General features: G+C 41.7%; 4 protein-coding genes and 2 long non-coding RNA genes across 13 annotated transcripts; 4 read left to right on the forward strand and 2 right to left on the reverse strand.

The window, feature by feature from the left end:
* Positions 1 to 36,349: 36,349 nt before the first annotated feature.
* TRIM71 (tripartite motif containing 71) lies at positions 36,350 to 101,465 on the forward strand. Its single transcript, XM_064506125.1, has 5 exons — positions 36,350 to 36,517; positions 37,298 to 38,987; positions 79,836 to 80,003; positions 90,494 to 90,628; positions 93,625 to 101,465. The coding sequence occupies exons 2-5, from the start codon at positions 38,130 to 38,132 to the stop codon at positions 95,074 to 95,076; spliced, it is 2,613 nt and encodes an 870-aa protein (XP_064362195.1). The 5' UTR covers positions 36,350 to 36,517; positions 37,298 to 38,129; the 3' UTR covers positions 95,077 to 101,465.
* A 4,178-nt stretch (positions 101,466 to 105,643) lies between these two features.
* CNOT10 (CCR4-NOT transcription complex subunit 10) lies at positions 105,644 to 144,517 on the reverse strand. Of its 4 annotated transcripts, none has more exons than XM_026098698.2 (19): positions 144,271 to 144,517; positions 138,785 to 138,879; positions 135,803 to 135,964; positions 135,181 to 135,331; positions 134,016 to 134,161; positions 133,049 to 133,132; positions 132,290 to 132,373; positions 131,157 to 131,274; positions 129,289 to 129,438; positions 128,185 to 128,387; positions 124,038 to 124,159; positions 123,232 to 123,408; positions 120,774 to 120,854; positions 113,777 to 113,890; positions 111,786 to 111,916; positions 110,970 to 111,005; positions 110,760 to 110,887; positions 107,665 to 107,740; positions 105,644 to 105,939 (listed from the first exon to the last, which is right to left on the reverse strand). In XM_026098698.2, the coding sequence occupies exons 1-19, from the start codon at positions 144,290 to 144,292 to the stop codon at positions 105,785 to 105,787; spliced, it is 2,235 nt and encodes a 744-aa protein (XP_025954483.2). In that variant the 5' UTR covers positions 144,293 to 144,517; the 3' UTR covers positions 105,644 to 105,784. The 4 variants fall into 4 exon arrangements, with proteins under 4 accessions (XP_025954483.2, XP_064362197.1, XP_064362196.1 ...); XM_064506127.1 differs by lacking the exon at positions 144,271 to 144,517 and adding an exon at positions 142,647 to 142,895 and having other exon boundaries at positions 135,803 to 135,870; XM_064506126.1 differs by lacking the exon at positions 113,777 to 113,890.
* Positions 144,518 to 144,538: 21 nt separating this feature from the next.
* Positions 144,539 to 153,107, forward strand: LOC112982293 (uncharacterized). 2 transcript variants are annotated; one of them, XR_010387603.1, is made up of 3 exons: positions 144,539 to 144,901; positions 147,309 to 147,574; positions 149,500 to 153,107. It is a non-coding gene; the product is annotated as an uncharacterized LOC112982293 (long non-coding RNA). The 2 variants fall into 2 exon arrangements; XR_003258952.2 differs by having other exon boundaries at positions 144,541 to 144,669.
* A 179-nt stretch (positions 153,108 to 153,286) lies between these two features.
* LOC112982294 (uncharacterized) lies at positions 153,287 to 171,337 on the reverse strand. Its single transcript, XR_003258954.2, has 2 exons — positions 170,834 to 171,337; positions 153,287 to 153,909 (listed from the first exon to the last, which is right to left on the reverse strand). It is a non-coding gene; the product is annotated as an uncharacterized LOC112982294 (long non-coding RNA).
* Positions 171,289 to 198,711, forward strand: DYNC1LI1 (dynein cytoplasmic 1 light intermediate chain 1). 4 transcript variants are annotated; one of them, XM_064506128.1, is made up of 14 exons: positions 171,289 to 171,560; positions 171,849 to 171,922; positions 183,615 to 183,731; positions 185,470 to 185,700; positions 188,727 to 188,896; positions 190,025 to 190,118; positions 191,752 to 191,887; positions 192,277 to 192,388; positions 193,805 to 193,864; positions 193,982 to 194,026; positions 195,027 to 195,147; positions 195,306 to 195,464; positions 197,744 to 197,842; positions 197,977 to 198,711. In XM_064506128.1, the coding sequence occupies exons 1-14, from the start codon at positions 171,394 to 171,396 to the stop codon at positions 197,991 to 197,993; spliced, it is 1,602 nt and encodes a 533-aa protein (XP_064362198.1). In that variant the 5' UTR covers positions 171,289 to 171,393; the 3' UTR covers positions 197,994 to 198,711. The 4 variants fall into 4 exon arrangements, with proteins under 4 accessions (XP_064362198.1, XP_025954329.1, XP_064362199.1 ...); XM_026098544.2 differs by having other exon boundaries at positions 197,744 to 198,711; XM_064506129.1 differs by lacking the exons at positions 171,289 to 171,560; positions 171,849 to 171,922 and adding an exon at positions 175,666 to 175,763.
* Positions 198,712 to 204,244: 5,533 nt separating this feature from the next.
* On the forward strand, positions 204,245 to 218,803 carry CMTM6 (CKLF like MARVEL transmembrane domain containing 6). The gene is made up of 4 exons (XM_026098554.2): positions 204,245 to 204,569; positions 210,221 to 210,397; positions 212,838 to 212,936; positions 214,192 to 218,803. The coding sequence occupies exons 1-4, from the start codon at positions 204,441 to 204,443 to the stop codon at positions 214,333 to 214,335; spliced, it is 549 nt and encodes a 182-aa protein (XP_025954339.1). The 5' UTR covers positions 204,245 to 204,440; the 3' UTR covers positions 214,336 to 218,803.
* Positions 218,804 to 226,995: the final 8,192 nt, after the last annotated feature.

Here is a 226,995-nt window from a genome sequence, read left to right on the forward strand (position 1 = left end):
CAACATAAGCATGCAATAAAATTCGAAAACTCATTTGAAGTCAGCTCCAACAAAGGGTAAATTGTCACTGCTGGAAACTCCTCAAGGCTTCAGCTTAGATTCTAACTTCCAGTGCTTTTTGGCTAAGATTGCCCAGGAAAAATGAATTAGAAAGCAATAGGCTCATCACAGGCAGTTGCTTCTTATGGCCAAATTACTGAGCAATCCTGCAACTTTCAATCAACCGACTGCTCAGCTGAGCCCTTCGCAGCAGAAGAATGGGCGTGATGTTACATCTGCTGCTCCTGAGGGTGGCGGGCCAGCCGGGTCAGGGGAGCGTGGGGTCTGCAATGAGCGGGTCTCTCTCAGTGGGGTGAGCAGCTACCTGGCGCATAACCCGTCACCTAGAGCCGGGGCCGGGAGAGGGCTCTGTCACACTCAGCACACCTGGGAAATGCTCGTCCTCATTGGGGAGCCCAGCCAGCAGAGCTGGAGGCTGCCTGGAAGTGGGGTGAGGGCCTTTGTAGGCAGAAGGCATAGCACTGCCATAGCTCACTGCCCACAGAAGGAGATGAGCAGAGCCCAGTGAGACATGGCCCTTCCCTCCCCTGCATGCCACATCCCCTGGGGCATGTCAGCTGAGCTCAGGGTGAAGGCAGGCACCATGTGCTTGGGGATTTTAGACCTTCTGCAGCAAGGGACAAGCCAGCAAACACCACAAGCCAAGCCTAGCAGTTCCTTTCTCCTTGGGCTTGCAGAGCCAGAGCCTTGCTTTGGGGATGTGCTTGGGGAGCTCCCCCTTCCTCTCGTGGCTTTAGGAATAAGAAATGGCCCCAGGCTGAGGCAGGGCCCCACAGATGGCATGCCTAGGCTGAATGGGGATGCCAGCCCAGCTGTGAAGGGCTTGCCCTCCACAAACAAGGTCTGCAGGCAGCCCTGCCATGGGGCAGCTGGCTTGCACTGCACTCTGTGTGAACAGGAGAGCTGCAGCCCCAATGAAGCTGAGGGCTGTGGAGCAGTGCTAGGCTCACCTGGAGCGCACAGGGGTGGCCAGGCTGCTCCTGCTTGCTGCTTGTAAAAAACACACATCTGTCTCCTGGAAATGCTTCTTTTATCTGAAATATTTGGGTTTGATACAGGGATAACCAAGAGAAGTGCAGTCATCCCAATACAGAGGGCATTGTAGCTGAGAAGATCATATAATCTCTGCCAGCCTGAAACTACTTGAAGCTCTGGTGAAAGGGCTGCTCGCTTGGGTAGAGGGAGCAGTATTTCATGGATGGACATCAAGAGGGCCACAATCTGTTCTCAGCTCTGCTATTAACTAATCCCAGCCCAAGGCATATTACAAACAACTTACCCAGCAAGTCTGTCCCATGTGCAGGGGGCAGCATGTAGGCGTTGGAGGTGAGGTGAGACAAACTCATCAAGGCCATGCAGAGGGTCAGCCTCAGAGACAGGAGCAACGCGCGTCTTTTTCCCAGTGCTGTCGTTACTGCCCTGCACCAGCTCTCCTAACCAAAGCCCACACGGGCCGCTCACCCCAGCTGGCCTGACCGAAACCACAATGCAGTTTCTCCTCACACTCTGCTCCTTGAGTCACGTTGTCTGGTACGTGCAGCTGCTGGTCTCTCCCCCTCGGGCACAGGCCAGGAGTGCCAGCAAGGGGAAGCCCTGGCCATGACCATCCCCTGTGTTCGCTCACATTGTCTCTATAGGTTTGCAGTTTCTCCAGGTCTTACAATTCACTTTCTGCTACCAAGTAACAGCAGTGATATGCATGAAACAGCATCCCTAAAATGCATTATTATTGGTGGAGGACAAAAGGATTTCGAAGAAAATGTGTCGTAGCAAGCAGTAAAGCTGATTGCACAGACCCGGCTTTTCCTTAATGCTTATCGCCCTCTGAGAAAGCCCAATTTAGTGTATTGTCGCCACTGTCACTTTCTGGCATCCCTTCTGCAGACAGCGTTGGACAAGTTAGCTCTTTTTTCCCTTTTGTAGGTTTTTGACTTCTTTATATGTTTTTATCTTTCAGCTCACACCTTCTAGGGGCCTGCCAGGACTGGCTGGCATAGCAAGGTGCAAGTCTCATTTTGCCAGAACCAGCATTTTCCTCCCTTGTCCTTCAGGCACTTTTCACACCTTTCAGTGGTCCTACAGGGAGTGCAGGGGAGACAGGGCTGTTTGGCACCGAGGCGCCCACGTGTCGCCAGTGAAGACACATCCTCTGAAAGGGCTGTGCTGGAAGGGCAGCCTCCGCTCCGCAGGCACGTGGTGCGGGATAGCCCAAATATCCCACGTTACCATCATCCCGATGTGTTGCTTTCCTCAAATTTGAGCAGGGCAGATGTGGCAGGACTGTTCCCATGGTCCAAACACGTGGTTATTCCCCTTCAGTAACTCCCGCAGAGCAAGGCGTTTGTACGCACCTTCACTGGGGCTTTCCCCTTAGGACCACGCGGGGTCAGGCTGGTGGGCTTCAGTGTGCTAAGCTGCAGCTCAGGACTTAGTGTTCAGGGACCACTGTGGCTCCATTAGCCAGTAAAATAAATTATACTGTGTCATTTTTTTTGTGGTGCATTCAAAGAGAGAAATATCTGGGTTATCTGCATATGCTGATGATTGAGGCTTGCATTTAGTCTGTCCTGATGAATTCCTAGGGCTTTTTTAAAATACATAATAGAAACTGTCTATTTTTTAACTTGTTTTTTATTTATTTTAAAGACAAATCTATTTAGAGGTGTGGTCTAATCCAGAATGAATCTCTAAAACCTTTTAACAAAGGAAAACACAGTTGAGAGCTGAAGCTCTGTCCTCCTGGAGAAGCAGCCCAGCAAGTGTGATGAAAGATATTCCACTGGGGGATTTCTGACACACGCTGGCCATAGATTTCTGGTATTTATTATAGAGGGAAGGGAAGACATAAGCTCAAGGGAAAACAAAAATCTAGGTCTGCCTCTGGTTATTATAAACTGAGAATTGATAGGCATTCTCAATTGCCTGTTGCTAAGCAGCCAAAAGAATTGGTTGACCATATTCTGGTCCTTCTTTTTTTTTTTTAAGCAAAGCAGAAAGCTCTCTGTGAGCATGTTTCAGGAGTAAAAGAAATAATGTGTATATCGTATTAGGGTACAGAGCCCCTATTTTTTTTTTGATGAATGTGTTTGTAAGGTGTTACTGTGTGAGTGGTAAGAATCAAGTCAGGTCTTAGATGGACAGAATAAGCTCTGCTTTAAAATAGAAAGAGAGAGAGAGAAAAGAGAGAGAGATTCTGTCATGTCAGCAAAGTCAAACAACTCTTTCTTGGTTTTCAGGGGTCCCTTTAGGCCTTGATCCTGTATTCCCCATCCAGGCCCTGAAAACTCGTGTGCTGATGGTCACAGGGGATTGATTTCCTGAGGGGATTAATTCGTTCCTCCCAGTCAGAGATACCGAGGTGGTTTCGAACATTTTGTTGAAACGCTGATCTGCAGAGCAGCCCAAGAGACCGGAGACCCCACATGCCGAACGCCCGCCAACGCGAGTCCCAGCTCGCTTCTCCCCAGAGCTGTGGGAAAGGCAGGACCCAAAACGCCCTGGGTAAAGCAGAACATGCCCAAGCCTTGCCAGCCCCAGCTGCTGCCGTCCTGGAGGAGAAGGCGCTGCCCCGCGAGGGGCTGGGGCCGAGCGGGGAGCCGGGCAGGGAGCTGGGCAGGAGCGAGGGCAGCGGGGAGCTCGTCCCAAGCCCGCCGCTGCTGCAGCCTTCCCCGGCGAGGCATCCAGCGCCTGCAAAACCCCAAAGAGCAGCAGCGGCGCAACGGCCGCTGGCCCAGGAGCGGGTCTCATCCCGGGCCGGGCGGCCGCTCAGGGACGGCCACGATGCAGCCCAGGTTTACGTGCACGCGGGCGGTATGTACAGGGGGACGGGAAACAGGCGTCGCACTGTTGTGCGAGGTCAGGCCGCCCCGGCCCCACTCCTTCCCCAAGCCCGGGCCTAAAAATAGACATAATCAGGTTTCAAAGAGGAAAAGAAATGGAAAGGTCAAGTGTCACGACCTTGGGCACATGCTGAGGCTGCTTTTCTCCCCAGCTTGGCTTTCCTTTGCTGGGCCCCCGGCAGCCGTTTCCGGCCCAGGAGTGGCCCTCGGTCTTGGCCGTGAGCAGCCAGCCTCTCGCCAGGGTTTTGTTTCTCCTCACTTCCTCCCTCCCCGTCTGCCCTCCTGCGACCGGCTCCTTCCGCGCTCGGGGAAAGCCCCCAGCGGCACGGGCGTGCTGGGCCGCCGAGGCCGCGCAGCCTCTCTGCCCCCAGCTCTTGGCGATGACCGTCTGTCCGTCCGTCCGTCCAGCCGTCCACCCCTGCCACGGTGGCCGGGCGCCTCTCAGAGCCGACCCCGCTCGCCTTGGCTCGCCCCAGAGCTGGCTTGGTTTTGGGGCGCTGGAGCTCCGCTCTGTGCCGGACGGGGAGGCGCAAAGCGAATTTCTGCCGCGAGCCCGCGTGGGCTGGGTTTCAGCGGGCAGCCTGTGACCCCTCGGAGCCGGAGAGCTGAGCGGGCCCCTGCGTCCGCGCTGCTTCGTCCTGCTTTGTGCAAATCACGAGGTGATGAAGTGGCGTGTTTCGTGCGGGAACTCAGGACCCGGAGCTGGGAGCGTAGAGGACGCTGTGTCTTTGGAACTACGATTTCATTTTTCCCGGCTGGTGAAAAATGCTTCCATCCGCCTCCTTTTTTTCCCTCCTCAGATAACTTCTAAAATTTTGGATTTTTTTTTCTTTTTTACCTTATTTTTGCTCTGCACAGGTGTGAATTATAATTCATGCTTTGTCTTGGGTTTCTTTTTGAAGTGGCGCCGTGAGGAGCATAAAATCAGCGAGCTGGGACCAACCAAAAAGCCGCTTGGACCCGTTCTCTGCCTCCACCTGCGGCCAGTCCCTGATGGCCAGATGGGGATAGGAGCAGGGCGAGGATACAGTTATACGGCCCCAAAATAGTCTCCAGCCTCCAGCAGTCTGTGGCTCATAAAAGTGGCAACAGAAGATAGCATATTTCACCATTAATCAGTTTGCAGCAGGTTAGCGTGACAACAAAAATGTGCTCTGTGTTCTCCATTTGCAGATCTTCACGTTTCCTATTGAAAGCATCTCGCTCAGTGATTTGATTTTGCTGCAGCAGGAGAATATAATAGTGTGACAAGAAAATTCCTCGGGCACCGGCAGTTCGGTGCGGGGTGGAGGATCAGATAAAACCTTCACCGCATCCCGACGGCTGCCTGGAGACTGAAGGCCTCCAGCGCTCGCCAGCGGGGATCGGCGAAGCTCCCTCGCCACTGCTGAAGCTGTGATAATGTTTGGTGATACAAAGACCCCAGCAATGTAATTTGGGAATTATGGGAATCCATCTCAAAGACGTGGAAAATCCACTGGAGCCAAAGAAAACACAGGAAAGAAGCTCTTTGCCATGGCTGTGTCTCCACTAAAGCAAATTGGATGGTGGCGTTTTCAAAACCAGACCACAGGTTTAGCGAGTTTGATGCATCTGTAAATCCATCTCTTCTCTTTACTCTCCCTCCATCTCACTCTTCTTGTGTTGCTTTCATCTTTCTCCCATGTAATCTCATTAACACCTGGTCTTGTGTCTTAAAAAGCCAGCCTCTGGAGTCAGATAATTATGGGGAATGGTTTCTTTTTGTATGTTTTGGACTCTTTTTTTTTTTACATTTCTAGCCAGATGAAGTCTCCTCCCAAAACTGGGAGGCAAAGATGGCCCCTGCGCTTTTCTACTGAAAAATAAAATGCATTTTCATTGCATGGATTGCTGCTTGTCAATATATACATATATGCATATGTTCTAAGGGCAAAACATGACATATTAAATAAGCCTAAATATTTAGGAGGCCCAAGTGTTTGTTCTGACTGCTTGACACAGCCATCAGTGTAACGCTCTGCCTTCAGAGCTTTGCTATCCCTCGCTGCTAGTCCCCTGCTTTTATTCTAGAAAGCTGCAGCCTCCATGTACCCAGCGCTTCACTCACTTGCCGGTGCTGAAAAACTCCTCCTGCGTCCTGCATATGAGGACCGTAGCTTATAAAATGCGGCGGAGGATTTCAAAGACGAGCATCTCCATCCCAGTCCACCCATTCTTGCCCAAAATAACTGTGGCACATAGCAAGGGTGATCGTTGTAGAGGAAGGGCCGTTCTCCCGGACCACGGGGAGCCTGGTCCTGCCCGCGGCGAGTGCGCCAGCCGCGGGCCAAGGGCTCCCACCGATTTTCCCCTCCTGCTGGGTCGGGCCATGGCTGAGGTCCCCACAGAGCTGCTTTTCCCCCGGAGGCCTCATCCCCACTCTCACACCCGCGGACAGGCAGCCCTCTTATTTTACTCAGTCTAGAGATTATATCACACCATCCGTATTTTAAGACGTAGACACCAAGCCATACTCACGCTTGTAGGAAAGCTCGGGTTTCTTAGCACTGGCACCTTCTAGGGGAAAGGAGAGGAAATGTGGGAAATAAATAAATAACCAACGTGTTAACACCAACGAACGCATGTGCCTACCCCAGGGGACAGACACGCAGCGCACTCCGCGTGCGCTACAGCGGCCTGACGCTGCGCTCAGCACAGCCGGCCTCCCTGCTGCCCCGGCCATTCATCTCGGTGTCCTGAGGCCGGCGGGAGAGGTGCAGTGTGAGCCGCACCGTGGAAACCGCCTTCCTAATTCGACCTGATTCCCCAGCGTTGCCCCCTTCTTTGCCCACCATTTATGCTAAGGCTGAGTGGAGTTCTGTGCATGATGTGTACAGGGAAAAGAAGCAAATGAAACTGGTATTGCCTGTAAGAAGAGGAGGTGGGAAAGCAAGAATTAAAAGCAACAAAGAAGCCAGGAAGCTCAAACTGAATTTGTGGCTGAGGAGCATAGGATTGGCTTGTTCGGCTTTTCAACTGAACGGTTTTTAAAAAATAATGTAGCTGCTATTTGTTCAAAATCCAAAAAAGTTAATACTACCAAATCTTTCTGAAAGAGAGCGTATTCAGAATAATACTCTTTTTTTTATGCAAGAGGAAATATCTACTAAACAGGAGTATCCTCTGCTTAAGATGTTGACTGCCTAAAAGCCTTAGTTCTGCGTTTTTCTGTTTCCGTACATTTAAAATCTATTGTGGGCACGTGCCTTCCTCCAAAACGACGCGTGGAAACCTCGGTGCATGTCACTTTGCTGCACACTTGCTTCATCCCTGAAACTGGGATCCACTATCCAAGGCAGGAGTTTCCTTGGGCCACTCTAAAGACACTAGCGCGGCAGATGAAGCAAAGAGGTGTTTTAAAAATTAAAGCGGAGCACTTGCACGAGGCAGCTTGCCTGGCTCCGGTGGGGTTTGCCGTGTGCACGGGTGGGCGGTTTTCGGCGGGAGGCTGCATCAGTGCAGCAGACGGCCCGCCGCGGCGCCCCGAGACCAGGGTCATCAAGCGCGACATGCTTCTGGGCCACAAGCGCCTTCAAATCTGTGACACCTCCCCAGGCGGCTCCTCCTGCCCCACGCCCAGAAGTCCGGGAAACCACCGGGGCGGGGGCCCTGCTCCGTGTTTAGCAAAGCGTTTGCCTGAAAAGATGCTGCAACAGATCAACAGCCTGCGAGAAAAGAAGCCTTTTCCTGAGCTGTATTTTTTATTATCAGCGTTTCTGTAGCACTCATCAAAATAGCAGACTAGGGCTGATTCAACATTTGTCCAGGCCTGGGGGTGAGTGGGGACTTGTGAGACTCCTGATTCAGCAAAGGACATCAGGATGTAATTAAGTCCCAGGTATCCTCAAGTAAGCATTAGTTTCCCTATGCTTCCTCTCCCTGAGCCTAGGTATGGGGGAGCTGGTGGTGGTGTGATACCTGCGAGGGGCTGGAGGGGGAAATGCTCTGGGTGAGCTCCGTGGGGCCACAGGGACCAGCCGTCAGCAGTGCCTGTAAAATCCTTGCTGGTGCCTGGGGCCCACGAGGGAGGGAGGCAGCGCTGAGCGAGGGTGCCCAAGCCCGGGGGGATGCACAGTGCAAGGACCACCTGGGCCCTTCGTGGCTGTGCACGAGCTGGGGACTTTGATGGGGATTGGTGGGTGCTAATTGCATCGGAGGTGTTTTTCGCTCAGCTGTTCTTTGAAGGTACTCGCTCAGCGTGTCCTTAAATCTGGCTTTTGTGTGTGCACACGTGTGCATGCATCCAGCCTGCCACTCTTGGCTCTCCTGGTTTCAGGCTAGCAGGAGTTATATCAGCGCAGCCCTCGCTCTGAGGATAACCGGCTCCTAAAGCCTGTCTAAAGTCCGTCGAAAGTGTATCAGCATATAATTACCTGGTTAAGGGGGAAAACACTTGTTTGGAGTGAAAGGATGGCCATTTTTACTTTTCCTGCATTGTCAGAAATGTCGTGCTGTTCTTCCAGTTTCTGTAATTATTTCTGAATGGTTGTTCATGATACTATTAGGTTTTTACCTTCTTAAGTCTGTAAGTACTTAGCCTGTTGTGCAGTGCTAGTAAAATAATTTGTATATTCCTGTTCACCCCCTTTCTTGCTCTCTTTAATACCCAGTGGGATAACTGGAAGATGGAGACAAGTTTTGCTTGAGCATCTTCTCCAAAACTTCCTATTTCATCTAAAGGAGGAAATGTGCAGCAAAGTTATGAGACTGCGGGTTTAATGTGTCCATGCCCCGTTGACCTGAGCTTTGTGAAAGGAGACCTGTTGATTCCTCATTCATGCTGACCAGTGCCTGCTAGAACTATAAATGTTAATGCATTTTTTTTATTTCAACTTCTGGCAAATCAGTAATAAAACCATTCAGTGACAGACCACATGCACCGCTAAAGCACTCAGGAATTTGGTGAGCATTTTTTTCCCATGGGACTGGTGCAGAGCGTATCTGAAGGTCACCTCCCTTCCACAGGTGAGATCAAGCTGTGAGCGCTCCTGGGACTCTCTGGAGAAGTCAGACCCCCAGGCGATTCGCAGGAAGTCTAGTTTATGGGTTTAAACTGCCATTGTCACCGCCTGCCCCTCTCCTGGTGCCTTGCAGGGGCCACGTTTGCTCTGCTGCTTCCTCCTCCCTCCTCTTCCTCCAGCACCACCATCTGCAGGAGTGCTTTATCTGCCGATACGAATCCTCCTGCACGGGGAAATATGAAATCAAGGTGCTCATGAGCAGTGGTAATTTGGGATGTGACGGCAGCTCGGCTATCCAGAGGACTGGAATATTTCTGAAAAAGGAGCTGTGTCCGTTTGGCCCACAGCAAAGCTGCTCCAGGGATTTCCTTGGGGCATAGGGGGCCAGCCCCTGACGCAGCCAGGCTGCAAGAGCTGCTTTAGGTTTGCACAGAGGCACTGTGGGCCACCTGATGCTGAGCAGAAATCCTGGCAGGGTGGCAGGAGGCATGAGAAACCCAGAGGCAGCGGTGAGAAGTGCTGGGAAACAGGGGCAGCCGTGTCAGAGGATCATGGCTGTGCTGAGCCGAATCTCCTTGCCGGGGAGGGCGAGACCTCAGGGCTACGGGACCCATGTCCCAGGTGCCCAGACTGATTTCTCACACATCCTTGAACAAACTTGCTCATTCCCAGTGTCATGATGGTTTGCTGGCTTAGCATGTCCTGTGATAGCAGCCCCATGACACTGCTTAGTGGGAAATGCTGGTTTTGTGACCGAATTCTTGCTCCTACAGAGCTAGGGGTGACTTATCGCAAACTCTCCTTCAGACGGGTGCCAGGGCCATCAGCAAGGCGGGCTGGCACCAGGAGTCATGGGATTATCATGTGTCTGGTCTCAAGCTGTGAATGGATAAAGCATAAATTGTGACTTCTCCTAAAAGTTACTAAAAACTTTTTCCCAATAGTCTGCTTGCTTGTGCAATTAAAATCTCCCTCTATGTCCTACTGAATGGAGCATCTTGCCCAGCTTGGCTGCGGATACTGAGCCAATGTGAGCAGTCCAGACCTGACCTCATGGCACCTAATGTGACCTTCCTGGCAGACAGAGTAGTATGGGTGAGCTGAACGTGGGATGTTTTTCTCAAAGTTTTTTCCACGGCATTGGCTGGCCTTGAGCAGACCCTCGAGGCTACCTACAGGCAGCAGCAATAGCCTTGCGTAGCATACGGCGAGGAACAAGAAAACAGCAGTGTGGTGCGGTGGAGCCTGGCGTACCAAGCAGCAGCCCATGGCGCGTGCTGGTATAAACCCTGTGTCAAGGCTGCTGACCAATCCAGCAGAAGTCGCCCAGGCCTGTGCCTCATCTGCTTCGAGTTTGTGCTCCGAGTAGCGCAATTGCACACAGAGAGGGTCTGCGGCCTGACTCAGCACATCCTGTCGCTCAGCCCAGGGCCTCTACCAAGAGGTTTTCCTACCTCCTCTTATTCTTCCAATGAAACCACATGAGTGCATGGAAATGAAAACTTTCCAGGAGAAGCCTGGTTTAGATAGGACTGAAAAAAGCTGATAGTGCAGGATGAGGGATAAATCGCACTGCCTAAAGGAGAATCCGGTGCACTTTGAAAGACTGGATTGTTGTGAAAAACACTGATTCCTCATGGCATTTTGGCATGAACTCCTTAAGCTCCACCAGCTTCCTAAACTATTAGTTTTGCATCAGCTGTCCTTGAGAAACTTCATATTTCAGCAGCTGAGTGGTGTGGCACAGAGGGTGGCCACTGCTGTGGCAGATGGAGTTAAATTAGTTGATCTGTCATGACCGTGATTTTCAGACTCTTACTACCTCCAACACTTCAAGCCAGGGCTTGGGTCAGGAGCTATCAGCAGGGGTGCTTTTCTCCTACTGAACTGTTTGCATTTGTAGAACAGCAGATTAAAAGCAATGCCCTGGGGCCAGAGACTTGTCTTCCTAGGTTGCGACTGCACGAAGAACATAGGCCAGCTGAATTCCTCCTGGTTTTGCAATCACTCCACTTAAATGAGCGCTAATGCCTCTGTGTGGCTTTACCAGTCGTAAAGATGAGGTATGGTTATTCCCAGTCCCTGGCTAGATTGCTTTTCTCCTGCAGGGGCATTTGAAGCAACTCTGTGGGCAGTGACGAAACAGCAATACCGGCATACCCGGTCTGTCCATGTCTCCATACCCTCCTGAAGGCAATTCAGCCTTTTCATGTACACACACCCTTGCGTAGCAAATTAAAATGTGGCTTGGTGACAGTTTGTTCCTCACATTGGAACAGAGGAATTGGGCGAAGGTTACACAGTGAGTTGTGTTTGAGAGGAAGGGAGAGGCCGGAGAGAAATAAACACTTCGTACGAATGACTCTTTCCAACACTTGATGGAGAAGTGTGATACCTCTGAAACCTGCAGCTCTCGTTTTTGCTGCTTTGCCATTTGATTTAGATATGAGGGACTATCTTCCAGGTTGCAGAAGTACGATTACCTCCCCTAACATTGGGCACCTATAGGACAACACTGGTTAGTTGAGTCCCTATAAGCAGTGGAGGAATCTGCTCTTTCCAGATATGATTCATCAGGACTTGGCAACTTTGCTAAAATTGCCAGCAAGAGCAGGGTCAGTCATGCTGTGTCTTTTTGACATGGACATGTTTGTAATTCACAATGCAGCAAACTGATGCTTCCAAGATGTGTTCGATCCAGCAACACAGACCTAACATTTTTAACTACACTGCGGTGTATGCTGCTGAATTATCAGGAAAACGTATTGCCTGGGCATTCTCGGAAAGTGCAGAGTATCTCCCAAGGTGGATGGCAGATATCTGCCTTCCTGAGCTGTTCAAAGTGAACTGGGGGAAGGAAGAAAAATGTATGGTAGAAAGTAAAAGAATGGCCGTGGTGGGACAGATCCGATGTGCCTCCTCATCCCAAACCTCTCCCTAGCAACAGCAAGTTGCAGATCCTTAAAGAAAGTTGGGAAACTGCCCAACTATAAGGTGATCTTGTGTTTCAGCAGATTTGCAAGTGGGGGAAAAAATCATATATGAGATCTGTTCTGATTCTTATTTTTGTGAAGCATGAATGAGATGTTTTTGTCTCATCCATGAGCTACTTAGCTGCTAAACAGGCTTTTTCAGCAAGATGGCATTATCACGGTAGCCAGATCTTCTATGCTGCTTTCCATGTGCCGGCTACAAAAGGGCAGCCTGCCAGCCCGTCTGAATCCAGCCAGGAAGCCTACGAATTACCACTTGAGAAGTCGCACTAACTCTAGTTTCCTAGTGGCTACATTAATGGTTGCAATGTTGACCACAGGGTGAACGGCGCACCTTTCTCCGTGGTGTGTGAAAGTCAGGTTACACCGGACCTCGGCTGGCAGTGCCAGGAGGGGCACCGCGATCCCCAGGAAACCCTGGGAAGCTTCAGCTTTGGCAGGAGCAGAGATTGGGCCATGATGTACTTTTTTTAAAAAAATTTATTTATTTATTTATTCCCACCTTCAGTGATGTACAGGCAGGTAGGGAAACCAAGTGACTCTTGCTGCTGTCTGCATGGGGGTCATACCTGCTATTCGGTGGACTGGTTTTGTATAAAATGGGCTTTGGGCAGCCCATCAGCACTCACCCACACAAGTGGGGGTGACCACTTTGCAAAAACCACTCCATTTCTGCCCCAGCCTTGGGAATGGTCACCGTGCCCTCGGGGCATCGCGGGCGCCCCTCCTCGTCGGCCGACTGCTCCTGCGCCCTGTCTGCAGGTCAAGGGCAGGAGGCGGCCACCCCGCAGGGCCAGGGGCTGTAAACCACACCGGTGACCGCCTGCTTGCTTTAGCTCATGGAGCCGGTGGTAGGAGAGAAGGGGGAAACTGGGGCAGCCTAATCCCGCATTAAAGTCCTTGTTAATTCTCCGCTTCCTGCAGACACCTGAGATGCGGGGCGGGCGCGCGTGGGGACCGGTGGCTGCGCTCCCAGTTGGCTCAAACAGCTGCGGGGATCTGCTGTCTTCGACCCCGGCGAGGTACCTCTTGCGTGCGACGGACCCCGCCGGGCTGGATTTCGGCTCCTCAGGAGCCACCCTGGATGAGGGGAGGGATACGGTTTTCTGGGCAAAACGAAAGGCGATATTTTGAGTAAACATCCCTCCTTTGTGCCAGGCGGGAGATGCTCAATCTGTTTCCCTCCACTAGGCTTGCTTGGGAGGAGGCAGAAGTGGTAATGGGGTGCGCAGCCCCTGTGCTAGGAGTCGGGACGAACACCCATGTTGCATGGAAAGCCCTGTGCTGGGGACGCAGGAAGGAGGCAGGTAAGTCCTGTCCCACGCGGGGACTGGAGCAGGGCGTATTTTTAGCAGTTAATCAAGGGACTCTTTCCCTGGTTTCTGCCAGCGGCAAGGGAAGCTGTTGAGACCATGAAATGACGAGATAAAGAAGCTCAAAGTCAATTTTAAATGTGTGATTATAAAGTAGTAAAGATTTGTGGGTCACTGCTTTCTAGATTTAGATCTCTCTAATGTGGGGACACACATACCCAGATCAAAAATACCGGTAATATGAATTGACCAGAAAAAAATCAAACCGACACAAACCTAAAAAGGAGAAAAGATATAATAATAATAGTGTTTTGCGTTTCCCTGTCATCTTTGGTTGTTAGACCTACTGAGGCTAAAGCAACTTTCAAAGTGCTTAAATAAATCAAAAGACTACAAATAACACAAAATGATTAACTCATCCAACTGTATATTTACAGGTAATGCTTACTTTTAAAATAATAGGCTCAAGATTGGATTTTCTGAATCCTTGCTATGTTGTTTAAGTACACCATAGATTGTGGTTAGCATATATATCTATATACTTCATCAACCTTGCTTTCTACTCTTTATATTGATTTTTTTTTCTTTTTTTTCCCTATTTTTATTTTCTGCTGCTCGGAGAATGAGACAGCCCAAACATGTTTTCTAGTTCTTCTGCCCTAGTGCAGAGCAGCTGGGCTAGTCTTTACTAGTGTATGAAGGTGTAGTCAGCAGTTTTGACCAGTCCAAGGGGCAGATGTTCAGGCTTCAGCCTAGAAGACCCTTGTGAAGGGCAAGGAGCCACGATCAGAGTTTTAGCATGACTCTCATGAGCTTCGGTACGTGGCTCGAGTGCAGAGTTGCTGAGTGCCCTTGGGGAGATCACATACAAAGTCCTGGGCCACAATTCCCCATCCATGAAATGGGGATAATGTTTCCAACGCTCGCATGGCTATTAGGAGGATGATGACTATTAATGGTCATGAGAAGCTCAGCCATTGCAGAGATGTAGCCCTTATAAGGACTGCTGTCTCTCTCTTGAGAGAAAAGGCTTAAATAAAATCAGCTGTCTCCACTGGTATTAAACGTTATTGCCATTTGTCTTTTGGCTGACTTGGTGTAATCTTTCTCCTTTTAGAACTAAAATTGCATTTTAAAGCTCTAAACTGAAATTCGACCTTCACAGCTTGGCCAGGCTCCTTGAAAATATGGGTTAGAACTTGCGTTTGATTTTCTTCCTCCTAGCCACGGTTGGATTTAAAAACACAAATACCAGCCATGAACATTCAAGTAAAAAGGACTCTGGAGTCCAAGGTAAAATGGAACTGTTATTTGGAAGCTGTACTACAAACTGCTGGTTACCCTGTTTCAGAGTAATAAAACACAAATAGTTTTAGTCAAGAAGTTAAATTAGTTCATGAGTTGCTGGCCCGATACAGCTAGCTTCCTACCCTTGACTGCTATTCCAGACTGCAGCTTAATACAACTGTTTATGTGAAGATGCCCTATTGGGATAACACAGTGAATCCAGCCAATGTTGTGGAGATGAATGCCTTTATTCTTCTTGAAATAAAAATGGTGTCATGGGATCTTTCATTCCTCCCCACAGACAGAAGCTTGATTTTAAAATGTCATCTGAGGGATCACATCACTAGAAGCACTTACTTCCTAACTCCGTGCTCGGGTGTTGACAGAGCGCAATAAAGTGTCCTCAGCCATGACGTGCCGCTAGATGTGGTGTCCCTGAGGCAGATATAACGCTCAGCACCCAGGTGTCTGTGGCACAGCGCCGGAGTACTGGGCTCTGCATCCCCTCCACCAGCATGGCAGGATTGTGCCCCATCACTGGAGAGATTTTTCTACTTTATTTGAGATAAATGCTGTTTTATAAGGAACTAATGAACTTGAAACTTCCCCACGGCAGCATTTACTCAGCTTGGCTTTTGACAGTGTAATTTAGTTTTTCCCCATACACAGTGCTATTTTTCAGACACACTTAGTATTTCAAGTGTAAGGTTCCTTGTTAAGCAGAAAGTTCCTCGTAATTTATCTATTATTTAAACTGTCTCTTGAAATATGTTTGCTTAATGGTGTCAGCAGCCTCCAGCACTGGGCTCCCCATTTAGCGAATCTGGCATCGCATACCTGAGGAGCAGAGTCTCAGACACCAGCAAAGCCCAGCTGCTTGGTCCTGCCCTTTGCAGAGAAATGTGGGGCAGCAGGTGCCACCACTGCCTTCCTCCAGCCCTGGTGGCATGGCGGTGGCAGGACCACCTCTCCAGGGCTCCCGTCCAAACTCCAGCCTCCTCTGCCCCCTTGCCGTGCCAGCACCTGGCATATCTGAGTAACAGCATTTAATCCTGCATAGCGCTGAGAAGCCTGAGCCTTTGCTCAGCTTCGCCTAGTGATAGCAGCGAAGCCTCCTGTGGACTTCAGGTTAACCGTGAGCCTGCAGCTGTGGCAATGCCATTGTTTAAGAAAAAATAAATGCAACGCTGCGACCGATGTAGCGTTGTCTATCCTTTCTGGGAGATCCTCCCTGGCTCATTCTTCTACTCTACAGTAGCCATTTCTAACTAAGCTCTTCAGGTGCAGACCTTGCTGTCCTTGTTGCTGTGGGACACTCTCCCACGCGTGTGGACCTGGCAGGACAGAGACAGTGGGCACTGGCAATGGCAAAGTGCTGGCAGCATTTGGTGTCCCAGAGGCCTGGCATCGCTGCTTGATGTCGCTCCAGTCGCAGAGACCTCTGCCTTCGGAGGGCAAGAAGACATGTCTAGCCAGCGGGATGCCTGTGGCTGCGGGGCGGACCTCCAGGCAGTGGAAGGAGCAGGGAAGTCTGTGGTGGCTCGTCACCCAGCAGAGACCTACAGAAATCTCCCAGGGTCACTCGTTTTTGCTATGGGCTCCCGCAGAGACTCTTGATGGGGAAGAGAAGTGTTTCATGGTTAAGAAGAAGTTAAAGGGAGTGCACAGGGAGTGAGAGGGGCTTAACTGGCCAGAGTGGGGTTGCCTGGAGGACAGCAGGTCTGGGATGGGTATCCAGAGTGGTGCCCCAAGGTGGACAGCCGGCCAGAGGTGGCCCACTTCGATAATAAGCACTTGGAGATGAGACGTGCTAAGCGCTACTGTTAGTGGTTTGCGACTTCCCCATCTTTGGAAAACAGCCAGCTTGGAGGATTTAAGTGTGTGGCCAGTTACGCTTGCAGCAGCAGGGAAATTTTCCCTGAAGTTGCCAAAACATGTTTTTTGAGCCTGGCTCAATTTCCTTTCCCCCTCCTGTTGCTCAGTGTCTCTCGGAGAGATGGGTAACACAGCGCAGCTGGGACATTGCTTAACAGACACTCGGGCACAAGGTAAAAGTCGCTTTAGCCACAACATAGAAACCTCAGCTGCATTCAAGGCGTGTAGCAGTCCTCCCCGCGCACGCACTGCTCCTGGCGTTTTGCCCTAGGAGCCCACGGCTCTTAGAGCAGATCCCTTTCCTGCTCCTGCACCCGTGCCCAATCTCTCCAAGGGAATTGGTGCGTTTAACACTAGCCCAGGGCTACTCTTTTAGCACACGGTCTTGAAGGCAGCTGTGCTTTGTAAAAACTCTCTCAAGCAACCCTCAGAGATAGTTTTCATGACAGTATGGGAGCTGGGTAAGAAACTTCCCCATAAGAAGTCTCCCTCTTTGTGGATTTGCTGCCTTTACAAAGAAGGCGAGAAGTCAATAAAATAAGTAAAAGGGCATATTTGTGAGAGGGGGGAAGCTGAGCTGAGCAGCAAGATGACTCTTCAGGTTGTTACCATCGGAAAGGGCTTTTAATGTCATGGCACTAGCTCCTCAAGCACATGAAATCGGGAGGGGAGTGGTTCAGAATAAATGAAATCATTGCGTTCGTAAGCCCTGGGCAGCACCACCGCCGAGCACTTCTGTAAGCGGGGAAACCCGCTGCCAGGGAGCAATAAACCTGCACAGCTTTGTGCACCGAGGCTGCAGGGACACCTTTCCATCGCCCACCTGCTCCCGCGCAGCCTTGATTGGCCCACGGGAGGCAAAGGGCATCTTTCGCTCCGGGTCCGGTCCCCAAAACAGCTACGTGCAGAGCGTGCTGGCAGCAGCCAGGGCTGCAGACTGTGCTCCGCACTCCTACAACTGGTTTTGCTGAAACACAACCCTCATTTTAAATCAGCTGCAGTGAAACAGAAGGCTTTGAGAAAACAAACTCCCTCCAAACATATCCTTAACTTCATTTCCTCTGATGGCTCTCCATGTTTCTGTGCTAGGTTTCATGGGTCACTTTGCATTTTTTTCTTCTTCTAATTTTAATTCTTGTCCCACCAGGGGTTGTTCTTTCATAGGATCCCAACCATGAATTCTCAGATGGCAACGAGAGTTGAGAAGGGAACTTGACTGTATTCTCTCTTTTTTTTTTTTCTTTTCTCTTTTTTTAATTTTTAAGCTGAGTTCTAAAGTATCCCATATTTTATTCATTTAGGAGGATTATTTTACACCACAAAGAAAAGTAGATTGTCTGGCTGGTCTGTAATCATGCTAAAAAGATTAGAAACAATAATAAATATAGGGGGGTCTTTTAAATCTTTTTCCACCGAGCTCCACTTCTTTTGAAACGCAGTCATTTGAACACCCATTTATTTATCATGTTCTCAAAAACACACTCGGATCATACTCATCTAACCTATCTCTTCTTTTCTCAAAAAGACAGCAGTGCTCAATGCTCTAAATACAGGACAGGGATCTTCTTGCCCTAGTTCAGCCGGGGTAACAAATGTAGAGCCTGGCGTTGTTTCTTTCGGAGTTGTCTTCAGGATCAGACTGGCAGGAGGACCCTGAGCGACGGGTCGGCTCCCGCTCTCCGGTTTCGGCTCTCCTTGCGAGGGCGGGCAGTCTGTGGGCTCCCACTGCTGCTTTTCCTGCCTCAGGCGCTCGCCCAGCAGATACCACCACCACTTGCTGGGGGCTTCGGGGTCGGTTTACAGGAACATGCAGCCCATGGCTTGCTAGGCGTCATCAACAGGGTCTTCGGTAGTCTAAGGCGACGGATTAAATGAGTCCTTGCCAAAATTCTGTTCTCAGACGCAGCAGTCTCAACCCGGGCGCTCTGACAGGACCGGCAGCTCCACCGAAATGCTGCTGGCTGGAGCCGGTGTTCAGCCGTACAGCCTTTCTTTGCATCTCTCTCCTCCTGCCTTGTGCTGGTTTCTCTCGCGCAGTCAAGCCCCAGAGTGCTGCTGTCCCAGGCTTACAAGGACTCACTCTCTCAGAGTAAAGCAACGTGGAGAAACCCTGCTTTTCCATGTTTGTAGTGACAAAAGAAAGGTCCAGAAGTGTGACGCACTCTTCCCCAGCCCCAACACAGCAGTAGCAAGCCCAGACCTTCCCTCTGGCTTCCTTGTGCCTTCTTCACCTCCTGATGTGAGGGACCACCATCACTGTAAAAAAATCGGCTTGCAAGTACTTCCCAGACCCATACCACTGACCCTCCCAGGGCCTCACAGCAGGCTGTTGGCCAGCAAGTTTGAGTATCCCTGGCCAGCAAGAGTCCCCAGCGAACCAGCGCACCCCCAGCCCATAGCAGAGCAGAGTCTGGCCCTGCAGAAGTGGGTCCAGCCTGGGGCCAACCCGCCACAGCCCTCACCCCCGTCACCACCCAGCCCGGAGAAGCACCAAGGAAATAGCCATGTGATGACGTATCCAGCCACTGGGTGCCACTCTTGTCCTACCTAAACCCAGCTGACCCTGAAGGAGCTGCTGAGAAGGAAAAAAAACCCAAAAGCAGGTTCGGGGGACTGCTGTGCTAGGCAGACCCTCTCTGCTGGGCAGAGGCTGCCCTGCGTCCCCACTGCCTTCTCGGCAAGCCGGGCCGGAGACCTCACTCCCGTACAAACACGTCCTCTGGGCACTGCCAAAGCCGAGAGCCGCACAGGGGTTGAAGAGCGTGCCAGAAAGCCGCTGCGTAGCTGAGCAGCGTTGGCGTGATGGACAGACAGACGGGAGCTCCTCTCTGGCTCTCCAGGCTTTGAGGACTGTGCGAGTGAACGTGTCGGAGGTTCACGCGTTAACAGTTAACCCCGATGTAATTTTCTCTGTGGGTCTGCTAACGCTTTGCCTCCACGTGGCCAGTTCTCCCCACAGAGCCCGGGAAATGGCTGAGCGCGGGGAAACGATTTGGGCCCCGCGGCTCCCCGGGGCACCCAGCCCCATGTGGTGCGCGGTGCCAAAGCAGGGCTGGGGGCAACGGTTCCCTTACGGAGAGATTCCCACGTGCGGTTACTGTCCAAAGGGGCCATCACGTGGTAGGGACTGTGAGAGGAGGCAAATATCAGCCAGGATGACTTCTGCTTGTCCACCCTTTTTGCTGGCCTCTGGTGGGACTGGGGATCAGTTACAAACCCTTGGGTGCCTTAGTGACATATCTACAAAATGGGTGTAGAAACAGCCCTTCACCACATGACGATACATGGATTATCTTTCGCAGAGTAAGTAGATATTCATGCTTGATGTCCAGCTGTGCACAGATCCAGCTGCTCCACAGCAGACGCTGCCAGTGCCCGTGAGAGCACCATCGGCTTCACACCTTGCATTTTCCACGTGCAGGAGGAAGAATTTCCACATCTGTCCATCTTCTGCCTTTTACAAACATCCGAGCACTCTGCAGTCACTAACCTTCACCACCACCGCGGGTTACATGTTACCCCAACCCTTCAGCTGGGGGAAGGGACACTTGGAGAAAGTATGTGACTCTATCCAGGGATCTGTTGCAGTGGTCCAGGTTTTCCCATCTTTTCCCCATCAAAAATGTAGGCTATGAAACCAGGAAATGCTGATCAGGAGTCATAGTCAAACCCTGTGCCTAAGCCCTGCCAGAATTATGCACAAGGCAAAGCTGAAAGTCCTTAGCCCAAGCTGTATTTATAGCTTTTAGGTGCTTTGCTCCCACTAGTTGCAATAGGAGTTGGATACTCAAGTATCTTTGTGGATCTGAGTATTAGATTATATTTTTAAAAGCAGGGGGAGGGTAGGAGAAGGCAGCTAATGCAGGTTTTGAAACTTTTAATCTGGCAGCATCATTTTATAGCATACTTTCATAAACTGAGTTCACTTTGTTCCTCTGGTAACTGTGGTTGTTGCATTTTTTGAACTTTTAAATGTAAAACACTGAATTGGGTAGCATCAGGATAATAACATTTTTCCATATTACTGTGGTTGTTTATTTTTAAGTTGACAAACAACAAACTTTGGCAACTAATAGCAAACATAGGATAGTGGCAGGAGCAGTTGGGCAATGTATTAGCTCATGTCTATTTAAAAATACATAATTGAGACTTCAGTATTAGAATCCACTGAAATATGGGAAAGGAATTCACACTACAAGTGTCAAGCAGAATTTCACATGTTAGTCATTGGTGACGTTCAGCTGTACGTGGAGAAGTTTCAGATTATATAGTACATTTACACTGAGAGTTTCCAGAGAAAAGAATAAACAAGACATGGGCCTGACTAAGTAAGCACAGGCTTCAAATTTAACAGCTGCTGAAAAATTCATTAGGTATCTACCTACCTACCTGTTTGACCTCAGGCCCATTAATGCCAGAGCGAAAGCCCCACTAAGCACCTCTCCATGCAGACTTCAGAGGCAGCATTTCTTCGTGTGCCACACAGTTCCCCCGCAAAGGAAGCCCCAACCCACGTGCGCACAGCAGCAATGTCCCTGCAGCCAGTGCTCACCATGGGCCCCGTGCTCCTTTCCTTGAAGACATCGCCCAGCACTACATGTTTGATCTGGATCAAGTGTGGACGTATAGTTGCACTGGTTCAAATTAGCCCGAACTGGCACTGAGTTAGTGTCACAGACACAAATCCAGCATGAAGCCTACCTGTGCAAAATCAACCTGTTTTAAAGCTTTTGAAGAAAAATGATCCACGAGATTGAGTTTGTGGGAGATCAGAACTTTGCAGCAAGTGGCTGCAATGTCTTGGACTCAGTTTGAGGAGTCTCAAAGTTGGATTTACCATATAGTCCAAATACAGACCGAGGGGGAGTTTTGCCATTTATTGCCCTGGGACTATAAATCAGACTGTGGACTACCCCCAAACTACTCATTCTTGTATGGTCATCATGAACCTGAAACAGGTTTATGTGCTTTAATACTGAGCAGCTAGTAGCTAGCCAGGCAGGCCAAAGAGCATTTATCATCCAAAATCTAGGAAATATCTGTATCCATTTTAGTTGTAGTCAAAACATATCATTAGGCTTTCTATTGATTTTTGGTAATTAGAATCTTCCCAAATATCTCTGAGCACTTTCATTACTTTGTAAATTTTCACCAAATAGTTTAGACAAATTATTTTCGGCAGATGGCTTGTTATGAATAGCTTGTGAATTTTTCACTTTGACATCTGTACTGTGTTTATTGGGTGCTTTAATCAGTTCTCAGGCTGAATGACTGAAATGTTTGCAAGGGGGGAAAAATGAACGCAGGATCCTAAATAAGAAACAGTGCATTTCAAGGACAAACACATTAAGCTGACTGTATTCACAAACACTTTCAGAGACTCCCAATGATCACTGACTATTTTATGGATGCTGGATGCCACAATGAATGTACATCTGCAAATCAAATTCATGTTGCTTATTCAAAAATGTAATTGTGAACCTCTTTTCATTATTTAGCAGCCATATTATGTAGTCAGGACTCATTAGCAGAATTTTTGTTTCAATTAGTTGTATTTTAACCACATGCTCAATCCTTACTGTCTCGAAGCTGTGAAGGTATTGTTAAGCAGAGTTGCAAGTCAAAAAAAGCTACTTTATCTCCTTGCTTTGTCTTTCTGAAAGTAATATTGGAAGATAAGGTTATATACTCATTCTTTGATCAGTAATCTCCTTTTCTTGAATGGTGACCACAAAGCAAAAGTATGCATTGAATGAAAGTTCGAATGATCAGCACATGATTACAGTTTAAAGGAATGGGAAAATTAAAGCAGAAAGCTAAAAACCCCAAAACAGGGTGGAGGCTGGAAAGGGGGCGGGTAAAGGACCAGTATAAAAAACTTCAAACATCTTGCAACAGAGCAAAAACATAAAGCAAGCATATGCATTTGCTGATGAGAACTAGCATATTCTTGCTTTAGCTGCAGCCTCTCCTACCTAAAAATAGTTTAATAAGAAAATCACAGTAATAGGTAGCAAATTATTGTGGTACATTTATACGGTGCCTGGCACGAAGGGTCCTTAACACTTCCATCAGGCAAAGAGTAAATAAACACAGTGGTGGGCAGAGGGGCAGGAGGCTTTCTCAAAGCCTTTCTCGCACCACGCCAGAGCCCACCACCTCCGTCACTGCCGAGCCGCCAGGGTGTCCGTGAGCCGTGGCCGGACTCGGCTTCCTTGAAAGGCTTGGGATTTCCTATGCTACGTTGCCATCCCAGTGGTAAATAATAAATCCCTGAATAATTCATAACCAGTCAGTAATATCTTAAATAATTTAACGAACAATTTGTCGTCTTCCCTGGTGAGAGGAGACGCTGGCTCAAGCGTGGTTGAGAGCAGTTCGTGTCTAGCCCCCCCTCTCCCCAAAGCGCACCGCTGTCAGCCATCTCCTCCCATGAACACCCAGGACGGTGGGTCCCTCTCCCGCGCGCTGACCTCCTCCACGAGGCTCTGGCTGCCCAGCTCGGTAACACCACTTTCCCCTGCTCTGGCCTCCTTGCGGAGCGGCGCGAGTCCCTCCATCCCGGGGAGCCCGTCTCACCATCCAAGCTGCGGCACTAAAGGACGGCAGCAGCCTCGGGTGGCCGGAGAGTCCAAGGGTCGCTCCTGCCCCGCGGCCCACACGGCAAGTCCCAACAGGATGGATGTTATCAGCCAAAGGCACAGAGAAATCCTGGGAGCAACGCTTAGTTCAGAGACCCATGTCAGAAGATAAAACCCCGAGAGATCAAACATAGTGGAGTCAAAAACAGTGGCTGTATTTGGTTGGACTCTGGGACGTAATCCTGGCACCACGTACCCACCAATAGCGCCCCAGGCACGTCAGCCAAGCCAAGCCCGCCAGGTGCTTAAAATCACATGAGTACTTAAGATCGTAACTGAGCAAAGCACGTAGGAAACACAAGGACTGTCATGTTAAGCGTAAGGAATAAGTCATAGAGAAACACTGATTTTATTATTATTATAATTTAAAATACGACCGTGCTCTTATCTGCAAGTCGTTCCATCCTGCTAAGTGATACAGTCCCCCATGCGCAGGCTTTTTCAGAAGATGTTGCATTGGCTTCAGCAAAGCTATACTGGCAGAAAACGTGGTTCCCCACAGCATCTCTGCTCCCCAAAAGGCCCTTCAGCTAAGGCATTTGCCACATAAAAACACATATTGTAATTTAAGAAGTAAATGCTGAACTGAGGTCACGACATGGGCACGCACTGCTCCGACCACAGCCAATGCCCACGGAGAAGAAGCTGGATGGCGCTACCAGCTGCCCGGCTACCAAACGCGTTGCAGATGCCCCCAGTGTAGCTGAGAGCCCAGGACTGGTGCCGGCGCACAGCTCGGGAATGCCGCTGCAACATCCAGGCTGCACTTTGGGGTAAAAGCCTGGGCATTTTGCAGCGCCTGCTCTCAGGAGACTGTCTAGCCTGGAAAAGCAGGTGAGACCCGAGCTGCGTCATTCATACCCTGCAAACACATCTGCGGCTAATTGGCATGGCGTAGCATTTTCAAAAGCAACCACAGAGAGGCTTAGGAGCTTCACCCGGCCCCCAAGAGGTGTAAACTTCTAAGCATTAAACCACTTTGAAATTTGCCTCTTGGCTTAGAAGTTGCATTGGTGTTTTTGAGAATTTGAACAAGACCAGAAGCACCTGTTCCCAGGCCTTGGAGATGAGCTTTTGCTCACGCAGAAGGTGCTCGTCCACAGCCTGTGGGGAGGTCCCCGAGACCGAGCTTGTCCCGAGGATGCCCTGGGTGCCAGGCCTGACCCCCGCAGGAAACAGCCGGAGATGGTAGGCAGCCAGGCTGAAGCAGTCTTGGGGCTTTCTTTGAAGCAAAGGACTGGGACTTTGTCCTGTAATGTCGTATTTTTGGTTAACGGGTGACATCTAAATTCACAACAACAAGTATGTTTGCCAGCACGGGCTCTGTCTGTCATTTGCCAACGGAAAGAGAGAGCTTCTTCAGGAGTTTCTGAGTGATCTCATAAATATATGCTCTTGCTCACGCATCTGCTCAGCCACAAACACAAATGTAATGCTAATTAACTCCACGGAAGTGCTCTCGTAGCCCTCAGTTCCTGCTGTCTCTCCCCAGTCTTGCTGATGTTTCTTCCTTGATAGATTTTACTGTGCTCAGGAGAATCCCAGCCCTGCAGACACTGCAAAATGGCAGGGCTGTCCCAAGACTCAGGCCTGTTTTATAATTACAACAGTTTTTGACTGCCTTATTGAGTGGCCCTTCCCCCTCCCTGTAGGTTTTTTCCCTCAACAGTTTCAGAGCCTTTTTCCAAAAGATACAAGTTCACACACTCAGCTGATGTCAAGAAAACTGTCAGTTATTGAATGGGCAGAACTCAGCCTTCTGGGAGACACAATACATTATTCATCATCTTCCGAAGATCATCTAAAGGTCAGGCTATTTTGGCCTCAAGGTGGATAAGATATGTATTCAGCCTTACGTTCTAGCTACAACTTCTATCCCCGAAAGCCTGAGGTATTATGCAATGCACTTTTATCAGAAGCCCATAAAGCAGAGATAGCTTTGCAGATCGCTGTCGTTGGGATCAGACAGTTATTTATGGTTTTTTGGAGACACCCTCAGCCTATCAGGTCAGTAGAGAATCAGCACTTCAGGCTTTGCTAAAAGGTAATGCTCTTTGGTTTAGCTACTGAGGAACTACTGTTGCTAGTTTTTCACCCACCATTTGGATCTGCACAGTGAGAAAACAAAAGTTCGACAAAACTTCATGTAAAAAGGCAAATATGTGAATTCCATGCGGAGCAGCTACATGCCAGGGCCATCATAGCAAGATCGGGGCAAGGCACATATTGCCTGAACGAACTCTCAGCTACTACAGTCAGGACCAGGTATTTTAATTTTCCTGAGATGTCCAGTTTCCTGGAGGTGCTCAGTGTCCTGGGACTTCTGTTTTGACAGTCAGATAGTTAATCACCCCCCAGCCACACTTCTGACCAACATTCAAAGTATCTTTAGAAGGTGTTTAATATTCCAGGAAGTTTAAAACATTTCCATCTTAAAAACAAAATGTAATTCCCCAGTTAGATGGAAGCTTTTAGGGTGCTGTGTCAAGCAATATCAAGTCTTGATACAAAATCAATTCAAAAAATTAAGCTTTGCCATATCTGTGATTTTACAAGACAACAATTGGAAGGAGATTGGTTCCAGTACATCTATTACCAAGTAATAGAAGTGGAAGTATTATTTATTTGTATCCAGGAAATACAAAACACTCCCTGGTATCTCCAAAAATACCACACTATCCTCCATCTGCTCTGTCGTTGCCCTTGTTTTTAGTGACAAAGGTAGCTACACTAGAAGAGCTTAGATTAGACCAGATTCTCATCCAAAATTCTCTCTCTCACTCACTCGGCAACATATGTGCAAGAAAAAAAGAATTCCAAGTACAATAGAAACTGAAACACGTCAGGCTGCTAACTCTAGCAATGGTGTAGGATAATGTGTCTTTTCCTTCTGCTTGAGGAGCATCCGTAAGTAGTTGGTCTAGTTAGTCTCAAATGTAGGTGTTTGAAAGATGGATTGTAACACCATGGGTTGATCTTGGAGAGTTCCCTGCAAAGTTCTGCAATTTTAATTGCAGTCATTACTTCTCCCTGTCCTGTGTTGTCCTCTACAAGCAGCTTTTGGAGCTTTGCTGGGTTGCCATTTTTCGGGCTGCACAACACTAGCTGTGATGCTGTGAGCAGTGGCTTCTCCAGTAGTAGCTATCACCTTGCACAAGGATATTCACTTGCCCCTTTTTTTTCTGCTTGAAGGCTGCTTTGTACACACATCAACTTCAGCCAGGTTTGTGTTTGATCTGCTGATTGATGCCTGACTTGAGATGTGCCATTAGCGTCTTTCCAGGTACTATCCTGTTTGGATTTGGCTGGTGAGACATAAACCACGATATTGTTTCTGCTCTCTGCTCGAGTAAGTGAAAAGTACACTTGGACCTGTCGAAAAATGCAATACATACACATGCACACCACTGCTGGTGAAGGACATCTGTGTCTCCCAAATCCTGACTTAGAAACATGCTGAATAACGTGCAATTATAGTGGGGACGGTTCTGCTGCCCCCAGCATCAAATGCACGCAGCAAGAGCAGGCTGGGTGCTGCGGGACACCCAAGTGATGAATTATCTGGTGCTATCCTGACTTGCTGTGTGAGCATTCACAGTCCATGTAAACTGAGATGTTTTTACTCCACAGCAGCAGCTGCAACTATCATCTGAGAGAAAGGCAGACTTCACCTGGTCAGGCAAGAACTGTAACACAGTTGCTCTGTATTTAAATGACATCTCGTATCCTGGATTGCGTATGGGGCCGTGGCACCATCCCCCCGAGCTGCGATATGCTCTAGCACACAGCTTCCTGCTGGCTGGCACCTGAGGAATGAATGACCTGCTGACAGCAGACTTGGAAAAGGCTCATCCACTGCCTTCTTGTTGGCCATGTCTGCTCTCAGGGTGCCCAGCTCACTGAGCCCAATGCCACAGGCTGGGGGAGAGAGGCACCCCCACCCTGATGGAGGGTCCAGCTAGGGACCACATGGGATAGCTGGACACACGCCAGTCCATGGGACCAGATGGGATGAGGAGGGGACCTCATGGAGTTCAACAGTTCAAATTCCTGCACCCTGGCTGGCATAGCTCCTTGCAGCAGCGTGGACCGACTAACTAGGCAGCAGCTCTGCAAAACAGGACCTAGGGATCCTGGTGAGCAACCAGCTGAACATGAGTCAGCTGGGTGCCCCTGCTGGGATGAAGGCTAACTCTGTGCTGGTTCGGATTAGCAAGAGTATAGCCAGCAGGTTGAGTACTGTGGACACACCTGGAGTACTCTGTCCAGTGCTGAGCTCCGGGGACAAGGAAGATAGGAACAGACTGGAGCAAGTCCAGCAGAGGGTGACTAAGATGATTAGAGGACTGGAGCATCATGTATGAAGAGAGGCTGAGGGAACTGGGTTTATTTAGCCTGGAGAAGATTGGAAGGCCAATAGGAAGCAGCCACAAGTTGCAGGAAGGGAAATCCTACGTGGGCATAAGGAAAAAATTCTTTGCTGCGAGAAGGGGATCAGGCATGGGGACAGGGGCCCAGAGAAGCTGGGGAACCTCTATCCATGGAAATTTTCAAAACTCTCCTGGTAGCCTTCGCCCTGTCTGTCATAAATGCAACAGCCACTCCTCCAGGGGCTACAGGAGGTAAACACCTTCACCTGGCTCATTCTTAAATGTCGAGCAGGAGCCAGAGCAACGAAAAGTACCATTTACCGAGTGAAGGCCTGAACATCCGTTAGGAACAGAAAAGCTCTGACCTGCCTGAGAGCAGCGTAAGGCCGGGAAAGCCAGTGCCTGGGGATGAGGCAGCACGTGCTCTCATCACCTCGGTATGGGCTTTATGAAAAGATTGAGAAAGCTGCTAGTGGCCCCAGCCAAGTTGGAATTTGGCCTTGAGTGAAGTCAATAAGAAAGAAAAAAACCTAACAGTGCTGCCCAGTTTACTCCCTCAAATTGTCTGAGCCAATCTAACAGCCCGCTGCCAAACAGGAGGGAGCTTGCCTGGCTCCAAGGACTCCAGCCCTCTCCTGCTCTCCCCACTCCCTGGTCCCACCACCTCCTTTGCCCAAGCACTCATCAGGCTCTGCTGACAGCTGCCGGGGTGTCTGGCAATGAGTAGCAAAGAGCAGGAGCTGGAGCTGGAGCTTGAGGAAGGAGCAGGACTTGCCCCTTTCTGAAGTGCTGAGCTGTTAGATTGGCTCAGCCACCTCCTGTCACCTCGTGCCAAAACACAATCCCCAGACAGCTGTTTTTTCTGTATCTACCTGAGGCCAAGGAGACATAGATCCTACATAATACAGCCTGGCACACAGACTGACTAGGGCAGATTACTGACTAACCATTTATTTTTACCTGAAAGAAGCTAGCAACATGTGCAGGTCAAATTGTCTCCGCTTTTTGCACCACAGCCTAGAAGGCTGCTTTCCTGACACTACGAAACAACTGCTGCAAATCAAACCTTCAAAAGTGCCCTCGTCCATTCTCCAAACCACTTACCTTTGATTATTTCTAGTTCCACCACATAGTCCGTCCTATCTCGAGGCCGTGGGACAAAAGCCAGGAGTCCTACAGTGCAACTGCTCACTTAATTCCTTGGGTGTCTTCCCTGCTGATACATAGCAGAGATTGGCAACTAATCTATATATAGCCGAGCCCCACAGGCTAGACACAATGGCTGCATTCAGCGTGCATGCATGATGATGTCAGCAGTGGCTCTTTAATTGCATCATGGGAAGTGAGGGGAGAAAAGAATTGCAGGAGAAAGCAAGGGGGCCCCTGGCCCCTCCACTTTACATAATTTCCTTCACCGCCAGATGGGAAGGCATGGGAATGCCGTCCCTGCATCTCGGCAGCTCCTTCCCCTCAGCCTGGCACAGCCACATCTGTTTCCCCGGTTTCCTACGCCTCTGATCTTCTTCACCTGCCCGCACCCCACCATCTTGGGAGAGCTTCCTGAGATGCTGCTCCCGCCATTGGATTTGGCTTCCTGAGGCTCACTCCCTCCTTCCTTATTTTTACTTTGCTGGTTTGCAGACGCATCCAAAGGGTGGTAGCTCTGAAGCCCTGAGGAAGGGTAGGGTCTGCACTGCCGAGCCCCGCACAACCCCCATAGCCGCTTTTATTTAAACAAATGCGCATCTGTACTGTGAGGCAGCAGTTCACAAAAGGGGCTGTCAGGCTCAGCGCAACGCCACAGCTCTGGGGCTAGCGAACAGGAGACGCACAAACTTTGCTTCCCAGTAGCCATCCGTCATAGTAAATGTATGCGTTTTTCATTTGAAAGGAGAGACGACACTCTGCTCTAGTAACCGGGAAAGATATTCAGCGGCACAGAGTTCCCCTGCTTGAGACCTTCGACGCCAGGCAAAGCTGGGCATCCGGGGCCAACGGTTTTAAAATTTCCCTGACTCGTTGCCTTCCCTTTAAAGTCCTCGCTCCTGCCAACAGTATCTATGGTATCCTCCAGTTTAAGAAAGCTTCCCTTTGTCTTATTCCCTGGCCTGTTTATAGCTCCTGTGGCAGAGGTATATTGGAAAGGATTTATACCAATAGGCGCACGGCACTTCTGCGCACAGAAGCGAGGCGTGCTGCAAAGGGACATTTAATAGCTTCCGAGAAACCTGAGGTTCCTTGGGGCACATTTTCTGGGAGGAGGCTCTAACCCAGGGGGATGGAGTCGTGTGTTTTCCCAGCGGCACGTGAGAGGGGCTTTGTGTTGTGACATGAGTAATTGGCTGCCTTTGTAAGTGCACTTTTACAAGGGGCTGCACGGGTGCCGCCGGGGTCCCACGTAGGAGAGATGACAGCCCCTGTGTAGCGCTGGGGACCTCCGGCCGCTCCCACAGCCGGGGGAAACTGCCCAAGCAAGAGCTTCTCAGCTCCCTCATGGAGCAGCGAGGAGGAGAAAGGCCCCTTCGCGGGGCACGGCACGCTCCCCGAGACCTCGCAGAGGAGCCGGGATCTGAGACTCCAACCTCTTGCATCTCCGGCAAGCTCACAAATGCCTCATCCTGTAACCTGAGTCTGGAGCAACTCCATGGCAGAAGGTAGCAAAAGCTTCCTCTGAGTCCATCTTACAGCTTTGCCTACAGGAAAGACAATTATAACCATAATAAATACTCAAGGGAGCCAGACGCTTCAATTCTCACCCTGTGTGCCTGCTTGTTCGCTCTCGTAAAGGAGCATATTACTACTGCATGTACTGTCACTACCAATGTCTGTTTCAACATATAAAACCCTGCACATTTGAGGTCCAGATTAGCTCAAAGCGTTTCCTCCTGAGGCCGTTGCAGAAATACCACGAGTTTTCTCTCTCAGCATTGAAGCTGCATCTCTGGAACTGACCTGCCTCGGTCAGAGCAGCCACAGTAGAGAGCAGCACCTGAATACAGGTCAGGATTAGTGCTACGCTTGCTCATACATGACACAAAATCATCTGAAGGCATGTCCCACTGTCTCCAGGCCACAGTTTGCCAACACTTACGGAGTAACATTCCACGGCCCTGGGAGAGAAGCGGTCTGACTTGGTCCACAGGGCAGTCACAAGGAGGCACGAGGGGCTGGGCAGCATATGAACGCAGCCAGCCTTAAGATATAGATGATATCTCCTCGCAAACAGCTGAAGGGCTTGAAGATATTAGCAGCCCTCTGGATAGGCTATACAAGCGCCTCATCTTTTCCCGCACAAGGTCAGCCATCGTCGTGCTGCAGCACGTTAGGGGACACTCACACGTCCCATTTTAGGGGCTGAACGGGGGGGGGGGGGGGGGGGGGGGTTTGGTAATGAATAGCCGAGGGTGCCAGGGCTTCCAGCTCCTGCAGCCAGATCTGGAGGGGAACAGCTGCCCACTCCCTGAGTTTACACAGCTGCGGGGAAGCATTAGCAGCTGACAAGTTATTCTCCCTTAAGCGTTAGCGTATACCACCTCTAGCAGTTAAAAGCACTCCCCCAAATGAGTAAAAGGATACTGTGGATAGGAACAAGAAGGAAGGTAAGGGTGACTTTTGAGTTACAGCTCAGTTAACAGTGCAGAGAGGATAAATGCTAACTGAGGTATGGGAGCAGCAGCAATGTCATGAAACAGGAGACTAATAACAAAACATTTTTAATTATTAGCCCATAATGTTGGCACCTGCTTTCCACCTCCAGCTGCTCAGAGCTTGTATTTCTTGACCTGTGGAGCAAGTTTACAAGACATATCTACTCTGCCAAGCCTTCTCTTGAAGGGAGAAGTGATCTAATGGGACATTTCTTTCAAGCTGAGTCTGAGAGCCTTTAAAACACATGTAAAAACTGATGCTGGAGAAGTATTACGAAGTCCAACATCCAGTCAGTGAAGTCACTTCCATGTGTCCCAAAACCTGGATTTAGACCATGCTTAAGGGTAGGCATCAAGTTTGAGAGCCCGGACAGGGTTAGGGCAGTCAGGGTGAGAAGAACAGACATTTGCATCTTCTGGCCTTAAGCCTGTCCTGGGAGGCAATAGTTGCACTCTCATCATCAGAGAATAAAGCCAACACAGGTACTTAGTCTAACGGGAGATTTGATTGAACAGATGATGAATGCAGAAGAGATTTGAGAAGTCTGGAAGAGGAAACTGAAGTTCTACAGATAGCCATTGAGGAGTAAAGGTGTTAAAAGTCCTTGTTATGCTAAATCACACTAAATAGTTAGAACAGGACAATTTTCAGCCAGGATTTCTGAAAGGAATAAGAATGAATCATGAGGCACAGAAAAGAAATGTCACTTACTTACCTCTCAGGTGTATACAAAGTGGTAGGAGAGCTAGAGGGAGACTAAAGCACAAGAGGTGCCCTGGGAGACTCTATAGTTACAAGCAAAAAACCTTTACTTTGGCACATCCAAAAATGACACCTCTGCATCAACAGCCTGTAGAGCTCTGTGCCGCTGGGGAAGAGGGTAGGGTTTTGCTTCTCTCTAGGAATGGAGAGTGGAAGACCAATCCCTAAACCTGTCTCTGGCCTTAAAAGCAATGTCAGCTGTTGGAGTGCAAGACCCCCGCTTTCCAAAAGCAGCCCTCCAGGGGTGTAAGGCTACAAAGTTAAAAACACACCAACAAGCTCTATAGATTTTGTTGTACAAGTGTATAGGGGGAAGCGATCTCTGTTCCCCTCTGGATCCCGTCACATCTTAACAAGCACATCTTTAAACTCAAGGTGACCCTGCTGTAGGGGAGATGGATGGGTGGAGGAGGCAGTGTCAAGAGCTTGAATTAATATGCTGTGCAAGCTAGTTCCTGATGATTTATACTGTAGGGACAACACTTACTGCTTCTTTGCTCCCCAGCCCTCTACCCTGCTCCAGATCCAACATACCATATAGGAGCAACAAAAAGCTCAGCAACACATGCAGAAAGTTTAACTTACTACTGTACTTCTAATGGATCCAATGACAGATATACGGTTGAGCAAGAGTCAGTATGCAAGAGCAGGCATGGCAAATTTGGAATCTGAGGCAAATTTAGAAGTTTGTGCTTGCAAGAGGAAAAATGAGAAAAGGAAGGAGAAAAAAAAAAGCACAAATCAGAGCTAAAGTGGCTGGACTTAACTGGTGCAGTTGTCTGTGTAGTCTAACTGTGCTGAAAGCCAAAGAAAAGATGGATATTCCTCTGAGTGTCATGAATAAGTTGCTAACACTGAGCTAAAAAACAACAAAACCTTCCTGTCTTTCATTTATCCAGGACTATTTGACAAATGTGAAATCCCCAAAGACTATGCCAGCATCAAGGTCTTGCCTATGCTTTTGCCTGCAGAGAGCTCTGTTGGAAGTGCTCCCTTCACACATCGATCTGCCAGTTGAGTTTATCAGCCTAGGAGACCAACGATCCACGTAGGATGCGGTGCTGTGCCTCGTCACTCTTGGTAACTGTTAACAAACAAAAACGGAAGGGGATTCCTGAGGATGACAGGACAGGCAGAGTTGTAGATCTTTATAAGCACTAGAAAATACTATGCAGAAATGATCAACTGCTATCCTGGCTTTTTATGTCTGCAGACTTTTTTCAGGATAGCATGACTGGAGATGGGAATATTTTCTGAGGCTTGACATGCAAAACAGCAACAATGATAACCAAAGTTTGGTCCTGTATGTTTATTATTACCAGTGCATGTTCAAGGATTGAGTCACCAGCTACTCAGCTACTTCTGTTCGCAAGCCCAACCTGCTCTGAGCTGGCACGCTGCCTTAGTGCTGCATGTAACAGGGCAAAATTATCTGGCTGCTGGACCATTTTACACAGGTGGTATAGGGGAGAGCTCCTTATGTTTGCTTCTAAAATTACAGTAAAATATCTCCAAACCCACAATTACTGTACCTGGTTCTACTTAACAAAGCTTTTAACCTTCAGACCCCAGGCTTTTCCAGCTGTATTGCTTTTGGCAGGAACACAGTTCGTTTGTCCTGTAGTGCTGCTGGTGGAAAGCAGATGCTTTCCTTCAAGCAAACGAAGCTTCTCAGTACGGACAGTGGAAAGCACATCCCGACGTTTGAAGCAGATGCTAGAGAGTGACTCAGGTGCAGTCTTCTGTCCCAGTGTCCTATTTTACACTGAAATAAAGGGGGGGGGGGGAGGGAGAAAAAAATACATTTAAATGCACAGTTCAGCTGCAGTAGCTGGACAGTTAGTCAAGGGCAGACAAATACAGATTTTTCCAACTAGATGGAAGTTGGCCTGTATCATCAGAGGTATTTCGATGCTAGTTAGGTGTCTCTGAAGATCTGGGCCATTGCGTCCAGATTTTAACATTATCCAAATCTTTTAACATTCAATATTTTAACACAGCTATGATGTGATCACGACACCATTATGATTTTAACACAGTTTCAATGATGCACTTGCCTATAGAACAAACTTTATATGGTTTCAAATTCAGGCTAGCAACAGCATATGAATGGAGGACAAAAGAAAGATGAGAGAAATGGGAGGGAAAAATACTGGAGAGAAGGCAATAAATGAGAGAAACCTCACCAGAGTAACACAAAGGCAAACGAGCGGAGAATGCAGAGAAATGCCTCAAACACTCACGTAAGCAGTAAGATTTCATTTCTTTGACACTGAGAGACAATAGTCCTGCTAACCGGGATAGCTATTGTTCTTTTGTTTTTAAAAAATAAAAGGGGTAAATGCGAGGTACTAGCTTCCCAGGGAAAAATTATGAAAATAAATTCTCATCCTGCTGTCTACCGAGGAACCTGAAGATTCTCATACTTCATCTATCGCTCTTGCGCTGTTACTCACCAGCATGTTCGTCGGGCTAAACAACAAATGAAATATATCGAGGCCTTGTTCTATCTGAGGAGAGCTAAGAGATTTTTTTTAAAAATAGAACGAGTTAATTGGATCTAAAAACATCAAGTCAACGTGCTAAGCAGAAAAATGCACAATGCTAGCTGCTGTGTAGGTGAGCACACAAGTGCTCCAGTGGCTAACGTTTCAGAACTGAGTGCAATATTGGTATATTCCGTTCAGCTGTATTTAAGTGTTTTTTCACAATGAAGATAGAAAGACATCCGTAATCAAAACAAGCCACTAAATGTTTCATTCCTTTGCAAGGTGGTGGAAGGAGGAGAAAAGAAGACCTTAAATTTAGAAAGACAGAGGTGCTCGAATATGAGGATGATAGCTGGAGAATAAGGACCCACTGTTCAGAGACACTGACTTGCTTATAGGCTTTTACAAGCTCAGGGAGGTGTAAGCTGTGAGCCATAAATGAGGTCCAGGAGCTTTGGCACAAATACAGTGGATCTTGTCAGCAGCAAGGACCTTCCTCAGCATATAGTTAGCCTCGTGAACCTGTTAGAGCCACTTGAAGCATGGAAGCACAAAATTTCCCTTTTCAGCCCGTTAGCTGAAAAGCAAACAGCTGTCGCAGGAGAAGGCAGGGGTGTCAGATATGCCTGGAGACACACATCTGGGGATTTCTGCCCAATTTCAGTATTTCTGAACGCAGATGATGACGGTTTCTATTGAGGGAGCTGGTGGAAAATGTTATCTGGGAAACTCAAGCAGATCAACTGTGCTTTTGTTGTCCAGGGAGTTACTGTTCTTCACAACTAACTGGCTTCATCTGGAAAAGGACAAGCACTACAGCATCATAATCCTCTGCAACAACCACAGTACAAATAAACAGAGTTGAGTCAAGGCTCGATGATTTTTTTTTAACCTTTGCTAATCAAAGCTGTGGTGGGTTTCACTTGCATGCTCAAATGTGAACATATGCATATGTAATATAAAGAGCACAGCCCCTGAGCCAAATCCTTTACTGATATATAAGGCAAGTTCCCAGCTTAATATACTACCACAGAGGGGCATAATAAATATTCACGCTTTTTTATAACTTAATGCACATTAGTTGCCCCACTGGCTTCATCACCTATTCCTGTCGCTTGGTCTGGCATAAGGACATTTGCACTCTTGAGTTTCTCTGTTCTCAGAAAGGCTTTTGGAGACACCCTCACTATTCAGTACCTGCCAGCAAAAGACATTTTTATTTTAAAATTTAAGTAAGTGCGTAATTATTTGTATGTCTAAGGCCCAAGCAGAGGAGAAGCATCATTTAGTATGTTTCAACAACCCGCTTTTCTTTTCTGTGTTTTTCCTTGCTTATTATCATTTGCTGTTAGATCTTTATAAATACTCATTTGTTTTGAGTTTATTTTGCTTAGATACAACACTTTCAGTTACTGTTCTGAATGCACCCTTCCCTACTTTCAGTATTTTGCTTTCCACTCCCTAGGCCAATGTCGTGCTTTTAAACTTTTCAGTATTTCCAGTCTCCTTGATAAGGGCAAAATACCACGCATCCTTGTTTGCTCATACAACCCATACTGAAACGAGAGGTTGGCCATTCACTCGCTCTGAGCTACTGCTGCAGCTGAAACTTTGCTTTCAGCAGCTTAGGAGCGTTGCGTTAAAACAAAATAATTGTGTTTTTCTCTGTAAGTTTGGTTTTGCAACCAAACAACGGGATCAACGCTAGTTTTTGCTAACTTCATCGCGTCAGTTTAAGGGAGAGGAAACGCCTGTCCCTGCCACCCTCCCGTGCAAAGCAAAACCAGCAGCGCGGAGGGGCAGGAGAACCGGCGCGAGAAAACAATTAACCGAGCGGTTTGACGCCGAGCGCGTCGCGAGCGCCCCGGAGCCCCCGCCGAGCGGCCGGAAGGCGCCCCCGAGCCTCGAGAGCGGGAGAGACCCCGGCTGCGAGCCGCCGGGACGCGCCCAGCCGCGGGGCGCCCGGCGCCGGGGGGCGATGCGCGGCGGCGGCCGGGGGGGCCGGTGTTTCCTGCCCCGCCGCCCCGGCGGAAGTCAGCCCGCGCCGTCGGAGCTTAAAAGGCTCCCGCCCGCCGCGCCGCCCCAGTGCCCGGCGGCCGCAGCGGGGCCAGAGCAGCGCCGCCGCCAGCGCCGCGGGCCGCGCCGGGCCATGCGCTCCCCCGCGCCCTGAGGCCAGGGCCGGGCGGCCCGGCTCGCCGCTCCGCAGCGCGATGGCTCTCCGCGGATCCTACGCCGCCCGGGACGGCGCTGCCGCATCAGTGAGTAATTCCTGCTAATTCACCCCCCGGGGCCGGTGGGCTCCGGCTCGGCGGGTCGCGGGGGAGGCGGGCGCTTTGCTTCTTTTGCTGCTGCTTCTCCCCCCGCTTCTCCCCCCCCCTCTTCGGGTTTTATATTATTTTTGTTTTCTCAATAAAACACCACGCGAAGAGGCGAGATGACAAAGGAAATGTGATCCTAGGCGCTGCAGGGGCTCAGAGCGAGCGAGAACCGGAGAGGAGGAGGAGGGGGCGAGCGTAGCGCTCTCGGATAGCATTGCACAGCGGCTCCAATTTGTGCGAGCGAATATAATACACCCCCCATGAATAATTCAGGGCGGCCGGCGGGGACCTGCCGCTGCTCCTCTGCCCGGCCGCGGCCGCAGCGGCGTGTGCGAGCCGCGCCGAGCCCGCGGCGCTGACCCGGCCGCCGACGAGCGAACCGGGCTGGGCCGAGCCGCCCCGCCGGGCACCGCGTGCGGCAGGGCGGCTGCGAGCTCGGCGCTGCGCTCCGGAGAGCCGCAACAAGGCGTCCAGAGCAGCCCCGGGGGCTGCCCTCGCTGGCCATCCCCGGAGCCGGATCCCTTTTCTTCCCTTCCCATCTCCTCCTCCTCCTCTGTGTCCCGCCAGCGTGAGGCTCTAACGCTGGGGTGGGCATCAACGCCGCCCTCCATCCCCACCCCCCAGTCATGCGGTGGTGGAGCAGGCGTCGGCGGGGGAGGACTGGAGCCGGAGAAGTCTGCCTGGCCACTGTGTTTCAGTGCCTCTCTCTCTCCCTCCTAGAGCTGCCCTGGATTGCAAAACCGGGGAGGGGGAACTGAACCGAGATTTCCCCTTCCCCCCCGACAAGCACAGGTTTAAAGGCAAAGAGGAGGAGGAGGAGAAAAAAAACAACCCCAACGCCCCAAGAAGACAGAGTGAAACTTGAGTTTAAGCCGGCTTCCCCCGCCCGCGTCCTGCCGGCTCAGCCCCTCCGCGCCCGGCCGGGGCCTTGCACTGCCGCCCCGAGCCCTCCTCCGGCCCCGCGACCCCGAGCCCAGCCCGGCGGACGGAGGCGCCGTCCCCGCTGGATGCGGGGGGGAGCAGGCGATTGGCGCCCATGCACTTTCTGTTTAGGAGGAAGACAAGTAACCAAGCCACGTTGTCAAACTGCTGACCCAAGGGGGACATGAGAAGACTGTGTCAGGTATAGACTGATCTGGGGATCGATACAATTTGTCTAATGCAACGGGGGATCGGGGGTTAAGTACACGGCGGGGAAGAGAGGATCCATTTGCTGAGAGGGAACGGGACGGCTACACCTTGATACCAAAAATACAGTCCCGGCAGCAGCGAAGTACGAGGCGAGGATCCAGCTCCCTGCAGACCGCCGGATCGATGATACCGTATTTGCAAAACCGGCCCATCGATCCCACTTGGCAAAAGGACTGATCGATGCCAGCTCGCTCGTAAGCCGTTTGCAAAACTACCTTCTCCCCTCTCGGCTCTGAGCGCTCCCCGCCGCCTCCTCCCCCCGACACCCTTTTTGGGGCGAAGGGGGCCCACACGTGTCCCCCCCTCCCCCCCAGCACGCCCTCCTCCCTCCCGCCCCCTGCCCGCGCCAGGCCCGTCGCAAATGGCTTCGTTTCCCGAGTCGGACTTCCAGATCTGCCCGCTGTGCAAGGAGATGTGCGGCTCGCCGGCCCCCCTCTCCTCCAACTCCTCCACCTCGTCGTCCTCCTCGCAGACCTCCAGCTCCTCCGCGGGCGGCGGCGGCGGCTCCTCCTGCGGGGGCCCGCCGCGGCGGCTCCACGTCCTGCCCTGCCTGCACGCCTTCTGCCGCCAGTGCCTGGAGGCGCAGCGGCACCCCGGCGCGGGGGACGCGCTCAAGCTGCGCTGCCCCATCTGCGACCAGAAGGTGGTGATCTCGGAGCCCTCGGGCATGGACGCGCTGCCCTCCTCCAACTTCCTCCTCAGCAACCTGCTGGACGTCGTCGTCGTGGCCGCCGCCGCCGACGAGCAGAAGAACGGCCGCGCCGCCGCCGCCGGCCCCGCCGCCGGCTCCGGCGCGGGCGGCGGCGGCGGCAACAACCGCCACCACGGCCGCCCGCCGCCGCCGCACCGCGCCGGCTCCTCGCCCGCCGCCGCCGCCGCCTCCGCGCCCCCCTCGACGCCCGCGGCGGCGGCGGGCGGCGGCTCGGCGGCGCTGCTGCTGCGGCGGCCGCACAGCCGGCAGGGCGAGCCGCGCTGCAGCTCCTGCGACGAGGGCAACGCGGCCAGCTCCCGCTGCCTCGACTGCCAGGAGCACCTGTGCGACAACTGCGTGCGGGCGCACCAGCGCGTCCGCCTCACCAAGGACCACTTCATCGAGCGCTTCGCCGCCGCCGGCCCCGCCGCGCCGCTCGCCCTCAGCCCGCCCTACCCCGCCGCGCCCTACAACATCCTCTCCGTCTTCCCCGACCGCGCCAGCTACTGCCAGCACCACGACGACGAGGTGAGTCCGCGCCGCGGCGCAGGGCAGGGGAGGCGGCCGCCGGCCCCTCGCCCGGCGCCAGAGGGCCCCCGCCCGCCTCGCGGCCCGGCCCTGGGGGGCGGCGCGGTGCGGGGCGGCGCGGCCGTGCCGGGGCGCTGCCCGCCGAGGCGAGCGGCGGCGGCGCGGGGCGCGGAGCCCGGCGGCGGTTTCCCCGCGGGGGGAGGGGGAGGGGCTCCGCGCGCCCCCCGTAACGGTCGCCGTGGGGGGGCCGCGGGCGGCGAGGTCCCGCGCTGCCGCCTCGCCAGCCCGGGCGCCGCTGCTCGCAGCTGCCCGGCAGGCGGAGGTGAGTGCCCGCGGGGCCGCCTCCCGCGGCGGGTCGGGTCGGGCTGGGCGGCGAGGGGTGCCGGGGCGGCCCGCTGTGGTGGGGGTCCGGCGTGGCCGCCGCTGGAGCCGCCTTTCTCGGGGAGTCCGGGAGAGCAGCGCGGCGTGGCGAGACCGAAACGCCGAAAGTGCCCCGCGCCGCTAACGCGGAGATGGATATTCTTGTGGGGGGGTCTGCTTTGAACCGTGGTTGGCGTGTAAAGCCCATGGGAGACTGAGAAAGCGAAGAAATAGGGAGAGAGATACTGTGCAGTGGGGAAAATGCACTTTTTTTTTTTAAGGAGTCAATAAATTAGCAAAGGACTTCACCCGTGTCTGTACTAGCTACTTTTCCTGCTGTTGGCTAGCACTTCAGCTGCCTCTGTGGTACAAATGAGAGCTTTAATATGAAAACAGGAGCTTGCAGACTTTTTTCCCCCCTCTCTGTGGTCTTTATTGTAGAAAAACGATTCTTGTTTCACAGATCTAAGTGAGGCTGCTGCTTCAGAACATGCTGAGTGTCTTAAGTTTCATTGGAAAGTAGTTTTTTGCAGTGGTCGTTTGTACCTTGGTTTTCGTCTGAAGCTGGGCAGTGCCGCTCTGCTGCCCCCCTTCTACAGCGGGTGTCGAACAGGGTGCCCCCGGTGGGATTTCTCAGTACCTTCGTTGCTGGGGGTGCTGTACTCCCAGCGTGAGACCGGACAGCAAGCAGACTGCTTTAGAGGAGAAGCTCCTTGTCTGAAGACAGAGTAGGAGAGGGAAAACTTTCTGTGGGGTGGATGCTTAATTTGCACCTAAAACCATTTAACCAAGCAAAATGTGCTGATATCTCTAATTTCAGTTTGCAAGGACAGTTTTCCTAACTCCTGTTATGCTACTGTAACTCCAACAGTTTTTTAGAAAACCTGCAAAAGCTGGGTCTTAATCATTAATGACAGACGATAGAATGTGTGTATTTTGGTGGGAAAAGAGAACCTTTTAAAATAGCATTTGGAGGTGGGGGAGTGATTGAGGGACAGGAATTGAAAGGGGAGGGGAAAGCAGTTGGGCTGCTTACAGCCTTTTCTGCTCTAAGTATCTTTTTAGCAGTGGGCCTCCTAAAGAACGTGTAAAAGTGAATATTGGAATAAAATTAAATCTGTCATTTTTATTATAGATAGCTGTATTTCTCCCTTCATTTTGGACTATAATTTTGGATGCGTGGTACTGACTAAGGAGCTTCTAGTTCATACGTCCTCAGTGTAGTCTGTCATGAAACTTGCTACTGAAGTATGTCAAGTGAAATAAAGAGGTTGCTGGCTGTACAGCTTCTCTAGAAGTAACTTTAAAAGTAGCTTGTTTGATTATTTTACATTCTTTTTTTCTTCCTCTCGAAAAATGTGCTTGGAAAAGGGGAAATGTCTCTTTAAGATCAGTTTTGGGTGTCCTCTAAGTCTTGTTTTTAAAAGTAGGCAGTTTTGAGCCTTCTCCCCTGTAAGAGAAAAGATTTTGTTCTGCAAATTAGTGATCTACTATTGTTTTTTGACTGAGTTTTGATGGTTCCTTAATGTGGGTGTGCCTGATTAGTATTTGTAAGTCTTATTAACTCAATGGGAAACTTTCGGGAAGAACTTCTTGACTGTGATACTTAAGAACAGTTTAAGTCTTTAACTTTTGCTAAAAATTGGCAAGGTGTGCAATTTTTGAGGAAAGGGTGGCTGCAAAACAGTGAGGGTTATTGCTTGTTTAATTCTAAATGCTATTTACAGCCTCATAAAAGGAATGGTAATAGAAAGGCAGCCTTCCAAGAGAGTGCTTAAGTGATACACTGAATACTTAGTTTGGCTGTCTAATGGTGTAAAAACAAACCTACAAAGCAAGGCTGGAATGGCAGCTTGAGACCTTAATCATAGTAGTTATAAATGGTGATTCTATTCCCCACAGAAGTGGGGAAAAAAGCTGGTGTCTGACAGAGCAGGAAAGTCCATCCATGTCCTGAAGCTGAGCTGAAGCACAGGCAGATCTAAGCTGTAAGTTGCTACAGTAGTACTTCTCAAATGCAGAGCTCTCCTTTCCCAGGATGTATTCTGTTCCCCCACCCCATTTGAGATAGGCTCCAAGGAGCTTGACTCTGACTCTGGGGCTTCTAAGCTGTAGCAGCCAGCTTTCTTCCATTTTCTGCCTCCTCTCCTAGCACCCAATACTCTGTTCTTCTAACGCCACTGCTTCACTTGCCACCTTTTGGCTCTTGCTGATTCTTTGGTTTTCCTTGGGTCTTTTCTCCCTGCCTCTTGAGGAAGCACTGTCTGCTCTCTCCTCCCCCTCTCCCATTTTGAGACTCCCTCAGGTGAAAGACAAGAATAGCACCATGGATGGTTAGGTTTTGAGTATTTCAAGTCTCAAAAGAAGTCTGCAAGCATAGATTTGCAAAATTGGTGTGGTTGCTCGTCCTTTCAGTACAAAGAAATGAAGGTTTCAACTCTCTACTGGGATGTATGGAGCTGTTTCTTCTAGCTGAGTTGACTCTCTCCAGTTTGAGTTGGGTTGTTGGCTCATGTGAAACAACACTAACCTGTTGTGTGCTATGAGTACATGCAGTCGCTGACAACTTGGCAGCAATATTGGCTGATACTGTAGTGGCAAGTGTTAAAGAATATGGAACTCTGGGCCTTGTTTTCAGGGTTGATAATGTCTGCAAATACTACACTGATGCATGAAAGGAAATCAAGTAAACACTGTATTCCTGCAAAAAAGCAAATACCAATCTTTCTATTCCTGTCATAGATCTGATGTTGAAACCTGGGCCAGTTGCTTACCATTTGGGACCTCACTGCCTGATGATTGTCCCTCCTTTTGGACTGAAAGAGAGCACCTCTATCTTTCTTTCCATAGAATCGTTAATAATAGACTACAAGCCGAAATAAATGCCTAGAAAACACTGGAACTGCTGTAAGCTACTTACACTTTGCATAGATGAAACTGCTTGGATTCAAATGACTTTGCTGGTACAAAAATGGAACAGGCCACGTGTCTTCAGTTAAATAATGTGGGGTTTCCCTTTGTGCAGACTCTCAGCTGCTACATGTTTTAGTTAATATCACTTTTTGGTAGCAGTGATGATCAAAACACTTCAACAGCAGACTTCTAATCCTTTTTAGGAAAAGTGCAGAGTTGCCAAATTCTCGGTGAACTTAATGGCCTGTGATCCCTTAGTATGGGAGCTGAGAACTGTTGCCTCAGAGATTCCATTTTACAGGCCAATTGGGGACCACAAGGCAGAACTCTGTAACAAAGGCTCACAGCCACTGCAAGAAAGGACTTTTCGATTCTTCCTCTCCTTGCCTTTTGCAACACTTAACTTCCCCTTTGGTTGCCTCCATTCTGGCTTTGGTCAGGTTCTTTAATGATCACATTGTCTTGCAAACTCATTAAGAAGTTTGCTGTCAGATCAGTGAGTTGAACTGGCTCACAGAGGCATCAGTGTGTGTAGGGGCAGCACTGGATACAATTACGGAGTGCTGTTGGTCTCCTATTTTGATATCTGTGCTAGTTCAGTTTCTATGTGCTGAAATGAAGATCCTACCCTCAGGTTACCTAGTAGTCCACTCTCCCGTTTTGTAAGCAGTTTGCATGTGGGAGGCAATTTGCCTTGGATGTAGAACTGTCACCTGTGAAAGCTCAACCTTTCTTTTTTTTTTTTTCTTGGTAGAATGTTTAGAATCATCCATGCTGAGTTACTGTTGAAAAGGAAGGAATGAACTTGCTGAACTCTTCTTAAGAGCAACTGTTTCTAGCTATTTTGAATCCTAGTGTTGCATGTATTCAACTTACTGTCCTTTTTGTGGTCTAAAAATCATACTGTCTTACAGACAGAAGACTATTGGAAGTTGTTGAGTTAATTCTGCCCCTTATACGTACACTAATAGCCTTCAGTTCAGCTAACAATCTAGTGCCTTGACTAAATTTGCTGACTGAATTTATACCTAAGTGGCTTTGATGTTGAGTGAAGCTCTGGTTTCACAATAGGAGTGAGCTCTCTTAACATCTCATGGCTGCTGAAAGAGAGGGATCTTGGTGTCTTTTCCCTAAGCTTGGCTGTGTGCACTCAATAGATGCTTCTCTGAGCCAGTTTAACTTGCTAACCTGGTAGAAAACTTCTTTCCTCCCTTCCCCTTCTTCTAGACTTAGTATAAACTTATTCAAATCAAATCTGGACCAAAATGGAACTGGTATGAGGGAAAAGAAGGAACAGCATGCCTAGAAATGAAGCATAGGCAGATATGGTCCCCTTTTGCCTTATGGCTTGCCATCACTGCCAAACATTTAGCTTTGCTTCATGACACGTTTGCATGGTCTACCTGAAAGTCTAACCAAAACAATTGTCTAGCATAAAGGGAATATGTCTGTGTCTGCACTTGTCTGTCTTGCTGAGAAGAGTTGTTTATGTTAAACTGCAGTATGTGATACATCATGCAGTGTCTTGCTGCTCCTTTCTTCTAATGCTTAGATTTTTTTCCTCCAAACTAAATGATTAGAAGCTTTAGGAGTGCATCCTGCAGACACCAGGCTTAATATACAACACTTACTGTGTTGCAGCTGTTGTGGTTGCTATAGCTTCAGCTCTGTAGGAAAACTTATACATGATCTAGACAAATGTGTACTTCCAGTATACTTAAGAAGTTTTGCATAGACTTTGTCAGTTAACTGTATGCAGATGCACCTTTCATGTATCTTACTTATTGTGTCTCTTCTCTCCAGTATCAGAATGCACGTGCAATTCCCAGTCTGAAAACAAAACCTTGGATTCAGTTACTGAGACCATGTGTACGGTGTGGTGGTGGGGTTTTTTGTTTTGTTCTCTCTCTCTCTCTCTCTCTCTCTCTCTCTCTCTCTCTCTCTCTCTCTCTTCCCCCCCTCCCCCTGCCCTCCCCTTCTCTGGTGAAGATGGCAGGACACTCTTGAGTTGCTTCTTACATACATGGTCCATGTAAGATGGACTTAACATCTTCTGAATGATGAAGGGTTTTAATCTCTAATATCTTAGATATTTGGTGTTAAACAGGTTACTTCCTAGACTACTCTGCCTTCCTTTCTTCCCTGTGCCCTGTTCCCTAGCATGCTATTATGGATTATGCCTTTACATCCAGGAAGGTGACAGGATTTATAACTGCTTCTCTTTTGTCAGGCAGACAAGTTTTACTGGTCTCGAAACAGAATTTTACCATCATGCTGGACAGAACCAAACCTTTCCCTTCTCCCCCCAGCTTTAGCATTGCTGACATCCAAATATTCTCAACATTTTAGGGTAAATATCATCAAAGTTTTGCTATAATCCAATATCATTACACTACTGACTTAATTAAGCATGAATTCAGACTGTATCCAGCAAGTAAAAATTGGAAGAAATGGAAATACCTTGGTTGTTCAGGTGATGGTTTTTTGTGGTCTCTTACGTGGGGAACACTTTCTACTGTACTGATACTGTTGGTTTCTGAAATTTATATACCGACTATAGTGTAAATTTTTGAAGTAGTAATAACTTTCCTTTCTTATTTCAGTTTTGTCATTATCATGATGTCTTGAATCTGATATGCTACATCTCATGACTTGAAAAGAGGCTCTGACTAGTGAATTTTGTATTAGTCTTGCACTGTAGTAGTTCTGTGCAAGTCTTGCACTGTATGTGTAGGAGTTTATCCTTTCAGCTCAATCTTCAGGGCATGTAAATGTGTCTGCTAGGCTGTGCTTCCTTAGAGGGGAAGCTACTTAGTTCCACTCTCTTTAAAGTTAAGAGGTATCATTCCTCTTTCAAAACTGTCTTGACCCCATCTTTTTCTAGTTCTTCTCCCATACTCCCTTCCTTCCTGGAAAGTCGCTGGTGTCTTTCCATCAGACAAGGAATTTTGGTGTGCTGGGAGCACAGATTTTAAGCTGTAGAAACAATACACTGAAGGCAAGACCGATGTTACCAGAAGTAAGATTTCAGAGAAGGGGTTTATTGTCTTTAGCTATAATCCACTTTCAATATGGCAGTTACAAGTGTAATACTGGATCATAATTGTGTAGTACATAATTTTTAATAACTTTTACATTATCATTCTAAGTCTTAATAAAGGGCACTGGTGGTCAACAATGCATATATTGGTTAATAATCAGATATTCCTGATTTCAAAAAATATTAAACATATGTCCTTGTACTAGATGTTCCTTGTGCATGGACTCAGCTGCAGCTCTTCCATTGACTGTTCTCTGTTTTCTCTGAGTGCTTGTTGAAGGGACATCTGGGTGGGATGGGTATTGTCTGTCTTCTTGTCTAATGTATTACATATGCGCATCCAAAATCAACTTTGAAAGTCACAAGAATAGAACAAAAATGTATTGGGATTGGAGCACTTCTGTCTGACTTTCAGTTGCCTAACTTGAATTTAAAAGCTTCTTTCCAGTGTAATATTATTTGAATTACTTTGTCCTTCTTTCCCCTTCCATCTTAAAGAAGCAAAATTGTAACTGGCTGATAAAGGAATAAGAGTTCTTTAGATTCTTTCCTAACAAGCTTTCGACTTGAAACTATTTGTCCCTTCTCTACCAACCCTCAACAAAATAAGTTGCCAGCTGTGGAGTCTGTAGCTAATAATCTCTTGTTTAGGAATTAGAAATGGTAGTTGCTTTGAATGGTTTGGCTTTTCGGCGTGGAAAGAAGTAAACTTTGGTAAATTTGCCCTGGAGATGAGCCTCATTCGTGTATGTTTTACTGTGTTGTCCTACTCTGTTGCCTTCTGCATATGTGTACATTATTGACACTTCATAGGAATCAATTCATAGTTAAATGTTCAGCTCTAAGAAATAAGAGCCCCAGTCTTCTAACTGTGGTTATTTCACCTGAGTGTATAACATGCATTTTGGGCGGGGGGGGGGGGGAAATCAAATTGTGAGCTTGCTGGGGTGATGTCTGATCAGTGGTTTTCCTGTGCACACAGGTGAAATATTTTTGATATTACTAAGACTTCAGCCAAAAGTGGTTTTTTTAGGAAGCTTTAATCAGAAGCTTTTCACTTTACAGTTCAGTATGCTGTGCTATGCCTTTACACTGGTCCTGACTTTGAGGAAAATGGTTTATCTTCTAACACTAGGTAAGCAGCTTGAGGCAATCTCTAAACTTGTCTCGTTAGCAGTGAGTGAAAATCTGTCTTCAGAGTTGTTTCAGAATTGAATATTTAAAATGGGGTTGGGGGGAAGAGAACTATGCCTTGATTGCTATTGTGGGAATGGTTTGTATTGACAAAAGAAAAATGGTCTCTACTGACAAAAGGCAAACATATGGAATACCTTAGTCATTTCTGAAATGAACAAGCTAATCCAACCAAAGGCTGCTGTCCTTCTATAATTACCTTGGTAGCTACGTCTTTCTGCTCTCCGTTACTGCAGTGTAATCCTCACCAAGATCACATATAAATAATAGCCAAGGCTGTTTGCAGTACTAGTATTTTCCAGAACTATCAAAATAACTGCCTGCTTTTGGATCTGAGTGCTTTGGGGGGAGAAAGGTGCATGCTGTTCTCCATGACCTAAAGGTAATAGCTAAATTTCCTATGTTGCATTTCCCCCCCCCCCCTTAAAGTTGTCCTTCATACATAATCAAAATATCTAAAGGTATCTTGTCAAGTTTGCTAAACCATATCTTTTCTAGTTGTTTGCTGGTATTACATATCCATCCTATTCATTTTGTGGATAGCCAATGTTCTTAAACTACCATCTACTGTAAATACTTCCTTTCTGCGCTTAAGGTGTAGTCAAGGTACGTGATTTCTAAATGCTTCAGCTGGTTTAAAAGGCTGGCAGGGGCTTGTAAGACTCAACATCCAAGAATCCTGTTTAAATTTGATGTTGCAGCATGCTGCTGCATCTTCCCCTCCTCCCCTGTTGTCTTTTCTTGTTTGTTTGGTTTTTTTTGGTGGGTCCTATTTGTGTGGTCAGGTACTTGCTGTCCAGAGTGGCAAACATGCTAGAAGAATAATCTTATACAGGCTTTTGTTAAGCTGCTCATGGTTAACAAAAAGCAGACTATTATTTAGGGGAAATATCAGCTACCAAACTTCAATGCCCTCACCCTCCTTCCCCCCCTGCCCCCCTTCCCTTCAGTGGTTCTGACTACTGTCTTAACAGTGTGAATGGTGTGAGTAAAGTGTACAATATAAAAATCCCTAGCCTTAAATCTTTGGTGTAAGCAAAACGTGAAAGCTCTCTGCATTATAGATGCCTTTAAGCTTTGTAATCCAACTTAGTGCTGTGTCAAGGGACTTGAACGCTGTTTTCTTATGAGGTTTGGCAGTACAGACTGAATAGCCAGTGAACTAGTCAGTACTGGACCCTGTTACCTGGCAAGGTTACTATTCCTGATCTTCTGTAACCTTGAGTAATGTCAGGTCAGGTGATTGAGGGTGTAAGAGATAAAGATCACAGTTTCTAGGGTTTTGCTATTGCTCTGTTTGTCTTTCTGTGGTTTGGAAGTCAACTATGTAGTTCTAAAATGTACACATACACACACTACTTAACATGTATGTGTGCATCTGTATGAAGCTGCGTGAATCTCTTACTTTGAGGAAAGACTTGTTACAGAACTAAAGGAATCGTCACAACTCCAAGCCTTCATTTTTTCCCTTTAGAAGTAATGTTGGTAAAGAGTTAAATTTCCCCCCTGCAGCCCACCCCGCCCCCACTGCTATATATGGTGTGCCCAGAGGCACTGGAGATTTAATACATTGAAGTTGGAGCGTGAAGGGGGTCTGCAGGCTGCTGGACAAAGTCACTCAGATTTCAAGAATACTTGATCCATACAAGGATGTTACTTGAGAAAGGCATGACTTCTCTGTAAGAAGCTGGTTGCCGAATGAGCAGGCTGAGCATGTCCTAAACCAAAGTTTTTTGTGGTTAGATGAGCAAATGAGAAACCAGATTTTCTTTAATTGATAACTGATAGGCAAGGCAGCCAAAGCTGTTGCCAGAACCATCTCCCTGCAGAGAACAATGTAACCGTTTGTAGGGAAAATTAAATTGTGCTTCTCATTGAAGTGTGTTCAAGTTCTGGAAACTGTTGTGCAGATGACCAAATTCTGTATTGAACTGTAGACTGAATATAAGGCTGAACAAATGGCAAATACCTCCCCCCCACCCCCCCACAGTTAATGTAGAAACAGCTGCAACATGACACAAAGGTGTCCCAACACAATGTATTTGATGTCAACTTCTGTTGAAGGCTTTTTAAGTGGAGAGGCAAATACCTTTTGAGTGGAGAGGAGGGACTGTGGGCTTTTGCTCTGGATGTTTTGTGGTGTGAGGTGGTGCGTGAGGTTTTTGGTTTTTTTCTGTTTTGTTTTTTGTTGTTGCTTTTTTTTAATGCAGAATTAGAGATGTCAGGCAGTGGTCTAGAGTGGATTCTACCCCAAAAGAAATAATCAAAATATTGTTAGTTAGCTAGAGAGCTGCAGGAAATGTAATGCAAAAAAACTATGGAACAGCGAAGTCTGAGTCCTCCCAGAGCTGCTCTTGCACTTAACACAGTAGTAACTTTTATTAAAAAAAAAAAAAAAAAAAAAAAAAGTAGTCTTGCTCTTTTAGCATTACCTGTTTTCTCGAGGAGTTTGAGCCTCTTGCTAGAGCAGAGATAACTTAAGGGTCTTATGTTGGCTATCTGTTGCTGAAGCATGGCTCATTTACTTCAGTTACACTGCATCACTGTTGGTGGGACTGTTAATGTGGAGGCTTGTGGGCAATCTGAGCAGGTTGCAGAAAGTGGAAGCAAGCCTGGAAGGTCTTGGGAGCAGACTTCTGCTACATGTCCAGCACACTGTCCTGGAAGGTCACCTTCTCCGAGCTGCAGGCCACTTCTGAGAGGCATTCTTTCCAGGAACAGCCTGCAAATGTATACAAACTTGATATACTTGATGGGAGAGTTTGTAGACAATTGTGACTAGTCAAAACAAACACTGTTTTATCTTCATGTTACTGCCTCTCTGGCAAAGGGGATGCTAGCCTGTGTTTGCATCTTGTCAAAAAGTGGTTCAGTAAATACCTTGAAAATCCAAACTGTTATTCTCTCAACAGTAGCAGCTGTGTCAAGCCAGCCAGTATTATTAGAGCGTGTCTGATTCTGTATGTGTTTGTAGCAAAGAAAAGGGGAAAACCTTCTGGGCAATCTTCATGTGAGCCTGAATAGTGGGGGAACTTTCCCTCTCATTAGAGGGGCTGCTGTACACTTAGGGTGAAGCAAGGTGACTGAATCTTTGAGGATTACTTGCAGAATACCTGTTTAAGCAACCATTGACTGTAGCCACCACCTTTTCTCCTGATTTAGCTGCTCTTGACTCTCTTTAATTAGGAGAGCACAAACTGTCCACAAAACACTTTGCAACCTGAGAATTACCAGTGTTGACATCTTGCATTATTGTCATTAAGCTTTAGAGCTGAACAATTAGTCAAAATGCATGGGAGTGGTTTTAGGCTTGAAATAATACTTCTGAGGAGCAATTGTAGGCTTTAATTGCATACAGCGCTATTAGTTGTAATTGGCAAATTCCTGTATGATCTAGGAATATAGCTGCTCTTTAGAAGAGCTAGAAAAACTGCTGGAAGTTCTGTGGCAGCGTAGTTAAAATTATCATAGTGCACACTCATTTCCCCTTGCATGAGCCTTTGGCATTGACTGGATATAGGTGAGGTCAGCATGTCTTTGGAAAGACTTGAAGAGTAGTTGGGCTGGTTGGCTGGCCACTTAAGCTTGTAGTGGCATACTATACACTCTGACTTGGATTAGTGCCAAAGGCTCTTCTTACACCTGAATGCTTCATTGTTGGTTCTTTCACTACTACTGCTATGCATGTATGAATCAGTGAAGCGAGTTCAAGTAGTACGTGATTACTGACAGTATTTACTAGTGTTCCTGTCTTGGTCTCATGGCAACACAATGCCAAAAAAGCTTTGCAGGAATGGGAGAGCCTTAGTTTAACGGTGCCAGTGTTAATGTGAAGCTTACTTGCACTGAAACAATTTCACTTTGGACTATGCTTTTTCAGTTAATAGCTTCATTTTCATATTTTAATCTTAGATGCTGAACAGCAACTGTCCTTTTTCTGTTAGAAGCACTGCGTTGTTTTGTGGTGTGGTTTTTTTTTTTGTTTGTTTTTTTTTTTTTTTTTAACAGATGTCATTTAGGTTGCTAAACTACTCCTTAGCTTTTTCATCCTAAATACAATTCAAGGTTAGTGTCTTCATTCTGTAAACAGTGTTGCTTCTGAAACTTATTCCTCCCCCTCCTCAAGGTCAGGCTATGCCATTCAGTGAAGAATGGGGCTGCTACTAAGGAGCTCAAGCTGCTGAATGCAGCTTTCTGTACCTGGACCTCACCTGGAGTCCACACATCATTTGAGTGGATTCATTAGGGGAAGTGGTGACACAAGTGTTCAGGCAAAGCAAGATGGAGAAGGCTTAAACAGAACCAGAGAGCTGCCTCTGTGCCCTTAGCATGGACATCTCCTGTCATCCAAATCTGCATTTCCTGTTTCCGCCTCCCTCAGTCTAAGCCTACCTGTTCTGTTTCTGATCCCTTCGTTCATTATTGGCAACAAGAAGCAGAATGAACTGTCTCAAAACTTAGAGGTAGGAAACAAATGCCAGGCTAAATGAACTCATTGGACATTGGAGGTGGTAAAATTCTGCAGCTGAAATTACTGTATAGAAGAAGAAGGAAAAAGTACAGAAGTTCTGTCTCATTCAAACCTGCTTTTCTCCTCTGCTTTCCCAGTCTTCCCTTCAATCTAATGGCCTAAACTTTGAAAAGGAATTCAACTCAGATGCTTTGAATGAATTTTTGTTAAGTCATAGTTTCCCTCTCATTATTCAATATTCCTGTGACTAAATACTTGACTGTTAAATTATGCTTTAGTTATTCCTAGTGCTAGTTGCTGTCTAAACATGGGGCACGTGTTCTCTCCTCCCAGCTATCTAATAAAAGGTTGTATTTCTCACTTTATTCATTTGTCATCACAATCTAATGCTGTTCATATAGGTATGTTGGCAATTTATGTAGTATTAGAATTTGGCTAACATAGTAAAACTGCTGACTTAATTTTTCATAAATGAAAGACAGAACTTGATAGTATGTTATTCCTAGGCAGATTAACTATATTGAATGAGTATCCCATCAAAACTGCTGTTTTGTCTTAACTAGTGTCCAGTATAGCTGTATCAGAAGAAAATAACAGAAAGCTCTGTGGTATGCAGTTCTAGAGCTACTTGTGCACAAGGTGTCTTTCCATTTTAATTTATTTATATCCTGAATTAGCATAAGAAAGTCTGAAAGAGGCCCTATCTTAAACTCCTTATAATATTTTTCTAATATCAACATGGCTAGAGAAGAAAAGCTAAAAATATAGGCAAAATGGTGTCTGAAGTCTAAATGTCTTTCAATGACATCCAAAGAGGGGAAAAAATGGTAACACTTTTAATAAGCTGGGGGGGTAGATAGGAAAGGAAGTGTTGTATGTAAAAAGCGAAAACAAACACTACAGTAAAAAATGAGGATAGTGATACTTGTCAGCTGAGGTAACTGTGCTATTCAAATATCCTAACACCAGATGAGAGATTCACTAGCTTGATGTGCTGTCTTGGAAATCTTGTTTACTTCAAGTGTTCCTTAGCATGTGAAAGAACAGTTGCTGCCTTTCAGAAATGCATGTGCATTTATATATGGCTTACATTGGGATGAAAATCTGCTGAACTACTTATAACAAGTAAGTATTTGATTCTGGTTGAAGTACTCAAATTTGAAGCAAGAGTAGCTAAGAATAGCTTTGGGGGAACTGATAATGTTTAGTTTATTCCTTACTTTGGGAACCAGCATCTCATTCCATGTTGTGGCTTATGGTTTCCTTACAGACAGCTTGCTGGTGTAAATTTTTCTAAGGTGTGCATAAAGAAATAATTGCCAACTGTATTTAGAAGATTCTCATTTTGGATATAGACTGGCAATTTTTCCATTTGGCTCCTGTGGCAGGGTCTTTGACCACCGTGTAGTCCCTTGCCATAAGGACAGAAATAGGGGAAAAACATCCAAGGTTCCACAGTAGTAGATCTAGTAACTCATTTGGGATGCACATATTAATGAATTAGCACATGGCTTTTGCGCAGCATGATGTCGAAGGATGTAGAATGCTAAATTTGTGATCTTGAAAAGGAGATTCATCTCTTCAGAGAGCCTTGTTTGACTTAGGTAAACTGCTGCTACCAGCTCACTAAGAGCAAATGGTGGTTGTTGAAACTTACTCTCCTAAGTGAGTGCCAGTGTCCTGGTGTGTGCATTGTGGCTTTTTTCCCCTCCTATTTTATCCATCTGTTTTGCTCCAAGTGAGGGAGAAATTCCTGCTAAATGTGTATGGCATGGCTCTTTTTCCACTACAATTAGGTAGAAATGCTTTCAAAATGGTAGGTCTTTATAAATCAAAGTTTAAACCAAAAATAATAATAAAACCAAACAAACAAATTCTCCAAACATCCAGCTCTCATGTGGTCAAAGAAGGCACTTCTTGGAGTAAGCTGACTTGTTTCATGTTTGATCCCATATGGAGTTACGGAGGGAAACCATTCCTTGAGTGCTTTTGTTAAATAAAGCTGTTGCCATGAATTAAGCAACACTGCCCTGGAATGTTTCTGATCATGGTCTTGCAGAGCTTGTGACCTTTGCACTGAACATGTGAACTGAAACTTCATCTTCTAGTGTTCAACAACCATGTTAAAAATTCCAAGGTGAAGCAGCCTTGGGATTTCCTTAGGGTAGCTTAAATGCTGAGCAAAATTTAAGTACTGATTTATACAGCTTCTTTTCCTTTTTTTTTTTTTTTTTTGGTAAGTCTAAGTCAGAATGAAAAAGCTAAACTTAATAAATGCATAAATATTAAGTATTTAAGTGTTCTGAAGTTGAGAATTTTGTCCAGTTAAAATTGAGTGGACAATCTCTCTTGTGGCGCTTTTGTTTCTCAGGGCCTACAAAGTCTTGAATCTGGTCTAGAAGCACCAAATTACTATAAACCTGGATGTTTGTAGTCATATACTGCTACTGTTGAAAGCAATTGCTTTAGATGGAATCACCTGTACAGGTAGTATCATGATCTTGGGTAACTGGGCTCAGTTGAAAGGGGGAAGAAAGCAGTTAAAAACCTGCCCCTCTTGCATTATATAACTACTTGATGTAGCTGAACTCCCTACCTTACAAGAATACTGTAAACAATTTAGTGTTTTTCTTATTTTCTGGATAGAAATACTGCCATCTCTTGGTTACTCTCTGTCCTCATCTCTTATGCTTTTTCTGTTGCCTTGTGATGTGTTCTCATGTTGTATTTCTGTATAGTCAGATGGTTATGCATGGTGAAATGATCGGTCTTGATAGGAAATACATCACATACTGCAGACTTGGGATTCTTTCTGGAGATCTTAATCATTGACTGATCTACCCTGCAACAAAAGGAAGAAGGGTACTACTTGGTTTCAGTGACTCAACTTTTTCTGATCCACCTGTATCTATATGTACCCTTCATCTAAAACTAGATATTAGGCTCAAGTGGACTTCTGTCTTTGCCACATTAGATGGCCAAAGGATTTGGCCACAGTGCTGGCATTTGAAAATAATGATGTCTGGTACAAGGGAATTTGCAGCCTTGTCACCTGAAAGGTGACTGACAGAACATTGCCCACTGCTCTTAGTTTTGACCAAATTCAAATAAACAAAAGTTGATAGTGTTGAATTCTGAATTCTTTGAGATGAGGAAAAGAGGGTCAAGTTACATTACCAGTATATTTCTGCTAACTCTTCACACCAGCTTCACTAAAGCTGTTTCACATAATGCTGCTTCCATGTTGCCTATGCTGTGTGGGGTAACTATGATTAAACCTTTGTTCAGGAAGACTTTGTGACTGAAAGGGAACTTATGCTTCTATCTGAATGCCTTTATTGCTGTAAGCACCTTGTCTTTTCCTGTACATGTTCAAGGTTGTGCTGGCACAAACATGTCTGCACGGTGAACCTGATTTCTGAAAAAGGTGGGAGAAGGGTGACTTCTTCAGCGCAGTCAATCTGCCAAATATGAAACCAGGCTTGAGGAACACTCCTGATGCAGGTTCTTACTGTAACAAGCCAGTCCAAGTGGGAGCTGAAAAGACTTCATGACTAAAATCTACCCAAGTGAGGGAGAGGTCTGACTTTACTCCAGTAGAAGTTTTGTTTAGTGGACTCCAGAAGCTTGAGAAAGAGACAAAGTGAGTATGAGAATATTAGAGGACATCAGTGGCTGGGAGCAGAATAGCCCAGGATGCTGACAAAAACATCCTGACCTCTGAATTAGCTAATGAAATTAATTTCTTGATTTGTAACTTAAGCTCCATGATGAAAATAAAGCATTTGTTCAGAAATCACAGCTCAAAAAAACACTCTCCCAGAAGTAGTTGCCTCTCTTCTTCCCTTCCTTCCCCCCCGCGCCCCCCCCCCCAAAAAAAAAAAAAAAAGCATGAGGTGTGGCAGTGGAAGTTTGGGTGGAAAAGCAGCTTTGCTGTGTTGTGTGCGTCCCTATTGTATGCAATTGCTAAAGCTGAGGCAGACATAATTCCAATTTCTTGTTCCTCTGAATGGACTTTCAAGCCTGTAACTTTGGAGAGGGGGGTCTCTTGTGGGATCTGTGATAGAACAGAAGCTGAATAACTGGCCCAAGAGGGAGCCAGGATGAGCCTGGCTTCCTTTCGGTAAGGAAAAGGGAGCTCTGGGAAGCCAGTCTGTGCTGTAGTGGCTGTTATTTCATATTGTGGAATTCTGTCCTGAGGAAAAAGAGAAACTGAGGATTCTTGTATTATTCCAATAAAAAAAAATTGGAGGCAAAAAAGACTTTCTGAAACTGCTTGAAAACATACTACTGCACAGTGCAAATGGGGTTTCTCAAGTGCAAGTTGTAATAATGATCTTGCAGCTTCCTTTTTGCAGATTTAAAGTGAGGAAATGGAAAAGGCTGAAAGATGTTATGTAAGTTTTACTAGGTCTTCCCTCAAATCTTGACTTTCTGGAAGCACTGTTAATTATTGCCTAGCTTTTTGAATCATACAAGGCTTAAAAGAGCTCTGAAATATCCTTCTTGGATTGAAATGGCAATAGTTATATGACAATCCCAGAAGTTCTTAAAATAGCTGTATTACGTTTAACAGCAAAAAATTAAAGTAAGTTGTGTTCAATTTTGGCATGTACGTTAAAGGTATATAATGTAGAACACTGATGCTGTGTCTTTAATACAACTGTTACCTAATGTCTATTTTCCAGAATCTAAGTATTATTGCTAAATCAATCACTATGTAAGCAGTAGGGACTGGTTTTAAAATGGAGGTTTGTGGAGGGGAAAGGATTGGCAAATAGGGTGCATCAGAGATGTCTGAAAATTACTCCTTCCTGAAGTATTTTTATAGTGAAAGATTCACTGGGATAAATCTTAACTGAATAATTGTTTCACTTGTGATGAAAGTGAACAGATGACAAACTTCAAATTTGCTTGCAGCTATTTTGATGGCTAAGTATTTTGAATGGAGGAATAAACAAAAAAAATCCCTACCTTAAGGGTTTTTGTCTTTTTTCTTTTTTTTTTTTTCTGACAAAGCTTGAGTTTTTAACATCTCAAAACATGTTTGACCTCCCCACCCTTAAGCCATTTTGACACTCTTTACCATTGCATTTCAACAGGAAAGAAAGCTCCTTTTTATAGCCAAATGGCTTCCTCTTCTCTTCTCCCTCTCTTCCCTTCCATCCCCCACGCAAGAGTGCCTTTCTAGTGTTCAGCCTTCAGCTGCTGCCTAGATACTGGCTACATCTGTCTTGTTTAGATGGTCCAAGGGAAAAACAGCACAGAATGTGACCGCAGGGCCAACAACGTGTTTCTTCTCAGATGTGAAAGGAAGCCCTGCACTTGCTTCTGCCTGGCTGTTTCCCTAAACCCTTTCTAATCAATCATGGCCAGGGCTGGGAAATGCCTTCCCTGCTCTCCCCCCCCCCCCCCAAAAAAAAAAAAAAAAAGGCAAGAAGAAATGGTCTTTTCATTTGGAAGCTATAACAAGTTAAATATGGTGGTGTTCAAAGCATTGCTTCCCACAATTTCTAATCTGATGAAATGAACCCCATTTATAGGCTCTTGCTTGAAGAAAGCCACTGGGGGAAGTCACAAACAGAATAAAGTGTTGCTCTGGATAAAATTTGGAGGCTTGCTGCTCCATGAAATGCTTGTACTGAGAGCAAACTGGGCTCCTTAATGCAAATACAAAAGCTTAGGATTAAAAACTAATTTTGGTCTGAGCGGTGCTTGCTGTTTTGCGGGGATCATGGTGTAAGGAAGATAGGGACTGTCAAGGAAAGAATAACTATGTGAGGCTGATAGAGGACAGTAGTTCCTGTTTAGGGAGATGAATTTTCTGGTTTTAAGTGTAGGAATAAAATCTGGAACAATGATAATCTGCAGCAGTCAGGAATGGTGGTGTAATGTTGGGGGAGGGGGTTCTGTGTGGGTCTTTATTTGTTTAAGGTTTGGCAGGGTGGTGATGGGACTCAATTCTGTTTGTAAAACTCAGTTATAGTTAAAATTAACCTGCTCACCTGACAGTCGTGTTGTTGCATGCAAAATGGAAGGAGGCTGTCTTAAGAGAGCCTGCCTCATGCATTTGCATCTCAGTCTGTGTGTTTGTCTGTGGCTCTTCTGAGGTGCTAGCATTTATTTAGCGGTTGCTTCACCCTTTTTTTTCCCCTCCTTCTCCCTTCCCCTCCCCCCCATAATGTTCATTATAGTAAATTGATTGCAGGGAACAGAAGAAGCCAATAGCAGCTGATGAAATAGTTCTTGTGTAAGAACTAATGTTACTCCCTTCTTGCTTTAGAAATAGTCACGTATGGAAGGGTCTACTGTACTGCTCCTGTAGTACTTTCGTACATACAAGAACTTGTTAGCTGACCTCATTTTTGAGTAGGCTTGTAGATTATGGTTCTAGATGCCTGAACTGTGTCATAGTGCTCATTGTAGTGTTTTAAAGTTTCATGGAGTAAGGATGGTGTAAATGCATAGGGTTAGGAGATGCAGCACTAAATAGTTTGCTTCTTGGTGGTTTGACAGAGCTGCCTAAGAACTCAGTATTCTAAATATTGTGGAAACCATTGCTAGCATGAGACTTTCAGGTTTCATTTCAGTATTTCTTCTGCAGTAACAGTGCTTGAACTTTGGAATCCACTTTCCCTGCTTTTGTGTAGGGAGGCAGAGAAAAATGGATGTTTGCACTTAACTCAGCACGTGCACTGAGCTTCAGATAACAATTATTTGGCTTTTAAAACATCCCTGTATTTGGCATGTTGAATCAGCTTGACAGGGTTGTCCTATGTATTAGCACACTGTGCAGAAAGGGTTAGGGAGTTCTAGTTGCCTGTCCAGCTCACAGGTACTTTAGCTTTTGGTAACCGTGTGTTGCTGCACGCTGTTTTGTGATTCTGTGCAGAGATGCATAACCTAGCTCTGAGGATTTTCAGGCTTGCTTTTTGGGAACAAAAATTCAGAATTTTTTGACCAGGATGTGTTAAGATAGTCCATTTCCTTAATGTGCAGTCTGCTTCAAGTGTGTGTGTGGGGTGTGTGTGTGTGTGGGAGGGGGGGGTTAAACACATACTGCAGAATTTGTAGAATGGGTAGCTTAGGGCTAATGCTGAAAGAATTTTATTATTATTATTGGTTTCCCTAGGAAAACATGGATTAACTAGGCAACTGGATTCACAAAAGGTGAATTTAATATTTTTGACTCAATATCCTCCTCACTTGGAGGGGCAAACTATCTACTGATTCTCAGCAGGACACAAAAGAGGTCATAGCGTGGAATAGACTGTGCCTGCACTGATGGGATTTAAGTGGAAAAAGTGCAGATTAAAATGGTACACATTTTAATGATTAGCACTGTGCTTCCATTTTCAATTTAATAGAAATCGAGAGAAGAGATTTTATTTGGAGTTTGTGGCTTACTGAGATCGTGCCATGAGGATTTTGCCAATTCTAGTGGGACATTGGTGCAGAAAACCTGCACTTGGCTAGGCCTTAGCTCTGTGTGCAGCCCTCTTCCCCCTGCTGCCCTGGAGTAGGAGGGAGGGGTTCGATGCCCAGGCTACTGGAGAAGTGGACCCTGAAGGATAAAGTGCTTTCAGGGTTAGTACATACAGAAGTTGCTTATGATTTGAAGGAATTCTGCAGGCATTATTGACAGCCTGTGTTGGAAAGCAGTAATATGAATTTGCCATTTCTAATTCTAGTCACTGGGAGTTGAGGTTTGGCCTCTACGACTGCCCTGAAAGCCTCTAACTTGTTGAAATGGAGGCTCTTTGATAAAAAGGCAATCGGCAATGCTGCCGGAGGGCGTTCCCTTCCCTCCCCACCACTTGGCTCCTTTGGGCTGTGGTTCTGCAGTGGTCTCGGCTGGTGAAGTGCTTGCTGCTGCAGGGAGGAGGGGCAGGCTGGCCCTTCTTACCCTTCAACTGTCTGTTCCCACCACTTGCTTTACGTTGGCACTGATCTTCATACCTGTAGTAGTATTTCCTATTATTTTCCAACAATGATATAGTGAGCCATATCAGGTAAGTGCTGACTTGAGAGCTTCATTTTGTTCTTTAGGGAGTATGGAAAAGTTCAGGGTAGTTTTCAGCCAGATCAGGTCTCTTATGGCACTACAAGGTGCTAATGCTTGTGTGAGGGAGGCCACCAAGAAGTGGGGGGCTACCGCTGGGACAGCGGCTCTTCAGTATGAAGATTGGCTTGGGTCAGCCTTGAACAGGTTCTGAAACCTCAGCTGTGTATTTGCAAGCACATATTTGTGAGGCCATTCTGTGAACTGCATCAAGAGTAGGTAAGTGTTTTATTTAAGTTTTTGTAATCTCTCTCAAAGTAGAGCTCACTTTCCCTGACTGCTTCCACAGTGCCCCCCTAGGAACTGCAACTGACTAAACTGGAGGGGAGAAACAGCATGGGTTTGGGATAATTGCAATCTGGAGTGATTACTCTAGGTATTGTTGCTCTATTTGATACAATGAAACCACAGCATTAAAAAGATATTTTTATAGTAAACCTGAAACCTCATACAGCTCCAAGTCCAAAGTACTGCCTGCAGTGAATCTGCTCAGTCTCTTTGCTTTCTTCTCTTAGGCTCTTAAACTATGCAGTTTACAGAAGAGCTGTCTTTATCAAGAGGAAACATTGGTACACTGTATGAATACACAGTGTTACAACTGAAATTTGTAATGGTGGGTTCTTCCCTCCTTCCTGAGTTTACTGAGGCCTTCTATAGACACTAAAAATGCAGCTCTTGTATGTTTTTAGATTTGGTAGAGTGCTTGTAATCTTATCTTTCAGATTTTCTGCTTGTGTCTGGCACCACAAGTTCTTTCACCTGTCTTCTAATTCAGCTTTTTTTTAAATCTGGCTTTGGTGAACAAATGTAACTTTGGGGTAAGGGAAGAATATTAATGTACAGTGTAACTGGGGCTTCTGTTCACTGTAAGGGTCTTTTGACCTGCTTATTAGTGGGGGCATTGTTCTGGTAAGCCATTCCAGGACCCATCCTGCCAGTCTTCTGCACAGGATTAATCATTTCCTCTTGACCTCCTGCTCTCTTTTCCTAACATGTTGCATTGATCAGAATCCTTAACTTGCAAGTTTGCTCCTGTTCTTAAAAAGAGGGGGGAACGGAGGAATGCAAAGAAATTGGATATAATGTCTGCAGTTAACATTCTTAGTAAGCTTTTTCTTTCCTTCTTGACTCCTCCCCTCATCCCCCAAGAAAAGAAATCCCTTCCTGGTCTGTATTAGCTCCAGATCTCAAGCATCTTGAGTGCCTCTGTTTCACTGGAATTGCTTTTTTTGAGCATGCAACTTCCTGCAAGATCAGCTTTGCTTATAAAGGTCACATTTGAAAGCCTCAGCTAGGCAGAGCTTTAGCTACTGATCTACTAGATTATAGAGCACTATATTCATCTTCTGTCTGCAGCACTTCCACTATAGGTAAGCCAGTATCAAGAATACTGCATGTAACTTTTATTTCAGTCCTCCTAGTGTGTGTGTGTGTGTGGTTTTTTTTTTAATGACAATAGAGAAGGGCATTTATGAGATTGTATAGGGTACCTCTTAGTAGAAAAAACTCATGTTTGTTTTGCTAACAGCATCTTTGTTACCCTTTTAAGGGAGCTGCAGACCTTAAGATACAAAGGTCTGCTGCCAGCCAGTCCTAGGTGTTACCACTGGCAGAGAGGAATACTTACTATGTTTGGGTCACCCAAGGGTGTCCCTGTCCTTTCCATGCTGTCACCAGCCAGCAGCTTAACCATACTTCCCAAGAGCAGATCTTTCTCGTGAGACTTCAAATTCACTTCAGTGTATGAGCTAGTACTTCAGACCTACTGTGTCCTAGGATGACCTAGCTTTTGAGAAGATTGTTGCTACAGCTGTGCTTTCTCTTCTAAGGTGTTAATAGCAACTCCAGGGCTGAAGAAAGCCAGTGGGGTAAAATCAGAGGTCTGTCTCCTGTCAAACCTCTTCCCAGGGGCTGTAGTATCATAGGTAGTCTCAGCCCTTTAGAATGAAAGCATCTCAGCCCTTGCTTGCTACCAAGCAGGAAAGAAGGAATGGTAGACTTTAAATGGTTCATTTGCAGGGGATGTTAATCTGCCTTGTATCACTGAACAGTGATGCCAACTGATAAGTCTTTTAGTTTTATTGCTTGAGATTACACTTAAATCAGAAGTGCTGGACACCTGTGTCTGTTCCCAGGTTTCTTTGTACCCAGGTTTAGACCCTCTAGGGAAGTAGCTCCAAAGGGGACTGAGCATGCGGTTGACAAAACAGACCTGAATACACATTTCTGGAATGGCAGAAATGACACTGTTAGAAATGGATGAGGAGCTGGAAAGCACAGGATGTGATCCTCCTTAGCAAAAACAGATTGGAAACTGTGCTTCTAGGAGAACTGTTACTTTCATGAAGCAGGAGGAGGCAGCCTGACTTAAAAAGTCTGTCTACTAAGCTCATGGAGTCTGCTGTGGCTGAAATGACAATAGCCCTGTGTTCTTGAAACTGTAGGGGTTATTAGCTTTCGTTAGTTATTCACTTTTGAGGAATCTCAATTCCATTTTGCTTCCTGCCCTGAGGTAGGGTTATGGGATCATCCTCCTAGTAAGGAAACTACCACCGTGATGACTGGTGGCATGCCTTCTTACTTCCCAGAGAGCAGCATGTTAGGCCCAAGCAAAAAGACCACATTACAAAAATACTTGTTGCTTTGTGAGCATACCCAAAGGGATTGGGCACGAGAGCCTTGCACAAAAACACCTCTGTAGAGGAGGAAGTAGGCCTGCTGCATGCTTGGTAATAGACCAAGTAAAACAAAATCTACCTGCTCTGAAGGAGAGTTCAAGCTGATGGTTTCAGCACTATGCATAGGGCTAGGCTAGGGCAGTCATGTATTTCTCCTGCTTGCTGTCCTAAAGGTGTTATGTAGTATGGGGCTACTTTCAGCCCTGCCCAGGACCTTGCATTAACTAGTTGTTTTTGCTGCTGTTGGCCACCACACCCGAACATCCAGCCTATTGTCCCAGGGTTTTGCTGCTGGCTGTTGTGTTCCCCACCAGCTCCCCTAGCATCTGGCACTAGTGATAAGAGGCACAGTAGCGAAGATGTGGAGGAACAAGCAGTCACGAAGGAGGGCCTCTTGGTCACCCCTGATCTAACTCCCAGAGGTCTGCCTTCCTCTCTCCTACCTCCATTTTAGAAGGCTGCAAGGTCCCTTACTGTCATTAGGTGATAGCAAGTGGACCCCTTCAGTTAGGGTGTGGAGGGGGATAATTGCATAACTGTGTACCCTTTTCATGCATTATCTTGATTGGAGTGTATTGGCAGTTATTGCCCATCTCAATCCATGAATCCCATGGCCTCCTGCCTTCTTTGACTTACCCTTGTGTGTGTGCAAATACACACTTTGTGTTTTCAACCTTGAGACTAGATGTTTGAGAAAACTATTACATCAGTGATTCTCTGAGAGTTTCTTCTAAACTGTTCAAAGTTTGAGAAAGGGTGGGGGTGTTTTCCCCACTGTGAACTGAGAGTCCTGGCTCCTCTGATCATGATCTGTTCCTAGCGATGAGAATGGAGGTCATATAGAAAACACATTTTTCTAGTGCAAGCAGAGGGTATTTTTCATGTGGCAGCCAGAGTAGGGCTGAGGCAAGATCAGGGCTAGTCAGTCATCTAGATGATTCCTGCCTTGTTCCCCTCCCACTCTAGGTTCCTGTTGGGAGCAAATGACCACCTGTAGTGTGCTGGTCAGGGTTAGGCCATTGGTTATGGTCCAGGAGGCATACTTCTGAGCCCCTGTGGAGCTTTATGGCATAGTCTTGTCTTATTTCTAGCTCAAATGATAAACAGAACTGCCCATTCAGGAAAGGGGGTGTTGAGGTGGTTGGATTTTTACAGGTTTTCATGGCAGAAGTTGGGTCGGTGTGATGCTGAAATCCAGAAAGAGCCTTATTATCCAATCCTAAACTAACACGAGTTGGTGACTGACTCGTTTGTATGAGAAAACCACTAACAGGACTCCAAATTTAGAAAACAGGAATGTGGAGAATGGCTATTTTTAGCAAGGCCTGTTTCTAGCTTTAAGGCTTTGCACCTCTTACACCCTTCTCAGGACTGTTTTTTAAAAAAAGAAAAAAAGGCAGAGCAGCAACAGCTGTAAGCATTCACTTTTTTTGGTTAATGTGTAGCTTGCAGATCTGATGCAAACCTGGGACCTTTCCTCTCCTCCAAAGAAGTTTGCAGTGGTAGAACTTGCCCTCCATCTAGGAACCAGTGGGCTCAAGTAGGTCGCATGAAGTGAATGTAACACTTCGTGGTGTCTCAGTAATGAATTTGAGTTTGTGCTGATGTTGTTAAACTAGAACTCTCAAACAAGCAAACAGCACGTAATTTTTCTCTGAAGGGTCTTGATGAGGAAGTGTGAGTAGTTAAGCCTCTGTAATCTCAGGTTTCTGGCATGTTGTTCAGCTCTTTCAATGCTACCCAAATTGGGTACTTGCAGAAAAAGGGCTGTTTAAGATAAACTGCTCATCTGTATCTTCTGCTGCTTGCTAACTGCACACACTTTGAAGTTGATTCCTCTGTTACTGTATCTGTATTGCCCTTCAGTGTTCTGTGTTGGTAGCATTCATTATTAGAGCAGGGTTAAGAAATACTCCACTGATTTGACCATTATGACATTAGGCCCTTTGGAGGGAGAAGTCGTATTCCTGTGCTCAGCTCAGTTGTGGCAGTCACTGTGTTCAGAATGTGTCTTATTGGGCTGTCTAATCTTGAGCCTTTCCTAGAAAGGAAAGGGTGTGTGAAGACATTATTCTGACCATCGTTAGTCACTGAGATACTTGTTTAGTATAGTGTGCTTTTCACCTTGGCAGTGGAAATCCTGACTGTGGCTAGCCAGACCAGAACTCGGCGTGTTCAACTCTGATATTCAGCAGAGCTGTGTATAAGGACCAGCTCAGGAGCTAATTGCCAGAGGGTAGTAATAGGTGAAACTTAAGATCATGGAGGCTACAAAGTGACAAAATGGCCTTTGCTTTCTGTCTTTGCTATGTCTGCTGTGTGAAACTAATTAATAGGGAAACAAACTGACTAAATACAGTGTTCTGGTCTTCCCTGTTCTGAGGAGTACCATCTCTATCTCAAATGCAGTGTTTAAAAATGCACAACTAAATAAACTGCTTTTAAGTGTAATTTACTGAAGACTTAAGTTATTCCATGAAAGAAAAACAGTATTCTAGTACTCTCTAGAGCACATTCATTATGTTCTTAAATTCCACTTGCTCTCCCTGCTAGGTAAATAAGTTACTTGAACGATTCAAATGCTTGAGCATCTTTTGCTTTAAAGTCTGACAATTTCATATTCCGTAATTACTTTTAGCTTACTTGGGCAAATTTTGGTCTGGAGAGATTGAAAGGCTAGTTTAATTTCTGCCTGCAAGACCTGACAGTGCCTCCCCCCGAACTCAAGGATAATATTCCACTGTGCCAGATTGTCCATATTGCCACCAGAAAATTGCTTGGACCACTTCTTACAAAATCAAAGGTCAACTCCATGCCTTGGTGGCAGCTGGGAAACTAATGATTTAATGCTGCTTTGACCTTTGGCTTCCTAGTCCGTTTGAGTCTGACCCAATGTTTTAATTTTCCAATACTGCTGGGCAGTTGGCTTTTGTCTGTTTCCAGATGTAACTTGCATATTGAGGCCTGTTACTGAAGTGAGAACAAAACATCTTGGCCTAAAAGGGGAAGAAAAAAACAGCACCTAAATTTTAAGCTACAAAATGCAGCTGGCCAGTTGATTTTTCAATAGCCAACAATATCTGGTTTATAAAGGCAAAACCTGAATATTTGTCGAGCATTTAAATCTAGGTTTGAAGTACTTTAACCAGTTCCTCTGAAACGCCCATTTTCACAGGTCTTCTTTAATTAAAAAAAAAAAAACAAACAAAAAAAAAAAAGCAAAACCAGTAGCTCATTCCCCTTGTGCCCTCAGTCCCTCCAAATCGATATTTTTTTTTTCTTGTGGTATTTATTGGAAGCAGGGTCGATCCAGTTTCATCTGGTACTGGGAAGCATATGAGAAACATACCACAGTAGGTTTTTGAAACTGCATGTGCTTGCTGTTGATAGGGGAAAGAAGTAAAGCGAGGTGGAAGGCAGTGGTTGACTCAGACTTTCAGTGTGATTAGGAAGGTGTGGGGGGTGCTTTTCACAATGCAACATTTGATCAGGGGCCAGAGTTCTTTATCATGGATTTTTGATGTATATGCATATACATTGAAAGGTGAAAAGTGCATCACATTTCTCTAGAACCATTGCAACAGCTACATTTTAAATTTGCTATTAATGGTGTGATAACGGTGGGGTAAGTACCCTAAGGTAACTAGCCTTTGCTGAATGAAAAGATTACTGATGGTTTGTAAAGATCCCCCTTGAGTACTGATATACATACGGAAACACCTCTTGGCCTGAATGTGCAAATCTTTTGGTTTTTGTCTGGTGTGTCTGCCTATCAAGTACCCGTCTGACTTGATTCTTGCCTGAACTACAGTGCCGCTCTGAAAGGTCAGCACATAGCCAGTCTTGTGTGTGAGAGGTTAGTTTTGCCGAGCAGATGGGCTCCTAAAACTTTTATGGTCTCCAGTCAAATCACCTCAAGCTGTAATCTCATTAAATCTTAAGTGAATCAGTGGGTCTGGTTATTACTTGAAAGGGGAGTCACAGGAAGCGATGTTCCTGATGCAGTAGGTCTGTCTTGATACTGAGCTACCAGAGGTACTTGCCTGTGTGTGGTTCTTCAAGTTGCTCCATTACTTTGATAGCAACGGAGAGATGAAGGGTGCAGCAAGTTAACCTTTTGGTAGAGGGCGAAGGTGGAAAGCTTTTCTACAAATCCTCATTGCAGGGTTGTGTTAACAGATGGCTTTTTAATTCTCCTTTGCACTTTGACTATGCACACCCATGCCAATAGGCATTTGTGTCTTAGAACAAATTATCATAATACTTTATTTAGAAATGGCAGTAGAGTGCTTAACCCTACGCACATGGTTGCTGAAAGAACTGGATGCCAATGCTGACCAAAAGACTCTTGTGAAATCTACCTTTCCTCCCCTCTCAACTGTTTGTCATCTTTGGGAGTTCCTGTGCTAGGGGGAAGAATAGACTAGAGGTGGAGGAAGATAGGTAGCTTCCTTGAAGGTCTTTGACTGAACAGACAGGAGTCAATAGATGAATACTTTTGTGCTTCAAAATATGGTTAAACATGTTTTCTGGGGAAGGGGGGTTCCCCCCCGGCCTGGATTGCAGAAAATATTCTGTCCACTGCCTCATTAAAACACAAAAATCTATAGCTTCTTCAAAAACCTCTTGGCAAGCAGGAGAAATGTAGAACTAGCATAGCAATACATAAAAAATATATGATTGTGGCTTAACTTCTGTTTAACTTCTGTTTTAGAGATAGCTGCATTTGTCAAAACATTGGTAACTGAGTGCCAATTATGCATGGCTGAAATGCAAGACTTGTGTGTACACAAGAGCATTCATAAAAACTTCCTGCTGATTGTGCTGAGGTAGTAAAATTTCTTCTGCCTTGCCTACCTGCTTCCTCCCTCAGGGGGAAATCCCTACCTTGTGTAAACCTAGTCTTTTGGTGGAAATTGTGTACCCAAACTGCAGTTGAACTCCTGCCAATGCTTGTCAAAAACAGCTTATTTCTAATGTAGATGTTCATGTTGCGTTTTCACTGCTAGAAAGGTCTCTTTCTTAAAATTACAAAGATTTTGTAATGTATATGTAATAAGATAGCATTGTTTTTGTCATGGAAAAGTTTTTTGTAGCAAGACTAGTGCATCATGTCTCTTAAGGCTTTTGAGGCAAGGATTTAGGTTTTAGCCATCCCTTCCCCCTCTAACTTTGGTGAGTCACATTTGATGCTTCCCCTCCTCCCTTTGGCCCAGCCTGGATAGCTTTTGTTTTGTCTTTACTGTTGACTATTGAACAAGCTTTCTATATATTTACACTTGTCCAGATTTAAAGCTCAAACGAGCTGCAGTTAGGATAACGCTAGCTTCCCTGCACAATACAGAAGCAATCTAAAGCTAATAAATGTTATGGAGAACAACTGATGGTGCTATTGAAAAGTTGTTTTTTTTAATGTAAGGATTTAAGGTGCTCAAGCATTTTAAGTCCAAAATGCTTTCACATCTTTAAAGAGTCTTTGCATTATATTGCTGAAGCATGACAGGGTGGCACCGACCAGTTTTAGTTTAGTTAGGCCAAAACTATGAAGCTATACAGCAGAACTTACCTGGTGGCAGTGTGAATACTTACATAGTATATTTGACGCATGGAGGCCGATGGGACAGGTTAAGATGATGAATATATACATACAAATCTCATTTAACTTGAGCCTTGTGGCTGGGATGAAGGATTGATACCATTAGTCTCCCAAAACTGAACCTACTACTCAATAACTGTATCTATGGGCACAAGAACAAAATGTGGTGATTACTGTTTCTTGTAGATCGTTTGTAGGTGCTTTGTTTCAAATCTGCTCTGCAGTTTGAAGGAGTTACTCTGCTCTCCTTCAATTGTCATTTAATTGAATAACTATTCATCCTGGAACTCTTATCTCTTCCCTCTTTTCTCTTTCAAATTTAAATGGAAAGAAACAGTCTTAATGCTCCATGAGGAAAAGGGCTATTATGGTAGGGCATTTAAAAAAATATATATATATATATATATATTGTTTGCCAAAAGTATACTTCACAGCACTTAAATCTATGGAAGAAAATGTCTTCTAGGTACAAAATACTTGGTCAGGAAAAGCCATAGGATTTCAAATTTGGTGACTTCTTTTTTTTTCTCACCAGTTTGGAAACAAGTGCAGAATGTAGTGAGTATTTAATTTAGTGCTCTGAAACTTCTGAGGTCCTGCTTCTAGTCTGTGGTCACAGAAGCAAACACATCTATCAGGGACAAATACTGCAGACTTGTCCTAAATCTTCAGAGGGAAATACAAATGTCTTTAGTTCTGTGTTAATAGTGTACAAACAAAAATTTATCTGTTGTTCTTACTCTTATATAATGATGGTGATAAAACTTATTCTGAGCAAACATTTCTGACTTCCAGGAACAGATCTCCTTATTCTTAGATCTGTTTTTCTTTTATGATTTACAGTACTTTTTTGGCAGTCACTGCAGAGCTGTGTCATTATATGATAGATGGACAAGAATTTACTCATTGACTCACAAGGGATTAAAGAGTAACCTGCAGTGATGTTTGTTATATGATTATTGAAATGCCCTGTGGCTGTTAAGACAGCTAGGTCTTCCAAAACAAACATTAAATATTAGAGTTCAGTTAGATGTAATGGTGCACTAGCGCCCATAGAAAAACACTTTCATGAGGTGTCTTTCATAAAACATGATGGTATAATCCTTAAAATTAAGAGGAGTTGTAACAGGCATATTAATCTGCTAAATTTGGTCTTGGTGCTCTATTACAAGCAGCAAAGCTTTGATTCTCAAGGAGAATGTTTCTGTGGATAAGGTACTTGGGGAGTACGTGCTGAGTCATATGCTAAGAGCAGATAACAATTATTTGATGTGGTACAATTTGATGGTGATAGCTGAGGAACTCTGATACAATATCTCTATAGGATGCCTTTGGAAACTACTGCCTTACTCTAGAACATAGCACTTTTTTATTTCAAGGAAATCCTTTTTCTGCTGCTTTAAAATTTCATAACTAATGATGAGGAATCATAGCTGAAACCTCAACATGTCATAATTTTTATTCTTGCTCTGAAATGTGTACTTAAGCTAGTAGAAATTCTACACTTGCATTTCTAGTGTGTGGCCATCTGACTTGGTGTGGAGGAAGCCTTTGAATACTCTTTGAAAAGTTTTCTTCCAAATGTCTCTTAGCTGCTCTTGGGTTTAGCAAAGAAAACTAAGTTCTTTCAAAGGCCTTATCCAGTAAGGAGTTCATATGTGGGTGTATAACTGTTGTAAAAATAGTGACTGATACAGAGTATGAGGCAAGAACAGCAGCAAAGGCAAAGAACAGAACTGTCTGTGCAGCCGCAGGGGAGGCAGGCCACTTACCGCATTACAGAGGAGCGGGCCCATTCAGTGCTGCCTTTGCTTTCCACACAAGCAGTAACTAAAAATATTGCAGTATAAAACACTTTGTGTGGATTTATATGTCAGTTTTTCCAGACAACTGGCTTGCTTGTGTTTCCTAATAAAACTTTGTAGTTGGTCATATTTGCTGTGACCTGAGTTTGGTGCGCATATGGCATCAGTGGTATACTGGCTGTGTTTAATAGGCATGGATTGTTTCACAATTTTTTAAACAGCTCCTGCTGTTGGGGTTCAGTATCACGGCTGTTCTTGTTACAGCTTTCTTTTAAAGAGCAGAGGAGGTGAAATGCAGAAGCAGGAAGAACATTTGAATTGCTGTTCCCTGCCTGATGCCCAGTCTGCAGCAGTAGCAATGTCTAACACAGGGAGGTGGCTTTGTCATTGTCTCCCCCCCCCCCCCCCCCCCCACACACACACTAAGTGGCCAACTGGGCAGTTTCTCACTGGGAGGAAGTCCTTCTTAATATCATAGGTGATCACCTAAAGCATAAACTTACATTACTGGTCTTTTTATTCTACATAGATACAACTGTCACAGGGTCATAATAAGGTTCAGTTTCTAAATTTAAATTGATAGAGCTATCTTATTTTTGTATATGCAAGAGTACTTATAAGTCTTGCCACAAGGCGTCATTGCAAGCAGCCTAATCCCTTCGGTAATTGGTATCTGAGTGATATTAGCTTGTATAATACTAGGTAAACCTCTGTGCTGAAGAACCGATGCTGGAATTGGGGGAGGGACAGTCTTGTACAAGTATGTGTGGTGATGTTGCCTACCAGGCTGTTACTCAAAGGGAATTACCAGAGTCTAGTACTAGTAGTGTTGGATACAGTTGAATTGCTTAATGATACAGTTGAATTGCTTAATTTTGCTAAGTGTATGTCAATAGTTTTCCCTTAGCAAGGGCTTTGAGTTTGGTTAGCTGAGAAGTTGCCTTTTTTTAATTCCTAACCCTAACATGCTTTAAAAAGGTGTACAGATGCCTTTTTATTTTAGAAAGATTATGTAGCATTATTAAAACCAATTTATTCTAAATGAAGAAGCCAGAATAGAGGCAAATCTCCCCCAAATAGAGTATATACTTTCTAGGTAGAAATTTGGAGTTTTGAGAGAGAGATTTTTCACATGGAAATGCAGTTGACTTTAAAAACATTAAATATTTTCGAGCACTGTTCTGTACTAATTGTTCTGCTTCTGGATTCTTGTCCTCTGCTGTTACTGCAGGTAAGGCCACACAAGCAAGGGGAAAACAACTATATGATAAAGCTGCAAAGTGGACTAGGAAGTGAAATAGGGATGGGAATTTAATTTCTTCATTTTCTAGTATTCTCTCGTTGTTGTGGTTTGAATTACAGGTTAAATTAATGTAGCATTTTAACTTTTGGGTTTTTTCAAATGTGAAAATGTTTACTTACAATGTTCTCCTGTCTTGCAACAAACAAGTGTTAGATGCTGTAACTGAAGCATTACAGTGTGAAAGAGTGTAAGGGCTAGTTCAAAAACAGGAAACAGTTCATGTACTAAAGAACTCTTCTGAACAAAGATTTCTGGTATTCTGTCAAAAACAAAGACCTGGGGTGGAATCTGTTGGGAGTTGAAGTCCACAAGGCCATGGTTTCCCTGGGCAAATGTGTGAGATAAAGGAAGCTTGGGTTCGTTCTTAGCAGAAACAAAACAAAAAAAATCTGTCCTTTCTCTGCATGATCAGTTTTTCTTCCCTAACAAATGAATATTATACAAATTCAAGATACCTAGTCTGGTACGCTCTCTGACCCCCAGTGAAAGAGTTTAGGTTCTAATGCTCTCTAAAAATATTAATGGGAGTTTATTGCGTAACTAGGACTTAGTTTGCCAAAGTAAATTTCTTAGGTAGTGGTGGTTTGACTACAGACCAGCTCTAGAATAAAATTAATCCTACAAAAGAGTTGTTTGTGCTGGGATCAGCAAGCTGATCTGGCAAGCTGCATGCAGTCCATCAGCCTAACCCAGTTGTGAAGCTCATCTAATCTTATGTACAAGGACTAGCTGGGCCTTGAACCAAATCTGGGAATTTTGGAGTTGTAGCTTTGTAGCTTTTTGGGGGTTTGGTTGTGTCCCTGTGTCTGTCCACCATCACCCCACCCCACCCCCCAACACACACCTTTATCGGGTCCAAAGGAATAAGGTTCAGCTCAAGTATATTGGAGGCAATGCTGTTTTCTAGAAATTTGTCTGCTCAGGTCCTGAGCAACTACTGACCTTAATACAGAAAGCTGGCAGCAAGGATGTCACTGCATGGCTTGCAAACAGTGTTCTTTGCAGTGGTGTAGGAACAGGACAGAGTTGATGAATATAGAGTTAAGAGGTGAGGCCTGTACTGATGATACTGGTCACAGACCAGGAAGCAGGAGCCTTGAGTGTCCCGATTCCTCTTCTAACTCTTATGTGTAGAGAAGAAACTTCAAAAGCTCTAGTGTTGAGAGCTGTGCAGGAAAGGGAAAAAACATGTTACAAGGAGTTTGTAGAGATGTTGACATCTAGTGTTCTCTCTAAATAAAACTCCACCATGTGCAATAACAAAACCATAGTCTAGTCCATTAACCTATTACAGCATCACTGAAATAATAGTAAGCCTTTGAGAACCACAAGACAGTATATGCTTTTGAGAGAGCTGAAGAGTTAGGGGAGCTCAGTGGATAGTTTGCCTGGGCTTAGCAGTGGCCTGGGCACATTCACTTGAGAGTAAATATGGGTCCTGACGCAGTCTAATACCTGCCTCTACAGCAGACTGATTTGCTTCCTTGAGCTGTTGAATGTTTAGATTGACCCACAAGCCTTTCTGCCAAGATCACCCTGCTATTTGTCCTGTAGATTTGGCATAGAAGCAGCATTTAGACAGCTAATGAGTTGCATTTTGAAGCACAGTCTGGTCTCCCCTGTTGAAAGCTCTAAAAAAGAGCCGACTTCTTATCACCACTGGTCCTACTAGCTACTGATACTATTGCATCTTTAGATAGGCTATTTACCTCCTTTAGCACTGAGGCAGATGCTATGATTTTTAAAACAAAAGGAATATGGATTTCCTTCCCCCAAATCATTTGTTTAAAAGAAAATCACTACATGTAGACTTAACAGTATGCATTATCTAAGTGATAGCCCACTGTGGGATAATTATACCTATGCTGCCTCAGTATTAGCATTAGAAGTATATTAAATCTTGCTTATCTGTATTTGGGAAGAAGTGGTGCAATGAGTTTATAAGAAGAGGATGCAAAATGTGCTTTCCACTCAATCAGTAACCACAATCTTTGAGATAATACATTAGATCAGATGGCCCAGTTAAGTTGCACCCAACAGCATTAAGGAAGCAAGATGATGAGATGTTAAACTTCAAATGCCAGGTAAATTCCAGATGTGTGGTGTGCTGTTAGACCTCTCTCTGTATCTGGACTGGATGAACTTCAGCTGCTGGAGATGGTGCTGAAAGAAATGCCTGGGATGCTGCAGTTCCAGGGCTTCAAGTGGGTGGCTGTAAACAGGAGTTACAGCCATCACGTGAAGCCCTCCTCTTGAGATTTCAATCCAAAACAGTGGCTGTAATTTCATAATATATTGCAGCTAACAGCTCCTTAAACCAACTTTGTCTGAGCTGTGATTTCCTGTCTTCTAGCCACAGTTCAGTATGTTGCTATGCCATTAGAGTGACATTGTGTGGTCTTCACAGCAAAGTGGATCTCCCAAAGGATTTGGGTTAGAAATGATACTCCAAAGTTGCAACTTCCTTTTGCATTGGCAAAGATGATTGAAATGGTGTTTGCTCCACTCCTAGCTGTTACTACCCAGTGGGTTTTCTGAGCTTTATTAATAGAAGCTCTCTTTAATTCTATCAATGCACTTAAAAGCAAACTTTTTGGAAGGTGTATTTTTAATCTAAATTATTTTGCTTATCCACACTGTCATGTCCCTACTCTCCAAAATGTGCAGCTGTTCTTAGTGTTTTAGCACAGCAGGATAATAGAAGGTAAAAATCAAGAATCTTGAGTACAATAATCTGCTTTAACAGCCTGTTTAGTTTACCAGACTTGGCTCTGGTTAGATATCATTCTTGCAGTTAGATCTTGAGGCAGACATCAACTGGAAGTAAGATAAAGATTTCTTACTGTGAAGTTGGCTAAGCATCAGAACTGAACTACATGGCTTTATGTTGCAGCTCAGCCAATTTAATGGATAGTCCTCATCTGAAAACCTCTCTCTCTGACTTTAGTTGTGGATTTTTACCTCTTCCCTTGTGCTGGCTCGACTGCTCTTCTGATCCCAGGGTCAGCTGATTGAGTTAACTCCTTTTCTAAGGTTAGTCTCCTGCTGTTTGAGATCCTCCAATCTGCTCATGGAAGCAATGAAGTGAGTACTAGGAGAGGAAGCAGGAATGGGCTGTGAAGGAGGAAGGCAGGAAGTGTAGGACTTCCCCTTAGAGTAGCTAACAGGTCAGTTTAGTTGTAAGGTGAAATCACAGCCTTGAGGTGTGGATTCACGTTTGGAGCAGTGCTGCTCACATTCAGGTTTTGTAAGTGAGCTTCCTCTCCCACTTCTCTGACTGCTCGGTCTTACCCTGGTGTTACCAGCTGCACTGGGCCAGGACAACTACCTGCATAGCTGAGAAATGGCAACAGTTCCCTCTGGAACATCTAGGGAAGGAAGGACATCAGCATTAGTGCTTTAAAAAATGCATGTGTAATGCATTACAGCCTTGTTTTCTACAAGTAGCAGACTTGCATGAGTCTTGAAGGCATCCATTATCCAGGCTTTTTTATTCAGTATGGACTAAGGGAATGAAACTGAGCCTAATAGGACTGAACGATCTTCTTGCCCTTGAGCTTATAAATGGACCAAGAACCTTCTCCGTTCCTCCAGGTCTCTGTGGGGAGGGGATAAATAGCAAACTGGTGTCCATGAATTCTACTTGATAAACTTGTGCACGCTGCATGCCCTATAGCGAAGGGCTGTAATACTTAAAGGCGCCCACATCTTGGTAGAAATTTTATTGGTCAGATGTTGACTCCAATTTCAGAATTCTTTGGTCTGCTGTGGACACCCTTCTGGAGCAGTGTACCAACTTCCATTACTACTGGATGCAGCCCTGAGCATTTGGTGTTAAGCCAGTCTCTTCACCAAAGCTCTTCATAAATATATTCATTCAAAAAGAGTATTTTGTTATTTTGTTCATTTGGGGGGGGGGGCTGGAATCCTAGGTTTTTAAGTATGCTTGAAAGCTAAAACACTGTCTTGGGTATAGGGGAAAATAGTCTATAGTTCTGATATGTATCATAAGGTTTCCTCATGTCTTCAAGATCTATATTTAGAGTTTAAATTTTGAGTTATACATCACTGTAGGAGTTAAAGTTCCTAAAATGCTACTCTGATCATGGTGACAACGAAGCAAACTGTCACAAGTTGTCCTTAAAGTGGAAATTCAGGGCCAGCTTCCTATGGAGTAAAAATTGCCTCTTTCCAATTAAACTCCACAGTGACCATCTGCACCAAATACTGAACCAGTCATCTTGAGTGGTGTGTTTTTATGCTGCTTTAAAAAAAAAAGTGCTGCTTGAATGATGCAGGAAAGCAGGTTTTTCTCCCACTATTTTGGAAAACAGTGGGGAGAGGGGAAGTTCATTAGAAAATGAATTTATAATGAATTCATAATGGTCTAAGCCTTTCAAACACCAGCAGCTTTGGTAGTATGTGTTATTGTCAAGGGAACTAGATAATAAGATACCTTTGGTAATGGGGGAAAAAAAAATCTAGGTTGGCTAGGTGTGGCGGGGGGGTGTTTGTTTTTTTGGTCATAACCTCAAAATAACTTACGAAAGACAAATTGAGGTTCTTTTCTTTCAAAAATGAAAGGAGGCTACTGTTCTGCGCTTTTTGTTTTCTTTATCCAAGACAACTGGGTAGTTTTCAGAGAATTGGACACTCTAAAATCTGTCCTTGTGTTACTAACTGTTAACACTGTAGGCTTAAATAAAATCTTTACAAGATCCTGAAATGCCGTGGCAGAAAATAAATGCTGAAACACTGTTAGATTCCTTTTGTTTATTGACATCTGCATGCATATATGCTCTTAAATGTGCTCTAAAGTGAGAGGAATCAAATGTTTGGTGCAAGCTGAGAGGAGAAAAGGGCACTGTTAATACTGCTGAGAGGGGTTTGATTTAAACATAGGTTAAGGATAAGCCTCCTCTGCTGCTGCTTTCCCTGAATTTTCTTCTGTCATGGTGCCTGCTACATTCCATTGCTTTTGTCTGGGCTTGGTATTTGGGAAATTTTGGTGAGGGCTGCAAGGTGGGAGGGGGGCTATGCTAGAAGCTGGTCAGTAGTACGGGGGGGAGCGCTGGTGTGGGAATTGCAGAGTGGGGTCAGGGTTTAACTTTAGTGGCCATTCATCAGATGATGATTGATTGCTGTGCAGTCCCAGGGGACGTTTAACAACATCTCCACCCATCCCCCTGCCCGCTTTGAAAGCAGATGGACCAAAAAATGGGGAGAGCGACACCCAGGAATTCCCGCTGTTGTAAAATGTTTTTACGGTACACTGTACAGCCTTTCCTGAAGCAATCACATTTATGGCCTTGCTGTTGTATTTCTTGGGCTGCTGTGGCTGTAAAAGATGAATAGCCCTGTAATATGGTTCACTGATTCTGTTTAAATTGAAGTAGGCTCCCTTTATTGTTTTGTGTCTAAAATTGTATGCCACCAATTCAGGAAATATTTCCTGTTTGGGAAATAATCAACCCATAGCTGATTTATTTTAAAATAAATCACTTTTAACTATCTCTAAAACTACTCCCCTTTTGCTTCTGCCTTTTCCCATCTTTTAATTTTGGTGGAAACTTATATTAATTAATAAAAAGAAAAAAGAAACCTCTCTTATGAATCTCCCCCCCAGTTACTAGAATGATGCTGACTTTACCAAAATGTACGTCGATGTGGTGCCAGTTTGCTTTATCTTGGAACGATCCTATCTTGGTGTAATTATTTATAGATTAATTACTATAGAAAAAATCATTAAATGCAGTTTACACAATTCTGAAATCCTTGGAAAGGAGAAAGCTCTCTGCTGTCCGATCCCTCACTTCATTTCTCTCTCCATCACCCTCCTCTGTCAGAACAGTTGTGCTGTTTGGAAGAGACTAGCAAGTTTGAAGGCTTTGTTCATAAAATGCTTGTTCAGACCTTTGGGAAAATGGTGAATTACCTGGGTGATAGTTAAATTGCAGCTTGACTTCTGCCCCTTCCTGCCCCCTCCTTCCCCCATCACTGTTCCTTCAGACAGTACAGGGTTAAAAAAAAAAGTTTCAGGATTTTTCTTCTAGGTATTGCTTTTTAAAGTTTAGCATCACAAGCCAATCTGTTTTATGGAAGACTTGGTAATTTCCCTTCCTTTCCACTACCCTCACCCATCCGCAGTTTGAGACTGGTCCTCTTACATTTTTTTTAAAAAACATTGAGATAATGAGCATAGAAGGAGCAGTCTGTTGCTCTGTTAATTGTGCTGACTAAAACTCAGGCGGGGGCCTCTCCTCCTTCCTGAGATTGGAAGAGGAGGAGCCTCTGCCACCTTTTCTAGGTATACTGCAAACTTGGTTGCAATTCATTTTCAATAAACTCTTGTATCTTCCCACTTCAAGAAAATATGAAGTCAGTATACTGTTGGTGTGAGGCTTTGGAGGGGGCAGCTGTTCCTGTTGGGTGGAGGGGGGTAGCTTATTTTCTCCCTGCTTCTATTTAGAAACAGGCATAGAAACATCCTCTAACAGTACGTGACCATCGTGGCCAGGACCTATGGCCTGGGCTGCGACAAGGCTTGGGCACAGTAATAAGTGCCTGGCGTGGCTGTGGGCACAAGCGCAGGCCAGCCAGGCGCGAGTGCGAGCCCCGCTCACCCGCCCGGCCGAGCCCTCGCGCCTCCCTGCACGGCCGAGGCTGCAGCTGGATTGCGGGGGAGTGTGGCTTGCTGTGGGCTTCGTCAGCCGGCCCAGCCGACGCGCTGCCCGCTGGGCTCTCCTGCCCACGGAGACCTGGGACTGCCCACAGCAGGAGACTTGCCCTTCTCGCATTTTTTCCAAAGCTTCCATTTTCTCAGCTGAAGTATATTTGCATCCAGAAAGGAGTTTCTGGAAGGTTCCTAGGCCGTCTTGAAGCTGACTCACTCTTCCAGTTTACTTCTGGTGACTGGCGCCCTTCCCCACCGAGCACAGCAGGGATTATGCCTTGTGCTTTCTTACATGTGTATTTAAGATAACTCTTAAATAACAGTGTAAGGATGGAGTATGCAAGATCACTCTTAGTTGCTTCCTCCCCTTTCCTCCCCCAAGCTCCTTAACTCCTTTTTGCTCTCGGATTTGAATCTGGGTTGTGAACTTTGTTTCACTATTTTCTGATTACTAAGAAACAATCAGGAAGCCTTGCCAGTGGCTTCCTAGTGTCTGCTCAAGAGTTGTGTTTTGGGTTGTATGTGTTGGGGGGGAGTGGTTTTGAGGTGTTTTTTGCTTTTATCGTATATAATCTGCACTTCTGAAATGTCTCTTCATTGTAAATTCAAGGGTGATATTTTTCCACCACATTTTGGTGGGTGGAAAGAGGTAATTGCACACCTTCAGTCTAGTTTCTCTTTGGCTTGAACAGCTGACTAACTCTTTACTGCCATATGCAGTCACCTTGCAGCAGGAGTACCTGGGCCTAGGTAACAGGACTGTTTTCTGGTGTTTACCCTAGCTTTTGCTTTTGGTGTTAACTATTGGGGGGGGGGGGAACTAATGTCAGATTTTGCTTGCTTCTGGACTTCTGTTCATATGGTCACCGTTTTCCTTTCAGCTGCTCTACTTGATTGAGGCCCCAAATCCCTACTGTATGTTTTTAAAGTACATTGGATTCATATGACTTAACTTGATACCCTGTCTTGGTTTTCATCCTCTCTAAACTTCTCAGTTGTTTAAGTGGAGTCATTCAGCAACATGTAATAAATGTTGCCTGTAATTTCAACAGTGCAATTACAGAGCTGCACAAGAAAGTGAACATTATAATCAGATTTAGGCAACCTCAGCATAAAGACAAGGAGCCCTCTAGTTGAGGAAGATGTTATATTTGACTAATGCATTTGGGAACCAAGGCAGCACATCTTTCCTAAAGACTATGAAGAATCTGAGATACTGCATGGGGATTTAGTATTTGAACAGAAACAAAAGGAGTAGTTCAGTTCAGATTTCTTTACAACAAAACCTAACTTGCAAAAGAAGGGATTTTAGTAAAACTGCACCCACCCACACACACACACACACACACACACATGCGCGCACACGCACACCCCTTTGAGAAATTAATCCATGTACTGCTTCAGCTGTTGCACTCATAGCAGTTTTGAACATGGCTTTATGCAATTCAGGAAATTTGATGGGATCACCTGTCTTCCTCTCACCCTTTCTTACGGGGGAGGAGGGGAAAGCGGATGTCACACGCTGTACCATAAACTATTAATTGGAAATGGAAGTTGTTGGGTGGCAACCATGAGACAAGCAAAATACCAAGTACTTATACAGCCTGTTCTGTTTTTACTCCTTTCCGTGAGGTAGATGTCAAACAGCTGGTGATGGAAAAACTACTTGTAGTATGAAACCCTACTTGCTATTGTACAGTGGATTTTTAAATCCTGCATGGTAACCTGAGACTTTCTCACAATACACGGTGGGTTTTTTTGTGTGTTGAATTAAATTCTCCTAGCTATGTACACTAGGTTCTGTATTCAATCTTTTGTGTACTCTTTCACTTGCATCTTTAAAAAAAGGCCACACAGCTGACTTCTGACTCTTCTAAGAAAACACAGTTCTGTGAAAGATGTTATTTCTGTGTGCCACTTCCCTCTACTGGGAGGAATGAAAACAGTTACAGCTGATGAATGGATCCAGCTTTCTTTTTCTAGGCTAGCATGTTGTATAAGACTTTCACTGTGAATTGAATATAGGAGTTTTTTTTGTCTAAGTACTTTGTGAATAGACAAGTGTTTTAGTGGTTACCCAGAGTTCACCATAGTATTAAAATGCTGCAATTGTGATGGACAAGTTAATGTTCAATTTTGGTCTCCAACTCCAGTGTCTTCAAGTGTTCCTTGCATATGAAGCAGTGGTATAGCAAAGACTTGCTTTCCTGTTGAGAGTGGTAGAAAGGAGTTGTGCTTAATATTGTCACTGCCCTGAACATAAGGGATTTGCATGTTTTGAGAAGGTAGAGAGGATGGTTCTAAGCATGGATAACTTCTCCTCCGCCTCTGAAGCGGAAGACATGGGGATGGGACACTTCCAGTCCTACAGTGCAGTGATTAATATATGACCCACCTAAGAGAATGTAGTGTTTGTGCATGCAGGAAAAGTCTTCATCTGAAACTTGCCATAGATGACATCTCCAATCTGCAAGTGTTAGCAGATGGCTTCCGTTCTTAGGAGAAGGCTGATTTGGACATTCTTCCTAGTATTGTATTGCAAAGAAAACAATGACACTTCCATCCAACTGTTGGCATGTGATTGGGAACTTACTAGGAGGGATAGCTTTTTCCTCTGAAGAAACTATTGTGAAGTCTTTGCTCATCGTTATTGCCTGTAACATCTCCTTTTATAGTTATGTGCTTGGGCTTCTTTCCTTCGTCACATTTTTAATTCTTTATTATAGGTAGTGATGCAGGTTTTTCTCTTCTAGGTGTTGCATTTCTACTGCGATACCTGTTCTGTCCCCATATGTCGGGAATGTACCATGGGACGACATGTGGGTCACAGCTTTATCTACCTCCAAGATGCCCTCCAGGATTCCAGGACTCTCACCATCCAGCTCCTGGCAGATGCTCAGCAAGGACGACAGGCTATTCAAGTAAGATACACCCAACTTGAGTATTCTGTTTTTCTCCCTTTACTGTCTCTTCTGCACACATACCCACACACCCACCCCAAGCTGTGTCTGTTGCAGGGCAAGGTGTCAGGCAAAAAGCTCTCTCTGCTTCTGCTGTCAGTCTTCTCACTCCTTCTGTTCTCTCGGCGATTTTTGACAGAAGTGTCTGTGTAGCTGAAAACAAAGTGCTGTTACGTGAATTTTGCATTCTTGCTGCATCGTCCTGTCTTGTACATAGCAATATGTTTAAAGCTCTGTACAAATTAATTCGAGTGAAAAGCATTTTAAAGAAAGCTCTGATCTTGTATAGCATTGCCAAGCCCATTTCTGTTTTTACAGCCGAGACTTTAATTTCAGCTGTCTTTCGTGTGTGTACAGCATCTAGCACTAAAAGTATGGGCCACACTGTAAGTGTGGTTCAATTTTGCCACTAAAAGCAAAATACTAATCAGCTATTTAGATTAGCGTGAAATTTCTAACCTGTATCTGTAGGGGATTGGAGCTAGTCAAAAGTATATCATTCTGTGGCTGAAACTGGTTGTGTAGCACCTCTCCATTAAAATCTCCAATGAGTTTAGTTTGCCATCCTCAAATGCTCCAGACTTGAGCTGCACACTTTGCTGAAACTCCCCACTTTTGTATGAAACTGGGTCAATAAGGTGTTCTTTTGAGCGTACACCAGCAAAACCTCAGGTACATGAAGTAAGCTTTCTTTCCAAGATGTATGCAAGTACTTCCATTTTTTTTCTTCCCTTTCCTGACAAACATACACACTACACATGAAAACTGCTGTCATCCCATCATTGCTTATCTCTAGTAGATGAGGATTTTGGTGGGTTTTTAGATTTTTCTTACTAAATAAAATGTTAGGTCTCTTCCTCCAGTGCCTTTGGCAGTGACCTCTCCTTTCAGTTTCTCCTAGCTTACTTCCCTGCTGCATGAGTATTTCTGTGTACTCAGGGCAGGTTACTAGGGATAAGGTTTGTGTGTCTTCATGGGTGTGTTGGTTGAGGGTGGGGGGAGACTTGCTTGTTTTCAAGTTGGATCCCTTTCTGCAATGTGGGTGACAATTTCCTGCCTCACTGATTAGCGAGAATAACATAGTTTGTAAGTTTGTTCAGTGGGACAGGAGCAGCTAACTTCTCTTTAAAGTCTCTGTGCCTGCAACATGAAGCAAGTACTGTGATAGTATAGACACTAAACTGTTGTTGAGGTCAACCTTTAGCTTTTGACGTTAACTTGTTAGTTATGTACATCAGAGCAGCAAACACGTAAGTTCTTGGAACTGAGTGGCTGATTTAAAGCCTCATGCTTACGTAGGATTCTGCAAACCTCAGCTCCTTCCAAGATTTGTTTTTAAATTGTCAGCATGGATCATAAGGCTCTTCAGTAGAAGTCATACTGAAGCATTTAATGTCCCCAGAATAAGCAAGAAGGAAGGGATTATACTAGTTTAAAGAACCTCACTAGAGCAGTGTTTTGAATTTCTCCAAGCTGTCCTAAACAAGGGCTTGTCTGTTAGTAATTAAATTACTGCTTTTGACCTCCAGGGCTCTTAATCATCTAACCGGTGTAGATAAATCATCTAAGTAGTGACTGTCTCTTGGAGCAGAAAGTAGCAGAATGACATAGAGTATCACTCTGCTAGTATTGGCATCAATGCTTTTGTGCCTGGGTACTTCCTGCAGGGTTTACTTTACTTTCTTCCTACTTCTCTTCTGCTTTTTACATTGGAGGCTCCTGCCATTGTGGTGAGCTGACTACTTAGTGATGGTTCAGCTCCAGGGTGAGTGGTACAGACCTTGTTCATGCATTTCAAACAAATAGCTTGCTTGAATTTACTTTGTCCTATTTCATCTCAGCCTAGCTATTGCCTGTGCAGGCTAAGGGACTGTCTTGGGTGTATTCAGTGGGTGGTTTGTCTGAAAGATCTTGTAAAATGAACCAGGCTTTTCAAAAAATTACTCTTATTAGTACAGTAGGTTTTCTTTTTTCTTTAAACCTGAATCACTGTATAAAACAGGTTTAGTGAGCCAACACAAGTGGTGGAGCTGAGGAGGTAGTAACCTCTCTGTGTATTCTTGAGAATCTGGAAAACCGTACAACTCCAGACAGCTGCTACATAAGCAATGTCAGCAAAAACTAGATGAGCTTGGGACACAGTTGAAAGAAAAGCAGAGGTGTTCAAGTCAAAAAGCAACACAGCCTGGCATACAAGATCTGCGCTGTGAAGCTATACTCTCCTTCCTGGGATAAGCGTATGTCAGCATGCATTTAAGACACTCTCCAAATTAACTAGACTCTAAATTAAAAGAAATTGGTTTAGGGGCTTTTCTTGGAGGTTGGAAACAGTTAACACAAGATTAAATGTAAATACCAGTCACAAGCTACAATGTGAGGAATATAGAAGACTTTGGTTCTAAGGGGATTGAAAAGTAATATGGCTCAGTAGCAGTTCTTAGTGGGATTGATTCAAACTGCTTTACTAGTAACTCTTTTTTGATGAGCTATGAAAGTAATAGTTCTCTAAAATGAGCTGTCGAGGATGTGCAAGGAGGGCTAGCTGAGAGAGAAAGGTTTCTCCTGGGCCACTCTGCTTTGCTTGTCAGAAGGAAAGGTGGGTTCTGCTGAAGGGCCTTGCAGAAGGGAGGAAATCAAGCCCTGAGTCAACTTGCTGGAGAGTATCTGGCTAACCAAAGTTGAAGGCTTTTAGGAAGAAATGTTTATTTAAACTCTTCCTGCGGCTTTGGAGGAGAGTGGGTTTTTTTTAGTCTGAAAAACAAAGTTGTGAGTTTGGATCCATTTCAGGAGTGACAGACTAGATCAGGCTTCTGTGGATCAAGCAACTGAAAAGTACAAACCTTATTTTACAGAGGAATTGAACTCTTCTATAACAAATAGCAAGCCTGGTAACAAGGGGCTTGCTTTTCTCAGTTAGATTCTGCAGTAGCTTTTGCTTGCCTGGGCTGCTCTGGTCCTGGCCTGGATCATGCATTTCTAAGCCTGTCCCTGACTTGAGAACTGGTGCTTGTGCAACTGAGTGCTGAGCTGATCCAGCTGAAAGGATAACCTTTCCATAGGATTACTTTTTGGCTGGATCAGTTCACTGCACTGCTACAAGCACTATTTGTGGTGCCAGGGAGTAGAATGGAAATAACCATCTCTGGTCCTTGTAGGACCTCTTTATGAGCAGGTTTATCTCAGTGGAAAGCTATCCTCCTAGCTGGGATAGTTTTCTAGCATTTTCAGTGACTTGAATTGACTCTCAGAGGGGTCTGAAAGCCAAAGTTGATATCAGATTAATGAGGAGGCAGGGGTGGGGGAAGGACCCTTCCCTTTTGACACAGGAGCTTGTCATGCTGCCTTGTTTTACCTCATGGAACTGCATATTTAGCTGTCTTTTCAGGTGTTTTCCAAGGACTGGACCACAAATGGAACATAGATCTTTTATGATGAAAGATACATGGCTTCTTCAAAATGTCATGTTCTTAAAACACATCTATACATGTGTAATTATATATATACATATGTGTATGTGTGTGTAATCATGTTATGTAATGTGTGTTATGCACTTGCATAATAGTAAAGCACCGAGTGCTCCCATTTAGGGTTAATTTCTAGGTGAACAAGTTAAAATACAATTTGATCTCTGTATGCTGGCTGGTTTTTAAAATAATTTTTTTAACTGCTCTTCTAGCCCAAGCCTTCAGTTGCTCTTGCTAGGGTGTTAGCAGGTGCCAGCAGGGCTAGGTCGTTAGCAGAACCTGGAGGAAGTGACTCTGTTATCTTCCAGCATGAAAGGCTTATGAGTTGGTGGTAAGGAGGGCCATTAAAAGCAATGCCTCTTTGTCTTGCAGGAATACACTGGGGATTCCTGTGGGGAGGCAGTAAGAAGCAGATGAATTGGAACCTGAACACCTTAACTTTAGGGGTGTGGGGGGGTACTACAAGAAACTTGGTCAGCCCAAGAAGGAAGCTGTTGAGTTGGCATCAGCCTTCAGCAGAGCTTCCTTACAGGTTTCTGTGTGGATCTGTGCCACGGGGAGGCCAATACCTGAGAAGGATGGTACTGCTGTGCCGCAAAGGATCAGTCTGGGGTTGTCACATAAGTTACTGGAAATGGATGAAAATTAAGTCGTTTCAGGGTGCATGGCTTTGTGGTCAGACTTTGCAGGTTTGAGAATCTGAAATGAAGCTTGGTAGACAAAATGGAAGCTAAGTCCGTTGTCCTTTTATAATGGCCCAGGTGGAAGGCTCAATTAGGTCCTTAATCTAAATCTAGGATTTTTATCAATATGGGTTGAATTTCTTTAGGTATTCATAGTTATTTTTTTGTGCTGTGTTTTAGTGAATTCTTTAGATTAACATATGAGCAGGTGTTTATCAGGGAGAATGGGTTTTACATGTATCACTGTCCAAACTGCTGTTCTGCCTGAAACTTTTAAGGGAGAAAGTCTGTTCTTGCAGTACAAACCAAAATGACTTAGTTTATCAGTTTATGATATTAGTTAACGTAGCCTTTAGCCCTTCCTGCATCAAAGCTGCCTTTTTTTTATTATTATTATTATTATTATTATTATTATTATTATTCTGTTTACCCAGCATAACTGAGAGATCGCTAGCTTTTCACATTTTGGGAGCTGAAGTGTTTAAATTAGCCCAACTATTTTGATTTTTTGCTAAAGCCATGCCTACATTACTGCAAAGCCACTGCTAGGACAAAATCCTAACATCGCTTCTGTAACTTTACTTCTGTATAAGATCTTCCAATTCATTTCTATAGTAGAAAAACTGTATGAAGTGTGTACCCACTCTTTGATGCTGGTAGAAGCTAGCTATTGTCCTGATTGTTTTATCCTGCTCTAAAACAGTAAGTAGTTGCAAAACTCTGTAATTGCAAAATGCTCTCTATATCTTTTTGTTACCATAAGGAACTGAAAATGAACAATATCATGGATGCTGCATATGGAACACCTTTAGCAATGGTGGAAGAGGGCTAACTTGAGACATTTAGATTCCTTAAGGTTTTTGTATATGATGTGCTTGTATTTAACATGCTTTTAAAGTTAGAGAGGGGTTTATCAGAGAATATACATCTCAAGGGTTTCTTGCCTAGATATCCTAGTTAGAGGATAAGTTTCCTCTTAAATTCTTAGTGAAGATCTAAATCCTCTCTATTGAGGTAGGGTAAGTGTATATTTAAGGTTCTTTACACAGTATCTGTGGTCTGTTCATCCCTGAAATGCTGAAGGGAGTCCTTGGAATAAAACAAAGAAAACCAGTTTGCTTTAAAGTTGAACTTACTCTCCAAAAATTTGCACCTTCATTTGAAAATTTAAAGGGGTTAGCGGATTTAAAAGTACTGGGATTAATGTTTGAAGAAAACTATTACACCCCCCCACTTTTGGGAGATGAAAGAAAAAAACCCTTAAAATTGATGCTGTCATTAATGGATTGCAACAGCCTTGCTACATCTCACAGTGTTGCTGCGGTTGTGTTCCACACCGTTTTGTGTTGTGTTGCTGTGTGTTCAAACGAATAATTTTCTGAACTGATACAGATCCAACATCATGACATTGCATCCAGATTAACAGACTGCTCTTTCGGAGGCCTCTCTAAGTAGCTGTGTTATGCTATGTGGACATACTGATTTAACTTGGGTACAGGACTGTAGAAACTGCACAGTGAGGGCATCAGCATCTGCTTTTCTTGTTCGTAGTATCTGTCACCACAGATGCTCTGTAATGATTTTTTTTTTTTCCCTCTCTCCTTTGAGTGGTGCACACTTCTGGCCACAACTTTGTATTAAAAAAGCCTCAATAGTGCAAATTTGGAGTAGTGGTGTTTCCAGAACATTGCCTGACTTAACACTTTCTATTGAATATAAAGATGGAACTGTCGAAGGCTTTTTGCTAACTTGAGGCTTCGGTTTCTAATATCCAATAGAAGAGAAGAAACTGGGAAAATTGTTGAAAATGGCCATTTTACAGAGCTGCAAATCCTGCTTTGAACCACTTGTTTGTACTTCTATGTGTCTGAATTGACTATGAAGGTCTATGATGCTAATTTCACTTGAAATTGCTACTGCTGAATCTTGCCATAAGCTGCTTTGCATTGTGCTGCAGCATCAGTTGCCATTTCAGAGCCACTCTAGCTGCAAGCCCATTACTTCAAGGATTGGGGGGAGGGTTCAGGTTATGAAATGTAGCTGAGGGGGAGTTCAGAGGTGTCCAAGAGGACACCTGGGGTCTGATACAACTTTGTTCATCTTTTACTCAAAGCTGGCTGCAGCCTATGGGAACTGGCTGGGCAGGTCTGGGTCTGCAGGCTTACCCTGGAAAGGAATGTTTGATTTACTGTGTTGTATGCAGGCGCTGACGCCCCAGCCTCCGCTGCCAGGGACGCTTGCACGTGGTGGGTTTGTGTGGGGTGCCAAGTCTTGAATATGTAAAATGCTGTATGAATTAATAGGAATAGCTAGCTTGGAGAGTCAGCAAGGCAATTTTTTCAGTTTGTACAAAATGTCTGGAGAACAAAAACTGAGACTTGCACATGTAGTAATAGTTCTCATTAAACACTCTGAAGTCTGAAAGTAGAGGTAATATTGCATGGCAGTTGTGTCCTCTCCTGTTGAAGTCTGTTTTTTTGAATGTTTTATGTTGCTATTTGGATAAGCTTGTAGAGAACAACCAGGAATTCTGAAATATCCTGGAAGCAGTAGCTAGTGATAGATGTCTGCAGGGCTGAATTGCTCTCCTTCGTGAAAACATACTGGTCTCTCTGCCCTGCTAGAGGCTTGAATTGCAAGGTTTCCTTTGTCATGGCCCTGTGGAACACCTCATTACCTGCACAAACACTGTCATTGCTTAAATTTTAATCTGAAGAATTGAAAGTATCAATATCAATCCTGAAGTCTGCAAGATGCATTAGGAAGTCCTTCCTTAAGAGCAGCAGGACAATAGGATTTCCCCTGCACACGTGTGCACATGGACTGACATCCTGAATGGAAGGAGAAGTGTCTTGTCCATCTTTGGCCACAGGGAAGTCATGCAAGTGAATAGGTATAGCTGCAAATAAGTGATTTACTGTAGCAACCAACAGCAAGGGCCAACATAGTTCGTATCCCTCTCAACTTCAATAACTGAACCAGATGCTTTTGTTAAACTCAGCCCTTGTCTTCTGTTTCCCAAGCATGTGAACTGGCTAACCATCTCATTAACAAGCCCTGGAATAGTTATCACCTGCCCTTAGAGTTCATCAGTACAAGGTGCTTTCCTTTAAGGGTTTGTTGTAGATTGTGCCTGACTAGGACAAGAAATGTTGCTTCTTTATAGAAGATAACTTGCCTGCCCTCCCTTCCTCCCTTCCTCCCTTCCCCTGCTCCCCACCCAGTCACTACCTGCTACTGTGTGTTTGCCTGGTCAGCCTTCCTAGATTGTTCTAGCTTGTTTGGACATAATGAGGGATAGTGCGATCTTGTCCAAAGCTTTGTCAGCATCTTGGGCAGTCCAAAAATAACCTGTTTATTAGCGCTTTAGTGTTTCAGGTGCCCTTCAGTGCCCTTCTGTGAGCTATTCCAGCCTCAGATCTGTAGAGTGAATCAGGGTGGCATCACGAGTTATTGGTAGACAACCTCATGCTACAGAGTGCAGCTTCTAGAAGCTAGTGTGTATGGGGATGTGTTCATAGCACAGTTACTTACCCTGCCGTAACTGTGGTTCCTACAAAGGGAAGATCACAAAATCTGCAGGGATTAATACCTCTCCTGCTGTTACAGAGTCCTTGAGGTGGATTCTGGTTTTGATAAAGTACTGTGAGGGCAGTTGGGATTGCTCTTAGCTATAAGGTATGAAAAAGAACACAGGCCACAGTCCTAATCAATGCTGCTGTTCAGAAAGCTCAAACGAGTAAAACAAGACCTTTCTGCCTCCACAGGCATCCTTGCTGGGATTGGAATATGCATGGGTAGTGTAGTTTTCCCTAGCACTTAAATATTTAAGGAGATACTTATTTCCCTTTGCAAAAGCAGGAGGGTGTTTTGCTGTATGTAGTAAGACTCTTCTAGGTTAGTTTTGAAGCAATGTAAGCTTTCTCCCTGTAGTAGAAGCTGCCTCTGTATTTGAATGGTGAGGCACAGTAATTCTTGCATTTAGACCACTTCCTGCAAGGACAGAGTTATTGGCTTACATGAAGTCTTAATCTGTGCGCAGTTGTGACTTCATCTGTGCTTTGCTAATTGTTGTAATGGGATTTTCACTTTCGGTGGTCTTGAAGCATTGAGTCAGATTTGTCTGCCAGAAGCTTTGCATGAAGACAAGTCAGGCCTGCCTCCAGTGGGAGTGGGGTATTTGGACTGTCTCTGAGTCTAAAGCCTTGTTAAAAATGCAGTCAAGGTGACAGAGCTGGGAGTTGCATGAAGAAGGAACCTGCTTCCCCCCCTACAGAGGGGTCTTGAAGCAGCAGTCCAGTTTTCTTTTACCAAACAGTTTGTTGTTGGCTTCCTGATATTAAAGACCAAAAACACTGCCATTGTCTTTGAGAGTTTTCTCATGGTTGCCTTCATCTCATCTCCAGTTCTCTGACCAAGTTTTATGGTCTTTCTTTTTCCTTTCAGTCCTCTATTCTCACATGACTTGAAAAATACATTTAATTTAACTTAGCTGTTTTAGAATAACTGTCTGAAATGAAAAATGGTCCAAGTGTCAGTGCAGTTCTGCTTTTATGAAGATGCTCTACTGAGTGGTAACACTCCTATTATTGGTATAAATTAGCTACTGTTATATTTGCCAGATCAGATTCTGGAAATACTGATGACTAACTTCCATAAAAGATAACAAAAAAAGCCCTTGTCTGACTTTCTAGACAAAGCTGGGTCACACCAGATAGATTGTCACACGAGGTGGCTCATTGATTAGTACATGCACATGTACAGAATTAAACTGAGGATATTTGCCAGAAGGCCCTAAATGTACTACTGTAAAGCCCTTAGCAAATTACCTTTTTGCCTTCTGTTTATCAAGACTGCATTTCTGAGGAACAGTATCTTGGATAACATCACACGTGAGGCACAGCTTCCTGAAGATGCTTTCTGCCAGAGCATTCCTTCACCATCTAGGCTCAAACAGCTCAAAAGTTCTGAAATGGACCAGTATCTCAGACCAGAATGAGGGAAAGGCATTGTGAAGCCTATCCTGAAATGCTGTATTTGAAAACAAATACCCATGGATGTTTCCATGGCTTTCAGTATGTAATGAGGAGAGCAAAGAAGTAAGTTCTTGAGTTCCTTTCTCAGTCATCAACAAACTAAATTCTTGCCAGCCAAGCTGCTGCAGTGCTGTGTGGTGTAGGTCTGTAGGCAGTTAGATAATTATTTTCAGTATGTTGATGTAAGCAGCTCCAGAATTCCTAAATTCTAGAAGTAAAAAGATACTGTAATGTGTCTTATGAAAGGATGAAAGAAAAATCAAGTGTTTGCTAGTACAGTCCCATACAACCCTTTTTTTTTTTCCCCTTAGGATTCTGTAACTAATGCCTTCTGACTTCTTTAAGGATTCACTACCTCATCTGTGCACCTAATGCTGATTCACTACATGGCAGAAGTATTCAAGGTTTAGTTCTAAAGATCCAGCTAATTTTTGCTATAAAACTTTTTCCTTTGTAGTAGTATTGATCCTTCAGATGTGCCTGCTCTTGTTTTTGTGCTTTTCTGTCCCAATTTGTGAAACTGGGAGCAATTTGAGAAGGAAACAAATTCTGTGATTTTTTTCTCTTTAAATGAGAAAAGAGGTTTAGTTACTGTACATGTTCCTTCCAAACACATTCTGCATGTTTGCAGAGCGCTACTACAGAATGCATTTCAATACTAGTACTTTCAAGTATTAATAAACAAATTAGCAGTTTGGTCTCTATCCAAAGTGTGGATAACTATGTTAATGTGTTTTTAGTAATCACTGTCTAGTTTGTTGTGTGGCAATTCTCTTAGCTATTTATATTCTATTAAGGTATTTCTGTGAAGCTCTGATGCATAGATAAGTCTGTTTGCTACAGTGCCATTTCTTACTAGAAGCAGTTAGTGTTGTGTGTGCTGCAGAACACTGGTCTGAACCATTCTGAAGACCAAGAGAAACTTTGGACCCTCCATACGCAGTAGAACCTGAGCCTGAATGTCTGTATGTGATTCTCTTACATTTGAGTTCACATCAACTGCTTGCTGGAATTGCACCGGAAACTTAATCTGTGGTGGTGATGCAGCAGGGTACCCTGAAGGCTTAAACCCCATGTAATGGACTTTTTTAAATTATGTCAGTTTCCAGTGGTTGATGTATGAAATGGATGAAGGCTTGGTAAAACTTGAAGAGTCACTTTGTTCCTCCTGCTGCAGGCATAGGGTTAAATGTAAGAGACAGTTCTCTAATGCAGTTTTAATTGGTTTGGCTGAACTGTAAGTGTGCTGCCTTTTTTTTCCTCTCCAGCTGAGCATTGAACAGGCCCAGGCTGTGGCAGAGCAGGTTGAGATGAAAGCTAAGGTGGTACAGTCTGAAGTCAAAGCAGTGACAACTAGACATAAGAAGGCCCTGGAAGAGCGGGAGTGCGAGCTGCTTTGGAAGGTATGCACCTAATATTTGTATTTGTACACTGCAATTGCTGGCAGTTTTAAACTGGAAACATGCTCTTTAACTGGTACAGGGTCAGATTCTGATACCATCCGAGGAACACTGTCTCTGAGTTGAAACACTACAGTTTCAGGGGGTTATGCTGCTGTCCTGTAGGGAACAGAGTGCTGGAATCTGTGCTCAGATAGTTTTGTATTGAAGGTGTCTCTTCAATATTGGAAACTGGGGGTGGGGTGGTGGTGGTTGGTTGTGGATTTGCTTTTCAAATAGGGACTGCCATATCCTCACACAAGCTTAGCCCCACAAGAAAGGTAGGCACTCCCCCACTGGCTCAGCTGCAATACCTCACAGCCCTGGAAAAGGGGCAGTCTCCAGTAGTGAGCCTGGGGAAGTGTCTTTGATACCTTGTATTCAAAGAAAATGTCTTTAAAAACTCTTTAATACATCATTGTAGAATTAAGTACGGCTTATATGGTCCACTTTCCTTTACATGCGAAGGAAAGAAGCAAACTTTTTTTCCCCTCTTTGGAACAGCCTAGTAGGAATTCTACAAGACTAACTTTTATTCTCACCACATCCAAAAACGTATTTTACTTTCAGTAAAGGTAGTGTCCTTCTCTTTCTGGTGGAAGGGAGGTAATAACACAGTTTTCTGCTGATAGAGTAAAAAATAGACTGCAATAGGAGCATCTACACAGTTCTAGACTTCTGCATTCACTTCAGTGATGCATATGTGGTACGTACGTTGTTGGCTGCACCCCCTCAAACCCCTGCCCTCGCACTGCAGTAGGGACAATACCAATAAAGTGTCTATTTCAGAAAGGTAACATAGTGGTCATGGCTTTTCTCTGCTTGCCTAGAAGAAGTTGGTTTGGATCAGGCCTTTGGTCCAACTTGTTCAGCTGAACAGAAACCCCCTTAGTCCTTTCAAATCAGTAATGAGTCGAACTGACTTGTCCTATGGCTCCATGATTGCTAAATTTCATACAGGGCAGGGAGTAGAAATGTGTGGTCAAGATGGGAGAAGCTTAGGGATGAGTAGGCAATACTCCTGTAATCTTTGGTTGCACCAGACTAAGTGCAGTAAGAGACCAGGACCCATGTGGCTGCCTGTGCTGGCAAAATGGGGCAGGATGAGTTATTGCAGGCATGGCTGCATGGGCACATGCTGCCAGGAAGCAGTGCCATCCATAAACTGCTTCTTGCCTTCCACTTCTCCAGCAACACTGACTGGCACATTGATTTTCCGGTTTAATGTCTGTTGCCAGCAAAATGACCACTGTATTGGTAAGAGTGTAGTATCACTGTACCTAGAGTAGTTCTGTGCAATAGTCTCCTGATGGAGATGTTTGTATGTTTTACCATTTTTTCTTACAGAATGTGGACTGTAAGCTTAAAGAATGCACTTTATAATTACTGTACTTCTAATGCTTCTTTCTTGAGGCAATTAGATTGAGGGAAACAAGTTTGCTTTCCACTGTTAGCTTTCCTGAGAAGCCTGACAGCCTTCTCTTAATTTATTCTTAGTACAGGAGAAGAAAGTTACCCCTAAGCCACTTGTATCTCTAGAGGCTACATAAATGCACTTTATTGGGATATCTGCATTGAGAACAAGTTCCCTTTAGGTTATAAACAGACCTTTTGAAGGAAAACTGGGTTTTGGTAGTAAATAAAATTTAGCCAGAAAAAAAAAAAAGCAGAAAGCTTAAGCCCTAACATCAAGAGTGATGTTAGTGAATAATTTTGGGTACCAAAGCTGAGGCACTGAAAGTGCCCCAGTTTGCTAATATCCTCTGGAAACTTGTGATTTTTCTGATGAGCTTATGGAGGAAGCATCTCTTCAGTTTTTTGAAACACACAGGTAAAACCTGCATGCTGTGTAACTTTAGTGAAATAGCACGTTTGTGTCTAGTGAATTTCTTCTTTCATCTGCTCAGTACTGTGGCAGGAGTCTTTAGACAGTGAGTTGTTCTTCACTACTGTATTTTGCTGGTTGGTCTGAATATTTGCTTTGCTGCGGAACAATAATGCAATGTATTTTTGCAGCAACAAAGTAATTACATGTTTCACTTACTTTTACAAAGCAGATGTCTTTGCCAGATGGTCTAAAATCTTTTTCAGAAATAAAGAAAAGAACCACAGGCATATATAAAATATGGTTTGTTTACAACTATTTGTTTGAGCTTCAGTCTCCCAAGTAGGACCTAGCAGCAACCTTCTGTGTCCTTTTAAGTGACATTTTAAGGTGTCTTGTAAAGCAGTAGCTTAGCATGATTGTCGGTATTTGCAATGAGGAAAATAACTGAATAATTGGATCCTAAAAGTCCTGGAGAGAGATGTTTGGTATTATCCGGTCACATACAAATAGACTGAATTGAAATCACAATTCTGGCAGACTGGGAAGTAAGGAGAATCCACTTCTATTAGCTAATGCTGACTCCTAGCCTCAATCTAATGTGATAATTGCCCACCTCCTGAAACTCAAATTGGCCTCCATTCTCCTTTTATTAGAGTAGGGTCAGCCTCTGCTTTGTTTTTTTTTTCTTTTTTTTTTTGGGGGGGGGGGAGGATCATCTTGAGAACCCATAGAAAATCCTCTCGAGTCTAAATAAGATGTGCCTTCTGATCTGTTGAGTGCCTTATGACTAGAAGGTAGAATAGCAGTTTAGGAAGGAGATCATTATAAGTTAATAAACAAGCAACTCTTCCTTTCAAATGGCATAACTCCCCCACACACACCCTGAAAGATGCATGTCACAGGAGTGATGTTTATCTGGATAGAGTTGCTTTTGTTCATTTCTCTTCTTCCTCATCATGGTTTCTGAAGGTCTTGTTTTGCAGTTCTGTTTGGTTATTGCATCCTGTGACAACTGCTTAACTGTTTTTTATGTGGAAGAGTCACATTAGGAAATATTGCTGTGTCTTTCCTGATATAAATGTTCCACATCTCTGTTTCCTCTCCTCTTCTATTCCCTTCCTTTCCGCACAAGGTGGAAAAGATTCGTCAAGTCAAGGCTAAGTCACTCTACTTGCAAGTTGAGAAGTTACGTCAGAACCTGAATAAGCTGGACAACACTATTAGTGCTGTCCAGCAGGTCCTGGAGGAGGGCCGTACCATGGATATTCTTCTGGCACGGGACCGTATGCTGGCTCAGGTGCAGGAGCTGAAGAATGTGAGGGGCCTTCTCCAGCCACAGGAGGATGACCGGATCATGTTTACTCCCCCTGATCAGGCATTGTATATGGCCATTAAATCAATGGGCTTTGTCAGCAGTGGGGCTTTTGCTCCTCTGACCAAAGCTACTGGGGAAGGCCTCAAGCGTGCACTGCAGGGCAAAGTAGCCTCTTTCACAGTGATAGGCTATGACCATGATGGTGAGCCTCGCCTTTCTGGAGGCGACATGATCTCTGCAGTGGTGATGGGCCCAGATGGAAACCTGTTTGGGGCAGATGTCAGTGATCAGCAGAATGGGACCTACCTGGTCAGCTATCGTCCACAGATGGAGGGAGAGCACCTGGTGTCCGTGATGATGTGCAACCAACACATCGAGAACAGCCCCTTCAAAGTCATGGTGAAATCTGGCCGCAGCTACATTGGTATTGGGCTACCTGGGCTCTCGTTTGGCAGCGAGGGAGACAGCGATGGCAAACTCTGCCGCCCCTGGGGCGTTAGTGTAGACAAAGAAGGCTACATCATTGTTGCTGACCGCAGTAATAACCGTATCCAGGTGTTCAAGCCATGCGGGACTTTCCATCACAAGTTTGGCACACTGGGCTCCCGGCCTGGCCAGTTCGATCGGCCCGCTGGCGTGGCCTGCGACATCTCGCGTAGAATTGTTGTGGCTGACAAGGACAATCATCGTATCCAGATCTTCACGTTTGAGGGGCAGTTCATTCTGAAATTTGGGGAGAAAGGAACCAAGAATGGGCAATTCAATTACCCATGGGATGTGGCTGTCAACACCGAGGGCAAAATCCTGGTCTCCGACACAAGGAACCATCGTGTTCAGCTGTTTGGGCCTGATGGTGTGTTTCTGAACAAGTATGGCTTCGAAGGGGCACTCTGGAAGCACTTTGATTCCCCCAGAGGTGTGACTTTCAATCACGAGGGCCACTTGGTAGTGACAGACTTCAACAACCATCGCCTTTTGGTCATCCATCCAGATTGCCAGTCAGCGCGCTTTCTGGGCTCGGAGGGTACTGGGAACGGCCAGTTCCTGCGCCCCCAGGGAGTGGCGGTGGATCAAGAGGGGCGCATCATTGTGGCCGATTCCAGGAACCACCGGGTGCAGATATTTGAGTCAAATGGTAGCTTTTTATGCAAGTTTGGCACTCAGGGAAGCGGCTTTGGTCAAATGGACCGTCCTTCAGGTATAGCCGTCACCCCTGATGGCATGATTGTTGTGGTCGACTTCGGAAACAATCGAATTCTCGTCTTCTAATCTGTGTTTGAATTAGGAAGAAACTGTCTCAGGGAAATTCTTCTAAGAGAAAATGAAAAAATACAACGTTAATTCAAACCTACCTCATCTTTAATTTTTTTACAGATGAATGTACTTATCTTTTCTGCAGGGAGTGAGCCTGTAAAGTTAAATTCTATCTACCTCATTGTCCTCCCTTCCCTCCCCTGTTTTTTCTCCCCCTTCCCCTCCCCACATACTCACAGTTCAGAAAATTTTACCTCTCCCCCGGATGGGGTTTCATGCACAAACATGTGTTGCTGTGCACATTAGGTGATTTGTGTGGTGAATTCTGTAGACTAAGCCAAAAAGGCTCTATATAGTTTTTTTTAATGGAGGGAGGAAAAAAAATAAGTAATAGGTATTTTGTAGAGAATTTGTGTTCTTGATCATACTGCAGTTCTGTGGGTTGGGGACATGGGAGGGGGGAATTTTTTTGAATTGCTGCTGCAGCAGAGAACTCTTTCCTGTTCTCCTTTTTATACCTCAGTGTGTTTGATTTACTGGTGAGCAGTGTCTTGTTTCCAGAAGACTAAACGATTTGTGAAAGTGAGTGGGATTCACTCGCCAGAAAGAGCAAGTTCGCATCTTTTTTTTGGCATTTCTGTGTATTTTTCTAAAAAGCAGTAATCAAACAGCACAAAGCAAAGCTGATAAAAATGCACAATATTTCTTTAAGTTTAAACCAAATTATTCATTTTAGTGGCTTAGTACAGTCATTATAAAGTTTAGATAAAAAGCAAGGCTTCCTTTAATGTATCCTGTCCTTTGAGTATTTTTTTTTTTACCACTTTCACCTGAAAGTTGTTAGGTTGTTTGTTTGTTTAGACCGTTGCTATTGTTTTTTTTTTTTTTTTAATCAGTATGTGCAACTAATTTGGATAGCAGCAGAGGTTACAAGGAGCATCGAAGTAGGGAAAATCAAACCCTTGATTTAAGGTTGTTTCTTGTGAAATGACTAGCTTTTATTTTTTTCTTCCCCTCCCTGTAGAGAGACTTTAAGGGAATAAAGTTGAATGGATTTGTTAAAGCAAAGTGGTACCTTTTCCAAAAATAAGAATAAGCACAGCTTTGGAGATTCAGGGTGCGTTTCAGAGAAGTCCACAGCTTTTGTCTTTTAAAGAGGATTGCAATACCTTGATCAGTGACAGAATATAATTCATCTCATCCTCTGCTTCCCTCAAGAGCTGGATTGAAATGTTCAGGAAGCTTTATTTTAGTTTTTAGGGTGGGGCAGGCCTGTGGCCGTATGTACTGTTTTGCTATAGATCTAAGTAAAAAGTTACCAGCATAAAGCAAGCTAGATACACATAAAGCTTTGCTGCTTTATTCCAGGGCAGTACCAAAGAATTCTGTGTAAAATAAATTAATCTGATTCTTTAAAGCTTGGGGGCAGGGGGGACTAGCCTTATTAGGGATATAAACTTTTTCTGAGAAGCAGAGACTTTTTGGAAAGGTTTGGGAGAATGGAGATCATCTTAGTAAAACCATGTTGACAGTGAATCCCTGGAGGTCTTTAGTTTGTTCTTCAGTTTCTTGCATTCCAGTTTAGCTCTTAGTACCGATGTGGTCTCTAGAGAGCTGTTGCTTCACCCTCTGGATAGGACCTTTGGTGGCAAACCGGAATGGTTAAAGTAGGGAACAGAGGGCTTTTCAATCACACAGCAATGGAAGAGTTCACACATCCGTACTCTTCTCCTTGGAAATGCTGTGAGATTTGCATTATTGTTTGCAAGAGAAGATCTCTGAAACAGAAGCAAGGTTATTGTCAGAAAGGCTGAAGTGCCTTACCGCCCTCCAAGGAAAGGGTTCATCTCTTTGCCAGCCACCATGCACAAAAGTGACCTGAGATTGAAAGGCTCTTTACAAGTTTGTGAGAAATCACAAGGTGCACTTTCCTTGTTGCTGCTTTCCCCTCCAAGGAGTGTTAACTTTCTGGGTTTTGTAGAAATCCTGATGCTGTGTGCAGGCAGATAGCTGCTGCTTAGAAGGAGGCTTAAACTAAAGGGCTGGAGAGCGACAGCGATACAATGAGATGGCTAAACCTCTTTTAAAAGAAGGGTGAGAAAAACACCTTAATTAAATAAGATAAAATAACTGTGCTGCCTTTTAGCCAAAGCCTCAAGGAAGCAAACTCTTCAAAGCAGTATGTTTCAGCTAGGCTTAATCTTAGGATAGCATGGTTTAAAAATTATCTTTTAAAGGATGATCTTTTATAGAGATGTCTGTCATTAAACTTGTGTGGCCATTCAAAATATGGGTATGAGAGAAAACTAATTTACATTTAATTCTTTCAAGTTTTACTTCTGTATGTGCCTCCCTTCTTGGTGGTGGCCTGCAGTTGTGACATGTCCATGTTTGTCTTGTCTTATTCAGTCCAAGAATTATTTGTAACTTGGGCTGTGAAAACTAATTAGCCTGCAAGACCTAGATACCAAAGAAAACTGGTTTTAAAAGCTTTAATGTTTAGTTTGCAGTGTCCTTGCATTTATCCTACCATGTCTTAATAAAAATGCCTGGTCTCTTCCTATCTTGACCAGAGTGGCTGTCAGTGCTGGAGTATGGCTAGAAATGCTCTTGTGCTTTAATGCTTATTGGGTCCCACCCCTTTCTCTGAGCTTGGGGAAGGGAATTTTTGGAGAGAAAGTTAAGCATGTTTGGCATCTTCATGCTGAACTGTAGAAACATTCTTGTCTTTCTTCAACCTGTAGTGCTTAGATGATGGCAGACACTGAAGTTGCCCTTTGCTGTTTTGTATGGATCCATTGCCCAAACCACCAGTCCCGTTCTTCTATCAGGAAGAGGAATGACTTGATCTTTAAGTTGCTGTCTATTTAATTTTGGTGAATTTGCCTACAAACCAGATGATTAGGCCTCAAGTTCTTGACCTCACATGTTGGGGAGCTTTTTGGTTTTAAAAACACTACTATTTAGCTACCCAAATTAATTTCTAATCTGTTTGTCATAGATGGTGCTAAGCACACTTGGTCTCATTGATAAGTAGTATAGCTTATAAAATGGAATGTTTTATATGCAATGAAAATAAGTAGCAAAAATATTATACAAGCTTAATGCCAACATCAGATGCCCCATAGGGGCTTTTAAAAAGTAATACGTGGATCATAAACAAGATTCAAACCTGGCTCTTTTTTTTTGTTTTTTTGTTTTTTTGTTTTTTCCCCCATGCATGTTCTCAGGCTAATGCCCCAGTATCGTAATGTGTGTGGTAAAAGAGGGTACAGAGGAAAAGCAAAAGTGTGAAGTTGGATTGCAGACCAAGTGTACAGAGTAGTCTGAACTAGTGGAAATGGCTGGGAGAAAGGTGTGAGATGAGCTTGTTCCTCTCTCTTAGCTCTGGCGTTGGGGATCAATAGATTTGGATTAGCAGACTTGTCTACTTTGAACTCCCAAAGGAATTTAACTATGCCAAGTTAAACCAGTGGCTCTCAGTAAACTTTTTTTTTGATGAAACATTATCAGTGGTCAGATTCTTGCTTTTGCAGGTTCAGCCTATGGAGCAATCCTGCCCTTTCTCAGAACCGTTTAAGCAGGAATTTCAGTAGCAAATAAGCAGATAATTTTACTGCTTTTATTTAGTACCCTTTAAGTATAATTTATTTGGGAAGCCTGTGAACCTAAACTATAAATAAGGTGGAGGGTGGGATAACACACAAAAACTAATGCATATTTTAGGGCCAGACATAACCAAGTTGGGAGAAAGAAGAACAAGGCACTTGGATATGGCATTCCTGTGGAATTGCTGGAAAATGGGCCCAGTCTCTTTAGCTAAATTTGAACCAAAATTGATTAATCTCTAAAGACAGCAGGTTTATAGGCTTATCTGGCCATATCTTATTTTACTGCTTCTAATGATCATGAGATTTCTGTGTTTAGTTCTGGGTGGGTGTTTTTTTTTTTTTTTTTTTTTTTTTTTAAGTGCCAAAGTGTCTGGTTTTGTGGGTGGTGTGTTTTTTTTCTTTTTTTTTTTTTTAAGGAGTGTAAGCCAAATGGTGCCAAAAGAAAATAGGGTATTTAAAAATAGAGATGTTTAGACAAACAGTTTGGAGCTGTATAAAAAATGAACACTGGTACTTGCTTTAGACAAATATTGTACCTTTGGTCTTTGAGTCCTTGGGAGTTTGAAACCCAGTTTGCTGTGGTACAAAATGCACAACTAGAGATGCCACTTTTTTTTTCTTGAAGTTCTACCTCAATTTGCAGAACTAAATCATCTACCTCAATCATCAGACAGGTTTGAGAAATAATTGAGAATCTGTGTGGGGGAAGGATTCATCCTGCCTGTTGGACAAGCATTTTAATTGAAACAAGATACTAAGTGTGTACAATGTGGTGACTTCTTGCTTTTTTTTAAATTTTCCACTGCCTGCCCATGGAAATATTAAACTGTCCTTGCTAGAGAAACTGTAAATAAAACCAAATGTTCATCTATTGGACTGAGCAAATAGAAACACTTTAGAGTTTGTTCTGCTTTCACTATGAAGTATGAAAATGTAAACTCTTTTCAGTATTATGACACTACTAGCTGACACGACATACTTCATTTTCATTTGCAGAGTTCCTATGTCCTTAAGACCTTTAGGTCTCCTCTCTACAAGAGAAAAATTTACTTTTATGCATGCCTACAAATATGCCCAGTTTGGAAAGACAAAGGTTATGATTTCTGTAAACACAATGCTGTACCAAATGCTTGAAGGGAATAAGATACTGATTTTTTTTGACTTGGTGATTGTATTTGTAGTTTTCTTGACACAATGGGATTTTTTCCACCATGACAGAGCAACCAAGTTCCTATTCCTGGAGAGCAGTTTAGGTTCTGATATTCTTTGGAGAGGCAGTTTAAAACCAGTACGTTGGGGTTTTTACGCGACTTTAATAGTGACATGCAACATGCCCTGTGTTTTACCTGTGGAGTAAAGTTGCAGAAGCACATTATCACAATATTGTATTGAAAATCTTTTTCCTCCCTTAGTTGTATTTGGGGGTGACAGAAGTGGGTACAGGAAATCCCTAATAATGATAGACTGGGTTTGGTAAATGTTATGGTGGAAAACGTACATTGTCTCTAAGTGATCTTACGGGTTAACAAGCCAGATTGGCATCTCTTTCCATCATTGTTTAACCAATAATGGTTCTAAAAATGCTTTGTGTACCTGCATGGTCTTAGACCTTCTATTAATGATTGTATCAACCTACAAACTCAGGTAGATAATTTTTTAAGCTCTTTTCATAGAGCCTTACTGACTGAATGTTAAGTGTCTGTGTAGTGATGTAGTTAAGTATCTTCCTTTTGAACTACCAGACTAGTTTAAAAAAAAAAAGTCCTTTTCTAGGTTTGTAGAATACTTCTCAGACAGCGTAGTAGTTCTCCCTTCAGAGGGAGAGATGTCTGTTCCTGGGTTTTGTTTTTAGTTTCTTTTCTAAAATGACTAAGAAGTTTTTAACTAGTTTGTAAGGTGTGCTTAGTCACCCAAGTTGGTGGGGGTTTCTTACGGTATGTGACTATTGTTTGTACTGTGCATTACCTGCCATGCCCTGCTTTGTTAGTGCACAATTCGCTGCAAGTAGTGAGGGTGCTGGACTCATCCCTACAGTTTAATGTGGTCTTTTTTGTTCAGGTGTTAAATAAGTAGAAACTGGAAGCCTTGAACAAATGGAGGTTGTCCAAATGAAACCAGTGTGACAAACTTGCATTTTCTCACCTTGTCGAAATGACCGTAGATGTATGGCTCCATCTTATACACTAGTAATTAAGTCTTATAAGTTTTGTTGTCTTGATGCAGGTTGGCATCAGGATCCAGAATGACTTTGTGATATTGGGCGTCTTGAACCAACTGAATTGGTTTTGTAGTTTCCTGTTCTGCTGCAGTTGTATTTCTCTTCTACTTTAGTGATTAATCATGCTGCTCTCCTAATAATAATAAAAACATCTCAGCAGGACAGACAGTGCTCTGCTTTTAATGAGCTGCTCGGAGCATTTATAACTAACTGATAATGAAACTGGCTCTGACGAACTCCCATTCTCCAAAAAGGGCATCTCATTTCTACTTGGACAAAGTGACATTTTTAAACTTAAGATGTTGAGTACCACAAAGAAGAAAGCATGACAGGTTTTGTGCAAACTTTTGTGTAGGATAAGTGAGCAAAATGTTAGAACTCTTGTGTTAATGGAGGCTTCTGAATGTATCTTTGTGGTCCATAGGGAAGGCTGAAGGATGTAGCAAGGAGATGACGTATCAGCTACTGGCAGCCTTAAAACAAAGTCAGTGTCTCTCTGGACTTTAAAATGTTCCTATGCAGTTTATTTTATTTTTGTTTAATCAAATAAATGTGAGGAGTTTTTTTCATGGCAAGTTTGTGTTTGCATTTCTGTGTGTGTATTACCCAGCCAAAGTCATCTCTCCTCTCAGGATGCAAGGAGGAGAAAACCTTTCATGAATTTGAACCTGGTTGCTTTCAGTTAATGACACTCTTAAACACTCAGACTAGAGGCTCTTGCTTTGAAAGGGGAGTGGAGGAGGAGTGAGGAGTGTTAGGTACTACAGAGAGAAGAGTTTTCCAAAAAAAAAAAAGTCAAACTTATTTGGTTGTTCTGTGTGTGTGTGTGTGTTTGTGTGTTTTGTGTGTGGGTTTTTTTTAAATTATTATTAAAGAAGCCCTGTTTTCATGACTGGAGTAAGTACTTTGTTACTAAGCTCCCCATCTGTACTCTATGTGATTTTTTTTTTATTTTATTTTTTTTTTTTTGTCCCCCTCCCTTCCCCCCAGTAATTTGCCAGAAAATTCCTGTTAAACTTTGTTAGGCCGACCTATAGGGCTGTTTCTTCACCTTTGCAACTGAAAGCAATGCTTTTTGAGTGACCATGCGAAGCAACACCACACCAGCACTTTTAAAGTGCATCAGACATCTTGCAGCGTGGACTGTTGTGAAGGTTGGTTGAAACTTACCTGTCAGGTAAGCAAAAAGGTGCTCCTTATCCTTACTACTTTGGAAAACATGTTGAAAAGAAATGGCAAGAGGGGGAAGATGCTCTTCAGCAAATAAGGTTTGAGAATGAAGGCCGCTGACTGCATTCGACATGGTGGCAGATAAAACATTATCCAGAAATGTTACCTATACTAGCTTTTAGAAACAGACCTGCTTTCTGGCCCTCGCTGTGTGTGACAGCACTGCGAATGCCCAGCATCCCTGTCTGCTCTGTTCATTCATCTTCCCAGTCCTTGAGCAGAGCCCTCACAGCTCCTTCCTGCTGGAGCAGCAGTGCAGACTGCCTTTGTAAGCTGAAAGGAGAAAGGGATGGAGAAGGCCCTAGGGTGGAGGAGGAGGAGGGAAAAAAGGCTGTTCAGGTAAGCTTCAGAACTGCTGAATTCACAAGCTTTGCAGTATGGCAGACTCTCCTTATTCCCTTGGCATGTCTGCTCTCTCCCTGAAGAAACCCAGTACCTGGCTTTGATGCCATCTGCCTTAACTCAGGTGGGTTAAGGCTAGTTGCCTGGAGCTCACAGAGCACCCTGAGATGGTCCTGGCACTGCTCACCCAGCCCCTCCACCTGCTTGCTGAAGCCTTTAGTACTGTGCCAGCATGTGGGCTGAGGAGGGCTGGGGTAGTAACCGGTTTACCCCTGGGCTTTCCTGGGAACTGGGGGAAAGGGAATGCTGCCCCAGTGCAGAGGGGTGAGATCAGGGCTTGCCAGGCTCCTGGAGACAAGGTGGGAGGCAAGAGGAGAGAGACTGTGCCCAAACCTGCATAAGCACTGTTGACTGTACTGCCTTAACACAGTACCTGTGCTGTGGTGGTACTGCTCTTACCCCAAGAGACCTTGCAGTTTAGTTTGCTCTTCACTTCTTTACCATCAAAGCCTAAAAGTAATGAAAGGGAAAAGACAAGATTGGGATGCAACTCTGTAGGGATGGCAGGAAAGCAGGGAGGTTCCTGACCATGCTCTTCCTAGAATGAATTTATTTATTTGTATGTTGAAACTCTAAACATCCGAAACAGTCACCAGCCCTAACCACTCAGGTAAGTAGCAGCAGTGCAGAGGAGCAGGGACAAATCCCAAAGTGGCTCCTGTCCCTGCAGCCCTGTGGAGCAGGCTTTGTTATGGACGTGTTAAAGATGACTGGTTCTGCTCACATGCAAATACAGCTGCGGTGAGATGTGCTGGTGAGATGTGCGGTAGCTGGGAAACAACTGCAGCCTCCGTGCAGCCCCGAGGGCACTGCTGCATGCCTCCTGGCAGAGCTGGGAACTGCTGAAACAAGGCAGCAGCACTTTTTGCATGTGAATACCCTGCATTCCCAGGGGGACTGGAAAGGGAGAAGAATCTTCTCTATTCAGAAACCAAGACCACACAGCAAGCATCTTTAACCTTTTTGTATTTAATCAGTCAATCTACTTTGACTTGACAGATGCATCAGCTCTCTGTTCTCCCTCCTTTTAGGAAGAAAATATATCAATCTTTCCTGTCTAAATATCATTGTTAAAATTCAGACTGAATTTCTCCCTCCTGCTAGAGGACAGAGTGAGAAGCACTCATACCACTGCCTGCACCAACTGATAGTACAGTCATTGAAACAATCAAGATGAGCTGGTCATTACTTCAAAGCTTTGAAAAGTGGGTGTGTGGGGGCAATTATTTGTCTAAGCAAGGAGGGATGGTACTGATTCTTCAACCTCTTACTGTTCTTTTTTTTCTTTTTTGAGCTCTTCCAAGCAGAATAGTGCTGTTATGTAATTGTTAGTGTCCTATTCAACAGTGACATGGGACAAACAGCTGTAGTTATTAAATATGCAAGTTGCAGAATAAATGTACTATTCCTCTTCTGTCAACTGTGGTTTGTTTGTCCATGCTCTTAGCAGGACCCTTGCCTATATGAATCGGTGAAGGGGGGGGGCTGCAACGCTCAAGTTAAGCTTGGAGAGCAGAACTTGCCAGTGCTGCAGCCCAGGTGGCCTGTGGTGTCCTAATGCCACTTGGGTAAGTGACCTTCCCCTCCAAGGCACTCTGAGGGGCTGGAGGCAAAGTACAATGCTAGCAGCAAGGCAGCACAGTGAGATAAGGCATGATCCCAGCTCCCTAGGAGAGATTATCTGGACAAAGTCTCAGAACAGCTACAACTGCACACACAACCACTAGGGAGGATGCAAGGAGAGTCACTGCATTCCACCCACACCCTGATAGCGCTTTAAGCCCCAAGGCAGGAAGGCTCATTTCTTCTACTGTTTGCTGCAGGTAACCAGAGATTCCTTGTTAATGCTGCTGTCTTATACCTTTTGGGTTGAGCTAGAGAACCTTTCCTAAGAAGATGACCACCACCATCCTCAAAAAAAAAAAAGAAAAAAAAAGAAACACCCAAAACCAATGCATGCTACTGTACCTGCACCACTTGTGACCTCCCTCTTTCTGCACAGAGGCAATCAGTTAAAAAAAATATTGCCCAGCACTGGTCCTGCACTGATGCTTACTGCTGTATGCCCCCCCCCCCCTTTTGGGGCGGGGGGGGGGGGGCACTGACCCCAATTTCAGCAGAAGCTGGCACACTAGCTGCAGGGCCTGCTGGCCAGCCAGCTCCCTCCCTTCTTTCCACTTTTGGCAGGCTGCCTTTTGATTGTGAGCCTGCCTTTGGAGACCATGTAGCAGGAGCTGCACATAAGGGCCCTCTAGTTCATGCTACAGCAGCGCAAAGGTCTGTAAGCAGACAGGGCACTTGGCCTCTCTCACACGCTTGCTCAGCACCTACCCCTCCAATGGTCTCACTCTCAAACTGTATCCATAGATAGACAGAGATAAATAAAAGGCTCTATGCCCCCTCACACATTTCTGAGCTAGAAAGGGGCCTGAATGGGCTCCCTGGCAGCTTAGCTGGTAGCAATTTTGCATGTGTGTGCACCTACCCACCACCCCCCCTCTGTCAGACCTTACAAACTGTAGCACAGCTTCCATTTTTAAGGATGACTGAAAGATACCACTCAAGCCAGGTACTGACAAGCAGGCTGCCTTACAGAGAACTGCACCAGGCTGGTTAGTACCAGGACTTTCATGGGAAGCCCCGGAACTGTGCTCAAGCTTAAAACCCCCCCCCACCCCCCCCAGCCACAACTGGAAGAACAACTGCAGCTTTAGCTGAGCCAAACCATCATTGCTTGGAAACAGGGCATGTGGTTTGCATTCCCAAGCCCCAGTGTTGAAGGAGGTTGGAGGAGGCAGGATTCAGCTTCACATGCGGCAAGAACAGACTCCAGGCTGCTGCAGGTTAGAGCACTAGAGCAAAGACTCTTGTTTGAAGAATGAGTTCAACTCAGATTAAACACAAGGGCAAATACTCCTATACTCCTACTTCAGTTTAGAGTAATGCTGTTTTCAGTTACTTGCCTCTCACCTGCTCCCATGACAAAGGACAGAACTTACTTACATATTTCATTAACCACTTTTTTACTAAGTAAACTGTCATGCCTGTTTAAAAATACAGTATGTATTTTACTCTACTCTAGTCCTTTTAAGAATAACTTCTACAAACACCTCCAAGCATGCCCTTTTGTTCAAGTGTTTTATTAAAAATTTACACAAATAAACACACTCCAGTACTCCTGGTATCTAGGTGTCCTAGGTTAAAAAAAATATACAAAATCCCAGGCCCTCATGGGAAGGCAACAGCAGGTTGAAGCAGGACCTCACTTCCTTTGAACAGTGGTGAAAGCTGGCATCTGAATGGGCTGGATTGAGTGGACTGGCTGAAAAACAGGCTTCTTCCGCATGTCAGAGAGTGTTTTCACAGAAGGGAGAAGCTGGTTTCTCTTGATGATCTGCAATGCCAGCTGAGTGTTACCTACAAGACAACTTTCAGTTAAAAACAATACCTTTAAATGATCTGATTCATTAACTGCTGTCCTCAGAACACAGCTGAAGAGCTGTGGATCCAGTTCCCTGCCAGTGCTGGGTCTGGAGCACATACACCAGCAATCTTCCTGTTCAGGGAAATGCTGATGGAAGTGTTACAAACATATTAAACAAAAGTAAACTTAAAACAGCAGTACTGATTGATTCTACTTAGTCTTAGCTACACTTTACAAGAGACATCAAGCTTTAACTTCAGAGTTAGAAGACACCACAGCACTTTCTGAACTCCTGACAGGCATCTTTTCTCACTCCCATGCCCATAGTGAGACTCTGGATCACCAATTCCTCACAGCTCAACAGTACTGGCACTATTTCAAGTTTCAACTGTTCTTAAAAGGAAAAAAACAACTTTCAACTGCATGGAACATCAATTAAACAACAATATATTTGGAAAAAAACAGCTCTGTTAAAAATTAAACCTATAAAATTGTAGGAGAAAAAGTGGCAAGTTCTGAAAAGAAAATTTCTTCCTCTTATCAAATACTGTCCTTTCACAAAAAAAATTGTCTTTAGCCCCTTTCAGTTTTACTTAGGGGAAAGGAAATCCCACTTCACACACTTCTGCTCTGTATTTTTTGTTTAGAGGAACAGTTTTTTCCAAAAGTTCCAACTTAAAAACATCTGTATAAGAGAACCTTTTTCTTAAATCTCAATTCTGAATCCAACTACTCAAGTCCTCCCCTTCCTTGCTTGTAATGCAAGCTAGCTAAAGGGGAACAAGTACACTGAGCATTTCACAGCACTCAGATACTAAGCCCCAAGGGGCACAGGGACATGCCCATGGAAGCTTCAATGGGACCGCTGTACCAGTCTCCTCACACCACACAGTTCATGTGCAAGGTTTCTAGTTCCTTTTCATATAGGTTTTTCATGAAAACAGGGTGACCCTTCAAGAAAGGTTTTAGAACAGGTAGTTACCAATGTTACAGGCTTTGTTACTGTACTTGCCCCATAACTCTTGGCATGGCTTCTTTGTAAAGCTTGGATTTTAGTTGTTGCCTTTAATAAGAAGCCTTTCAAGCCCTCTTTTTACAGTATAAACCTCGTCAAGGACATGAAAATGCTTAATACTCAATCTTCAGTTTTCCACAACTCAGTAATTGATGGCATTTTACTGAGCCTTTCCGATGCCACTGATTTCTGGAGAGAGATAAAGTATGGAAGATTTCGACCCAGAAGATGAATGTTTAGAAAGTCAGGACTGTATCAGGATTGCAATAAACAGTTTTTCAGGCTTAACAGTAGGAATTGTCAGCCAACTACTACACTTGAGGCCAACTGCCTTGTACCAAAATGCTCACTGTTAGGAAGCCATAAGAAACCAAATATTTGCAAGTAATTACTCTTCCAAAGATTCCATGGAAGCAGGGTGTAGGTACATGCAGCCATGGCAATATAAAGTGGCAACAATGCCTGAAGGCTGTGGTTGAAAATACTGGCACAGTGTAAAGACTATGAATGAAAGCACTACCCTCTTCCCCATAAATTCCAAATCTAAGTCTACAGTACATTTCAAAACTTGAGACTTTGAGTTGTTGCAAACTTCAAAGAGAAAAATCTATAATATTGAAAGTGCCAGAAGTTACATTCAACATTCCAGTTTACATATATTAAAGTTGTATAATGTTGGGGAAAAAATAAGCAAGTTCTTTACCATTCTGTAATTCAAGATACACAGCCAGCAGAATAGCCTCTGGAGGGATCTCTTTGGGATGGATCAGCGAAGCAGCCTATTGCAAAAGAAGGAGGGGATGGGGAAAACAAGTGCTTAAGACACAAACGTTCTGCTTAAAGAAAGAGCCCCTTGACAAGACTGTTAGCATCACTGGGGGGGAGGGGGGGGGGGAGGGGGAAGGGGAAGGGCAGAAATTTAAACTAAGAAAGATTCTTCCAAACTAATACACTCCATCAGGTTCGTGCATGCAAGGAGAGACCGAAAGATTATCTGCCTTGTAAGATTGTTTCACACTAATTAGCAGCACCATCTGCTCTATGCTTATGTCAGTATGAATCAGTAATTCTTGGGCCAATCTACAGGCAGTTTTCTGGTGAGATGACAGGTGAATGTAACCTCCCTTGCTCTGAAGTTCAGAATTCATAATTAACAAGGATCATTCAATAGCTTTCCATATAAAATCTTTTTCAGCTATGAAGTCCAGCAGGCCATCTTCTACATTAGCTCCAGATCTGACTCTCTATCCTACCTACAGTATATGGGGCACATGCTGTGATTTCAATTTGGCTAAGTCCCCAAGCTTCGGCTGACAGGCAATGGGAGCTGAGGGTCTCCAGAACAACACAACTCGGCAGAACTGCCTCCAGTCGTCCCCCCTACTCAGTCTCACCAGCTTCTACACCTGGAGTCAAGCCATGTATCACCAGACTCTGCTTCTCATTCCCCCCATTCAAACAAAAAGGACCCTCTTCACATTTAAGTCTTAGTGGAAATGGGGAGGAGAAAGAAGAAAAAAATGAAAGAGCACTACTAGTCCTCTGAAAGGAAAATGTGATTCCCCTCCTCCTTATCCTTTGCATTCCCTCTTGCCAGGTCACTGATCATCATCATCATATTTGTGGTTAAGTATCACAGTAGTTCTGCTGGGAAATGCCCAGCCATGAACAGAAGCAAAAAAGACAAGATAAGGCAAAGAGGGTGAGACTGTGTTAGAACTCATTTCTCTCCCCCACCTCTGAAACCTGCTGTTTACAACTACATTTTAAATGTGAACATTTGATATTGCCAGTACAAGGATGACTCATGATCTCAGTAAGATTAAATCCTGCAAGTCCAACATTTCCATAAGTGCCCAGTCTAGCAGGCAGGGGGGAAAAACAAAAGCAAAACAAAACCCCCACACACATTTGTCTCTATTGATTTATACAAATAAATTGTGTTTGAGACTGACCCAGCTTCTGAGAAAGAGAGAACACATCTGCACCAATGGCAAAAGGTAACAGTACTTATTCCATATTAAAAACAGGTCCGAGATGGAAGATTTGCTACAAGGATACCTCATACTTGTGCCTACATCTTTCTAAATGAAGCTGATGACAGAGCTGCTCACATTTTAATACCAAAAGAAACCATTTAGTTAACAAGCTAAATAACTATCAGCTGATCTGGCCATCCACTTAAACCTATACATTCTTTCACATCTGGCAGTTCAGGATTTAACACCTATGGACATGGGTCTACTCAAAGGGAGGGAGTAAGCAGCTCCTGACAGACCTGGTCTCAGCAGATCTTAATGGGGACACAATTTGACCATTGACAACAGAGGATCTTTTTCATCCCTCCAGAATATGAACTCTTCTTAAGGGTTAGGGGGAACTATAGGAGCGTAAGAATTAGGCAAACTGAAATCCAAAGCCAATCTGTTTCCTCAGTCCTCAAGACAGACAGACAGACAAGTTCTGGAAACTTAGGCAATCGCTGTTTTTTGTCTCCAAACAATTTTCATGCAAAGGTTAATACCTGCAAGCATTCAGGGCCTGACCTGCTGTACCACCTGGCTTAAGAACTCCAAACCACCATACAAATATTGTCCTTTTAAGAAAAGTCTTTCTCAGGTGACTTTCGGAATGAACAACTGGTAAGTAAACAATTTTAAAACTATCCTTACAAACACTTTTAGACAAATACTGACGAGTATAAGTCTAGAATACCACTCATAAGTTAAATGCTTTATAACAATTCTTTTGGCTTTTATTTGGTGGCTCATCATAGCCCAACTTTACCAGCCAGGTCAGCCACATACCTCCTTCTAGCAATGGATGTGCGTTCTCCATTGTGCCCCCTCATACAATATAGCTGTGTACATGCACAATTAATGTGTGCGTGCAGGACAGAGCTGAGACTTCCCAAAAGCACTGGATTTATTGTAGATGCAGAGACCAACTATGCTGATGGCCTTACACTTGTCTGGACTTTACAGCCTAAGCACAAACACCTGCCCAACCCTAAGAGGCCTTGAGAGGAAAAAGAAAGGAAGACAACTGCCTTAAGCTGTTGCAAAGAGCTTCAGAGAGTTTGAATCTGTTCAGCTATATAGCTACTATAAAGTAATTAGGAAGACTGCTGTTTCATTTAACAGTGCAATAATGTATTTGAGTAGTCTTCATGACAGACAGGTATGACTGCAAAAGAGATGGACAAATTGAAAGAGATCAGTCCCAGCCAGGAGAAGAACTGAATGACACAGAGTATTAAAATGGTGAGTTTCAAAAGCAGTACCTCAAAATTCTTGGGGAAAAAAAAAAAAAAAAAAAAAAGAGAAAAAAGAAAAAAAGAAAAGAGGCAGGTATGAAATTTACCTCCAGCAGAAATGTAGTTTGTTCTCACAGCCCTAAAGTTAACAACTTATACTTTGACTAGCTGATTAAAGAAAAGTACACTCAAGGCCCTCAAGAACTTTCTCCCTTGAAATATGATGATTACTATTGGACCTTTAAAAAAAAGGTTAAAAAAAAAGTGAAATGACTTCTTAGTCGTGTTCCACTACTTCAGTGTGATCTAGGAAAAAAATGCCTTCCACTGTCATACTAAACTGTTTACACAAATAAGAAGTTTGGAACACCCTTGAAGTTATTTAATATAGACTGGTCATAAAGACAGAAGAGAGCTGCCATCACAACCAAGTCAGCAAATAAACCTGACCTATGAAATCAACAGTATTTGCAGTGATGTGAAGGGCACTTTGAAGGAAGCACATTTACCCATCAAGCTGTTGTGAGGTTTGTTTTACATACCTGATGGAGACACTTCCGAGCTTTGTCATATTCGCTCCTCAAGCAGTAAGCGCTTCCAAGGTTAAACAACATCATTGTTCGTGCAGATGTGACTGAACTGGGATAACACTGGGGGGTCTGCTTGCCAGCTGCAATTAAAAAAAAAAATTCACACCTGAGCTGGCCAAGATAAGTTTCAGTACTCTGCTGAATATGATGGCTGGTACTTACAAGATTCCATCGCCTCATTTTCTCCTTTGTCAGACCCTAAAAACAAACAAACAAAAGAACCCACAAAAGCCATTATGTTCTGTGAGCTTCTTTTTGTAAAGCTTATTACAAAAATTATAATTTCATGACAGTAGCTACAAATTTGATTCTCCCTTCAGGGTCTGACATTGAAGACGGAGAATGTATCAGTTTGTTCTAAAGTTTGCATCACTTAAGACTTTCTATCCTTAACGTTTTGCCTCTCTAAGAACTTTTTTACATCTGCAGATGGGAAATAAAGCTTAGACTGCAGACACATCACTCGGATCAGAGCTGCTGTAGAACTAATTACACAGATGAGCTCTGAAGTAGTCTTCCATTATAGAATACACACTCCCAACTGGAAGTGTTGCAAGAAGATTAAGATACAGATTAACTATGTTCTTCCCATTCCTATCAATAAACAGGGTAAGTGGACTTGACTCATACTCCAAAGCCTGGTTTAGGGAATAAAGAGCTGGAAGAGATAAGGTAGGAAGCCCAAGCTTAACTGTAATTGTATATTTAACAAAAGAAGCTTTCAAAAGTGATGCTTAAGCAAGCCAGAACACTACAATATACAGTCCTATTTATATTAAAGCATTAGCCACTTCAAAGGAATGACAACCATGCAAAAGACAAGCTAAAAACAAAGTAGGAACTGAAAAAAGCCTGGAAAAAAAACTTAAGCTTTCACAACAAGATATCTTAAAAATCATTATATTTGTATACAGAAAGTTAAGAGCAGGAAGGCAGCTGAAAGCACAACCAGTTGTAATCAAGTGTGGATTCATTAACCTTGATCTTGCTCATTTGAAGAGATCCCCAGGGAAACATCAGTGACGTTCTCAGGGTTCAAGTGAGTGATGGCATCAGATATTCTGTCTAGAGAGATGAGAGCTTCTGCTGCATACAAATGCCCAAGAAACCTGCAAACCAAAGGGTCAGGTACAGATGTCAGTGCAACAACCTCCTGATTCAGCTACATAAGAGACACTCTGTATGCAATTTTAAATTCTAAGTTTGAATTCAAATTTAAAATTTAAACCATAGAAATTGATACTTAAGACATCTGCACGGAAATCAGTTCACTCACAGAAATATTGCCCTAATACCTAGCTCTGCCATTTGCTGATTTTAGGCCCAAAGTTTGCAAAAGTTCTGCACCTGAATAATGACAAGTAATTCATACACTGGAATTGCCATTCGAAAGAGACAGGACCTTGGTATGGCTTTATATCAGAGAAGTAAAAAGTAATCCTTACAGAAACATCCCTGAGATATTGACACATGTATAAATTGAGATGTTAAGTGACAATACATTCAATAACAACTAAATTAATTATGTAAGATAGCTGCATTGTAAATTTCTAAGGACAGCAACTACACAGGCTTGTCCATACGGCACAAATGCCTTTCCAACTGCAGCTCTTGCAAAAGAATCAAACAATTTTGATGTCTGACATCTCTAGTTCAGCTAATTAGCAACTTTCCTTTTCAACTTAGAAACAGGATTCCTGTTGATTGAGGGCATAGTTAGTTCACAAATATTTAATCTGAAACAAAAGTTGGGTAAAAAAAGTTCACACTTATTCTATGCAGCTGCATACAGTACATTTCAAATTAACCATATAATTTGTTGTAATGAATTACTAAACATTAGGCAAAATAAGTGATCTATGCCACATACAGAAAGGCAAAAGGATCTTTACATCAATCAAGCAGTCATCCAAAATAACTTTTCCCTTTAGATCTGTTGCAGCAAGCGTAACTTCCTATATGCAGTTTATTTCACTGAAGAAAGCAGGAATTCCTGATCTGCAGTGTTCCTGATCTGCACAAAAGCTAGCTTTCTGGGACTAAGATATGTGGCTGTGTTTGTCTTTACAAATAAGATTACATAGCACTAATACTGCCTTCGCAAAATTGTGCATTGCCTTCCAAACTCCTCTAAAATCTTGCTTACAGAACGACTGTGCAAAAAGATGATCTCCTGCAGCAGTCTCAAGCATGGGAGCCAAAGAAATTAATCAACATGGACCATTTTGGAGTATATGCTGCCAGCATATAGCAATAAGCATGCGTTTTAGCTTGCTCTGTGTGGGACCTGCTTTGAAATATATCATTACTGTCATAAAAACATCTCAGATATTTTATCCTGTGTATGACCTAAGATGTGAATGCACAAACAAGGTCAAAAGGATGGGGCTAAAGCTCCCTTTTTTGAATTTTGAGAGATGTCTGAGAACTGGTGAGCAGAAGCAGAACAAGTTTTGAATATCTTCCCAAAAATGCAGAATGAAGCAACAGCAATCATACCCCCAACACCTGGAGCCCTACTGCTTAAACAAGCCTAACCCTCTCAAGATGCCATTTCACGAGCAAGTTCTCAGCAGCACGCTGGCTTATGCAGTTGTCCAACCCAGCTGCTAATTCCTGCTCCCTGTGCTGTACCAGCACAAGCACATGAAGCCCCACAGTGAATCAGGCCAGAGACCTGACAGTCCTGACACTGAATGGGAAGTATGGCTGAAGACTCGCAAACAGCAACAAAAGCAGTGGTAGAATCCAAATTATGTGGCATTCATATACAAACAAGGGGACTCACGTTCCTGTGGGTCAATGAACATTTTGTCAGAGCTTCAACAAGAACAGGAGCAAGCCAAGCAGTTCAATTCTTTGCATCAGATACAGAATTGGCAAGCAGTTACAGACATTGGAAGCTTCAGCTCAGCTCTCTCCAGCAAAAAACAGGGCTGAGAAAGAAGAAATGGTCATGTCAGACTTACTTAAGAGACCCTGACAACTTTGGCTGCTGAAGAAGCTTATCTGCGTGATTCAATGCCATAAGGTTATCACCCAAAGCCAGAGCAACGTAAGCACTACAGGCAAGTATTGAGCACCTGGAGGGGGGAAAAAAAAACACAAAGGGGGGGGGGGGAGCCAATATGTTAAATGGAGAATTCTATGATTCCAAATGCAGCTGTGCAAATTCTTTAATAGGTGTTCAGCAAATCCAGATAAAGCCATACTAATAATATTTAAGTACAGAGTAAAAAAGAATAGGAGCAAGAACATACTGCACACTCTGCTACATTCTTGCTATGACTCAAATCATTTTTAAAGATTTGATTTCATTTTCATACAGCAACATTTCAGACTGGATTTATGCAAACTATAAGCAATAAAAATGCTGTTCAGCTTATATATGAAGTTAATGCAAAGCTAAGATGTTAAATAAATGGAAGGAATATCCACATACAAATGTAAAATGCCATACAGTATCACTACATTAACATTTAGTTCTCAGTGGAAGTTATCTTACATCCAAGGAAAGAAGTATTTTGTATTACTGAATTATTATGCCTCTCAGAAAAAAGCATCCTTGAACTGTGGTCCATGAGCTAGTAACAGCAAACACGCAAAAGATTGTTAGCTTTAAAACACATTTCACTTTAAAAGCAGTCACTGAATGGAACACAGGTTTTCACCAAAACAAAATGTTTTCATCAGCAACCGTCCAGAAACCCACTCACTCAACTCCACTTTCATTTTGGGAAAATGAAATACATTTAAGTGCTAAAGTAATAAATCATAAACCTTCAGTAATGTCTTTATATCAAACTACAAAAGAAAGAAGCGAGTCTTTCTTTACCTGAATCACATTCTCTGAATTAGGAGATACCTACAATGTGTTACACAGGTATAACTCAAGGACCACCAGCGTGCTCTCAGTAAGACTTTGAAATTCAGACCATTAATAAGAGATGGACCGCACCACAAATGACCTGTCTTTCCCCATGAACTGTTTCCTTGTCCCATTCCTTTTTTTTTCTGCCCCTGGTTTTTGTTTGTAGTTCTCTGCCATCCCCTTCTGACCCAACTAAGGGTAACAGACTGTGGATTCTTGTAACATGCAATCCTAAAGATCTTCTTGAGCTGCAGATACAACGATCAATTACATTGTAAAAATATCAGTGTGAAATGTGTTACAATGTTTGTACACAGAGAGACGATAAAGCCTTATAGAGCTGTAGTCACAATTTGAAGTTTCCAGATTTGTGGTAAATTGAGCGCTGTAATCCTCTGCCAAGAGCCTGATTGATAGGTGGCATTTTGTTGCTGTCACAGACTTTTGTATGTTTCCAAAAGCACAAAATCTTTGACAGCTCTTGTAATGAAATCTTAACCACTCACATCTTCCATCTTCAAACAATAATCCCACCTCAGGATGTCATCACTAGGCCAAGCTTTCCAGCTTGTAATAATTTCCCCTCCATATCCCTTGCCTTCCCCTTAACAAAGCACTTGGGGATATTTTCCACTTCGTAAGACATCATTCACACAAGCTGCCTTGTCCTCAGGGCGCAAACCTTTGCCTGCCTTGCCCCGGGACTCCTCGCTGTGTGCACGGACTCTGTTCTGCTCCGGGGAGGATGAAGGGATCCTCTTAGCGAGGTCCCACGTTGGGAGACTTGCAAGGAGAGCCTTCGACTCCCCTGCCAGTAGGTGGGCTATTACAGCCCCAACCTTCTGGCAACTGTCAAGCCCACTTTTGGTCCAGCAGTAAGTCATGTAATTCATGGCAGGACCTGGGGTGCCTTTATTCCTGTTTCCCAGGAGGCATGCACTTTAATTATGCACAAGCAGGATAAGAAACTTCTCCAGCATTTCTCCCTACCCCCCACTTCCTCTTTACCATGCCCAGATGTCACATCAAATCTGAACACATACAAAAGCTTTCAAGAAAGAGAGGAAAGCTTCCCCCCAGCTCAAGTCCTGAACCTAAAATATTTCTGAAAGGTTGCTACTGTGGGAAGGGGGAGGGAATGGGGCGGGGGGGGGGGGGGAATCAGTATAATGGCCTACTTCCAACTGGCCTCTTTTCTTCTCTGCCTCAAGGAAACACAACTTCTAAACAAGCAGAGACGCTAAGTTTCATCAGCTAAATACCTTTATACACAAGTCCAGGCCTGTAGGGATGGCTGCTGCCCTTTAAGTCAGTATTTGTCTTCCATTCATCACAACTTTAAGGCCTATTTTTATTTTTCAGAACACAAACAAAAGACACACTCAAATCATACAAGAAATAGTCCAGCGAAACTGGAACCCACTCCAGCCCTAAGGACTCGCCACCATTTAAGATCCAAAAAGATTCTTTGACCGCAGTCATCTAACGAAGAAGAAAACATTTGTGCTTTCTTACTCGCAATATTATTCTCATCACACACTTGGATTCCTTGCTGAACCAGCTAAACCAAACGCTCAGGCGATGTGACAGTTAATCAGAGCAGAAGAATTGCATCACAAGGGAAAAGACAAACTAGTTTTTCACTCCAGTCAGGATTCTGACAAAACTCCACAGGTTGCCTTTAAGCACGGGAGACTTCCAGCATTACCGAGCCTCTACATTCCCTAAATAAAACTGCCTTTGCCCTAGGAAAAAGAAAAATGTTTTTTTAAACTGCCAGATTATGTCAAACCACCTCTTGTATAGATCTAGGCAATAAGATTTGTCAGCCCACACTGACTCCAAGTTTATAGAACCTAAACTAGACATTTGAATTAGCTTAATCCACAGGAAAAAGGCTAACCGGGGCAAATCCCGTTGCTTGAAATTTATTACAGAAGATACCAAAAACAGCATTTCTAACCCATCTGGAGAGTACCACTAATCTGAAATAAATTTAGAATAGCTAATTAAGCAGGACATTTGATATAAACTACTCTTTATGTTTTGATATAGACACTCAAACCAAAAATATTCAGAAGCAAAAGAACGTAGATGGAGCTTGTATGGAGGGAAAATTCAGCATCACTGAACAGGAGATGGAGGACAACTACACAGTGGCTGGGAGTGAGGAAGAAGAGGGTGAAACAGGGACAGATGATAATCATTGTAAGCTTCCAGTACTGTGCCAGGGCCAAACAGACCACCGCAGCAAGCGGGGCAATGCCGGGTAGGTGGGGGAGACGAGCTGAGACAAATTGGTGATGGTGGTTGTTTTGGTATTAGCTGCGGGTTTGGCAGTGATGTCAACACTCCTGGAACAGCACCTTCAGCACTAGAGTACACACATACACCCCCACCCACCCACACAGACGCTTACTAAAAACAGCAACAACAAAAGCCACAGTGATGGGCTAGTGATGGTCAAGGGAAGAGTCGAAAGAAAGAAAAAAAGAAAGATGACAAAACTGGATCACCTGCCTTATAGCATAGGCTTAGAATTCAAACCTATTGAAGATAAAGAGGCTAATCAAACTACTCCTTTACCTCTATCTGCTTCAAAGGGGAAAATTAACATGTTCATACAGAGTTACTCAACCTGGGGAGAAAGAGGCTCTACCAAGGCCTGTTGCCATCTATCCACCTTTTACAATGAAATAAACAGAACTTTCTGCATGTAGCACTGTGGTCTACAAGAACCCCTTTGGTCTTGATGCATCTTAAGAGAACTGGGTTGTTCAAGCATATTGAAATATATTAAAGGCTGAGAGCAAAACAGTTGAATTGGCTTCTCAGAGAATGAGAAGCTAGGAGAACACTCGGGGGAGAGGGAAAAAAAGAAAAAAGAAGAAAAAAGAAAAACACCCACACACAGTATTTCTATTTCCCATGCAAAAATGTAAGCAACAACAGTTGGTGTCCTCAGATGTCTGCTTTTCACCTTTAAGTACTTCATATTATGAGAATAGTCTGTTCAAATAACTTGTGCGCAAGTACCAAATGAATGGCATACAAATGTGGGCAATTACTAAGTAGGACAGGCATGAGAGAGGACATATAAAACTTGTCTAGATGGTATTTTTACTTTGCCCCCCAAACGGTTCTTAAAAATAAAGTCTATCATTTTAAACTCTTTACTACATGCAACTGTACAAAAACACCTAAAAAAGAGCATTTAAATTTCCCTTATCAGTACTGGAAACAATGGAGATTTTTCAGTCCAGTCATTGTCACCAGGATAAAATCCAAAGTGTATAGACATTTATCCCTCAGGATAATCCTTGTCAATATTCAGAAATTTCTTTTAATTTTGCCTGCCTGGACAAGAGTTTTCATCTTCTCACTTAGCTCCTCACTGAGCAAGACTGGAGGAAAGACACTAACATTTGAGTCTACCAAATGTTGTTTTCCATAGCTATGTACAGAAACCTAGAAATAGTTTTAGTGAAGTCATTCTCCAGGGATGCCTAGTCCTGTGGATTTAAACACTGGTCAGAGCAAGTATTGCAAAAAATAAATCAATGTTTTTCCTTTCCTTTTATGATGTTCTTTATCAGAAGCAGTGTAATTCTTGCTAAACTGACAAGTTTTGCCTGACACGTTGTCAGGTTTCATCAGTAGATAACAATAGCCAATTGTGAAAGAAAAGATTACATACTTAAAAAAAAAAAAACCACAATGTGACACCATGTAATCTTGACATGTGGCAACCACATTTTCGACAATCAAAAAGAAAAAAAAAAACAATCTGTTCTTAACCCAGTGCCTTCCATTTCAAGTACCACACTTTTGCACCACTTCAGAATCAATAACCAAGGTCCCAGAAAAGTCTCCTCACAGATTCCTGCTCAGCTGCCTTTAAACGAATACAAGTAGATCTCCTACCCACACTGGCACAAAGTAAAGGTTAAGCTGGTCATTATAAAACATGGGTTACCTGGGGTTAGGCTGGAACAGAGTGTTTACCCAAGAGTTTAAGTGGGAAATTGCTGTATGCTTTGTCCATAATGGAACATTAAAACGGCTTTTTTTTGTAACAGGTGCCAGCTTTATAGTAGGAGAGATTTTCAACAGGCTGGCAGCCACCTGAAACAATCAACACTGTCAGCAAGTGATAATCTTGCCGCAGAAAACTAAAGGGTTCCAGATAACACGATGCTCATTTGGATGCATGGGAGTAGTTCTGTTTGGAGTGCGCTTTAACTGCTGAACAAGTAGTTTAAGGATATTTGGGAACAGGAAAAAGACTAGAGTCACGTTTTATCATTGTTCTTCCGTGGCAGGAAATCAAGTACCAGGCCAGAGCAGAAGGAAAAATTGCCTCTATGAAAACTACAACTTGTTTCAGGTAGGAAAGCTACCTGCGGAAAGGAATACTTCTATTTTGCCATCATTGTCCCATGTCACCTGTTCTGGAAGGAATTACATATTACATGTGGAATAGGAGTTTAAACAGTGAAAAGAAACAGAAATCAAGTAACAGAACGAATGCTTGCATTACGTGGTGCCAAGAAACTTAAGGCTCAGAGGCACAAATCGAGCTGCAGCACAAGGTATTTTATACTGTGCTCAGCAGTGGAAGCATCTACGCATACTGGTCTGCTACAAAAGCAAAACCCAAAATACTAGCTTAGTCCCATTTTTCCTAATTAGCCCTGTCATCTGCTGTCACACTCACATTTGTCTTAGACCTGTTTTCAGTTGTCTATGCAGTACTGCAGCAAACCAAAAGCAATTTAACTGTGAAGACTCCACAGTAACTTAGGGTTTCTGAGGTGAAAAGGCATTTTTTCCAAAGATTAAAAATAATGGATCAATAACAAAATAACAAGACTTGGACAAACGAAGTTGAATATATTAGGTGAAAAAAACCCACAAACTGTAATACACTCATTGCAAACTTCCTTACTATAAGTATCCCTCTCAAAATGCAAAATCAAAAGAGATAGAGAATTAATGAGATATGACAAACCAAGTATGTCTAGTGTGTTTTTCCAGCTTATAGTACTTCATAATCACTCATGGAAGAACTATACTGAGAACTAAAACATCTACAAGACATATCTAAAAGCTGCCATCACCTCCTAATCATTAAAACTAAGACAATACTGTAGTATCCCTAGAGCATTTATTATCATTATCAATTCTTCATATGTTACTTGCATATTATGACAATTAATAAAACTTTTAGTCCTGGACAGGCTGGTGAGAAGGAAAAAAAGGGAGTAAACAGAGATGGAGAGGCAGAAGGAAACATTAAAGATTATGCCCCTTGGCCAAGTGAGAATTAAGGGGGGTGGGGGGAAGGGGGAGGGAACAAGGCAAAAAACACCCATACCCCCTCACATATACCCATCTCCCCTCCCCCCACACATATGCTAACACCATATTTAAATCCTAGTCTAGACAAGGCTTTAGAAATCCTACTTTAACAGAGTAAAGTGGAAAAAATAGTCATCAATGAGATTATTTTAATAGGTTTTAGTTGTCTTAACACTTCAGTGATATGCACATTTCTTTTTTCTTTTTTAATATTGTGGCAGTTTTAAGTAATGCAAAAAAGTTGGCTTTTGATTCAGTTTCTTTGTGAGCACCCTCCTGATGTGAAAGCAGCACAGCTGCTTTTACCACTTCTGATTCTGTTCCATCCAAGAAGCATGTAATGGGGGCAAACATTCAAACTAGCCTTACCAAGACTTGAAATGAAAAAAGTACCATATTGTAACTCCCATCCCTTCCACCAATTACAAAAGTTATCATCAGATTTTTAGCTTCGTCATTTATGAGACTTGATTTTCTGGTTTTCGCAGGCCTATAAGAATGGGACCACAGACTGATCTACCATCTGAATTAGAATTGAGGGGTTTCTGCTTCTTCTGATTCAACGTCTTGAGAAAGGGAAGCACATACATGTAAAAAAATAGATTAACAGCAAAAATGCAACTTTGAGAGTCCCCTACTTTAAGAAAAGCAGTAACAGAAAGCGAACAATGACTCCAGGATATCATACCGCAGTTGGAGAGGTTCATTTACTTGTGAATATATTATTTACTTGCCTTAAATTTTCTAATTCCTGTTTCTTCAAAGGCGAAGAAGGTGGAGCTGCAATGAATTTATCCCCTTCATGACTTTTATTGCTAGAATAAAAACAGTATGTCAGTTACAAGGAGTGACTATGAAGACTTAATAAAAATTCTTAGTGTAATAACCATCAATATTAATTCACTTCATTTAAAAGGGCAGCAAAAACTGTACTGAGAAACAGGGAACTGAAGCTATTTAAAAACTGAGGCTAATGCTCTTGTCCTAACTTCTATTTGAGAGGGAAGAAGGGGGACATTCGTTTGTCAGTCAAATCCTTCCCAGCAAACAGTCTTCAAAAATAGCTTGAGGCTGTGGGAAGTGGAAGTTCCATATAGGACAAATACTTAAAACTCAAGAGATACAGAACTCCCTGTGCCTGTGCTTGTAGAGTACAGCCTCCCTTCCTGTAAGAAAACCAGGAAACTAGCTACTCTCCCTAGATTTCTCAGTAATGAAGTACATAAATATTCCAGAAAGATATAGATGTATCTGACCCAGAGAGTAGAAGAATCCAAGAAAATTGTACTTGACGCTGTTGTAGTATATGCAGCTCATGCCTTTGCCAAAAATCAGATCAAAAAATAGCCCTAAGCCACGTACTTTATTCACTGTTTCCTTGTGAATAAAAGAAGAATCTGCTTCTAAGTCAGCCTGTTCAATTAGTGGGATTTGCTTCAAGACTACCTTGTTCAGTTAGTGGGATTTTCTTCAAACGTCTTCTACCTTTTACTGCTCTACACCCAACACGGGGTCCCTTGTTAGAAGCAACACACCCTTCCAGGACCTTTCAGAACATAACACAGGAGATCAACAACAGCCTGCTTAGTTGCTGTCAGTTGTTTGACAGTTCGAAGTTAGCAATGACCAGTAGGAGATAGGAGGGAGGGAGGTTTGTTTGTTTTGTTGAGGTGTGTGGGGGTTGTTTTTTAAACTAACGAAGCATCTGCTTTTGAAACCAGAAGGTAATAACATATCTTCCTGTACAGTACATATTTTCCTTCCCTCACTCCTACAAACACACACATACGCACTATGGTTAATAAAAAGACAGAAGGTTGGAGCTGAGTAACAGCCTCTGTTTTTTCATCACTGCCCCTCACCACAAGTAAAGACAAAAAGCTGAGAATTGATATTTCATTTAAATCAGAGCTGCTCCATCCCAAAAGGCTGCATGCAGCTTGCCAGGGGAATTTAGCCAGTTCACAACGACCACCCTCAGTACACAAAAACACCCAGACTCTATCAATCACTTTGGCCAAGGAAACCATTTATTTTTGACCCGTCGCTCCTGGTAATAGCAGTAGCAAGGCTATCACATAAGTTTGCTGGTCACTTGACAGGGAAGATTGTCACTGGGGAAAAAGGGTTATGGAGAACAGCCTTCACAAATTACTGTAGCAGCAGCAGCCACCTCTTCCCAGCCATGGTCTAGCCCTGGGCAACCTCACAACATGCAGGGATGTACCCTGTGCCAGTGCAACATAGCGTATGTGCAGTAAATCCTGCCATGTGACAAATGGTTCTACTATCTTAAAAGTCTATCTGTTCTTGGGTCTGACAAAAACATTGCATTTTCCCCCCCATTATTCTTCCTAAGTAGTTCGAGTTCTAGCATGCCCACCTTTTCCAGATTTATTATAACTATTTTCTTCTCAAAACAGTCATTCATGAAAGTGTACACAATAACCAAAGCTCCTCTCATAAAGAAGGTCAGAATAATCTCTGTAAGCCCAAGATCCATGAAAAAACTAAGCATCTTCCTGATAGTTAATATTTGACTTTTTTTTTTGAAGCTTTAAGGAAAGAAAGATTTTTTCCTCAAGCTCCTTTTGGTAAAATGCAATTTATTAAACAATAACTCTGTACTACTGTCCTTCCTATCTACTAAACCTAGCTTTCCATTTTTACTCCAAAGCAAACACAGCAAACAAAGCACACTAGGGCTGAATGCCAAGGCTGATCAGGGGGAAATATTTACAACTGAGTTGCTAGACACTTATCTATTGAATCAACTACATGGCACAAAGAAAAGAAAAGAAAAAAGAAAGTCACTGTAACAAGTGAAACTTCACTTAGAATTAGAGAAATACCAATATGCACTGCAGGGGTGTGTGGGAAAACAAAACATTCACAGCACACAAAAATACAGCCAGTGAATTAGACAGTGAAGGAATTCCACTGTCTAATTTATTAAAGTGGTTTCATGGTAGAGACCAACTCAGTATTTTTTCTTCTTAAATTAGCATATCAGCAATCAAAACAACAATCAGTTTTACAATTTTCTTGGATATCACAACACCGCTGAGAGAAATTTCGCATCCTTTACTTTTTCTGCTGGCCAAACAGGATAGGTAGCAGACACAGACTTCCAGCCTACATTTACTAAAGAAAAAAAAAACCACACAATTCAAACTATACTATTTTGTTTACCTGCAGGCTTCACTGCTTTCACTGTTTTCTGCATTTCCCCCCAGCTGGTTACTAGCTTTAGACCCATTTTCCTGCTTTGGTTCCTGCTGATCTTCTGGCAGTAACAGCAAGGCATTTCTTAGACAGATTGCTGCAAATTCCATACTGGCTACAGGAATTGCTGAGGACTGCCCATCACTGAAAAGGGACGCAGAAGTTAACCAGTGAGTAACAAACCTACTAAATTAAACAGTAAAGGTAGAACTCTAGAAAGACCTGAATGCAGAAGGAATGTTATCCTAAAATAAGTTAAAATCATGTTTTAATATATCAAAGTATTTAATTTATGAAGCAAGATGTATATATCCTGCTATTCTAATACAGAAAGTACACCAGGAGGCCCAAGTAGAATGAGTAGATTCAACTACATGAGAATTACATGAAAATGTTGTTTTTCTCGACTTCGCTTCTTACAGCAATCAGATTCCTCCCCTACTTTTCTAGAATAGATTACTGAAAATATATTTTTAAATGAGAAATGATTATATTTCTCTGAAATATAAGTGAGAAATCAATTTTAAGTTTTAATGGCCCTCTAAGTTTCAATGAATACACAATTAAGCCCTCTGCTGGCCATCATAAAGGAGGCATCCAAATGATGTTCAAGAAAGACTCACCAAGCATTTTAACATGCCTCTGCACTACAAGGATAATGTCAAAACGAACAAAGTTTTTCCACAACAGTTCAGAAGATTCCTGATAAACAGATACATATTCTTAACAAAGCTGTGATAATGAATCAAAGAGGCCAGAGAAAACACACTTACTTATAAATGACATTCTGTATTGACTGGGATGCCAGGACTATCTTACGGTGGTAGCCTTGACCGACTATAGATTGCACAATTCCCTTTTTGCTGGGAAGACCTTTAGTTTCTTGTTCTGATGTCTAAAAAAAGAAAAAGAGGATTAAAATATTAAAGCGGCTGAATGAGAGCTTGACAAAATTACTGGAAAGTTGGAAGAACACTTCGAACCCAGCTAAACTGTAAAAATTAATAGTTTATATGGGTACCGGTTTAGTTCTTAAGCACCACAAAGGATCAGGCACCTTCTATTGTCTTCGCATTGCAGAGGGATTTTACTGCACACAGTGTAACTGTGATTAAGTCATAGATTACTTCTGAGAGCTTTTCTGATAGCCTACTGACCTAGTTTCTCCTGTTTTGAAAGAGAAAGAACAATGAACCAAGCCATATTAAAGAACTGCTATGACATCTAAAGAGAAGCCATATGATCAGCCAAATAATATCCAGAATTGGTACTGTAATTCATCATCTTCCCTCCATGCTTACACAGTGTTCAAAATACTCTATGAAAACCTGCTCAAACCATTCCATGCAGAACAAACCATAACATATTCACACTTACATCAATTTATTAAAAAGATATTTTGGTATGCAGATATTCTGGAAGTCAAATGAACTTAAAAACTCCTAATCAGTCCCACAAACTATCTCCACACCATATTTATTCTGATTTTTGCCATGAGTGACCTTAATGACATTGCTGGTAAGTAAAGTTAGTGGAGAAGAGTCACAGCTGTAAGGAGAAACAGCAGGCATGTATTTTAATATGTTAAATAGGTATCACTTTCTGGAAAGTTTATCACAATCTGTCGTGAAGAAGAATACAGACCTGATAATGGCAGTAACTGACAAATTAAAACACGTATATACAATAGGTTTGGATATAAAGCATATATTTTGCAGAAAAATATTTAAAAAAATCTGCAGAAAGGGAATCATCACCCATCTATATTTTATATGCTAAAATACCAAAGCAGATGAAAATTTACTTCGGTGAAATTACTTTTCTGTATGAGGTCCAGCACACAAAATGAATACATATTTAGATATATAGAAATATTATTGCAAATTGAGTTGCAAGGTGAAATTAAACACCTTATTGATTTTTAAGGCCTCACTTGCCACATTGTAAACTTATGTTTAACTTAAAAGACACTTCCCCTTCTCTTTAATATTAAACAGTATCCACATTTTTTTTTCCCCCTTAAGATTACAGTCAGGAAACACCAAACTGCTTCTATGACACAATTTCAAACTCCTTGGTATACCACAATCATCAATATTATGACTGTAGCATAACGAAAGCTAGGTTACAGGAGCCTGATGTCATCTACTGCTTCAGGTGGTTTGCAGTAAACAGAGAAGTGCTCCATGAGGGTTGGTCCTTCCCTTTTCCAGACCGTTAAACACTGTCCCTGTAAAGAGGACCCCAGCTTTTTTTTTTTTTTTTTTTTTTTTTTTTTTTTTTTTTAAATCACAAACCATATGCTAATCAACCCTCCCATACCCAGCTTCCTGGTAGAGATCATCAGTTGAGTCTCCTTTATTAGGTGTACTTCGTAATCAGTAGGATATACATCTAAAATTGCAAAATGAGTAGGATGAAAGCTGTCTTTCATGCATTCACTGTGGTCCATGAAACTAAGTAGCCAGATCTATGAGACAACAGGTAACACACTGCACAACTAAAGTCAGTGCATTTTTCAAGCCAAAACTCTTTAAGCTTCAACACTCCACCTGTAAAACAGGGGCAACTGCAATCCTCATCTACAAAGCTGCTGTGAATAGCTTTCTTTGCGTTTCTGAAACGCACAGACCCCCAAAACAATGAGCATCATTGAAAATCCCAAGGGAGAATTATGAATTTTGTGTTTATAAGGTTTTGTGTAGTGCACAGTAAATAAAGGCACATGAGCCACCCACAGAGGGAAAACAGTGAATTCAGAGGAAAAATGGAGCAAATACAGCTGTTTGTTCAATTAATCCCTCCCATCCTGCGCACTAAGTGAAACGGGCATACTGTGAAAATAACTGCATGGGAGCATGTAATTATAGATTACATCGTTACACCCACACACAAGGGAGATGAATTAGAGTTTCAGAGGAAATCAAGTATGACATCTTGTAATTTCATCAACTGACAATTTTTGTGCTGTTTTCTGTTCAAAAGAAAGAGCAATCCCTTTCCACAGCCCTCCGAATTTTAACACGTGGGATTATCCTAAGCAGACACGCATCAACATGCTGAAACCAACATGCCCCAACAGGTATGCAACACCTCTACTGTCAGTGGTTTCCACAAACTTCGCCAAAGGAGGAACGACAAACCTCAGCCATTACGGATTCACTTCCCCAGTGGCTGTGACCACAAAGACTTCAGGGGAGAATATTGGTCTCAACTTCCTCAGCCTCTGCCCCTTTTAGACTAGCCACACTACAGTCTTATCCCTGTCTACCTTCAGCAGCAACTGAGAGAAGAAATAATGAAAGCTTAAATGAGATATTTGGCTGCATGAAAAGAAGGAAGATCGCATGAGAAGATCTCAAAGGAAATCAGACTGCATCTTGTTACTTACATCCAGTCCTATAAGTCATATTTGAATTTGGATGGTGTATTTATTGTAGACAAAAATCAAACGAGAAGTTTGTATTACCTGTACATCACAAAAACTTTAACTGAACAAAACTTTAATTGAATAATTAATTGAGAGTCACAGGAAGGAAACTTCTCTATAATCAAGTATTGTAGTAGTCCTCTGCAAGATTCTTTGCATCCTCCAATAAAGTTCTGGGCACTGGACATACTGCTGTATTTTGTTTTTAAATAAAATTGACCACCAGTCTGATCCAATAGCCACATATATAAAAGCATTAAAAAGTTAACCTTAATGAGTGCTAGAACAGTAACAGCATATTTTCAGTCATACCTTACATACTAGCATCTGGCCTTAAAGTAGGATAGGCATATGCTTTCTCCCATTACTCTAACTAAATTTCAAGGTAGAACCTCATCGTTTCAGAAGCTGTAATGCAATTCCTGAAGACTAAACATAAAAATCTAAGATGCTTCAGTCAAACACTTTCCAAGAAAGAAGAGAAATCCTTCCTTGTCAGAGCAGCAGCAACAAAAGCTGTTACAGTTGTTTCTGTGCATCAAACCTCCAAGAGGACATCAAACCTTCAAGAGTAGCCATGAAAATTTTCCTTCCTTGGGTATTAGTCAAATTGGTCACTGACTCCTATCTCATCTTGCTATTTCTGCAATCCGGTAACAGAAATGCTTGGAAGAGCTGAACTTAGTACAGAGAAGAGAACAGATCTCATACAAGTTTAATTCATCTGTTCACACCAAAAAGACAACTTACATCAAATATATGTAAGCCAGGATTTTACCACACATATAAAATAAGTGTGGAAAGCTAAGACATTATTAAATATCCGTAAGTAATAGGTCACACAATGTTAATATCTACATCTTAAGTAGAGCGCATTCACTACAGAGAAAGAACATGTTGCTTCCTGTTAAAAGGTAAAGTCTCATTAGAGAATAATACAAGTTTCTCTCCAAATAGTATCTTTATTTCTAAAAATTATTTCAAGACAAAAGTTAAATCCTCAGACGATTTGAAGAAATCTAATGTGCTTAAAACTAATTTAGGACTGCCCATTCAAATTATGAGTTGGAATAGCCTAAAGGGAGTAATGGTAAATTGCCAAAGAAAAATCATGTTAAACCAGTCTCTCCAGCAAAAAACCTGTAACTTAGAGGAAGAGCTGTAACAGCCACTTACGTGCTTTTGTTTTATCTCATGCTAATCTTTAAAATAGCCCCCTCAAATTCTTCTGATCTTAGAAAAGTCGATTAAGCACTGGGCCTCAAGTCACTGTTTCTATGGAACAAAGAGACGGTGTTTTTCTTCCACCTCTGTTGGAGCTTCAGATTAAACACATGCACACACACACAAAGAATTAATCTGGACTTACATAGAGCATCAGGCCTATAAAATACATAGATCAACTCAAGGTATTATTTCTTCTCTTTCGTGATCACATGTATTTCAAAACCACCATGGCATCAACAAAAGGAATTTGCAAATCTACTTACCCCTTTATTGGCAGCAATGCAGCATTCTGCTATTCTCAGCCAAAGACGAGGGTTTGAGTGATAAACCTGGACTGCCTCTATCAAGCATTCAAAAGCAGCTAAGGGCCTCCCAATATGTAAAAGCTGTATTCCACAATTGTAGAGTAATTCGTACCGTTTATTAGTCAATAGTGTACACATAGGTCTTCCTGAAAACTTTTTACCTGCAGAAAAGGATTAGATAGTTTTGGATATGCAGCTCAGGAGGGCTGAAAACACAACCCTCTGTTGGGGGGGGGGGGGTGAAATACAACCAAATACTGTGAAACCACTTCTTTCTTTACACAAATTCAATAGCTTCCCTCTGTAAATACCTTCCTTCCACATCAAAGCTGATCCCCAAGACAAATTCATCATACTATTAATAAAAGTTAAAGTAAATTAAAAACTATTTGCATACCTTGTCACTCAAGCTAAACATTATAAACACTATGCTATGAATCTGGAATTGAATACACATCTCTCTGTCTTATAAATTTTTTAAGAAATCTGTTTTACTGTTAACGAGTATAAAACATCTGTCTTTGCACTGGTATCTAAGATTGCACTATAAGGGCAGGGCAGGTGGGGAAGCAGCAAAAACAAAGTATTGTGATAGGAACTAGATTTTAGAGAAAGTGAAAAATGAACAAATTATCACTTCATCATGAAATCCCTTACTTGGAAGGAAAAAGAATGAAGTATTACTAACCAAAGCAAGCAAACTTTTTATAATGTTTATTTTCTTGTGGTTGACTACATCTAAAGCAATAGTAGATGGATAAAACCAGACAGTAGATGGATAACTAAACAGTGGGTAATTTTTTCCTCATACAAGCTCCAGCCCCACACCACGCCAAAGTAAGCAAAAAGGGACACATTTTATCATCATCTGTTTCTCACAACAGCAACTCATACACTGAAATACACTGAAGTTATATTCAGAGTCCTTATCCACTTTATCCTGTCCTCTGCAAACAAATGGAACAGGATTTTTTCTGGTGATTACTGAAAGCTTATGTCATCTGTTTTCTTGATTTGCTCACCCCTCTTCCACCACCTATTTTCATCTCTTACAAGTCTTACCTGGATCTGAACTACCTGTTCCTAGCTGTGCACATGCATTATCGTTTTCTTGCAAGGCTTTTTTGAAGTAAAAAATTCCTAAATTGTGCTTTCCCATAGCAAAGTGGATGCAGCCAAGATTGTTCCAGAACATGCACCGTAAGCATTCACCTGAGAGAACAGCAAAAGATCATTTTCATAAACTGAATCAGAAAAATGTCACTGAACCCACAAAACACATCCTCCATTCTCTCACAGGTTGGAGTATTATGGTATCTAATTAAACATGTTCTTCAGCAAGATGTTCAAGGATTATGAAGTTACTGTCCTACACAGAAATGTAGGTTATTAAAAAAACTGTATCATTCCATTTCTCTTGAACAGTTCATTTGAAATGACTTAATAGGTAAGCAGCCAGAGATTTTCAGGTCTTATGCATCACGTTCCATAAAATCCACACTACAAAGTCAATTTGACAGACTGCAAGTTGAAGTAAATTCATCTGGAAGATTTCATAGTGTTTCATATGCAAACACTTCCAGTTTTGTAACAGATGACTCTTGTAAAAAGGCAATTCTTAAATGACATTATCTGGCTAAGTTTTACAAAACAAACAAATATGTTAACCCAGTCACACAAGCAGGAAAGAATGAGCTTCAAGATTGAAAATGCGCTCTTCTTCTTAAACACATCATATGCAGGTAACTGTGGGCAGTTTCTTCTAAATAATAAAAGACAAAAATTAAACTTTTGACTTATTTGCTGGTAATTGAAGTTTCTCAGGGTTACCACTGATTAAAAAAAAAAAAGCTTTTCCAAACAAATTAACCAGATGTTACTGTAACTGCAACCTAGGTGACTAAGTGAACATTCTATTGTAGCTCACGCAAAAAAAGTTACTTGAAAATATAACTTTCCACAGTACGTTAAGTTACAAAAAGGACTTTTTAAGCATAAAATATTATTAGAGAGATAAGTTATAGAACATTCTAAAAGCAGTTTGAAAATATGGAATGATTTGCATTCTGGCAAATATTTTGAATTCATGTTTTCTAAATCAAAAAGACTAATCTGTAAATACAGAAATTTCTTAAAATATTTACTCAGTCTTGAGATATTCCCAGCGCATATTCTATGACTGCCATCATCTAGTTACAGTCTATGCACCTGCATCTATTAGATAAAAAGTTCTCATGGCACAACAAACTTAAGAGTACTATCGTTAAAACAGTAAGCATTGAACCAACTGAAGTAGAGAAATTCAGTAGCTTCACAATGTAAGGATTTTTAGAAAGCTTAACTCTCTACTGACCCAAGACACAGCTTTCGCTCTAGACTTTCCAGTAGTTTTCCACTGATGTTTTAAACAGTCAACTACAATCTCAAATGTTTTTAAATAAGAGCATACAAAAATACACACACACACTTTCTGGGTATGAAAGTAAATTAAAATAGTGTACAGTAGAAGTCAATCCTTGACATTTCATGAAACATTTCAGTTTCCTCACAATCATTACAACTGCTATAATATCCTCTCTGGGTACAACTTGAAATTTCATTCCAAGATCTAGGAGGCTGCTTTTTTTAAACATGTCTTGATTCACTAACCCAAGCAAGAAGCCCTGAAAATATTACATTTATATCATCACAAAGCCATTTTCCTAGACAGTCTTTACATTGTGAAAAAACACACTCAAGAAAACCCATACCATGATTGCATAGCTGGAGAATGACAAGAATGAAGAAAACATATACAGGACACAAAACCATGACACTTTGGGCCTGTTCCTTTAGGTAACTATTCATTGCTTAATACTGACATCAGTGAGTAGTCCCATTTGTACCACACTTTCACGTGCTTGCAGGATGAAGGTTCTCTCTTATTTTACCTGTTTTCATGAAGCCTGGATGTTCAGCAATATTTGCACTGTTCAAAAGTTTGACCGCTTTCCGATAATTGCCTCTCAAATATTCAAAATTGCTCTTTAGAAAGAGAGAAGGAGCTGACTGTGAGGGAGAAAACAAAAAAAAAATCTCTTATTTTATGATTTCTACTGTGAGCATTAAATCACTCCATAGTCAGTTTGGCCCCTGCTGCCACTTTAAAAAAACAGATGGGCTTAGGCCCTAACCATTTCATGCAGTAGCATTTCTTTGTTAAGCACATGATTAACACTCGTCTCCCTTGAGCTTCAAAACCATACGTATTTTTTGTCATTGCTCTAAAACCAAACATTATGCTAGAGAACTCTATCATGGCAATGCCTGAGTGCAGAGGATCTCCTTTTTGCTTAATAGGATCTTTCTCCAACCTGTCTTCTAGTACACTCCTTCCCATGCTTCCCTCCCTGAGGAGTTCAACAGCTTCCTCCTAGACTGTGATCTTCCTGGTCTGTCCACAGACACCTCATGATCCAGAAGGATTTCTGTCAAACTAGCAGCTGTTGAGACTGGCAACAAGAGGGAAGTGCTGTCCTCCCATTCCCTGCTCCTCAGTTAATGTAGAATATATCTGGAATGGTGGACGTAATTCTTTGAGTTGAGAACTCCTACATAAAAAAAGTAAATTGCTTTCCTGCAAGAGGCAAGCCTCCAAAAAGACTTGAACACAAAAAAAAAAAAAAAAAAAAAAAAAAAAAAAAAAAAGGAGCACCCCAAAACAAATCTCCCATAAAGTGGTTTAAACCATCAATGATACCAGAAGATTTTAATTCTCAATGCATAACATTTCTAGTAAACTAAAACTATAAAGCAAACTCGACCTGCTTAGTATAGTATTTCACTGTTATTTTTATATCATTAACAGTGAAGTGCAATTTTCTAAGCAACTGCAAAAAACGCAAGTGAAATTCTGTATTATTTACACTCACAGAAAAGAGATTACAAACTCAACTGAATACACAAAGCACTTGAGACATCCATCCTCAAAGAGACTTTTCTTTACAGACGAAGTTAGCAAATTCAGTTTTAAGATAGGAGAACAGAACTAAATTACAAAACCAATATCCTTAGGAATACCTACATTCCCAGCTGTATTCATAACAGATTTGATCTCCCTTTTGCATGCTTTTAGTGACTTCATCTGGATATAGGCTCTCACCTTATACTGTTAAAAAAAATAAGTTTGTTAGATAAAAATGAATTGTTCCACTTTGTAAGATGAACCATAACTAGATTTATTACAGAACATTATACACACATCTTAAAAAGAAGTTAAAAAAAGCTGTTTAAAAACATTCTAAAGAAGAAATTCTATTCATATTCATAGAAAATTTTATGCAATAGCTAACAGCAACTCTGTATTCAAACCCCAAAATACTGGTAACTAAAAATCACAAATTAGTTAAAATAATTTAACTTCCTACCCCCACACATTTGCCTACTAAACTCACAATACCAATAAGTGAAAGATGATAGAGAAGGGTGTTTGCTCACATTTGTTCCACAGAACAGAAACCTCATAGTTTATAACATGAAATGAAACCTCAGCTGATTTAAACTGTTGGAGATCTAACAGATAAAACAGTGAAACTAACTGCAATTTAACAAAATTACAATAGATTGCAGGGACTTAACTTGAGCTTTTTCATGTTCAGACAGTTTCTCCTGTACATAGATCTTATAAAAGAGATAAATAAATCAATTTTTTGTTTGTTTTACAAAATGAAATTCAAGAACAGATAGTATCACAATCCATGTGAACTATATTAGAAGAAGGTTGTACTTGTTTTTAAGACAGACTGAACTAATGTTCTTGTATAAATCACATGCAGACACCTACCTGATGTATCTTAGATTTGGCAACTTCTATTAAAGCTCCGCTCTCAGCTTTCTGGTTAGAGGCATCTTTATTTGTATTACCTGACTGAAGTTTAAAAAGAAGTTAATATTAATTACCTTCTTGAATTTGGTTTACAGATTTTTTTTTTTTTTAAGACTATGAGGAAGAAAAATAAGTATCTTGCAATCCAGAAGAGTATGTACCCACTAAATATTGTAACTTGAGGTTAACAATCAAAATCCAGGAACAACTACATCAGTCTATGAAGAACAAAGTTCTACATTAACACGAGTGTTACGCTGTACCACTCCAGCATTAAGATATTTTAAGAATTCTCTTGCCCAAGAGGACACTATGCACACTCTAGGTTCTCTCACTAAGATTTTCTTCAGTAGAATTATCTACTATATATTTAAAATAAAATGTTTCATCTTAAATGTGGCATTTCATCAACAGGGAAGGATGAAAGACTTCCCTTTTCACTTACAAACCACTATTCATTCTACTAATATTTCAAAAGATACACACAAAAGACTTCATTCAAAAGTACACATCAATCAGGTGCTACATAAAACAGATGCTTGATTTCTCTCATACCACGGGGCATGGTTGCAATTCCTCTCTGACATGGAGTTTCATTTCAAACTTGAGGTTTCACATGGTCATAATCCGAGGCAAATATGAAAGACTAAGTATATTTGACCATGAAGACAAACTGTCTTTCTAAAACAGCTCTCAGACTTAAGACAAACTTAGCTCCCTGACAGTAAGAGACAGGGTGGAACAGAGGAAATATACACCTGCCACATACAATTAGCCCAGTTACTAACACGTAAGTTAGTGTCTAAAGTTACAGATGCTGCAATATAGATTTATAATTCAGAGGTATCTAAAAAGAGTAATTCTGAATCAAGTTAAAGCATACTGCTATAAAGACTTCAATATATTCATAAGATTTTAAGCTTACCTCATTTTTTCCATTCTTGCTGTTATTGTTGCCCTGTGAAATCATTTTTTCTAAAACAGCGAGCAGATGTAAGGCTTTCTCAGCTTGGTAAGTTAGCAGGTATAAGTCTACAAGCAAGAAACACACAGCCTGGGCAAACTTCTCTTCTACATAAAGCAAAAGAAGGGAAAAATAATTTTGCAGTTTTAGTACTAATCCTTCCAAACCTAACCAAAGGAGAAAAAAAAGCATCCATGCAACATTATGAGAAAGAACAGTTACTAGCAAAAAAACCAAAATGCAGACATCCACATAATGCACACAAGTACATATACACAAAAAAGCAATTAATTCAAATGGCATTAGCGTAATAGCATAGACTAAAGACAAAGACAGTTTAACATCTATTTCATCTCTACAAATTTTATTTTCAGAAATACTGAAAATCCAGTGTCTAAAAAGACAGATGGAGCTATAAGCCTAGAGAGAATCTCATGGAAGTTAAGAGCATTTCTGTACAAACACTTCTCTGCATGGCTGCCTTGGCAGACTGAGCTCCAAACTGGCATATCAAAATTTGGGAGGAATTAAAGAAACACAGTAAGATTTATTGGATTTACACTGTGGGTACACACACACACACACACACACACACACACACACACACACACACACACAGATACAAGCACGCTTCACTGTGACAGGCCCTGTCACTTTTAAAATTCAACAAAGATTATGAAGTTGTTTAATGCAAGTATGACAACTCCACTACATAGGGTGCCACAGCTCATAAAAGCTGGAAACTTCATATTCAAATATGACCACATAGAATTATATGCAGCCTAATGCAGGCATTCAAAAACGCAAGCCCACTGACAAATTTGCACCCACCCATGTAGTTATATGATCGTTTAGATTATCAAAATTTAGATCATTTAGTTACTTTTCAAATACTAATAACTTGTCAAATACCCATTCCAGAGTCATAATACTTCTCTTCTAAACATCTCTGAAGTACCACCGCCCAATTTAATTGTTGTCCCTGATATAAAGCATGTTCTTCATTTCTAAGTCTAACCACTGCTTTAGAACTGTATCACACAGATTTAAAACCAACTTGCATGAGAATAAGAAAAAGTGAAGGATCTTTCTTTAGTTTTTACATGAACAAAACTTGTCTACATACCAAAAGGTTCTATAAATTGATAGAGCTTCTCTCCAACTGATATAGCTTCAGTATACTGACGCAGATGATACAAAATAACAGCTTGATTGTAGTAAAGCATACTATTTTCAACATCATCTAAACCATCCATTTCTTCAACAGCTGAGTGAACCTTTAAAAAAAGAAAAAAAAGAAAATACTCACTTGTTTCATTTAAAAGTGTCAAGTAATTTTCAGAAATTAGATTATTAAAGGTAGAAACTGGTCTAAAGGTAGGTCAATAAAGAATTCTGTTCACTAGTTATAAGCTAATAAACTTCTGTGTTGTTCAACAGAAACCCAGCAAAGGATTTAAATCATGTCACGAACTAAAGTTAAGAAGCTTTCTATTGAAAGAATGTCAGTTTTTCCTACAGTTGTAATTGCTGGAAGAGTTAAGCTTTAGATCCATTTCAATAAAAATATAAAAGCAGTATCCTAAATGACTAAATGGACTCAGAGGTTTAAAAGTAACATTACCTTCCTGTTCATTTACATTCTTCACAAGAGAGGAAGGCATGGATTTTTTCCCCTATTTCACTAGAAAAGTCTAATCATCATTAACAGTATTTGAAACCAAGCAGCATATCAATGTTTGCATTACCTGGTTCTTCAGCTGGTTAAGAGTTTGTCTCAGGTTGTCCGTTGTAGTCTGGTTGCTTTTACAGAACTCTGCAACAGCAGTATTCAAAGTTATTTTGTAGTCATCTTTGTTTATGTCTTGAAGGGTATTTAGGTGCTGTAAACAAACATCGTAATTCCCAGCCTGGAAATCGCACACATCAGAAACATGCATTAGAAAATACAAAGTCTAAATTAACAGGTTAGTAAGTTTTAATGAAAGTATCCTCTGTAAGTTTACAGAACAAAGTAGTATTTCCATTATCAACAGGAAGTGAACTAAAACTAAATGGCTACACATGCATAAGTAACAAAGTATGAGAGTGAAGTCTAACAGCTATGATAATAACCAAATTTAAAAGAGAATTCTGTGGAAGAAAGACAAATGGAGTAGTTTATTATAAACAGAAGATTCTATGAACAGTGCTGTTCTGCTTTATTTTCATCGTATAGAATCTTGAAATTCAAAGCAGTATTTCCTCAGTTTTCATAATTCCTCCCCATCACGTGCATAGAGCAACTGGAACTGCTTATGTAGCTCCCAGACTGTAATTTCGTGTTCATTCCTCACTCCATTTTTGTAGAGGTGAGTTACAATGTAGTCTGTGGAAGTCAGCTTAAGACATGTTGGCAAAAGAGGGTCTCACTTTCCCAGTATGGGTTTAAATAACATTTTTACAACTTATTTTAGTTGTTGAATGAATTATTCAAGCATTTGGTGATTAGGCATGTCAAGAGAGAAACCAAACACCTAGGCATGATACTCCTTGGAGGTGTGGTTTAATCATGAAACCACTTACTTTGACATCAGGAAGAAGAGGGACTATTTTTAAGGACTTCCAGACAACTCAGCTCCTTCTGCTTTCAGTTTTTGTCTTTTGTGTTTAGACAGGAAGAATTTAGTGGCACTGCAGAATGAAAGAGAACTCCAAACTCTTTCAACTGAACCAAGCCTAAATAAATGATCCTTTGCTCTCTGCTGCTCAACCCCTATACAGGAATAATCACCTTCACCTCTTCCATATCAAGGCTACTTCCCGTTTGGTCAGTCAGATATGCAGACTCATTTCTACCTCTGTCACCAGTTCACAGACAATCAAGTATCAAGTACCACTACCATTCTCTACTGACTCTTACTTCTCCTATTTTAGATGCTAGTCCACAGAGCTTCTTCTGGGCTCCTGCCTAAATTCCTCTGTTAAGGGAAGGGTTACAACAGAAATTACAACTCTGTAGTACTTTGCCGGAACCACAACCTTACGCTTGCTGTAGATAGTTGCTATTCCGCAGCTACTCTCAAGAGAGCCACCTTCAGCTCTACCAAGAAAGTAGTCCCACAAGTTACAGAGATGTAGCAGGATGCTGACACACAGTATTTCCACAGTTCTGTGGAAGTATCATCATGATGGGTTGCCTACTCATCACACACACAAAGATGGGAATTTACAATTCAACTGCTGACATTCTCTGTAAGTGACACAGTTCACCTTCCAACAATTTTCTTCACGTGTTCACACTCAGAGCTCCCCTTCAACAGAAGCAGCTTTCAGATTACAGCTACAAGGCCTCTAACCGTGGTTAGACTGAGAACTTTAAACTTTTGTATGCTCACCTTATTTTGTGATTTTTTTTTAAAAAAGTCTAAACAGTCCTTTCCTCTACTCCATTAAGCAGGATCTATAACATAACATACACTTATTTCAAGTTACACATAACTTGAAAGTGCAACATGATAAAGCAGCACACAAAGAAAGACCAGAGGAACAGTCCACAAGGCTACTTATAGCAACTCAATACTAAGCAAAACTGACAACCTAGACACCAGGTTAATCCTGCTCACATCTGTTGCCTCGTGAACATTGTAAGTGTTCTTAATGCAAGAGAAAGACCATGAGATAAGCAAGGTACATCAGACCAGCATTAGAACTAAAGACAAAGGTATCAGCAGACCAAGTGTCTTTCAGGCATGAATAACTGGACACAAGCAGGAAAGCAGACAACCCTTTCCTGTACCTTTAGTTCTCAAATAAACTGACAATGAGTAAAGAAATACTGAAAGAGAACAATTGGACTAGAAAGCACTCAAGAATGTATCAGCAAACACCATCAGCTGTAGTCAGTTTAAGGAACAACTACACACACTTCACACAGCAAGAGTGCAGGAAAAAAAGTAATAATGACTGAAACAGAAAAGAAGGAAATATCAAAAGACAGTATTTAAATTCTTCCCCCTAATCTATTTAACACATCCAAAACTAGCTTACACAAGTCATTGTGGAGATAGAGATGCAAAAAAGAAGAGGCAAAGCAGTTATACTTCCAGTCACATGCTACATTAAGTAGAATCAGGAGACAATGCAAAGAAAGTAAACAACTGAAAGACCTACTGCCTGAATTCTACATGAGAAATCTTCCAAGAAACACAAAGGTGGTAATTAATACAATCCATAGGTATTATGTGTTGAAAAATACATCTTAATGTAAAGTAAACCAAAAAATCTTGTAGACTATTTCATATCTTGCTATATTTTTTTTCCACAATGTGAAAAAAAGGTTTGGTTGTTGTTTTTTAATACACGTGGTTCTTTTAAGCCCTTTAACACCACATTTTTAGTTTTAAATGACGAATTCTTCAGAGAGTTCACACATCCCAATACTGCCACGAAACAGAACAGCAGCCTGCTTCTTTTAATTAACTCATTATACAGCTTTTATGGATACTAAGTTTTGAAAATCAAGATTAAAACGTGCTCTTGTACACTCAGTGCCAGTGTCCTCTTCAATCGTCTCATATCACAATGGACAGAAAAGGTATGCGCTGGCTTTATAATACAATTGGTACTGCTTTTGACCTAATATCATATTAATATATTTGCAACTACACTAAGAAAAGAGGAAAAAAATTACTACATAACTGCTACCTAGCTTATACAATTAGAAGTCTCATAGTTTGGCTTTTCCTTACCAGAAAGGCTTGTAACGCGCTGCTTGACAATTCCTTTTCCTGATCAGTAATCCCAGAAGAAGTACCTGCTCCTTCATGTTTCTCAGTAGCTTGATCTGTAAAATACACAGACAGTTACAAGAAAGTTTGCAAGTGTGATGAAAGCTGTTCAGCTTAAAAGTTTAGCTTCTTCCATTTCTCAAGATCCTCCTGGCAGTACAACGAATAATCTTCCATGCTACTGCAACACTACCTCCCTACTACACTAACACCTCTCAAATTATCCTACACTCCTTGTGAATTTCTCTCCATAAAATACAAACGTAATAATCTTAGTTATCCAAGCAACTTGTACAATACTTTCCAAGTGTGCTTGCAATCAATAACAAAAGTCCCACAAGTTAACTGACAACATTTTAGATTTCTCTTTTAAGTTGTAATCATACACTAGGAAGAGCTTTTGTTTTCACAAAAATTAGTAGTGAAGGCCAAACTTCATGAAATGAACACAAGTGCCACGCTTGTTAGACCAAAAGTCCATGCATCCCATATGCCGCTTCCTAAATAGCGAGTAAAGGGTGATCTAGGGAACAACACAAAAAGCAGAGCAAACACTGGAACTTCTGCCCAGTTCCTACTTTGGAAGAGTAACTCTCCTCTAAATGAGAAGCTGCACCTGAACTTTTTTTTTTTTGTCCTCCTCTTTTTTTTTTTTAAACTCTTTATACTTTGGACTCCTCAAGATATTCTATCAAATGCTATCTAGGTGGTTATGTGGCAAGACACAACGAAAAAATGCTGCCTATTCACTTTTTCAACCTTAGGATTGATCTTACAGATCTTTCTTTGAATCATCTCTCTTCCTAGGTGAGCAGTCACAGTTTAAGATCTTCTTCACACATGCCTTTTTCAGCAACTTCTCCAGTTCTACTACATCCTTTTCCAGATTGCAACAACAAGAACATCATATGATTTTCTTTCTCACATTTATGATGCTGACCCCTCTGAGGATTTATATAGCAACACAACAAAGTTTTAATTGTTTTCAATGTCTTTTACATATTATTCCCAACATGTTTTACCTTTGGGTCACTACTGAGACTTTTTTTTGAAAGCAGTCTCACTGAAACCTTTTGACATCATGTAATTAAGGAGTCAGTGAAGTGATATTAAGAACTACAGCACAGAGGTTCCATACTTAAGATGTAAAAAAATGAAAACAAGAAAACCCACACACCTCCACCTTCTACCAAACACAAATTAATGGGTCAAAAACATTAAGCTCTTATGGTGAAAAAAAACACCAGCTTGTTTCTAGAAGCATTAGTTCTAGAAGCATTAACCTATGTGCTGGAACATACACAAGTCACTGATATATTTTTGAAACAAAGACTTTATAAACCATCAATACTTTCTAGTTTTGGAGATAAGGGCTTCTTGAATTTCACAATTGCAGCTTTGGTCTAGCCTATGTTTTGCTATTTCAATAGGCTAGGTAGACTCTGCATATTTAAAGTCTTCTTTCTCTTCCTAGAATTCAAGGATCTAATGCAAATTCTACTAATTTCGTTTTCACTTCAAATGAACCAAAACACTCATCTGCGAGCTCCACTGCAAAGTCCATTCCCATCACCACCAGTATATCTTGATCATCTGCTAGTGACCAACTACCATGCTAAGAAAAGCTATACGTACACAAAGATAGACAACAACAGTTAGGGGTAACCAAACCTCAGAAGATTCACCCATGCTAGAAATAAAGCATACTTAGTTATCTATTCATAGTTTGTGTTTGTTGCTGAGAAGATAGCAAGATCCCTTCTGTTGTCTTATCTAGTAACACATTCGAGCAAGAACTTTAAGTGTTCAGTTGTGACCTTCATTCTGCATCAAGATGCTGGCAGTGTTGAGGTTTTAAAACCTCAACAGTCTTACACCAGAAAATAGCAAGGAAACCTTAACTCACTATGATTTCAACAAAATTCAGGGTTACTCAGCACTCTAGAGGGGATCCTTAGCATGCTGAAGAACTACATGCACCTGCTACAAAATCTGACCATGCAAAAGACATTGATCAACCCCATTTGCATTGCCTTTTACTTAAGAAGAAAAGACAGGATGGGAGAAAATTTAAAAAACAAAACAAAACAAGCTTTTGACAAGCCAAAATAAGTAAAGTAACTAAAAGTTAGTAAGTAACTACAAAAAGGAACAAAAGGTACCTCTTCTTCAAGCTAAGAATATAATAGATTCAATTCCTGCTCTAAATCTTGTGGCTGTACAGCCAAGCAGAAAGCTATCACTCTTCAAGGAACTCCAGAATGGGAGTGATTAAGTAAACGTATTTGCTCTCAAACTTTCATGCCAAAAATTGTATTATCTGCTTTACTTGCTCAGCATGCCTTTCAGATCATGCTAGTAAGAATAACAGTAAAGCAAGGAGTTGAGAATCTGCAACTTCTGAACATTGATACATATCAGTCAGGTCAACAGGTCCCTCACAGTTTTGAGGCAAGGGCTCCTTAACATCTTGGAAGAAGGCACTGAATGCACCTGTATGAAAAGGGGGTTCATAGTTTTGGGAAAACACTATATGCAATAAAAACACGTTCACACAACGCTCCATGGAGTCAGAGTTCACACAGGGAGTTGAATATTGTTGAAGGTGTCATTAACAGCTACTTGTCACCTCACCATAAGCACTTTCACAAGCCTGCTCAAGCACCATGAAAACCCACATAAGTAATCATGGTATGCGAGTTCACAAAACAAGCATCTCAAAGGAAGCTGGGCTTATGGAATTCTGAATCCTAAAGTAAAGTGCCTTTCTTTCAATTAAGAGAAACTTACGTCAAAGAGACTGCAAATTAGTTGTCTAAGAAAAGCACTCCTAAATATCTGCTTTATGCATATTTCCTGGGAAAGAACAGGACAGGTCTATAAATAGATTACACTACACCTCTAAGTCTCCTAGTATGAAACTGGGGACTATTTTAAGCAAAAACAGGTCTTCCTCTTCTCCCATAAAGTTAGTTTTACAGCTGCAAACTTCATCTACTATGACTCACTAAGAAAAAAAGTTTGTGAAACCTGAACTGGAAGCTTATCAAGAAAGAGCAAAAATAAAGTCCAACTGAAGTCATTTACAGCATAGCTCTTTCCCTTGGGAAAGAAACAAACCACCACCAACAACAAAAGTTTGGCCATTCTCTAACACTTTGACCCAAACACGCTTGAAACCTGTTAAAGAGCTGAAGGACCCTCTAATCTACTGTAATCCTCCCACCCTTGTTTAAATCAGGATCTATTGCTTCTGTTGATCTTAATTACTGAGATACCTCACAAACAAAACTCATCTAAAGGAAGGCTGGCCCAGGATACCGAAAAGAACCCTCCAACACCACTTATTAATTGAGGAGAAAAAGTACTTAGCCTCTTGACTGCAAACGGCTATCAACTGCTTGCTAATAAAAGTATTATTTCAAAATTTCTTGAGGCATTTGAAAATGAAAGAGTACATGGTTCACTGGCAAAACATACAGCATGCTACTTAGATCTGTGATCTTTGGCATTCTTGTAGGAGCACGTGGTCCATGAAGTACAAGGCATGCTAGTTATTATCAACATGCTCCTATTTGTATAGTAGTTACAATTTTCAGCTGAGCTATTTGAAACAGCGCAGATTCTGTGCTTTACAAATGACAGGACTCAATTTATCTATGCAAACTGTATTTACACATGGAGCTGTTTGTTTTTAAACTTTTCATGTTGTCTAACTTTCCTAAGTACAAAGCATCTCTAAAACTAATAGTTCTCAGACTGGTGGTGAGGAGCAGAAAGTGCATCCAGGAAAAGGGAAAGTATGTAAAAATCATCTGCTCACACTTTGATCTGGAGAAAGCTGCTGCACTGGGTTTGATGTAAAAGAAAGCAAGTCAGGAAATTATCTTCTTGGTTAGCAACCTGTATCACAGGGGTCTGAGCAGCAGAAACACTGTGTCACGGAGGCATTTCTTTTTGTATCAGCAGGTAGGTGTTCCTACTGGAGAGGTTGCACCAGGTGGATAGCAGAATCTGCTTTGGGGGAAGTGGTTCTACTAGAGGAGAACGAGGAAAAGCATGAGATTGCTACCTACAAAGGGAGATTGTCCTTCTCTTTGGCCTGCTGCCACAACATCATATAAGCAATGAGAAGTCACATCTCCCACATATATAGATCCAGATACTTGGACAGTGACTGCAGTCATTATCCTTCTCCTACCTGTTATCTCCAAGGATTGCTGTTCCTGAGCTCTCTAGTTTCCAGGCCCTTTAAATTACACCTTGCATAAACTGTGCTGTTGAATGCCAGAGCATCTCTGGAATTATTTTATACTTCCAAACTCTAGAGGCAGAGGGATAATCTCTTCCTGAGAAGGAGAGGAATCTATCACAGCAGTCTCACTCCAACAAAATTCTGAAAGCTATGCAGCTAGAACATTCAGCCCTTATAAGAAGACAGCAATAGTTTGTGGCACAAAAAGTACATTTTTCTATGAAGCACTGTGCCACTAATCTCCATATATTAGATTTAACACTGTACAATAAAAAGGAAACACTTTTCACTCAGAAGTTATAACTTTACTACAAACAAGTATATGTAGATATGTAAAATATCTTGCCATAGCTAATGTGTTTGCTTCCATTTGGACAAATACTTTTCTTCCAACTTAAAAAAAAGTTCCTGACTTCACAATTTCTAAGAAGGGGAAAATATATATTATCTCCTAATGCCAAACTTTTCCTGTAGTTTGTAATCACTGTAAGCTTCTTTAAAATAAACACAGGATGGTTTAGTACACATCACTTAGCAAGGTACACTGATTTTTCCCACAATGATCTTCAGACACTGAAAACAGGTTTTGTATTCAGCATGTTAAAAGAAAAAGAAGATTTTTAGAGGCGATTTCAAGTCACAGTCCCATGGCATAAGCCCAGCTGAAGGACTTGAGGACAGAAGTAGAGTCCTTGGCTTTCCCCCACATTGTCCATTTCTTTCCCACCGAGCCACCATGGAAGAGAAGGAACCTCGCAGCCAGGAGGGCTTCTTGCATCAAACTGAGTCTTAGGGGAGATGGAAGCGCAGCAGCTATCAGCGCCAGTAAGTCATACAACAGCTGTAAATCAGGTTTATTTTGGCCGCGTTCCTCGAAATCTCCTGAACACCTTCGGAAGGCCCCCGTTTAACAGACTCGGCCAGCCCCAACTTCTGCTGCCGTTACCCAGCGCCGGGGAAGCCGCCCGCGGGTCAGCAACGGCGAGGGCACGGGGCGCCGCCGTGCCCCGGCCCCCCGCAGCGCTGCCGCGGCGCTACTGCCTCGGCGGAAGGACACGGGGACACGACGCCGCGCAGGCCGCGTCTCCTTCCGCCCGGGAGAGAGGGCCGCGCCGCAGCGTCTCCTTCCGCCCCGCGCGGCCCAGGCGCCCCGCGCGCGGAGCGGCCCGATGGCGGCTCGCCCCGCACTCACCCGCAGCCTTGTCCGCTGCCATCTCCGCCGCCTCCGAGCTCCGCCCGAGCGCGCTGGTGCGGTGCCGAGGCTCTCCCCCCGTGCCAGGAGCGATAGCCCCGCGCGCAGCCCCCCCGGGACTACTTTACCGCTGCGGCTCTCAGCGGCCTGCGCCTCCGCCCCGCTAACTGCGCCACTCGCTCCCTATTCGCCCGCCGCTTCCGGGTTCCCAACAGCCTCGCAACATCCGCCTGTTGCTGGGGGCTGCGCCGCTGACGTCAGGACGCCGTGGAGCGCCCCACCCCCATGCTGCGATGCGAGGGGGCGGGGCGGTGGGGCGGCGCATGCGCATCGCGTCCCGGGCCCGTGCCGGCCGGGCGTGCCGCGGACGCCGTGTTACAGTCGGCGCCCCGTGGCCGGGTGGGGTGTTGAGTGTCTCGGGGGGCACCGGGGACGGACGCGGGCCGGGATAATGGTCCGGGCTGTTCCTAACCCCAGCGGGGAGGCGGGGCGGGGCGGGCGCGTGCGGTGGCTGCCTCGGGCCCTGGCGTTTCCGGAGGCGCCGGGTGTGCGTTGGGGGCAGCGCGGTCGTTAACGCGCCGTGTAACGTTTTCGCGCAAGGCCCAAGCGAGGGACTTCTCTTTGCGTTAGGGTGAGGGCGTTTTAACAAACTACTTCGATTTTACAGATGCTCTCTGATATTTGTGCAGCAGTTAGCTGATGTATTGGCTGCTGCGTCTTGCACTCCCCTCCCCCCCCAGTCTAGCTACGTTAGGATCGTTTCCTGAGCAGCCGATCCCGGTAATGGTTTAAGGCTTGGACTTTTCAAATGTCACGAATTTGGGATGAAGAAAAGATGTTTCTTTTTAGGAAAGGGAAGTAATTTTTGAAAAAAGTACTTGTTACTTTTCTTTCCGGCCTCTTCCTCACCAGAGAGCCGTCCCACAGGATAAAATTTTGAGAAGCTGGGACAGAAACATACTGCACTGCCCTCTGAAACTGAGGGTTTGGATCTGAGCTCAAATACATTTGCTCTGAGAACAACAACAGCACCTCAGTGAAGTGCAAACTACTTCTGAAATAGAAGGCAAACCCCAACACTTGGTTTCCATATAAATGATGGGGAGCACTGTAAAGGGATTTTCCCCTCAGCATCCCAGCATCCAAATCTACTGTGATAGTTACCATTATTTAGTTATAACTTATGCTGAGCTTTCATTCTTTTCTTAAAAGTGCATCAAATAACCGTATTTTCCTGAAAGAAACTATCTTGAGTTTCAGTTTGTCTTTGAATTAATCACTTCAAAATATTCACTGGCTTATATGGTTTTATATGGATTATCAGCCTGACTATCTTAAGTGTTGTTAAGGTGCTAATCACCATAGTAATTAAGGCAGATAAGGTGGCATTGTGTCTGCATCCTAAATTCCTCTCTAAATTGATGTTTGAGCACCAGTTTAATCCCACCAGAAGTATTCCCTCCCTCTCACCCCAGGGAAGCCTTGTTTCACACAATGAATCTGAAGCGTCCTTGAAATTTAGCGTGCTGTGCTGCAAAGTAACCCCCATCCCCCGATCGGATTTAAAAGACTCCAATTAGCATTTGTTATTGTTATCATTATCTTTGTAATTAAAGTATGAGATGTGAGATAAATGACATTTGCAGCATCTGAAATAGTTATAAATATTAAAGATTTTTAAATATTTATTAATGAATTGGGAATACTATATATAGTATATGTAAGCATTCACCTCTGCTAAGGCAGATCTTTGTAGTCTCAGCAGCTGTGTGTTGTCCTGACTCTTAGGTAGGGCTGTCCTATGGATGGGCCTAGGGGAACCACTTCCACTTTTGAACCCCCATTATATATAATCATGGGAGGTGGGATGGGGTCAGGAGAAAGGGAGGTCCTGTCCAGGCACCAAAAGGCTCCCTGTGTTACTGTACCTATGAGTCAGATTCCTGAGACACAGGGACAGCTAACCTTAATTGCCATTCTGTGAATGTGAGTTTCTATCAGTGCGTTCTGTTTGCTTTCCCTGTGGCCCAGTGGGGTTCCTGTAAGACACTGCTTCCATAGTTTGCTCATCGGTTAATATGGGAATAGTTTCACGTATTTTTCTGTATTATTTCTCCAGATGTAGTTCTTCAAAACCTCTTTCTCCCCCCACCTCATTTCATTTCTGTTAAACAGCGACTTGGTTTTCTGTTTGTGATGGTCAGTGTGGATATACCTGATTCTGCTTAATAGATTCTACCTTATATGGTTTTGACCTTGTTGCCAGCTGGCAACATTTGTCAAGAGACACTATCTAAAACATACTGCATATGTTGCGTGTCTCTTGCACATTAGATTAAGGTTTGAGGATGAAATTGTTCCTTGGAGAAGTCAATGGCTAAACTGGTTTAGTGGAAGCAGGATTTCCTTTTACTAGTCTGTTTGTCATAAGCATCCAGCTACTATGTTTTACCTAACAATACTGTGGGGCAGATCGGAGAGATGAGATCTGTAAGGAAAACGATATTTTGTTTAACTAAGGGATACAGTTGGAAAAAAACAGACACACTTTAGGCCTTCCAGCCTTAAACCATCATGGCTTTAATGATCTGAGTCCTGGAACATGAAAGATTTTGGAAACGTTGGTTCAGGAATTTCAAGAGCAGGGTGAATAATTTTTATTTCATAATTGAAATTCTGAATATTTGAAATTTTGTTTGCTGGTTCTCTGAATTTGTTGCATATTCTTTTGCAAGAAATAGCTGCTCACCCAGGCCATTAGGTCATATTTATATTAGCGAACATTTGCCAATAAAGTTGTAATAGCAAGTCTTTCTAATGTGCTTATATTTACCAGTGTAGATATTTATTTATGCTGATGTATTCTTGTTTAGTAAGCAACAGAACCTATAAAGTGGAAAGCACTTTTCTGCTAGTATAACTATATATCCCCTATGACTTTTATCAGTATAAGAAAGTTGCCAGAAATCCATCCTACCTGACAGAACAAAAATGTCTGGTGTGGACCTGATGTGAATGCATGTTTCCCTCTCTCACAGGTTTGCTATAGTATTTGTCACCAGTATCTAAACACTAGTCTGCATGTTCCAGACTATGCTGTGCTGAGATGGACACCACAATGAATTTACTATTCCCTGCTCTAGCTTTTCTTGACAGTCCTGTCAAAGCTCGTTCAGCTTCAAGTATGGCAGCACTGATATACAGCTTCTCTTGATGTCTACACCATGACACCTAGAGGAGAGTCATAAGAGTTTGCTTTATCCGTCATGCTGTGAATTTGCTGCAGGGCCAGTTCACCCAACAGGTAATTATGACAATCTTTGCTATATCTTGCAGCATTGTTTTGGCAAGTTTTTGACTTGTGTTTCTAAAACCAAAATATTTGTTCCATTTCTGTGTCTCAGGCAGTTATTTTTAATGGCTGACCTTTTTTTTTTTCAGTATGGTTGATTAAAAAAGGAACATGAGACAAATAAAATCAGCATTTTTTCCTTTCTGATTAATGACTAAATCTTAATTGCTTATGTATGTAGAGGGTGCTGAAGGGCAGGGAAGAGACCCGTGCCCTTTATTAGCATTGCAGTTCAAGCATACAGTCATGCAATCAAAGATTTTCTTTACGTTTTTCCTTCAGAAAATAAATGTTGTGATAGCTTCACTATCTTCCTCTAAAGGTAGTGGAAAGATTTCCTTTAATACAGGTATGTATAATTTGCGTTCTGCCTGAGGTATAGTAGCTCTTTTCGAGTGAGCAGGTAACAATGATAGCCTCTGGTCTCAGTGAGGCAGGTACGCCATCTGCTGTGGAAGATACAGAATAAAATCAAATACCATTTGCGAGGGTAAAGAACGTTTTGTGTGAAACAAAACATTTATTTTAAAATATTAGTTTTAGTTTGTCAGGAAAGAAGTAGTCACAGTTCAGGTTTTCAGTCCAAAACTCAGTTTGGAAAAACAAAAATGGTCCAGATTTTTCAAGGAGTTTTTTGCCATTTGCAGGCTACGTCAAAAGGAGCCAATTGTAATTTGTAACGTGTAAGTGGGAAAAAAAGCAGTTTCAGGAGGAATAAATCATACCTGCTTGCAGACAGAGGGCAGTTTCAGCATCCCATTCCCCCTTCTTACAGTACCTTTCTTTAGCAGACTAGATTCAGTAGGCCTGTGTTTCCTCTCTGATTTTGGACTCACAAAGCAAATGACTTTTCAAGGCTCTGTTTTAAGTTCTTGCAAACCCAAAAACGTCAGGACAGCAATCCTTTACCCAGTCTTGCAGCAATAGATAACTTCTCCACTGCTCACATATGAGCAAGATCTGGACTATGGAGAAAACCAGGGCTTCCGCCATCCCAAATCACTGCTAGGCTACAGAAGAGAAGGAGGACTATGAGCTGCTGCAAACAGAGCTGTAGAAGTTACAATTCTTTTGTCAGATACAACAGTATGGAAAACTCACCTGAGGTTTACCCACTCTGTTTGCCTAGCAAATTCCAAAATGCAGAGGATACAACACAGTAAATTCTCTCTACTATTAATATGGCCTCCTATGCCTTGCTACTCAACATTTTAAAAGCTTTTAACCCCTAGGTGGCACTACGTAGTAAAGTAAGGCATATTTAAGTAATATATTTTCCCCCTGCAGATGGAGTTCTTATTTAAAATGTAAACTAGTGTGAATTTGAGTACGTTGAATACAGCTATTAGTTTTAGCTTGGTAATCCTTTTTCTCTGAATCTGTCTCTCAAAGTCAATAAAAAATGGTGCCATGAATCTGATTTAAATATGATATTTGTGCTTTCAGAATGTTGTGGAATATATTTTCCTGGAAAATGATGGTGCATCATAACCTATTATAGTTTTTGTTCTGTCTATGAGCAGTGAATAAAATAACATAGGCTATATTTACTTTAGCAATTCACTTGGTGCAAGAGGAGTAGACTGGTAGCTCTAAGCAGCTGGCACTGTAGTTCCTCGCATCTCCAGGATATTTGGCACACAGAGGTTATTTTGGATCAGATAGGGACTGGCCAATTGCCACACACCTCCATTACACATTTTGAAACTCTCTCAAGTGAAGCCATCCCACAAAACTTTACTCCTCCACTGTGGTACTTCTAGGAATCAGCACATTCCCTTTTCGTCTATCCCATCCATGCAGATGTTTTGCACCAGTCTCGGTCATAAAAATTTTACACATAAAAGCTTTACTTCTTATTTTTCTCATTCCTGCAGTTTCTGAGTGACTGTTTTACTTGTTTCTGATCCTGCTTTTCACTTTGACGCTGGACAACACGTGTTGCTTGGTGCTGTCAGGGAGGAATGTTAGACTTCATCCTGCAGCCACAACAGCAGTGCCAGGAAAACACCCTGAGTAAGCCCAGGCCTGCTTTCTTGCACCTTGGTTTCACAGACTAAGAGAAGAGACAGAATATCTTCCTGGGAGTCCTTGTTGCTGTGACAGCTTTGCTTGCAGTCAAATGGAGATGCTGGGCCTGGACCTAAGCTCAGACTGATAGGACCACACCATCCTTGGGATGTGGAACAAGAAGCTGCTGTCACAAAAATTCCAGGTGCACAGGTGCACCGTTGAGAAACATAACAAACAACATGACATAAGAGATTTAGGGGAATGATGCCACAATATCCTCAATAAATTGTTTAGATTCCTCTTTTGAAAAATGATTCTAATCTTTCTCTCACATTATAGTGCCTGATAAATAACCCCTTCAAGTCACCACCTAACTCCCTCTTCCTTCTTTCTATATCTGTACTGATTTCGCTTGTACATAGTATTGTTTTGTATGTTTCCTTCATTTGTCTCTCCCGATATTTCCATTATCTTCTTCTATTAATGAGTTTAATCCTTGGGATCAATCAAATTGTGTTATGATATAAGACTTACCTAGAATAAGAAGCAAAAATTGTTTAATACTATCTTTGTCTTTCTCACTTTCTGGTGTCAGCCAGAAGTTTGCTGCACCCAATTTCAGTGCCTCTGAAAATCAGGGTGGTTGTGGAAGGAAAACTATGTCTTATTATGGTACATTTGTGGTTGTGTACTTTCCTGTAGAGAAGGCTAGCCTAGAGCTTCTGAAACTTTAAGTTTCCAATTAAATGCTCAAATTGACAGAAGCGCCTTTATTTCAACCTAAATTCATTGAGACCCATTCCTTAATTTGCATAGAGGGAGATTTTTCCTGTGTTACACACTCAAGAGCAGAAGGATCAGATCTCTAACTTATTTTGTGATTATATCAGTGCCTTTTATGACAAGCAAGAACTGATTTATTCATAACAGTAGTGTGTCTGCATGACAAATGTGTTTATGTCCAATGCATCAAGTACTAATTTATGCCCTTCCACATTGCACAGTATGTTGACCCTTTCTGAGATGCAGAAATAGAAAGCTAATGTACACATGTCAGATCAGAGGCTTTGAACAAACATACGGTTCTTTCAGCTCAGTCTTAAGAATTATTCCACTGCCAACCTAAGCTCCTAAACTCAGCTGACAGATACACTTTGTACAAAAGTCTAGCACTTGATGTTCTTGGTATTGCAACAGTTAGGAAGCTGGTGTTTGGTGAGAAATTATGTGAAGTCTCCAAGCAGGAATAAACCATAAATGAGAAATGAGAATATATGCAAATTCTCATTTATTACTTGTTTGTGGTGGTAATTATGCTCTTAGCAAATCTCCAGACATTCCGAGATGCTTTCTTTCCTGACAAGTTTCAAGCAATTTTTTTCTCTAAAGATATAAACTTCTGTTCTTTCTTCTGCCACAGTATATTTGAGAAGTTCCCAGTTTTCTTGATCAATAGTGAAGCAAGATAAGCTCTTTCATTTATTTAACTGACAAGCCCTATATGAGATGTTGCAAAAGCTAAGAAATGGATTCAGTACAGTTTTTTGACCATCACACAGTGCAGTAAAATCTTTATAAATGTTTTCATTGTTTCCTTTTTTTAAAGTTTTTAAATGCATTTAAATAATTTTAAAGTATTTTTCTTCCAAATCTTTTATGAACGTAAGAACATACAGCTGAGAGTATTTTAGAAGTCACACAATTTGCTGAAAGATGTTAGATTACTCTGATGAAGTTATTTTTTGAAGCGATAGAAGAACGCTCATTTATTTATTATTCACCTAAAATAGTAGGCCTCTGTAAAATTCACATCTGAATTCTTTCATACCGCACACCTGCAAATCATGTGAAGATACTCAAAATTTTTTATTGTGAAAACCAATAGGAAATACACTGCTGGCAGCTACCATTGTTCTCTGTGTGAGACTGTAAGCTTCTAACTCAGGCAGTCTCCAGTTCAATTTGAAATCTTAGTATTTAACGATACATGATTAAATATAAAGGTTTTCTCTTTTTTGGAGGAAATTTTAACTTGCTGTGATGTGTACTATGAAGAAAAAAATATTGTATATGCCTCTGCATGGATCCAGGACAGAAATCTCAATACATACAATGTTTTCTTTACTTACAAAGGATTAAGGTAGATTTTTATTTTGTTTCAATAGTTTATGTTGACCATTCAAGTTCCAAATATATTTCACTGTAGCAATAATCTCTGAAAGCCATTTTAGCTTGTTTCTATCTGTCCTTTCTGCCTAAACTAAGTCAGTTGTAAATGACCATAGCTTCAGAGGATGGAGGAAAAAGCATAATGCAAGTAGTCATGCCTTCCAAAATGTTGGAAAGATGGAAAGCTATTTAAAGAACAAAACATGTCTCAGGAGCTACAGAATCTCTGTGGACTGACATATGGCAGTCATACGTCAGCATATGCCTATGCTGCATGTACAACATATATCCATTTGCTAAAAATCTATTTGTGTAAAAAGTTGTAGCAAGAAGACCTAGTTACAATGCACTTAGAAAAGTGCATCAGCGTAATGATATGTTTAATTTTTTATTCTTTGCAGAAGCAGTCTTGCACATTATTTATTATTTTCTTGTTCCTTTTCTTGATCTCTGAGGCAATCCTGATGGTTAAAATAAAATAAAACAAAAATTGCTCTCCTTGTTAAATCCTCAGTGTCAGGAAAGATAGGACCAGCACTAAGATCAACTAGAAAACAAGTAATATAAACTTTCTGAAGTTTTGACTTTTGTATGACCCTTATGTAAGAACAAGTCAAATCTTTTGAAGTTGCAGTGGAAAGACTTGAAAAGAAGACTTGAAAAGCATGTGTCTGTTGGGCAAGGCATGTGGAATTGGAGGGAAAGCGAAAATAATTTTGGCTTTCATACCCTAACCACTGAGTCATTCTGTATGCTTGTCTCTGGTTTCTAGAACAGAAATCCCATTCTAGACCTGAAAAATGTCCCTTAGGAAAATTTTGCTGAAATTAGTATAATAGTTTCAAACAGACAAAAAAAACCTGGGAAATTTCCAACACTAGTCAGCTACAAACTAGCTGTGAGATATGGACTAATCCAATCCCCATGTTTCTGAAAGAAACATTCCTTCCTACATCCATAGTTGAGGATAGCTCTTTGTTAGAGTTTTAAGGCCTGTATTGAAACCGATAAACTATATATGTGCCTATTCAGACAACCTAAAAGGCAGGTTATTATGAGCTGCATATAACATAAACAATTAACACAAATAGTAGTGAATATTATATAATATTTGATGAGTTTTATTATTTTCTACATTACTCAAGTGTAAATGGAAAGTGAGCATTTTAGTTGAGAGTGCTGCATGACTGTCAAATAGTTTTAAGGAAGGAGACAAAGCTGTAAAACTTCCAAGTGCAATGCAATGTTGACTGATGTACATAAATAAAGAAAGTGGATTATGTATTTTCTTTCTATCTGGAAACATGCAGTGAAGAATTTAGATTTCAAACCAGAAGGTCAGGGAATAGATTCCCATCTAAGCATAAATCTAATTCTGCCAGCACCAAAGGAATATCACTGACACTGCCGCATGCAGGATGAGAAATTTATCCACGTTTTTGAGTCTCAGGCATGAATGAATGTAGCAGACCAATGAAGCAATTATATAATGGTTCACTTTCATTTAATAGGACCTGTGATACATACATGTGTGTCAAGAGCTAGAAAAAGGAAAGCTGCTTTTAACATGGATAGATCCTGGGATTAGACAATCACCAGAAGAATTTCTGCCCGAAGTTTGATGCACTGAAACCTTTTGGAGGTTATTATCGTAACCAAACAGTTCATGGTGGTAGTGGTTGAGGAGGAGAGACTGTAGCATGTTAACTGTGGTTTCTGCTTCACTGCATTCTTCTGTAATGACATTAGCACATATTTTATATTCTGTGAGGGGAATGCTTTCCTCCTCCACTCTGCCTCTTAGAAACAGTGAAGAGATGAGATCTGACACTTGAAAATACTGTAGTGCTGTGAACTCGTCAGGGTATAAGATGGTTGTACTGGATGCTGAAAAAGCTGCTTGGAGTGTTTTTTTGCTGTGTCCAGCTGGTGTCCTACCTTCTCCAGCACGATCCAAAATACAAAGCTTCTTCCAGACAGTGTTGCTTTGTTATTCACTTGACTTTACTACCCTTGTCAGAGATAATTGGATTTGTGACATGGTCAGATGTTTATTTCTTGATTCCGTTGTCCCTTGCCTTGTAGGGCATATAAGCCAGGAGAAACTACAGTAGAAAAATAAGTGGGATTTAGGAAAGACTAAAAATATTAAGTCATACATGGACATGCTGTAAAAATCTTTAGGAACTAAAATTTAAGGACATGTGTGCTTAAATATATTTTTATTTTAATCAATGCAAATATTTTCACTTAGTTTCTGATTTGTCAAGATAATTAAATACATGCACAGCTCTCTAGACTTTATAATATTACACTGGTTAGTTTGATTAGGCATAAATGCCTAGCTAAACCTTATTGCAGATGAATGCTATTTTGGGAAAGAATGCATATAAATCACAGAAATATGAGATTACACTTCTGGTAAAATCCTTTAGTTTATTAAGTATCAGACAAACAATTACTGTTTATAAAAGCCATTGCCTACAGCCATAATTTTATTATACTTTCCTCCATGTATTAGTTTTTGTTTTGTGTGTGAGACTTTGACACTTAGGCTATAAAAGAGCTCTTATGCAATTCATTTTCTAAAACTTTGCTGCTATCACTAATATTTTTGTAAACATTTTAAATACAATGAAAAACAGAACTGTAATAAATATGAAGTGATTTAAATCAAAAGTCACAAAAGAAGAGGAACTCATTTGCATCTGCTGTAAAAAGCATGAAATTAGGAGCAGATTCACTTGAAATGATTTTTTCTGAAATGCAGTCTATCTGATTACAAAAGTTTTCATCAGACTGGACACCCTATACAGCCTTTGAGAATAAATATGTGTATATATATATATACATATACATATATATACATACACACACAGATATATAGGACCCTCAGCACACCACTGCGGAAGTCACAGTGGATATAGTAAGTCATTTTTGTCAGCCTTTTGTTTGGGCTTGGAACAAGAGTAAATCAACCATGGATTTGGATTCAAAGAACAGAGAAACTGCTAAACATTCACTTGTATGTTGCCATGAAATATGTTTTATACATTGTATATGATCAAGAGTATCAAGGCAAGAGGGAGACCAACAAAGCACATAAGCCAATACTTAACTTTAATTTTGTATTTAAATCCTAATGAAGTCAATATCTATGCAGTTGGAGCTATGCCAGTATGTAGCTGAAGATTCTGAACCCATTATTCTACCTGAGTAGGAACTTCCTGAATGGACCCGCTAACATTAGTGGGATGAGGCACAAAGTAAATTTTTACTAAGTTAGAGTAAATCTATCAGAATCTCATAACTTATAGTATCATTATTCCTATTTAGCAAATTAATGAGAGGAAGCCTTAATTATCTTCTGCCCCAGTGTATTGCATTAATTACAAATTCTGTATTAATTTTCCTTGAGGGTAATTATAAGAAATGTATAATCTCCAGGCAACAGTCCATAAGGATATTTGTTGTATCACACTTACTTCGTTACATTAAGTATGTGTCTTTTTTAATATCTAACTTCAGTAAAATAACAATTTATTTATTTACATGGCATCTAATAGCAATATTCTGGCAATAGTAGCAGTAAAAAAAAAGTTCTTCTCCAACTATACCTACTATTGTAAATAAGAAGAATAAAACAGCAAAAAAGCAAAACTGCTTTGTACGATTTTATTATTAACCTGTTGCAGTAATGGTTAGCTTTTACTTTTATGTAAACATTTAAGAGTCACAATCCCCAAATTTACAATATTGCTCTGTGCTATTAAATCATACTGTTCTCAGCACTAAAAAGACAGAAGAAAATCTGTAAAGGTCAAGAATCATGTATACACACCAACATAAAGCCTATCCACTTTTATTTATTGTTACAATCCTTTCACAATACATTGTTAATACCAAGGTTATATCAACTACCATGAAGTTCTAAGTAACTTAAAAATGCATGTTAATCCACAAGATATTGCTGAGGCTATGGGTCTTGAGGAAGCTAAAATAAGATTAGATATTTGCAGGAGAAACACGAACACTGATAAGATAAAGAGAAAATCCACAAACCCAACAAAACCTAATGTTGTAAATCAGAAGTCAACCTCCAATTTAGAAAGCAACATTCCTCTAGGCATGCTGTTGCATTTTGTGTCATTTCTACATGAACCTTTGAAATAAGACTGCTCCAAAGTAACCTGTGTCAAATGCATACATCCCTCCTTTCAGATCCAGGGTCTTCCTTAGCAACTGGTATGAAAACAATGGGATATCCCCTGTTGTAAACATTTCTTAGAAAACTACCAAAAGCTGGCACAAAATAAAACATTCCCAGACCTGAAAATCGAGCCCTGGAAGACGTGAGTATGGCACATAGCCCCAGGATGACGAGGACCCTCTGGGCAGCACCAGAGGAGGAATCCGTCTGGCCACCGCTCTGGCATCTGCTGCCCTGGGAGTGCTGCCATCCTCGACGCAGAGGCAGCTGCAACCCTTGGAAGGCAACCTGCCAAGGAGGTGCGTGGATGAGCTGGCAGGAGATCAGTAAGTTTCTGAAAAAATCTGACAAGCTTGAGTTCCAGGAAATTTCTTATTTAAAATGTAAGAATACTAGTTTCTGTTCTTGCCAGAGGACTAACTAGTCTATATTAGGAAACGCATTTTGCAAAAGTATATTTTCTCCCTCCAAAACACACATGTTGAGTAAAATTTAACCTAACAAATTTTTTATCAAGTTCAAAGAAAAACACACGTTAATATGTGCCTAATTAGAAAAACTGGCAGTGAAAGTAGGACTATATAATTTACCTGGTATGCCAGTGTCACCTATTGCCTGCATCGTGCAGCATTGTGCTTTATAGAAATACTGAAGTTAGTTCAAAGAGACGTTGCTGAAATCTCACAAGAAAAGTATTTGCTTAACCACGGCACTTCATTCAAGTAAGCTAAGGCCATGGGCAGCCAATGACTATTAAAATGGTTGTGGAGGTTTAAAACTTATCTCCCAAGTTTTTTAGTGATTTCCCTTAGCTAGAACTAGTAGAAAGGGTAATGTGATTTCTCCTAATTCAGCTCAGGATAAAATTGCCTTAGTACAAACTTTAAACAGCCTTCAAAAGTATTTTAGACGTAAAGTAGCCCGTATTAATGTTAATGTGGTTATATTGCTTATCATATCTGAGCTAGATCCTTCAGCTTCAACTGTGGAGTGTAGACAGACCAGATAAGTTTTGCTTACATTTTTAGAAGAGCAGGAAATTCTGCAGCTTTTCAGTCCCCAAAGAGTATAGCAATTAAGTAATTAAGTAGCAACTAAATAGCTCTTGGAGTAGCTAAACTCTAGAGGAGTTTAGCAGCCTTTCTGCACAAAAATGTATTTGAGGAGACTGGAGGCTGAATTCATGTTGATGAATCCAATTTTCCTTTTGTACTTGTGCCAGTGGTCACTCCGACCAGATGACTGACAGACCATGACCCAAGAATGTATTTCTTTACACCCAGGAGCTCATTATAAGTCATGCTGACAAAGTTGCCTCCTGCAAATACTTCCGTCTTTCTGCATTTGGTTTTCAACATTCTGTCTTCATGATCTCACAGCACACTCAGGATTCTTGCCTCCACCTAAGCATTACTTAGCCTGAGGCCTATCACTGGAGAGCAAAGTAGCTTTATGCCACATTGTGTTCCTTCAGTTCTTAAAACTGCTACTTCAATTTGTTAAAAATGAAATTTGTTATTGCTAGATATTATTAGGAAGAGAGCAGAACAGAGGAGATTCACTATAATGGAAGCCTTATGAGGAAGTCACAATTTCTCTTGGTGTTCCTGAGAGTGTATGATGAAGCAGCACACTAAAATGTGCACTGCGTTACTAGTCCTGCTGACCATCAGGGAAGAAGAGCTGGTTTCCAATTTCAGCTGTTAGGTATACTCTAACTTCTGCTTATTTGCAGGGACCTGGCGAATCTGTTATGGAAGGAAGGAATCCCTGCAGCAAAGAAGGATCCAGATCAGATAGTCTGTCCTTTGATAAAACAGAAAGCACTAGCATGTACAATAGCTTTTTGCAGCTTGGAATTTCTGTTGTATCAATACAAACTTCAGAGGGGAAAGAATCTTGCTAAAGAAAATGAGGTAAACCATACTGTGATGACAAATACTCTCAGGTCTTTATTGCGAGCATAGGGGAGAAAGTGTGTTGATTTTAAGAATTCTACTCCTCTGTTTTTGGTAGGGATGTTTATATGTGTGAAGAGTAATAGATTGGCAGTGTTTCAAGAGCAAATTATATTTCTCACCACAGATAAGCATCTCTCATTTTATTTTGGCAATAAAAGGTGCTTCTATTCATATTTGAGTTAAACTTCTCAGGTAGTTTGAGTTCAGTGCCTTTTCAAAAGGGAAACCTCATCTTTTACCAAGAACAGTCTTTCAGTTTTGTTAGCATGTTATGTTTCATGTCCTAGCAAGGAGCTGCGTTGGGCTGGCTGGCGTACCTCTGTCCCAGCACAGTGTCAGCCCAGCTTCCAGGGAACTAAGCCCTATCCAGACTAGTTCTCGAGCACCTGTCCAAGGAAACAGAAGAGGCACAAACACTGCTTTCTTCAGACACTCTTGTGAAAAGCCTTGCCACAAAGCTTCTGTGTCATACATCTCAAATTTTAACTTTTCTGATCAGAGGAAGCAGGTGATGGCCAACTCTTCTTCCCTGAGAGTCAGCAGGGCTAATAAAGCAGTGAGGCACTGCCAGTGCACATTTTAGTATGGTGCTTCCCCATACACTCTCAAGATCACCAAGAGGAATTATGAATTCCTCCTAAGGCTTCCATTATAGTGAATCTCTTCTGCTCTGCCCCTTTCCTAATAATATCTAGCAGGATCCAGCATACATGTTCATACTCTATTAGAATATGATAATACCGCTACACATTAAAGAGCCACTGAGGTCAATGAAAGCAGCTAGCAAAAGCCATATACCTGCAGGACTGTGCTACAGGAACTGGTCAGACCACCTTGTATAAGTTCTGGCCTTTCTACAGAGGAAGACACATTTCTTTCATGTATCAATAATAAGATCAATTTCTTTTTCTACATTATATGTCCTTGGTCACTGGCATCTCCCATGAGGCAAAACAAAAGTTGCTTCTCTGTGGGCTATAAGGGAACTTGGCTGCCTGCTATAACAAGGCTTTCAAGAGCACTTGGTCACCCTGAACGTTCATAGAAGGTTCAAGTAGTTCCAAATGGTATTTCATTTGTCAAAACAGCAACAAATATAACATAAAAGATAGAGCAGGTCCAATTTTTTAGTGTGTCAGTAGAAGCAGCTTGCAGTTATTTTTAACTGCCTCAAAAGCTTAGCAGCCAGATACAGTTAATCCTTTAAAGGATTTGCAGGTATTCATGGCTTAATAAGTAAGCAAAGTGAAGTTAAACCACTAGAAGATTGTAGTCAGTCATCCAAAGACAACTTTTATGTGCTATCATTTTAAAAATAAAAAGAACAGTTTTTATATGCTTTTTCTCACAGTGAGGCTCAATTGTCAATATCTGCCAAAATCTCATATTCAGATTAAATTAAAATGTTAATTAGAATCATTAAACTAAACAACATGTCTGATAATTAAATCATCAAATACCAGAGAATTTCAGTTGATTGTCGTATTTTCACATTATCCTGCAAATCCTTTGAAAGACAGAAGTACATCCTGAAAATGAATTAAAAATACATCCACTTATGCAATAAACAAACAGTGAAACTGTGATGACAACATTTGATTTTGTGAAGAAGAAGAGAAGGATGAGACTGATTTTAATAGCTTAGATCTTGTATTGCTTGTATTCTTTCCATCATAAAGGAATAGAAAGTCTCAGTATTTACTGACATAGGCTCAACAATGGGAGATCTGGTCTCTTCAATATATTCATAAATGATCTGGAAAAAGAGACAAATAAGAAGACAAAATTTTCAGATGACATAAAATTATTAGGGTGAGGAAATCTAAATCTGGCTGTGAAAAGCTGCAGAGGATGGTTCAATACTGAATGGGTGATAAAATGCCAGAGGATATTTAGTGTCAGTAAGTGTAATGCACATTAAGAGAGGAGGGGAAAATAACATACATGTACATACATGTGGTGTTAGATAGTACCACTAGGAAAGAAATCCTTCAGTCATTGACAGTAGTTCTCTGAAAATGTCTCAGTGCTTAAAGAAGCAAACAGAATCTTAGGTATTGCTAGAAAAGTAGTAGAGAACAATGAAGAAAAGTCTTTGCCCTGGATACATTCAGGCAGCAGCCACACTATGAATACCATGTGCAGTTCTGGTCCTTTCATTATCAAAGAGGAGATAGCAGAATTAGAAAAATATCTTAAGGAGGATATGATAGAGAGGTATTAAATCACTAATGGTACAGAACAGGTGAGCTGGGAACAACTATTCACTAGTTGTCAAATTATAAACATTGGAAGGCATTAGCTTTTCTTTTATTGTAATAATAAATGGTGAACACATTTTCATTAGATATCGCAGAGGCCCAAACTATACACGGACCAAAAAATTCAGGAATGATAGGTTCAGCAGCAACTATTAAACAAAACAGTCTTCCAGCCACTGAGGGCTAGAAGAGCATGATGGAAAAATCACTATATGCATGACTGCTTCCTTACAGTTTTTCCCTAAGTATATACTTACTAAGACAGGATATTAGGTTAGATGGGCTTTTCATCTGGCTGAATATAGCAGTTCTCATGCCCTCATGGCTAGACTAAGTGAAGTCATAATTTATTTTATTTGACATATTTTTACAAGAAAATTGACCAGAACCTGCTAGTTCTCTCACTATTATTTACAAAGAATAAAGAATAATCAAACTGTTTCACTAACTATAGAACTGAAGAAGCCTGTTTTCCTATGTATTTTTAGGGCTATCTCAGCTCTGTAAACTGAAATAGATTTACAATGATAAAAGAAGAATGTTACTCCATAAGGCTATAATTAGGACCCTATTATTCCCAGTTATTTGATAGTGGAATTTATTGTTGACTCTGCCATTTGAACAGAACTGTGAAACATAGGAACACAGGACTAGAAAAACATAGGAACATAGGACTAGAAAGGAACTCCTGAGTCACTGTGTCTGATCCATTCTTACCCTTGCAGTCATATCGCTTAATCCCTTTCAGAAACTGAGCAAAGCCCCTTTCAGAACTACCCAAATCGGATGGCAGACCCAAAGCATCTCTGCCTTGATAGAAAATTCTTTCTGATTTCTAGACTCAATGTATTCCTTGCACCAACACCATCCTTTAATTTAAGCAGAGCTTCTACCTCTCTGGTAGTATATTCAGAGAAAGAAATCATATCTCCTATTAACATGCATTTTGCCTAGCTAATCAAGTCAAGCTCTTTTATGGCACATCTATCTTACAACATGGTATGCAATGTGAAGAGCTTCAAGCAGACTAGGACACCCATAAGAGCCAGTATAGCATACTGCCGGTGCTATGTACCTACATATCTGTTTCTAAGAGCAGTACAGATATGTTAGCACGTTCTTCCCGAACTGACATGCCCTGCCAACCAAGAAAGCCCTTCTTCCTCAACATGTATTCAACGTCAACTAATGTGGCTATATTGATAGGTAGTTCAGGTGGTTAGCTCAGGTATTTCCGTACCATACTTCACTGTGTACTGTAATTATCCTCCCAATCTCATACTGTAGACTTCTAATCCCATGGATCACTATACAGTCTTTCTTCCCCGTCCCACTTCTGGTTTTCGTTCTGGAATGCAGAATTTCCATGGAACAGATTCTAATTTTCTCTTTATAGTATATACTAAATTCTTAATGTTTCTGTGATAATCTTAGACATGCAAACTGAAAAGATTGCAGTACTATTTGCCTGGGTCTTCATAGAGTTTGAACTGCCAGCTCTGTAGGAATGCTTAGTTCTACAAGTCACCACAATGACTCTGAGACTTAGAGACAACTCTATTATGAGAATTACCTCACTTCTGACTACTTTGGTAGAAACTTCTTGTTAATATAGTAGTGGCAGATACCACAATGTACCACAAGTATCATCATCACTAAGTTGCTAAGAGATGTCTGAGAAGGGAAGTGCAGTTAAAGCAGTAGGAAATGAAGGTGACATATTTCAAAGTAGTTCTGCATTTTTTTATAATCTATCCTAGTTCCTCCCATATTCCATCCTCTCCCTTATACAGTCCATTTTGCTTAGCTAGCCTGGACTTCTTTCCTTCTTCCTGGTTTCTCTGGCTCTGTTCCAAACTGCAGATTCATTACTGTGAGTTACTCTTACTAACAGATGCTGCACAGAGAACAAGGCTTCAGGAGACCTATCACTTATTCACTGAATGCTTTGCTTTGCTTTCATATTGGCTTGCTTAATATTTCTTTTGAATTGAGGAACGGCAACGGTCTAGGAATGAGAATAACAGCAATTGCTTGGGCACTGGGCTCCATCCTGACACAAGCATGAAGGAAAGACCAGCACAAATCTTAAAAAAGTATTTGGGGAGACAGAAGTGCTCCAGCTTTATCCTGAGGCAAAGAAGATTTGAAAAGCTCTGGAACACTGATAGTCCAGAGTGACCTGGTGGATGAGAGATGAGCTGCATCTGTATGTTTCATGGATAGACTAGAAATAGTGAGAGCAAAAGGGCTGTGAAAGACGCAGTGGATTAGGAGCAGGGACAGACTGAAAGCAAACAGAAAAATGGAAAATGGATTTTTAAAAATGTTGTGGCCTTCTGCACAGATTTAAATGTAATTACGGGCTATAACCACATAACGAGAACAGTATATATGCATATTTATTCCTGTGAAAGGAAGAGAAAATATTACCGGAGTCAAATATGCAGACCATATGTATTTACGAGAATATGAAACCCAGAATGTTTATTTCAAAGCAGTTCATAATGGTTACAACTTCCAGCCATTTAAAAAATATTTGGAAATCTGTAACGCATACTAGAGATCAGACTACATAATTAAAGAACTGTATGTGCTTGGCTGATAGGAGCAGAGGAAGCAGAGCAGTGGTCCTTCCTCATTCTCACTCTGCCAATATGATAGGTGTCCTATTGACACCGTACTTGGCTTCTGTGTTCCTGACATGCAGAAGAAATGAATGAATAGGAGGAAATAACTTGCAGAAAGTCTCTGTGCCTGATTCTCCTTCCACGCGCATTTTCCACTGCAGCAATACATTTTGCCTAAAAGATTCAGTTCCAAATAAAGAAAAGAATCAGTTCCACAATGCATCTCACCACCACTTAAAACCATATACCTATGCAATCATACCTTAATGTTAGTGACTAGCATTTTGAATGTCTGTCCACAGGCAAAACAAAGCAATCACAGAGATTTCAGATGAAATCTGAATGCAATGTGATGCGAGACAGACAAATTCTTCAGCTGAAGTGCCACTGTGAATCTTTTTTCCAAAACACTGAACATTGTATTAATAAACATCAATACTCATTCCAAAGGCCTCAGAGTACCTAGCTAAAATATTTTTACTGCATTGCTACAGTGAAGTATCAGCAAGTTTCCACTATAAATCATCATTTTTTTAAGACAGAAGTTACATTGGCAGCTTGTAAAGAAGTTGGGGAAAGAAAAAGAACCAAATGCAGCCATGCCTTCAGAGAAAGAGAATGCTAGGCAGCTACCCAGAGGGTCACCCATTAGCAAAATGTGAACACTTTTTACCCCCAAAATTGAATTTCTTATAAAACATGCCATGTTCAATAAAACAAAGACATTTCCTTCCTCTGTTTGTTTTGGTACTTTTACTCACGCTGGTATTCTTCTTCTGAAAGAGTTTTATAGCATAATATATTTGCCTGAAGTACGTAGGATTTGATCCTTTGTTTTCACCCTGGCAAGATTCTTGCCAAACTAATGAGATTTTTTTGTTTTGTTTTTGTTTTTGCTTTTTTTTAGCCATGAGATGCACAATTTATAATTTATTGTGAGTAGATAAATTATAAAATATTCTGGTTTTGGTTTGGTTGTTTTTTTCTGAGATAAATGTCTGAAAAGTCTGAACCACATACCTCTAAAAACACTTAATTGCAGATACAAAGTAACATTATTTTAAAAGACCAGTAAATCCTCAGCTACATCCATAGAACTGCACCCATCATATAGTGATAAACAGGCATAACTAAGAGTAGGATATAACAATATATTCATTTTAGGGTTAAACATACGCCTTTCACTTGAATGTAGCTACACTGAGCAAAGGGCTGGAAGAACAAATTGGAGGGTGCTGTGAAAAGGAAAACAACGGCGCATCTGTTGCTGTGTATTTTTCTGTCCTCCCGCACATAAGGGGAGAGATATATATGAAGTGTGTACTGTATCTATTTTTAGCTATTCAGGCAAAGAGCCATCACATGGCCCTGTCCCCTGTTACTCTTTTTATCTCAAGGGTAGCTACAAATGTGTAGTGCTGAGAACTGATTTTCCACTCACGGTTTGATTTCTTTTTCCTTACTTTGCAAATGTTGCCTTATACATTAAAGATGTGTCTGGACAATATATCTAAGTACTCTGGGAGCAGTTCCACTCATACCTTTGCACATAACATCTCTTAACACAACATAATGATAGACATCTTCAAGATTTAAATGAAAAACAAGAAGGCCAGCACTCCTTCCTCTCTAAAGATCCCTTATAATTGTTTATTGAATATGTTCTTTCTTTTAGGTTTCCTCTGAAGTGAGAACTGTTATTGCTAATATTTTCCCTCCCGTCACATTTATAATAATTTTTTGAAAGCATCCTAAGATACAGTGAGGCAATTCTAAAGTAAATATTAAATATTTTTTTCACCAAATTGGCAGTTTTGTTCATTTTCTATTTGGGGCCATATTTTTCTAGGAATTCTCATAGAATGCAGACTGGCTTTACATTCATAACTTGATTGCACTGACCAAAGTCATCCATGTATGTAGTTCTGAGGATGATTTCAGCAAATATCACTCCTACCAGACATACTATTCGCAATTCAGAATGTGAACAGAAATGGAAAGAGGAATATGGAAGAGTATCTTCCTACAACATGTGAAACAAAGCATCAGTTCAAGTAGCAGAAAGAAGTACATGTGTATTTCTGAACTCCATAGCCCTTGAATGACTTAACCTTTAAAAGGAGAAATGGAGATAACTGCATAGGTTTGTATAAATAATAAAAAAAGAATGAAAAAAGTTCTACTGAAAAACCAATATATTTAATACAATACTCACATAACTAGACTATCTGTGTTCAAGCTAAGCACTCTAAAACGCTAAACTTTGGTGGCAGATAAAAATGTTCAGTATCTCCCAAGTAGGACTCAGAATTTTGAAACCTTATTCCCTCGTAAGATTTTATAGTTTTGGAAGTAAAACTTGTTTGAACTAAGAACATAAAACTATGTCAAACTCGTTCCATTGCTGCACTGAGAAATATTAACAGAGAACAGATGCTGTCAAGTACATCTTTGCTTTCCTACGCAGGCACAAGGTGATTCACCCCTTTCATTCACACTGCATAGGAAGAAAAGTTAAACTCCTTTATACCCTGAAGTGTGAGAACAGTAGCAGTAACCACCCAATGGGTGAGCCAGAGGGAAAGAACCAGTTAGAAACAAAGTCCTGTAGATGAAAGTTTCCCAGGCCACACAAGAGAGCAGTTACGTGATGGTTTGGCAAGTTGTATTTAGAAGAGCGTAGCTATATAAACAAATTATTTCAAGGTAGCTAGAGTACAGGTTTACATTGTTTTGGCTCTTCTGAAGTAATTGTCTCTATGAACATTCTTATTCTATAGTAAATGGAACATATCTCACCTGATTCCCACTGAAGAGAAAGCAAATACAAATTTCTTCACAGATATCAAGAGACAAGAACATGCATGAAGAAGCTACCACACTATAAATAAACATCCTTATTTTATAGTAACCTTCCATGTAGCCATGCCATCTGAGAGCCAAAAAGCCAGTATAAAGCAAGCCAGCCACAAGAGAAGCAGTCACTAAACTGTGACACTAAAGAAGCAGAATTGTAAATAACGCACAAGAAGAGCCTGCTGCTGACAGTCTCTACAGTAATCAGAGGATTTTTTCCTTTTGTATTTTTTTTTCTGAACAAAGAGTATTGCATCAAAAATATACCTAAGACTTCTCTTGAAGAAACGCTCCTGCTTGAGCTGAAGGAGCAATCATACTTACACTATGTGGCCCTAAAAGATTTGAACGTGCCTGAGAGGGAATCTGTACCTGGTCTCCCAATGGGATGCGAGGGCATTCAGCTCTTGGCTGATCAGGCCCTGCATGGTTTTCTTCTATGCACACATAGCAAGCATGTATTCTTAACCATCAGCCAGACATGTAAAGCACATGTTAATTCCCACTGATTCCAACAAAATTTAAGGACATACTTAAAATTAACCATATGTTTAAGGTGATCTGCTGCATCAGGTACAGAATGATAGCTACTTTAGATCAAAGAAATAAAACAGTCTCTGTGAAAGAAAACAGTCTCTGCCTCCTTTGCAACAGGCAATAATATTCTATTTCATAAAATTATAGTTATCCCTCCACATTCTTCAAAATTTACAGTGCAGTACGTAGAAAATAAATTCAGATCTGGTCACATACCTGCATGAGCTTGTATTACCAACCAGCAAAAAATGTTATTCGATGCATGACAAGATTTATATTTGTTCAAATGGAAAACAGAGATGTTATAGATGAAGCTGGTCATAGTGTAATATTTATTATGGCCTCATCTCATTAAGTCTCCTGAGATGTATTTATTATTTTTAAGTATTATCCATATATTTATATCAACAAACTTCAGCATACAGGTTGAAACAACATTCTGTGTTGATGTTATCCATCTGCAATTCATGCTATTGTCAATTACTCAGTTAAGTCATACAATATTTTCTTCCATTTCCTGACTGAACTGGAGCATTATAAACACAAAAATAATCAGTAATTCACTTTCAAGAATAAGTTCAGATGACTAGCTGGTAATGCTACAAAAAAGTCAATTAACGTCTTCATGAATGCTCTCTGAATATTCATTATACATGCATTCAGATCAACAAATAATGACAAATCATATTTGTCTTTCTCTTTTTAAGGAGGTTTACTTTGTACTTTTTAATAAGCTATAATCAAAGGCACCAAAACATCTTATTGGAAATGCTACATATTCTGCTTCTTCATTCCTGTCTTTTTAAAGAGATGCCTTCTGCAGAGTGAATGACCAGAATGTATTGAGCACTGTGACCTTTATGATTTTGGTTGCAAACAACAAGGTCAACATTGCTAAGAAGACAGTTTTGCCTTAAAGGCAAAATCTCTCCAACAACCTAAAATGGACTTTTAAAATGTAATTGAACTATAACAATTCTTTTCCACAGGCTTATGAAAAAAATGCCTTGTAAATTCACAACCAAGTTTATAGCATTTGGCCACCGACAATGCATGCAGACAGAGGCTGGCCCATTATCGTTTGGATTTCATACGATGATAATTCAGACAAAAGTTTTTACATTAAGAATGACAGCCAACAAGGGCCCCTATGTTAAGAACAAGCAGAGGAGCACAGAATAATCAAAACACACCAGAAACTGGAAAAGGCTCAGAATTTATAGGACACCATGACCCCGTTCCTGGGCTCAGTACCAGGCTGCACACAGGAGGGGTCTTCCCCTGTTCCTGTTGGTCCCTGCTTGGTCAGTACAGCATAACTACCTCACAGCAACACAACTGACTTGCTGGCAGGGTCTGCACTTTGGCAGCACCCCAGCGCAGCTCACAGAGGAATCTAGATCTTGCCTGCCTGCTTTAGGAAATGACATTATTTTGGCAATGTTGTCCATAGTTTGCCCTCATGCATGTGTACTTAATCCATGGACAACGCTAGTCCAAGTTAAAACTGTTGCTAACAAACAACAGCTGAAATGATGCTATTTCTCAACTTAGTTGAGGGACCTGATTCTTCATTATCTTTGTGTACCTCACATAGTCACATCCTGCAAGTGTCACAGTGACAGGGTACAAGACACTGTCAAATCAGAATGGTAGTTTTCAGGGTGGATATACATAGACACCACAGTATTTTAAGAAAACATGAAACTTGCAACTTTAAACATACAATTTGATACTGGGGGAGAGATCTTATATTTATTGTGCATGGCTAAAAAGTACAGGAGGGGGGAGGTAGCAGAAAATCAGTCTTTTATGTAATGCTGGGCATCATTACCATCAGTTCCTGTTTACTGTCACCTGTAGGGAAAAGGCTGCATGCAAAGGTTGTTCCCATACATTCACCAGATATTCTTTGCCAGACAGAAAATTATTTTACAGAGAAGGATGAGAAAGAATGTCTAATAGGTTTTTTCTCTGTCATATGGTTGCTTCATCTTCATTACAGGCTTTTTCTAAATTTCCTCCCTCTATCATGCTGCACAGCTAATTTTGATAATAATTCTCTCTGTATAGTAGCCTTGCCTTTTAATCAAGATAGTCTATCAGCATACTACATAGCTGATAGAGACTTGATTCTATCACTATTTTTATTTCCCTCCTGATTTTTTTTTTCTGTCTTAAGAGCGTAAGAGTGTATGATGACCAAGCATTTTCCTTTTCACCTACTCCTCTGCAGCTCCTGAGAGAGAAATAAAATGGAGAGGAGGCACAGCAGGAGGGAGGTACTGACTCTGGTAAAGGTAGCAACTATACCAAACAACCATCATCGTCAGTTCTGTCAGGTGTGACAATCTGATACGTGGAACCTCAGAGAATTTTGACTGTAAGCATCTCTTTGAAAGGCACACAGCAAAATCCTCCATTACATGAGAATGAGACAGTGAAAGCCACCTTAAAAACACTCCAGAGTGAATGAATGTCAGGGGAAGGAGGAGGGGAGAGAGAAAAGAGGTGGTCTTTCTTTCACTACGAATAAGCTTTGTCAGGTTTAAAATCACCAGATACATTTGTTTTTTCCAGATAGCAACATTAGCCTCTATGAAAACAGAAGAGCAGGAAAACTGCAGCATCTTTTCTCAACATCAATATGTTCCCTACTCAGCACAAAGCAACATGTTCTTATATCCATCTTCCATGTAGCCTTTTATTTTGTACAGCTTCCACCTATCTAAAATCTTATTTGCTGTCATACAAATCCTGGTTTTAAAAAGAGTCCTAGGGAAACAGTATTTACATACTTTGATTTAATATAGGTAACATGCAAACAATAGGACACACAATTTAAAATAAGCAACACAGTAGTTTACAACTATTTCATTTCAGCGCTTTTGTGAGTGAGCTGTTAAAAGGTTAATCGTTGAATTTTAAAGATTTTTCACTTTTTAATGAAGCTTTACAAGAATTCCAAGACCACACACCAGGACAAACAGCAGTTTATTTGTCAAACAAAATGCAAATTGTGTTAAAATCTATGTTATCCCTTTTGATTGAAGTTCACAGTCAGATTTTTGGCTATTTGAAGTTGTTCCAGTTAGGAAATGTATTATGGAATCTGTTGCTAGTTCTCTTTTGAAATGTTATTTACAAAGAATATGTAGAAAACTGCTTCTCTGAGAAAAGCAGAAATCAGTTCAGTCATTTTCTTACAATTCCAGCCATCTCCATGGGCTAAATCTTGCCCTCAAAGCCTCTTTCCTTTCTCTCAGATCTGCAGTTTCACTTGCAGTTGAGCTAAACTAATGGTCCACTGCCACTGAAAGGGCATTCCCATCTCCCTCCTCTGTGACTTAACATTCACCCTCCCTCTGCCTTCTGCTCTTCCCTCTCAATGTTACTCTCTGTGCAGTCTTGTTCCCCACCTTTTGTTCTGGCTCTGACACTTGTCAAACTCTTCCACAAGTTGATTTAACTCACTAAATTGGAACAATTCTTCTGCCATTCTGGTAGTCAATTTTCTGCTATTTTAGTCATTTAAATCAGCTCACACAAAGGTCTGATGAAAATCAGAGATAACACGAGGTGGGAGTTCATAGCAGGCAATGCGGAAAGAAGGGAAGAGATAGGAGCAGAAACTCCCCTTCCAGGATTGGAAAGCTGCTAACTTGTTTCTGGGTCTTGGGAAAACCTAGGGTCACACTGCAAGTATTTTTACTCGGTAGCTTTTCAGCAGCACCTCCCTGATGGTCACTCTGCTTACTAGACGACACATCACCAAAAAGCAGCCAGTTTTCTGCACCTGCATTTTGTCCACAACAAAATACTTCTGCCCAATAATTTTGCATCTGACATCTGATGCCATGTACCTGTAATTTTAGGTATGGCCCCCATTGGTTCAGATATCTTATACCTAAAGGACCGTAACTGAAATTTACTGTCATGCATGAAGGGTGACCTATGAGTTCCAACAAGATCTCACCTGCTCTTCATTAAAACAACATAAGAAAGGAATGTCCATAGTTTGGGTCACAAAGCAATGGCAAAACTTTGAGAGGAATACATGAGTAAAAAACATGCATTATATTTTTGCCTTGTAAAATACTGCTGAAAAAGCAGTCTTTTCTGGGAAAGGAAAAATAAACACATTAGCAAAAAAACTTCCAAGTACAAACTGCTGGCATATATGAGTTGCTAATACTGGCATTATTTTCAGGTATCCCCATAGAGACTCGGGAAACGTAAGTTCTTTGAAAGTATTGACAGGTACACAAGGAAATGTCCCCCAGGTTGTGTTTTCCCTGATTCAAAGGGACAAAACTCATCCATCACATCTTTATGGAATTTAAAGTGGTTCATGTCTTATCCTAGGAGACATATGTTACCTCTGTATATTGAGGGAAAAGAGCTAAGGTGCTTGTTCGCTTCTTGCAGGACTTGTAGAAAGAGCTGAGTTATAAAAAGGAAGGTGCTCTGACCCATCCTTTTCCAACGCTAAAGGGATACCGATGAGAGAGAACAACGGGCAGACCTCTTGGAGAAGATACGACCACCCTGCCCCCTAAAAAGACCCGTCTTACCCCCCTCCGCACTTCGTTTTCTTGGATGCAACGTGTTTCCTTGGGGGCTGGACCTGGGCAGCGACCGGGGAGCGAGCGGCGCGGGAGGCAGAGCAGCAGCGCTCACCCCACCGCAGTACTTGGCGGCGGTAATCCGCAAGGAGCGCAGGCGTCGGGCGTTTCAGGTGCCCTGCCTGCGGGGCTGGAGCCGGCGGCGGAGACAGCGCAGAGGACGGCACCTCTCCCCGCCCTGCACCTCCTGCTCGGAGCTCCCCGGTGTTTGATAAAGACCGCGCAGCGAAGGCCCGCGGGCAGGACAGCTCCCGGCCTCTCCTGCGGCCCAGGGGGGTGCGGACCGTTGGGGCCCCTCAAGGCGGCCGTTGAGGGCGGGGGCGGGAGGTGGAGCGCTCGCGCGCGGGACCCCAACGTCTGCCTCCGCGCGCCACGGCCCCGCGGCCGCGGCCCCGCCCCCTGCCCGCGCCCCGCCCCGCTCCCCACATCCGGGTTTCTGTCAGCAGCCGCGGCGCCGCCGCCCGCGCCGTGTGTCGGGGAGGCGCCGGGGCAGGGAGGCGGCAGCGAAGATGGCGGCGGCGGTGGGCAGAGCCGGCTCCTTCGGCTCCTCTTCGCCCGGGCTCGGCTCCGCTGCCGGTTTTTCTTCGTCGTCGTCTTCTTCCGCTCCTACGGCCACGACGAACAACAACGCGGAGCTGCGGGCCGGTGGCGAGGAGGACGATGGGCAGAACCTCTGGTAACCGCCCGCGCCGGCCGTTACCGCCCTCGGAGCGCTGCCCGCTGCCTCGCGGGGGGGGAGAGGGGAGGGGGCTGCCCAACCGCCCCCCGCACCCCCGTTGGCGTTTGGGGCTCATGCGGAGAGGAGGGGAGGGCTCCTCCCCCGTGTCAGCGGCGGCAGCTCCTGCCCTGCCCCCGTGGCCCCCTTCCCCCCCCTCCGCGGGAGGCGGTGGGGGGACGGGAGGAAGCCGGACCCAGCCGCTGCCCTCCCTCCCCCGCCCCAAGTGCTGTCGTCTCTCCACGCCAGGTCCTGCATCCTCAGCGAGGTGTCCACGCGCTCCAGGTCTAAGCTTCCTTCGGGGAAGAACGTCCTCCTGCTGGGTGAGAAAAGCATCCTGATCCCTTTCTCCTTCCCCTCCTCCCTGGTGCATGCAGACTCGCTCTCAACCCTCTCTTGGGCATCTGGAGCCTCTCTTGTTTAGTGCCCGAAGGAAGGGAGGGGTTTTGATGGTGGCAAGGTGCTGGCTTAACCCTCTCGCTTCTTCCCCTGCATAATGTTTTTGCTCCTTACTGCATAGGGTATAAGGTTGTCCCTGAAATGCTGTAGGTATCCCGCTCATCTTAGGTACCTCGCTGTAACACTCGTGCTGTCTTCCCCGTTCCATCTACCCATAATTTCTTAGGTAAATATGGCTTTGAAAGGTGTCTTTTTTATTTGGTTGGGGTTTTTTTATTGTCTTTCTGCCTCGATGAGTGTGGACTCAGGGGTGTGTGAGGTTCCTTCGGCGTTTTCTGAAATATTCCTCATTCGTGCAACCAGAGGTGCTTGCTCGTCCGTGTGGTGTGTCACGCCAACACAAAAACTGCTTCCGTGGCCCGTGCAGTATGAATGACGGCTGCTGCCTGTTGGCCGGAGGGAGGGGTATACTGTTTAGGCGTGTTGGTTGTGTCCTGCCCATATGCGCGGAGCTTGTCAGCAGTAATATCGTCAGCAAGTTGTGCAGCAACAGCGGCATCGTTTACGGCTGCTGGCTTTCATTGTGTTGTTATCTCCACCCAGTGCGTTAGTCCAACCTTGCATTTAGCATGGTTTAGAAGTTACAGAACAGGACCCTGATGGGGGAATAATGAGAGACACAGCTATTATTCATGGTGTTGAGGGAAAGAAGAGAAATTATAATATGTCAAGCAAAACTAAAAACTTTTAGGAAGAGGAGGGAAAATGGGCACTCAGATATTTTTTTTGGCTGAAAGAGTGTTAAATGCTAACTACCAGCAGTAGACAATCCAGTAAGTGTGAGTGGGTGGATTTGTTCACTAGCTGTTTCTCCCCTCCTTTGCCAGCCTCCTCATTCCCAAAAAGACCTGTGTATTAGTGTTAGGAGATATGGTTGAAAGCCAGTAAAGTCATCTGGACTCCAGTTTATGCATAGTGTGATTCATCTGCTATGTAGTCTTCCTGAAATGTCTTGAGGTTTTTCAGACCATCTCCCCAATCCTAAAGCAATTACTGTGATCTTTGTCCTCTTGTTAAAGAGTTAAGTGGTGTCTTAGAATTCAATGTGAAAGAGAAGAATGTGCAAGGATGGTGGGATGGTTCAGTGAATCTCATACAGGACTTATTACTCTTAATTTGTTGTGATGTAGATCATGTAATTAAGCAGAATATTGCGATTGGAAGTCCTGTTGATCTTAAACCAAAGAAAGGAGAATTTTTGTAATAATTGGCAGCTTTTTACATGAGCCTTTGCAACTAAATTGGACAGCTGTCCTTGCTGAAGTTGGAAGATTCTTCTTCAATCTGTGATCCTTGCCAAAAAGATTATGCTGTGATTTGTTTCTCTCTAGCCCATGGGATACTGGCAATCCTTTATACTCAAGAACTGGAGACTACGCATCCTTCAAAACTAGAGAGGGTGTTATAGAATGTTTTCAAGTGCTAACTTAGTTTGTGATGTTTAATCTGTTACCTAACAAGTTGCTGTTCACCTCTTTATGTGGAGCTTATAGACTAATTTAATGTAACACTTTAAGAACAATTTTTTTAAACAAGATGGATAAATTATAGTTCTTTCTTAAAACTCCTGGTTTCTAAAAGGCCATGATCAAAAAACTGTTTCACATGTGTTTATGAAAAAGAGCATCAGATCTGAGGACTGGGCAATGGGGACCATAGTTGTTGTTTGTGAGAATATTTAACCAGTATATTATACTTGCATGTTCAGCTGTGGGCCAGGATGCTGTCCCTGAAGCATATTGGTGCTGGCAAGGGAGAGGTCTTGTGTATTCTATACTAGACAGCTTCAGGTTTCCAGTGCATGAAGTTCCATCTCTTCAAAGTTTTCAAGCTATCTGTTTGCAGTTTCTCCGTTGTCTCACATTTCTTCTATTTTTAAGCTTTCTTCCCTTAAACAGCTTTGTACTAGCTTTTGTTGCTAATATGAACTGACTGCTCCTTGTTGTGACTATCTTCAATTTTGCCACTTCTCAAATACTTTTAAGCGGGGGCCATAAAGCTGACCAGAGTCTTGCTGGGTTTTACTCATTTATTGATAGAGAAGTTAGAATATAAACAGTATATTGGTTAAAAATTCCCAGGTGAAACATGATATATCATCATGAGTGATGGATGGCTTGTCTTTCACTCAATGCACTTTTCCCCCCCTTTTAAACAACCTTTTACTGCTTCTTTGTTTGCCAGGACAAGATTTTTAGTTTGCCTGCAGCATCTAGGTTTTTCCAAACACTATGTATACTTGCATGCCTAGTTTTTCTGGGAATTTGGTTATGTCTGGCATGCTAATTCTGCTATTTCAGTATTTACTTTTAGCTGTATTAACATTTCAATTTTAAAAACCTGGAAAATGGTTTAAGACATTGCAAAAATAACTGAAGAGAACTGTGGTAGGAGTAGCTGTAAAAAAATGTATTTAGATGCACATGCTTTATCCATGAACACGCCTATAGCTGGCTTTTCGTGAAGCTTCCTTACTCATAATGCCGAATGCTAATCTCTAGATAAGATGCAGTGGTTTGTGGAGTGGGAGTTAGCATATAATAATGGTAACTCTGCTCAAAATTGGCCAAAAAAGTATGCATGGCTAAGCTATAGTTGTACTTCCCCAAAAGTATGTTTCACTTTGAAAAATGTCTAAATACGTGTTTTCCCATGGAGACTTTGAATTTTAATTGGCAATGCATGTAGCGTAGAAGCATTTTTTTCCTGTTACTTTATGAACAAATGATAAAAATGCAGGCTTTCCGAAATGTTTCTCTGGCAGGTATGTTCTTATTTCTAGGCAGTTCAGTAATAGTGACTAGAGCTGCCTCATTTAGTAAGTTATGGTATGGCAGCAGAAAACGTAAGACATCCCTGCTTCCTTAACCATAAGGAGATTGCTTGCTCTCAGTGCCATTTCTAGCTTTCTGAAGATATCCAAAGGAGTGGGGATTTTTTTTATTTTTTGGTTCTTCCTGGACTCTTCTGTTCACTTGTGTAGTAAAGGCAACCAACTGATCAGAGGAGATTTTGGTAAACATCGATGCTTTTTGAGTGTGATGAGGAGTGATGCTTACAACCAGGAACTCTCTTTTTCATTCCCTTCCCACTGTAATTCTACCTGAACCAGCAACTACAATAGAGGGAACAGCTAAGAAGTCCCTATTCTAGGTTATTCTTGTATGGATGAAATCCATAGTGCTGTAGAATGTATGAAAGCTTGAATTCAGAGCGCCATACTAATCATTTATTCGATGAATTGCAGCATGCATTCAAGCAGTAATGTTTGGAGTTGTTCCAGGATGCACAAGAAAACAGGCTCCCTAGCTTGCAAATGAACTGAATAGCTGCTTTCTGTCTGGCTTTGTGTTTTGTACATTCCTCTGTCTCTGAAGCATAGTACGGTACTTTGCCTGCAATTCTAATGATGTCAAACCATCCAGTGACACATACTCCTGACTCCAGGTTTTTGTGTTGCGCACTTATGCTTCTACTGAATCATTAGCATTTTAGTTTTCTTTATGTATTTACCCCATTTAATAAAGGCTTTGAGTGTAGTGGGCAGTGAGTGTTCGACTGCCTTGTGTCCACATTTTCTCTTTACCCCAGGCATCTCACTTTGCAGGGCCAGGCCTGTTTGTTTGAATCTTTGAGCTGTGCTCCTGTCCAGTGGCTGTCAGGAGGCTTGAGAAGAGGGTTCCACAGTCTACAGCTAATTTACAGGTACACTTTTCTGTGTGTACATGTATCGGGAATGGCTATTGTTGTAGAAAATTGATACTTCTTAAGGAGCTATTTTAGTTTGCCACTTTCTTTTGATAGACCCATGAACAATAGTGAGCTTCAAAACTAAGTCCTGACACAACCTTGCAGTTGTCATGAGAGTATATCAAATCAACATAAAATTTGCTCACTTGATTTTAGTGACGAGCACAAATTTACTTTTCCATTTTATTTTTTTTCCTGTTGAAATAGCTGAAAATATTTTGCTGTGATCATTTCATCTTTATAACTGATGAAATGCTGCTTGTTGATACTATCCTGACTGTTCATCTCAAATGCTTCTTGATTCTCTAACACTGAAGAAATTAAGTCAGAAAGCTTCTTTTTCTTTTTCCTTCTCAAATCTAAGCTTGCAACTTCTTCACCTTCTACATGTGATAAAAGCCGTCCAAACATAAGCCAGGTTTTGTTTCGGTCAACAGAATTAATTATGAAGTGTCAATTGTTTTGATGGGACATTGACCTTGAAACTTAACACTTCTTACTGTAATACTCTGAAATTCTTGTTGCCAGCAGGGGATACGCACTTTATTCAGTCAGGAATGAATTGCCAAGGAATTTATTTCTGTAAAGTATAAGGGTTATAGATAACATTCTAATTGCTTGTTCTGCAGCTACTTTATATATATATATATATATTTAATACTATGGAGTACTTCTTGGTGGTGTCCTTCCTACTGTAACACCTTTCCAGAAAGGCAGAATTAAATGAATGCTGTGTAGTAAGCCCTATTTAGTCAGAACCATGTGGGAAATTCTGAAATTTTTGAGTTGTGTTTAATTTGTCTCTGCTTCACCAGAGCTGCTGCTGATTACTGGATCTATCTCTGAAATAGTGCCAAAGGTGAGGAACAGTGAAAGGAATTGTTGTGTTTCTGTGCTCTGCAGGCAGGTAAGAGGCAGGAATACAGATAAAGGTGTCCCTCAGATAGTAGCCTGGGTTATTCTATTTTAGTAGTGAGTCTGGGTAAAACATACTAGATAACTTAATGCTGTGTTAAAGGAGTAAATTTGCATTAGAACTGCACACAGCTTAGATTTGTTGTTGAATTCTCTGCAGTGCTTCACTTTCCTTTTTCCAAGCCCAAGTAACAATGTTATTGCTGTATCTGTTTTCGAAGTTGGGCCACATGTTCTTGTGTTACATGACTTGACAGAAGGCATATTGGAGCAGTTTGTTTATAATCTTAATCTACTTTTTATCATGTTGTAAAGTAGAAGTGCAATTAAGGTGCATTCCAGAAATGTTATTCAATTTTTCAGTGTTACAAAAAAACCCTAGATGAGTAAGATGTGAGAGGAAGATGTATTCAGTAGAGTAAAACTAACTTGGGGGGGGGGGAAGGGGATGCACAATGTTTCTTTAATAGGAAAATTCTACTTTAGTGGCTAGTTATTTAATGACTTGATATGACCTACCTATTCTCAACTTGGATGTTGTTTTGAGGGGTTCTAGACGAGAATCTAATCAACGTAATTTTGTTCTTAGGTTTCCTGAAAGTAAACTGTATTTGGCATATTTTGATCTTGTTCTGCAAAAGGTATTTTTCAACTGGTACAGTGTGTGTAAAGAAGTCTATTTAACTAATATCAGGCTGTGGGAAAAGCAGTTATTAGCCTGTGCTTGTGAAAAGTGTATATATAGCGCTATAGTACTTGCACCCTGGATTCTAGTAAGATGATGATTAATGCTACTGTTACATCTCCACTATTCAATGTATCAAGATTCAGACATTCCACATCATGTGGAACAGAAATCACTTAGTGATTTTGGGGGTGTTTCTTTGCCTTGTTTGATAACTGAAGTTCACTGCTGACTCTGCTTGATGACTTTGTTCTATTATATTGAAGTGAAGCAGTTTTGTTCTCTAATAAGGTAGTGGATTCTTTATATTATTACTTGAAAAATATTATTGAGTATTTTGAATTTTTGTATCCAGGACCTGTCTTTGTTTATAAAAGTACAAAGCTAGTTCACAAACAAACCTTTTTGGAGGGGAGGGGGGCCGTTATCTCTAGTTTTGCTTGGCCTTGTTTGAACATGTTTGTTTTCTAGAAATGAGTTGCATAATTACAGTATCAAACTGGATTTTAAATGACCTGTAGTGTGTGGGTTTTTTTTTTATTTCGTTTAAACCAACCGTGCAAGTTAACCAAGAGGGTTATGGTCACACACAATATCCACGGCTTTTCAAACGACTATTGAGCAAAATCTGAGTCCCTAGCAGAAGAAGAACAGACAGACAATGCTGATGATATAAAAGAAATGTTCCCCTCTTGCTTCTTTGACTTCTCATATTATATATTGTATATTTTATTTGTTTAAACAGATGAGAACAAAGTCTAAGCCACTGTGCATACTGGAGATACTGTCTTGTATGTATGGTTGTTGCATGTACAGACCTATGTGAGAGCTAAAAGATGTCTCTTTTTAGTCTTGTTTTAAGACAAATGAAAAAATTACTTCTGTTTTCGTCTTCTAAACAAAGAAATGTGAAAATAGCATGAGTAGTAAATATTCTTAATTTTAAAATGTTTAATTGACAGTTTAGAGAAGCTGAGCTTTAAGGCCTATATGAAAAGATAATAGCAGAGCTTTTTTAATTAAATTCAAAGTAACTTGCATCTCTCTAATATAGAGCCCAAGTTCTCCTAACTGATTTCATAGTTTACAGTTGACCAGTTTAAGTAGCAGTTCATAGCTTGCCTGTGTCCACAGAAGGCAGTTCACTCATCTCGCTGCTCATCCTTTCCTCCTATGGGTGACTGCTCTGCTAAATTCTGTATTCTAGCAGAATGTTTAGTTATATTCCATTTGCTGCTCAGTAGACATAACTTTCATCTGGAATGGGTGAGAAGGGAGGAAGCCAGGCAGGGAGTTGTATTATGGTTTCTTATATTTCTGTGAGGCCAGGAAATGAGAAGGACTTTCATCAAGCTTCAGTTTGTAGCCAAAATGGCACCTTGGACAGAGAAGCTATGAAAAGCACAAAACTAAATTTAATGAGCATATCAAAGGAATAAAGTGTAGCAGTATGGGGATAAAAAGGAAATGGCCTTTGTTTAGTTGAGTATGAAATTTAATGTTTTGTCACCAAGAAAGTGAAATAGTGTATGTTTAAGCAGATTCTTTTTTCTTGAGTGGTTTTGGCTTTAACTGCTTGCTAGCCTGACTATTAGAAAAGTTAAATGTGTTGTCCTTCTTTTACTTGTCTTCAGTTTTGTGTTGCACTACTTTCTGGCAGCATTGCTTCTGTTTCCTCATTGTAGTATCAACGTATAAGTACAGCTTTACGTAATGGGAATCTTGGATCTTTGAGGTTTACTGTGGGGAAGGAGAATATTTTTACTGAATGTTACTTAAAAAAGCAGGATGCAAAATCTTGAATTTGTGTTGATCTACTTGGTTATTCTAGTCTGCAATTCTGTGTCAAGTATTGTGTATCAGAAATGTCTTACCTTGATCTTATGCATAAAAGTTGAGGGTTAATTTGATTGTCAGACAGTTAGGAGTAAAGAAAAAGCGAAAGGATTTTCCATCTCAGAATTCGGGGGCGGGGGGGGGGAGGAGGATGAGGACTCTTTTTGGATGTGCATGAGGCTCTGTTTTATGTATTCTTTCAGCAGAGTTTTAAAAAAAGTGATTTTTTGAATCGTAATGTTCCTTTTTGTTTGAAACTAAGAAGCACTGCTTTTTCTTATGCTTTAGAGATATCCACAGACAACATGATGAAAGTTAAATGTGTTTAAATATTTTGGGGTTCATCATTTCAAATGCCGTGTGTGTATATTCTTATTGAGAAGTAAAAAATGCATACATGCTTTATACATGTGCCTGGCAATACTTATGCCAATTACATTACTGTGCTGTACGTCACCCCTCAAGCCCAATATAGCTAATAGACTTTAATTTCCTTGCAAATGTTCTTCTCCTCCTCTGCTGGAGAAAAGCTTCTATACATACCAAAAGCATTACAACAGAAGTTTTGAGAAGTTTTAAAGTTGACATCACATGCCATTAGAATTAATTTGCTATTGAGATTTGTAATACATACTCTGGAATTTTAGATAAGCAGTGTTTTAAGTTTGTTTGTTTGTTTTAATACTCATGCTGAAGAGTAACTAGAAGGCAAAATCATACTTCTGCTGTTTCCCAGTATAATTTGATACATTCAAAGCATGTTGGCTTTTCAGTTGTTTAACTACTTAAAATCTTCAGAATAAAAAAAATAGAATAACAGAAAGGATGCAAATATCTGTTTTGAAGCTGTCAAAATTTTAAAGGGTATGTGCAACATGGTGAAAATTGTAAATTAAAAGGGGGGGGGGGCAGGGGAGAAAAGCTAGATGGACCCTCAAGTCTTAGTGCACTCTTGTCCAAAGACACAACCAGCTATTCATCACTTCTTATGATGAACGTTTTTTCCTAATTTCAAGTGATAGAGGTTCCTGTTCATAACTATGGTTACATATTCCTGCTCTAATTTACATATTCTCCACAATTTAAACCCAATACTTTTTGTCCACTTGGAGTGAGATACCATTCGTACATGTTTGAAGGCTACTATGTATTCCCTAGGTTTTATTACTAATACTAAACTAACAATTTTTTCAATGTCTCTTTTGTCTAGGCTTTCTATAATTTATTTAGTTTGCCTATTTTAAAATAGGTTTTCTCAAATCAGTATGGTATTTCAACTGAGGCTTAACTGGTGGGAAGGAGAAAAGGAGGAAGTCCCTATGCCATGTATACAATGGTTCTATTTTTACTTTGTCATCTATTTTCCATAATACCATGATACTGACTCTAATTTGGCTTATGAATCTTTTGATAACTGGACCTTCTGTGAAATAGGGCACATCTGGCTAGGCAGCTGTCTTGTACCCTTGCAGGTGAGTAGTGCTATTCACAGACTACACAGTTCATGCATTGCTTGCTTGTTTTGGGCCACTTGTCAATAGTGCTCTTCACAGAGCTTTTGATTTCTCTGCTGTCGTCTGCAAACTTTAGTATTCTCTATTCATTTATTTGAGTTATTAATGAAAATGATACTGAACCCTTGAAATCCCATTAATGGATCATTCTGGCTTTCTAGTGAATGATGACAGGTACTCTATGGGAGCAGTAACTTGTTATGATAAGTGTCAGAGGTCCACCTACTTGATCTTGGCATTTTGAAATGGATGGATATTTGCTAAGGAGAAGGTAGTAGAGAATTTTGTTCACAGAGGAGGTCAAAATTAACTAATTCCACAATAGAAAGCTAAGATGACTACTGTGTGTGCATATGTGACCAAAGGTACTAGCTTAATATCAAATCAACTTGTTTTATGCTATACTGATAAAAACTTCTTTCTGTGTGGGCTCTGAAGATAATTACTGGAAGACTTTAGGAGTAAAAATAAAATTCTAGCTGTCATTTTGCCCTAAGAAGTTACCTTAACAGCACTGAGCTTTGGTTTACTTTAGGCATTTGGAAATAAGGAAAAAAAATCACACAACACACAGCTGTGATAAGGGGCTTGTTGGATGTATATGTCAAGCTTGTCTATATCATTTAGCATGGATGTTTTTGAACAACAAAGTTGCATAGATATTAGCATTGATATAAGTGTGTTTTCAGTTTAGACTGCTTAAATGTACCTTACAGAAAGTTTTAAACATGACAAAATCATAGATGTCTCCTACCTAAGTTGCAACTGCTTTTGTTAGGAACTGAAAGATATATTTAGCAGAAGATGCTAAACTTTCCCAATGTAACAAGCTGTAATCCTTATTACTACCTATATACTTATATAGTATATACTTATATAGTATATATTACCTATTATACTTATATACTACCTATGTAAAACAAACGAGTATAAAAGAGAACTTGGCCAGAGGTTGGCTATGCAGAGAAACTGGGAAAGCTGTTAAGTACAACTCCTCTTTAAAAAAGAAAACAAGTTTTGTGTTGTCTTCCCTTTTCTGCTTGCACAAATGAATTGAAGCTGCTCCTTCAAAAAGGTAAAATAACAGGATGAATCATACAGAAATGTTGGCAAAAGTAATAGCAATTTCAGCAGCATAACATGCCTGTGCAGCTGCTCTTAATAAAGTCTCCTTGTTTATTTGTAGATGACAAATTTAAGAAGCCTGGATAAGTACTTTAGTGGGGGTAGGGGAAGAATTGTAATTCATCTATGGTGGAAGAGCTTGAATTCTTAACTACTTTGGTGGAATTTTTAAATAAAAGAGAATATGCTCAAAAGAAGAAAAAAGTCTTGGTGTACAAATAAAAAACAGCACTATTTTCTGATGTCTACTTAAAATGACCTATAATCAGATGCATCTAGATTTAATAAAATTAAGGACCTAGAAAAACACTGAGTGTTGAACAGATTAAAATGATAAAAAATTTTAACTCAACTTCTGTACACTTAACTAGATCTTAAATGTCAGTTGTGGTCTTATTTGTCAGGGTTTTTTTGTTTTGTTTTTTACTGCCTTTTCATTCTATTGAGTAAAATCTTCTGTGCTACTTACAGTAATAGTCTTCTCCTTTCTGTTAGCTTCTAGGCTATTAATCAAAGCCGAACCTAAATCCAAACTAAATTGAAGACTTCCTGCAGTAATCTTGGGAATATGTTGGGTAAACTTGAAATCAGTCCATCAAATTAAGTATGTGGTTGTATCTGTAGTCTTTCTAATGTAGCCATAATATTGTCTAGAAGATCATGGTCAACTCCCCTTACAGGGAGAACTGTATCATTAGGTGTAACAGTGAAAATGACTGTCCTTGAACTCCCCTCCCCCCACTACACATAGTCAAAAACAAGTGTTTATACTTTCCCTGTACAGGAGAGACTTGGAAAAAATGTTTTTTGGCATGAAACTGGTCAGATTTTTCTCCTAAAACTGTCTTTAACCTTTATTTTATAACCTGAGTGATTTCCAAGAACTTACTAATGTCAGTCTTAACTGACATGTGCCCATCTTTTCTCCCCCCTGCCCCGCCCCCAAATTAGAGTGGCAAAACCTTGCCTAATGTCCAAATTCAGCTTGAGTACTCCTGTAAACTATAAAATGGCATATGAAGTTCTCCAGCTCCAGGGCATATGCTTAGAAATAGAAACCCTTCAAGAAGATTCTCTGGCAGTAGTTGAGCTGTTTACACTGCTGATGCTATAAGGTTCATTAGTTATCCAAACCCCCTTTGGAGGGAAGAGGATAGGTGGGATTAGGGGTGAGGTGAATGGATCTGGATTGTAGGTTTACCGTTGTGTATGTACCCAAAACACACAAATTTGGGTCAGAATGTAAGACAATGGCTTACTGTTTGCTGGATCTTTTTAAAGCTTCTTTAAAGTTGTAGAAGAGAAAGGTGAGGAAACAATTTGTGTTATTTGGCCTGGCATTCCGTGCCATTTGATGTGAGAGTTTGAAATAGTATTCTTCGGGTTGTACAATAAGTTTTATTGTGACTTGAACTCCATTTTAGAAAGATTTTTGTTACCATTTCTGTTGCAGGCAAAAGACTAAAACTGTGTAAAGTGTTTAACTACTTCTTAAGATATCTTTTAAGCATGTATAAGAACCTTTCTTGCATTCGTAACTACTTAGAAATACAATTTGAAGAGGAGGCATGCATTTTGAACAAATAAATGAGTTGGGCAAAGCCCTCTATATTTCGTGACTTTAATGAGCTCAGTCATCCTGTTAGTACACTGCTCCCTTCTTGTCCTAAGTGGGTTTTGATATGTAACTTTGATTAAAGATTAAGTGATATTTAACTTCTCTCTCTCCAGGTGAAGATGGAGCAGGTAAAACTAGCTTAATAGGAAAAATTCAAGGAATAGAAGAATATAAAAAAGGAAGAGGAATGGAGTATTTGTATTTAAATGTGCATGATGAAGATCGAGATGGTAAGTTTTTAGTTGTAATAATATTTTAAACCAGTTTGAAAGTAATGGTTCAGTAGTGTGATATTTGGAATGAAGGTGGGATGTCTTACTTTCTAGATTACTTGTGGGAATCCAGCTTAGGCCATGAATGATTTCTATCATGAGGAGGTTCTTAGGTTTCTCAATCTAATTAGCCTTTAGTAGATATCATGAATAACCACTGAAGTGATAGAGGAGGCAAGGAGTCAGTGAGAAGGTTGAAAAGACAAGAAAAAGAATCTTAGTTGCACTATTCTGAATTGATGCTTGGCAGAAGTTTTCTCTAGGCTTGACAAATGTACATGTCTAGGCTCTTATCTGGCATCTCAGTTATTGTAGTAAGTATTTATATTTGTGGATGTACAGAGAAACTTTTGTCTTGGTGATAGCAGAGAGAATGTGCAGGGCTACATATAAGGCATTGATGGGTAGGAAAACATATACAGTGATAAAGGAGATATAAAGGACGGGAGAGGTGAAACAGATTTGGAAGGGAAAAGGAGAAGCTGTGATTTTGTTGGCTTGAATTGGCTCATAGCTACAAGATTAAAGATTAAAGATCCAGGCTCAAAATACCTGTGCTGATGGAATGTATAATTGATGCTTGTATATGGGGGACAGGGGAAGAGTATGGCCAGGCACTGTAGAGGTACAATGAATTATCTAGAGGCAATGCTTAGAGGGAACAGGGCGTGAGTAAGGACATACTGGGAGCTATGGGGGGAAAATGGGATTTCTCATCCACATTAAAAGAACAAATACAGGTAAAAGGAGAACCAGAGAAGATAGGTTCTCTTATTTTTTTTTTCCTCCTTTCCTCTGAAATCGTGTGCTTTCCTGACTTCCATGTCTGACTGCTGGTCTCAAAGATGACTTGACAGAGTTAACAGGATTGGGATTTTTTGGTTTAAGTGTGTTCCTCAGAACTCTTGTAGTAAATTTAAACAATAATAATCTGAAGGCAAACTGTAACTGTATTGAGTGCTCTAATTTCAAATCTCCAGCTTTTCATTCACAATGGAAGTTGGTGTCTCTGAATATATGAGTACAGTGTTTTGGGGGAAGAAACAGTGGAGCAGTCTAGTTATGTGGTGGTTGTGGGTTTTTTTCCAGATTGGAAGGAGTAGCTGTGAATAATTTTTTTGCCTGATAACTTTCTATCTAAACCATTAAAACTTGCAATAAAAATATGCAGTTCTACTTGAGTTTTCTAAAGGGCCAAGGTGCACTCTGTTCTCTAAGGGGAATATAGGCATACCATGTTGGAGTTTTGCAGGAGAAATGGCCATCCTTGAGGGCTGAGCAGCCCTTGGACTGAGAAGGGATGGTTGAATTTGTCCAATTTCCCCCTGCACCTTCCCCCTCTGCCCTCCCACAGTTGCATTTTGAAGAGGTGGCAGGGGGGAGATCTCTCTCTCTAAAATGATGAAGATAAATTTTGGAAATGTTGAATGTTATATTTGGGCTTTCGCTTTTAGATAATATATTTAAGATCTTCAGTTATCAGCCATTAATCTGAGTTCTTTAAATTTCAGGGCTTGGGAGAGGAGGGGAGTTTCTACAAGCTGCAGTTTGCTGTCTTGTTATGTATCTGTTCATTTAACTGATACAACATATCTTCATTGTTTCTTGTATTTTACATGTCTAACAAAGATTTAATATCTGTTATGTAGCGGATAATTTCAAATAAGACTCTTCAATTTTTCTCCTTTCATTGTAGATCAAACAAGATGTAATGTATGGATCTTGGATGGTGACCTGTATCACAAAGGTCTTCTTAAATTTGCAATGGAAGCAAACTCTCTAAAGGACACTCTGGTTATGCTGGTAGTAGACATGTCTAGGCCTTGGACTGCACTGGATTCTTTACAAAAATGGGCAAGTGTTGTAAGAGAGCATATTGACAAGTTAAAAATTCCTCCTGAAGAAATGAAAGAAATGGAACAAAAGTGTGAGTATTCTGTATATATATATAGGAACCCATTGAAATCAAATATGCTTAATGCTTTCTGCACCATTTAACCTCTCCATTGCAGTCTCTTTCATGCTTTGGAAATGTGATTTTAAAACTAGGAGTTGGAGATATCCCAGTCAACTTTCAGATAAGTCTAAAGTACTTACATGAACTTAATAATGTCATAGCTCCAGGTTAATTTTGAACAGCCTTTTTTTTGCCTTGGGGGTACTGATCTCAGTCATAACATGAATCTTTTCCATTTGCCTCCCCTTGAATTACTTCAGGAAAGTGTGTTTGGGAAAGCTATGTTTCAAGATCAAATAGCATGATTTAACTTTGTTTGTAAGTCTGAAGTTGCTCTTGAACTGGGATATTTTTAAGCAACTGACTGCCAGATTGCAGAATAGCTTTGTCGGAAATGCAAGTTGTAGCTGTGATTAAAATAGCCCATTATTATTAGTTGTAGATACTCTGGAATTGTATTTTTTTTTTCTTTTGTTTTTTGTGGCTGTTCTTTTAAGACAGATCCTTGTAAGGGGAGTCTCATCCTTGAGGATCTTATCTTCCACTACAGTAACTTGTTTAGGAGAGCAACAGCTTTGGATTCTCTCTGTGTGTGGCTTTTTTTGGTGTGTGTGTGTGTGTGTGTGTGTGTGTGTGTGTGTGTGTGTGTGTGTGTGTGTTTTCTTTTTTTTCTTTTCTTTTTTTTTTTTTTTTTCCCCCCCATATATTAAAACACACACCCACATCCAAAACCAGTTTGAGGATATGATTTTACTGGATGGAAGTACCAAGGAAGCAATATCTTTGTTAATCAAGTAATGTTTAGCTGTTAGTTTAGCTCCTTTGCTGACTGACTGAACAGAATAGTGAGATTCCAGAAAATCCAGAAAACTCAAATGATGAATTGAGACCAAGAGTAACAGCTGTTCAAAGGTTTTATCTGCCATCCTGAGTTCTTTTATCCTACAGATAGTAGGATTACATTCCTACAGATACTGATGGCCTGTGTGCAGGGTATAATAGAAGCGCTGTAAACAATCCAGATAAGAGTTGGAAAAAGTTTTGTTTCGGCCCTCCTATGGTGTGACTTCATGCATGGCTAGGCTAACAGCAGCTTGCAACTGGCAAAAGGAGAGAGAAATTTTGCATGCTTGACTTCTGGCTGCGTGGTCCTGCTCTATTCTTTTGTCAGCTTCAGTGCTCATGAGAGGCTCCTGTGAGCTGACTGAACTCGCTAACAGGGTTGAAATCTACTGAGGGTTTGTGGATGTGGTTTTCTGGGAGTGTTTTTCTGGGTTTATTTTCCAGTTCTAGCAACTTAACTCCACTCAACGACAGACCCTGTGAGGACTGAGACTGGCACAGGGGAAGTGTTAGGGGATAAACAGCAGCTGTTTCTGGGAATGGGATCTTTCTTCCTGTTTTTGAGTTCCACTGTGTCTCATGGCCTGGTCACTTCCACTGTGTCTCAAGGAAGACCTGAGACTGATGTAGTATATTACAGCTCAAAGACTCTGGAATACAATCTTCCTCCTTTTTCCTGCTTTCTCTCCTTGCAGGAAAAACTTATGTTAGAGACACGCGAAGGGAATTTTGGGACTCCATTGGAGGACTTCCAGCCCTGGAGTACTGTGATTTTTATTTTAGTGTGTGACTATCCCAGAACAGACAGGATGCTCTGGGGGAAAGCCTCCCTTGTGTGGCTGGCACATCTCAGTGAGAACTCTGCATTTAAAATGTCAATTTAGGAGGTGCTCAGAGGGTTTATGAACTGACTGTTGAAGTAGAGATGCTAATCTGTTTAAAAAAAAATCTGTTATTGTAAACTCTGAAATCTGTAGAGAAGTTGAATAATTTTGACTGACTAAGCCTTTTTCTCCAGGTTGTTGAAATGGGTCTTTCTCTGTTGATTCAACTAATGCTTTTCTAGATATGAACTCACAGGGTTCCAGTCAGTTCAGAGAAGGTAGGGTTGGATTAACATAAATCAGGGAAGAAGCAATGAGAGTGTACTAGAGAAATTAGCCACTAGTGTGCACAATTCAGCTAAATTGTTTTGCTGCCCGAGGTTTAGCTGAATCAGGCTGTGCTACTCATGGAAAAGTAATCAGTCGTGTTTTCAGATCAAATGTTGATTCTGCTGTGCGAAACGGGACATGTGATAGGAAAGGTATAGGCATTTGACTAATGCTGCATCCTTGACTGCAGGAATAGTAAATGACCATGTAATTAGAGGCTTGGGTGTATGCATTGGAACTGAACAGAAGAGTTACACTTGTAACTTTATCTTTGTTTCTAATTCTTGTTATATTTTAACTTATTCTTCTTTCTAAATTTTAAAGTAGTATCTGATCTATTGTGAAAGCATACCCAATATTTAATACGGTGTTAACTAATAGTATGTTTATATGCTAATATAACAGAGGTGTTTGCTCTCTTACCATTGCATAATAGATGTCCTATTGCTACTGAAAGCTATTAAATAACTAACATTTCTACATTCTATTTTTCTTGCTTATTACTACTGTAGATTCACTGTACAGAGAGAAAGAGAAGTGTGGACATAGGATTTCTAGGTCAAAGTGGCGTAAGGTAGCAGCAAAGCAGTATATGTGAAGCTTACTTCTGTTTATTCTAACAACCTGTTCCATTAATTATACCAAGAAGAATACAAGGAAATTGACTTTCTTTAGGAGATGTATCAAGTAATAATAGCTGATAGCAACTGCCTAGTGGTTCCACAATGATTAAAATACAATTGGGTTAACATCTTTATGTTGACACTCTTTTCCTCTGCTTGTGTTCTTGCACCTGCTGATAAAGAAGATCTTAGATTTACTAGCTCTCTCCTGTGCTGCACAAAACAAATAGGCAAAACTCAAGGCATGTTCAGTTCTTTTCAACATAAAGAAGCAGAAGTACAATACAGTAAACAGCACTAGAGATCAATGGCAGTGGAAATCATTGTTGAAATAATGCAGTAGCTGCTCTTTTAATACAACTTTTTTTACTTTCAGTGGTAAGAGACTTCCAGGAATATATAGAACCAGGCGAGGATTTTCCAGCTTCTCCACAGAGAAGAAGTACTTCATTACAGGAAGACAAAGATGACAGTGTGATTTTACCCCTGGGTGCAGATACACTAACATGTAACTTAGGCATTCCAGTAGTAGTAGTTTGTACAAAGGTTTGTTTCATGTTTTAGGGTTTTTTGCATATTTCATTTAAGGAACTCTGTCAATTGTGGATTTGGGGTGGGAAGCACATGGTTCTTAAGTCATTCTGAATACCTTGGATAAGAATTCTTAAGTGTTCAGTGTTGAAGGTTGCCTATCTTCTGGAAGCCCTGATGGTGTGTTAATTTGGGAGTAGTTTTTCCTGCAGTCATACCAGTTCACAAGAGATTGAGGAATGCCTCAGACCTCGTTTTGCTCACAGAAGTGAGCTAGTCAGTAAGCAACTAAAATACACCTTAGTCTGCTAAATCTTCCTTTCCCACAGACAGTGTTTTGGATTTTACTTTTTTAATATTTCTGATCTTTCTCTGAAGATGACTATATTTTAGGGTTCTGGTTAGTAAAGTGTTTCTCTACTAACTTTCCTTAATTCTTAGCATGCTTCTATGATTGGTTTTGATTTCTGTTAGATATGTAACGGTATTCTCAGTCTAAAGAAGAAGTGGTGTAGTTCCTTTGTGATCTTTCTTTCTGGCTCTTCAGTTCCCATGGGCATTAAGCATACTGCATCAGCAGCCTCTGCTGGCCCACAGTGAAAGAGTAAGCCTCTTGACACAGGTGCTGTTCCTTCACTGCAAGGCTAGCCCTCTCATTTGCTACACACAAGCACTTCTGTTCTCACTTGCTCGCTCTCTATCCCTCTCGTCCCATGCTATACGCCTCCCCCCACCACAACCATTTCTTTTGTTGCTTCTGCATTTCTTGCTTTTGGCTTTCTTTGCAAAGGGTTAGGTAGTCACTCCCCAAAAAGACTGTCCCATAATACCACAGTATGCAGAAGCATCATGCAGAGAATGCTGTTCTCATTCAGTAGGTCAATCTTCAACAGAGACTTTGGGTTATCACATTTTGAGGGGGGGAGGTGGAGAAGAAGTGAATGCGAAATCACAATCAATTCCCAATTTAATGCTGACCACAGTATATGCATGTCAAGTTATATATTTAAAAGAATTACTTGTTCAGTTATAAACTATCTCAGCAGATTTTTGTTCTGCCCTCCCCCTTGTTGTGAACTGGAGGTGTAGCAGTACTGCTGCTTCAGTGATAACTGAAAGCTGATTTTGTGTTTGACTTGACAGTGTGATGCCATCAGTGTTCTGGAAAAAGAGCATGACTACAGGGATGAACACTTCGACTTCATTCAGTCACATATCCGACGGTTTTGCTTACAACGTATCCTTTAACACTTCATAAGTATAATGACTCTATTAAATCTTTGCATTAGTTATGACCAGCTTAAAGGATATTTGTGTCTCTACCAAAGTAGTACACTAAATTCCTTCACTGTAGCAGGAAGTCTGGTTCAGTTACCCTCTGTAGACAATGTTGAATGTAACTTTTCTTTTTTTACTGTTGAGTGCTCTTAACTGTTTGATGGAGCCTCAAGAGTCTAACATGCGCTCTTACAATCAATTTCTTTACTTGCCTTTATTTCCATATTAAGAGGCAGTTTCCCAAATCAGCAAGCCTTAGATGACAAGTTTCCTGAAACAGTAACAAGATGATTCACTTAACTATGGTTGTGCTGCTTCAGATAAACATAAGGCGTGGGGTTTTTTTTTTTCGACCAGAATATTCAGTCTCTCTTCAGTAAATCTATGAGATAATGCAATGAGGGAAGGAAGTACAAATTGCTGTGGGAAAGATCCACTGACTTTTCATTGCTTAGGTAGAGACAGCATGCATAAGCTGTCACTGTGCTGTCTTTGTTCAAGAAAGTGCGTAATATACTGTTTAACTAGACAAGCTAAGATCTAGAGTTTAGATGCCAATAGTATGTCAACATTGTGCCACCTTCATTCATGCTGTGGTAAAGCAAAGCTTAAATACCATTGTAAAGACAGTAGTTGACAGATGAAAAATTAGTTCAAGAACCTGAGACCTCAGTTTAGTTCTGAGATGGCACTTCCTTCAAAATATCTTCATTTTTCAAAATGGAATGATGGGTGATTATAATGAGGATTGCCAGACAGAGGAAGCATAGGAAAGATTAATAGGAATTAGTCACTGTAACTGTATACCCAATATACAAATTGGAGTTCTATTCAAATCATTGCTGAATGTGAATCATACCCTATTAGATAACTTTCCTCTTTCTGAATTTGAATTGCATATGTGGAAATAGGTTAGTGTTTTTGGCATGTTATAATCTCGAGTAAAAATTATTTTAAAATTCCCTGGCTGCTTCTATTAGTCCTGTGTGTAAGCAGTATTATTTTGATATTGACCCGTGTCAGAGTATCAAGTACTCTTGGTCTGTTAGTAACTTAAAAACTGATATACAGTACAACTGGTTTACCTTCATTTGATTGTGAAGGAGGTTGCTGTATAATGTATGAGCTTGCTCCTCTCATTTAAATACCCAGGAGAGGAAGTGGGAGGCTGTTTGGCATTTTTGAAGCTACTAGTGTTAATGCTGGAGTATCTGTGTGACATCTCTGTCTAGTCCTGCAAGATGGGATAATGATAAGAGGTAGGAATACTGCATGAAAACTTTCAGATGATAAAGGCAGAAGACAGTTTTGAAGACGACATAGTGAAACCATTGGTACTGTGGGCTTTGAAAGTGAGACGAGCCTGTAGAAGCAACAGATGAGTTGGCCTAAAATAAATCCTGGAAAAAAAAATGTAAACTACAGAATATTTGTTTTGGATCTAAGTTCTAGAAGTTGTTTGACCTAATTAAATTTGTATTCTCCTTTTAAATTTTACAAAGTTGATATCCTTTAAAAAGAAAAAAAAGGGGGGGCATTCTACTATCTCTTACTAACCACAAAACTGAGTTTTCTTTAACAGCTTTATTCAGATGGGGCAGCACTTATTTACACTTCAGTAAAGGAAAACAAAAACATTGATTTAGTATATAAATACATAGTCCAGAAATTATATGGATTTCCTTTCAATGTTCCAGCTGTTGTTGTGGAAAAAGATGCAGTATTTATGTAAGTCATATGCATTCCTACATATATATGGCTACAGAGTGTATTTGTGCAAGACTCTAAACAGCACAGAGGCCATTTTTTGTTTACACTTTTTAAAGTTCAACATTAACATTCTCATGAGGAACAGACTGGGGGTTTGGTGAGTGCCAGTGGGTCAAGATTGCAAATACTCGCTACCACAAAGAGAAACATTAAACCAGGAGACATTTCTCCTCTGTATTACAGGGAACAAACCCAAATCTTTAACTAGTTATGCTAGCCAAGAACACACTTGCATCGAAGAAGGGGAGTTATTACAGCTTTCATGGCTTTCAGCTCTGTTCAAATCAGGATTGCCCACAAGGATAACCCGAAGTACCAATAGAATTTAAAGCCAAATCTTTATCTAGTCCTGCAGGTTGGGATAATGACAAGAAGATAGGAATATTGCATGAGAACTTTCAGACACTAAAAGTGGAAGACAGTTTTGAAGATATCATAACAAAGCCACCAGTCAGGAAGGTAAATTGAGATGTTTTAAAAATAAAAGTAATTTTGCTAATATTTTTGACATTCAACGCTTTTATTTACCTGTCAATTTTTGGAGTGCTTCATGTCTTTGCTTCCAGTTTATCACAAGACCACTTTGTGTGTGTGTTGCTTATTTTGTCTTTATTTTGTTCTTCAATTTCTTAAATTACCAGAAAATCACTGTGTGTATTTGTGTTCTGTATAGCTTTTCTTCAGCTTACACAGCATCATCTTCTGGCACTATTACAATGTTCAAGACTACAGATATACTTGTTTTTCTCTTAATGCCTACTGTTGGTCACGGTTGATTTAGTATTTTTAAGAACACTTCATTATGCTCTGAATTATGAATAACTTCATGATTTTTTTCCTTATTTTAAATACTTTGTTATGGAAACACAAAGCTTGAGACAGTGTAAAACCCAAAAGTAGGCATGTTAAAACAGAAGAATATGCTGAATGTGTGTAGAACCTCTTTCATACTGTTCAAAGACTTTGACAGAACTACATGAAAACATATGTGGGGTTGTTGAATAAAATGACAATAGCAAGGGACCTATGGGTGGAGAAGTTTTTGAAGGAAAATATCTCTGTGGCTTTTTAGAACTAAGCTAAGAATTTGGGACTGATTATAATTTCCAAGCTGAGAAAACCAATACTATGTCCTTTCTGTAGTCTTTTTAGGGAGAAATAAAGACATAAATTAGTATACAAAATTCTAAGGTGCCAAGGAAAATACAACTAACTTCTTTACATGCTTATAAGATACTGATATTTCCACATTTATTGTGGCAAGGCTTGTTTGTTTTGTAGTGGGCTTATTTGGAAGAGTGTGATTTGATACACAGAACTGGGATCTAAGATATCTCTGTACCGTTCATGTACCAGTATAATGATGCAGGTGAAGAATCACTTTTGCCATAGTTACCCATAAAATAATACCTACCAAGCTTAGGCTAGGATAAGCTCAGAGACAGGTAAGCATGCTGCAGTGCAGTGTATGTGTCTATGAAGAGAGACTTAAATGTATATCAAATGCTCTAAATGCCTGTAAAACGAAGTATTTCCTACAGGTCCTGAGACCCTTTGAATATGCCTTGTAACCACTCACTTCATGCCTTTTTTACTGCATATGTAATGGGTCTTTTCACAAGGACATCTAGAACCTTATGCCAGCCAGGCAGAAGGACTTAATGATCATTTTATTTAATTTCTAATTAATTAGACTTAAATGGAGTCCTCATGTAGCAATCTTAAAAAATAAATACAGAAGATACATAAAATACTATGTATTGCAGACCACATTTGCTTCATTATTGAATGCCTTGGTCATATTCATCAAGAGATATAAAAGGCAAATACTTTTTTTTTTTTTATCAAAATGATATTAATGTTTTTGTGTTGCAGTTTGTTCATGAAAAAGAAATTGTAGCAGAAGATGACCAAGTGTTTCTTATGAAGCAGCAGGTAATTTTCTGTCCGTAAAAACAAGCAGCCAGTGTTTCGCTTAATAAGTCCTGTTAAAGAATATAAAAAACCAAATTTGTATTATGTATCTATCTATTTATTTATTTCTTTTTGCAGTCACAGTTGGCGAAACAACCACCTACTGCTGCAGGAAGGCCAGTGGTTAGTAATAAGAATTTTAAATCCCATTACATGAAAATGATTCATTTTCATATGTTTAGGGGATTGTTTTATTTAACTGCACTACTAAGTATTCTTTGATCTAAAGATTTTTTTTTTAACCACACAGTGATTAAAGTCTACATCTTATACTGCTCTGAAATTACAATATTTCTCCCCAGCTAGGCATGACTGCTCATACTGGCAGCAATGGCTAAATGTCACACTTTACTTCTCGTGTGTTAGAGTGAACCTAAGTAACTAGCTGACTACTCTTTCTGCCCTGAATGCGTGTCAGGGAGCAAATTGTACGTCAGCTGAATTGCCCTGGTCAGTTTTATGTTCTAAATCTGGCACTGCCGCTGTAAGAATATTAGACTCCAGCATAAAATTGAGCTCAAATGAAAACTATGGCATCAGCTATGCTTAAATAATGTATTTAAAATAACTAAAAAGTAACAAGAGTTTAATGGGGAGCATGTGATCTTTTAAGGTGGGTCTTTTTAGATGATCTGCAATTTTGCAGAAACATGACTTGTTATCTTTGAAGTAGTAAGTAATGCTTTTCTCACAGTTTGCCTTTAATCCTTCCCACATGTGCTGGTGGCACATGTTTTCTTTCCAAAGCACTCGATGTAGTTCCTCTGATCCAGTCGGTGCAGTTTTCATTCCAATCAGAGGCACTACTGAGCAACAGAAGATATTTTCAAGTTTCTCACAGAGATGAAATGAAAAGCTTCAGCAGTGTTTTAGCTGTTGGACTAAAGTTAACATTTGTAATAATGTTGCACACGTGTGGGAAAAATACATATGCAACCAATAAAATCAGTCTTCCATCATTTCAATTGCATGGGATGCTATGTTATCATAAAAACCAGATTGAGCTGTGAGAAACAACAAAATGCTTCATTTCACGTGCTCTTACATAGCATGACTTTAATTCTGTGGAAGTTTGACTACTTCAGCTTTGGGTTTTTTGCGTTCGTTTGTTCCTTTTGCATAGGATGCTTCACCAAGAGTTCCTGGAGGGTCTCCTAGGACACCAAACAGATCCGTAACATCAAATGTTGCCAGTGTTACACCTATCCCAACTGGATCCAAAAAAATTGATCCCAATATGAAAGGTACCTCTCCTTGTAAGGGGACAAATACAGTTGGGAAGTAAAATAGCTGCTTTTGCCTGCTTGCTTTACTATGCTTGTTTAGATTGACTGACACACAAGGTCAGTATTTATTTAGAAAATGTGTTGTGTTTTTTTTTTCTCCCCCCCTCCTCTTCTAGCTGGAGCTACTAGTGAAGGAGTCCTGGCTAACTTCTTCAACAGTCTGCTGAGTAAGAAAACTGGTTCCCCTGGTGGCCCTGGTGGTGTTGGTGGCAGTCCTGGAGGAAGTGGCACTGGAGGTGCTGGCAGCAATTTACCACCATCAGCAAAAAAGTCAGGTATGATTAATGATAAAAGATCAACTCATAACCTAAACTGAAAGTGGGGCATCATTTCGGTTAATACAGGTTATCAGGAGTGTGAATATATTTAATTGGATGTCTTATTGGATACGTTTTTTGCTTTTGTTTTTGTTTTCACAATATTGTTAGTATTGCCTTTCTTGTGGCTCTCAGAGGATCAAAGAAAACCTCTTATATGGCTGCTTAAGTCTGAGTTGTGTCTGTGACTTCCTTTTTTTCTTTCTTTTTTTTTTCCTGCCTCACCACCCCCATTAATGGCTTACAGTGGAAGCCATTTTTTAGTAGTCAGATACATTGGGACTTGAAATGAAGTTGAATTTTTTTGTATTTTTTAGCAATACTGTCAGTGTTAAAAATTTTTTTTAACTTGTTAGTGATCTAGCTCTTATGGGATAAAAGTTCTGATTTGATTGATTTTTGACAGCATATAAAACTACCTATGTATTTTCCATTGATTGTTTTAATATGATGTCATTAGTATTTAGTATTCATCTGAAACGCATTTAGCTTTAAAGCAGTCACTATTATACAAGACTGTTCTGGTGCTTCTCATTATTTTGGCGCAAAACGTTCTGCTTTAAGAACATATATACTGACACTCTCCTCCGACCCACAAGAGTAATGCCACCTTTAAATGGGAATGCTTGTGACTCATTTGTACTTGATGTTAGTGTTTACATTTATATGCTAAAAGAAAAAACACCTGGTTTCCCACTAACATTTTGTGTAGACTAACACTTGAATAGGCTTTTTTCCATATGTGCACCTCCCTTTTTTATATGCAAAGCTCAGTTGGTTGAACAAAGTGTGCAAGTACTTCCTAATCTGCTGCAGGCAAAGTCAGCAGGGCTAGTTTGAACAGCTTATGGAGGCTGTTCCAATGAATGCAGCTGATTCAATGTGCAATGGAGAGAGCACCTGCTGAAAAATCTTGTGGGGAGTGGCCTGAGTTGGTTTGGGTGATGCCAGTGAAACAGAGGTAGCACTCTGGATGTGTCCAGGGCCATGATAGAAATTTCAAGAACAGAATTATAATATTAAGGAGGAAAATGTATTCAGAAATTTCCCTACTCTGCAACAAGAATTAGGGTGTGGCCAGTTTAATGTGGCAGAGGACTAGCCTTTCAAGGAATTATAAATCAAAAAAGTTTGTCTTAGATGCGGGCTATAAACTTTCCTTGGTACTTACTGTCTTCTCCTTGTGTTAGCTGTGAAAGTCACTTATCTGAAAATTGGCTGTTAAGACAATGGTTTGGGGCTTGAGGATTATTTTCCTCATGGTAATTATGGGAAACTTCTCTGTTTGTAAGCTGTAATTTTAACTGGTTTGCTTCTGATATGATGTTAGCTTTCTTTAAATGATTTGAAGAACAGCACAGTACACCCAGCAAAAACTAGCTGTGTGGGTAGTTTCCATTTAGTTGCATCTTCAGAAAGGCTGCACTGGACCTTGCTAAAATTACCCAGGCATCAAAATTTTCCTTTACAGCCTGAAAAAAAATGCATACTTGTAATGGCATATACTTTGAAGTCCTGCACTGTCTTTTTCCATGTATTCTTCCCCATTCCTGTGACAGAACACGTGTCTATAGAAGAGGATAGAAACCTAGACTAGGGAAAAAGAGTTAAAAGTAGCCTGGTGGGGAAAAGTGTCTTTAAACTTGGATCAGGTCCCAGTGTGATTGCATAAATGCCTGTGCAGTTCCAGCTTGGTGAGGAAGTAAATGAGTGAGGAGAGAAAGGGGTTTGCCATGCGTGTTTGTGTGTGCATGCACGTGGGCAGTGATGTCAGTTTTATGCTGATCAACTATACGTGACACTGATTTTGAAGGTTAGTGTGTGATGAAACACCTGATTTAGGTTCAGAATTACTTTAAAATACAGCTGATACAGAAAATTGTGTAGAACTATTCATAACTGCTAACCTTTACTATGCTTTTCTGTATGAAGAACCAATATAAGGCATAAAAATGTACTGACAATTAATATGTAATTAGGGAAATTGAGAAATATGGAACACACCAAAATGTGTTTTGATATTTCTTCCCTTTTTCTAGCTGTTGATTTTTAGTATGTCTTCACTCTGCATACAAAGTATGAAATAACAATGTTTAGGATTTGTCTAAAGCAAAAACATAGTTTTACTTCTGTGTTTTTTGTTCATTTTTAAAGGTACTTCTTGAGGAAATAAAGACACTTGAGGCTTTCCCAAAACTGTTTCATAAGTGTGACTGAACTGTATGCTTGTCTTATAGGCCAGAAGCCAGTTTTAACAGATGTTCAGGCAGAATTGGACAGAATTTCACGAAAACCTGAAATGGTCTCTCCTACAACACCTACATCTCCTGCAGAAGGTGAAGCATCTTGAAGACTCCAAATAAAATTAATTATTCAGTTTTCTGGGATAAATTCAAACTTGCCTCTGCCTCTTCCTTCAGTGACTGGAACTAAAGAGCTGAAACTTTTTTTTTTTTTTTTTTTCCCCCAGAGAACACAAACAGTTGATGTCTGTCTTTCATATGCGTTGCCCAGCTTTACAAACAGGAACTGTACAGATGGAAAAGAATATCACACCATGTAGGACTACTGTTCACAGTGCAACAATAGTAAATTAACTTCTTTCTGGGTTTTGTTGGAAAGTCAGTGTAATTCTGTAAATTTGCAAATGCGTCCACTTTATCTAAAGTTAAAGGTTGCTTAGATAGGGAAAACTGATACACACCACAGGCACTTAATTTATATTGATCTCCTGATCTGTTAGTCAAGTTTAACACCATCTTAAATAGATTAACCTCTAAAGGTGAGAACTACTACGAGTTTTATGGAAGAGAAAATGAGAAATTGCACAAAACTGTAACAACAACAACAATAAACTCCAAATATATTTGAACACTTCATTTGGAATATGGTTGCAACTCTGTTTCATCTGCCCTCAGATTTTATACTGTAAAAACCCATCTAAAAACTTCATTCCAGATGCAAGACCTGAAATTAAGGGCCAGCTTGATTTTTTTTTTTCTTTGATTAATTTCAGACACTGAATAAAAGACGTATAAATAAAAAACAGGTTAAATGTACAGATTATCAGTATCCAGATTTGTCTATATATATGGCTCAGCCTTAATGTCCCCCTTTTTTGTTTCCCACACTAGTTATGGTTTAAAATTGGTCATCAAAACTGTAACTGGTTAATAAAGTATTCTCTGCATTCAAATTTAAATAAGTTTCATTGAAGCCCTTGTGTTCTTCTTTGGTTACTGTTAAACCTAAGGATGCAGTCTATAAAGTCTTAAAATATCCTTTTACCTCTCCGTGTATAATATCATTGGCCCAGATTTAAACTTTGTTAACAACATTATTTCTGGAAGGAATTGGATGCAAGTCACTGTCTTTGTTCCTAGGAGTAAAACTAGCTTATCGGATGCATAGGGTTTCGGCTGTAGTGCATTTTAAAAGCTTATTAGTTACACTGAGTATGTTGTATGATAGCTAGTTGCCCAGGGTTGAGGCTGTACCTGTTACTTAAAACTTCCAGGACACAAATTTATCAAGCATCGCTTTACTGTTCTATGTCAAGCTTACAGCTTCTTTCTACTGATAGCCACACAATAGTAAGTATAAAAAGTATATACTGATCAAAAGATTGCTAAGAGACTTAATTTCAGCTTTTTTAGTTTTTGTTTTTAAATCAACAAGTGTAACGGTTGTACCTCCTCTTCTTCAGGGCTTTTCAGAAGTCTGAAATAGTTGGAGAAATTAACTTCTTTAATGTGGACATGCTGGTACTCTGCTCCTCAGATTCCCACATTCTTTATAAATTGAGTTAACTAGTGGTTCTAGTGAACCACCTCTCTTCCTTCAAAATATGTAAGTTTCCTTGAGAACAACATATATATAGGTTTACTTTTCAGGGAGTTTTAGTGCACTTGTTAAAATTAACTCACATTGAATGGTGGACTGACAAATTTGAGTAGAGATCATCTTAACTATGGATCAGTTGTTCAAACTGGAATACCTAAAATGTTGCTTCTGGCAGTGATTCAATAGAGGTATCATATGGATAAATGCATGACCTGCTGATAAACAGCTGCACAGAATAAATTATGTGTCTTGGGGCAGTTGAGGGGAAAGGTTAAATTTCTAATAATGAAAGCATGGCATGCATCAGTATCAGTTATGCAGTTTACATATGTAAACTTCTTGAAACGCAACTTTAAACGTGCTTGAGAGAACCTCTCCTGCTCATAGTACCACCAGTACGCTTCTTCCTACAATTGCAGGGCTATGTGTTAGTAGAGTGAGACTTCAGACAGTAACAGTGTAAAATATTTTTGTACAGTTCAGATTTTAGAAAGAAAACTTTCATTGCTTAAATCTTTAATTTAGTTCATTTGAGCGTCTGTCAAAGCATAAGACCTTTGCAGCTGGAAAACTAAACATGTAATACATTGAGAGCTACTGTGTTAGGTGGGCTGTTTTTGTAAAGGACAGGACAGGGGAAAACCTTACTAATGACTCATTAGAATTTCACTTCATTAAAAAAAAGACCTTGAAACAAAACATCACTTCTGCATCTTTAAAGCTTCTAAATGTGTTTCTTCCCCAAAACTCTGCTAGCTGTTTGTTTTTTAAGGATTCTTACAGAAAGATACATCCCTACTATGCCTTTTTATACTACAAGATTAAAGTTCATCTGTTTGTAGCCCCCTTCGCTGCTGTCTCTCTCTCTTCAGCCTTCTCGTGCTGTTTGAAAAAAGACCATAAGGTACCTTTACCACATAAGTAAAACATTTAAGAATTTGTTTCTGTCTAACTTGTTTGGTTTTGCTGCTTGTTTCCATCTGATGAGACAAAGATTAGTTAGCTGGTTACTTTGTCTTCCTGGGTTGAAATTCCTGTGACTACCACCTTGACAGAGCAGACGATTGAAGTGGAATGTACCAGAACTATTACACGAAATGAGTCTCTGTTAAAGGCCATTTTCACAAAATGTAGGGTCAGTAGATCCTCCCAACTTTTTCCTTTCTTCACCATCAAGTGGGGCCAAAAATAACTGGATAAAACAATGAAGCTACCTTGGAAAAACAAACAACAAACACTATAAAATAAATTAACCAAATAAATTCTCTTGCACTTTCAGGGCTAGTTTTTTGTAGATGAGGAGCTGATTAGCTACTAAATAAATGTTTGAGGAAAATTTTTTTAATGTCTCCTCCCCCTCTTTCTCTCCTGTACTCTCCCACATCAGTTCTTCATCTGTACAGGTTGTAACAAAGCTGTTCTGAAGATCTTAGGCTTGAAAATTTGGGGTGAAAGGCCATTTTATTTCCAGACAGCTACTTCATATTTTTCAGCTGAAATGTGGTGCTCTCTGTAATGTACATAGGCATTTTGGACCATACGGGCTAGCTACCATACTATACTAACCTTAAATTTATACTGATACGTCTGAAGTGTGAGTACCAGTCTGTTGAGCTGCTTGTGTCTCATGGTGAACAAACAATTTGCAGCAGGACACCTGCAGCTTCAGAACTGTTGCTTGTGGAACATCTCAGAGCTTTATGCTTCTCTCTGTGCCACACCGTGTTTGTCAGATAAATGGAGAAAAATAGTGTTAAGAGTTAGCCTAACCCTGCACATAGAAAAACGCGAGAAGTTGAACTTACTTCCTCTTGTGAGAAATAGCTGTTAAAAATGCTAATTTTCACCTTCAGCTGTTTAAAAATCACACATTCTAACATGTCAGTATGGTGATCAGTGTTTGTGAAATTCAGTTGCAATACTGAGCCCAAAAATAGAGCCTCAAGAGCTGAAGAAACTTCAGCAGATGCAATACGTAGAAGTCTTTTTTTGAGTTCTTCGTGGCAGTACTCAGCATATTCCATTTGGTATCTAGTCATCTTACGTTTATTTCATTTAATGCTTGCAATATGCCGGGCTAAAGTCATGATCAAAGGGCATCGTGATGCCTGTGTGGGACTATCAGAATTCTGAACAGGAAAAGAGAGCCTTGCCTCCGACTGGCTGACTGTAGTGGAATTCCCCAAACTGTTCAGTGGCAATAAACCTCAACACCCTTTGGAGGAAACTGAGGCCTTCTCCTTCAGCAGTTTGGGCTTTAAGTTTCCTTCCCATTTCTCTACTTCCTTTTCCCCACCCTCCTAGAAGAAAATGCAAAAACCCACAACTGTATTTGTGAACATGATAAAGTCAAGTCAGTGGAGCTGCTGATTTTGATTGTGAGGGATTTAGGCCATAGTTTAGTCTAGGCAATAGTGTAATATAGCACAAAGCTAATTGCAAAGAGCCACAGGGGCTTCGCTTTATGAAGTGCACAGTGATGCAACCCTGGCCTGCATCCACCATATTCCTGTGGCTAACATTTGCTCAACTGCTTCAAGGAGCTCCAGCCATGCTTTGTTGCAAGTTATTTCAACAAGGCAAAGAGTGATACAGTTACACTGTAATCATCTCCTTAATGAGGTGGCTTTCTCAAACTACTGGGTATTGCTTTTTGGTCACTGTCTGGTGGGTATCTTGGAGAAGATTTAATGAGGAAGAAAACTAGGTCATTCATCACTAATACGCTTCCAACAACCTCCCACTCTTTGGTTGAATGGAGATATTACTGTAGTTTAGGATTTAACTCCAGGGTTGCTTCTCAGCCACAATGTCCTGCCTTTAGCTCTTGTTCTGCCTTTCCATCAGAGGATGTGTGGGTAAGAAAGTAAGACTTTTCATCCTGGAAAACTCTTTCAGCTGTAGCACATAAACAGAAGGAAATGAATAGATGTACATCTGGAGCGGGGTTTCCATTACATCATGGCCAGCTAATTGCAGTTATTTCCATTACACAGACTTGTTAATGTATCATAACTATTGTTTTGATTTGCATTCCCTCTTTAAAGGAGAGTGAGATACTGTATTTGAAAGATGGCTCCGAGAAAAGGATAAAGAACACCTGCAATTTTTTGTGCACATAGCAGCATCTGTATCTTTTAACATAATCCTCGATATTTTTAAGCTATCAGGTCCTATGTTGTTGTTTTTATTCCTGGGCTGTTACTTAGTCTTATACAGTTACTGCAGCTTTTTTGTTGTTCTGCTTTTCATGCATCTCCTTATAAATAAATAAAAAGGCCTAAATACGTTAGGATTTAAACAGCAAGCTAGCCTTCACAATTCATGCATCTTTGATATGTATCTTCTGGAGAAGGCCTGAACAGGAAAAAAAAAACTCTTAAAGACAGCAATAACTAAAAAAGGTTGCAATATATTTTATCTTTTGCAGGCTTGTATTGCATTTCTATGATCCCTTGAAAAGCAGTCCCTTCTCAAGACAGTTGCTCTCAATATTAACATCTGTGTTCCTTAACTAGCAATGCTGTATTAAGACATGGGTAAAGATTCAAATGGGAACAACTGCAAATATCCATAGATGCTAATGAACACCTTAAAAGGAGAATTTTCAACTGCTTCTATCTTTATAAGCCCTGTCCCCCTCAGACCACCATATAGTCTAGTCACATATGAGGCTTTGGCATTATTAAACCAGTTTCGAGATGCTATCAGTGAAGAAAACAAAACAAAAAGGGAAATTCCTTCAGAATATGTTTTATGAAGAGAAATGCTGGCCTCTGCAATGGAATCTTATTTATAAAGCACTAATGTGAAAACTAACAATAAGGGGGGGGGGATTCTTAAGTGGTCATAGTAAACATTACTGCATGCACCTATCTGCTCAGTCCTACATTCGGCTGATACTGCCAACAAAGCTGGTGTTAGACTCATCCCAACACCAAGCAGAAGCTACAGCACACCCATAGTGATACCTCACTTATTTTAGTGGAAACTCCCATGCCTTGGGAATTGTGGGACTTGCCCTACTCATTTGCCTCTGAAACCAATTCCTGCAGTCAGGCATTGCTTATGGCACAAACAAGTCTGTACTACTCTGCCTCTCAGGCTGCCCGGCTACCCGGCAATGTTTACCTAACTTATATTTTCTTACCAGGACAGACTATGCTTATGGTCTGTTGGTGAACATTATAAATGAAACATGACTATACTGTTCTTTTCTGGCCCATACCCTCGGGGCAGTTAAAAATAATGCTCTAGCTCTTAGGTCCTTGTAACACATGTTTTCCTTTAATTCTGCAGGTTCTGGAAAAGGCATCTCTGTTCCATTTCCTAAACACATACACTTCACATAACCAAAGAACACATAAAACTAAGGTTAAGAAAGAAAATTGCCACCTTTTCTATCAGCAGATCGTATCTGACTGAATTTAAGTAAGTACATCTTGACTAGGAAGGACCACAAAACTTCAGTGGATACTATGTTAATAACAAAAGCGAATTTAATACACCTTCACTTACATATAATGGACTTGGTGTACTCCTTCCATGTAGATGCCAGAAGTAATAGCTTCTTTTAAAAAGTTGGTCCGGGCAAAAGTATGGGAGTATACTAGTAAAGAATCTATGGGGATACTGGTTTTATCTTGTTTTTAACAAAGAGTGCAAACAATGAAAACTATGACTAAAAAAATCCTTCTGATATAATCTGAGGTGACAGCAAGAAGATAAATCATCTTTTTAACTCTTAATAACCAGCGCTGATCTGACATACTTCACACAGCTGTGAGCAGCCCCAAGCCTCTGATACCGTTGCACGCCCGCACGCACCATGCACATTGCTAGGCACCGGTGCACACACACGCACGCACCCCCCACAGCCCCGGCCCGCCCGCCCCCAAGAGGGGAGGACCGGAGGGGAGCAGGCGGCGCTGGCGGCCGCCGGGGCACTTCCCAGCCGCGCTCGCTGCAGGAAGCGCCTTTGTCCCGCCGCAGCCGGGCGGGGCCGCCGCCGCCTTCCCTTTCCCCTGCCGCCGCCCTTTTGCTTTCGCTTTCGCACAGACAGTTCGGGAGCTGGGCGACGGCGGCGCGGCCATGGAGAACGGGAACGTCTACAACGAGACCACCGAGCCGCAGGGCAAGCCGCCCCGCCGCCCCTGCGGCTGCCGCTGCACCCTGCAGAACCTGCGCGCCAGGCGGTGGGCGGCCAAGGCGCTCCAGGCGGTGAGTCCCCCCGTACCCCGGCCCGGCCCGGCGGCGCGCGGAGGACGGATGACGGCTGAAACGGTGAAACGCGCTCCCGGCCCGCGCGCACCTTCCGCGGAGGCGAGCGGCGACCGTTGGTGCGCGGCAGGGGGTGGCAGCGCTCCCCCCCCGCGCGCTGCAGGTGTCGGTTGAGCCCCCTCGCGGGGGGGGAGGGGAGAAGCTCGGCGCTCAGTAACGGCCCCCGGCGCCGCCCGAAGCGGGGGGCCGCGGCGCCACGCTGCGGGCAGTTACCCGTCCCGGAGGCGGCCCCTTTCCTCCTCCTGGCTCCTCACTCGTGACTCCGTGGCTTGTGTGTTTTGCAGGTGTCCTTGTTTGCCTTTAGAAGCGCGGTTCTGGTACAGAAGCGACTCTGTTAGGCTGGTCTGCTCCTTCAGGACAAAACCTCTCCCTTAAAAATAAAATTTCAGACTCGCTGAGAAAGTGCAGGCTCGTAGAGATGGATATTCAGTATTCACAGTATTCAAAGGAATTATTTCCATTGGTCAGAAAAGAATTCACTTGATCAGAAAGCCTAACTTTAAATTAAACCTAGAGGAGGGAAAGCCCATATCTGTTGTGGTTTACTAAGCTTCACACAGTTAAAACTAATCTAGAATACTACCACTAATTTAAAATACCATCATTTCAACAGATTGCAGTTGCTTCGTGATGGAGACAGTATGTTCGTCTCTGTTGTTTCTAGCTGCAAGGAGCATGTGCTAAAATCTGACAGTTGTGCCTGTTGTGTGACTGAGGTTAGAGACTGCCATCCAGCGTGGTTCTGCCGCTTGGTACCAGTCTAATTTAAAATTAAACTGGACAGAATTCTCGAGGAAAATTCAGTTTATTCTTCCGAGGGCCGCGTTGGATGAGAATAGGAGGTGGAAACCTTTGGCTGAACTTCAGCATAGGGCTACAAAATTGGGAAGGACTTAACCGGGTCCTCAGATCCAAACCCACCTCCCCCATCGCCCTGACCGCCCATTTGTCAGTGTGGCAGGCTGTGCTAATCCATGCTAAAATTGGTGAGCAGGTTTGCCCCATGCCTTGTGATAGAAAATTGCGCCAGAAACTTGCTGCGTGGATGGTGACCTATTGAGAAATGGGTGTGAGACATTGCATTGCGTCGCTCTGTGTTGGGCAGCCCTGCACCCCCCAGGGAGCACGAGACCTGTGTGCTGCTTGCTTTTTGCTACGGATAACATCGCTCTTAAGCACACTCAGCCCTTGGGCGCCCGTTTTGAATGAGGTGCCAGTGTGGGGTTACGGATAATGATGTGAGGAGCATCGCTCCTATGCACTCGAGGGGAGGTAGTGAAACCCACGGTGGGAAGGGGCAGCCAACTACAAATGCGTGTCAGTGTACTTTTTCCCACCAGCCAAGTGGCTTTTTTAGTCAGATGTCTCATGCTCATAGGAATCATAGGTGATTTCCAGCCCTTTCTTGTTGCTCCACCATTGCAGAAAAGAGGACATTTTGTTTTTTTAAACTTTGTTTTGCACACGGTCAAAAACCTCAACTAAAAACTGCAGAACTAAGTGCTGGTAAAGGTAATGCTAACAATGCCAAAAAAAATGTTTTGTAAGAGTGTTAAAAAAAAAATCACACCCAAGAATGCTTCAAACAAGTATAGGGCATAACTTTTTACTGTATCTACTACAGATTGTTAAAATAAGATCAGCTCAATATTGTTCCCAAACAAATATTTATGTCTGTAGTTTCACTGTCTAAAATACACTATTGTGTAGGCAAATTTACTGATGTACTGAAGTCTTCAGTTGCTTACCTGAACAAAGGCATCATTTAAAAAGCTTTTCTAGGTAGGAAAAAGGAATATTATTAAGGCCTGCCCTTAATAATGGGTAGCTGCTTGATATGCTCCTGAAGGATTAGCAGTTTATGGCCTGAAGCTGTCCCTCAACATGAGGAAAAAGAGAATGAACTTAGAATTGTTCACCCTTGTAATTTCCCAAATGATTTTTTCCCCCTTTTTGTTTCTACATACCAAAATGCACAGATCTTTTGAGTTCTTCATCAAAGCACCTTAAACAAACCTCGGAAACTACTAAAGGTAAAGCCTCAGTATCTCCAATAAGAAAAAATGTTCCCGTTTTAATAAAGAATTGATTTTTTGAATTCTCACTGATGATGGTAGTTGTTACCATGTATTAGTCTTGTGATTAAAATAGTGATTATTAGATATTATTAGGACTGCACACTAATAATCACTTGTGCAGACACTTGTGCTAAACAGGCTATTGCACTCAGAAAATCATCGGTGTTTTCATTATAGAAGTGATCAAATACTTTCTAAAATTCTTTGAAACCACCTGCAGAAAACTTTTCCAGACCTTAGAAATGCTTTTTTCTTCTGATTAGTAACTGCATGTATTGTAATCTTAGCCTGTCTTTTCAAAACTTTTTTGTGTGAGTACAATGAAAATATAACTGCCAAAAGGATGCTGAGAGGTATGTTTATTGCATGGGACTCTAGTTCTGTCTATATAGATAGATTTTTTTTAAGACCGTGATTGGTTTGAATTCTGCACAAAGTTAGATGAGATAAAGCATTAATTTATACCCTAATCTTGGCACAGTATGCACCATCTGAAGTAGCAGTGCTTGTTATCTAGAATTGTTTCACAAAAAAAAAAAAAAAAAAAAAAGCCCTAACTGGAAAGGAAAGCTATAGTTTAGTCTTAAACATTTGTCCTTTTTCTGAGCTGCTCGCGCTCTACAGTAGCCCTGATCGTGGAGAGTGAAAGAATTGGTATGTGCACAGTTCTAAACTAGAAGATGTCATGATGGGAATACCACTGCAGAGCATTTTAACAGCAGTGGTTAACCTATTGCAGGCTTGTTGGAAAGTTTTTTTCATTTGCTTTATTTTTATAGCATTCCTTTATAACCTTTCACTTACTAAAACCAACTTTTGAAACTTGGCACTTGTGCAGAAACTCTTCAAACAGTAATAATGTGCATGTGTACGGCAAGGTGTGGATGTACCTGCCGAACGCGGCGCGCATGGTGCTGCTCTCTGTGTCCGTTTGCATCCCCCAGGGCCACCCCTGCAGCTTTGGACTGCGTGCTGCCCCAGCTGCTGCCTAACCTTTTCTCCTCACCAGCGCTGGGATGGCATCCGCAGCCATGTGGGAGGCAGCGGCGGGGGCTGCCTGCTCTGGTCTTTGAGGGTTACCATCATCTTTGTTGTGAAAGAGCCTCTGCCATAAAGGTTTAGCTCTCAGGAAAATGAGGAACTGAGAGCAGCCGCTCTTCACTCACTATTGATAGTTCAAAAGCAATAGTGACAGCCTCTGCGCGTGCTGCTAGGTGGAATCCGTGTGGAGGAGGGAATTATAAAGATCGAGCAGAGGAAGCTTCTGCTACTTTGTATCAGTCCCTAAAAGTGTGCATGGACCCTAGGACCAATGCTGACATATGAAGCTGGATCTTCTGGCAGGAAAGTTCTTGTGAAAGTGAATAAAACACGTGGAATCTCCTGGCTCTGTTTAAGAAGGCTAGTGTATATATACTGTGTCTAACAGTACAATGTTGTTAAAATGCAAATGAATAATATCGGAGAGACAGTAATCTTCTGGCTAATACTAAAAAACCCCCTTCTTACTATGTTACATAGCTGTAGTTGTATAAACTGAAGTTAGAAACTACTCTTTTAATAGTAATGAAAACGATGCTTTTCTGTGGTAGGACAAGAGAGTAATCCCTTTAAAGTTTTTCACTGTGATACCAAGAAGCAAATTAAGAAACCCAGCCAGAACTTTGGCAGCTTATGAACATGCTGTTGATGTCCCATGTGGGACTCCACTTGATAAATCTCATTTATTTGGTACCAAACCCTTAGTAAATATTCTTTGAGTATGTTGTTTTTTGGTTTTTTTTAAACTTAGTTGTACATTCAGCTGAGAGGCTTTTTTCAGCCATTTAGATCATATTATGGTTATCTGGGCTTCTAATTCTGTTAAGGGCCTATTTCCAAAAAGGCCCTTATTTCTTTTCTGTTCTGTTTTGTCTCTGGTTAAAGTTATGACATTCAGTTTTCAGTGCTGATAAAAGGAGCAATCATTATAAATGAAAACATATATTCTAGCTGACCTTGTGCCAAATGCGAAATAGAAAATGACTGGACACAGCTGTAATCTTTTGAAATTAAGAAAACTCCTCACTTAAGATTTGGAAATTCAGAGCTGAAAATAGTCCTTGGACATCCATTATAATGACTGAACTAGGTGTGAGGGTTCCTGAGAAATGCCTTACCAGCAACTTGCCAGCAGGAGAAAAAGGAAGTCTGCTGAGGCCTGACTGTAATATTTCAGTTTCTCAACTTGTGTGTTCTTTCCCCTTCTGAGCACCTGTTTACTTATTTACTTATTTTTTTATTTGTTTACTTATTTTACTTGTTTACTGTTTATTCAAAATGTGATGTTTTGAAGGGCCCTTCTGAAGTTTGGCTTAGTGGGGAAACTTACAGTTCCCATGTGCTAAATTTCTTTTGTTATTTATACTGTCAGAAAACTGAAACCAAAGGCTTGTCATTTTCCAAGAGCAAGACCCAGACAAAGCATCTGCAGTTCCTTCTACATGCCCGTAACTGGAAAAGGACAATTCTAAAATCTAGAGTTTGATTTTTTTTTTTTTAAGAAGCACTGTTGACCTTTTTATTGCATATGTATGCTTATTAAAAATAGGATCATTTTCCTTATGCCATTCTTGATTTTATGACCAAGTCTGATTCCCACTAATTGTTTTGTTTGGTTTTAATCTGGTGAACTCTTTACTACAAGGATCTATAGCCTGCGTCAACTTCATACCATGAAGGAAACAAGCAAAGTGGCTAAAATGAGAGAACATTTAAATAAAGCACAGCGTTCACATACCATAAAATAGTAGAAAAAACAACAGCAGATCTATAGTGACTATTCAGGAATCCACTTACATCCTTTCTTCAGAAAATATTGTTGCAGGAAGGTGAACATAAGCTTCTGTGTAGATTAAACACTGTCCAATGTAGTTTAAACATAAAAATTTCCTTATGCCATGGTTCCTAGAAATGCTGCCAAGCTTCTTTGCTTACTGAGTCATAAGCACACAAGCAATTAGCTCTATCTACTTTCTCTGAAGTTTATCAAGGGAGGTAACATCAGCAGTAAACTTTCAGGGAGGTGGTTGATTGGATTGGTATTTTCTGGGATTGTTGTTATTGTTATTTTTTAAATGTATTTAAGATTAAATGCAGGTGTAAGTAGTAAGAAGTAGCATTTTTGCTGGTTCTGACTGGCAGTCATGCTCTCCCTGCTGTCTAGCCACTCGGTTTTTAACTGGCAGTTGCAAAACCACAGACCAGGAATCTTCACTACTAGCCAGTCAACAAGCATGGGTTCAGCGGTGCATGCTCAGCTTACTCAAATGTAGTTTATTGATTAACAGCAAGTGTAAATTGTGTTGCCATATAATTTTTGTGCCTGTAATAAAATAGCACAGAATTGCACAGGGTTCTTTTTAGACTGAGGATTTTTCCTACAGCTGCCTTCATTAATGTAAATATCAGAGATGTCTCTTTGCTGAAGATACTAATGACTTGATCTAACTCAGGTGTGTTATTTGTTTGCAGCTTTTCTCTCTTCTGGCTGTTATTTGTGAAGAAATTGTGGAGAATTGTATCAAGTGTGATGGACTTTACTTCTTTGAATTCACAAGCTGCAGTGCACTTCTTTTGAGCCTCCTGATACTGTGTGTGTATTGTACTACTGCATATGAAACATTTGGGAAAGATAAAATAGAGAAAGTGGTAAGGAAGAAAAATATTTTTTTTCCAAGCTTAAAAACAAGCTTTTTTTTAAAACAAACCATTTGATGTAAGTGCTTAAAGACTACTGCAGAATAAAAAGACTATGCAGAAAGATTATTTTTTCTTCAGCCTTTAAAGGGTAAAGTGAAGTTCCTTACATTACAGTTAATAAATAACTATATTATAAACTGTATATTATATCTATTTATTATATTGCACAGTAATATAATAAATAATCCCCCCCCCCCGACTTTAAAGGTCCATTTTATGTTACAAACTTTTTCAAATTTGTCGTGTTGGTTACTGTGAGATATGAGGTGTTTAAGCTGGGGCATGGAATCAGGGAAATAACTGGTCTCTACTGGAAAGAACAAACATGTTTTTCCATGCTAGGGGATGTGTTTTCTTTGGTATGGTTAAGTTTCACATAGTCTCTTCAGAGCAGAAGGAATCATTAGGAACAAGAGACTTATCCTGCTGCATTACACAGACCATAACATTTTACAGTTTAATTCTGGTGTCTGCCTTTCTGGGGCTGGGCCTTTCTTGCAATAAGTTATTTCCTTTGCTATGACAGATTTCATATAACATCATGTTATGAAAGAGCTTTTTCCCTTCTCTGTGACAAAAGAAACAAAAGAAAGCTAATTTTAAAAATATTCATTTCTCCTCCTATCCTAGGAGGAGGATTTTTTCCTCCCTTCCCAAGATTGTACAGCGGGGAGAGTAGGTGCAGAGGGAGAATGACAATTCAGGTTTCATAAAATGTGGGACATATGAAAATATTTCTTTTGTTAAATTCTTGTATTTCAGTGGAAACAGGTTTTTCACTAAAAAAGCAAACTACTGCTACAAAAGCCTAATGGAATTTTGAACCTGAAGTGAACTGATGTGACATCTTAATTTTTCATGACAAGAGCCATAATATAAATAATGCGGAGTCAATTATGATAGTAATGTTTTAATCCCCAATGTTAGTGATGGGGGCAAAGACATATGAGAAACACACATCCCTTTCTGTGTTCCCTGCCCATAAAGGTATGGGAGCTAATAGCCTATTACAATCAATATTTTAGAAACTTTCTGAGAGAATTTCTGGCTCAGGATCTCCTGTGTAGCTAGTCAGATTATTGATACCCATTTTTCTAGTGTATTTTTGAACCCCTTTGTATTTTTGATTACCACTGTGTTCTGTGGCAGTGAATTCACAACATAACTATGCACTGTGGGTACCAGTATTTGCTTGCCATCTGATGATTTCACTAGACAGTCTGTTATGGAGTGAGACAGTGAATTTTTCTTCTGTACTCATCTTCTCCATGGCTTAAATGATTTTTTATGTATCTATCATGTTCCCATCTACAGTTATTTCAAGTTGAAGAATCATAGTATAGTAATCTCTCCTCATACAAAACCTGTGTTGTATGTATGTGTGGTCCTCTGTTGCTCTTCTCCATACTGGATTTTCCTTTATTTTTAACATAAAATAGACAATATGGACCTTCACTTGTGCTTTCTCTATACATACCTTACAAGATCTTTATCTTGGCTGTTTAAGTCTCCATACCTTTTAGTGTCATGGGCTGATGCTAATTAGACCACTGTAATCTTGTTGGTATGAATCAAACCTCTTATCTACTACTATGTGCAAGATTTTAGGACTTGTGTGAAAGTCTTTCACACAAACTAACACTACTACATAGTCACCATTTTATATATTAAAAAAATACTATACGTATGTGTATGTGTGTATGTGTATATATACACACACTCATATACATACATACAAAAGCACATAAGAGAGGGAACACAGTCTACTACCAGCATGATACCTGAAACTTGCCTGTTTACAATGACCTATTTTTCTAGTGCATGTAGCCTACCTCCCTTTTTGATACTAATCATACTCATTACAGTTCATGCTTTTATATTTCAAAAGATGCAGTGGTGGCACTAAGCTGATCTGTATAGCTAGTGAGAATATTATACTTGTGAGTCTTGTGAGTGTCCCTTCCTGTTTATCTGCAGAGCAAACAGTACGGTTTTTAACATGAAGGTACAGATAAGGGAATGCAGTAACAGATTTGAATGAGCACATTTACTTACAGGTTTCTGGTTTCCCAAACACTTTGCATCTAGAGTGATGCCAGGACAATAGACCTGAGCCTGAATTTGATTGTGAAAGAAGTTAAATGGAATGAACAAAATATTTAAAGAAGGCAAACAAAGGGGAGTATATAAAACAGACTCTTTCAAATGGTTGATATGTTCAACATTGTTTGGTATGTAATTGTAAAAAAACATTTTCTGAAGCTGCTGTTAGTGTCAAAGTTTCCAAGTGCAAATTCACTGGCAGATTAACTTGGCTGCTGTTTTGATGTTTGTTCTTTATCAGGTAGTATATCTACAGTTCTTTGACACTCTCTTTTTATACTTGCAGAATTTTGGGGCCATGGCATTCATAGGTGGCATTTTTCTCTTAGCTTCAATAGTGCTTGCTGCAACCAGTTCTGGATCTGGTTTAGAAAAAGCTGCATGTGTAAGTATAAAAATCGTATCATTTACTGTGTATTTATCTTGTTTCTTAACTTATGTGCCCTTTAAACCTCACTACATCTGCAGGCAAGAAACTGGCTAGGGAACAAAATTCAGTGTGTTGCCTGGGCTGGGATGTTTCAGGAGAAGCTAGCTATTTCAGAGCTTCTAGAAACTTCCCTGAGGAAATCCAAAGAGCAGGCATCCCTCACTGTTGCTGGAAAGCTCAGCGTTTTAAAAGAGCAACTGTGCGTGCATCTCCCAGAGGATGCTAAGAGGCTCAGGGCAGGGCACTGAAGATGCTTTGGGGTGCTGTGAAACTCGGAATTCCTTACTTTTATGGCCCTTTTTTGAATAACCTTGGAATTGTGAATGTATGAGTTTGAAAGATCAGATTTGACATTATTCTTGAATGAAAAAAGATGAGTTAGAAAAGTAAAGAAAGGAAAGGAATTCTATTCCTTAATCAGTGTGAGCTATTATAGTTAGAGTTGCACACTTCTGTATAGTTATCTTCTGTAACATTGATATATTCAAATCTAATGGCTTGAGTATAAAATCTTTCAGGTTTTTTTTCTGGAGCTGGAAAAATGAAAAACTCTATCATGATTTAAGACAATAGCATATATTTGCTTTGGGGCAAATCAGCTATGTAAAATTTATTTAAAAGTTAGTGTAAATGCATGTGTTAACAGCTTCTTGCAAGCAAGGAAGTAAAAACCAACCTCTTCATCGCTGTCCTGCCATGCCTAATACTGAAATTTTTCACTAGTAAAATGTCCTTTCACCCATACTTTCACCGTATTCTTCACGTACTTTCACCCAGTAAAGACTTGCTTAGGCCCTGCGGATCATATCTCCCTTCACCTCCCGTATGTTAGTCTTCTTCAGTTAGTCCCTTTAATCAGTAGGTATCTCTTGGATAAATTTTGTGCTATACCACTGATTCCATACATCTTTAATAACTATTTTTCCAATTAAACTAATATTTCTAATGTTAATGGCTGTTCAGGCTATATCGTAAGATTCATGCTTGATTGAAAGAGTGAGAACTGTAATAACTCTTGCATAAATGTGCTGCAATTATGATTTCTGATCAGTTTCTAACTTAAACAGAACCACCAATCTAAGGACGACTCGAAACTTAATACTTGGGAGTTATTAACTTACATAAAAAGTTCAGCAAATTCCCCCCATCCAGTGTTTGAATACCATTAGCATTTATAGATTTTTAAATCACGTGTCTTTCACTTTCACAGGCATTTGGATTTCTTGCAAGTGGTGCATTTTTAGCTGAAGTCATTATGTGTTATTTGGATGGCCGGAAACAAGACACTGAAAGTCGTTCTGAAAATCCTGCCAGCACTCAGACTGCCACAGAAAGTCAGCCACTGAATAAATAAAGCTAAAACTTTGCTCAATTAAAAAAAAAATTGCAAACTAAAATGAGGTTTTAGTGCACTGTAAATAACTTCTTCTGTCTCTTCTAATCAATTTTGTAAGCATTGCTCATCACAAGTTTTTATAGATCCTTAGGTCTAGCAATGGCATCTTGGCATCATGTTCTATTTAATTTTGGAGGTGACTGGTCCTGCTTAAAAACTGCCCAAGTGGCATATACTAAAAAATTTTGTGTCTAATTAGAATAACTTAAGGACGATAGTGTATGCTGGTTTGGTTTTGGTAGGAATGTTTAATAAAGGGTAACTTATGGTGCATAAATTCTGAGTTATGTCCTAAAGATATTTTTCTATATAAATGGATGAGATACTTCTGTTATTAGTTGTAAATTAGTACAGCAGAGTTCATTTTTTTTACTTCCTGGTCAAACTGTGAATGTAAAAGGGATACCTAATTGCAGCCTAACAGAAATGCTTATCCTTACATAAAGGTTTTTTGTTTGTTTTATTTTGTTTTTACTACTCTGTACAGTTCTGTCTGTGGAGCTCATTTTAATGAAATGATGAATATAGGGTTTTTATGGGGGACAGTTTAATGCTATATTAAAGAGACAGTTCTGCATCCCATGGTTGTCAATGTATGCGAGAATCTCCTTTCAGATTGTTTCAAAAGCAACAAAAGCTGCAGGAAAAGCTTGAAAAGATAGCTCTGGGAGGAAAAGGTTGAAGGACAAGTATTTTCAAAGATTAACCTAAAAAGTAGCAATTTGAAAAGGAAAGAACATAACAGCACATTAGCACTGTTCTGCTGAATATCACTTTCAGGGTTAAGGCCAGCTGCAGTTTGTTTATGCATAGTTAATGGTGAGTTTTGCCAGAGTGAGTTTTGCCAGAATGGTTATGGACTCCACCATTTTCTTTGCCTATAAATATGCCACTGGTTTGAGGCTTCTTGCTACTGGCTAGGTCAGTTGGTGAACAGATGAGTAAATAAGCACTTGTATCACTGACTTGTCTGAAAAGCATCAGGCCACAGGACTGCAAGAGAAACTACTGATGTAACATACCAAACAAGTGATGAAGTTCAAACCAGATATTGATGGCCATAACAGAAGGGAAGCGTTGAAAAGACATTTTTCAGATGTCTGACGGAGAAACAAAACTGCTAGACTTCGTTTAGAGGAAAGCAGAAAAGTAGGGCAATTGCCATAAAGCAAGGGATGTTCCAAAATACCGAGGCAAATGAGAAAAATCTGATTATGCAAAAACAGTTCTTGTCTGAATTCTCATGACGTTTGCCCTGTCTTCCAGGCATTAACTCAGTTTCATCAGTACCCTCATCTGGCAGATTTACAGTCCTGTAACCTGTTGTGACAGCACTGAGACTAAGCCCTCTAGAAACTGGCTGTGTGCGCTATATTTGGAACAGGATGAGGAAGTTGTAAGACAAAGAACTGTAGAGGAAGGTCAGAGTCTTTTTTCAGTACTGCTGCTTTCTGATGAACAAGATGATGTGTGTGATGTTTTCTCTTTATGTTCCGAGACTTTAATTCTAACACTACACTTTGCTTGAGGATTTGAGTTCGACAGTTTGTGAGAAACATGAAGTTTAAGCTGTAGGTTGGTTTCAGAGCCATCCATAAAATATTTACTTTCCTTCAAGGAATTTCCTGCTTTGTGAAGAAGAGAGCTCTTCTATGGACTGACATTTTCTCATATTTATTAGTGTCCATTTGCACTGAAACCTGATCTTGGTCTAGGTGTACAGAGCTTGCTGTAGCTCTCTCTGAAAACTGTAGGTAGAGAAGAGAGATGTTTTGTTCACAAGCAGTGTTGCTGGTGATAGGAACTTCCCAAAATGAAAAATTTCTGTTACAGTTATAGTTTCTTACTTTTGGGTTTGTGTCCATATCTACGATTAACATTTTCAGGGTTTTTTTTTCCTGCTGCTTGCCCAGGATACTGTTGGATTTGTGTTCATTTCAAAGTGGCTGCAGGCTCTAGGTCTTGATATGTAATTAAAAGCTGTAAGTATAATGTAACAATAAGACTGTGTTGCTGGTATTTATTAAGCAACTCAGCATGAAGGCAGGACTTCTACCCTCAGTTAACTTTTCCTTCAAACTTTAATTTTTCTCATCTTGAAAATACATGGAGAGTTACAGTTCTCTGTAATTTTCCTATAGACTTCACCTGGCCCAAGTGCTGTTTGCAGTTTCTATTCCTGAATCTCTGATACTGAAAGGGATCTGTAAAGTCATCTCTCTGCCTTGGCCTCCCTGTCTATGTGATATCTACTGCTGATGCTTTACAAGTGAAGAAACTGAAATGCAGAACAAGTTATTTTATGAAAAGGTGCCACAAGGAGTTGGTGTTAGGAGAAGTGACTGTAACTGAGTTTTCCTGACTCTGTTCTGTGTGCTAGGCCTTTTACAATGGAAATACTGCCAGCCTTTGCAGAATGGTTTCATGGATTCTCCTATTACAGATATGGTGGCATCCTTGGCTCATTTCAGGTTGTTTCTTAGGGTGAGTTTTTTGATGTGTTGTCAATTTTAGTTTTAACTGTTCCAAATAGTGAGTTTCCCATTCTCTGACCAACGGATGCAAGTATAGATGTAATAATCAAATTCAGTCTGTAACCAAAAGGGATACAAACGTTGCCATCAGCTAATGAAAGGGACATAGATAGTCTTTTGGAAACTGGTTAGTTCTGCTTTCCCATGTGCAAGAGGAGTTTGCTAATAGGAGTCCTGCTATTCTTTAAAAAAAAAAAACAAACAAAAAACAGTGCTGCATCCCAGATACTGTCTAGCTGGCACTAATCTGTCATGCAGCAAAGTGCTATTAGCAGACCAGCCCCATGTTGGTTATGGGTATAAGGTAATTGCTAACTAGTTGCTTTCAAAGCAGTTGTTGGCTCACAAAGCAGTTTCTGTATAGTGGCACTATTAATACCAGACTTAAGAGCGTGAGGATTTTCATTTAAAAACTGCTGAGGAGCAGGTCTCCTGGTATGTGTGCTCTTCTCTGCTTCCAGGAGGCAGTTCCCTTACCCGCTTTATCAGCTTCCTATGACGACGAACGGGCAGGTATGCGCCCCCGAGCTCCTCTGCCCTCACGCGCTAGGTCAGACAAGCGCAGTGGCTGAGCAGGGTTGTCTCCCGCCACTAGAAATGCCCCTTTTGTGCTTCGGATGTCAGATCCAGGCTTTAAATGTCTATCTTTTCATTAGACTGATCCCAGAGGATGGAGCTGGAGTTGGATTAAACATCTGGTTTTGCAGGAGCTCTGCGCCTGTGGCTAGACGTCTCTTGCTCCTCCCATGCTCTGTCAGCAAAGAAGTCTGCATGTTTCCCAACCTGCTTTTGATGAAATATAATTTCCCCTTAAAAATTTAATTTCCCCTTCTGTTTTCAAGTAAACATCTATGCACAATCTCAACCCGTAGTAAAACCCATGGCAGGAAGCAATTTGGTACAGTAAGTCTACCCATGGATTGCCTTCTCCGTTCTTCGCCACAGTGGTTGGCAGTGGTGGTGTGAGCCTGCGTAGACACACTAAAGGCTTCAAGTCTTTTCCAGCTGAGCCTTTCTAAAAATATTTGAAGACTGCACTGACTTTCAGGCTTTTCACACTTCAGATTTACAGTGCCTTGAGAACCAGCACACAGGATTCTCCAGGATGTGTAAGGGCTGGTTGTAAGTGGCTGGGCTGAGAGTTTCTGCTCTGAAAATCTGCCTGCGTTGTGTAGATCGTGAATGCTATTTTGTTCTCTACATTTAGCCCACATTAAGATCACAACAGTAGCAGTATCCTTTGGATTTTAAATGCGTAAAGGAATTGTGCCTTACTGCTTGTACTCTGTTCTTAAAAATAGCAGGGGAGGGTTGTAGTTTGTTACAGTTCAGTTCTACCATTGCACCCTCTGACTCCAAAATGCACTGAATTATCTCACACAATTCTCAGAGCTCTGCACAAGATGTTTTTGCATAATAGCCATTATGGCAATCCCAGTTCTGTTCAAATTTGTGCAATAAAAATAGCAAGTGTTCTACACTGAAGGGAAATATTTTGTGTGATTTTTGAAAGGTTATGTAAAATTGTAATAAATCAAGATGCTGGTAGTGCCTTTAAGATGGAAATTCATCTTTTAGTTCATTGCTGTAAATGTATAGCAGATATCTAGATTGTACTGAACAGCATAAAATTTAATGTCACTTTCATACCTGTGAGACTTTTAGGTGACTTTTAATGATTATTGAATGATAATACAATAGTTTTATATTATAAAATTTTTATATAGTTCCGTAGCCAATGTTGCCTTGAATTTTCAGTAAAAGCCTTCTGAAATGCTTAAATATTTTTTCATTCTAAACCTGTGGTCTTTTTAATGTATTATGCTTTTCTGGTCTTATGAACTTTCTAAAATATTTTGTAATCATTTTTTAAATAAAATATTAGTAAATAACTCAGAGTGTTTCTCATCTCTGCTGCTAATGATTTGGTGTCACTATATAGTTCTCCCAGAGCAAAATGCAGGAAATAATGTCATTCTGTGTTCCTGGTTTGGAGGAAGGAGCTTGCATTGTGTTTTGTCTGTTACTGGGGAATTGGGCCCAACTTGCAGATCTGCAAAACTGGATTTTTTCACTGGAAGTTTCCGTGAGGAAAGGTCCAGTAAGGTCAGTATTGCTTCATACCACAGGGTTCAAGCTAACTAGTTTATAATAGACTTTATGCCTACCATGGTCTATAGTTACTGTGACAAATGTAATTAAAGTGCTGGTTTCCTATTGTCTGCGTTATTAGAATTGAAAAAATAAAATAAATAAAATGGCAGACTTGTTAGAGGAAGGAGCACAAACCAGAAAAAGGTCTCAAAGTGAAAAAATTTCTTCTGGTGTAGAAAAATGCAGATGACTTGAGTTACTTGGTTGAGGGGGAACCACTGGGTCCTTTAAAAATGTTTGTTTGCTGAGGTGCAGGGAAAGAAATAAACCCACATGCCCTCTGGCTGGGTAGCTTTTTTTGTTTCACAGTCCCGCAGGTTGGTTATTACTTGCTGATCCTCTGACTGGTTGGTCCCACATATAATGGTTTTGTAAGCCAGAGAATAATGACACTTTTTTCATTGTCTGCACTGAAATTGGAATGACACAGTATACTTTTATTTGCATCATAACATTAAAGGTAAAATTCTCTCTTTAATGAAGTTGCCAGAGATAAGTGTAGTTATAAGGATTGATGAGGAATGTTTTAAATTAAATTCAATTAAAGAAGAAAACCTAGTTGTAAGCAAAGAAGGCAAAATATTGTAATAGAAGGGTACATCCAAGGTGGATTTACAGAGCATGAGAAAATAACCTAGAAGTCCTAAGAAAGGTGATACTTCATAATTTAGGGCATGATCACATAGCATAGTTTAGGTCCTGTTATTGCTAGAATTGTGACAACTCCTTTCTTAGCAAAGGAATCCAAATTAGCTTCTGTAGCGAAGTAACAGAATAGTGTAGCAGGGCAAAATACAGGTTTGTAATCTGCTGCTTTCCTTTGTGTGTGCACAGGCAGCACCAGGCTGCTGCTGCCTGTGCAGTTTTGTTCCATGCTCGCACGTGTTTCTTTGCTTTAGCGTGGGCTTTCTTACTAGAGGGAGGAGCACTACTGGCTGCTTGTTCTGTCGTATAGCCCCCTTCAACCTGTAGTGCAGGGACCAAGCAAGGATAACTCCTTGGTTCTGTTTCCGACTTCTCTTTGAATGCAGCATAGCTGGTCTTTGCCTGCTAAAGGAAACACAAGGGAGGCCAGCAATGGTTTTGCATTCTGTTCGCACTGCCTGCACGGCACAGTTGTTCACAGGTGACATAGGTAAATCTGTGGAAAAGCTGCAGTAGAGAAGTTTGCCCACAAGAGGGCAAAGATGAGCCTGTAATGGCAAAGATGAGCATGTATTTGAAAAGATTTGGCGTCGAAGCCTTCTCTCTTCCACTTGTACGCTCACCGGAGATGGAGCCCCATTGCCCTCTTCTTTTCTGCAGCTGTAAATTGCACTGTGTGTTTTAGTGATCTTGTTTTCAATCACCTGCTCATTTCTCAAAATGTAGCCTGTAGAAACTTTGATAACATAATCAGATTGATACTGTCTCAAGGAGGTAGTTTGCCCTTCCAGACTGCTTAGGTAAAGGTTTTCTTTTTCTCATTTAATTTTGTAACCAGTCATAAGATGTTTTTTAATTCCTTTTTATTACAAAGCCAAGCTTCAGCTGCCTGATGACATCTGCATCTGTAAGTCTGTATTGCAGCTCTGAAGATTTTTGTGGTCTGTACCATGCTGTGGTTTTCAACCAATGGTGTCTGTGGCTCATGGACAGGAGGGGAGGGAGAAGAAAGGAAGGGGGAGTACCTGTGCACTTGGACTCTGTGTAAGCTAAATGAGAGAAGCCTATTGGCAAAAATGCAAATGTTACATGCTGGAAAAAAATCAGGGTCCACAAACAGAAATGTTGGCAAACACTGCTATAATGAATGCCAGACAGGGCTTCTTGCACACCAGAGAAACTTGCTTTGACCAGCCAGCATGTCCTGAGCACTCACTCAGTTTGTTTCTTATGACCTATTATCTTTTGGCTGAATATTAGAACAGGACTGGGAAAATAAACAGACGTGGCTGTTTTGAAGTTGCCAAGTCCTGGGGGTGAGAGTCAGGGCTTCACAAGGAGATGACAGCAGAAGCACATTTTTCTGCAGCATGACTCATGTGCAGCCTAATGAGGACAGCATACAGCAAATATCCAGTTGGGCATCTGTTGTTAGATGGCTAGAGGTGCTGCATCAAACCATGTAGTATTCCGTACTGTTCAGTCTGGAGAGCGCTTCACAACTCCCTTTTAAACCCTCACTTGTGTAAAAGTCACTTACCTAAGTCATAATATTATAAGGCGTAGGCATGTCTAGCTAGGAAATAGGCACATCTCCATGGGTGTAACAGCGGAAGAGCTGACAGCTGGAATTTGTGGGCAGTTATTCCTCATTGTGTGTGTGTGTGTATCACCCTGCTTACACTGGCAGTTTTCATTACATGGATGAATGGCAAGTTTTTATTATCATACACCTTACTTAGAGAATGGTCAGGTGAAATGTTGCTCAAAACAACCCAAGTGTGCCTGTCTTTGCTACAGCCCTCCTTTTAACTACCTCCTTCGCACCAGTTGTCGCTCTTCACAAAGCCCCAGGGTACAGGTTGGTCTGGAATCCCTGCTTGCGCTGAGCAGGAGGGAAGGAAGGAGCGGTTGCTTCAGCTCTGCTAACGGCTCTGTGGCCTTCACACGCTGTGAAGTGAGAAGACGGAGCTGCCACCCGGTTGACAGCAACAGGACATTCTTGTAAGGGAGGACAGAATCTCACTGCTTCTATTCTTATTGCCAGCACAACACCCATTTTCACTCTCCCACGTCTGTTTGCTCTGTTTCACAGGCTGCAAGCCATTAACTGTTGATGCTCATGTTGTTAAAGCCCTGCTTCCCATTCCCATCCCTCTAATCTATATTAAACTTTGCTATCAGTGCACTTTATAGCAAAAAGAACTAAAGCTCTGAACACTGGGTTCTCAAAACAGCCAGGATAAAGTGGCTACAGAGGTCTAGCCAAGGGGGGTACAATACAACACTAAAAACAACTGTCTAGTTAATGCAAGTCTGCTTGTTTTCTGCCTAATAGGCCTCTTGCTAAGAAAGGTTTGCTTTTATGAATGAATGAAATGTTGTCCTTGATTTGATATGGGTTTTTTAATCATAAACTCTTGTTTTTGACAATTGTGCATCTCATTTGAGGGTAACAAGGACATAATTATTCAGTTCTCATGCACCACAAACTGCTGAGCATGAGGTATTAATGGAGTGCTTTGCTGCCACCATAGCTTGATAGCTGCAGCTGCAGCATTGTGCTCATGTTTGGCTGGGTTCATGAAAAAGGAGTATGCAGATCATTAAGTTTTATGTTAAAAGTGATTTACTGATGTAGAAATAACAATAGACTGTGCTAGATGGACAAAGCACTTCTGATTTAGAAGGAGCTGTTGTACCAGCAGAGCTGTGCTTCATAGCCGTGGCAGGGAGGCCACCAGCACCGCTCCACCTCATACAACTCCCCCAGCCACCTCAAAAAAAAAAAAAAAAAAAAAAAAAAAAAAAAAGTTGTGCTAGTGTAACTGTGTGTGCTGGCAGAGATGTACTGAGGGTTTTTTTTAAAAAAAAAAACCCAAAAAACATAAAAACAAAAAACAAAACATACCCTACCATCATAGCTAGGCCAGAGTAAGTGCTAAAAGGAAGCTTCAAACTGATGCTTTTGGCTAGCTGCAGGCTTTGAGGTGATAATGTAACACCTAGTCTGGGCTCTTCCCACCCACCCAGCTATCTCTTTAGCTCTGTTAGTGCTGAGAGGCAAGTGCTGGAGTTACATTTTGCTCTAGCTCCACATGGGAAAACAAAAGGGATATCTACTCAGTGCTACCCTGAGCTACACCGGCCAGGAGGTCAAGCTCCCCAGGTAGCTGACGGGGAGAGGGGATGAGGCTCATCTGGAGGGTGAATCAGAGTAGAAGCCTACCTCGTGTGCACTGAATCACTTCTGCTATGATTCACTTTCCGCTATTCTCTTTCTTTGCTGAATACACAAGAGAGACTGGTTGGGTATTAGGGCTAGTCCTGTGCAAATATCCTTCAAGACAGAGAGTGCTTTTCTCTGAGAGAATGGTGTTTACTCCATTTGGGCTGTAAAACCATGCAAAGGCTGAGCGCTGGCTCCAGTTTCCTAGTCTATCCTTGTATGCCTGAGGGTTAGGTGCCTCTAAGTCTACTTCTGTTATTTTTTTTTCCAAAAAGACCCCTGCCACAATTCTCCCTATGACAAGAGGACTGCTTGCCTGGTATTGCTCTTCCTGCATAAGTGCAATCATGCAAGGAAAAAGCAAGTGTTTCAGACATAATTTAGAACTGACACTGTGTTAGTGGTTTGCTGGTATTTTCTCCTGCAGGGAGAAATGTCCCACTAGTCTGCTACTAACTAGGCCTCCCACGTCATCTACACACCAGCTCTACTTCAAAAGCTGGGGTGTTGTCTTTCTGGTAGCCCCTTAATCAGCCACAGAAACATGCAGGTGTTTCCTCCACCATCCTGCCCTTAGTTTTATACACACACGCGCACATGGTGGCTAGGGGAGGACGACACAGTGTTATCAATGCCTGAATCTCACAGGAACTCTCATCAAGGTCAGATAAACCTGACACGCAGGGATAAATCACAGAGCAGTAGGTTTGTTCCTTTTTTCTTCTTCTGCACTCTTCCCCCTTTTCCCCAGGTGCTTCGTTTGCTGCACAGCTGTCTAACTTTGCACAGTCTACAGCATTCTTCTCTAGAGCCACAGGCAACAGTGACTCAGGAGGTGACATACATGGCAATGCCTCTGTATGTGAAGATAGGACCAAAATCATTTTATGACCAGCCAGAGAAAATCTGTGGGCTTTGTCGCACTGGAGGTCGGCACTGGGAGAGCCCTGCCTTACTGCATTACTTCATGCTGCTGCCTCCCACTTCTGCCTGTAACAGTTGCCTCCGTAGGCATCCATAGCACCATAGCCCAGGCAAGATGCAGCCTCGCGGCTGAATTTCCTGTTATAGTGAGGAGGGTAGGACTGCTGCTCTTTTACTAATGCTTTAGGTTGCAGTTTATTCATTTCAAATGGTTGCTTGTGCATTGCTGTTATTCTGGGTCTGTAAACGTCTAAAGAGCAATGTAAGCAATGTAAAATGCGATCAACAACATCGCATTTGTGTGGGCTTCTGCAACACTTTGGGCATTTTATCAAAAATGAAATGTAGCTCATTAGCTCTAGGGCTAGAGTAATTTAACTCAGTTCAAGCTAGGAGCCACAAAAAAAAAAAAAAAAAAAAAAACATTTAAATTGAAATCATTTTATCTACTTCCTAACTCTTCTGCTTCAAAAGCTCTGGCCTTCAAGGCTGGCTATTGCACTGAAAGACATACTGTGCTCAAACACAGGTCTCACCTGAGAGCAGGTTTGCAGTTACCAGTAAGAAACTGCTTTAGAAAATAAATATTTATCTTAAGCTCCTTTCCACAAAGCTGTAGTTCAGCAATATGCAACAGACAAGTGCTGCTGGAGGTCTTATGTTCAGGAAGCGATTTGAAAACACTCACTCGACTAACAGCATTGCTCTGAGCTCCTCTCTCAGGAAATGCCAGGTAGTGGTGCTACTCTGCACAGTGGCCCCTTGGTTTGGGCTTCTTCACCAGAGCTTTCTCTAACTACTCCTGCCCTCCTTACCCCTGCAAATGGCAAGGTCCCTCTCAGCTTCCTTGTTATTAACCCTCCCTATCATACCACTGTCCTTCCCAGCATTTGACAACCAGCCAAAGCAAGCAACGCTTCTGTTCTGCACTGTTATCTCTGCCATAATTTGACTACCCAGCACTGGCTTTTTAAATTCAAGCTTTCACAGCATTACATCAGAACAACGCCAAAGATTTGGGTACCTAAATTCTGTGCCTATGTAAAACTGAAAGCCTGCCTCGGCCGCCACCTCACCCTTGAGGCAGGAAACTCCTCGGTGCTATTTTTTTTTCTTTTTTTTTTTTTTAACTTTCATGTTTCCTACCTCCTTGAAGTGCTGCTTCCAGGCATGGCAGCTTCAATAGCAGCTTTGACAGAAGCTTGGCAAAAGGCAAAAAGCAGACAGCCCTTTGCCAACAGCTCCAGGCAGAAGGGCTGGTCCTGGCAGCTGACGAGAGCTTGTTTGATGGCTTTATAAATTGGGATGTCAGTAATCTAGTAAACCAGTGCAGATAAGAAATGATAACCCACAGGAGGATAGGGCTATTTCATCAGTTGCTTATATGGATGGGCTTTTGTTCGGAGTCAAGCCCCCAGACAGAGGGAACCACTGCATACTGGATGGTCCCCCAGTAGTAAATGATGGTGCCCACTTAACGTGCTGGCTGAGAGAAACCAGAGTGCTAACCCAGGGGACTAACCAAAGCTGACAGATGCTGGGTCCAGAGACAGGCAGGATAGAAACAAACTCTGGAGCAGTCAGTTGTGGGTAACTTGTGGCCTCTAGAAAGGTCAGACTTGAGAAGGAGCAGCCAACAGCACTTTTTGCTCTTCCTGTGGAAGCTGCCATTGTGGTGGAAAATATAATCATGCTTCTCTGGGAGAGGAAGAGACAACAAGCACCAGAGTGACTTTCTGACCTGCAGCCATGCAGCATGGTTAAACAAACCAGGGGCCCAGGGACTGAAAACCAAGAGCTGCCTGTTCCCAGCAGGATGACCTAACGACGGTGCAGCCCTGTGCTTTTGCAGAGCAGTGTAAGGTAGCCAAGGGCACAGAGCCTGCACCTGCACTCCAGTCTGAATGCCAAAAAAACCTTAAACAGGGGAGTTACGCAGAGCCCTTGCTCAAGAATACCGTAGGGCTTTGTGGCAGGGGCACACTCATGACGCAGGGGCTGAAATCGGTGCAGGCAGAAAGAGCAGGATGTGGGCCTCCCACAGACCTTTCTCTCCACCTTGCACAGCAAGTGGCATGGCCTGGACTCCAGTGCAGGAGTCTAAGACCTAGGGTCAAACTCAGTAGGGCCCAGCAATACCCAGCTCCAGCTTTCCTTGGATTTCAGGCCAAACTCAGTCTGAGCGCAGGCCTGTCACCTCTCACATCTAGACTGAAGGCTGGCCTAAGCTCCTCTCCAGCACACAGCCTTTTAAGCTCAGCAGCAGTGTTTTGCTCTATGCTGTCCCTAAGAACAGTGGAGCCATGAAAAAAAATCTCAGTTTAAACAAGACTGAACGTGTGGCAACTAGATGCCATTTTCCTTAGCTTCTGGGTCAAGTGTATTGCATCCTCCCTCAGCTTTAGCAGAACATGAAAATCTGAAAGAGACTTGGAGGATGAAATAAAACCAGTTATATATATAGTGGGCAGGCAGAGAAGAACAACTCTTTTTCCACTCCAGGCAGGTCTGCCCCTTAAGTCCTGACACAGCCACAAACTGTTGATACCTGCCAGCATTTGCATTAGTACATAAGGGGCTCACATTAGTTCCTCCCCTCATAAGTGTTTTCCTAATGTTTGCACCTCTCTTTCCTGTGCCATGTACCTTTTTGTCCTAATAAGTTCCCAGTCCTCTTCCCTGGAGCATCAGCCAACCCCCAGCCCACTTCATTAACACCATGAAATTAATTCATCATTGCCCTAGTGCCCTGCCATTCCCTCCCTACCTCACATAGTGATTTGTTCCCTAAAGCCTTTTTAGGAGGGAAGAAGCCAATCCTTTGTATTTCACATAGTGCAAAACGCAACCATTTCAGAGCAACAGAAAAATTGTGCAAGCTGTCACATAACCTGCAGTGTCTTCATCCAGCACTGTGGTCCTCAAGCTTCTCAGAGCCATCCTTCCTCTTTTCTGTAACAGTTTCATTTCCCCTTCTCGCCTTCCCAGTTTCTACCTGCACAAAAGCATTACCCACTCTCTGCCTTGTCTCAAACCCCCATAGCTCAAACATCAGCTTCCCTTGCAGTATGAAACAGCTTGTACTACCCATTTTCTTCCCCCAGAATTTGTATTTTAAGTTTCAGCAAAAAA

The sequence above is a fragment of the Dromaius novaehollandiae genome, chromosome 2, assembly GCF_036370855.1.
Source record: "Dromaius novaehollandiae isolate bDroNov1 chromosome 2, bDroNov1.hap1, whole genome shotgun sequence".
In the NCBI taxonomy this organism is placed as follows: domain Eukaryota; kingdom Metazoa; phylum Chordata; class Aves; order Casuariiformes; family Dromaiidae; genus Dromaius; species Dromaius novaehollandiae.

Coding starts and splice junctions, on each gene's coding strand:
- CMTM6 (XM_026098554.2), top strand. CDS start 204,441: ATGGAGAACGGGAACGTCTACAACGAGACCACCGAGCCGCAGGGCAAG. Junction 204,570..210,220: donor CGGCCAAGGCGCTCCAGGCG/GTGAGTCCCCCC, acceptor ATTTGTTTGCAG/CTTTTCTCTCTTCTGGCTGT. Junction 212,937..214,191: donor GTTTAGAAAAAGCTGCATGT/GTAAGTATAAAA, acceptor TCACTTTCACAG/GCATTTGGATTTCTTGCAAG.
- DYNC1LI1 (XM_064506128.1), top strand. CDS start 171,394: ATGGCGGCGGCGGTGGGCAGAGCCGGCTCCTTCGGCTCCTCTTCGCCC. Junction 193,865..193,981: donor TGTTTCTTATGAAGCAGCAG/GTAATTTTCTGT, acceptor TTCTTTTTGCAG/TCACAGTTGGCGAAACAACC. Junction 195,465..197,743: donor ACCATCAGCAAAAAAGTCAG/GTATGATTAATG, acceptor CTTGTCTTATAG/GCCAGAAGCCAGTTTTAACA.
- CNOT10 (XM_026098698.2), bottom strand. CDS start 144,292: ATGGCAGCGGACAAGGCTGCGG. Junction 131,275..132,289: donor TTATGAATACAGCTGGGAAT/GTAGGTATTCCT, acceptor TCTCCCTCACAG/TCAGCTCCTTCTCTCTTTCT. Junction 107,741..110,759: donor CTCGGAAGTGTCTCCATCAG/GTATGTAAAACA, acceptor CTTTTGCAATAG/GCTGCTTCGCTGATCCATCC.
- TRIM71 (XM_064506125.1), top strand. CDS start 38,130: ATGGCTTCGTTTCCCGAGTCGGACTTCCAGATCTGCCCGCTGTGCAAG. Junction 38,988..79,835: donor GCCAGCACCACGACGACGAG/GTGAGTCCGCGC, acceptor TTTCTCTTCTAG/GTGTTGCATTTCTACTGCGA. Junction 80,004..90,493: donor AAGGACGACAGGCTATTCAA/GTAAGATACACC, acceptor TTTCCTCTCCAG/CTGAGCATTGAACAGGCCCA.